Genomic DNA, 288,358 nt, shown 5'->3' with positions numbered 1-288,358 from the left:
TCTGTGAGGGTCCATTGGGGGTCCTGACCACTGAAGAACAGGGTAAAAGGATAACAAAGTATGCAGAGAAACAGATGGACTACAGTCTGTAGAATTACAAGGTGCTCCTATATGGTAAGCTGATAAAATGGACAATGAGTGTAGAAACGAGGTAGTTTTAATGTTATGGCTAATCACTGTATGTGGTTAGTGTTGTTTTTCCAGGTGTTACTTAATGCCACCTAGTGAAAGCCATAGCATTCCGTTAATAGTCACTGTGAGCTAACAAAGTGCGAGAAATGTTCTGCAAGGAAAAGAAAACAATGCATTATTCAATAATAGAAAGTTAGCTGGCTGCAAGAAACATTTATAGGCATTTCAGGCAAATAATGTTCTTACTAAGTACTGACTGAAATGGAGCCCAGACTTATGCACAGGCCATACTTAATTTTTTTCCTAATATGGTAAACTAAACAAATAAATTATAACTGTCTGTTAAAATTCGCAGAAAAATGTAATATTTAAGTAATCAACAAAATTTGACCAACTGCATACAATTGTACACTTTTTAACATAAAGGTTCCTAAGGTTCTTGACTCGTGTAGAATAGAATCTTTACATTATGTGGATTTTTAAACTTTAAAAAGGTTCTTTGGACCCCACTTATTCAGACAGATGTCTGAAGAGTTTAATGTCTCTAAAAAGCTTCCTCACAGGAGGTTATTATATGAAATGATTATGAATACACTGCCTATGACATTGTTTTACGATAGTTTTTGAGAAGGTATTTAAAATGCATTTCTGTCAGAGAATGTAGGGTGTTGTATTTTCAGATTTAACACTATTTTATCATTATAAATATTACATGTAAAAACTCAGAAGAAACGTGCAGATTCAATGATTATTTTGGATAGTAAAAGGAATGGCTATATTTGACACCTAGTTCCTATCACCACCTATAAAGAAATCAGAGTCTACAATGAGCCACTTCACGTCAAACCACTATTTTTTCTCAACAATTTCATTATGTAGATTTTTTAACCAATGAAAGCCCCTTTAACTAGTTTTTTGAGCTGCTACATTTGTAGTTCTACTAAAATGTTCTGTGAAAAGGTTCTTTTAGTTAAATCATTACTGCATCAAAGTAACACTGCTTTAAACTGAGTATGGGTTTAGGCTACGGCCCTGTTCTCTGCCTTTTAATTATAACACCTCAATATTCATATCGCCACTTAAAAAATAATAGCAATAATCAAGTATCTTCATTTTTTTAAATTTTTCTACAAACCCAATTCCAAAAAAGTTGACAGTAGGTAAACTGCAAATAAAAACTGACAGCAATGATTTGCAAATCCTTCTTCACTTCAGTTGCTCAACAGTCCAGGGTCTCTGTTGTCATGTAGTGCACTTTATAATGCGCCACTAATTTTTAATAGGAGACAGATCTGGACTGCAGGCAGACCAGTCTAGCACCTGAACTCTCTTACTACCAAGCCACACTGTTGTAAACTGAAGCAGGAAGGGATGTCCCTGAAAAAGACGTCATCTAGATGGCAGCATATCGCTGCTGTAGGAACAAACCCTTGTATCTCCAAAATGGTCACTTTACAGGAGAAGGAAAAAACCTAGTTTAATTTTAATGTAAGTCAGTGGAACCAGAGTTTTTTCCAAGTAATTTTGGGCCATTTCTTTTGGTTCATTTATCATGAAATTTACACATAATGTAAAGAGATTATGAGATTTTCCGAAGTATTCCTGGGCCCATGTGGTTATATTCATTATAGAAGCATGCTAGTTTTTAATTCAGTGATTTCTGAGGGATCAAAGGTCAAGAGCATTCAGTTGTAGTTTTTTAGCCTTACCCTTTATGCACAGAGATTTTTCTGGATTCCCTAAATCTTTTGATGATATTATTCACCATGTAGGGTGAAATACCTAAAAACTTTGCAAATACTTGATGCGAAATGTTGTTCTTAAACTGCTGACATACACTATATGGCCAAAAGTTTGTGGACATCTGCTCACCCAGTGTTTCTTCCAAAATCAAGAGTATTAAAAAGGAGTTTGTCCCCCTCTGCTGTAGTAACTGCCTCTACTCTTCAGGGAAGGCTTTACACTAAATATTGGAACATTGCTGTGAGAATTTGATTGCATTCAGCGTTGGGAGCACTAGTGAGATGAAGTATTGATATCAGATTAGTCCTGCATCACAAACGGCACTCCAATTCCTCCGAAAGATATTGGTTGGTGCTCCATTGCTCTAGAGAACACAGTTGCACTGGTCCACAGCTCACTGCTGGGGGCTTTTTACCCCTCTAGCCTACGCTTTTCATTAGACATAATGACCTAGGCAACTAAGCGGCTGCTCCAAAGCATCCTGTCCTTTTCTGTGGAGAGTATACAAACTGTGTGCATTTGAACTCCTGTGTCAGCAGTGAGTGCATCTTAATGCAGCTGAATTCACTAATAAGAAGGGCTGTCCACAAACATTTGGACCTATAGCGTATATAGTGGCGAGTCTCGGCCCATCCTTGCTCTTACAGGACCAGGCCTTTCCTGGACGCTCTTTTTAATACCCAAGCAAGATTGCATCTTCTTTTTTGAAGCATTTCTTATGTTCCTAGTCTTAAATTGTCCCTGTCCCAACTTATTTTGCAATGTGTTGCAAGCATCAGTTTCAGAATGAGCATATATTTATTCAAAAAAATAAAACATTAAATATCTTGTCATTATACTGCTTTCATTTAAATAAGAGTCAAACTGATATACAAATTACTGCTGTTTTTATTTGCATTTTATCTACTGTTCTAGTATGAAATAGTCAGTACATCATTTGAGCACAGCAGCTGCCCTTTAAATTATGTGCAAAGTTCTTGATGAATGGACCAATAGAAATGCTCCAAAATTCCTTGGAATAAAACTTAACTTACATTAAAAGTGACTTTTTTTGCCTTCTTCTGTAAAGTTGTCATTTTATATCTGCATATAATATATCTGTATAATACATGGAATCCGATGACTACCTGGGATACTGCCCACTTGTGGCTGCAGGGAAGTATTACTATCATTGTTTTAGAAGTTAGAGAACCATTTTTAGAAAGAACTTTAGAGACAGCTTATTCTCCTTCTGTAAAATCACAGCAAGAAAAAACAAATGTAGGCATATGGGAGAGTCTTTATTTTTCAAAACAAAGCCATTAAATTAGCATCAGTTCATCGTCACATAATAACAAAATCCATAATAAAGAGGAGTAAAATATTTTTTATGAATATAAATGATGTATAATTCTTGCATACAAATATATCTGTAAGAGATCAAACACCTGCAAAACATTATTACACTTAAAAAAAAACCAACCAATATTACCTCTTCATACATCTGTTCATACAAATCCACTTTAACTCACAGCACTGTAATCACAGTCATTTTTAAAGAACCAACTACAAACTAGATCTAAAATTATCAGTTAAAACAATTAATTTTTTTAAATCTAGTACAAAACTACAAAACACATTTTAAATAGTTTAATTACATACAAAATAATAAATAACATTTACAAATGTAACAAACACATATTTACAGTCCCCTGGGGTCAATTTTTTGCTTCACTGAGAAATATCCTGTTCAGTCAGAGCATCTTCTAATGTCTTAATGTGTACAAGTGGAATTTTTGCTACTTCAAAAAACACCCTGCAAAACACAAAAAGACAGCATATGAAATAAACAGGACTGAATTACCAGCTTTCAATTTTATCACAATGCATTTACTTCACTTACTTGTGAGAGTACTTATTTTCCACAGCTTTGAGTTTTTCATCTGATGGGCTGGCCAGCATTGCGTACAGTCTCCTCACCAGAGGGCTCAGGTCGCTCAGCACATAGCCAGTGTGGTACTGAAGAGCCGCTGTCTGCAATGGAGACAAAGCATCTACCATCATCAGCTAACTTTCCGCCAGAGGACTTTAAGGTTTGTTACTGCACTGTTATTGTACAGGCTTATGATCAGAGTGGGGTCGAAACTAGTTGCATTTACTCACTCAGATGCGCTCAATTATACAACACCTAGTTCAGATGACAAGTTTGATTGGTTGAGAAGTATTCTACCTGAGTGGTCATTTGCTTTATTTTTTTTTTTAAACAATAACAAGTAATGTACTTTTATTTCTACTCAAGTAAGGAATCTATGTTTTACTCTGTTACACTTTAGTCATTAAGATCTATTTACTAATTCTAACCCTAACATTTAATAACTAAATGTGCTTAATCTCCTTGTGCAACATTGGTGGCAACATCTGCACTGCTTTGCCACTTGTCACACCTCTGACCTTTGAGATTTAGCATTTATTAACCAGAGATTCATGGAAAAAAATAAATAATAGAGCCTAACCAACTTCAGTTGCCATGCTGATGGATGCGGGATGTACTGAAGTTCACCGAAGATTTGTAAGTTACTGAGTAGTTAAGTTTTATACCTTTTACTCTTACTCAAGTTGTATTTTTGGAAAGGTACTGTTACATTTACTACCACTCCACTGAAGTAACAACACTTTTACTCAAGTATGGGATTAGGCTACTATACCCACCAAAAATTCTACAACAGACTAGCAGGCTCACACACTGTGTGCATGTGGTACTTACCCATCCTTCTAGGCCTTTAGTGATGAGTGCAAGGAGCAAGCAGGCAGAAGCAAGATGTGAAGCTCTCTCAGGCACCAGCTCCAGCTCCAGCAGGCTGAGTTCACACACGTAACGTGCAAGCGTTAGTGTCTCCATACTAGCATGGGCTACCTGTGCGTTTGGTGATAAAAATGTGTGACAATAACATGCATTTGTGAATAAAGACATACTTGCCATACTAGTCAGTTAAAGAACACTAGCTAAGTTAGCTGATATCGGGCAGCTCACTCTGAATTTAGCTTCTACAGAAGCTCTACACATACCCTCTCTGCAGCCCTCTTTAGTTTTTGTGGCTTTAACAGTGTAGTAAGGGTGGGACAATTTCAATAGAGTATTGAAAAACAGAAAAAACTTACATTTGAAATAGTGTATTAACATTTAAAACTGCATATGTCCCTCAGTCTTTTATCTGCTACCTTTCATGGAAACCTTCACTCACACGACAGAGCTTTTTCTGAAGACTCATAAATTCTAAGTGTTGCAATTTTTCAGGCTTATTCTCTTAGAAGGATGGCACAGCTGCCTATTTTGACTGTTCTGCCTATTATGATGCCACAGCCATCCGTAACTGGAGGTCAAGAGAATATATTTGCCTTTGCTTTCTCTGGGTGGGCAGAATGGACCTCTCCCTCCACTACCCTCCATCTATATTAGGGTGATTCCATAGAAAACCTCCTGTAATTTCACCATTAATCTTCTGATATGGGTGAAATTACTTTTAGATCTACACTACATGCATTTTGGGGATTTGAAGGCCTCTCTAGTGGAATTGCGTAATTGCCTGAGGATGAATCTGATCATTGCGAGCATGTTGAAATTAAAACAAACAAAAAAAAAACCTTCCTTCAAAACTTGGTGAAGGATGTGTCTTCAGAGGATGCGAGTGAATTACCTACTATTGTCTTCATATCTTCTTCAGTATAGTGTTGATTTTGTATTTAAGATTTAAACACTGAGCCGGGCCTTCTTTTCAAGACTATGTGTGCAGGATGTTAATTGGTAAAGATGCCACAGCTCTGACTTTTAAATTACTATTTCAAACTTTTCAGATGACTCACACCATATTTTGGAATTTTTTTCTCCTGACTGAGTAATGCTACTTCTTTCAATTTTAAGAAAACAAAACAAAACAGCAGCTTTAATTTACAGCTCACAGTCTGTCACTCCCACTTGTACACCGATGTGTATGCTGGCTATTATGGTTTGGGCTAGTACTGCTACAGCAATCAAATTTCAAAATGCAATTTCATATTTCATATACAATATGAAAACAGAAAGCACTGATTTGTAAATCTACTTTGACTTGTATTTGACAGTACAAAGACAAGATATGCAATGTTTTACCTCATCCACTTCATAGTTGTTTGAAAATCTATGTACATCAAATAATATGTTTGGTAACACTTTCTATGAATGTCACGTTCGTAAGCATCTATAAACACATTTATAACATGTTATAATGCCTTCATATGGCATTATAAACATGATTATAAACATTTATAAAAATGAATTACACTGGATTACACTTTATAGCCATGTTTATTATACATTATGAATTGTTAATATAATGCATTATAAGTAGTATTGATAACATGTTATACTGTCAGTGCCAAAGAAGTCAGTCCCAGCTTGGAGACTGCAAAGTAAAGACAAATACCAAGCTAACGGTGGTGTACACTGACTTTCCCACACTGGGTAAAACACTGATGGCAGCACTAGTTTAAACTCTGACATTTGAAGCCTGTAATGTGCTTTATTGTGTATGTTTTAGTGTTTCAGTAAATTCTTCAGTAAATACTTCAACTTGAAGCCTCACTCTTAACACTGGAGGAGGCTTTAGTACAGCACGCTTCACTTTACTTGGAGTGGACAAATACGACTTATGAGCTCTTACAATTTGTTATGAACAGTACTTATATTATGTTAACAATTCATAATGCATAATAAGCATGGCTATAATGTATAATGCATTTTTATAAATATTTATAGCCATGTTTATAATGCCTTATGAATGCATTAACATGTTATGAATGTGTTTATAGATGCTTACAAAGGTGACATTCATAGAAAGTGTTACCATATGTTTTTGTAATGTTTTACAGTACAAGTAAAACTGAATTTACTAATCAATGCTTTCTGTTTTTTATTAGCATTTCAGCAGAAGATACATTTGTGAGGGCAGTACATGGTCAACTGTCTCAGCAATCCTCTAAATTCAGGTAAATACGAATTACTTTCATTTCTACACACATCAAAAAGAAGGTTCTAATGTTCTAACCTTTGCATAGCGCCTGAGGAATCTGTATGGAACAGGGATGTTAATATCAAAGTTAAGTCCTTGTAAGATGTTCCTTTCCATGACAATGAACTCCTGCCTCTTGTAAGCATCATCACAAATGTACAAGAAGTCATCAACGCAGGGAGGGCACCGCTCCTAGACAAAAAATGAAACACAAATATTGATTCAAAATGCATTAAACCATGTGCTATTCTTCAACCAGTAAAAAAGTACCTCACAAAAAATGCCATCATTGCCAATCAAAAATGTGCTAACTAGCACTATGAAAGGAGCTCTGCTGGTCTTCTTTTGATTTTAGAAGTTGCCCATTCAGTCCCTGCATACGTTCACTCTCTTACCTCAAACTTGGCAGCGATGAGCATAGCCGTGGAGCCAATGAGCTGCAGGGATTCCTTCATGACCACAGTGACAGCCAGGTAGTGGTCTGTGAGCTTCACTGCTAGATATAGGGTTTCGTGATTGAGCTCAAAGTTTTCCTGCACAAAGAAGTTAAAATAACTGCAATAAATATATGAGACACATGAATAAGAAAATGCTGCTAAAGGACTATTACATTTCAATAATTTTACAGTACTAACCAAATTACTTGAGCTCATCTGAATACTGAAAAAGTTGTCACTTGATCCCATATTTTAATACCTAAGTAGTCTGCTAGACTGCTGTTTGGGTATCTAAATTACATATTGTATACGTATTATTAATAGCAGAGCTTCTCGATTAATCTGCAGGCTGTTACAGTCTGTACATATACCAACATCCAGCACTTCACACTATGGTTTAAGCCACACCCACTTTCGATTTGCAAAAGACCTCTGAAGTAGTGTCAACGAGAAAACATGTCTGGGGACAACTTGTTAAACTTTAGGTGCAGGACGGCACCAAAAGCCACAGCAAACAAGGGTGCAGCCCTCGAAAACCTGCCCCCATATTCCTTTAGTGTGTGCTATAACATCCAGACCAATCGATAGCATTACTGCATGTAAATCCTCAAGAAACTTTTCTTGAGGACATTTTAGACATGCTAACTTACAACTTACACCTTGTATCCATAGGCTAACAACAGGTTTAATGTCCATCAGGCAATGTTGATGAGTGCTTCATGATGTGTTACTTTGAGTTTAGTGAAAAAAATGCTGATCCACGTTTTCATGTCACTACTAAAACACATTTTTGAGTTTTACTTTACTGCGTGTGTACAAATGTTTAAAGCTATGTTTGCTGTTCATGTACTGGCTAGTATTTTTGAAACATTTGATAAAGTTTTGGCAACATTTGGTTTCAGAGGCATTATTGTGTTACTAGTGGCAATGTTTAATTGTTTGTTTTAATAAAATACACATTATTAAAGTATAGGGTCATTCAAAGTAAACAGATTTTAGTCTCAAGTCCACGTCAGTTAAAAGCATGAAATGTGTTTTCAATTCTGACTTTTAACCAATTCGGTAGAAATGATCCATAGAGAAAAAAATGATATACCCAGCTCTGTAAAGAATAAACTAACAATGACGCTTACCTGGACTTCCACCATCCAGTCCACAAGAATGCCCCTCATTTCTCCATTCAAGTCTGGCTGATTGTGCATGTAATCAGTCAAGACAAACTTCTCCTGCAAAGTAGAGAGAAAATGTACACACAGTGCAGTAAACCATTTACCCAGTAGCTGCCATTTTTTAAAAGGAGAAGTCACGCGTCACCATGAATGTCCTTCTTGAACACAAATTGTAGCATGACCTCCAAACTTCTGCACAAAAAACAGCATCCAAACTACAGCAGGTTCTCACCTCTCTATTCTTCAGGTAATCAAAAATATCTTTGGCATACTCTGGACTCATCAAACAGTCACCAGCCTGCTCCTTATCGATGTCAAAGGCTTCTGGTATCTGAAGATAACAAGAATGATGCAGCCTTAAATACTTGATTGAAGTGAAAAAGATTTGTGTGGCTCCACACAGTGTATCCAGGATAAGTTAAAGAGGCTCTTCAGCTTAGTTTAAAAATGTGCCATTGCTACATCTGTTGTAAACACGCCTACTCGCCTCCTGCAGTGGTGCAGCAGTATTCTCTACAGGAGAGCTGCCTAAACCTTTTGTCTTGAGGGGCCAAAGCGCAATGTTTGTTGTGGGCCGAAGACCATAAAGACAAAACAATACATAAATTAAGAAAGCAGCAAGGCTTTAAACTGCGTTTTTAAAATGTAATTTATAACATTAGACTACATATTGTTATTAAAATACTTCAAAAATTATTTAAAAAGTGAAAATAATTTATTAGGCTATATACAGTATAATATGTTAGCTGGAAAATGCAGATGGAAGTCGGATAGCTAACCCTATATTTAAAAAAATGCCAGTGGCATCTGTTTTGTGCTGAAAAAAGATAGAATTGTTGTTTACAATTTAATATCTGAGGTCAGTGTTATAATAATGCTTGATTGTATTTATTAGCCTTTAGCTCAATGACTAGGCTAGCAGAAAGGTTGAATTAAATACTGCAGGGATTCCAAGTAGACATGTTTGTATAACATGTTTGTGAAATGCATGCTGGGTACTGTAGTGAGAGAACATTGATGAATGAAAGCATCAAAGCAATATAAAATAGTGAACTGTGTCAAACCGATGAGGCTGACTGATATAATGCTGCACTACAGAATATTGCATACCATGACAAAGATCAAATCAAACTCTAGTTTTAGGCCAGAATGCCCCTTTACGATATGATATTTTTTCATAATTACTAATGGAGGCACACCAATTATTCAGAATACTAATGACAAACTGCTAATGGTGACATTCAAATCATAGATGTTTCATTTGGTACATGATTAATGACATTTAACCTTAAAGACAGGTACACTACAATATTCATATAGAATGATACAGCTCTTGTTTTATATATACTGTGTTTCTGATGTAAGCATTTTTCTAAATGCTCAGATATCAGTGCAAACTTAAAGAGGTAAAAGGAAAGAATTGCTGTGAGAGACAGGCAGACATTTACTCTGCCATGTGTGAAAAGTAGAGGACATGACATTTAACCTTTTGTTCTTGGACTGCAGACTCCAGAGCTTGTTGGACTGCAGACTGCTCTTTAGGCCGAGACGCACTGCTGTCTTCTGATAGCGACCCCTCCACCTGACCTTCAGCTTTCTTGGGCTGCTCCTCAGACGACGGACATTTAGACCTGAAGTGACAACTTATTGAAGCAAAAGTCCTACAACGACTGGGAATGATTATTAATCATTATTACCTCGTTCGTTTCCAGCTAAATTTGGCTTGATAAAAAAAATGCCACAGAATTTGCTCTGATGAAAATTTAAAGCAATGAAATATTCAGTTATACCTTAAATCTAACTTTTTTAATTCCATGTTATTTTCATACTTTTATTCACAATCAAATTTGTATTTGTCGTTCTGTTAAAGTCAAGAGTGCTGAGTGGAAATACGATAAATTAAGCGCTAAAAACTTTTTAGGCTTCACTTTTTAGATGTACGATCTGACCACATTAGAATTTTTTTTTTGTTCTCAGGCAAGCTTGCAGATCAGATGGACCAAATGACTTTAACAGGTTAACTGCATGGTTCTGAAGAAAAAGACAGCCTGGAGTAAAAACTACCTCCCATGAACTTCCACAGGGCATAGAACCACATTCAGTTTGATTCACCCTGACTTACACAATCATATTAATCAATTTCAGTTAATAATCTTTAGCATTAAGCTGAGCCATAAAATAAGCACCATGCGAGCTGTATGATTACACATACGTGTACCAATTGTAGTATTTCATGATTTTTATGTTGGCTTGTGTTTAAAGTTAATGAATGGTTTCTGAGTGTTACGACCCCCAGCCACTCTATTTTACAAGAACATTTAACAAACCTGACATTTTTTTACCAGACTGTTCTGTTCGGCTTCCTTCTATTAAAATTACACAAAGCAGAACCTTTCACAGTTTTGTAATGGTTAAACCAGACAGAAGGTCAATTTCCAGAAATCCAACTATTTATTTTAAATTCCATATTTAAACCTACTATTTTTTATACATACACTGCAGTTAACGGTTAGGTTCTGAACACAATTAGTAAAATGCACAAAAGAGAACAGAAAACAAAAACAAACCGCTTCGTAATAGGGACAGTGCTATTTTATGGGTATTATACTGAAAACCATTATCACATTATTTTCTAATCGTACAGCACTGATTAAACGTCTTATCTTGAGATGGAAATAATAACGGTTAGAGGACACTGCATTGCTGTATTAGGGGTATAACAGAAACTCAAAGAGCTCCCTTATTGCCCACCCCATGCAAGTCAAATAAAGGTAATTCAGTAATGGAGAGTGCTGCTGGAGTTCTTAAACACCTCAGTGTCACTGCTGGACTAAGAATAGTCCACCAACCAAAAACATCCAGCCAACAGCGTCCTGTGACCACTGATGAAGGACTAGAGGATGACCAACACAAACTGTAGAAGAGATCATAGTCATCATTACCTCGTCTTAACCGCTTTGCTTGTCAGTGCCTTTTTGGCTGGCTTACCACTCTTCACGGAGGGACCATTCTGCACTTTGTTGGTCTGATTGAAAGAAGAAAAGGCCTTTTTTATTCCATCACATTTTGAATGATCTCAATTATTCAGAATGTAAAATTATGGCTCATAAGAAGTACAGGTTACAAAGGTCCTCTACATAAAGATCTTCTATAAAAGGGACACAAGTCAAAAATTACTTTATTATTTATAATATTATTGCACCTTAGATTATATCAAGCAGTATGTTCAGTGAGTACTTACATTTGTAAGATCAACAAATGCAGATCTTTTCTTTGGCCCCCCCTGGGGGGAGGAGGGAGTTCTTTTGACATGAAACACCTCCTCCTGTAACAAAGAAAAACGACAAAGCCATCACCCCTGGGCTTATGGGCGTCTACGCGTTCAGCATTTCTGCATTATTTATACGTGCAGATGCGGCTCATTTTCGCCATTAATGAGTCAGCATGTCAAAGAGACGTTAGTCAGGACAGCTGACTATTTAACCAACGTTAGGCAGCGGGTTACCAAACACAAAGCGCCCCAGTGGACTCACCTGGTTGCCAAGTCCGCTCACTTTACCCTGGCGTTTAGATAAAGAGGAATGCTTGTTACTCCTCTGGAAAGGCATGGCTAACTCGACTCTGATGGTGCCGGTCCTCAAGGTTTTACTTCTCCGTCGATTTTAGATGAGTTGATATGCGGGGCAGTCGCAGATCTCACACATCAGATTTAACTCGGCTCCTTTCCACAGACTTGTTTACCCCGCAGCCAGACAGAGAGACAGAGCCGCTCGCTCATACAGCCGGTATAACCGAGTCCTTCTGCTAACCGGCACAACGGATAAACCACAGAAACACGAAGTCCGATTGGTCACGCGCGAGTTCAAACACGACCCGAATCGCGATTTATTGTAATTTTAAAAGCTATTCACAAAGAAATGAACGTTCGTTCATTTGTATGAAGTATTATGGAAACATACAGTTTGAACTCGGAGCTCCTCCTGAAGCGCGCGCTGATTGGTCCACTGCAATCAAACGTCAGCAGTCGATTTAAAAGCGCTGGCCAATCGTCTTTTGTCCGTTTGCGTTTCTTTTTAACCAATCAGGGAAGAGAAGGCGTACAGGCAGTGCAGTGATCTAGGCCATCTGTTGGTTGCGTTCAAAACATTTCGAATCGCTTTTAATTTCACAATTAAAAGCGATTCAAATGTATTTAAAGCTGGAACTTTAGTGAAATGATAATTGTTCAATTATACAGGCACAGAAGCCGCGAATACAATATAAAAGCAGACTTTTTTGCTAAGCCACATAACCGTGAAGAGCAAGATACAATTGAACTACAAAACCCATGGTGACGCTCGGTGGGGTGTAAGCTAGTGACGTAATCTGTGACGCAGACTTTGTAGTACGTTTTGGGAAAACGCTCGTAAACAATATATTTCCATATTTTACTAACATTTAATCATTTGGAACTAACATATTGTCAAATCCAACTGAATATGAGGAGTTACGTTGTACAGCCTATAGTGTACAGTACCTCCGATTCATTATTAACGTGCGAAACAGCAGGGGGCGATCGGACGACTGACCTTTATAGCGTTGTTACCATAGACTGCATATGGTTGTTACCTGTGGATACACAAACATACAAAAAGTCCAATGTTACCTATTTACCTATTTCAGGCATATCATACTTACGTTGCGTACATTGAAATGTTGTAACCTCAATGTATTCTCTTGTACATCTTTCCTCACAAGAGAAAATAGAGATGGCACGTGTCATTTGTTCTTCTAGCAATTAAATTGAGAGATGGGAAAACCTGGATGGATAAAGGTAGCCATGAAGGTGTGCTTGTAGTAGCTTTAGTTAATCCTTTACTGCATAAGTTATAAAGTACACATGAAAAAATGTAATAATTTTCTTACAAACATATTACAATCATTAGAAGTCTAAAAATAGAGTAGTTTGCATTTTGTTGCCATATGGCAACAATAAAGTTGTGTGTGTGAGAGAAAAAAGAAGCACAGACTGTAAAAGGAAGGCATGTGATCAGAAAAAAATATATCATTAAAGCCTTTATTTAAAAATGACCTTCATATTGCAGTTAAAAAATAGATAGAAAGTCAGTGTTGCCATATGGCAGCATCTTGCAGTATGTGGTTAAATATTGTCAATAATTACTTGAAGTGTAATGGTGAATATGTCTCTTTATCTTTGTGTAGCTGGATGTAGCTTCTCACTGCTCCCCTTCTAGTTGGACAATGGTACTAATAAACAATGGAGAAGACCCGGTTTCACTGGCTGATCATGATTATGAAAGGCCATCAACATTTTCTTTTATATTCTAACCACTATGAAGACACTGCACAGGACACAGCCTGAAAATCTGCACAAGAACAACAAACTAAGCATGGCAGAAAGCATGTAATGAGAAGACCACAAAGGAGGCTCCCAAAGGCCTTCTGGTTGCTAAGGTTCCAGATGAGCCACTTGATTATACAATCTGACGGCTGGATGTGGTTCTGTGCCAGGACAGCTGACGTGGACATATTTGGAAAGCAGGAGAAGTGAAAAACGAAGCTGAAGCACAGGAAAAGAGAAGAATAGAGAAAGACACCTTGAAACTGAGAAAGAAGACCTTGATGCTCTGTAGGAAGGAGGAGTAGACAAAACAAACATGAATGATTGAAGAAGAAAAAATAGGGCCAAGGAGCAGAAGAAATTGGATAGGCAAAAGAGATAACAGAAAAAAAGTATTTGAGAAGGATAAACATTAAAATGATTAATATAAGCACATGGATTAAGAAAAAGTTATAAAAGGCTGGCAGGAGGAACAAAAGATGAAGAAAAAAGAGGATGGAGAAAAGGAGAACGTGAAAAAAGGAACTGGAGAAGAAAAAAGAGGAACATAGACAGACTGAGAAAGAGTATTCACATATGTATGTAAAAAATATAATATAAATTGTGCCTTAACCTTTGTACTGGTCACATTTATGTTTTTCCCAACGTGTTAAATTCAACCAACAAACAGTAATTGTGCATTAAAAATGTGCAGAAGTGTGTTCTCTGTAAATCAACAAAACATACCATTTGACCGGGGTGCCCAAACTTTTACATATGACTGTATATATCATTTGTATGGATTCTACAAGTTTGTGCCGCATTTCTAAAACACACTTAACGTACATAGTTTGACAGATAATGGGGAGGATAAAGATAGACAGAGTTTACATCACACTCTATGCAGCATCTTTATTTACTCCTTTTCAGATACAGTGCATCACAGCTGATAGAATAGTTCATTTGCAATTCATGTAAAACCCAATACTTGTATAGTATGGTTTATGTATGTATGCTTGTATGTATGTATGTATATTAACGAGAAGTAGCAAGAGGTACAAATAACATTCGAGAACCGACAATAGACACGTATTGCCAGGAGTACATAAAGTAAAAAGAAATCCTTCACATTATATTAAATTCATTGATTGTCTTTAGTGTTTTCCTTTTCTGAACACTTTTAAAAGGATAACATCTTGTTTGAAATCTTCCAGTAGTTGTCTGTTTCTCACGGGTCTCAGTCACATCGTTTTAGCTCGTAGGCCTTTGGCTGCGATCCAATTTGCGTACTTGTGCTCTAACTAGAACTCTAGGTGGGGCGAGGAGTTCTGGCCGCCTAATAGGCGTACTTGTGTGAGGTAAGCGTTCTAGTCAAGGAGACAAGGGCGCGTATTGGATCGCAGCCCAAGCCTCCTCAAACGGAAAAGGAACGCGTATGGCTTCTGGCGATTGGCTCACTGTCCGCGTAACCCGGAAGGTGCCGCGGTGAGTAGTCGGGCTGTCGGTGAGCGCTCCCGAAGATGGCGGGGGTGTTTGAGGTGGAGGTTGACGGTGTGGAGCACGACCACGGACACGGAGCCCACGACGAGAACTCTCAGGTACAAAGACCCCCGAGTCTCGAGCTATCTGAGTCTCGAAGGCGGCTCGCGCGGTAGAAGTGCAGCAAGGTCGCGAGCCGGTGACGGAGCGCCAGAGCAGATTAGCTCGGTTAGCTCGGAGCGCTTACAGACACATTCAGGCGGTTTTCATCAGAAAATACATCTCTGTTTTACAGTTTAATGAAATGATTTTGAGGTTTTAAAAAAGACAAATGTTTTGTTGCCCAATGTGTCCTTTCAAAGTGAAACACGGTGCGAAATGGACGTCGTTTTCCGTCAACCTTAGCTGTGGTCAGCAGTCACTCAGACCGATACGGGGCTTTGAACACTTACTCACAGTTTGAATCAAGTATTATACACTATGTTATCTCATCTGTCCAGAAAGGCAGAAAACATTACACAGAACATTTACAGAGCGACCTTCGAGACCGCATCGGTCACTGAAGACCCCCATTGACCCCCACTGACCAGAGCAGCACACCTGCTCGGAGCAGTGTGTGTGTTTTCGTGGCACAGGCTTATTGGGCTTAGGAGGGCTTATTGTGGACGACTCAGGAGATTATTATTTCTTTATTTTCTCTATTTAACTTATTTTTCTTTGCATTTTCATTTGGTTTGCGGTGTGGAAATTGTTAAATGGGGACAAAACAGACCTGGGTGGCTGTCAGTGTGCTTTGGGGGAGGGGTTCCTTTCAAGAATTTTCTGTGTGTTTTTTACGATGTACATTATTGGGAGTGGGCTTCAGACACAGAAGAAGGATCAGTGCTCTGTGTGGGAAACACTGCTGGTAAGTGGTTTACAAGGTATACAGCTTAATGGTGTGGTCAGGGAGTGTGTGTTTACATGGAGGGCTTCACTCCTGAATGCATTATAAACTGTTACTTTCGAGGTTTTTTCTTCTTTTATATATAAAAGAGCTTTTTTTTTATCTCCACAATATCACCCACCTCTGCCCTGTGTTGATCATGAAAGATGCTGAAACATTGATTCACGTCTTCATAGAAAAAAAATCTCTTATTAATGCGATTGCAACAAAAATCTTGTAACAGCTTCAAAATGATGCTTGTCTCTTCCAAAAAAAACTGCTCACATCAGCTCAGTGCTCTATCAGTTGCACTGGTTACCCATTTCTTTACGCATCCAGTTTAAGGTCCTTCTGCTGATGTTCCTGAATGTTCCCCGCCTTTAAACGCTGTCCTGTGGGCAGATCTTTTAGTGTTATGTCCCCTAAACTTTGCAACTCTATCCTTTATTTCTCTGTAACTGCTCCACCCTGTCCTCCTCAAAATTTCCTGTTTTCTCAATATGTTCATTCTTCTCTCTCGTAATTTTTTTCAATTATTTTTTAGCCACTGCGATTATACGATAAAGATGATGATTATTATTATTATTTTTATTATTATTATTATTATTATTCATGAAGTGTGTTGTTGATAGTGGACTTTACCCATACAAGAAATGTCAATGCTATAATACCACCAAACAATGTTGTTTTAACCAAAATTGTTACAAATGGACATACATCATTTTGAAATGAAACTCTGCACGTGATGCGCTCTTCATATAGAACAATAACATATGCATGCACAAGCATACAGTCATATACGGAAGTTTGGGCGGTTCTGGTCACATTACGTTTTGTTGGTTTTCTAAGTGAAAATAAGTTAACACATTCTCTACAGAGAACACACTTTGTGTGTGTGTGTGTGTGGGTGTGTATATGTGTATATTTACATTTATTTGTTTATATAGAATCAATCAGCTGTCATTCCTTATATTCTGTATTATTAGTGTGAATGAAACATTTGTCTGTGGAGTTAAAAAGGTCTGATATTGAAAACAAAAAATATACACTGATTGACCAGTTTGTAATTTTATCTTCAGATTGACCTGTCCCAGCTTTCACCAGAGGAGAAATGGAGGTTTGTGCCTTTCTTGATTGCTCTTATGTTATCAGTGTAGATTTACTGTCTGATATGCAGATAGGCTAATTTGTCTCTGACTGCTTAGCCTGAATGTCCAGTGTTGAAATAAAAGCAGTTGCTTGTTTACAGAACACAGGGTGTGTATGTGTGTGTGCTTGTATCTTTCAGACTGGAACATGCAAGAATGCATGCCAAACACAAAGGACACGAGGCCATGCATGCGGAGATGGTTCTCATCCTCATCGTCACTCTCGTGGTAGCCCAGCTTGTCCTGGTTCAGTGGAAGCAGAGGCATCCCAAATCCTACAACGTGAGTCCACTTCACATGTATCTGCACAAAATGCATACTCCTGTGGCACACGAATAGCATTTGTTTCTGAGTAGAATTGAGTCTTATTTAAAACTTAATTCTTAATGTAATTGTTACGGATCATCAGAATGATGCAGGATGGATGTTTTCTGTGCTTTACCACTAGGTGGAGAGCTTGTATACTGATGATTTCTGTGGCTGCTGATTTTACTTTCTTGTTGACCATGAACAGATTAATAAATCGAGGACCAACCCCCTCCCTCCCCAGCTACCATGCAGGTGTTCAGATTTTTAGGGCTGCAAGAAATGACTAATTTGATAGTCAAATAATCTATCGATTAGTGAAACGAGTAATCGATTATTCGGATTATGAATCACTACATTACCAAAATACTTTTATGTTGCTGTTAGCGTTTAAATTTAGCTTGAGGTTGTTTTATGCATTTGCTAAATAACAATGAAGACAATAAAGATAAATAACATTCAAGAATTCATTGTTTTTATAAACCTTTCTGCTAATACAAAAGATAAAAAAAATAAAACTCCAGTATATTTTTCCTGTCAAAATGTATAACCAAGGATGTGCAAAGCAGCAGCAATAGAATAACAAAACTATTTTATATAAATCAGTTTTCTTTTCTAATCAAGTAAATAAAAAAATATATCTAAATTTAAATGTTAAATTTAAGCAGTGCAGTCTGTGCTCTGCTGTCTGTCTACACTCTGCTGAAACTAAATTCTACAATCACAGGTCTTTATTGAAACGGAGGAAAGTCAGTATCTCTCTGTGCTCTGTACTCCCCTCTGCAGAGGAGATGCGTTCTGATTGAGCGAAGGGGAAAGTGGCGAATGTTTGTGGCGGACTTCTCTATGAACAATTAAATTTGAACGATTTTGTGTAAATGCTTCATTTGAACGGTAACCCTTTGTCCAGCTACACTGTGTGTTCACGGACTACTTCCTGTAACTGTTAGTGAGTAGAGGTAAAAGTTCGTGGAGAACAGAAAACTGTCGGGAAACGCTCTCATGTGTTCGCTGAATTTCAAAGCACCCGTGGCCTCAACGTTAAAAAGACGATGCAGTGTTTAAAAGTGTAGGGTCCAATCCCATTTCACCCCTCGCCCCTACCGCTTAGCCCTTAGCCCTCTGTTTTGCGCGTTCACGTCTAGGGGTACGGTGTCCCAATTTTTGTTGCGATAGAGGGTAGGGCAAAGTGTTAGGGCTACATGGCCCTCCAAACGGAGGGTTTTCAGAGACTCCAAATGGAGTATTATCAGAAAAAAAGAAAAACCGTCAAGATGGCTGCACGAGCCCACAAATTTAAGTATTTTCTTTGTTAAAAAATTATGATATCCACGGTATCATAATGCTAATGTTTCGGTAGCTAGCTAGCTAACTTTCCTGTTCCACCTTAAATAGTCCAGCAGTTCTGACGCCTGAAGCGCCAGAGTGTAACTGCTGCACCATTTAAGGTGAAGAAGCTGGCGAAAAGCGGATTTCAGCTTCGAATCACCAAAGATTTAGCAGTGGGCGATAAATAATTGTCTTAAACCCCCTCTTTGAAGGCATATGATGCCCTATGTGTAACTAAAGCCCAGCAGTGAGGTTGCTGAACTTTTCCCTTCTCTGCTATCACTGAAGACGGGTTAGGTTGCCTACAGAGCAGCGCTAGTAGCCTGTTAATGAAGCGATGTGTTTTAATTTTTAATTTGAGGGTTGTCCCATTTTGTAGGGCAAGATTTCAACCACTACCCCTTGTAACTCAGTTCCAAGGGGTTAGGGTGACACTCGAAAACAAGGGGTAGGAGTAAAAAGAAGAAATGGGATTGGTCCTAATCTTTATCTGGAAAGTGAACAGGGTCGCAGTGAGTAACAGTTACTTGCTTCTCTGTTCCAACTCCGTTAACGATTCCAGAGAGCAGCATTTTGAAACAGAAAATCTTACAGCTCGGCTCACAACATGAAGTAGGACGGCTTTTAGCGTTAACATTAGCTAACTAGCTCGCTAGCACAACTATTGCCTAATTCTAATGGTATATGCCCTATTTTTACACACTATTAGTGTACTAGTATGCGAATTGGGACGGGGCGTATCTTATCGAGACGAATTGTCTTCATCCAGTGAGCCAACGCCTCTTCGGATGCTCCAGCATGGAGGATGTGCTTCCATGCCAGCTAAGTTTGGCTTTACAAACAGCACAACTGACTCCCACACTTTTGAGGATTTTGTTCTTGAGGCTGCTATCGTGCTGTTGTTAGTTCACTCTCCGGTGAGCGGTAATGTCAAAGCATTCGTAGTGAGCGTAAGAAAGACGCGTAATGACGTCACCAACTAATCGACTACTAAATTAGTTGCCAACTAATTTGGTCGTGGATTTTAGTCGACTAAGGCTACGTTTACACAGCAGGTAAAAGTGGCCCAAATCCGAACATATTGAATCTGACATTTTCAATTCCGATTTGAGACGCTTTCTTATGTGGTACTGAAATCCGATACGTATCTGATTGTACGAATGCAACTCTGTCTGAACAGCCAGATCGGAATTCACTGTGACTTTTATGTCAGTTCAACTCGACATTCGTCATAATTTCGCGCTCATAAACATTTAGGCTGATGTTTCTGTACCAAAACATTAGAAGAGACTCATCAAACCGCTCCGTGTTTGAAGAGATTTAGAATGAAACGGCTGAACGCGGCCGGAGGAGCCCGAGGCTGCAGCGTCAAAGAACAGTTTAAAGAATCCGAGGACACGGACCAAAGAAGTGGCCATTGCCGAATAACGTGCTCTTTTACGGCGAACTTGAACACACTGTGAGTGATGAGTCCAGCTGTCAATCACTGGAACTTTATACTCGCTCCTGTGATGAGGGCGAAGGCGAAACTGAAAGCTGCGGGAGCGACAGGCGTTCATTGGCCGTCGTGACTGTTTACCTCTGGACGAGCCGCCACGTGAAGCATTGTTCTTTTGCGCATGCGGGTCGGTTTAGGAGCTGATCTGTTCAGACTGATGTCGCATACAGATCACTTTTAAAAGATAATTAGAGCTGGGCGATATGGCCAAAAACGTTATCACGATAAACAAAATTCATATCGTTCCATATCGATACATATCGCGATAAATGTCAAATCATGATTTCTTTCACGTTTGAAGGCTGATTTTGCTCCTGGGTGGTTAATTGTGGTTTTAAACTGTCACTTATGGTCGGATCATGACAAACACTCGGCAAACAGTGGAACATTTCACTAATCTGTCATGGAAGAGTGGGAGAAAGTTTCTGAGCTGTTTTTATCAGCTTGAAAAGCACAGCTGCAATTTTTGTAATAGCCATGATTTAAGAAAGAAAACAAATTATTTTTAGCTGTCTGGTGACGAGCGCTCGGCTACCCCGTTACAAATGCTAAACAAGTGGCCAACAACAGCGCTAAACTCTTCAGTTTCTCAACAACGTCAACTCGGTTCGGTAGGTCACTGCTGTCATTCCTACCACATCCATGTCAGAGCAGATCACAGTATTCAGACACCAGCTAGCGACGACTGGATTTCTCTATGCTATCACAGTAGTTTAAGGGGTGAACCGCAGTATATCTGACGTTCGCTGTGTAAAAGCATTATCTGCAGTGTGAATCTCTCACACCAGTCACAGAGTCCTCCTTTTAGAAATGTTTAAACTGAAAGCGGTGATTTTGTGTCTTGTTTGATCTACCGTATCATCAATTCACCGTGTTGTGCCGGAGCGCTGCTTCAGTTAGCCAGCAGCTAAAAACAGCTAGCCTGGAAAGATAGCTTAGCGCTCTCCCGCTCTCCGATGCCTCACAGCTTCCTCAGTTTATTTTCGAACATAAACCCACTTCTTTCTTTCACTTTCGTTGCTCGAGAATACACTAATACTAAAATATGACGGTTTGGCACTGTAACACGGCGCTGTAGACGTGATTTAACATCGCTAAAGTTGTTAGGATGTATGGAAAGAGGTGAGTTCACCGTAGGACAGTATAGTTACGTCACTGACCTCGTCACTCACACTCGGTCACAGGAGAACGGGTCGCCGGTCGCTCCACTCAAACAGGGACTGTATAACTCCGCGTTTCAGCCGTTGCTAAAGTATATTTGGCGACCCTTTTTTTTACTCGTGGCCCCCTCCCTCTCTAATCAAGTCGAAAAATTCAGAAGTGCGCCCTCTCCTGGCGACAGCAGAGTAGTGTCGCTTTCCTTGCAGTAGAAAATGCCACCAGGGCTTTCGCTAAAACATGGAAGTGTGAGAATGGTGTATTATATTGAACATTTATCGAAATGTTCGCTCTGTCAAGGAAAAGTTATATCGCGATACTTATCATTATTGTTTTATCGCCCAGCCCTAAAGATAATGTGAACAGCCAAACAAATAAATCGGATTTGGTGAGAAAATCAGATTTGGGCCACTTTTACCTGCTGTGTAAACGTAGCCTTAGTCGAATAATCGTTACACCCCTACTCATTTTATGTCAGCTCACTGATTTCTTCATAGGTTGTGTGGCTTGTTTGTCACCTTATTGTAAATATATGTCTATCGTCAATGCTGTGCATATTATAAGTGTAGAATATTACAGTGTTACTATTAAACTGTACTGATCTGTTTCCCCCCTAGTGGCCACTAGTTATAATAGATCTGGTTGTCCGTCCCTGATGTTGACTCATTCTCAGATGTCAGTGGTATGAGTATACTCATACTCCATGTTGGTAGCATGACCTGCCCTATGTACTAGTTATATATTAATCCTTGTTTGGTCATTGTGTAGAGATTACACATTATCAGCTGTGCATGTTTATGATGTTGGTGACCTCAGGATGATTTGTGTGCTCATGATATTAAATCATGTTGTATTTCAGCAGTTGAATCAAGGTTTCCTTGAAATCCTAGGTTTCGCAATGCTAATGGTGGTGTTTAGCTAACCTGTAAATGTATGTTTGAAAATAAATATTAGATTATATTTTTTGGATTAACTCTTGTGCCTCTGCAGTTGGCTTCTTCCTTTGCCAATAAATAAGACATCAGATTAGTAGACTACAGTTCAATAGGAAAGTGACTAAAATATCCCATTACACATGTTTTCTTCTCATGGAAGAGGTTTTCAAGTGTTATTCAGACACAACTTACCTGCAGTCTAGAAACTAGAAACTACGCACGGAAATTGTTTCTGGTCTTCATTTATTATTACTACTATTATTATTATTGAGTGGTGCATTATGGTAATGTACTGTCCTGTTTTTGTAGTTGGTGACCCTCTTTCAGATGTGGGTGGTCCCTCTCTACTTCACCACAAAGCTGCACTGGTGGCGATTTCTGGTGACATGGTTTATCTTCTCCGTGGTCACAGCCTTTATCACGTTCCGTGCTACTCGCAAACCACTGGAATGCACCACACCAAGGTAAAGAATGACATTACTAACAGTAATGCTTTGTGTACGGAGCTACAGTTGTGACATAGTGTCACCCATCTAGGTCAGCCATCTACTGTATCTTTTATCAGGAACAACTTTTGTCAGGAACTGCAGGGGGAAACCCTGAGCCTCTGTGTCACAGCCATGACTCATTACTGTTCACTCATTGTAGTTCACAGTTCACTTGTTTGTCACTCTATTGCTAAAACACGTATTTTTCTTGATAAATGCCTCTGTTGATGTGTGTGTGTGTGTGTGTCTCTCTCTCTCTCTCTCTCTCTCTCTCTCTCTCTCTCTCTCTCTCTCTCTTTCTCTTTCTCTTTCTCTTTCTGACTAGGCTGGTGTACAAATGGTTTCTTCTCTTGTATAAGATAAGCTACACCACTGGAATTGTGGGATATGCTGTAGTCATGTTCACTCTCTTTGGAATCAATCTGATATTTAGGTGAGTTGTGCAGTCCATAAAATATACCTCATATTTAAAATTGATGGGAGCGTTATATCTGGAAGTGACAAGGTGCCTCACACATGCCCCATGAGTACCTATTAAAAATGATCATGAAGTGAGTTGCCAGTTTATTAAGCACATGCTCCACCTTCACCCAGATTTTAAAATTGTACATTGAGTGACTACAGGGTGTAGTACAAGTCAGTCAGACCAATTTCTTGTATCAGGCAGTGTTAAGTTACCTCCACACATAAAAGCTTTTGGCTTTCATGAAAGGCTGCCTTCCTGCGAAATTTACTACTTTCAATAATGGATGTGCCACTGATGTGAATTATGTAGATTTGATGAGTTTTTTTATTTTGGGAGTTGCGGGTTTGGGGCTCGCCTGTCATCACAGAATTTTGAGGAAGAACCCCTCATCTCCCCAAAACACAGCACCGCAGCAGATCAATCGCTATTCAGCCAACCCACACATGAATTTTTGTTGGCCGGTCAGATCTATGATATTGCTACTGAAAAGTCAACCCCATTGTGTGAGTGGTAAAAGTTGTTTTCTTTTTCTCACATTTTTTTTTATTTAAAAAAAGAAATTTGACATTTTTAACTGTTTGCAACCAAGATAGTCAACTATCACTGTTTTTTTGTTTTGTTTGTTTTTGTTTTTTTTTTTGGTCTGAAACTGATCTTGTTGATTTCTGTGGAGTGATGTAATCGCTCTGGGAGCCTTTAACAAATACATCATAAATAGCAATCATTAGGGTTCAGGTATGATGTTCCATTTTGGAGGCAATAGAACACAAATGATGGGCAAGGCGTCTTCTGTTTATAGCAGATATGTTCTGCTAAATTTTGTACACGTTATCTTTTGGTGTACAACAGAATTTTAACAAAAGTCGAAATACCTACAGTTTTTGGAACAAAATAATTTTTATACAAGTTTTGAAACTTGTATTTATGTAGTTGTTGAACTGAATCCCACACCAAGTATCCCTGTGTTTTAGTCTCTAAGTGCACCATAGTTTTCATGTTTAAAATTTATCACCTAGGAACTATAAAACTGGACCTTGCTACAGAAAATGGGTTTCTGAATTTACCTTTCTCTCTTCTCATTTCTGTTCCATAATAGTCGTTGTAAGGTGTGCCACTTATAGCATCTCACAAAAAGCTGTCTTTCTGTGCTTCTTAAACAACCGTCTAAGCGTTGGCCCTATCATCAGGACATCGTGAGTTCGTTCCCTGGTGATGCTACAGCCATCTGTGGCCAGGAGTCCAAGAGATCACAATTGGCCTCGCTCTCTGGGTGGGCAGGATGGCCCCTCCTTCTCCCCCCATCACTCAGCGCAGTGCTAGGTGGTGCAGGTGTCTGTTAGCTGACGTAACAGATCTGGCGGTTGGCGCTTTCCTCTGAGCGCGTTCAGCTGTCCAGTGACGTTGCGTGAGCGGCAGTTCGAAAAGAAGCGGTGGTTGGCTTCACAGGTCTCGGAGGAAGCCTGTGTTAGCCTTCACCCTCCTAGCGTTGATAGTATCGTGTGATTGGGGGAGTCCTAACTAGCGGGTGGAATTGGAGAAGACTAAATTGGGGAGAAAATTGTGTAAAAATTAAAAAAAAAAAGAAAAAAGTAGACTTGTATAATAGTAATCCTTCAGTCTGTGCAAATGAAAGTGTGGTGTTTACAATAAACAGCCAATTTGCATGAAACATGAGAAGGAAGTAGGTGGTTTATTTTTCAGTGATTAAATACGACTATGTAAATGTGTAGAAAGTAAAGCATTTATAATAGTCAAAAGCTGCACTGTCTCCACTGCCACTGTGTAAGTGCTTATTAGAGTAACAGCTGCCTTATGTTCTTTATGTAATTGACGTCACAAATGTCATAAAAAAACAGTCAGCTGAGAATGACTAGCGGGCTTCACCTCTGTGATTGGTCCAAAAGCTGTTTTCCATTATCTGGAGCAGGTTATGTGTGCAACACAACTTGCCAAGGTAATGTATCCTGGTAAAAAGTGATTCACAATCATTAGACAGAAAATCAAGGGTCAGACCAAACTAAGTTTAAACTTAGGTGGCTAAAAACATCCTGTTTTGTGGACAAACCCCCCAGTATGTTCATTAGTTAGTTTAATTACATGAATAGTTATTCATTTTCTTTATTCAAATTTGGTTCAAAATATCATGAGTATCCAATTGTGTACCCAGTATTGAGAATCAGTCAAATTGTACCACAGTGTGTCGTTTACCTCTAGTATTTGGCAGTCCTGTCAATGAAAGCTTGTAGGTCAGAGCAATAGAAGGACATTGATGAGAATCATGCAAGCAAATTGATGGGTCACAAACAGGCAAATCGTAAAGCAATAAATATTTACATGCATACAATGCGTTCTTGAGAAGAAACTGGCTTGAACCGTGGAATTTATGAATAGTCCGTTTACATACGTGCCACAGTAGTTTCACTTTAAAACATGAAATGCTGCCTTTATGATGCACCCAAGTTTACAAGCGCATAAGTTTCCCACCATCTGAAAATACTGACGTTCCTTTTTTCCTTCTATCTAAATGTCTCACAATTTGCATTTCTGCTTTCACGACAGAATGTTTAACATGAATGCTGTGTTTTGTCCCAAAGATGTGAGCCCTTTCAATTTCATCAACTCGAGTTTGTTTTAATTCAGACCATAACAACTGAACCATGCTGTTTACAAGCAAGTTAGCAAGCATACCTAGATTCATATTGAACAGTTGGTGTGCATATAAACGTGCTTGGTAAGTACAGTTTGCTGTGCTTTAACTGGCCAGTAAGGATGACTTTTACTTTCTACCTATCAGATTTTAGTGATACTTTTGCAGTTGGGTGTTCAGCGGTGTTATAAGTGGCAACTCAAAAAGACATGACAGGTGGCCTGATGCGTTGTAGTAATGTCTGTACTTTTCTCCATCCTCCCCTACTGTTTTTCTCTGAACTTGGCAGTCTGATCATTTTAGCCCAGTTTGAATACACATCTCTGTGATTCTCCTTGTGTTGGAGGGAAAATGTTTTTTTTTGATCGCTGTTATTTAGTCTGCTAGCACCATGTTAAACACAATCACAAAACCATGGCTCTTTTGGAAAAGTTATTCAATCTTTTATTTAGTCTGGATGGTAGGACTTCAGCTCAATCCTCTCTACACTGAGAGCATTAGCAGGAAGAAAAAGAAAATAGTCAGAAAAGCTAAATCCCACTGGCTGATTAAAGAAGCAATTATAATGGCAGCTTCAGGTATAAAGCATTGCCTTACATTTATATATGCACAATATCAAAAGGAGAGTGTGAAGCACACATCCGGATTTGTAGGAAATGTAGCCCACTAAACACTCTTATTGTTATTTAATTTAGTGTTTTATTCCTGAGGAGAAATAAGTTTTATTACAGACATCCCCTGGTAAACCAAGCTAGTTCTGATAGGGCTAGATTCTTGTGAAAGCTGTGTTGGTGTACAGCGTTTCAGTATTTATTTTAGAGTCATATGGCAGCATGAGTAATCCTCAGGTTTGTTTCTCTAAAGGTCGGAGTATTTTTGTTTCAGTATTTTGGATGTCAGGACTCTGGGGTAGGGTTGAGCTCATTGTCTTCTGCCCACTCAGAACAGTAATTCTTTGTGCGGTGTACATTATATTATTGTATGTGTGGGAGGAGCAGGAACTTCTTGTGCGTTTGTAAGATTCAATGAAAAAAACTATGAAGTTCTGTGTTACAAAAGCACATGCAGGCAGTCATGCGGTGCCCAATAAAGAAGTGATGAACGAAGAGCAACATGTCCATCAAAATTAATAACATAATAGTGCAAATGAAATCACTGTCATCCTGAATAATCTACAGATGTTTCATTTGAAGGATTTTAAATTAAGTAGTTAATTAGTTCAATGTAACTTGTAGTTTGGTGACACTTGCATAGTTTTTAACTGAGTTCTCTTTTCCTACCTTTTCCTCTCAGAATAAAGCCTGAAGACGCCATGGACTTTGGGGTGTCCTTGCTTTTTTATGGCCTGTACTATGGAGTCCTCGGCAGGGACTTTGCAGAGATGTGCGCAGACTTCATGGCATCAACAATAGGGGTGGGTTGTGAATATGCTGCTTTCAGCAACCTATAAATAACCAACCATATTAAACATGCGAGTAACCTGTGAGTAACTTTAAACCCAGCATACACTACATGATTTTTAGCCCAATTTTAGCCCTGATTTGCCTCTTCTGACAAATTTTAAAAATGTGAAGCGATTTTATAGGTCAGGAGCTGAATCAGAAGGAATTGGCAGTAAAAAGAATCAATTTTTAGCCCTTTTATCTAACTCTGAGGTGATGAGAGTCCTCCCAGTAGTGTAAGATGGTCAGCAACGTAATTGATGTTATTCAGACAGTTTCGAATGAGAGAGTTACGAGAGAGGAAAAAGAGTATGCATGCCGCATATGCAGTGGAACAAGAGCCTCTACAATGTTGCTAATATGTGGACCCAGATGTCAAAGCACGCTTTGTACAGTTTTAAGTCAGCTGCTAATTTGTAGTGAAGTATTTCCCCATCTCTCACTGTCGAACAGAATGAAAGCAGCATTTCTTAACCACATATTCATCCAGTGTTCCAGTGTTTGTGTTCTTGCTGTGCTTCTAATGTGTGCATGAAAGCACAAACAGGTCTGGTCTGATTTGGGACTTTTAGGGTATTTCATAGGTTAAACTCCTTATGTGCATTACCTTTATTGTGATATCTATTGTGCACACCCTCACAGCAGAAAGACAAGAAATTATGTAAAAACTAATGCTAAGTATGATACGCTCCTTTTTCAAAATCTGTTAAGGCTGATTTATGCTTCTGCATCTTTGTTTCTGTGAACATAAATATAAACAATTGTAACATCAACTTCTCTTGCCAGCAAGTCTTTGAACTGTTTAATTTGATTTTGTGCTGGCTCTGGTTTGATTTGGGGTTTTTTTAATTTTTATTTTTTTTTATATTTTTTTTTGTTGTCTCTTCTTGCCCCCACCGCTACAGGATAGCCAATCTGCATCCATTTGACTTACAGCTCTGCAGATACGCATGACATGTAGTTGAGATTTTTAGGGTCTGCACATTCTGTCCTCTGCAAGCTACACGTCCCCATGAACTCCTTCTTGTTTTGAGATGCAGATATGTTTCGCAGAACACACAGATATGCTTCTTCGCAGAAGTATAAATCAGCTTTTAGGATTTTAGGTCATGTATTCTACATCTGGCTAGACTGTGTTGTCCTCTTCAACACTCTTTTAGATTTTTTTGTGGTTCAGTATTACAGTGCATCAGGGATGCCCACTAAGCACCTGTCTGACAGCATCTGCGCCGTTTGTGGCCAGCCCATCCTAGTGGACGTGGACGAGGAGGGCATCATGGAGAACACCTACAGGCTCTCCTGCAACCATGTGTATCCTTTAGCAGCAGCAGCAGCAAAGGCTCACAAATTTGATAGTAATTTATTATCAACTGCAAAAGGCATCTTGAGTCTATCCATTTAGAAATATGTTATGTGGTGTTGAACGTCCCGCCCATAATGCTGCCCATAGAGGTCCGCTGCACTCCTTCTCTGCTTTATAGAAGTTGTCACAGGCAGGTTTCTTGCAGTTCAGTCACAGATTTTTTGCGAAATATGCTCCTCCATCTAAACATAGCTCAAGGCTAAATAATGACATTGGACATCTGAACACCATATGCTGACTCACAGGTGGCCACAAGTTTTATTGTAAAGCTCTGGCAGTGTCTATGTATGTCAAGAAAGTAGGACATAATGTAGCTCCAAAAATCCTGAAATCCTACATTCTCAACTACAGAGATTAGCTGGTCGTCCAAAATATGAATTGATTCACCTAACCTCTCTGCAGTGTTTCTTGCCATGTCCTCTGCTGTTAGAAAATATTCTCCAGTGTTTTTTGCGTTGGTGCAGTGTTTCCTTGGATGACCTGTGGGAGCTCTTCACTTGATGTCTTTTTAGGTGCTTCATGTCGTGTTACCACATAAAATGACATCATTCCATACCATTAATGTGACCTTTTTTGTTTTCCACTTTAAATACAGGAATGCAAACAGGTAAGAGGTAAAAAAGGTGAGAACATTGTGTGGATAGAGAAACAACTAAAAAAAAACACCCATGGACCACTCTGTATCAGCCCAGTGTCAGATTAAACATTCCCTTCTTGTGATTTTTTAAAACTATGTTTGGAATATGTTTGTGCTGTTTGTCACAAAACCTTATACGTTTTCACATGTACAGTACAAATTATAATATGGCTTGGCTAAATACTTTACTTGATTATTTACTGAGAGATGTGCATCCATATTACCCAGTATGCCCCGCTAATCAACATTTTAAATTCAACATTTAATCAACAGTCAAAAGTCAATCCATTGCTTTCCGTTTTGCGTTAGGCCATTAATACATTAGTTTTAGCTAAACCGTGACTGAGAGACTAGATAATCACTGTCTTGTTTTAAAATTATGTGCGTCTATGAGGAGTGTGCCATCACGACCATATGTTTTCTGAACTGGACCGGTGTCCTCAGAGGCTGCTACTGCAAAGCACTAGTTTCGTTTCATGCAGGCTAATACGCCTACATGTTCACGTGTGACGCGCTTATCTTTTCTGAGCTGCAGTATGTAAACACTATTGCCTGCTTCCGTTCATCAAATGTAGCACATGAACTTTTGTTTGTTAAACATTACTGCTGTTTGTTAAACATTATTTGCTGATCTCAGACTTGGAGAGGAGAGAACACAGGGTTACCGAATTGCTGTTCCCACAATTCCCTTTCATGTTTTTTTTTTATTTTTCGTGACCAGATAGTTGGTTCTGCTTCTTCCTCTCATCCTAGACATGAGGTGGAGGTAGGGCCCTTGCGTGATTTGTGGGGCCCTATGCAACATGCATAGTGAGCTGACCAGCTATTGTTATTAATAATCATTTTTGTCTGCTAGACTTAGTACAGCTGACCACATGTTTAGCAGACTCCTCACACTTTTCCTCCTCTCAGCTCAGGAGAACAAAGAGACACATACTGAGACATACTGTGGGAACGCTGGGATTTCCGTGAAGATCCGCCCTACTCTCCCTCTTATTGGCTAGTGCTTGTTGCCTTTGTTAGGAGTGAGTTGTTAGGAGTGAGTTGTTAGGAGCAGAGCCATGGCTCTGGTTCAGAGATATTATAAATGAGGAGACCAGGCATGTGAAGAGGGAAGCTCGTAACGCTAAACAAGGCATCCGTTTGTGGGGAAAATCTTGCCCTTCAGTAAAAACAGTCAATCAGCTCACTGATTGCGCTGCAAGCATCATGATGACTAAACAGGTAAGATTATAGAATTAAGAGGTTTCTGTAAAACTGCCTCTGGTCTTGTGTGGCTGGAAATAACTGCTTCTGAGATGGCTTCTGAATGAACAGACTTTGGATGGTTAGGGTAAGAATATTAGGGTCAGAATCAGTCTTATCAGAGGCAGAGTAAGGGTAGGTCTTCTCAGAATGTGGGTGGAAGAAAAATACAGCACAGTGCAGGTGAACAAGTCTTTCTGAACTTTTACTGGTCACCAGACCCACCGACTCCCCCTCTTTCACCCCCAAAAAATTCTCCTTGAATCTGCATGAATCTCGTAGGTGACCTATTTTTATCTCAAAATGGTAAATTTTACAGAAAGGTGAGGAGTTTGTATCGTGAAAGTAGTTCCATGCTCCAGACATTTTGTAGCTTGTGAGCCTCCCTGCTGCAAGTTGTGGAAATTGTCCATTTATGGCACAAACGCAACAGCGGGGTAATTAGAGTGCTATAAGGAAGAATAACATTAACAAGGATTGGACGTAATATCTGATACTGTATCCATTAAACATCTGCTTTAAAACCAATTCTTCTCATCAGATCAGACTGTTGTTGAGTTTCCAGTAAATTTTTTTTTTTCCAAGGTTTGGATGGTATGTTAAAAGTTATCTAATTCCAGTGACCCAATATTGCGTTTCAACAAAGAATCAGTCCCCTGTAAGCCTTTACACTGAGATCTGTAGAGATTAAATTGGACAAGCTTGTCCAGAAGAATGTCAGCATGTCAGTAAGGTACTATTTTGGTTTCCAAACAAATGCAAAGAACCATACAATTATACATTATGAAGTAATGCTGGAAAATGCAAGCTATAGGGTAAGACTCTATAATTGAAATTAGATCATGACACTATTTATTGCAATAATTCTGCAGGCAGTAATCATTAATTGCCGTCTCAGCTTACTTATGTTATTAATGAAAATAAATCGCAACCAAAAACAGCTCCTGTTGCCTTTTACAAGCATCATAAAAAACTGGGTCCATTTTCTTCTTTTAGCTTTTATAAAATGCATAACTGTATAGAACATAATTAACCACTGCATCACTGCAGATTGCAGAACAGAGTCCTGTGGATTTTCATGTAACGCTGATGCAAACCTGATTTATATTGTGTTTCACCAAGATGCATTTACATGGGCAGGTTTAATTTTATTTTATTAGGACATTTTCTGGTATAAGAAATGAATGAAATAAAAGTAAATACACTCTTAAACACAGACAAACTGTATAGCTGGTGACAAGAAATCACCATGGTTTTCTAACAGTAAACAAAAAAGGGGAACTTTTTACTTTTCACTTCCATGCGCAGAGATGTAAAATTCCATGTGTGTCACATGTTTGGTGCGCAAGCAAGGTTCTTAAGCCTGTAATTTATGTCATCTTATATGTCAGAGATTTGTGTACAGTTAGCAATGACATATGGTTTCTATGGAGGAGCAAATAGAAACACGTACATAAAGGACTATAAGTGTAACTGATATCTGGTAAAAAGCAACAGCTCATTTAGTTGTTGGAGGAAAAGCCAAATTTTGTTGCCTTTTCAATCAAGTCTCCAAAAAACTTGTGATCCACACTGCATCAAAATTACTGAGAAATATAAGTATTATTAAGACAAGATATGACCACATTTTAAGTGGGTTAGTTAGGATTACTCCCTGCAAATCATGCCCCCCCATCTCATTTGTTACTGTTAATTTTGGCCTGAATTTTGAGCTGGATAATTTGTGTACTTGTTTGTCATGTTGTTATTTCTTATTTAGTGTTAGGAAGCTTCATCTTTTGTTAGTTTTAGTTCAACCAGAATTCTAGTTACAGGCGTATTCCTCATGGTTTTTAATAAAATATTTTGTCATCAAACCCTCAGAAAATGGCATGATGGACAATGAGATTTTAGGCTCTAAAAATAAACCTTGTTTCATTCAGGTAATGTTAGCTTAAGTCTCATGTTAATATTAAAGGTCACATTCCCCTTTACAACTTTGCATATTAACCCTTTGAAAGACTTGGAGCTAATTGTTGTGAAAGATGTAAAAATGGCGACATTAAACAAACAGAATTACCCTGTCTGAGACGGGTTGCATACATGTGTAACTACAATCTGAAAACTGGAATTTTTTTAGTCTTTTTTTTTTTTCTTAAATTATGGTTAATTACAGAAAATAAATGTTTTTAGGGATAGTATTGAGAATAAGTATTTGAGTACTTGTTTGGAGACACCAGCAAATATTAGAAGCCTGTAAAATGCAGTTTGTGCCAGCCCTACTGGGAACCATACATGTTCTTTTGTGGTGTTGTGAAGGTTCACATCTCTATGCAGTAGTGCTTCAAGCTAAGTGACATTTGTGGAATGTGGTATTAGTTTTACCAAACACCGGCTCACGCAGGTCAGAATGTTCTACCTAGTTTCTCGTCTTTTTTAGTCAGTCATTGTTTTATAGGTCTTGAGGGTCATTGAAGTGCAAGGCCAACTGTCATGCTGTTCCTAATGAGCACATGATCTTTTGTTTTCACAAATTTTCAAATGGAGAAGCAATGAATTCTGGCCTAAGCAGGCATCACAGTGGTCTGCAGCGCCTTGTGTGTTGTTGGATTCTTTTTGTTTTTCTTACCCATTTTATGACTTACCTTGGTTCAGTACCACTTTGTAGTAACATTAATACAAAAATGACCCTGACATTTATCTTTTGCAGCCCTTGCCAAATTCTCTGTGAAACTGACGAAATACAAACGTAAGTTAAATCAGACAGAGGTCAAAGATTTTTCAGTGGCACCGTGTACAAAGTAACATCTCTGCCTTTACATCTTGGACAAAACACCACAGCATCCTTTTTATTTTTTTTCCAATTCACCTTCAGTGTTCTTTCCACTATTTCTGAGGCCAGTACATTTTATTATAGCTGTGAAAAGAATCATAAATATCCAACTGTTTCCTCCTTAACTCATTTTCTCCCAGGTTCCATGAGTTTTGCATACGAGGCTGGTGCATTGTGGGTAAGAAGCAGACTTGTCCATACTGCAAAGAAAAGGTGGACCTCAAAAGGATGTTTAGTAACCCGTATCCTTTCTTCTGTTATTGTTGTTTTTCTTTCCTCCAATTTTATTGAGTAACAGGTGGTAAGCAGGCCTTTTACTTTCAGTTTTAGCTCTTGTTAGAGTAAATAATATGCTAAGTCATGTAGACTGGAAGTCTACACAACTGAGTAAATAATTTGCTGAGTTATGTAGACTGGAAGTCAAATTCCCTTAGTTTTGCTTTGTGTGGAACGGACTTGGGATTCCTGTTTGTGAGCTAAGTGTACACAAAACCTTTGGTTTAATCCCCTTCATTTCCCCAGGCTTCTAGAGTAGAATGAATGGGTTTTCCAGTGTTCCCTGAAATGTTGCGTAATGTCTGGTCAGAAAAAATATCCCTTTTGGAGAATGAAAAGCACCTAACATAACCACCAGCTCAGAAAATTTGGGAATAAGAAGCTCTGTCAGTCCAGTGTGAGATTTCAGTAAGTCATACTGTTTATTACCAAATCCTTTTGTATGATCAGACACTGACTCATAAGGAAAGACTCATCAATAGTAGTTACATTGTAATTTCACGTAGACTGAAACTATGACATGAGATATAAGTAATGCCAGCTAGTTGACTCACTCCTGTGATGACCACATTACCACTATTAAGTCAAGTATGACTTATTAGTTTCATAATTTAATAGTAGGTTATACTAGTAATATAAATTATTTATTCTTCTGGTAAAATAATAAGTGTTTTCATTTGGCTGACCCTTTTTTTAAGCATGTCTCAGGAACACAGTTAATGCCACCCAACCATATGATAGTGGTCAAAACTTTTCAGAGACAACCATTTTCAAAAGTCACAGTTTCTGTGTCATCATTAAGAGAAGATTTGCCCATTTCTAACCATGTTTAATGGCATTCTTCATTCTAATTAAAATTTCCGAACTTCCACCTAGTGGTACAGAAGCCCGAGTCTCAACTTCACAGAGGCAGAGCATTAATATATTTTGCACACAAAACTGGCCACAACTATCAGAATTGTCATCCATGTGCAGCATGTTTTATTATTCAGACTAACCTAATACTAGTCAGCAATATTCTTAGTATTCAGTTACGTCATTACGAAGACCACATTGCCATGTTGGTAGGCAAGCTGAATCTCTGTGCTCTGATAAAGCTTGTCTCATCATGACCATAAAAAGATGAAAAGTTGTGTAGGTGCTTGAAATGCATTCTCCAAAAAAATGCTACAAGGAGCATAGCTACAAATTGGCTAGATTGGTGGACTGCACTATATAGCCTGCATTTCTCCAGAGATCAAATATTCCAATCTGTGAGATTTTCCAAAAACTTTTTCCAAAAAAAAAAAAGTTTCTTATTTATCAGCTTCTCATTTGAATTTTCTGTTTCAGCTTAAATGATGCTGCAGTTACACTGAGGTGCCTTAAACATAGAATGAATTTCAAAAGTAATTTGTTCACTTTATAATCAGGTTATCTAAAAAAAAAAAAAGCATCCTTAATCAACAGATACCTCACAAACTTTCACTTGAAGATGTTTAATAAGCAGTTAATGTGCGGCACAGCAGAGCAGCTGTTGGACGCATATCCAATCATACTCAATTCCACCCACTAGTTAGGACTCCCCCATTCACACAATGCCAGCCAACGCATCTTTTCGAACTGCCGCTCAGGCAACGTCATTAGACAGCTTACCATAACTGAGCAAATTATATTGTAATTTGCTCAGTTATGTAGACTGGAAGTCAAATTCCCTTAGAAATGGCTTGGACTGGCTAAGAGGCAGGTCAGTCATTATTTTGCAAATGGACAATTTTTTTTGAGCTCTCAAGAAAATGGATAATGGTGCTCAGCTTCTTACTGCTGCCACCAGCATTACTGATTAATACAGCCCCTCAAGTCTAAGTCTGCTGACATATAAATGGCCAACGGAAACTAAAGATCACACTATTGGGGCTGTTAAAGATTATACTTAAGAGCTGAAAGCACACTGTACACTCATACAGCCCCGAAATAATGGATGTACCTACGCATACATGCACGCAGAGATCTCAGATAGCGTTCTGTTAATTTTGTTATCTCAAGTAAACTTGGTGGTTGGTATGGTGTAGTGGGTAACACCTCTGCCTTCTACGCTCTAGACTGGGCTTCAATTTCCTGCCTGGGCAAGCACCCTACACTATACCAATGAGGGTCCTTGGGCAAGACTCCTAACACTACCTTTGCCTACTTGTGTAAAATAATGAAATTGTAAGTCTGTCAAATGCCATAAATAAATGTAAACTCAGTTTAGTGTTCTTTAGAAAGTAGACATCTGTTGTCTTAGGAAACAATGTTTAAAATATCATAATAATGACAAATAATTCAATCTTGAGAAGGAAAATGAACATGTCCCAACAGAAAAAACAAAGTAAATAAAGTATGTTTAATATACATTAATAGTATTTCATTACTGTGCTTTAGAGGATTCCCTAGTCAGTAGATTTCACTTATTGTAAGCATTTTGTACTTTATATAAACATATATACAGCACTTCTGAAAGGCCCTCTAATCTTGTAGCAGACATGTTTCTGGAAAAAATGAAGTCATAAGTCATTTCCGTTGTGATATAGCACAGTTTTAATTTGGGTTTTTGTGTCATTGGTCATGATGGTGGTGTAAGTGCATCACACTTTTGCAGGAAGGAACCACGAATATCTAGATGTAAAGTTTATTCTGACTGTTTTGACATGAATGAGTGAGGGCTTTAGAGACCTCACCACCAATTAACACATTTTCCTACTTCAAAACATTCATCGTTCCAGTCTGGATCTCAGCTGCTTGCATGCTGTTGCTATAAATGTGCAGTCCTTTCATTCAGATACAATTCACCATGATGCTGGCCATATTAGTAATTCAGCAGACTTAACGAAAGCAATAGCAAAATGGAAAGATCCAGTTCCCCTTCAAACAAGATCTAACGTAAAATATGGCAGCAAGGGGACTATAATCACAGGGGAGTTGGAGCATGCAGCCACTGTTGTTCTCATTAGACAGCGGTGATGATACTTAGAAATTGTATTTTGTCCTGCTTTCATGTGACTTATGTTCAGGTTGAATTATTGAAGATAATAAATACAGACTGATGATGTTTTTGTCCACAGATAGCTAGAGCTAAATGCACTGCTTTTTAAAGCTTTCTATAGAGTCAAATTATAAAAAATACGACAAATCTCTTCTTTAGGCACATGAAAGTTTAGCTACAAACATACAATCTTATGCAAAGGTTTGGGCACCTTTGGTTAAATGACATGTTTGTTGATTTTCTGAGTGAAAATAAATTAACTCATCCTCAGCAAATAAAACACTGTCACATTTTAATGCACACCCAACCAGGGGGAGGGTGGTGGGGGGCAGGAAACATTTTATATTTCATGTTTTAATTTTCCCCAGTATTTTAAAATTTCATAAATGTAGGTGAATGTAGCAGAATCTCAAGAAACATCTCATTTTGTAATTCAAAAACTGACCACCTGTTGCTGCTATATGTAAGACTATAATTATTGTTGAGTTGATTTACAAGAAAAGATGCAATTGTAAGTTGTGCTGAGTGGGCAAAAGGATTGCTCGCTTGCCTGCTTGTTTATTTGTTTGTTTATGTATGTTTGTGTGTTGGTAAGTTTGTCTCTTTAACTGGACGTCCTTAGATGGGAAAGGCCTCACGTTATGTACGGACAGTTACTGGACTGGCTTCGCTATCTCGTGGCCTGGCAACCAGTGATAATTGGACTAGTACAGGGCATCAACTACACCCTAGGGCTGGAGTGACTGCAAAGCCGAGCCAAGACAGACTGGTGCATTGGACGCAAACTGTTGTGGCAGGAGGGGGAAAATGTCTTTGGCTCCAAGGGGACTGGGACTTTATCTCCAACGTGTAATGTACTGTATATAGGCACACACCGTGCTTATGTGTATTTAAAGGAAAAAAAATGAATTCTACTAGCGGTCTGGCATTGGATGTCTTTGTTAATGTTATCTGTTTTTGGACCTCCTGAAGTGTGGACCTCATTTTGAAATCAACTGGTTTATCATTTTAGGACTTTTTTTTTAAAGAAGGTTCTCACCAGTCTTAATGGGCTTTTTAATCTTAAATTGTATCCTTAAAAGTGTTAACATACACATTAACACATTATCCTTGCTCCATGTGTCCTCTTTCCCATTTTTTTGGCTCACTTTAGTAGTTTGTTTTTAATCCACCATCTCGGGGCTCTTTAACTTTTCCAGTAGGATATACTTGGCTAACCCACATTTCATTATTTCTTAAGTTACTGGACATAAGCTGCTTCATAGTCTTTGAGAGGGAGTGCTACATACATTTGTGGTCTATTCAATAAGTGGCTGCTCCTTTCCCATCCAGACCATTTTAGGGTACTGTGTGCATCCTCAAGTCTGCTAGCAGGGGGTCATTTTTATTTTCCAGATTCCCTCTTCCGTTATTATTTGTTATTGTTTGTTTTTCTTGTGAAGTGCGGTACGTGGATGTCCCACTGGCTGCCAAGAAAAAAGGTCCTTTGTAAAACTGTACATGACACAACTCAATAACATTTTGTCCAACCACTGTACGTGACCACCTCTTTATTTGCAGTGAAGTTTTTGTTTGTCTTACGACTAATTTCTACAATGAAGGTTTCTCTTTTGGTAACACAAACAATCTCAAGATGCTTGGAAATGTGCTCTGTAAAACTTTTAGAAAGGCTGACACATGCAAGGAAACTCTGTGGTCTGGTTCAGTTTTTTTTCCCTTCTCCTGTACCATTTTGAAGATATGAGGTTTTCTTCCTATATATATATATATATATATATATATATATAAAATTGTACATAATTATAGTTACTTATATACACATACTGACCAGCCACTTTTTTTAGGTGTGTATTCATAACCACTTCATGTAAAATTTCCTATCATGCAGCTTTTGTGAGCTACTAAATATTTCGGGTGTCTGGTTCCATTCATTACTATGGTGAACAATCGTGACTCAGTAAGTTTCTTTACAAAGGAGCGTTCACTCCAAACGCTCTGAATGACGTTAAACGTTTGGACGTTTCATGATGCAGATTTTAAAGATACCTGGCATTTCCCTGTAGTAGGCTTTAACGGTCATTTACATACATAGAAGCTTCATTCTCCTGAATTAATTTTGCATATTTTAATTCTGACACGGGCTCCTCCGAGTCCATTTTTAGAACAGTGAAGTTACGTTGCAGTTTCGTTATATGTGCGTTGGATCAGTATTGCACGTCTCACACTCACCGTTCAGTTCCTCTTTGTTGGTTTATAGTTTTATCACTGTAGTAACGGGAAACTGAGTGGGCGGTGTGGTCGGTCTGGAGCTCTTTAAATGGACCTGCTGCTATTCTCACACACTCACACAGACACAGAGGTCAGCATGACGTGGACACACACCTTAACAGGTAAATTATGAACTCGCACTTCTTCTGCCTCCTTATTCTCTCTGTATGTTGTTAAATATATGAATATAAATATGAACTTTCCTCTCCACCTTAAGTGCTGCAGGCGATAACGGTGCATATTTGTATTGAGGCGCCTGGCTGTAACGGTACCAATTAAGGTGGAGCGGAGAGTATTCTGTGCTGTGATACTAAACTGTGTTACTTTCTGTCATGATATGAGGTTCAGTCAGAGCGCCTCTGTTAGTGCTCGGTGGAGGTGTTGAGTCTGTGTTTTTCTCTCTCTTTAGGGATTTTTCTCGGCTGCTCCGTCTCCGCCATGGTGCTCCTGTCTCAGCCGCTGTCTAAGGACGGATCCGGTACGTTGAAGCAGTTAGCGGCTAATTCAGTTACTGCTCGTTATTGGCTGTATTAGAAAGGCCCAAAAGGCCGCCTGTTTTTATTCTTTTGTTCTTATTTTTGTGTAATTTAATCAGGACAATGAATTTCTAGAGAAACTCGACTTAGAGTCAGAGTGGTTGACAGTGGTGGTGATGGGAACCAGACGTCTGAACAGTTTAATCCCTCTAACAGCCAACATTCACAGAAAGCTGTTACATTAAATGTTTCTGAATGTTTGAGAGATTGTTTTACGGTAGTTTTAAGGTAGCGTTTAGGCAGTGGTGGACGAAGTACACAAACCACGTACTTGAGTTAAAGTAGAGATGCCCAAGGTAAAATACTACTCCAGTAAAAGTAGAAGTTCCTCCCTTTAGACCTCCACTTGAGTAAAAGTACAAAAGTATTTGCCTTCAAATGTACTTAAGTATCAAAAGTGTAAGTACTAAAAGATTAATTATCTAATGTCCTATTACTATTTTTGTAACAAGACTCGCTTCGTTAACTCATTTTAGGTGAAAATACTCCAGTGTCTCTTGGTAAACCAATCTTTTAATAAATTGTCATTAATTAGTCTGACGCAGGTGTCTATTAAAATTATCATAAGCATAAAACACTGAAGGCAAACAATTTCCGTTAGGTAGAACTAAGTGGCTCTGAAATAACCTTTTGCGAACAAGCAAAAGTTTTGGTTTAAGATTTAACTACAACTTAGTTTAAATAAAAATTAGTTCAAATTTAAACAAGTTTAAACTTTCACCCTGTTGCACTGTCATTGAACTGTATGCTTGCACTGGGTCGGGATGTCCAACAGGTCAAAACAAGTTCAAAACTAAGTGTGCGCTGTGCCCTTAGTGGTGTTCTTGCTTCATGCTTCTTTCGTTTTGACATTACATTTTTATACACACATAAGCCAAAAGGAACAACAGATTTTTTTTTTTTTTGGAGTAAAAAGTAAGATATTAGACGTTGAAATGTAGTGGAGTGAAAGTAAAAAGTCACTAAAAATGGAAATACTTCAGTAAAGTACAAATACGTGAAAAAACTACATAAGTACAGTAATGAATTTCATTTTCTTAGTTACTGTCCACCACTGCGTTTAGGTCTAAAACGTATAGTTTTTTAAAAATCCGTTCATGGCGGAGGGATACAGTCAGACAAAATAGTTCCCAAAGAAAACTTACTATTTAGCTTTTAACACTGTTTTACCATTATCAGCATTTCATGTAAGAAATTAGAAGACGCATGTGGGCTCACCCGTCGTTTTGGATAGTAAATAAAATGGTTATGTTTGTGTTGCAGACATTTCTGTCACCACCACTGTAATCCCACTGTCTCTTTACAGTCACACCAAAACACTGAATAAACGATTTGGCATAATTCAGTTAAGCTGAAAGTTTAGAAAATCGGTGGACTTTTTACTTTTATTTTACAGCAATGTTCCAGCTAAGAGGATGTGTTTAGATTCTTTTTTTAGCTAAAAAAGTTGAGTTCTGATTTAGAAGTATGAAAAGTCCCTTCAAAAATAGGTTTGAAACCTCAAGGGTTTTTCTCAGGAAAAAGGTTGGGCTGTTACTGCAGCATTCTGTGGCTGGTCCACTACTAAAATAGCCCTGGTTAAGTGTAGCCATTCTGGTGAACCTTTACAGCGGATCTCAAAATAAAATGTCAGCGCTAGCATACCAAAGAGTAAAGAACTACTAATACCTTTATTAAGTGTGCATTTTCATGTTGAGCTAAGACAACGGAGAAAGGCTGCTTCAAACAAAATGAATAAAAAGTCTTGTTAAAAAGTTTTAACACTCTTTCAAAACAAGAAAAAACACTTTATTGAGTTTAGAACGGAACATTTCAGCCCACATTCAAGGCCTTCATCAGATATATGAGACTCAAAACAAAGGAAATCATGTGTTTTGTGTTGGGTCTTTTATATCTGATGAAATCTTCAAATATAGGCTGAAACATCATGTTTTTAAGCTCTTCTTATTGTCGTGTATAGCATCTTTTCTGTAACAAGACCATATGCCACAAGGCAGCAATGTAAAGTGGGAAATTTTAATTCATACACTGGAATACTTTGCAATTTTACATATCACAGTTTCATTTGAATTTGCCTGTGATAGGCTCTCATAGCCCTGTAGTAAAATAGCTTATGGCTCGTCTTGAAAAGTCACTACTAACTGATTTTTGTGAGTAGCTAATGTGGCTTCTTTCCCAGCTTCTCCTCAGTGCAGACATATCAGAGTGTATATTTATGAATATATAGTTCTCTTTTGACATATTCAGTATGACCTGAATATTTTCATGTTACCCTACTTTTTGCTCTGCAAGTAAATGCATCCTTTCTGTGTACCTTAACAAATTCACTTTCCTTCATGTTAACTTATTTTAAAAATCTACTACAGAAGTAGTCTTGTTTTTTTGAAGTAATTTGTATTGAAAGGGGCATCTAGGACTCAGATTCAGAATCAGTACTTTTATTTTATATCAGTATTTTGCCTCGGTCCATTTAAAACACATGAAATAATTTCTGTTGTACTGGCACTCCACTGTATGCTGTAGGTTTAATATGATTCTGATATTTGGCTAAAGCATTTTAACATGGTGATCTATTCTGCTTTAAAGGTTTGGAAATTACAGGCCCTAAGATTATTGCTGTACTGCACAAATTTGATGGTAAGAACACTACAGTAACAGTATTAATGCACAATTTATTGTGTGCACTGTTATTTTTATATACTTCATTTACTTCACTTCATTTCTTCTTATTTGCCTATACATCAGTTAATGGAAAGATTATTCATTTGTTCAAACTTTAGGATATAGTGTTACTATGAGCTCTGTAGCCAAATCAGCTTCCAGAATTTGACAATTTGAAACTGAGATTATATTCAGTCTTAACTAAAATGTGTGCAATATTCAAATTCTCAGTGAACCGGTACTACATTACCTGTAAAGTGAAGGCTGAGTCACTTAAAGCAATGACTACAGTGTACTGGTTGGTCAACGGCACCTTTGTGGAGGAGTTCTATCCAGATGGCAGAGTGCAAACATTTCAGAAAAGGTAAGAACAGACTCGAGACCTTTACATCAAATGGACATTATAAATTGGTGATTCTCATGTCCATGTATAGTGTTTGTGTGGGCTTATGTACTAAAGATGTATCAATTTGTAATTAATTTATATATATATATAAAAGACTGTTTAAATAGAATTTTTTTTTTAGAAACTGAATCAGCATAATCCAGCATTTACTCCTTATAATTTGTAACTTATTATAACTTACATGTGAATAGGCAGGGCTATATATATATATATACGTGTGTGTGTGTATGTATTCATAATTGCTGTAATGCAATTTTGGAGAAAGTTACTGCCCAACAACTCGTTCATTATAAGTAAGCAAAGTATGCATGAATCATTTCAGTCTGGCTGTTGGAAACATCAGTTTGGGTGGTTATATACTCGTTGCCTCAGTCAGTTGCCAAATCTGATTTTTGGCATATCTAGATTGTATCAGATTGATTTTTGATAATCTAGACAGCAAAAAAACTAATTAAAAAATGTCTGGCCGTTCTGGCCGCTCAAATCACATTTCAAAGTGTGTTTTGCATCATTCGCAACGTGACAAACAACAACAGTGTCAAATCCAGAGTGATGGAAGCGATTGTTTAGAGGGTGAGAAGACATCATTACCACAGCAACCCTTACAGATAGATTGGTGATGTCACACAAATCTGATCTGATCTGATTACTTGCAAATAACAGTGAGGACAGTCACCTCGAAAGATCTGGCTTGAGACACAAATCTGCTTTGCCTGCCGTCTGAATACAGCCTCAGAATGTGGAAATGTCTCTTCTGGAACTGCTGGCCTTGAATGGAGCTTTTCGATACAGTTGACAGTGAAATTTTATTAGATATCCTTTATTAGGCACCCTAAACATGTGTTGTTATACTCTTCCCCTGTATATGTATAATGAAAATAAAGTTGAACTGAATTAATGTTTTTCAGTGTCACTGGTTCAGGTAGGCCCCTCAAGACTACTCTGCTGTTCACACAAGTTTTACCAGAGGACTACTCCACCACTTTGACCTGTATAGCACTGAACTCCGCTGGGTTTGACAAGAGAACCACAGCACTCAAAAATCTGTGGGTATTCTCTATTTCTTTTTCTTTCTCATTTTGTTCTGTTTGCTTTCTTTGCTTCTGTTTTTTTAAGTCAAACCTATTGGAGAAAAATTTGTATGTTTTTTTTAATAACTCTTTTTTTCCTGTTTAGGATTTAATGGATCATACAGAGCGAATGGCAGTGGCATGGGACGTCTTTAAAATGCACTGAGCAGCACTCTGTGAATGATTTAGATGTTTTTGTAACTCAGAAGATTTATTCTAAAGCTCTTTTACACATGACCCACAGAATATGCTAATGGTTCAGATACAGTGAAGCTGCTTCCCACCAAAAGTCAGTTGTGAACTCAAATGATAGTTAAAGCTAGTTTTTGCGAATCTTGTTGTTTTATTTAGGTTGATAATGTGCTGATGCTTACCATCTGCTCCTGCTGTTTAACACATAAAATACTTGAAAGTCATTTGCACATAAACAGCTCTTACCAAAAAGTATATGTTCAGGTTTATGAAGGATTAATGTGTTAACTTATTGTGATTCATAATATTTCAAAATGCAAAATCCTTTCAATGAATGCTTTAGTATCAGTTCAAACTGTTACATGTGTACTGTGGTGTAGATGTTTACCTGAGTTGTAAGATATGCTTGACGCAAATAAATGTAACATTTATAAACCACTTATGATCCACGATGCTTGGTTTATTTTGCAAATGTAGAATGAATGTGTGTATAAATAAATAAATATTTTAAGTGTCATAACCTTTATTAGTTATATAAACGTCCATATGAATTGAGGAATTAGGGCTACGCGGTTAACTGTATTTTTAGATTCTTAGTCATGGTGACATGAGTTTAATAGATACAGAACAAAGTCTGTAATAACAGAACAGCTCAAATTACACGCGCGCAGCGCTAGAGTGACGTGATGATGTGACGTTATGAGCGATGACTAACAGTGGAGTTCCTGCACGCGCACAGCCGCGGGGTATTCCAGGATGCGAGCTAAATCAATAAGCCAGGCTTTTTTCAATAAACATGACTAATTTTCGTCAATTTCGGTTCCACGAAAGAAAATAATCTTAAGCCCCACTCAGTTACCATGACAACATATGCTTTTGGACGGACCTGCACTGTACCAGGCTGAAGCTGAGGCTTTGCAGAGTCTTAGCGTAGGCAGAGCCGGTTTATGAGGAGCCTGGCCGCTTCCTATCTCCCCGCTATATCAAAAACAGGACCGCTGAACAGCAGGGGGCGCCCGCGAGTGAGTCCTCGATGAGTGGGAGTGAATGGAGGTCAACGGCTAGAAACGAAAAGTTAAAATAGTTTATAATCACTTTCCCAGAAACTTTAGTTTAGAAAGTAGAAGGATGTATTTCACTAAAAAAAAACAAAGAAATCAGTTTATATTTCCTTTTTTCAACAGCAAACGGGTTTTGGGCAACAGAAAACGGGCATTAGTGCTAAAGCGTGATGATTGGCGAACGGAGCAGCTCATTGGCTGTTCACGCTCACTGACGTCATGAACGTATATGAGGCGCCTTTTAAACTCCTATAACTCGAGATTAAAAGCTCTTAAAAATATAACAGCAGTGTTCAAATGTTGTATGCTGTTCTGTGTTCAGGAAATGATTACATTCTTTTACATTAAAAATGTTTAAGCATTTATAAGCTATGGTTTTGGTCAACCCATTCAATATATGGTTAAGATTTCTTTGTTTTTTTTAGTGAAATACACCCTTCTACTTTCTAAAATTAAAGAAACGTTCTGGGCGAGTGATTAGAAACTATTTTAACTTTTCGTTTTTAGCCGTTGAGCGCCATTTACTCCCATTCATTGCAGTGCAACCATAAGCTACAGTTTAAGACCTTGGAGGTTGGAGTAACACTGGATGCTAATTTATCGTTTGATTTCCAGTGTCTCTAAGGCTGCATTTTGTTACTTGAGAAACATACACAAAATGTGTGCTTAACCCTAAAAAATACTGAGAAATAGGTTTATGCTCGATTAGATCACTGTAATCACTGGCTGGTTGCCTTCCTGTCTCTCTTAATTGGCTCAGACTAGTTCTGAAGCAGCAGCCCATGTGCTTACCAGGAAAAGCATATTACTCCAGTCTTAATCAGTTTATGCTGGCTTCCTGTTACGTTTCACAATGACCACAAAATCTGGGTTATGACATATGAAGCTGTTAATGGTCTAGCTTTGGCATATCTTGCTGATCTGTTGAAATGTTATAGCCCATCCAGACCATTTCGCTCAGCTGAAGAAGGCAACCCCTAGGATCACTTACAGCTTAGGTGGTGGAAGCTCATGAACGCTGGAATAGCATTGAAGAGAATATTTGAAGTGCAAGCTTGACAGATTTAAAACACATTTGTTCAGCATATGCCTAGAAGTATTGTGGCTTGTGGTATTTTCTTCTGTCGTTTGTTATTGTGATGTTATTTTATTTAGATCATGGTGTTTATTATTATTATTATTATTATTATTATTATTATTGAATGTGTAATTGTATTGGTTTACGTGACATCACAAAAACAATTAATTGAAAAATGGTGGTTTTTGCAATTAGTTTCCATAAATGGACTGTAAGAAAAGAGGAGTGAGCTATACATTTTGAAACTTTAAAGTCATTTTGAATTTTAATGTTTACATAGTACAGTAAGACCCTGTTTTTTGTTTTGTTTTTCAAAAAGTGAGTAAAGTGTGGTTTTCCCTAGTATAGACTGTTTAAATAGAAATAATGTTTTAGAACCTGCATTGGAATCAACACAATCCAGCATTTACTCCTTATAATTTGTAACACTCATTGTAATTTACATGTGAATGGGCGGGGCTAAACTATATTTATATATGTGTTCATAATTGCTATATTGCAATTTTGGAGAAAGTTATTGCCCAACAACTCGTTCATTATAAGTAAGCAAAGCACGCATGAATTATTTCAGTCTGGCTGCTGGAAACATCATAGATTAGAGTCAGGGCTGGTTTGGGTGGTCATTTACTCGTTGCCTCAGGCTTTGTTAACTCTTAATCTCAATAGTTTCTCAGTTGCACCAGGCACATCTGTAAAAAGCCTTGGTGTCACGATCGATCCCGATCTGGCCTTCGATGAGCATATTACCAATATTACCAGAATAGTTTTCCTCCACCTGCGTAACATCGCTAAATTAAGAAATGCACTGTCGCTACAAGATGCAGAAACGTTAGTTCACGCATTTATCACGTCCAGGTTAGATTACTGTAACGCCCTGCTTTCTGGCTGTTCCAGCCAAAACCTTAACAAGCTTCAGTTAGTCCAGAACGCTGCAGCCAGAGTTTTCACCAAAACCAGGAAATTTGACCACATTAGCCCAATTTTGTGTACCTTACATTGGTTGCCAGTTAAATTCCGCATTGAGTACAAAATTCTTCTGCTGACGTATAAAGCTCTGAATGGTCTTGCTCCTCAGTACCTCAGTGACCTTAATTTCTATTATCAACCGACACGCCCACTTAGATCACAAGGTGCTGCTCATTATTAGTACCCAGAATAAATAAAGTTACGTCAGGGGGAAGAGCCTTTTCATACAACGCCCCCCAGCTTTGGAACAACCTACCAGTCTGTATTCGGGACTCAGACACAGCCTCCATCTTTAAGTCTAGGCTAAAAACTTACCTGTTTAGTCGAGCCTTTGGTTAATTTGTTTTCCTGTTAGAAAAAGCGCAGATCTGGGACAGAGAGTCCTATGGTAATCTGGGAATGTTGGTGCTGAACTAACTATCTGTCCCCCTCCTGTTGAGGAAGTTTTTCCTTGCCACTGTCGCCAATGATCCACGATGCTTGGTTTATTTTGCAAATGTAGAATGAGTGTGTGTATAAATAAATAAATATTTTAAGTGTCATAACCTTTATTAGTTATATAAACGTCCATATGAATTGAGGAATTAGGGCTACGCGGTTAACTGTATTTTTAGATTCTTAGTCATGGTGACATGAGTTTAATAGATACAGAACAAAGTCTGTAATAACAGAACAGCTCAAATTACACGCGCGCAGCGCTAGAGTGACGTGATGATGTGACGTTATGAGCGATGACTAACAGTGGAGTTCCTGCACGCGCACAGCCGCGGGGTATTCCAGGATGCGAGCTAAATCAATAAGCCAGGCTTTTTTCAATAAACCTGACTAAATTTTTGTCAATTTCGGTTCCACGAAAGAAGATAATCTTAAGCCCCACTCAGTTACCATGACAACATATGCTTTTGGACGGACCTGCTCTGTACCAGGCTTTGCTGAGGCTTAGCGTAGCCAAGCCATGTGGCGTCACAGGTTCGCCGGGTTAAAACACTGCCTTAGAACTAAGTTCCGCCTCAAAACTGTCCCGCGTACCGCTGCATACAGAGCTATATCTAAGGTTTTATTATGAGTATATTGTGGCGCCTGGAAAGATTTAACATTGGGGATATAATTATTTTTTAAAAGTAGAATAGGATTAAAAAAGTCAAATATAAACGAGTATGAGTTAATAAACTAATATGGAGTAGATATAAAAAAAAGATTTAGCTGCATGAAAGTGGTTTAAATCAGAGATCTAATCAGGGTAAAGACATTACAGCCCCTCAAAATATTAGTCAGTATTGCCTGTGTAAATGTAACTTTTTATTTTTCAGTTACACCTTAATTTCTTTTAAGCAGACATTTTTCTGAAGTCATGTGAACATCTGCTTCCTCTTGCTGGTCCTGGATGCTCCTGCATTATCAGAGGATAATTAAACCTGCTGAACGTTATAGGCTCTCTGGGGAACATCACTATCATCATCGTTTTTTTGATAATTACATCATTTACAAACTCTGATTATGTATCCCCCTGGAGAGTCAGGACATTTCCCACTATTGTATTTTTTAATTCATTGGGGAGAATGATCTCTGAATGTTCCTGAATGATGTTTCTGAAATTATGGTGCACCAAATCAGGTCCTTTACAGAAACCCTCCGCCTCATCAGAGGCAGTAACAGCAGTCTTTCCTTTTGGAAAGATCAATATTTTGGAATATTACTTTACAGATGTAATATGTAATGTTAATTTGGTTTCTAAACATAGTGATTTATATTCTGTACAATATAAGTACAGTATCTACACTGACACTGTACCATCCTGGAGTATATATTTTACCTTCGTTTTACACAAACTGTTTTTAACTCCATCATTTTAATGTGATGAATTAATGTTAGTTTAATATTAAATATTGTTAAATATTAAATATATTTAGTCTAATTATAAATTGTTTCTCCAGTTCTGAGTTGGGAGTAGTGTAGCCAAGACAGCAGAGAGTATTAGGACACACAGTGTATGGAGTTTCTTTTTTAATCTGTTATCTTTTATAGGATTTTACACTATAAACTAAAAAAGTGTTTTGTTCACGTATTAAGTATCGTGTTTATTAAAGTATTATTCGCTTGCATAAAACAAACTAAACATCTGTGAAGGCTTGAAATAATATTTTCAGTCTCAGTGCTTTTTTAGCTGATATATCGCTTTATCTGCACTCGACCGTCCGGGCTGCTGAAATATCGCGTGCACGCGCGTGAGCAGCGCGAGCGGTTCGCACCCGGACTGTAATAGTTAAACGCTGAGTTGAACTGAGACTGGAGTCGACTGTGAGGCTACATTAAGCGAGGCTAATTCAAATAAGCGCTGACTTTATAAGCTCGCTCGGTGGAATATGCTACTGTGCTGCTGTTATCCTGAGCAGCCAGCGTGTCTGCGTATATATATACCGTAGACTGTATATACAGCCTACGTTAGATAGAGGCGCGTGCACCACAGAGAGACCTCAGAGAGGGTTTCAGCCCAGACAACTTGTAGTTATGAGAATTACCCCCCGCTCATTGGCTGTTCGCGCTCACAGACGTCATGGACGTCACTGGCCGTTTTAAACGCCTGTAACTCGAGTTTAAAAGCTCTTAAAAATATAACAGCAGTGTTAAAATGTTTTATGCTATTCAGTGTTCGGGAAATAAATGTAGTCTTTTACATTAAACATGTTTAAGCGTTTATGAACTGATTTTAATCAAATGCTCCATCTTAACCCATTCATTTTGGACTCGCTAGGGAGCGCCCTCTAGTGCCCATGTGTCAAACACAAAGCCCGTTTCACAATTCGCTGCACTACAGTCCCCAGCATGCACTGCAACGTAATGTGCTCTGACTCTCCTACCCTAACAACAGTCTATGGGACAGCGGTTACAACTCAGTTCTACACAGTTCTACACAGTTCCACACCAGACGTATAACCAAACACACTAAATGCAGTTCAGCTGCACTTCAACCAACATAAATACCTGACATCAGCTCAGCTGCTCAGAAACTGAGCCCAAGTATTAATGAACTTGCAGCAAAGAAAAGATGCCAGGTGCCTAGTTCAAGAAAATAGGTAGGTTTAAAAGACCGAGCTCCTGGGGACATTTAAGTTTTGAATATTTAAAGTATTCATATAATAGTTCAGGGTCTACTACAAGTGCCTTATTTTACTGTTGCAGTTTTTGCGTATTTTGAATAAACAATGTCCACTTCGGGTTGTAGCACAACTTTAATAAAAATTAAATAAAGACATAGACATTCCCTGGCTCACAGACTGGTGGAGATTTTTTAATATGGCCCCTTCAGTGGTCGAGTTTGACACCCCTGCTCCAGCGTTTGAGAAACACAGAAGACGTTACAGAGTGGTAATTCTATAGTCGTGCGTCATTCTGTAGTCCATGTCATGCCCATATTAGGAACTCCAGGTCTAAGCTTGATTTCTATGGCCAGAATGAATGGGATTTATAGAAAATTGCTTCTATTGCACCTTATGTTAAATAAAAATGTCCAGAACATGATACGTTTTATCCTGTGTACATTTTTTCTCCCGAATACCACTGGATCCTCTGAATTATGAGGTCGTTAAACAGTCTTAATACTAATGTTGCTACATGAAAGCTAAAGCTACTGCGCATCGATTCGATGTCACTAAGCTACACGAAACGACTTCAGGCTATGGTGGTGTTCTGGTGAGTTGTGCTACCTTATTGAAATGTTCTACCGTAGCGCATAATTACAGGTATACCAGTAATAGAACCTCTATGGAGTTAAATCAGTGTCACCAGAACCTGAACCTGAATTTGTCATTCTAAACCTGAAATGGTGACGCTTTTTCAGGTTGAGAAATTCAGGTCTGTAAATTCAGGGAAACATCCGGGGGATTCGGGAAGAGCAAACAAGCATAGATATAATCAAACTTACACCTGGCCAATCACTAAACATCTCTGAGGTCACCGGGAGGGGTTTCTTTGTCACCGAGTACATGCCGATGAAGGACCATGGTAGAAGAGCACGTCACTGTAACATTTCCAATTGAAAATGACTTATTCTTCCTTCTCCCTTACGCTCACATCAGATACTAGTATTTATAGTAAAGTAATTTACTTTACTTGCACACAAATTTATTTGAATGATAACATGACAGTCGAGCCACTTAAGTGTAGGAAAAGCGATTGTAACGTGGATGCTAACAAGCTGGGCTGCTAACCGGTGCTTCGCCTCGAGTACGTTGTAAGAAAGAAATCAAGCATCAGCTTACATTAGTACGAACAACCAATAAAACAATAAATACAAAAAAACAATTAAAAATCTGCTGTGAACTTATATAAAGAGAACTTACAATTGGAAATGTTCAAGAACCAACTCACAATAGAGAAGCCATATAGAGATTGAGCTTAGACCAAACCGGCTCTGCTTAGACCCGGAGTTCTAACATGGGCATAAGAGCATGGAGCCTCCTCCTCTGTAACTCGAAGTGCATCAGCACAGCACTGGAAATTCCGCACTGGAACTGCAGTTTTGCTGGAAGTATTCCATTATTTTTTACACTTATTAAATAGTGAATTAAATAGTGTGGCTTGAAGGCTCTAAGCAACTGCTTATACAACCTACAGCAAGAAATGACTCCTCATTACTGTTATATGCTGTTGAATAGACTTAATAAAATACTATTTTAGTTTAGTCATACACAACAAATCTGGCTCCGTACTTGCTGTCCATCTGGCCAGTAATGGACACTGAAATGTATCTCTTATCTCGCCGCAAGAAATGATTTGTTCTAATTGATCTGCAGCATTTTCACACGAAACTCTTATTTTGTCAAGGTTTGTGGCCGAGTCCACCGGCAGGGGGCGACAGAGCGGAGATGATGATGACGATGACAGTGGTAGGTGGAGCTGAAGATTTGAAAGTGGCGGGTAGAGAAAGAAGGAAGCGCTGCAACGGGAGAAAAACTTCTATCTTCGGAGTTACTACATTCGGTGACAGCAGGCGAAAATATGTTTTTTTGTTGTTTAGATTGAATAAACTGCATTTATATCTTTGTTGAAACCTGTTTTATGTGTCGCTGGACCGCCGAAGACAAAAAAAAGTTTGTTGAGAAGCGTGGAGCCAGTCCGCCGCGTCTGAAACCAGGTAATTTAACAGTAACAGCTAACGGGCAGCGCTGCTAGCTTCATGCGAGTTGGCGAAAAGCAATGCTTGCGTAATATAACGTGATATCCTTATGTAAAACCGCATAGTAGTGTTTGTATTTCTCCCTGAGAGACTGTATGCCGAGGACTTAGTGCGTAAACGTTTAGGAAGTTAGTTTGCTAGCTAACGTAGCTACATGCATACAGCGGTCTTCGAAGTCAGCTTCTTGTTTGAATTTTCCCGTTCCACCTTAAATGGTGCAGCAGTCAAATCCATTTAAGGTGGTATGGGAAAATTCGAACAAGAAGCTGGCGAATAGGAAGCCAACGGCAGCCTCGTCAGCGGTCTGTAGGTAATTGGTGAGCATCGCTGTTGTAGTGAGCTCAGTAGCTTTTACCAAGTTTAAATATCTCAGTAAGTAACTAAATGTCTGCGTTATTCGGTCGAGTTTTATGCCATGATACCGTAACGGCTCCTGTTGTCGTTGTGGTAACGTTAAGTTGTAACGTCGCTGCATAACTGCAGAAAGGTATTTTCAGGAAAAGATTAATCCCTTAACTGTTACCCGTTTGTTTAGTCGGAGACACCCATAGCATCGGTTGATTTTACTTCTATCTTTATCGTTGTCGGATATTGTGGGGAATCTGGCCATCGCCAAGAGTTAGATAAGTTAGTTAGGTTAGCTAAGCTAATGTAGCTAACGCCCCTGTCTCTGGATGAACATAGGGCACAGAACTGTGCTCTCCATTAAAACCAATCCATTCAGATCTTTCTGATGAAGCGTATCCATGGGGGCAGGGTGTCTGTCCATAACAGGGACAGTTTAGTGAACTGGTCCGAAGAGACGACGACGTTAACATATTAATGTTACTCGGTTGTAAGATAACCTACATATCCATCTGCACGAGCCTCTTGTTGCTCAGCGTTTAACTGAAATAAATAAAATCTGTCTCACAAATAACTGCAAAAATGTAGCGTTAGGACATGGCAGTAGTGTTGTACGGATCTTGGTTGAATTTTTGATTGTTTCCACTGGTTCAAGCATGACGAAGGAGGACGACAAAGCCATTCCAGTCAGGGTTGCTCTTCGGTGCCGTCCACTGGTTCCCAAAGAAATCAGCGAGGGATGTCAGTGCTGCCTCACCTTTGTTCCCGGGGAACCGCAGGTCAGTATTGGATTTATTTTTTAGGGATGCACAATGAGGTCTGAATTCTATTGATATTGACAGATAATCGCTTAAAAAGATTGTCATTGGATAGATGTGTAGATTTGACCGATGTTTCAAACCAATATTTGAAGCTTTATTTATTGTACTCATTTTATTCATTTTACTGCGTGTGTAACACTAAAATGGTATACTTCTCTGAAAGGCTAATCCAGGTAGACGTAAACCCAATTTCTACATTTTATAATGTTGATATATCAGTATCGACAGGTGTACATGGAAAAATATCGAGTATCATCATCAGCCTGCGATTCCCATTTCCATGCATCCCTGTTTATTTTATTTTGTGCTTTCTTCTGCTGTTGTTTTTATTTAGATTGAATTTTTTTCCTCTTCCCAGGTGGTGGTGGGCAACGATAAAGCCTTTACATATGACTATGTATTCGATCCCACAACAGAGCAGGAGGAGGTGTTTAACACAGCCGTCTCTCCTTTATTGTCTGGGCTTTTCAAAGGTGTGCACAAATACATTTAGTCCTGGTCGCCAGTAGAATCGCACGAAAAGCATTTTTAAAGCTGTGTTTACATTACAGAAGTAAAAGCATTTTTTTTGTTCTGTATGGAGGCAGAAATCAATGTTTCAGTACACACTGGATGCATCCATCAGAACACAACTCTTTTTGTTTCCTTTTCTAACATGACACATGATGGTAAACTCCACTGAGATCCATTCAGATAACTCTCTCCACTTTGTATAGAATTATGAACTGTAAAACTCATGCCTACAAACTTGTTACTGAACCACTATTGCAACAACTGTACTGTCATGATCATAATTAAGTCTTTGTGTGACACCAACAGCGAAAAATTTTTGTTGCCATAAAAGGACCTGTTTGTGCCATTTTAAAGAAAATTAGAAATGATTAAAAGAAAAGAGCAGCTATGTGATGGATCTGAATCGTATTCAGGCTAGATTGAATGGTTGGTTGCTTGCACTTTACTTAGGCTTTTCTTGTGTGTCATGTCTGGTGTGAATTCTGGTGTAAATTTTGCCTCTTTATTAGTTGGAGAAAGAATCCTCTAATGTTGAATATGATTCACCACCCTAGGTTATAATGCCACGGTGCTGGCCTATGGCCAAACAGGCTCTGGAAAGACTTTCTCCATGGGTGGCACCTACACTTCAGCGCAGGAGAATGAGCCTGTCGTTGGGGTCATCCCTAGAGTGATCAAGAGAATCTTTCAGGAGAAAACCAAGAGGACAGACAGTGAATTTATAATAAATGTTTCTTATCTTGAGGTACCTTTTTGTAAAACCTTTCAAAATTTCTTCGGTTTTTCACTGTGAAGCATTGTGTAATCAACAAACCTTTTTTGTCACTGTGGTTGTTATTCCTAGATTTACAATGAAGAGATTTTGGATCTTCTCTGTACCTCAAAGGAAAAACCGGTTATTAGCATCAGGGAAGACCCAAAGGATGGCATTAAAGTGAGTAGTGAAATTGCCAGGGCCTGAATTTTGTGGCAGATGATGCATAGGGGATAAAAATTCAAATAACCAATAATATCGGCTGATATAATTTTGTAATTATATTTTAGGTTTCAGATTATATTCCAGTAGTTTTAAACAGTGCTTATCACTTAAATGTTGTTTTCGGCAATGTGCATAAAACTGAGGGTCCTCAGCATAGGCTGATGTTATCGACCACACAGTATATAGGTTGGGCTCTAGCAGATGCTGCTGCCAGCCTCCAGGAATTAATATTTAAAAGAATTACATAGCTTTTCTTGAAAGACTTATGAAAATAATGTATGGGCCATACTTGCATTTGAATCAAATTGTAAACCGAACAAATTACCTCAAGGTGGCGATGGAATAAGATTAAGTAAGATTCCTTTTTGGTGTTTCAGATTGTAGGCCTCACAGAAAAGGAGGTTTTCACTGCTCAGGAGATGGTGGGCTGTCTGGAGCTGGGAAACTCTGCCCGTACTGTGGGCTCCACAGCCATGAATGCAGCCTCATCCCGCTCCCACGCCATCTTCACAGTTAACTTGGAGCAGCGTCGTGGAGGTGACAAGTAAGTGAATGACATCAGTTAGATGCTGTGCTCACTCATAAGGTCGTTAACCCTGTCTTTTTTTTTTTTTTTTTTATAAACACATTAGCATGTTTTTCGGTTTGCTGTAATACAATAAATAGACAATAATAGAATTTTAGAGCTTGCCATGTTTCCTTGCATAAACTGCAAAACAGAAAGTACAGCTGACAAAAGTGCAGCGTTGGGAGTAATGTCATTGTTTGTTTCTTTACTCTTCTTGTTGTGATGTCAGCATTCATCAGCACTCCAATCATTCAGCTATTTCAGCCCCCTTTGGGCTCAAAATATTCAAACAGTAGTTTGGAAGTTGGCAAATCCTACCAAGGAAGACACTTTGATGAGCGTTAAGCTAAATGTTGAAAAATTTACCCAGAGTAAACAACTTTATTTTGAAAAACATGGGCCTGTTGTTTTTCTTAGGAGTGATGTAGTGGTCTCCAAGCTGCACTTGGTAGATCTCGCTGGATCTGAGAGACAGAAGAAAACCAAGGCAGAAGGAGATCGGCTCAAAGAGGGTGAGAGTTATTTACCTGGCTGAGTAAATGATGCCTAGTGGACACTACACAATATTCAAAAAATAAGAATCCTTACACATGTATCACCTGAGACCTGTTTGACGTAGCCATGTGCACACTACATGAGTGGTCGCAGATGACACTACATGGGTGTTTTGCCAGGAGAGCCAAACTGGTGCTTCAGAAACTTGCTGTAGTTTTTGTAGCTAATTTGTGCAGAAAGGAGAACAAAAAAAAATCTATTTTCATGATTTTTCAAAGAAGGAATTGTAGTCACTCCATAGCCTCACCTCCAGTTCCTGAATACATACAGAGCATGAGTGTCTGTTGCAAACCCACGCTGCTGAACTGTTCACACTGTGTGAGTGTTTGTGCTGGGCGCGCACAACAATTTGTTGCTGAGCCAGGTGGTTTATTGCGGATCCCAAAAATTTGTCTCTTATTTTCTTTCCCAGGTATCAGCATCAACAGAGGCCTGTTGTCACTGGGAAATGTGATCAGTGCCCTTGGTGATGAGAGCAAGAAGGGTACCTTTGTGCCTTACAGAGACTCCAAATTGACCCGCCTGCTACAGGGTAAGCATATTCTGAGCGCTTAAAACTTCTTGAGAAAGATGGCACAATACCACTTATTCTTTTCTGATAACAATACTTGATACCTTGGGTATCAGCTGACACTGATCAGATAATTTTTTTGTATTGCTAAGCTATAAAATGAAGAATTTTTAATTGAAGCACTTGAAAGTAGACTGTCATGCTCAGACTACTCAAACACTCTACTGTACAGGTAGGAATACACAGCTTACATCACACAATATGAATGAATGCTATTTCAGGATTTTCTGCTGGTATTGACCTGATACCGTCATACAGATATACCATTTCTACTTGCTGAGATTTGTCATAATATGCATCATGATTCTTCTTGATGTCCTAGGGTGAAGTAAAACTTCAACTAATTTGCGTCTTTTTTTTTTTCTTGCCTCTTTACAGACTCCTTGGGAGGGAACAGCCACACCTTAATGATTGCATGCATCAGTCCTGCTGACTCCAACATTGAGGAGACCATCAACACGTTGCGCTATGCAGACCGTGCCCGTAAAATCAAGAACAAGCCTGTTCTAAACATAGATCCGCAGGCTGCTGAGATGAAACGGCTTAAGCAGCAGGTATCAGTGCTTGCCAAATGGACCAGTGCTCTGAGTGTTACTTGTTGTTGGTAACTAAATGCTCCGCTATGTTTGGCAGGTTCAAGAGCTTCAGGTGATGTTGCTGCATGCCCGTGGAGGAGTAGCTCCTGTTCTTTCAGGGTAGGAGACTGTTTTGCTGATATCTCTCTAAGAAGGACAGTTGTATACATACACTGTAGACATAAAGCCTATATTCAGCATTGTAAAGCTCCTTCAGAATGAAGCCCCTAATGTTAACCTGTTTTTGCTTAAGGTCTGAGCCAGCTGAGAATGTGTCTAAGATTTTGGAGCAAAACCGCTGTCTGCAGGAGGAAAACAACAAACTGAGTCGAGAACTCGGTGAGGCTGTAGGACAGACTGCCCTCATGTTTGAAAGGATCATTATGGTAGGTACATTAATCTAGTTCTGGATATAATGTAGTCCGTAAATATGTGGACATGGACATACAGACGTTTAATGTTTTGGCTCTGTTAAAGTGCACAATGTCATCATTAATTTATTGGAATGTCCAGGACTGGGTTTCCCAAAAGCATCTTAGTGTTAAGATTATCTTAAAGTCCGGGTAAAATAGATTCAGAGATTTGTAGTACTTAATTGTAGAGTTAGTTAAACTGTTTTTCATCGTTTTTGTGTTCAGGATTTTTAGGGCGAGCCTGAAATCATGGCTTGATGATGCACTGGAGCCATACTTAGCATGACCCCCGTTATGACGTTATGACTAACATGATAACATAAAACACAACACATAAGCGTCAGTGTTTCTTCCAGCCTAACTTTACCTGGCTAGGTTGTGCTCACTCAGTGATACCTGTTGCAAATTTGCATAAAGGGAGAAAAAAAGACCATTCTGTCACAGACTGAGGTGCAAGGTTGATTCTCGGGTAGGTCAGTGTCCTCTGGCTACGAATTGGACAAGAGGGAATTCTTCTATGTGTTTGTGTCAGCTGGAACTCTGATAGCAGCTTCATTTCAATCCAAGAGAGGCTTAGCTGCTCAACCTAGCGAGCTAATAGATCTGCTAACATTACCATGAAGTCGAAGTCTGCTTCCTGTTCACCAACTTAATCGAATTTTCTCATACCACCTTAAATGGTGCAGCAGGAACTTTCTGGAGAGCACAAATCTGAAGTCGACTTTTAGCAGACACGTGTTTCAGAGCAGAGAACGTTTATGTTTTCACAATTTTAAACCTTTTTTTAATTTTATGATTTTATATACTATGGTTTTTTAATTTTTTCATTTTTTTAATTTTTATTTTTTTTTGGAAACCCAGCCCAGATTATCATCTCTGTAGGAGTTGGGTTGTTTTTTTTTGTTTTTTTTTTGGTGCGGGGCAGGGGATATCAGTACACTTGAGTATCGCGATATGTTTTGTAATACTGTATTGGTTCTCAGAAACACAGTATTGATTTTGAATAGTTGCAGATGCAAAGATTTGTGGCACATTACACTACCTGCACAAACTGTTACAAGCCTGCTTCTCTGCACTGTGACTGAGCTTGCTCTTCCACGCAGGAGATGTGTAACTTAACCATGTGGCCAAATGGATACAACTACAACACACACTCGGAGACCTTAAAATACAGCAAAAGGGAAAACACGCAGCACACAGGCTAGCTCAGGCTCTACTGTTTTGCTGCTAGTCAGCTGGGCTACTAAAGCTTGCTACCATATATACCCCCCAGAGTCCTTCAAAATAAGTGTCTTGGACCAAATTAAAACACACCTAACTACATTCAACCAAAAGCAAGAACAATATTTTCAAACTAAATACAACCTGACATGTCTGACGCCACAACATGTAATAACTAAACAAGAAAGTAAAATGAAATAAGAATATGTATTTGTTCTTGTGTGCCTATATGAAAAAAAATTTATTTGATTCTGTAGCCTTTATAGAAAAAGCTGTTGCAGTAATCCTGACAAGTTACTCAGCCCCTCAGTGCACAAAAAATGTGCTTGCAGTGCTGATAAGTAGTTGTTAGTATTTCATTTCTCGTTATTTGCAGAGTAGTAAGCGGTGCTTTTGTAATTTTGTATTTTGCTATTTGTTTGAAGAGGAGTTTAAAGAGAGGTTAGATTTGTTTACACAACCCAAAAAAAATTTGCAGCCCTGTTGTGTATTTGGACAGGACCAAAGTCACTGAAACATCAGTAGCATAATAAGTACATTCCCTCTTCTCACCATGTACAATTAATCCTATCCAAATACAATATAAGTCATTTGTCTTGCCAAAGACACACTCCTTTAAAGGTGCGGTATATGATTCTGGAGAACAAGTGTTAAATTAAACTCAACAGCAAAACAAATACATTCCCACGCTTCAGTGCTCCTTCAGAAGCTCAGCCCCCCCCAAATTCATGGAGGTACATTTCCAAGGCGAGCAACACTGAGCTGGCTAACTTGTTTTCCCCCCCTCATGAAAGATTATGGAAACCTAATGGAATTCCATTGCTCTCTGATTGTGGAGTTAATCAATTTCTGTTGATCGTCCCTTTAGACAGAGCAAACCAACGAGAAACTTCAGAGTAAACTAGAAGAACTGAGGCAGCATGCTGCGTAAGTTTGATGTCTTTTGCTGATGATAGGGTGTGTTGCTACTTGATGATATATAAAATCCAGACGATGGCACGTGATTGACATGGATGTGCTCAGTGGTTTCTTTATCTGTTTCAGGTGTAAAGTGGACCTACAGAAGATGGTGGAGACACTTGAAGATCAAGAGCTGAAGGAGAATGTGGAGGTTATCCGCAACCTTCAGCACCTCATCCTGGAGTTACAAGTAAGGGCCACTAGGTCTTGAAAAATGCACAAAGTAATGTTAAGGGCCAGTTCATGTATATTCTGCTTATTGTTCAGCATGAATTTTGCTTGAATCTGTTTGTCTTCTCTTGTGAAAGACTCAGTGTATGGACACCCAAACCCAATCACATTCATGTGTCTTGCTATCTAATTGCAAAACCGGGGGCCTTACTATAAAGACATTCCCCTATTTGCTGCTGTAACAGCCTCTGCTGTTCAGTGAAGGTTTTCCACTAGATTTTGGAAATGACTGGAGATTTGCTTTCATTCAGTCTCAGGGCACTGATGTTGAATGATGAGGCCTGGCTCGCAGTCTGCGTTCCAATTATCCCAAAGTTTGATGGGGTTGAGGTCAGTGCTCTGTGCAGGCCAGTCAAATTATTCTGCACCAAAATTTATCCAGACTTATCCAGTTCCAACCATGAAATAGTCCCAGACCATTATCCCTCTTCCCAGACTGTACGGTAGACTTTATGCAATCATGCAGGTAGAGTTCCATGGCATCTGATTGTACCACTGGGGCACCAAATATGAGCAAACTGGTGAATCTGAACACACAACACAATCATGGTTAGTATATCAAACATGTTTTTAACAAAAATGTGTCCAAATAAAAATGTATCCATGCCTAACTTATTGCATTAGAAGAACATGTTAAAACGTAAACTACCTTTTATTTATCAGTAGAATAGATGAAAAATAAGAAAATGAGGTAATTAGCAGAAACAAAAAGAATTTGGGTAGCAAACTAACTAAGAACTTATGACCCAATCTACTGCCAATCCTTGTCTACGGTGATCGCACAGCTGTATGCTTGATTTCATGAATCTGTTAGCACTGGGTGTGGATGAAACTGCCAAACCCTCTAATTAGAAAGGGTGTTCACATATTTTTGGCTTGTGGTATATAAGCTCTGTAAATCATGTATTGTTTCTTGACAACTTTTTTTTACTGGGTGTATGCTGAGATTTTTACCTTTTGAGGTTGTCAGATCAATTTTTCTTTGTAGAATGAGAGTGCAGGGATTGCAGCCACCATAGATGCCATGGCGTCAGGCAATTCTACATCTCTGGATGTTGACGGCGAAGGAAACTCTACAGACACAGCGAGTGGCAGTCCCGCCAGTGCCTCACCCCTGGTACCTGTTGCATTCTTTCAATACAGGGATTCATATTGTCGGTACAGTATTTAATGGTATGCATGATGATTTTGTATCTGAGACTTTAACTTCTCTTTTAGACCAGCAGTGCTGATGCACAAAAAGACTCTCCTGAGGCCTACACTACCCAGCATGCTCTGCGGCAAGCTCAGCTGTCCAAAGAGCTGATTGAGCTCAATAAGGTCCTCGCGCTGAAGGAGGCCTTTGTTAAGAAAATGTGCCAGAATGACAGTCACTTGGAACCCATACAAACAGAACATCAGGTAGGGAGACTGGTAGCTTGTGTTGTCAACATCAGATTTAAGCAGTAAGCTAAGTATAAACTGCCCCAACCTCAAAATTATTGGCACCCATTAAAAAACTGGGCACAAGCAATCATATATATTTTTTTTAATTGCCTCTAGTCTCCTCTAGTCCCATGTAAACGGCTTTGTCATCTACCTTTGGTCATTAACACCATCGTCAGGTTTGGTGCATACAGTGAGAAGCAGCCGATGCCTACTTTCAAATCTGCGAGTAGATCACTGATGCTTTGGGGCTGTTTTGCTGCTAGTGAAATTAAGTGGGATGATGAAGTCTGCTAAATACCAAGAGATTTTAGCCAAAAGTCTGTTTAGCTCTGTAGAGGGCTGAAACTTGTGGGTGGACCTTTTAGCAATATAATGACCCCTAACACATCAAAAATTCCACAAAAAAATGGTTGCAGGAACACAAAATCTGAGTTCTGCGACAGTGACAAAGAGGTCAAACCAAAAGGTTCGTACCTGTATTGAAGAGGGCAGTCCACAAGCAAAGATTCAAGAATTTCAAAGAAATGGAACTGTTTTGCATGCAGGAATGGTCCATGATCCCTTAACAAGTGTTCTCCAACCTTATGAAGTATTACAGAAAGTGACTCGTTGCTGTTATTCTCCAGATATTTAAAGTGGTGCCAATATTTTTGAAATCTGTTTTGAAGGTTTCCTTTGGTTACAATTATTTGTTTGTTCCACAACAGTTTCAACAGTTTAGCCTTGTAATTCAGAGGCTCCAGTCACATTCAAGGGAAAAGACAGATTTAGGACATGATTTGTCACTATGTGTAGTGAATTTTGTATGTATTTTTATTTATTTATGTATTTTTTTTTTTTAAGAACACTTCATTTTTCCCATAGAAAAGTTCTTTATTTGGGCATGGTTCTGATTACAAAATGATGCACAACATCAGAGGTCTGTTACCAGTACTCTTCCTGTTGTAGCACTATTCCTGTTGTAGAAATGGATGAGTTTTCCGTTGTCATCACTGTGATATGTTGGTACTGTTGCCTGAAAGTATACATCCTCACACCCCTAGGAAAACATAAAAAGCCTGCAGACTGCGGTTGGATCCTTGCAGAAAGAGAAGGAAGAACTGATCCTGGCACTGCACTCTGCTAAGAAAGATACCAATCAGGCAAAGTAAGCTGTCCAAAGCATGTATTACCTAAACTGCATGCTGCAGTTAGCTTGTGTAATGACAAATTTTCCTGTCCCTTGCTTTGTGGTTGTCCGCCCTCCGCCCCCTCTTCCCACATTTCTCTGTGTCTATGCAGATTGAGTGAGCAACGCAGGAAGAGGTTGCAGGAGCTAGAGGGGCAGATTACAGAGCTGAAGAAGAAGCTGCAGGATCAGTCCAAGCTGCTCAAGCTAAAGGAGTCCTCACTGCGGAGCGTAGCTAAGCTCAACCAGGAGATTCAGGTATGTTTGCAGTTTAGCAGCCCACACAGTAACAAGGCCTTGTATAATTTTCTAGAATACATGCATTGATGGGCAAACCAAAAAGATTCTTGGTTTACTTGAATTGCTTAAGTCCTGTAATAGCCATTATGCTCAGATCCTTTTAGCACTGACAGGTCTAGCTAAATACTGCAGTGCCAGACTTTAGTCTTTCTGCTTTCTTTCTTAAGGTTAAACACAGTAATATGGTGTACTTTTGTAAATGTGTAGGCAATGAAGGCCCAGCGGGTGCAGCTTATGAGGCAGATGAAGGAAGACTCTGAGAAGTTCCGTGTGTGGAAGCAGAAGAAGGATAAAGAGGTCATGCAGCTCAAAGAGAAGGTGGGAATTTTTAAACAGCAGCCAAAGTAGCAGTTCTGTGTTTTGATTGGATTTCGCATGATTGTTTCAGGCAGACTGATAAGTTTGTCTGGAATGTAAAATTTTGATTAGTTTATTTGCTTTGTATCCTATTTCCAATCCAGATTTTTTTTTCTCTCGGCAGGATCGTAAGCGGCAATACGAGATGCTGAAGCTGGAAAGAGATTTCCAGAAACAGGCAAATGTGTTACGCCGCAAAACTGAGGAGGTAACTTCGTCTCAAAGGGACTTTTGAGTTTTCTTCACATATACAGTCTTTAGGTGAATAAAGAGATTAACATTTAAACTTAACAAAAACTATAGTCTTTCGGGAAAATTATATTCAGAAACAAAGTAAACTGTACAGTTTTTGAAAGACACTTATGCCAGCAGTTGACTGGAAACTGTTTCTTTGAGCTGATCAGTTAATTTGCATGTTCACAGGCTGCTGCAGCCAACAAACGTCTGAAAGATGCTCTGCAGAAGAGAAGTGAGGTAGCTGAAAAGCGTAAAGATGTCCAGAACCGTGGCATGGAGGGTGTGGCAAGCAGAGTCAAGGTACACCAAACTTCTAAACATGTGTATGCTCTATATGCTTGACATTTACTGATAGCAAAATTAAACTCAAGCATGTTGCTATAGTTGTATCTAGAATTACATGTTTGTCTTAACAGAGTTATGCATGTGACTTCAGAATGCACATGAAAGTTCAAACTTCTGGCCTCCTTCTGTTAGGCATGGCTGCTGAACGAAGTGGAGGTACTGGTCAGTACAGAGGAGGCCCGCCGGCACCTGCAAGACCTGCTTGAGGATAGGAAGATCCTGGCTCAGGAGATTTCACAGCTCCGCCAGCAGATGGAGTCTGGAGAGCGACCTGCGGCTAAAGTCCGGGTAAACACTCCCATCTGCCAGCTGTCAGCTCAAACGTTTTTTTGTTTAATGTTCATATATTGGCCCATGAGGTACCTTATTGGTCCATCAGTAGACCAGAAACAGTAACTGGTGTACCAAATGCTAGATTGCTCTAGGTGGGCTGCATTTCAAGACTGCTTTAAACAGCTTAAAAACTGGAGGGTGGCTGGGGTTCACGTTAAAGAAGTGTGTTAGCTCGCACACCAGTAGTCAGTTTCAGAGAGAGGGAGAGAAAGAGGTTTGTTAAGAAACTGCCTGTGTTATTTCTCTCTCCTATGCACTATAATGCTAGCTTTTATAGGGATCTCCCTTAATTTACTTTATGTGAATAGAATAGAAAACAAATGCTGACGTGCAACAGTTATTTAACATTATTGACAACGTCCACAATGAAGTAAAAACATTTCAGGTGTTGACATGTAGTGTAAGTTAACAACTTAACCTCCAGAGGGCAGCAGTTCACTTAGTGTTGTCCTTATGTGAGCTGTTAGCAAAAGAAAAAAGAACAATTAGGGCTGAAAGTTGAAAAAGAAAGGATAAAGTAGTCACATGCAATGTATGCTAGTCTGACTTGAAAACATGCTGGTGTTGATTCTGAAGCATCAAAACAGAAAATGGTAGCTTTCTCTCCAGTGTTTTGATAAACCAAAATACTCCCTAAAGACATGCAGATTGTACTGTAAGTGACTTGTCAGAGCTAACATTACCTTTTATAAAGACCACTAAAGCTTAGTGTGTTACATTACTAACATTAGTTGCAAGAATATCCTAAACCTTATCGGTTTCTGGTTATAAGAAGTATTTATCACTTCAAAAAAACTATTGAACGTTAAGGAGCATGTCCTGTCACAGCATTACATACCTTAGCTAGTTAGCTAGCTGGCTAGCTGCGTACGGCTGATTAATCCTGTAAAATACAACTTACTTTGCAAACGGTTTTCACACGGAAAAAAATGCCATCCATTCGTCTTGAGACCTGTTTTCATATAGCTTGTCCAGTAGACTAGCGTGTTAAAATGGTAAATGGCTTAAATGATTCTGCAGCTTGAAGAGCTGTAACTGTTGAGATACATATTTATCACTTATTTTTTAACCATTGCTTATTACTTTCTGTAGCTCAAAACAGTGAGAAGGCTTAAACAAAGTGGCTTTTATACCATGGTAGCAATTTAGCTCATAGTTTGTCAGAATTTTGCCAAAAATTGTTACCTCATGTTTACAGGCCACAATTAAGTCAATTTGTTCACATTAATACTTGAATGTTATTCATTTTTTGCAATGCTACTGTTTGTAGTGGCACAGTCTCTACTGATTGTGGTGGTACAATTTCTGTAATGTGATTTTTGTTTCATATCCACCATGGCTCACATGGTTTTGATTTCTTGTCTGTCATACATTAAATTTGGTGCGCGACCTGATTTTTGTTTTGCTGTTTCTTAAAGCGTCGTACCCTCACCATCTCAGAGCTGGAGGGCAAGGGGGATCTGGAGGCTTCCATCAGTAAACAAGTGGAGAACCTGGAGACTGAGATGGGACTCAGGTCAGCCACTTACGTAAACTAGCCTCTGTTAAACTAAAGCTTATACTAACTCTCTTGGCTTTTGCTCTCCTGTTACAGTGATTTGGGAGTGTTTCTGTACTACATTTTTGGTTTTAATTTGGCTCATCTCTCTCTCACTCTGTCATACCCAGGAGTGCTCAGATAGCTGACCTGCAGCAGAAGGTTCTGGATGCTGATAATGAGGGACGCATGAAACAGCGCTGGGACTCGATCACCACCATTGTGGAGGCAAAGAGCGCTTTGAAAATCCTCATGTCTGAGGTGAGAACCGACTCCAGGTGTTGGCACATCTGTTTTCAGTGACTTGATCTGTCACTATCTTATTCCTAAGTTGTTAGTAGTTTTGTATGTGGTAGCAGGTGGTATACAGATTTAATTTCTTCCTAAGGTATGAGCTTTATCAGAACCTTTTAATTGGAACGCAACAAGTAAGCACAGATGATGCAGCATGCATACCGCACCGTATTTCTTGGAGGATAATGTATAAAGGAGCAACTGGGATGCGCCTTTAGCCTAGCATGGACAACAGATCACTAGCTATGCCTCAGTTTCCTCTTGTCTGCCTGCAGTGCGGCCTCACTTGGTCACCTGCATTAGACAGCGCCGTGATCTCATAGCCAGGTCTCAGGCCATAGGTTTATCTGTATATCTGTTTTTACTGTTTTACACACATTTCAGTTTTAAGAAAGTTAATGATTATGGTTTTTATTGAAATGTTGTCCCAGTGTAATAGGCCACTGTTAAGTTACAAATATAGGTTTCTTAAACATTTAAATTAGGCCAGATCATTGATTACACCTGTAGATGTCTCTCTTATACTTCTGTTGCAAGAACTCAACTATACATTTCCATTAATATTTCCAAAACATGTAAAGATGAATTAGATTTTCTAGAAAGTTCTAAAGTGATATATCATGAGATACTGAATCCATCAGAAATTAAGTATACCGGCCCATACTATGTGGATGTGCTAAATTCCTGTTCTATAGTGGTGTTGTGATTTTGCTGTTTGTATTGTTTGTATTGTTTGTATTGTTTGTATGTTTGTTTGTTTGTTTGTTTGTTCATTTATTTTATTCTGGTATTGTAAACACTGTTTTAACACAAAGTATATACAATGCAGGTTGTAACTGCCAAAACAGCAAATGCCAAGCTGGAGAGTGAACTGAAGCAGGAGCGAGCCAACCACGTGGACCTGCAGAAGGTGCTGTGTGATGAGAGGAAGCTCATGTCCACCATGGAAATGGAGCATCAGAGCCATCTGGTGGAAATAGAGCAGAGACACCAAGAGAAAGTGAGCTTTTACATATTCTAGCATTGCAGGAACCGTTTTGTTTTACTTTTTAACTACTTGATCTCTAGGGATGGTTTTTAATAATTTAAAAATATTATTGATAAACTCCAGTGAGCTAATATGAGTTATATGAGGTTACTTTAAAAAATATATATATAAACGCAATGTATGTAGTTAGTTATTTTTTTTATTATTATTTTTTTTCCCCCTTCACTTTTTTATTTCACATTTTTCATAGTGTTTGAAGTTTAGGTGTGTGTATTTCTAATGATTTCTTTGGTGCTGCATCCCTCTAGGTGTTGTATCTCCTCAGCCAGCTCCAGAACAAGCCTATAGCAGAGGAGCAGGAAAAGAATGAGCAGGAGATGTCTAAAAGGGAGAGAGAGCTGCTACAGCGCATGAAATTCCAGGTGGGATGATGGCCTGTAGCTCTTGAAACCCCCTTTTCTCATTCCTAACCTGATCAGTTCCTGGGCTGATGTGCTGTGGAGTCTTGGATATAGTGTAATATAGAACATTTAGCATGACTAAAAATTAAATTTTAACAGGAAGAAGAGATTGAGAAGATGCGGGAGCTCACTGAACAAAACCAGAAACTCATGGAAGAGAATGAACAATACAAGCAGGTAAAATCTGGCATTAAGTAAATTCAAATGGATAACATTTGGTTTTCTTTATGGTTCACAAATGTCATTTACCAGGCAGTAACCACTACTTCAGGATTTAATAGGGGTTATTTTGTTTTGACTTTATATCAACAGAAATTACTTCTGGCTCAGCTGACTAGCGCTAAGAAAGTAGTTCCAGCTGTGTCTGAATCTCCTGACACGTCATTTGAATATATCCCTCCTAAGGTGAGTCTTCAATTTTGTAAAATGTTTCATATGTCTGTTTCAGAGCTACCCATTTATGAGGACGGCTGTGTTTGAAAACTTTCCACAGATTGGCAAGATACACAGCTGTTGTATATAGTTGACTAACCCAGTATTTCTCTGTCCTAGATCCAAAGTATGTACATGTTACATATTTCATTGGTAAATGTTATATAGTTTCCTGGTAGTACACAGTGACGTAATCGGAAGATAGTTTAGAGGTGACGAGTCATTACATTTTGGTGAAAGATTGCAGGAAAAAATAAATTGTTCAAAAAAAAATTACATACAATTCAGGCTAGGTTTGTAAGTTTAAAATAAAAACGTTGGTCAAGGTGAACACGTTCTTGTGTCCTGTAGTTGAACCCTATTGTATAATTGTCACTGTTTGTCTTCTCAAAGCCCAAGGCCAAAAGCTACTCCACAGCCCGGGCACCTCTGCAGGAGCCCATCATTGACCTAGATGAGCTGGTGTCCCCATCGGAGTCTGAGAGGGAGGAGGAAGAGTGGCTCCCAGAAAAGAAGGAGAAAAGCCGACGAGGCCCCAGGAAATCTAAAATGACTGGGGTGAGACATTGTGGTCATTGATTTTGGAGATAAATATTAACTTTAGGAGCTGAAACTCTCTCTCCCTACTTTCTCTCCTTTCAAGACACCCCCTTTACCTGCTCAGGCTGGAATTGTTTTAAAAATTTACACTGTTGTGGTTAATAAAAACAGCACTCCTTTATTAAAGGTTACTCGTCTGCTTCAGTCTAAAGTTTTTCTGTCAACAGCCACATCAGCTCATTCAACATGCCTTTCTTTTTGTGTTCTCTGTAGTGTGCATGTAAGGGCCGCTGTGTCAATAAACTGTGCCGCTGTCGGAAGGGAAGAATGACCTGTGGTGAGAACTGTCTTTGTGACCACGAGAAGTGCCGCAACATGGAGAACCGTGCTAATGCGGTGAGAAAGAATGGGGGTTCTATATTCATATTTGGCTACTGTGTTACTACCCAAAGGCCTTACATAATCAGTTGTTTGTTTGTTTGTTTCCCCCCTTTTTTTTTTTTTACTTCAGGATATGACTGAAATAAATGCGTCAAAGGACTCTGTTTCTGTTCCGGAAGACCCCACTGCTGTAAGCCCTCGAGATGCCACCTTCTTCAGGCCTCCTTGCGTTCCGCCAACTAAAAATGTAAAACTTTTTTTCCCCTCCCCTCCTCCCTTTGTTATAAGGATGTTGTTAGCCAGATGGAACGCGTAAAGCGATGGCCACTCTTTACAAATCGACCATAATGACACTGTCATTTGTTTTTCTTCCCTGTGTTATTGCTATTAGGAAATGGGAGACATGGGCCAACTATCCTCGGTTTTAAAGCTCGAGAAGAAACCAGTTCCTGCTGATTTTGATAGTGACAGTGAGGAATTTGAAGAGACGAGTATGCCAAGCTTTCTGAGGAAGAACAAACGAGGACTGAACAATTTCAAGAACAGCTTTTTCTCTGGCTGTACTCCTGTTCGTGAGGAATCTTGAGGTAGCAGAGGCAGGTAACCAAACCTGCTAACTGTCCTTTTTTATGTCTGTTTTGTCTCTCTTTATTTGTCTTTTCACTTCTTTGTCAGTGTCTTTTTTTAATATAGCTCTGTAAAAGTTTAGGTTCTGTCCACCACTGTCGTACTGTGGCAAATAATGGTTGCTTATGCACTACTGGTTTGATGAGTTAGACTGATCATAGAGCCTTTTATGGACTTTTAACAGTATGGAAGCAGACCATCAGTCTTTTACAAATGTACCTTTTTAGATGCAATTTCTGTGAAAAATAGACTTCAATAAATGGATGTTTTAAGGTTCTTTTGCTGAGCATTTTCATTTTGGGCTTTGTGATTGCTGGTAGAGACATTCTCAAAACAGTGATTTAAGCTATGAAAATTTATGGGGTGCACTTAAAGTATTAAATGCAGGATGTTTCAAGGGGCATTCAGATGATGTATGATGTGTTTCATGTACTTATGGGGAGATACCTGAATATTTAGACTTTAATGTTGCTTACTACAATGGATGACTGAGCTCTGACTTATATGACGCATTGGTTTACATTTTGTTTCTGTACAGTCTAAAGCAAGAAGACTTGCAGAAAATGCAACATTTTATAGTTCAAATCAGAATTGAATCTTCAGAGAACAGTCAGGGGACTGATAAATGCAAATAACTTGAACTCCTGAAGTTTCATTACTTTATTTATCTATAGTACCAAAGCAGGTGAGGAGCGTTTAGGAATGCTGACCATGTGCATAATATTCAAACAAGTTCTGAGACTAGCTATGATTGCTTTTCTCTCCTGAATAAATGAATGGCAATGAGCCACTAAACCAGGCATGCGATGGATTTATATCATGGTTGGGTGAGATGTTGCTTTCAGGATCAATATGAGCTGGCCTGAGCATTGCCTGAGAAGGGCAAATGCCTAGTTGCTAATGGAATATAAAAAGAAAGTTGACACTTAATAAACGAAATGTGTGGGAAGTGATCACACCATACAACTTTTTGGTTTACTGAAAGTTGTCATGGCCTGTTTTGTAACATCCACTTTTTTTTCATGTGACCACTGTGTTTCACAATTATGGCCAAAACATTCTGTTGGGGAGTGGAAGGGTCTCTCAGGTGTTTCTGGGACAGCATGCAGTTTTGCAGTGGTCACTACTGCCGACTAAGGCTAAAAGAACAGGAATCGAACTAAGATAAACCTATCAAGAAAGTGTAGAGCTTCAGAAGACCTGCAACTGTTGCTTCTAAATCACAAATCTGTGCCCATAAAATTCACCACATCAAACTGCCAGCTAAACATCACTAATTGATACTAACAGACTCCATTTAACTGGTTTACACTTTATATCCTCTTTATAACTGTATATTCTCCCTGACTAAAGTAGGCTGAGAGGTTAGCAGAAAGCTAATGGGCAAACAGGCTAATGGCCATTAATGTCCAAGAGACCTAAAGTTCAAGCTTTTAAAGCAAGAGTTACTAAAAAACTGAGACCTATAAAGCAAAAAATATTACTCGTATGTAGGGGTGGGCAAGATTATCATTTATTGTTATTGTCTTGAAGTATGGTGATTTTTGCCATATTGCTATGTCAGATGTGAAATACGAGTGCCATGCTTACCCCTGCTAGCTTGGCACTAACATATGGTGAAACTAAAAGAATTTTTGTGTCGCTGGTTTGAAAAAAACTTCAGCGAGTTAACAGATTTCTACACTGTACAATGTAATGGCATTGCTTTAGGGGTTTGTACAATGATGGTGTAAACAAAATAAAAAGGTTGAAATTGAAAATGTAATCCTCTGACTGAAGCGTCTTTCTCATGCAGGTTCAGGTTCTTTTCACAGATCAGTTACAAACATCAGGACACAAGCATTCAAGCCTCCTCACAATAAGGATTATTTGCATTTTCATTCATTCCCACATTTGTTATGTTAGGATGTCACTAGCACTTAACATATTTAACATGTATAGTCTGTTTTTACTCTTTGCAGGACGTTCTGGCCGCAAGTCACTCAAAGCATCATGGGGTGAAAGAATAAGGTGAATAGTCTTTAAAAAGATCTGAGTTTGTCCAGCACCTTATAGACAAGATTTGTGAATGCAGGCTACTGCAGTGTTCTTCAGTCCCTCTTGCCTGTAGGATGGTATTTGTTTCAAAATTACTTTTGGGACCTTCCCTGCATCTGCGATTTCTTAAGAAGTCTGCTTTCTCAACATCTTGAATTTTGGTAGGATTCTGAAATCAATATGCATTGAGTTTTCATATCCTCTTTAGGAGGATTCACTCTGCTGTCATTGAGTGATGAACAGGTTATGGAGAAATTAGACCTGATAGCTCTGACATTTAGGTATTGGGTGTAGTGAAAAGTTTGTTTTTGCAACTCCTGTTAAAGGAATGCAAGGCAAGACGCTGCAGGCAGAAATGTATTTATTTTTGGTCTCGTCAATAAGTTTTCAGATTTTTGGATAAATTGCATCTATAACACATCTTAAACTAATCAAGTTTTTTTTAACTTATCTGTAATCTGTTTTTCTGTGTGTTTAGTCAATTCTTGTCTGTGTTTTGCTTTAAAGTAACCTTTAATGAAGGCTTAGCTCAGCCACTTCAGCTTTTTTCTGTAGAATATAAATAGAATATACACATCTGTATTTCCTTTGTGCTAATACCAACCATGATCGAACTGTGTAATGCACTTCTGAGGCCCTTCTTAAAAAGGTTTTTCTTAATCAGTTTACATTCACGACCAGAAATATCAGCTTCTAGACATTTTACGTTCCTAGACATATTCTGAAGGATATTACAGAAGCAGGTTCTAATTTATTGCTCATAGCTGGATCAAAATAACCTCAAACAATATATAACAGTGAATAGTCTGGCAGTGTCTCATCACAATGAAATAAAGCACACAAGGCAGTGTTGCTGTAATTTTATCTTTTTCATTCTTCACAATATGCTCAAACTCAAACACTAGAAAAACCCCGAATTACTGAAATGCTTTATTGCTTTTAGAAAACAGTAACAACAAAAAATGACTAAATATACATAATACTCAGGTTTTCAATAATGTAATGTTATAAATGCTATAAACAGTTCTTCCCCAGGTTCATTTACTATGCTGTTATTGTCAAGCAGTCATGGGCCATTAGTGGAGGACAAGAACTTTTAGCTATCCATTGTCATTTCATGAATGATTTCTGCATAAGAATGTGTTCTTAGGCAGGATCCTTCACCTTGTAAGTGGTTTTTGCTTACCAAATTTGCAGCAAGTGCCTCAAATGTAATTTCCTGTGTTGTTAGCGTCAAGTTTAACTATGCCCCACATTCACTTTCCCACTCTGGATTTAATACTTAAATTCACTATTGCTCAGCAAATCTTTTTAAAAAACAAAAAAATTATGAAATGCTGCTTGCATAAGTATTCACCCTCTTCAGACTAGTACTTGGTAAAACCACCTTTTGCTGCAATAACAGCTTTTAAGTCTGGGGTAAATTTCTACTATCTATGCACACTGTTTGGGAGAGATTTTCACCCATTCTTCCTGGCAGATTTGCTCCAGGTTTCTCAGGTTGGTTGGATGCAAGTGGACTGCAATTTTCAAAAATTGCCACAGGTTCTTGATTGGATTTGATTTGGTCGTTGTAGAACATTCCCCCTTTTTGTTCAACCATTTTGGTGTTACTTTGGCCTTGCGCTTGGGATCATAGTTTTGCTGAAAGATTAAGTTTCTCTCAAGCATTAGTATTTTTAGGAGACTGAAGCCGAATGTCTTAAGTCCCTGTATTTTGCCTTATCCAGCCTTCCATCAGTTTTAACAGCTTTAAAAGCATCTCCACATCATGATGCTGCCACTGCCATACTTCACTGCTGAGATAGTGTTTGTGCAGGAATGAGCAGTGTTAGGTTTGCGCCATACATGTTTTGAGTTGAAAAGCTCCATTTTTGTCTGCCCACAAAACCTTATTCCACATTTTAGCAGTGTCACTTTCTTGCAAACTCCACGTATTTTTTTTTTTTTTTTATTTTTTTTTATATAAAGTAATGGCTTCTTTCTAGCCACCCTCACACAGAGGCCAATTGTATGTAGAGCTCTTCATATCATTGACCGGTGCACCTTCACTGCAGTCTCAGCTACCAAACTCTGTAGAGTGATCATTGGCCTCTCTGTGGTTTCCCCTCACACGTCCCATTTTTCCTCTGTTGTTGGGTTTTGAAGGACAGCTTCCATTTCCTTGCAACTGATCCAGCAGTGCTCACTGGGATAAAAACACTTGTTATTTTGTAGCCTTTTCTTTTCTGATGCATGTTTGTAACTTTATCACTTTTTTTTTTAGAATGCTCTTTGGTTTTTAATTTTTAGAGCTCATTCAGATTCACAGTCTGAACAGTGGTACCTGGATTAAGTGGGTCTTTTATCCAGAAAAGGTGAACTTTTTAATGATTCGCAGGTCAACTGTTAGCCAACAGTATTCTTGTTAGTGCAGTATCTTTCATCTGTGTAAATGTGGAGCTTCGACTGCACAGGAGTTGAATACTTATTCATGTATCTCATAAAATTGTGTGTGTGTGTGTGTGTGTGTGTGTGTGTGTGTGTGTGTGTGTGTAAATCAGCCATAACATTAAATACAGGGAGATTCACTCGAAAGAGGCCTCGAATATTCTGTTGTAACTCCCGTTAGGATGAAGCATTCTGGAACAAAAAAATACACTACATACCTTGGCGTGTGTAATCAGTTACATTATATGTGATGCTGGAAATGATCTCCGTTTTCTGACAGACACATTAGGGGGTAGGGGGTTATGCAAATGGAGGTTAAACGTCGTGACGGCTGTCCGGTGTCTACCTCATCGCTCAGACACAGGGGCATCCCGACTTGTTTGAAGCTCCATATACTGAGGAGCACATTGCACGTTGTTTCGTTCAGATTGCTTCATCCTATAGTGAGTTATTACAGAATATTCGGGAGCTCTTTCGAGTGAATCTCCCTGTAGAAACCACCGCCTTGTTTCTACACTTGTCCATTTTATCAGCTCCATATAGGTGCACTTTGTAGTTCTACAATAACAGGCTGTAGTCCATCTGTTTCTCTACATACTTCATTAGCTCTCTTTCACCCCGTTTTTTTAAAGGTCAGGACCACCACAGAGCAGAATTTTTAAACACTGTCCACTCACTGTCCACTCTATTAGACACTCCTACCTTGTCAGTCCACCTTGTAGATGTAAAGTCAGAGACGATAGCTCATCTGCTGCTGCACAGTTTGTGTTGGTCATCCTCTAGTCCTTCATCGGTGGTCACAGGACGCTGCCCACAGGACGCTGTTGGCTGGATGTTTTTGGTTGGTGGACTATTCTCAGTCCAGCAGTGACACTGAGGTGTTTTAAAAACTCCAGCAGCACTGCTGTGTCTGATCCACGGGGCGTATCTTACCGAGATGAATCTTCTTCACACAGTGAGCCGACGAGTTTCCTCTTCAGATGCTCCAACATGGAGGATGTGCTCCTATGTCAGAAAACGTAGGCTTTACAAACAGCACAACTGACAACCTTGTTTCCAAGTTTAGCTCCCACACTTTCGAGGATTTTGTTCTTGAGGCTGCCATCGCTCTGTTGTTAGTTAACTCTCCGGTGAGCAGTAATGTCAACGTTCCTAGTGAGCGTAAGAAAAAACTCGTAATGAAGTCACCAACTAGTCGACTACTAAATAAGTTGCCAACTAATTTGGTCGTTGATTTTAGTTGACTAAGTCGAATAACCCTTGCACCCCTAAAATGAGTGTAGATACAAAGGTGTTTTGAATGTTATGGCTGATCGTTGTGTGCATATGTACTATATGGACAAAAGTATTGGAACACCTACAGGAGATTTTATGACATCCCATTCTAAATCCATAGGCATTAATATGGATTTTATATTACAGCTTCCCCTCTTCTGGGAAGCTTTCCACATGATTTTGAAGTGTGTCTGGGAATTTTTGCCCATTCATCCAGAAGAGCATTTGTGAGGTCAGACACTGATGTTGGACCAGAGGGCCTGTTTTGCAATCTCTGTTCTAATTCATCCCAAAGGTGTTTGATGGGGTTGAGGTCAGGGCTCTGTGAGGGCCATTCAAGTTCCTCCACATCAAACTCACCCAACCAGGCCTTTATGGGCCTTGCTTTGTGCACTGGGGCTTAGTCATGCTGGAACAGAAAAAGGTCTTCCCCAAACTGTTCCCACAATGTTAGAAGCATAGAATTGTCCACAATGTCTTGGTCTGCTGAAGCATTAAGATTTCCCTTCACTGGAACTTAAGGGTCCTAGGCCAACCCCAGAAAAACAACCCCATAGCATTATCCCTCCTCCACCAAACTTTACAGTTGGCACAATACAGTCAGGCAGCTAATGTTCTCCTGGCATTCGCCATACCCAGACTCGTCCATCAGACTGACAGATAGAGAAGTGTGATTTGTCACTCCAGAGAAGGTGTTTCCACTGCTCTGGCATGCTTTACACCACCTCCCCAACGCTTGGCATAGTGCATTTTGATCTTAGGCCAGTTTGTAGCTGCTCAGCCATTGAAACCCATTTCATGAAGCTCCTAATGCTCAGTTATTTTGCTGATGTTGCTTCCAGAGGCAATTTGGAAGTATTTAGTGAGTGATTCAACAGAGGATAGGCACTGTGTGCTTCAGCATTTGCCGGCCCCACTCTGTGAGTTTGCGTGGTCTACCGCTTCGTGGCTGAGCTGTTGTTGCTCCTAGATGTTTCCATTTGACAATAATAGCACTTACAGTTGACTGGGGCAGATCTAGCAGCACAGAAATTTCACAAACTCACTTGGCAGAGATGGCATCCTATAACTGTGCCATGTTTAAAGTCACTGAGCTCATCAGTACGACCCATTCTACTGCCAGTGTTTTTCTATCGAGATTATGCAAGGCTATGTACTTAATTTTATAACACCTGAACTCAATAATTAGGAGCAGTGTCCCAATACTTTTGTCCATATCCTGTATTTGTGCATATGTATAGTGTACATATATAATTTTTTGTTTCCGAAATTAGCCTACAAATGCAAAAATTAGTAGTGAACGGGCAAATTTTTCATTGTGATATCTGTGTTTTAAGTACCCAGTTCACCTGTAGTCTCGCCTGTATGCGTTTCAGAGGGTCAGTCGTTCATGCTCGTGTTCAGACCGCGGCCGCTGTGCTGAAGCCTGGCTCCCCCTCTCGGGTTGCTGTGAGCGGCCCGCTGCCAGCGCTATATTTGAGATCATGCGAAGCGCGCTGCAGAGTCAGAGACACGCGGGAGGAATCTTAAACGGAGACGAAATGGCGCTCGTAATCCGCTCCCGTCGCCGTCTCTCTTCCGTCTCTAGCGCCCGTGCTTATGTGGCGGCCGTGTCGCTCTGCTCTGTGTGCAGGACTGAGGACAGATGAAGGCTGCTGTAAGGCGGACGCCGCTGGCTGTTGCACGGTAAGGACGCAGGGACTTTTACCGTGGATTCTGTCCGCTAGAGCTGCAGCCCGAACCGCTGAGCGCTGTGTGTTACTGCCGTTCTAGAAAACGCTGAGGAATCTCTCCCACTGCCTCCCTACATGACTCGGGGAGAGCATGCTATGCTATTGGCTGTCATTGTACAACTTTATCTTCACTCAGTTAAGTTGAATTGGACCAGTACTGCCCTAAAGTGCGCAAAGATAGAGGGAATGCACAAAAGCACAGCTTAAACCTGTACACAGAATATCACACACACCAGTGCCAGAGGACAAGAAGTGCAGTTTAGTGTCATTCAGGAAGGCTGCTCTGAGCTGCTCACCTGTGCTGTGTAGTGCAGAGCATGAACTGTAAAAGTCTGCTCAGCTCATGGGGTTTTAAAGACCGATTAACTAAACAAAGTGCCATGTCATAGGATTCCTAGAGAAGGTTGGGATTGTTCCTTGCTCTGGTTTAGGGCCAGTTGCTCATATTGCTGAGTGAACTCCTATGATCACGATACTACCTTATTGCTTCTGCAGCTTTACTGGGGAAACCAATGAGGTCTGTATAGAACCACTTGCATGCTCAAATGGTTCTTTGCACAGTGAAATGGTTCTTCCGATTAATGGGGAATGTGTTGTTTATGGTTCCCATAGCACCAGAAGGGGTTCTTCTATTACAATCTTGACGTCGTAACAAAAGAAGAACCCTTTTTGGTGCCATATAGAACCATTTACAATGAAGCTCTATATAAAAGCATATACAGAACTCTTCGTCAATCTGGAGAACCATTTCACCATGCAAAGAACCATTTTAAGCATGCAAATTGTTCTTTGACTGTCCATGGTTCAATATAGAGCCATTGGCCCATATTCACAAAGCTTCTCCAAGTAGTAAATAAGAGAGGAATCTAATCCCAGATCAGCACTCCTACAGTGAAAAGTTTGTCTTTGTTTTTACTAAAAACCTGAAAGAACCATATACAGCACGTTACCATCAATCTGAAGAACCGTTTCACCATGCAAGGAGCTATTCAAGCACGTGAGTGTTCATGCTTCTATATAAAACCATTGTCTTTACTAAAAAAAACCCTTGAAGAACCATCTTTAAGAGTGTAGAACCATATATAACACATTCTCCATCAATCTGAAGAACCATTTCAGCTTGCAAAACCATTTAAGCTTGCATTGTATTTACTAATGACTCATGAAGAACTATCCTTTTTAAGAGTGTATAACCAACACGTTCTCCATCAATCTGAAGAACTATTTCACCAAGCAAAGAACTATTTGTGCATAAACTGGTTCTATATAGAACTCATATATAGAATCAATGCCATTACTAAAGAACCCTTGATGAACCATCTTTTTAAGTGTGTAGCGTCTTTACATATAAAATCCCTGTGTATATTAAACAACATGTGCTATGCTTTCACTGTTGAGGCACCTGCATGAAACCTGTACTGATGATACCAGAGATGAACAACATTGTTAACTCTGAACTTACATGATTCCTGAGGTGCTAACTGTACTAAGTATGAAGTTAGTGCATCAGGCTACATTTGTAAGTGTATATTATGTAAAGTATGTATTCACTTTAGTGGACATTAATCATGTGAACCCATGAAAAATGTTTTTTTCTTGGATAAAAACACTGAGTTGACAGTACTTTAAAAATGTCACTGTTGTCGGAAGAAAACCTCCTATCTCCAAAATGGTAACTTTACAGGAGAAGGAAAAAACCTACTTTACTTTCAATGTAAGTCAATGGAATCAGATTTTTTACAAGTCATTATTGGCCCTTTTTTTTGATCTATACATCATGAAATTCATACAAAATGTAAAGGGCCGCAGGCCTGTTCAAATTATGTAAAAAACTGAAATACGCCAAAAATGGAAATACGAGGTTTACATCCGACAGCAGCGATATACAGTTGTATACAAAGGTTTGCTGATTTTCTTATACAGAGAACACACTTCTGCACATTTCAATGCACAGTTACTGTTCACTTATATATCTAAAAAATATATATATATATAAAATGTGGTCTGTGTCTTATTCCAATATGTTAAACTCAGATAAATAGAAAATGTGCACTAAATGTATCAGAAAAATAATACATTTGTTACCTGTAGAGCAAGGGTTTTACTGGTGGTTCTGGAGGTCTACCATATTCAGATGTCCCTGAAGCCCTCAGTACCAGGATCAGGTGTGTTAGATTATTTGTACTTAAAAAACCAGCAAAACATGTAGTTTGACTGGGGTGTTCAAACCTTTGCACATAACTGTAGCTTTTCAAAAGTTTCTGGCTCATGTTTAATGACAGTCGAAACCTATTTACGTCAAAAGCAGTGCGTCTATATGGATTTACATACATCTAACTCTATTTAAATGTCAGAATGATTCAGTCACAGCTGTAAGCTATCCTTGGTAAATGAATTCCCTGCTCAGAGTAACATCCGTGAAACCTAAACGTCTCTGCAGCTGATTTTATTTTAAATGACTTGCTAATGGAAATGTCTTTCTGCTTTGTGCCAACCTGATGACGCAAAGGACTATAAGCCTGCTGCTGGTGCCCCACCCAAAAAGCTTTAAATAACAGTTAAAGTGTGTAAGTGTTAAACAATAGGCTGCAATGCTCGAAGTGTCAGAAGGTTTAAATCAAATGTGCTTATGGGTTGTAATTAAACACCATCCTGTTTATCTATATTTAGTTAGCTAGAGAAATGAATATGCAATCTCCTTACACCATGGTGTCATTTCATTTTATAGCCAAAGGAACTTGGAGACGGCCCAAAGGATAAATGTATAAGTGTGCTTGAGCACCGGCGGCAAACCTTTCCCCAGAATATATATATATGTATATATACCAGTTTCAGAATTGCAGAATCTCCTGATTGCCAAGGAGTCAGTTTGTCCTTATTTAATTTAGTTTGAATTAAGTATAAACCTGTGGTGACCAGGCGATTCTTTTGGGTAAGTTTGGGTAAAAGTAAAGTCTTTGGTGAAATAGGTGAGTATTCCTGTTTCTTTTTTGTTACAGGTTAAGGCTTGGACACCCTGAATGTCTTCTGTGAGCTTATTCACGTGGTTATATTTGGAAACCCATGAATAGACAGACATGCTAATATTTTAGCAAAAAGACAGGCATATTATTTTATGACACTGTATTTACAATATAGTCTCAGCGCTCATTGCTTCGTATTCATTAGCCTCCTGGGGAAACGTTGCAGAAAACTGCTAATATAAGATCACTGAAAGAAGTGTTTGAGGTGATGACAGCAAGCCTCTACAGTGAAAAATATGCATTCAGTTTAAAAACACGTGCAGTACATGTATTTGTATCACTGCTAGCAGCTGAATAAGATCACAAATCTTGTTAAGAAGCATGTGCTGTATGACAGTGGAGGCCAAGCAATTCTCTGATTAGGTTTCATTCGAACTGGCATAGAGACCCCAGGAAGATGTCGTAAGAAAAATGATATCTAGTTATGGTTTGTTTGGTAAGTCTACATTAGACCAAGTAACCTGCACCTTTCAGCCTGTGCTGGTTTTAATGCAGAGGTCTATTTTAGTGGACAGGGCTTCCAAAATTGGTCAAATAAGATGAAAAGATGTTTTTATCAGCTTGATCTTATGCTGAAAATGAGATAAATCTTCTAGTGAGGTAAATTATTAAAAAATTCTACTAACGCTTTACGTTAACGTTCTTATTTATCATAATTTACTGCATTAGTTAAGCTTAAAAAACAATCAACTCCAGCATTAATAATCATAAGTAATGTTAAAAATTGTTGATGTATGTTTAAATACTGAGCACTTGCTTTTGTTAACCTTAAAAAATCATGAACTTTATCATTACTAATGTTAATGAAGTAGTAAGCCTTGAGTTAACTGATGTTTGTTTAAATGTTAACTAAATTTAATGTTTATTGCATCAGTGACTAAATATACATCCACAATAAACATTATAAACCAATGCCATAATTAGTATGTTTAGTTAATCGGCTAATATTTGTGATTAGTCTTAGTATTTGTAAGTTAAGAAGGTGGTGCTGCTCACAAAAGGTAATAGTCAAAATATATGTGTGTGTATACATAGACAGAAATGCTAAATTCTAATATTCTTTATTACCACTAACATGTGCAAAGGACAGTGATTAAGCATTTACTGCACATAAAGAGAATCCACTTTACAGCAGGGAACACAAAAAGGTATATTAATACTGAATTATGATTTATTTATTTATTTATTACGGTGTGATAACATTATAACACAATCTATAATCTATTAAGCTCAGGTTACTGGAAGTAAATGTTGGAAACTAGCAATTTGAGGATTTGTTAATGTTGACAAATGTAGTTTGTTATTTCTTTAATACTTCACTTTTATTGGGACATACATTTCCTTTTATAAGATATTTTAAAGCACAGTTGGATCTTTAGGAACTTTTTAAGACTTCCCGTTTCAGTGGGGTATAAATATGAGGTGATGCACAGGCCGAACACCCTGAGTCATCTGTCAACATGGGGAAGATCAGAGAATGAAAGAAGACAAAAGGTTGCTGACCTTCATAAACTCCTATTGGGTCAAAAAAGTGTACTTTGTCCCTGTGTAGAGTGAGGAAGACGGTTTGAGAAGCAGAATCTTCTCCCAGGACAGTTACAGAAGATGGTTGCATTCTAAAGTTGCCAAGTCTGCAAAATTACAGTTAGATGCCACCTATTTGAAAGACTTTCCAGAAAAATGCCTCTGCTGTCATCAAACCTCAACTGAGACGATTAAACATCACTAGACCGTTGACTGGAACCAGGACTATGATCAGATGAGACAAATTAGAGCTTTTTGGCAAGGTGGCGGTAAAGGTCATGCAACAACATATGGTGGGCGATCTGTGAGAATGTGGGTCTGTGGAAATCTTACGATACATGGCATCACAGGCATCAAATACCACAACATTTTATTGAAATCTGAATACATGTGTCAGGAAGCTAAGATAGAGCCATTGTCAGATCCTCCAGCAGGTCAGTTACTCAAAGCACAGCTTAACATCCATAAAAAATGGTTCTTTGACCACATTACCAATGTTTTGTAGCGACCCTTCTAGACCCCTGAACTAAACCCTGCTGGAAACCTGAAGGGTCAGCTGTAGAGGAGATTCCACAGGTGAGGACCATGGAATCTAAAGGATGCATACATTTTGTAACAAATGATCTTGGAAACTACCTAATCCAACATTATAAAATAAGACTTGGTGCTGTTATCTTGAGTGTACTAGTTTTTCTTATTAGGATTTTTCTTTGAATGTGTTTACCTCACTGGATTGTTAGATCTCTGCTGTTTTGAGTGTATTAGCATTTTTCACTCATATACTAAGACTGCCAATAATTCTGCAGAGCAGTGTAATTTGGAACACAATTTTTATAGAGATGTCTAACTTCACAGACTCCCTGTCTTTTCTATTAAAAGCACTGAGCAACTGAAGTACTATGAATCCAGAGATTTTGGTTTAGGATCAACTGATCAATGGCACATCTCTTGCTGTGTAGCTGTTGCTGTGTTTACCAATAATTAATTCTGGCTTACTGTCAGCGTATCGTGAAATATGTAATTTGCCGTTATATTACTATGTAGGCAAAGCCATGTGAGGAATAAAGCGTAGTGTTCATTCAGATATCATGCTTACAATGTTGCTGCCTTTTTCTCTTCCTTTTTGGCCTGATGAATTTACACCAGCAGCACAGACAGGCTTGGGTTACACTGTGAAACATCACTTTTATGAAAAAGCTGAAGGCGCTCTGTAGCTTCTCAACAGGCCTGAAGGCTGCCTCTGTGTTTCCCGTTTCTACCTGTCACCCACAATCTGCTCAGCTGAGCTCAGCGCAGTGAAACACCACTGTCATCCGTTTAAAGCACTGACTCAGGCATAGGCAGCATGTCTTGAAAATGGTATAAACCAAACTGCCGTTTTTTTTTAGGTGTGAGCATGTTCCTGTGACCCTGCTGTCAGCACTTTCAGGGATGTCTTAAGTGTGTTCTATGCATATCATTATTCAATGCATGTCTGCTTCCATATAGATAACTATTTCAACAGCACCCTGTTCCACAGATGAATGTTCGACTGTACAGTGATTTTACTTGCTTTCAAAATGCAAGCAGGAAAGAGAAAATAAATACATTGTTCTATAAACAAGTTTACTTCTTAGATTTAGTCTTTCAGATTAAAAAAAGGTGTAGGCCAGGGTAGTGTAAGGTTTAATATGGGAGCCCCCCAGTGAAAAGGGTGTACCCCACCCCCCTATAGGACACCTTTTTTCTTGTCAGGACATCCTAACTCAAAAGCAGGACAGAAATTTATAACAGAATATTTCCTCAGTTCCTCTGGTGAAGAAAGGCTGTAGCTTAAAAAAGATGGTTCTTCAAGGGTTCTTTAATAAAGGAAATAGCTCTATATAGAACCCTTTCATGCTTAAATGTTTCTTTGCATGCTGAAATTTTCAGATAGGTGAAGAATGTGTTGTACATGGTTCTATATAACACTTTAAAAAGATGGTTCTTTAGAAAAAAAAAGCAATCAATTAACCATTTGCATGATGAAAGGGTTCTTTGCATCGTGAAAGCGTTCTTCAGATTGATGAAGAATGTGCTATACATGGGTCTATATAAAACCTGCTTGAAAAGAGTTCTTCAATTGTAACAAGCCTGACATGGTAACAATAGCAGAACCATTTTTGATGCTTTGTAGAACTTTTTCAAAAAGGTATAGAACCATCTACAGCACATTCTTCATCAATCTGAAGAACACTTTCATGATGCAAAGAACCCTTTAATCATCCAAAGAGTTCTTTGAGTGTTCATGCTTCTATATATAAAGAAAATAGCATTTTCTTTACTAAAGAACCCTTGAAGAACCATCCTTTTAAATAAAGTGTGTATAGAACCATATACAACACATTTTTCATCAATCTGAAGAATGACTTCACCATGCAAAGAAGATGCAAAGAACCATTTAAGCATGAAATCATGGTTCTAAACAGAACCATTCCCTTTCTTAAAGAACCCTTGAAGAACCATGTTTTTAAGAGCTTCCTGGTGAGCTTTGGTGAATAATAATGAAGGATCAGAGTGGCCAGACATTATGCTACATTGGGCTATTTGAATGAATAGAGAATACGCTAGGACATCCTCCCTGTTCAGTCACTGGTGCTGAGCACACATTTGGCTGTGCAGCAGCGCTGCTGGGCAGGCTAACGCTAGCGCTAGTCGCAGCTGAAAGCCCGCTCCTCCTGACGCGTCATGCATCTCCTCTTTCTCCACTAGGATGAAGGCGGACGAGGACATACCACAGACGGATTTGTACGGTTCACTAATGAAGACGGGACAGATGTCGCTGAATGAAGAAGCGGCTCCGTGAACGGATTCAGCCTCATTTTTTTTCTGACGTAGCCGAGATTGTGAATACAGATTCGGCGAGCCGTAAGGAGTACGCAGGATACGTAAGAAGTGATCGTAAAATACGTCCTGGATTCTGGTTTCGGCGTGGAAGAAGTGAATACGGCTCTGGCGGCTTCGGGATGATCGCGTAGGACCCTTATTTCCCCCCCATTAACTGCAACCGGGCTTTAATGTCAGTCGCTGGGACTGGACTAGCGAGCACGGCTGGGGGAAAGCGTCCGCCGACTTCTGATGGACGGGGTGTCTCATGCCGTTCAAAAAATGTGCCCTAATAAACGGATGGCAACGTTAAAAGCCGCGGAGAGAAAACTTTCCAGTTCGGGGTTCCTGTAAAAAGAGCCGTAGGGGTGAAGGTGGGCAGGGTGGGTGTAATACTGCGCACTGAGGGGGTCGGCCGGTGTTTCGCTGGGCTTTGCTGAAATGACTCGCCTCTCTCTGGCGCTGACAGAAAAGCCAAACTGCTGCGTTGCCTGAAAATAGCCATCCTAGCTGCGGAGAACTTGGTATTCGGAGCTCGACCTGTGTGTGTGAGTGTGTGGTGTGTGTGTGTGTGTACAGGGGGGGGAAGCCGGCCGCCTCTTTCTAACCAAGGTCGGATGCAAGTAAACAACTGACAGAAAGCACTAGCCGGGGCGTAGCGCCTCGCTCATGAGCCGTATGGGTCCTGCGCACTCAGAAAAGCCCCCGACTCCCACACGGGAAGAGCTGAATCTGCGCTGTTGAGGAAGGGTGGACCGGGGGAGGGGGCTGCAGGGTGACGGCCGGCTCGGCTCGGCTCGGCTCGCCTCGCTCCGCGTCCCTGCCTGAAGCTCGACTCCGCGCCCCTCCAGCAGCGCGCTGTGGATGTCTGCGCGTTTCGGCTGCGGGTTGATGCGGCGAGGGGCCTGCTGCTCTCATCAACAACACCGCGGCTCCGTCCGAGCGTTGGCTCTGCAGAGGTTCGCAGCTGGCCGCGTGCTTACGAACATTGCGTACGATCGCAGCGTACGATACGGCTTTTCGAGGGCGGAGAGGCTCGGGTGACATTGCAGAGTCTCTCCCTTCCCCACACTCACACTCTCACCCCCTCCCCCCTCCACCTCCCTCCCGTAAGCCGCTCCGCTCGTCGACAGAGAGAGGCAGAAGGGAGGAGGGAAAGGTGGAGCATCGTCCGTCGTACGCCCTGACGCAGTGGGACTTTTACGTGTGGTCGGCGTTTCCCCCCGCCCTTCCCGCGGTGACGGTGATGGGTCGGAAGCGGTGTGTCGGTGCAGATTGTTCGAAGATGGCGGCCGGGTGCTGCGGGGTGAAGAAGCAGAAGTTGTCGGGATCCCCCGGCTCGGGGGGACCCGGCGGGGCGGGGAGCGGGGTGGCTGGGGCCGGACACTGCGGATCGGACTTGGGGATCGGGTCCTCCTCGACCGTGGTGGCCGGCAACGTGAATCGGGTAAACGGCCTGGGGGGTCCTGGGGGTAGCAGCAGCAGCAGTGGCGGCGGCGGTGGTGGTAGCAGCGGCAACAGCACTGCTCTGTCCCCGACTCCGGGAGGCTACAACTCCACTGGCCTCTCCCCGAACCTCAGCCCCGGTCCTGGCTCGGGAAGCGGGGCCAGGAAGATGGTCGTTTCGGCGGAGATGTGTTGCTTCTGTTTCGACGTGCTTTATTGCCATCTATACGGATACCAGCCTCCCCGAACACCCAGGTTTACAAACGACCCCTAGTAAGTAGCATGATGGCTAGCTAGCTAACTAAACTAGCAGCTAGTGATGGTTTTCACTCTTTGTCAGTCGACAGAAATCAAAGCGAATTCTCACTCGGATAAGTAGTTTAACAGCGCTGACTGTAAGTTTCAAGCCGGGCATGCTTTTTGGTCAGCACTGGAATTAATAGCCGCGACAGATTCGACTTGTTTGTTAATGTTTTAATGCATTTCTTTAGTGGAAACATGGAACTTTTATGTTTGGATGTAAGTGGCTACTATAAAAAATCCCATATGGCTTGTTAAGTTACTTTTTCCGGGAAAAAAGTCGACAAACTCCACACTGTTGAGAAGGAGAAAAGGTGTACAAGTTTTCCTAATTTGCGGAATCTACTGTCATCTTACCGAACTCGATTTGTAGCTCATGTTTCTTAGTTTGTTCACAGAGCACTACTGGCCGGCTAGCTAGTCACTTTAGCGGGCTTTAAGCTATTGTTTTTTTATCGATATGAGGTGTGCTAGTTTCTTTAATACAGTGGTTCAGTGTGGTCTTCCAAAGACAGTATTTTGTCATTATAAATCAAAGTAAAACTCTGAGATGTCAGACGCGCTTCGACGGATTATTATCTAGCAGGCTAGGTACATTTTTGTGTTGTACCACCGGCTAACTCTGCTAGCTAATGTTTTTGCAGTGAACTGAATTCTGAACGTGTTAGCTAGCGACCCACAGCTAACGCTAGATGATAGCTTTCTCACTCGGATAGCCGAGCTAGCGGAGCTAAGCGCTCTGCTTAAGCCGCACGGAAAGCGACTACAAACGTTAGCCGGATAGCTAATTGTTTTTCTTAAACATTTGTTTATTCAGCCTTTACTTGACTTCCCAGAGATACTCATGAAACAGCACAGTCGCCGTCGCCTTTTCTAACAGGTTTCTCAGCTTCAATTGAACAAACTGCCGTCTTAAAACGAGTCCGTTAAACGGTCTAGCTGGTTGTGTAGCTAACAGCCATGAGCTAGGTAGCTAGCTAGCTAGCTAACAAAGCCGAAGTTGTTTACGGTGCTTATTCCAGGAAGGCAGTGAAGTTTAAAGTCGTTTATCCACAAAATGTGTATGAATGAATGAGCCTAAATGAATTTTCGTACACTTGTTTGCCTGACATTTATTTTGTTAGTCAACGTTACATGGAACTGACTCAAACCTAATTAAGTTAGCTGTTTATTGAATCTGAAGCTGCTGTTATGTCGAGCGAGCGGTTTAGCCAACAGCTACAGCTCGAATGACTGATCGTTTAGTTTTTGCTGCTTTGTTCGTTAGGTATGAAATGAAGAGGTTCAGTGTCAGGTGGATTTGATCAGTTCCTTTTTGGGGATTCCAAACATTTGTAATTTCTTTTCATAACTAAGATGATTTAGAGTTACAGTCGTTACTGTTGAAGCTCAACTCCGGTCCTGGAGAGCCTGAATCCAGCACAGTTTAATGATTTTTCCTGCTCCAACGCTTCTACCAAACCTGACCATTAACTGATGAGTTGGATTTGGTGTGTTTGAGCGGGGAAATCACCAAACCGGGCTGAGCTCCAGGACAGGTGTCGAGAACCCTTGTTCTGATGAAGAACTGGACATCATGTTCTTGGGAATGTGACTTGGTGTGAATCTCGAACCGCTCTTGTCATCTTTCTGCTAAACTACGAGACGCTGCTTGTTTTGGTCATAAACCTGACTGCTGTACGGTATATTATAACTCCTATTCACACAGTACATGCATCCTGTAACCTTTCCTTGCTCAAGAAAAACATCAGAATAATTAGGATTAAAACCTGAAGGTTTTGCTCTCTAATGCGAATTGGCTTAATTGTTACAATTAGTTTTCCTATAGAGCACCTTTTGATCACTTCAGAAAACCTTTAGATGCATCTAGAATCCGTCACAGGTCACCTGTAAAACCGGTCAGATTCCTTACATTATCAGCCCATCAGGAAAACTCTGAATACCTTTGCTAAGTGATAGGCATCAGGAACCACAGAAACATACTTTTGGATCCTTTATTATCCTTCTAAAGTGAGTAGGATTCCCTAATGTTAGTGATTGCAATTTCTTGACAGTCTCTCACAGCAGAGCTCGAAGAATTTATGCACTCTAGTTGCAAGTGAACCGGATTACAGACAGCTCCCTTCTGGTCCGTTTTGGCGTAAAGGAGCACTCTGGGCTTTTAGTGCCGGTGATGAGGTTAAAAGTCAGTAGCTTAATGATTGACTGCCGGCCATCTGAACCCGAATTGTCAGGAGCACTGTTGCTGTGACTGACACACAGATCTCATGTTGTTGCTTTTACAAGATTGTTAGTATTGTCTACAAACACCTCGTGATTTATTTCACGGCCTCTTTTGGGCCAAGTGTCAAACAAAAACATCTAGAATGTATCCAACCAGGTTGTACTTTACTCGGTTGTCTTGCGTTCCTCTTCTGCAGGGATGAGGAACTCTGGGTCAGAGGGTCGAAGGGTCAGATTCCAGCACAGTTTGGTGATTTTCCTGATCAAACGCACCTGATTCAACTCAGCAGTTAAGTGCCAGGTTTAGTTGGAGTGTTAGATTGAGGAAAACGTCAAACTGTGCTGGACCCTGATCCTCAGTTCCCAACCTCTGCTTTACACTTAAAGACACTGAAGGGCTGAACTCCCTTTAGATGGTCTTAAGTTTGCAGCTGCCCACAGAGGATCTTCTAAAGGACTTTAAAATGACAAGGCTCAGACTAAACTGCTGTACTTGGAGAGGTGAATGCTGCACAAACTGCTCTTGAAGGATCACAATGGGCTGCGGTCAGAAGAACTCCAGAGTGTTTTGTTAAGCATTTTTGATAATTGATTTGGTCCTTGACAGCGTGACAAACATCCGTTTGAGTCATTGAACATCTGCATGTTTTGTAACCCTTCAAAGTGGAGACATGCTTCGATCAAACAACCTAAGCTCAAATATTATCTATTTTTTTTCCTGGTTGACGTTTATTTTTGTTGTCTCCTATGCAGGCAGTACATTCGGCTAGTCATGTGGCCGTATTCACATGATCTTATTCCTGTGCTACTGAAATCTAAACTAATCCACCATTAGGTTATGGAAATAATTAGGAGGAATAATGAAGTTGATTTTGGCTTTCTTCCTGGCCAGCGTGTAGCTGTGGACCCTGCTGCTAGTCTGTCTCCAGGACTCCAGTGACCTTAGTCAGAAAACTCTGCTTTCATACTCATCTCAGTGAAAAGAGCAGGACCACAAACTCTGTTTTGTCACCATTTTGGGCAACAACATGTTTATCTTAGTCTTGTATCCCAGCAAGATAAAGGCAAGTCAAAGTAGTTAGAAAAGACATTTTCTTCTGCTTTTTCGTTATTGTAATCCTTTATGTTGTTCTTGTTATATGTATGTTGACGATATAAAGGACTTCTATAGTGTGTCAGGATCTCCATCTGATAATGATTGTAAATGATAAATTGTCTGTCTGTGAAATTTGTGTGGCCGTGTTTTGGTGTCGTAGGTTGAATTTTCTCTACATGGTAATCCAAAGGTGCTTGAAGTTAAAGCAGATGAACGAAAAAACAAGACTTTGTGTTCATCTTTGTGTTAGTATTTTACTTAAAGAGAACCCTGGCCAAATAAAAATGTACCCATTACTTCATTTCTTTTAAACATCTTTACTCGCCTCATAGTGGTGCTGCAGTAGTCTCTAGAGTGAGATTTTCTGGTTTAAAAACTAGGAAAAACCTTCTGATGATATGTCTTGAAGGTGAAAGGTATTTTTGAAAAACTACAAGGGTTTTGGGGTGCATACATGAGGACAGGCTCTTTGAAACGTGCCCTTCGACTAGCTGGCTAGAAGGAAGCCAGATGGCTAACATTACTGCTAGGATGCCGAATATCACGTCTGTGTTTATTAGCCTGTACGTCAGCTAGCAGTCAGGAATTCTTTATTGCCTTTGGAGGATTCCCAATGGTTGTACTGACATTTGTGTGGTATATGTTTGGTAGTGTAGTGAAGGAACATTGATGGATGGAAACGCAAAAAGGATACTAAATCGTGAGATCTGTCAAACAAGTGAGGCTGAAGGATACGATGCTGTTCTACGGAATATTACATAACATGACCGATAACGCATTGAATGCCAGGTTTAGTCAGGAATGCCCCTATAATTTTACTAAAGGCAGAGCAGCACTATATTTCTTCATCTTGTTCTTACTCTCTTTTACACTTAAACACACACAGGTCATACAAAAACCTCCTCTTTTTGTAAGGAGAGAGGAAGTGGGAGGCCATTGGCTTGGAGCAGGTCATGTGAGCCTCGTGTCTCGGTTTACACGCACAGGGATTTCTTGAATTAGCCCTCTATTTATAGTCTACTAAATAGAAGCTGGGAGCTGTAGGTCTACCAAAGGTAGTATTCTCTCAATTCCCACAGCTCAATTTTCAGTAGGTTTGTGATGCAAACCCAAGCCTAGCAATGGGGTGCAGCTTCTTCAGCTTCCAGCCCTTTGTTCCTGAATGCTTTAACGGTTGCAAAGAGTAGTGGAAGATGCGCTCTGCCTGAGCTCCCCAGCCTCCCCGTATTTGCTTATTTTCTCAGGCTTTTGGAGGCGGATGGGCTGAGATGAAGCATTTGTTCATGGAGTGTTCCGGGCGCCAGCCTCTGACTGGGCACAAAAAGAAGAAAATGTGAAACCCCCTCAGCTTGTGTTAATTAAAAGATATGAGTGAGAGAATATCAGCAGAAGAGGTTTTTTGGAAAAGCTATCTTCACAGGCGTGGGCATACTGTCCGCTTGGCTGCTGGTCATGTACACCACAGGTGCTCCCACACATGCATAGCTGTAGAGAAGACCTTAACCTTCGAGTGCCAGATCATGGCGGGGGCCCCTTGAGGCCAAGGTAACCGGACCTGCCTAAGCCAGGATCGCATCCGTTAAGGTCAAGGGAAAGATCATGAAACGTTGCAGGAAAAAACAGTGGAGAATGTCTGAGGTCTGAATGATGATTGGTCAGCAGGGAGGCACAAAGGCGTTGTGATGTCATCCTGCCATTGTGATGTCACGAGCTTGCAGTGTGATAAAGGTGACTTTGGATGATGACTTCTCACAATGCAGTATGACTCCAGTGGAGCTGCGTTATATCATAAAATAAAATTAAGCTTTGCTTTCTGGGAGGTATCATCTGTTATTGCTTGCATCTAATATCTTTTCAGACCTATGATGATGGTAGCCTTTTACAGCACACCACTTAGCCAGATTAGTGTATTGTAGCTGTTAATTAAATGGCTCACTTTACTCTCTTGGTTTAATGAAAGGAAAAAGTGTGAAGGAGATTTAAGTTGCAGCAAGTTATTTTGTGACCGGCTAACTGTATAGCACTCTTAATTGGAGGTGCAAAGGAAAACGTTCAGCTCCAGGAAAATTGACAGTTCAGTATTTTTTTGAAGTTTGGAGACATGTTTGACATCAGCTTTGTTAACACCAAGTCAGAAAAATGACCAATCATGGGGCCAGAGTCTGGGAATTAACGTGAGAGCACGGTATTCCGTACACTTCAGTATTCCGTACACTTGCAACTTTTCCTGTTTGTGTAATAAAAACCTACTCTCTTGACATTTGTCAACGATACATCTGTGACATTGTCGTATCCTTTGTTCCATCAAATCGGTTGGCAAGACCATCTAAGCTGGGTTTGGACATCAAATCTGTGCAAATAGTGACCGACCCCCTGCACATGGCGGGTGGGGAAACCCAGGGATGTGAATGGGGTGGGGAAAAATTCATTGCTTCTGAAAGTTGCTAAACACATTGATCCGTTTTGTGAAATGTGTCAGATTCTGTTTTTTAGGCAGCTCTGTTTTTGTTTTTAGAGCACGTTTTGTAAAGGAAATGTCTTTTGTTTGGTGGTAGGTTAAGAAATGTTAGGATTTTGATCAAGCTGAGCTTTGTTAAATGTTCACTGTCAGCCTGATTTTGGTGAAGTTTATTGTGAATTGAAGTAGAATTCATGATGTGACAAACAGTAAAATTTATTTGCTCTGTGCATCGATGTTTTATGCACTAAATATGTCTGAGAAGGATGTGGAAGACTTTGTTTTGTTACTCAATTATGACTGTCCCCACAAACTGCTTGTGCTGTATCAACACAAGCAGCCCAGATGAAGCTCAGGACGTCTTCATCTCTTCAGTCCTACCTACTGAATCGGAGCTTATGTTTGTGGAATCCAGGAAGAAGTGCCGCCCAGAGCCTCTGTGATGCAGCCTAATCTTTTGATCCATTTGATGTGGCCACTGTCCCTGGATTTAAGGGTCAGGAGAGAATGCCTGATGCTGGTAAATGTGACTGAAAATCTAAGTGTACACTGGTGTGTGGGAGGGGGTGGGTAGGTTTGCATTCATACTGTAGATATCACCCTTCACTCTATCACTGAAAAAAATAAAGGCATGTATTTGTACTTCAGGCACTTGTTAAAAATTGTGCATCACTGACAATTTTTTAAATAAGCCAAATTGTTATAAGTGCTGTTTTGCTTGATAAATGTGCCTTTTGTGTGAGAGAGAGTGAGTTGAACCTATTATTTAAAGGGGTTTTGTGTTGTTTAGATTCTAGTGATCTTCAGGCATGTGAAAGATGTGATCTGCTACCGCTGCCCTGTGAAATCAAAAGGTGTGGCTTGGATTGCTCTGGTTCTTGCCAGGGATGCAGAAGTTTGCAAAATATTTCTCTTATGTTATAAGCCCTTAACGAAGAGGAAAGACACTCATTTTTCTAAATTTCAGCTGAATTCAGTTATTGAGAAGCAAAGTCGCTCAGAGTGGTTTGTGTGAAATGGTGTTGTAAAGAGTTTTTTTTGTCTTAAATTTTCTTTACAGTGCTGGTGCAACCACGGGTCACAAAGCATACGATGCAAATATAACCATTTTGTTTACTGTCCAAATCAGTGAACCTACATGTCTTCTGAGTTGTTAGATGTAGTGTTGATAATGATAAAATAGTGATAAATCTGTAGAACGAAGTTTTCTTTCAGGACAGTTTTACCTCACATAGCCCTGTATGTATCTCTCCCCACTAATGGATTAAAAAAATATGTTTTAGGGCAAAACCTGATCTGTAAACTATTATAAAACAGTGTTTTAGACATAAGGCAGTGTATTCATAATCATTTAATATATTAACTATGTCTGAGGGAACTTTTGAAGGTATGAAGCAAGTCCTTCCTATCACAATCACCATGTCTGGCTCAGTAAGTTTCTCAAGAATGATGTATTTCACATCAAACCACTCTGAATGACTTGGATTACATCTTTAGGATTGAATTGAAAAGTTGTTGAATTTACAGTGGAGGTCCCTTGAAAATGCCTATGTAACAAGACCAACAAAGGCTATTGGGGGGAAATGTTAACAGGCTAAGTTGGGACTATTATGGTTGAATGGATATTCAGACATGAATTTAATCACTCCAGAGGTGTAATTTGTGTTGGGGCTTTCAAGTTCACTCTAAAAGGTAGACAGATATCAGTCTAGAGGCAGAGTTAATGTTTAAAATTGAATGCATTCTGTACTTGTTTCAGTCTGTAGCTGTTTTATTTGTAAATGCAGTCATCTGCTTTATATCTGAAAGCACCCTCTGAATTTATCCGATATTGACCTTGTGCGTTAAACAGTGCATAGAATTTTCACTCATTGCAACAGATGTTGAACACGCTCTCCTGTCCTAATGGAGTAAGTCGAAATTAATTCAGCATTAAACAGATAAGACAACTCCGTATTAAATTTTTTTTAAGTCTTTTAAGTTCTTTGAAGTTTTTGTAGTGGCTTGCCGCTCAGATAAGGAAGTCACACATCTATTATCTGATCCTGATGGCCACATAACAGGCCGTCTTCTGAAGCTGCCTTCCCTTCTGAGTAGAATCCACAGATGTTGGGCATCAGGATTGATGCTGAGAATATGCAGAAATAGCAGAAACCTGTAACAGCCAATTAAAATGCCATGCTTGACTTACCATCCTGTAAGTGGTGTGATTCGTGCATAGTGACAGAGGTTTTCTGCTGGCCTTACTAACCTAATTCCATCTGTAGAAACTGTAGACGCTTATTCACAGCACTGTGTTTGCAGGTGGAACCCAAAATGGCTTGTTCACTGGCCCAACCCGAGGGCTTTCCCTGGGACTTCACACCGTCGTGACTAATATCCCAGATTCTCTCCAAATCTACTCCCACTCACTTTATCCCTTCTCCTTAGACAGAAGGGGGTTTCAGTGAGGTGGATCAGTATGCTTAGGGTTCCAGCTGGTGGAATCGGTGTTCCTAGTGAAGAATTTGATGATTTGCCAGGATATGATCTGCTGTTGTGTGACTCCCCTCTTGTGTGGTAGATTTCCGTTCCTGCTGGTGATATCGTGTACTTTTGTCATGGATATGCATTAGAGTAGAGATGTATTAGAATGAGGCCCATTCTATGAACTTGTTAGTGTTTGTCTTTGTCAGCTTTTTCTTAGAAGGCCCCATATCTCACTTGGTTCAGTATAATAAGGAAGCATGGATATGATACATGAATTGATTAATTAGTCCATGCTTGGAACTGCACAAAATACTGCCACTTTACATTCGAAAAGGTTTGAGAAGTCCCACTTGGATGGATGCCACTGCTGTCTAACAAATTTGTACTTTTGCAAAACTTCATTATTTTTTATTTTTGCTTTATGAGGTATGTGTGCTTTAGCAGTGGTTGGGATTCATTTTATGGGTAATGTAATATTTACTGGTGTTTCCAAGAGGCTTTAGTCCTGTCCAAATCTGCGATTTCGGAAATCTTTTATGGCCTGCGCGCTCCTGTGTAAGCACCTTTTACCTGCTATAAAATAAATTGTAGAAATAACCCTAAGTTATATTAAGCCAGTGTGGATTGTTACGTTGGTACATACTCCATCATATCCTTTGGAGAAGGTGTTTTTTTTTCCTTCTGTAAAGTATGGAGGTACCTAAAAAAGCATTTACTTATATTTTATATGGCCCAAATCAAGCCTGTATGTATTACTACCCCAAGTGCATGGTTCTGAATGGTAAAATGTAAAATTACAGAAGAAAAGTTTGATTTTATGTATCTATAATGACTGTTGGCTGCAAATTCTCAAGCAAATACAATGCTTATGGCACATTGCGTTCTCTTAAGACAGTTATGTAGATAGTAAAAGTACAATTAATTGTTTGAGAGCAGCTTCTTGTTGTGAACAAAGCTTTTGGTGTACAAGCAATGTGAGAGTGAAGTAGCCACTCCCACCTCTGTCATTCATAGAGTCTTATCCCATGCAAATCTGTCATAAACATTAGCTATCCTGTTGTAAAATTACATCATCCCACCTCATGAAACAAACAAATCTCGTATAAATAGTACTATAGATATAAGGATATGTGTGGTGTTGTCTTTACCCAGTCAGCACAAAGACCACCCTTTGATGCAGTTCTCAATTACTGCTGAGGCTCATTTTGTTAGCCAGCCTGTTCACCAGTCAGTGTTACTGTGCCAAATAGCAGTGGTTTCTAACTCCTTTTGAAATCCAGTTGCATTGCCCCTCCTAGCATCCTAGATGTTTGCACTACAAATCCTCATACACTCTTCATGCTGAAGTTAAAGTCTAAAGTGGTACATTTTTAGCCGTGGCAGCATGCGGATCATAATGGTCTTCCCAAAAGGTGATTTTACTTGATTTTACTGGTCACTCAGCACATGAACCTTTACCTTTTGCATCCCTCTGTCTTCCCATTAAAAGCATTCCATTAAAGGCATTTAGCAAGACAGTTTTTTTAGGGGGGGAAAAAAAGAGTATTGATTACATGAGTGCAGGCAATTTGAAGTTAAAATGTTAGCAGCATGTTTGACCAAAGTAATTGCTCAAGCTTATTTTAAAACCCTGATCCATCGAACACAGGACAGATGACCAGTTCCAAAGTGCTGGACTGTGTCCAAACACTCCCAAGCTCTTTCTACCAGCACCCTTGAGTAATGAAGCCTTTTAGTGAGGACTGAAGAGAGTGTAATGCTTTTATGTTTACGCAAGGTCAACGAGTGTAAGCGACTCGCCGTTGTCAGCTGTGATTCATTTGTTTGCCAGACATATGACCTGTGGATGCATTGAGTTTAAAAGTCTGGATTGAAATCTGCCTGTAATTAATGTTTCCATGTGTATATGCGACTTTGCAAAAGTCTTAGGTATTGAAGCACATTGTTTAAAGCCATTTACCTTGGCTCTAAGTGTGTTTTTTGCTTGTAAATTCATCATATATCATTAGAATCAATTAGAGGTTGGCGGAATGGCAAAAACATACCACAATACTTTTCACGATACATGTGTCATGATAGTTGTTCAGATATCTGATCAGTTGGAACAGATAAAAAAGAGCTAGTAGTGCTACATAAAATGCAGTATTTCACATACTGTGTTGAACTAAATCCAGTTAAATTAACTAATTTTGCTCCCTTTATAATGAAACATGCAGTTGGTCAGAGTTCAAAAAGTGCCGATATCCAGTATGTGTTCAGAAAAGTATATTGTATTCTATTGTGACATAGTTTATTGTGGTAACAATATATATTGTCATTGTCCTGCCTAGAATAAATGCAGTTGTACCACTGTTAGTTGCGACGGCTAACCATTAGCAGGTTTCCTCTTCAGCTCATACATAAACAGAAAATGAATACATTAACTTTTATAAGATAGTGTTTGACCTGCAGCTCACTTGGTCAGATTATGAAATAGAGTGTGACCGCAGGACTACGTTAAATCTCGAACCTGCTGTTGCCCAGTTAAAGAAGCTGTTAACAGAACACTATTCGACAAACATGATGGGCTTTGTGATACTTTACAGACTAGTTGGAACAAAACAACATTCAGGTTATTCTTGTAAGTACTGAACAAACTGCAAAGCTGTTTCAAAAATGTTAGATATTAAATTTCACTGAACACTGTTTCAGAAACGCGAATCACTGACTCTGCATAGTGATGCTGCTTTTTGCAGTGCCAGTAATAAAGCACAGGTGATCTAATGTTCTGGGCTTCTTTGCTTTACATTTTTATATTTTGTTTTGCAGAACTGCTGTGTAAAAGCAATAGAACACTCGAGGTTGTGTGTTATGAGGAATCGCATTGCAACTGTGATGATCTACAGACCGAATCACAGATGTCATGACATGCGACCTTGAGTGTTCTGTTGCTTAAACAAACATAACAGTACAATGCTAGTTTAACAAACAAAATTTTGTTTCAGAATTCTCCTTGATGCCCCCAGAATCGCTCTATTTGTTCAGTTCCATCACAAGCGCACCTGATTTAATGTAACAAAGTATTTGGAGGCCAAACAAAGCGTTGGATGATAACTACAATTAATACAGGCCTGAGCAAATAAACGCTTACTGTACTAGCATTATGGAATTTTTCAATTTAATTTTCTCAAGTGCCTAAAACAGTATGCTGTCAACTAATGTGTGATGCAGCTGAGCACAAAGCATACATTTAAGGCCAAAAATAGCAGGTTAACTTTAAAACTTTAAGAACATCACTCAAATTGATCTATAGCGTACGAGAAGAGCATTAGTATAAGACCAAAGGCAGTCTGTGTGCAGCCACGAGCGTGAGTGCTGATAAGAAGCGTGGACTAATTAATGCATGATCAAATCTCTAACATCTGTCAGATGTTAATTTGAAGGCAGTACCAATATTGCTGTTTTAATCAGTTATCTGCTAATGTCATCATGGTAATGATATAATCATACCTCCCTTCATGCATCTCCAAACAAGACATGAATAACCTTAATGGTGTAGTTATTCCTCTGTCACTGAATTGTCTAGGGGTCACTGGATGATTTTGCTAAGTGGCTGCTGAGGCTGAAGGCGAGCCTTGTGCACCCTCGGGTGGTTTAAACCCAAAGGAAGAGTAATTTGAGAAAGTTGATGGTCTTGTTTGAAGTGTTTCAAGGCCCAAACGTGGTCATCTTCAGTCTTTTCACCTCCACCACTCATGACCTGTTTTGTCATCATCTGGTTTTGTGCTGGGAAAGTATTCTGTGTACAGTTGTATGGGGGTGACAATAAGTACACATTCTCTAGAGGGAACAAGCTTAAATATGGTTTTTGTGTTCTAATTTTAGACAGCAGTGTTTACAGAATTTAACACTGATATATTATGTATTATACAATATGTTTATAGATTTTATTATGTAAAATATGCCATAGCTTTTGTACAGGCCACAGTTAATGTGTGTTTTTTCCCAATATGTTAAATTCAGCAAATAAACAGTAATCGTGCATTAAAATGTGTTGAAGTGTGTTCTCTTTAGAGGATGTGTTAGCTTATTTTCGATTAGAAAATCAACAAAACATGTAATTTGAACCCCAAACATTTACACACATCTGCATAATTCATATTAATGTGAACATGTTTCCATATTTTTCTAGTAGGGATGTACAGTTTAACCGTTCACGGTGCCAACTTTTGAATATTGTAATCACTATTTGGGTATTTGTGACATTTCATCAAGAAAATGTACAGATTGGCTATTCAGTAAAATGCCCATTTAATGGTATTGTAAAATGTGACAGTTTTGCTCGTATTTGTATGTTTATTATATTATGAAACATAAGTGCCTTAATAGGGAATTTCTTTGATTTTTTTTTTTTTTTTCAGAATCTCAGCATAATTCATTTGCTGAGTACAAAGTCATTCAGGGTGGTTTTATGAGATGGTTTACTGTAAAGAAACCTATCAACTCTGATTTCCTTACAGTGATGGTGATGGGAGCCAGGAGTCACCATTTCTTTGCAGGCTGTTTTGCCTTACAATGCCCTACATGTACCTCTACAACATGAATGCATTTAAACTTAAGTTTTTTTTCTTACTTGGCATTTCACTTCAAACCACTCCGGATGACTTTGCAGTTAACTGGTTAACTCTGAGGGCGGCACGGTGGCGCAGTAGGTAGCGCTGTCGCCTCACAGCAAGAAGGGCCTGGGTTCGATTCTTGACCGGGGTCCTTTCTGTGTGGAGTTTGCATGTTCTCCCCGTGTCTGCGTGGGTTTCCTCCGGGTACTCCGGTTTCCTCCCACAGTCCAAAGACATACAGTCAGGCCAATTGGACATGCTGAATTGCCCCTAGGTGTGACTGAGTGTGTGAATGTGTATGTCTGTCTGTCTGCCCTGCGATGGACTGGCGACCTGTCCAGGGTGTATCCTGCCTTCCGCCCAATGACAGCTGGGATAGGCTCCAGCACCCCACCGCGACCCAGAAGGATAAGCAGTTTAGATGATGGATGGATGGATGGTTAACTCTGAGGTTAACTGTGGTTAACCAAATATCCATCAAATCAAATATCAAATTCAAAATGCACATCTGCTAGCAAAGGGTCAAAATGGTCATTTTAGCAATTTTGACTTATTTACGGATATTTTATAAAATTGTATTAATAATTGATGTTTTTCTAAAGGGCTGAGTATCATTCAAAATTTTATGATACCACTATCCTGACTTCGATTGACCAAATAATGACCACTTTGCTGTAGCTTTTGTTTGTTTGCTGCTTGTTAATTTATGGTGGTGCTGAAGGTTTTGATTTAAAGGCCATTTGACAGCTGCACATACACAGCTCAAGAAGGTCTGTCTCTATTTGCAGAATCAACATGATGACAACAGTAGATAATTTGTTTACATCCATGGAAGATGCATCCTTCCAAGTTTTGACTGAGTTCTGTTTGAATACTCTTTCAGCACAATCTCCAGATTCATCCACCTGGGGAAGGGGTCTGAAGCACAACCAACGTTACCAAACGTTCTTTCACACATTGCATACTATTACACATTTCCAGCAGAGAGGCCTCCAACCCCCCAAATCTTGTTATTATTAAGTGCCGTCAAGTCGTTTCTGATTTTTGGCGACCGTACCCATAGTGATAGCGAAGTTGAGTTAGTTAAGTGACCCTTATTAGTCCCACAATGGGGAAATTTCACCTCCGCATTTAACCCATCCATGCAGTGAAACCCACATACACACTAGTGAAAGCACACACACTACGGGGCAGTGAACACACTTGCCCAAACCGGTGGGCAGCCCTATCCACAGCGCCTGGGGAGCAGTTGGGGGTTAGGTGCCTTGCCCGAAAGGCACTTCACTCATGTCCTGTCGGCTCAGGGGATCGAACCTCCCGGTTCCCCAACCTCCAGCCCCCAGTTATTGTATTTAAAGATCTTTCCAAGCTCCTTCATCCTTGTTCTGCTGATTGCTAGTCTGCGTCATATTTCTTGAGTGCTAGATCCTCTGTTGTTAATAATTGACAGGAGTAGGCAAACACTGTCCACGGATGTTCGCCATCAGTGGTAAAGTTAACAGTCTTTCCTGTCATCATAGCCTTAGTCTTCATATAAAGCTGAAGCCCAGTCTTACATAGTGGAACTCTAATTATAACAATATTCAGCACAATCTGTTCTTTTTTTTTTTCTGCACTGTAAAATGTGGGGAAAAAACTGTTCCACTTCTGTCTAAATAGTTCGTACAGTAACACTTGTGTTTTAACAATAGTTCTCAATCATACTGATAATTGAATTATGGTGAAATTTGAACTGTTTTCTAAAGAATTGTGATTGAATCAGAGATTTAAACCCCTAATAAAAAGAGCTTTAAGAATAGTTCAGTTCTGAGTTTTACGTTGGGTTTTCCGAGCCAGAGATTTAGAATTCAGGTGTGCGTTTTGACAGAACTCTGGGGAGAAGAGCGGTGAAAAGCGTCAGTAAGTATCTGTTAAAGAATGCAAAAACGTCCTTTTTCTAACTTTGCTTGCCGTTTTATATTTTGTGGAGTTTCTAAGTGGATTAAAGTTGAATGTACTTGACAGAGCTGTCAGCAGAAGTCCAGCAGCATTGCAAATGCAACTTTGCGTCATCTTCAGCTGTTGGGAAACCACCCTTTTTCATATAACTGGTTGTCCTGACTACTGCAGTGTTGTTTTTGTCTGGCTCAGTTTAAGTGGGTGAGGGTTATTATATTTGCCCTTACCCCTGGATGTATCCCCAGTAGAGCAGTGATAGATGGCACTTAGTTATTACCAATGAGGACATTTCTGATGCATTTGTGGGATGTGGAAACCTCAGGCTCGGGTGCGAGAGTTTCTTGAGGGGTGGAGGGAAGTCGGACTATGAAATGCAGAGAAGGGAAAGTCTAAGAGCGCAGGGCAGTGCACGTGACCTGGGATGTCGTGAAATGTGGCAAGCTGCCCATGGGATTAGAGTTAAGAATGGGCACACACACCCGTACGGGGCTTCTGCCAACAGAGACGGAGGGAGGGAGCGACAGATAGAGAGGGATGGAAGGCAATCCCTGCCGTGGGTTAGACAGAGTCCTCCACTGTGATTGGCAAACACCCTTCCCTCTGGGCGCAGCGTGCCCTGCCTTTGCGCTGAGCTAATCTTCATGGCGTCCTGCGGAGCGGAGAATGCTCACTGCAAGATGGGCCTGTGGGAGTAATTAACATCACACTCAGACTGAGGAAGGTTCCTCAATGTCATGCCACATGTTGCAAGCACCGAGTCACAGATACTGGGGTTATTAATGGGGATCCCCTGTTCACCCCCCCTTTTTTTTTATTTTTTTATTCTTGACTTTATTTTAGGACTGTCATGGTTACTTACATAAAAAAATAAATTAAAAGTTATTTCCTCAGTGCGGTTAATGTTTTGTTGGGGAAATTATGGACCTTTTTTGGGCCACATATGTTTTCATACTTTTAATATAGTCTTTAAAAGTTTTTAAGGGTCCTTTTTTTTTCCTTCCCCATCCACTTAAGATATTTGTGTGGGTTTATGTGCCTAAAACAGCCGTAATTCATTTTTACATCACAGTTTTCCGAACTGTGTCTTGTAATTAATATGTATGAGATGTAAAAGACCTCTGTTCTGACTGGCTGCCCTATATATAGATATACTCAGAGGGTTCACGAGAACCTGAACGTGAAAGTTACGTGAAAGACAGGGTGAATGTTAAAGCAGTGAATGAAGTCAGGGTGAGCTACTGTGGATGGCCCAATTAGAAAACTGCTTTAATGGCACTGTAAAAAAAAAAAAAAAGTGAATTTTTTTATTCGGTTTATTCGCGAGGTGTACGTTGACCATCCTTTGCTTGTGCCCTTGTTTCCAAGTAGATTTATAGCTTTGCTGCTTCTAATGGTCTCTGAAGCTGTTGTTCTTTCCATTTGCCAAGGGCTTGCTGTGTGAGATTAGAAGCTATTAATCTTGCAGAGGGCACCGTGGGCCCCTCGCCCCTTTTTAACACCACAGTGAGAATGAGAACTGTGTGCGTTATGCTGATGGAGCAGCTTGCGAAAAGTCCTGTCACCCATTTTTGCACATGGAGGCAACTGCCACTTCACAGAACTCTCCTCCCCCGAGTCCCAGTGCAGCTAATCTCCGCCCCCTGCCTTTCTTTTATCCCACCCTGTCCTTCAGAACCTCTTCAGTCTCTCTTGCCCTTTCCACCCTGGTTACTGTTTGACTGAGTGGAGGTCAGTAGAAGCTCGTGAATAAACTAGCAAAGTGCATCGTAAAGCAGGATGGCAGATTAAAGGTGTAGACTGATTGTTTTTAGTCCTAAGTGGATGTGACACAGGCCCCCAAGACATGGATGATGAAAAAGATGGACTCTATACAATGTAATGTCCGTTCCTTCTCTCTCTCTGTCTGTTCTTCTCTCTCTACACGTCACCCCCTCCATCGTGCTTTGTTAAATATGTATGAACCACAGGACAAGGGCAAGACAGAGGCGTAGCTGCTAATAATAGACGTATTTGCTTTCTCTGAATTCTCCAACACGTCTGTCTCAGAACTGAAGGCTCGAAGATGTTAGCTTTCGCGTTCATGATTTATTCTTTACAGAACAGACTGTATTCTAGTAAATTATTAATTCATTTTCTTTGGCTGCAGCCTGAGACCTCTCTTTAGAAACGACTGGCTGTTTGTTAATCATCACGCTTGTCATAGTGTCACTGTATGAGTTCTTATAGTGTATTTGTGAGAAAGAAGGTGTAACAGACTAATGGACGTTCAGTGCAGAGGAACAAGAATCTGTAGTCGTGCATCGTGCTTCAGGTTGAAGTTTTCCATCAGCCGTACAGGTTTCGTCATGGAAGAATGCGAACTGTCGTTGCATTGATCTCAGAAGATTCAGTGAGGAGAAAAATTATGAGAATGGGCTGGTGGGTGGAGGTATTTTAGGCTTCTAGTAAGGCCAATACACGAGCCTACATAGGCAGATAATATGGATGTACATATCTGCCACTGTTGATGCATGCACATTTATAAAATTGTAGAAACCGGAACTAGATCCACATTTATAGTGAATAAAAAATGCCTTGAAGTGCATAAAATGCAGATATAACTCAGCATCATTCTGCTTTTCTGGAGTAAAATAAGTACATGATCAAACACTGATTTAAAATATGTGTCAAACAGAATTGGCTTCCTAATGCCAAGCTGTAATTATTTAAGATTTTTTTGTTAAAATTGAAAAAAGTTGCATTAATGAGTCAGGAGAAAGAAAACATGGTACAGTTGGTGTGTGTGCGCTGCCTCAAGTCATCCTGCTAGACCTGAATAACTCATTTAGAAGTCAGAGGTATCAGGTTGGATTTTGTGAGTTTTCAGACCACGTCGTTCGTCTTTACATGTTTACATGATACGTACAGACACAAACAGAAGATCTGACTCTGTGTTTAGGTCTCGAATGCAGAATCAACATCATGCTGATGAAGATATGATGACAATAGTAGAGTTCACTTACATCCTCCTAAGACGTGTCCTTCACCGAGTTTTGACTGAGTTCTTTTTGATACTCTTTCAACATGTTCGCATTCATTTGTCTGTTTGGGGGAGGGGTCCGAAGCACAACCAGCATTAAAAAATGTTTTTCTGCGTGTTATGTGCAGTTACTCATTTCCAAGAGTGCTCCAAATCCCCAAATCTTGCATAGTGCAACTTCAAGCAAATATCTGCCAATACTAATGTGATTCCGATATCATCGAGCATCTCTGATAAGTATGGTAAATATATCTACATCTGCGTGTAGCCCACATTTCTGTTTTAAACACCACTGTCATAGTTTAAGCACACCTTGCTTATCCAAGTGAGCAAGCCCGTCCTTGGGCAAGACTCCTAATGATACATTCACCCATATCTGTAGCATGATTCTATTGTAAGTTGCTGTGGATAAGAGCGTTTTCAGATGTTTCAAGCTTTGAATGTAGATTTATATAAAATGGCAAAAATCTTATTCCAAACAGTAATATAGATACAATAGCTGCGAGGTTAATGTGGCTTACAGGTATTGGAAGCATGCCTTGCAAATCTTTTAGCTATGCTATATGCATTCTGTCTACCTTTATAGATTACTGCAGAATTCAGACAGCAAATATTTAACTATTTAAAGAAAGGGGAAAATAGTGGACATTTATTTTAGCCTGTCTATCGCCTCTTTGTACACCAGAGGCTATATTTATTTTTGTGACTTTACTAGCTAGGCAGGTGAAGTAAAGTTCTACCAGCTAAAAATAAGTGTGATGGGATTTGTCACTAATGTGTTGTTGCTGATCGATCATAATCAAATCTTTTAGTTGTGTCTCACATAGCAACAAAGCTGTGAGAAACAGTTAGAGGTAGACCTAGATTGATTGTTGGACGAGGCTGGACAGATGTCTGAGTAGTGTAAAAAGATCAGTATAGGCGGAGCTTGCATTGTCTGCCAAGAGAAACTGATATGGCAGCAACTGAGCCAGAGTCTTAGTGTCATGCTAGTGATCCAGATCGCACGGCCAATGACACAGCCCAGCAAACGTATCTTGGCTCTCCTAGAAATGCTTAGTTTGAATTTTTGAGCAACGTGGAACTGATAGAAATGTATATAGCGCAGCACTTTGCTTTGAAGAGATGCTTTCTTGAGCTCTTACATTTACATTAGTCTGCCTATCCAGCCTGTAAAGTTTAGTCTCACCTATTTACATTGAAGTTATTAGCAGTGTTTTTTGTCTGCTTTTAAAAAAAGGCACAATAGAGGACAGCCAATCAAACCAGAGGCTAGTTACATCTGGTCACATCCAGGACTCTCTACAACAGAGTAGTAGTGTGAATTGGAAGCTATGAAGGTCCCATGTGGACTGAGTGACTTGTTTGCTGTTCAGGATTCACACAGCAGATTAAATGCTTAAATTCCTTCTTAGATATGTTTACTTGACTTGAAATGATGCTGTACAGTGTTGTATGCATGCTAGACTTTCACATAAATGTCTATAGTTAGACAGAATCATGTGTAGAGCTAAGCAAAACTACAAGCTAAAACTGTTAGAATTGGCCAACAAATAAACAAATATTCCTCACACTGCCCTCTAAACTTGTTAGAGCACATAGTTAGAAGTTTGAACTTTTTGTGTTTCCGTAAGATCCAGAAATGTGTTTACTGCTTTCTTTTATATACATTTATTTGTCCCAATTAACTTTGTTTTTTTGGTATAATAGGATTGTGAAATTATTTTTTGCCATGGCATGACTAGAAAGTGATTGCAGGCAGCTTAAATAGTTGCTCCCGTCCCAAATAATTGCAATTAGACAATTATGTAATAAGTGTGACAGGCCTAGCAGCTGCTGTGTTTTTTCACCACGAGGCTGAACTTGGCTTTCTATTCGGCAGCTTCTTATTCGAATGATCAGTTTCACCTTAACATAGTAACATGTAACTGCTGCTCCATTTCAGTCGTCCCTAATAAATGTTGCGCTGAAGCAGAAGTATGAAGATAATCGCGTGTTTCTGCTAATATAACATTTTGTGTAAGGAGGAAAAATACTGTGCTGGGCCTTTAAATGGAACTGTGGAAACCATTCCCAGGATCACAGGTTTTCTAGCATGAAACCTAACTGTATTCACAACTGGTAACTTCTTAACAACGTGTATCATCTTGTGACCCCAATGTCGAAAAAATAAATAAATAAATTAATAAAAAGGTGTCTACCACCTAGGACCTTCTTTTTGGGTCATGAACAGTTCATTCATGAGCTGTTTTTCTTTTTCTGTCATTGCTTTAAATCATGAGCTTTTTAAATACGCAGGTTTTCTCCAGAAAAGATTTGTCAACATTTGTTGTGTAGTCTTCCAGCAGGCTTTTATTTTGCCCAAGGCTTCCTTTGTGTTTATTGTGTGTTCGGAGGCAGTTCCATTTCAGTTCGGCGTGTTTGTCCAGGTTCAGTTCCAGCCGAGGAGCCGAAATGCAATCCTTGTTTCCTTTTCACCTGGCGAGTTTCTTTTCCGAGTTTGCAGCTAACAAAGTGAATTCTCCAAATGAATCTAATCTGTCTCCTGAATCACCTAAATTGAAAACAAATTGAACCAAACACTGAGCTATAGTCGAACCAATCACGCTGTATGGCTGCTTTCTCTCCAGAGCATCTTGACCTGCTCAGCATGCGTCATCTGTTCTGGGCTAGATTCTGTCCTGGTCCTGCATATCATCATTTGGAAAGGTGCAAAGCCATGGTTTTATTCATGTTGGGTGGGGGATGGTTGGACCACATGGCTTTTAGATGATTAATTGGACTGGCTTGTCTCGGTGATGAAACTGATGGGCTTTAAGCATATTACAGTCGCTCTCATAATGTCCATCTTTAGTCACTTCATTATGCTGTAGTCTGGCTGCGTTAGCATGCAATGAACTGTTCTTTGACGTTGGGGGGGAAAAACCTTCCACCCTACTCGAGTATTTTGAGGGATGTGTTTGCTGTCCTCCATGAGTACATACTGTACTGTCACCACTGCTGTGGTCACTGCAGGAATCGATTTGAGCTCCATTTGGTCATTCAAGCTCAAAGTGTGTGTAGTCATCTGTGTCCACACCATCATAAGCAGATGCTGTGTGACTGGTAGTGCTGTATTTTCTGTCTTTCTTTACTTTTTTGGGACCTGTTATTCTTGATGGTGAATCATCAGTAATGACAAACCTTTGATGTGTCTAATGGCATGATATGTTGGAGCTGTCCTTTGGGCATATAGAGATTATGATTATTACAGAAATAGCGTCCAACATGACATGAATGGCAAGTTCAGGCTTGACAGATACGTAAATAGTGAAGTGTGTGTTTTCCTCCCCCATACAGTGATGTATATTTTTTTTTCTCTCTTTCCAACAGCCCACTGTTTGTCACTTGGAAAATAGGCCGGGACAAGCGGTTGAGGGGTTGTATAGGTACATTTTCTGCCATGAACCTGCACTCAGGACTCAGGGAGTACACCCTTACCAGGTAAGCTTCTCTATTTACTAATTCAGCAGCCATTGTGGCCTCACTCACTGCTAACGGGAAGGTGTCCTGTGAAAAATAGGACATGCTAAACTACCTATTGCTTTAATTTTTGAATGTTCTACTAAATATTTAAATGTTCCGTATGTGTAAAAAGAGCTCTAAGACTTGGGTTTCTTTGTGATGGTAGAATACAAAGCATTGTGGAGAAGTAAACCCATTGCATAACACCTAAGTGTTGTTGATGTAGCACTTTGTTTTAGACATAATACCCCAACACTTATCACAGGTTCAAGCTTTAAAATCACTGTGTAGGTTCACCTACTTATCTAATTCAAGGTTGAAGTTGTGAAGTGTTTTTTTTCCTTTTTTTTTTTTTAAGCAGTTGGTGCCTTTTATTTATTTTTTAATTGTTTATTTTATTTATTTATTTTTGAAGAAATTCTGGGTGCCATTTGTATGTGTATGTGGTCTGATATTCTTGGCTCATCATGTTGAAATCATGAAACCATTGCATGTCAGCTCTAAACCTAGCATGATCCATAGCATAGTTTAGGTACTTAAACTGCTAACTAGAAATAAAGTAACCAATTGTTAATTAATAGTATAATAAGTAGTTTTTCTACAATAGAATATAATGTAATATGCTGCTGCACAATTTGATGCAGTACGATATGCTGCGATACGGTCGGACATGATATGTTACACTACAATGCAGTGTGATACAATGATATGATACACTACGATAAAGTCCAATACAATTATGCGATATGTTTCACTACAATACAGTCCGATACAGTGATATGATGCGCTACGATACAGTCCGATACAATGATACGATATACACTATGACAAAGTCCGATACAGTCATACAGTGTGATCCACTACGATACAATGACATGATACGCTTCGATACAGTCTGATATAATGATACGATATGATGTGCTATGATGCAGTCTGATACATTAGGATGAAATACGATATGTTGTGATACATTCCTGTACAATGTAATACGTTACGATATGCTGCAATATAATCCTATGCAATATGATACAATTAGTCACAGACTGCAATACAGTCTTGTGCAATATGAGACAATACAATACGCTGCGATACAACTTGATACAATGTAATTCAACATATGCTGCAATACAATCTGGTACAATGATCAGCTGCGATACAGTCAGAAAAATATGGTACAATACGCTGTGATACAATCTGATTGTTGTATTATTATGTGCCTTCTCAGGGCCTTAAGCAGCTTTTGGTGAAGACTTGCTCTTGCCTCCCCAGATTATTGTAAAGCCTGACATTGCATCTTTAAGAACCGCTGGCCATGCAGCATGTTTGAAAGGCTGAGTGCACTCTGAGGATAGTGCTCCACTTGTGGCATGACCATGTAGATGCCTGACTGGATGATTTTGTCCCTTAAGGCCTCTGCATGCATCTTCAGAACCAGTGATGCACACACATTCAGATCAATAGGCTTACTAAGGAGCCTAGGCCTGTTGGCAGCTGCTGGGATGTTTTACATATTTGCTCATGTCTTCTAATTTTCTATTTTTTTTAAGACATCGTTTAATGCCTAAGACGTTTTGTTCATGTTTTGTTCCTTTGCGTTTGAGAGCTCGGCTGAACGAAGCTGTGTTTAGACAGGCAGTTTGTTTTCTGTTTATCTGGATCGTCTACAATTCTAAGCATGTCGAAATCCTTTTTTCTCTGTTTTTCAAATAAAGACAGACAAAGCAAATCTGACTCGAACCTTGCAGTTTGATCTCCAAATGTAGCCAAAGAGCACTTGGTAGTTGAAGATATTTCCTTTCACCTCTATCCTTGAGCAGACCTGACATAGTTGTAGCCCTGCTATGCTCATACTAAGCTCCATCTGTGGAGCCCCAGCCACATCCTCTCTTCCACATGCTCCACAGCAGACACCTGGGCTTGAGCTCAACTCTGCTAGCACTCATTGCCAACTCTCTGCTTTCCAACCATTCCATTAACTTGGAAGCAATTTATATCATCTATAACAATGTTGTTAACCTTTTGAGGCATTCAATTCAGCTTATGAATAGAACTTAATATTCAGGCAATATTTTAGCGCGGCAGTTTTGTTTTGGTCGAGTGACAGCAGAATGTGAATGATGGCCTGCTTTTCCAGTGTTTGAAGATGCTTAATGAATGATCTGATTCTTGTTCTAGGTGTGGCTTTTCATATTTCTTGTAGGAATTGATAACAAAAGTGCTTGCATTTGGTTGTTTTGACCACATTGGCCATTTATCTGTTGTTGTTGGTCTGGTATTAATTATTTTTATTATACAAATAAATAATAAAATGGTTTAAATTGATCTGTTTATGTATAATTCACCTCTAAATAAATGGCCTGATGGAAGCTCAGCAGTAATTTTTCAAAATGATGGCTTAATCAATAGACTGCCCCACTTGGGAAATGTAGTCAAAAGCACAGCTGAAGGAACCAACTCATTGAACTAGAATGCAGTTGATGTTATTAATGCTGTTGCCATTGATGTTACCTTGAGAATTTGAGGTTCTTCTCGGTCACATCATTTGTTTCCCACAGACCAACCAAAGAATGTATTGCATTCCTTGGACTTTGCCTGCAGTCACTAAGACGACGTATTGGTTATCTACAGACTGATGGGGCCAATAGCTTAGAGCTTATGGCTTATTACCTGAAAGAGACTCACTGGAGTTTGTGTGGTTTGTACCAGGGATGCCCCGAGTCGAACCAGGCATATTTTAATTGATTGATATTTGCCATATTAAAGGAAAAATCTTTGGAATTTCATTGTTTTCCACTGTGAACCTTTCTGATTTGGTGCTTTTTTTTATTTTATTAATTATTTTTTAATACATTAAACCACTCTGAATGACTTTGTTAACTGTTTAATAATGCAGAAATTTTGAAAAATCAGTGGAATTCCTTCAAGTCTGATCCACTTTTTTTTATATATATGAACATTTTGTGTTTGATTTTAGCCACTGTCTTAGATGTGCCACAAATGAGCTTATCCATCTAAAATGTCAAATCTGCAGTGTGGAGCTATCAGTGGCAGTCACTTGAAGTAAAGCTCAACAGTTTGGGGAAAAAATTCACATTTTATTGGCCATTGTTGTGCATGCAGTTTAAAATGTGATTCTCTGCAAGTTAAGCTCCAGTTCATTTTTTTATTGGGCCATGAAGACCAACATATCCATTTTTTCAGGCTTGAGGCTTTAACGCTGAACATAGTGCGACAGAATGCTAGTTAGTTGTGGTTGTGATAAGACAGCACATGGTTGTTTGCTTGCTTCTGTCATTAGGTTAAATGTCCCCAACTTAACCTAAAGGTAGCTTTGTTGCTAACATAGGCAGTAATTAAAATTGCAGCTCTTGCAGTTTGAAAATTGCACTCAAATTTCAGATTTCAATATAAAAACAATTAATCTTTCAGCCCCAGCTTGAAGCACTTACTCACTGTAGTTACTGTATTGCGAATTGACTGAGGTAAAACAAAAACATCCCAAAAAACATTCTGCATTATCTGTACAATCACACTAACATGAGATGTGAAAATCATAACTGTTTTTGCTGATACTCTGATTTAGAGGCAAATTCCTTTGATTTTTCTTATTGCATAATGGTTGAGATGTAAAAGTAATCATGAAATTCATAACCGTTTTGTCTAAGAACTTTCTGAGAGGTCACTTTTAGAGGCGTTATATGCTTCAGACGTCTGGTTCCTATTGCTGCCGCTGTGAACATTTCTGACTCTGTTTCTCTAGAACAGCACATTTTGCATCAAACCACTCTGAATGACTTTTTACCTTCTTAATGATTTAACTATGCAGAGTTTTTGAAAAATCCTTGGAATTCCTGATGTGATCGGAGTGGGGAAAAAGCTCGGACGTCTTTAGTTTGAACTTATTCTCTTTGCTCGTAGCACAGATTTAAGTGTTGTCATTAAATAAAGACTCAAAGATAGTCAGGTTGAATTTCTCATTAGATTATTTAATTGCACCCCTTATGAATTAGAAAGATTTTTTTAGTTACCTTTTTGGATTTTAATGAGAAATGACTAAAAATCTCCTTCTCACTGACTGTCTCTCCGACATGAAATCGATCAGCCACGCTTAGCATGTCCCAGGCCCTCGCAGCTAACAGAGGGCGAGAGAGGAAGGGAACGAGAGAGCGAGCGAGCGAAAAGCTGAGTGGCAGCAGGAGGCCCTTTTCTGTTCTTCGCGCTGTCTGCTCGAGCTCCCTCAGAGCCTGGCCTGTCATATCGTCTGGTGCGCAAAGGCAAACATGAAAGGGGGATGACACGACACGCAGGAGAGAGAATAGACTGCTGCCAGGCTCGGGGCCTTGAAGTTAGATCTGCTAACGTGTTGCAGAGGGTTCTCTTATTACCAGCATCATCTGTTTTTGCTTTGCTCTCTGTTGATTGTGCTGTTGATACTTTTCAGGCAGCCGTTGGTCATGTGAGAAAACTGCCTTCTCTTCTGGGGCAAGCGGTAAGCCAGGTGGTAGGGGAAAAAAGAGTACTGTTAATGGGGGGAGGGCTCGAGAAACGGATTTGCTGCTCTTGCACATAGACATCTGGAACAGTGGTTTCCATTGGCTGCAAGTTTAAGCTCTTGCAGGAATCCTATTGGCTAATGCTGTTGCTAGGACGATTCCACTCTAGGCGCTATAGGGTAGGTCATGTACCAAAACAGTCCAAAACCATCAAGCTTTTGCACTGTCAGGGACATGTAGTTCATAGAGGTCATAGTTTGATTACAGAAGTGGTTTAACGTGCTGGTTAAATTAAAACTTTGAGCAAATCTGACAGTGTTGACTTGGTTTTCTTTCATTTTTTTATATAAATTACTCCTTAAGGGGACATGGGTCTTAAATAGTTTGCTTTTTTTGCTGGGGATCTGTACTAATTTGGAGAAACCTTGTTCTTCCAACATGCACTCTATGGTCAAATGTATGTGGACACCCCTCCTAATCATGAAGTTCTGGTGTTTTAGCCGCATGGTTTAGGAATGAGATGTCCAACAGGCTCATATATTGATTGTCGGTTGTCCACAAACTTTTGGCTATATTGTGTATTTTGATGTAGTTTGTAGCCTGGCACATAACCTAATTAATTAAACAATAAAAAAAAATAATAATCTGAATGGGGGGTCTCATTTAAACCTACTCTCTCAGGCTTTTCACTACTGAGAAAGAATTTCAGTTGCACGCTGTCTGGAGTATTTTGTTTTGTTTCCACAATCCATTGCATTCCATCTGCCATGTTGGGTCATGGGTAATGTCCAAGAATGCCACAATCTTAACAGGATGCATTTTAAGGCCAAGACTTCTAGCTAGCTATTAAAAGCTTTGACAGAGATTCAACTGCACTGAATCTTGTTTTTTGAGCCGTTCTTTTTTTAAAAGCTCTTGTGGGGGGTAAGGAAGCGAGGTTTGGTGGAAACTCTGTGGTAGAAGCCTATGGGCCTTGTCTGTTGGATATAGGTCCCAAATTTTCCACTGACCACATTTTTCAGCTTTGATGTAGGAAAGGATTAGGAGCCACATAGCTGGATGCAGCCATTGTAACAACAGACATTGTCTTCTTATCCACTTTATGATTAAGGAGGAGGGAGGCTGGGCTAGTTCAAATATTTGATGCTAATCTGCGGAGGGTCTTCCTGCCCTTTGGCTCTAAGTTTAATAACACTGCGTCCAGTTTATTTAATTAACGAGCGTCTCTTTGTGTGTCTGTCAGTTCATATCTTGTGTGTGCAGTTAGTTTGTATGCATGTAGCTCCACTTGTGTTTTCAGAGACAGCACTACAGGATTTGTAGTTGAATTTTCCTGTTCTGACAATGCCAGCTAGATACTACATGCAGTATCCTCAGTTACCCCAATAATCACACGTTGACGGCAAAAATCAATATCCTACGTCCCTAAATGTAACCAGCTAGAATATGTTGTTATTGCTGCCACTAAATCTGTGCTGAAGTCTGTGAAAGTGAATTTTACTTTTTTTTTTTATTACTTTAACTAATTCAGTAGCATAATTTTCATCATGTGAACCTAAACCAGAAAATCATGTGATTTGTACTGGATGAACAGTTTCCAATTTTTATCAGTGACATCCAGTGAGAGAAACAGTGGCCGCAGGTTCCAAACAATGACTGAATATATCATGTCATACTGTCATAAATTTTTTGGATGCTTGTCAAAGTGGAGGTTCTTGAGGGGAACTGGAGCTTTCCACAAAAGAAAAGCCATAGCTTTTCTTTTGTGGTTGCTTGTTAATTTATCCATAGGTCTATCTATGTGTATAATCACCAAATCTGTCCTAGTTGAGCATCAGCCTGCACTTTCATGGATGAAGAGCCAACCTAGAAAATGTGTTGAAACTGCACAGTGTCAAGCCTGAAATGGTGTTTTAAAAGTCAGAAGTGTTGGGCTGAGTTTTGTGGGAGTTTTTCGGACCATGTCACTCGTCTTAATGTGCATTCACATGCATTCTCAGAAAGAAGGTCCATCTCGATGTTTGTCTTAAATGCAAAAGCAACGTTATGCTGATGAAGATATGGTGAAAATAGTAGATAATTCACCTACATCCTCGAAACACACATCCTTCTCCAAGTTTTGACTGCGTTCTCTTTGAATACTCTTTCAATGCGTTCACAATAGTCAGATTCATCCACTTGGGAAAGGGAAGTGAAGTAAAACTGACCTTACTTAATGTTGTTCCTCACATTTGTCTGCAATTACGCATTTCCACCAGAGAGGTCTCCGAATTTCCAAATACATGTGTGTAGTGTATCTTTAACAGCTTCAAAAAAAATGGTTCAGTTTTGATCGCATTATTAGCCAGCAGGTACATCCAAACTGAAATTTGGGACACAAGCAGTCGTTGGTCAACAACCAAAACTGGGGAAAAAAAAAACAGATAAATACCTGGCAGTGATTTCCAGTTTTGGACCGTATAGAGGAGGGGGGTGACTTGGTATGTTTTGAAACTTTGTCAGTGTTTACTGCAGCAATGGCAACAGTCAGCTCTCATCAAAGTTAATGGCCAGAGGCCACTGATCAGTGATTGCGCGCGTAGGTAATTCTGCTCGTATGTGAATGCCCATTTGGTCAGCAGCACCATCCCCAAGCCTTGGCATTGTGTGGCTTTCCACATCAACTAGTGTTTTATGGCTCTGCTGCACATTGGGCGCTGTGCACACCAGTGGGGAAAGCAGTCAAGCTTTAATTAGCTTAATTGCTTCTGAGGGGAAAAACTGGGTGGTAGAGGAAAAAAGTCAGAGGGAAAAAAGGATATCAAGTCCTATTAAAGGAGACATCCGTTTTTCCAGGTTTTATTGACGTTCAAATCCAAATTGTGATCGATGGAGTAAGGGACCTAGGGTCACGTCCTCAGTTTCGAGTTTCTAGTGTTATTCAAATTGTAGTGGGGTCAGTTTTTAGTGTGAATCTTGGCCCGATATATTTAGGTTTCCTTTTCTGATAATATACAGGTCTGGGTATGTTTATAGTAGGGGTTAGAGATATGGCAGAAATATGTTGCAGTACCTGAAGGTGTCACAGTATTTTGACACTGACACAACGCAGCAGCAGTGCCACATTTACAATTATTTTCATTCAACATTTCACATTCTGCACTGCACTAAATTAAGCAGGACTAATTATGGTCACTTTGTATTGAAACATGCAGTTGGTTGTTGTGCTTTAACTGATGTTCAGGAAAGTGCTCAGAAAAGTGTGTCATGATGTGATTTTATCACAATAACGACAAAATTCACCCCTAGTTTATAGTGTCCTCCCACGTGCTATTCTCTGTAAAAGTGAACGCTTTTCGAAAATAATCACAGCTTTCATTTATTAAAAAGGTGTAATAATCCTCGATGGAGGAGAAACCACAAGACATCACCTCCCTGTGGATTGTGTGTGTGTTGTAGGTTTGTGAATGGGCCCCTGAGGAGATTTTTAGACAATGGTCATGTCAGTGACAGATACACCAGTGCTACTTTCATTCTCACTGGTTCATGCTGGTCCTCGGCATTGGCTAATTTGGCAAGAGCTGCAGTATTTTTGATGTTAGTTACTGTTTATCTCAACTACAAGGCTCAGGCTCCTGCTGATCTCTTTATATATTTATATATATATATTTATATATATATATATATATATATATATATATATATATATATATATATATATATATAGTTGTAGATGCATGTGAGTCTGAGAACAGATTTTAAAAGATCTAAACACAGTTAGTAGTCAGCCTTTCCACTGTCCAGAAAGTAATTTACAAGTGGAGAACATTTAAAACAACTGCAAACATTCACTTTGTCGCTATGTTACCAGAGTAATTAAGACACTGTTGGTTCTCTGTGTGTGAAATGTTGTCTTTATGTCGAGCTGCTAGCGAGCAATGAGAGGGTGAAAGGAGAGGGATGAGAATCATCTCTCTATAAAAATGGCCGCGTTGAGATTAAAAGACTGCAGGTTTCTCCATGTCAAAACATCATGTATGTACTACCACTGTAAAAATAGCATTTAAATCCAGTAAAATATATATATAAATATATTGTCAACATTATTGTAGAACTAAATGCATAGTACAAAAACTGAGGGCCCTTCACAACAGACAGAACTTGCCTTTCATGGCTGCTGTGAAAAGGGCTTAAAATTTTGCTTTACAAAAAATTATGTGTTAAATATATAATTAAAAGACTGAAGTGAGATGAACCTCAAATTTAAGTAAAGTAAAATTCGTTTGCATAAAATTGTTTTATTTTGGAGGAATAATATAAATTTAAGTATTTTAAGTAATTTAATAAACAAGTAATAAATCGCAGTATATCGCAGTCTGTCATATCGCAATTCCTAGCACATCACAAATCAAAATAAAATCCTATCATGGCTCAGATATTCTGTTATCGTGTCATGGGACCTGCAATGATTTCCACTCCTACTAATGACATCTCGCCTGCTTATCAAATGGCACAGTCCTTCCTTCTGTTACCTCAGTTTCCAGGGTGATGACCTCAGCCCTGTTCAGTGATCTCAGACTTCTTGACATCAGTTTTATTCTAGAAGAGAGTTCCCATCTAAAATAGCCTTGCTGCTGCATCTTTCTGTTGGGGTTTGTGTTTGCCTGTTGTGTTCTCTACACCCTTCTCCACTTTCAGTATCACCTACAGTCGTGTGACTGCCAGGTTTTGTGTGGGCAGGTGTGTGTATGATTTGCCATATTGAGCCTCTTGCATTATTCAGCTTGCCAAGGCTTAGTCAGTGTGAAAAGCGTGAAGGGGTGTCCTCAGAGGTTGTACTATATTCTTCCCTTGCATCTTTCAAAGTGACCACTTGTGATAGAGGATACTCTTATAGTTCTCACCTTTTATTTAAAGACAAGATTTAAAGTAGGAAGGAACCGATATAATTTCTGGGCCAATAAAGGTGACTGATAGTTAATAACATTATGACAAATACAAGTATCAAAAATGATGTAAAGTACCCTTAAAGGCATTAATTAAAAAACAAATAATTGATATATACTGAAAAATAAATAGTTTTTTTTTTATTGTCATTTTTATATATAATTCTTATGCCCATGAAATGATTCACCCCTAAAATTAAGTGTATCTCAGTTTTAGAGTCTACCTACTGCCTGTCTTGCATAGCCTTAACAGGGGATGCTTGACTGGGACAAACTAATGGAACAGCTTAGCAACATGAAGCTTAGCAAACATGAGGTTGATGGCTGCATCACTTCCTACGACAGTAAATTAGTATCACCTTTTTACGATTTTGCTGGGTGTTCCCTTTCATAAAAATTCCCACAGAGATTCAGTTTGAGTTTACTGTTGCTAATCTTACAAAGCCTGGTTGTACATAATGTTCCTTTATGCTATTAGCTAATGTTGAGTACTGAAATTCTGCCAAGTATTGTAAAGTGAAGACAAACAGAATAAGACCTTCCCAAAAGAGTGCAGGCTGTTATGTCCACAAAGGGGACCAACTCCATATTAATGCCCATATAAATGAATTTAATTTTTTTTTTTTTTAAATGACACCTTGACACCAACGTGGTTGCTGGTTTAATCATCTGTGGTTTTGTCTGGCCGCTTTCTGACCTATCATTTTTCTCGTTTATGACAATAGCGAATTTTTGGTTATATAACTCCCAAAAAGCTGACGCATGCATCGCGCAGCACGAAAGGCTTACTCCAACAAACCTCTTGTCATTTTAAAGTGCCACCTGATCAGCTCCTTGCAGCATGCAGAGCAGCATACAGCAAAGCACTAACATGTCGCAACCAAAGTGTTCCCATGATTGCTGGAATTTTTATAACTAGATGATTACGGTGTCAGATGCTTTACAAAATGAAACCTTGGAATCTGGTAATGCATTAATCTTAATGATGGCGGATTGAATTCATCTTGGTGCAGAAAACAGCATAGTTTTTGATGGCATGAGAAATGCCACTCATTTGCCATCCACTGAAAAGCTGCCCACTCCATCATTGAACCATCGGCTCGTTTCTGCCACACAACACGGCTGTAGCTTTCCAGTGACGATACATCAGTAGCAGTTAACTTGGCTGGCATTCTTATGATTTTGAGACAAATATAACATAGTTGGGTTCTCTTTTGTCATTGCTGCTAACTTGGCAAACACTTCATCTAGCACTTTAACCATTTATGTACTCATATATTTATGTATTCATGTGTTTATTTATCTAATTTCCTAAGCTGCTGAAAAGTGGTAGCAAGGACCAAAAACCTGGGTTTTACATTTTTTCATTTATGAAAAATAATTTATTTGATACATTCTGTTGTAAGACAAAGCTTGCAATCTGTGGAACTTGTGATTTTCCAAAAATGTGTAAATTTTGTCAAAATTAGCCGAAATCTATCGTGTGTAATGTGTTTTGCTTTCTAAAACTATTTGTAAAAAGCTGTCAAGTTCTGGGCTAAGCACTCAGGATGAAGCGCCATACGTCATCCACAGCTGGCCAGTCAATATCAAAGATGCCTTCCAGGGATGTGGAAAGTGGGGGGCTGAGGGGGCTGCAGCATCCTCTGCTTTCAGGACTTAAGCTGCTAAAAATAATAACAATAAATCGTTCTGAACTTTAGAATAATTTGAGTGTAGTATAGAGCCACGTGTGCTTGTTTTAGAGTGAAGTTTGTATTTTTATATTTTTTTAAACCTGCAGTAGTCGTCTGCTGTTTAACTTTAACTTTTTTTTTTGTTGTTTTTTATTTTTATGCTTTAAAACTTGCTTTTAAAACACTTATCAGTACACAAATTGTGAAAAGATGCCAAAAAGCCCTTCATTTACACATTTATTTTCAAACCTTGCTGTGTTGCGGTAATGAAAATTTGGTCACTTAAATTGGAAAATGTTACTAACACTGTCAGCCACTGTCCCCCCTTGTTCCTCTCCAGTGAAGATGTTTTGAGTGTCTTGGCTTTGGGAGACAGAGAAGCAGCTCTTGCTTAAAAACCAAAGAGAGAAGCTATTAGTGCCAATTGGTAGGCAAATTGAGTGATGAAGCACAGACGTAGTGCTGCTTGTGGGATTCAGGGGCAGAGATAATTGCTTATTACATTTAAGGATGGCCTCAATCAGGCTCATTGTCCATTGTCCACTGCAAGGACGTACATCAAGGGTGCATATTAATGCTGGTGAGCAATGATGAAGCTTTGCTTCGCTGGCGTGCGTCCTGATGAGTCATGAAACCCAAACTTTCGAAACTGACGTGATGTAATATAAGTATTATATTTGACGTTTTGGAGATTTGGAGTTTTCAGTGGAGAAACTGTCCAGCTGTATGTGTGCTTTTCCACCAGTATGGTGCTGTGTTAGGGTGACGCAAACTGATGTCACCAAGGGACGAACAGCAGATGTAGTCATAACAGATGTCCATATTCTGACTACAGTTTGTGAAGGTGCAGAACTGGACTGCAGTGATTAGTTGATGTTGACGAAAACATTGACCCATCATTAACTAAACAAACAAACAGTACTTTACAAAGCTGGCAGTATACTTCACATGAAAACATTTCAAAGCAAAATTACGTCTTTTTGGCTGGAAAAACAATTTGTCTGCTGCGGTACGCAGTGGCCATTGATCAGAACTACTGATCGCCATGTCTTTTGTTCTGACACCCCCACCTTGACTGCAATTGGTCCAAATTACAACATCGTTTGTTCAAAGACCTCCCCCAGAATGGGATTGGTACTAATCACGTTGTTTTTTCTGAGACGTTATGAGACGTAATCGTCATGTCTTTTGTTCTGAGACCTCCCCCTGACTGCGATTGGTACTAATCACCACGTTGGTTGTAAAAAGTTAATTTAATTAAAGTTTATTTCATTTCCAATAAACAGTTCCTGTTTGAATAAGTGGGTTTATCTTTAAGTTGACCAACATTTTTGAATTGCTAAAAGCCAGTGGTTTTCAAACCAGTCCTCAGGGACCCCTGGATGGTTTCCATTTTTTGATATTTTTTTGATATATACTGATTTGATAAACGTTGCTATAGGTAATTGGTTCCACAGGATAGGCCTACTAAAACATGAAGTGTGCAGAGAAAAGTAGTCACATTTGGGACCACTTTGTGAGAATGATAGCACAACTACAGCGATAAAAAACAAGCATCCACAAGCCAAAAGACAGGCAATTATTTTGTCCAGGTTCCGTGAGGGAAAGTGTAGCACACAGGGGTACACATGGGTGTATAAAATAAAAGAGGAAGATGCATTGGGCGGCAGTGGTTTTTGAGAGCTATTGAGGTTCATTGTGCCCAAATTAGCCTGGACCATAGCATTTCTGTTCATTTTAACTGGGGTTAGTAATGAGTGATAAATAGAACTTCAGAATTTTAGAACACAGAAGTTTCAGTCGCCTCAAGCCATTTCATCAACCTTTTTAGCATCAACTTTTAATGAAAATATAGTTTTCAGCCCTTCTGTTTAAACAAAATGAGGCTCTTATGTAGGGTATGTTGAATGTTTTAAGGCAGTTTACTTCATATACATACCCCTGGCCCCACCTATCAGTACTGCGTTCAATGGTCAACGCACAGGGCACACTTCAGTATCTCAATGCATTAATACAGAATTCAGCTGAGGTGTGCGCTGATAAGTGTGTGTATATCAAGCATTTTACAGTTTCTGTTTTTCAACTGATAATTTGATTGGTTGCATCCTTGATATGAGGCTTCTCAGTTAACACTTAATTGCCAACTAATGACTGGGTTATTGGTCAAAAGAATTTGGTGAAATTTACGTTCCTGGTTCTGACCGAATTACTTATTCCACAGATTATCAAAAAATTTCATTTCGTTCAGTACAGAATTTCAGTACTTAAGCAGTCATCATTATTATTATTATTATTCATGAGCCATTCAGCATGCTTGATCCAAAATCTAGAATGATGATGACTGTCTAAATTATATATGCAAGTGATCAATAATTTTTAAATTCTTCAGGGTGCTCTGCAATCCCTCCATACTTCACCCACTACAGTCACCTTCACACTCATTTCTGGTGTAAGCCACACCCACTTTCTGTTTATAATTTAGGTTTTGTTCAGGAATCCTTGCTGAAGTCGAAGTATTGGTATTTGCATCTGTGTTAAACTTTTTGAACAATACATACCCCTAATAAAAACAATCATTAGTTGCAGCCCTGCTGCAGAACTCTGTGTTCCTGAAAGAGTTTGCAGGCTTTTCCCGAATATGGGCTTTCTTGGCCTCAGACCTCGTTTTGGCTCTTTTATCACTCGTTCAAATGTCACATCAGGCCTTGCAAAATGCTGAGCTTCGCTCCCTTTTGTAGCTCAGACACAAGTCATTAAGCAGGCTTCGTTACCTGTCGTCAAGCCACGCCTGACGTGACCTTTTGCAGAGGTTCTTGATGAAGAATAATGGGAACGTCATGACGGCGACCAGACAGCGTTCGCCTTCTTAGGTTGTGACCTTGAAAGGGTTGGATATTCTGTTTAGTGCTATGCTGACACTCTGCTTGTTTAGCGTATCATTGCTGTTGTAAGAAATCGTCAAATCTCTAAAATAGTAACTTTTTATAGGAGGACGAAGATTCTTAACACCTTTTCACAGTAGCCACAAAACGCAAATTCTGCCTGTGTGAGAGGTCCCTTAGTCTAACTGAAAGTGTTCTATTTGACTTGTATTAACTAAAAATATTCAAATTGATTGCCATATGACCAGAGTCATTCTGAGTGGTCTGATGTGAAATACTCCATCGTAGAGAAATCTGCCTGATGCCCGAGAGCTTGTTTTATGATAGTTTTATAATAAGAATTAGGCCTAAAATTATTATTTTCTTTTTTAATCTGTTCATCGTGTAAATAGTCCACAAAGAAAACTGCTTGACCATAAACATCACGTATAAAAACTCAGGCATCTAAGTTCACTGCTGGTTTTGGATAGTAAAGAACATGACTGTGTGCATGTTCTTTATCAAACCACTCCGAATGACTTTGTTTACATCCCAACAATTGACTAGTACAAAAATTTTGAAAAATCGGTGGAATTCCCCCACTTGATTCACTGTCCAAACTTTCCATTGGTCCTTTTTTTGTGAAATGTGCGCACAATCTGTCATTTTTAAAATGGCGTGGAAAATGTAAACCATAAGAAATGACAATGCTGTGAAGTTTTCTGTGGACAGTGACGACACGCAGCCCTTTGTTAGTGTAGCAAAAGAAAAGCGGTTGAAACTGAGGAATGGAGTTGGTTGTTTAGAAATTGTTCTGCTGTCTAACTGGCTCCAGCAGTACACATCCCCCCATTTCCCCCTGACCGTTGCTTGTTGTGCTTTTCGTTCTGACGGATCTATGAAGCAGCTATGCGTGAAATAGACCCCTGCTCCAAAAACGGCCCACTTTTTCCCGGTAATGAGCCTGGATGCAATAACTTATCCAAAGTTTTGGAGACTGATTGATGGACTGCTGCGCTGTGGAGTGTTGAGTAGGAAGTAGTGATGCTGTACTGGCATCATTATAAATACGATCCCCCCCCCATTTTCCATATGATTCCACTGAAGCGTAGTTCCATTTGTGGGCTGTACGTCTGCTCCCTCAGACTTCACTATAAGACAGAGGAAGCTTAATTTAGATGACTCTTTTACCCAAACAGCTCAGTCTTGCTGGCTCTTGTTTCCTCTCCTCATGGACTGTACCTGCTGCCTCTGTCAGCTCTTCTTTGCTTATCAGGCCATCATGTTGCTCTCAGATAAAGTTAATTACATCGAGGCCTCATTTGCAGGGTGATATAAGCCATGGACACAGTGCACTGTCCTGCTGCATGACTCCCGTCACTTCATATTCATCCTCCTCCCGCTGTAGCACGATAGTCTGGTCAGGCAGCGAGCTTGTGGCTTTCTGTTTTGAGTGTATCTGGAGCTGAGAGGGCTTTGCATGAGTTTGCTTGAAACATCTTGATTGAGTTTAGTTCTTAGCAAACTGAAATGTGGTTTTACAGTTAGGCCCTGACGCTGCATCACCTCCAGATCATGAGTAGGTTTGTCTTCTATAAAGTGAGAAGTTGCAGCTTTCTCTAGATGAGGTCACTCCCCTTGCCCCAGATGTGTGAGCAGTAGATATGTCTAAACTCAGTATCACGATATCTCAGGAAGTTTTTACACTATGTTATGATAATTATGTTTTCTGACATCTGATAAGTTAACAGGCAAAATATTGCCACATGTTAAAAATACTATCAAAACCATGAATCCAATTGCTTAAATTCAGTATTTCACACACTGTACTGTAGGGCTGCAGGATAAATTGTATTTTATCGTTATCACAATATGACCAAACAGATCAAATTACCTCATAGTGCCAGAGAGACACATTACATTACCGGCACAAACTGTTACAACCCTGGTCTGTCGCAGGAGACAAGTACCTTAACCATTTGGCCAAACAGCCAACTACAAAATACACACTTGGTTACCTTAAAATATCGGCCCACGACTTTAATGGAAGCTTTAATGGAAATTCAGTTCAAAACAGCTGCAGCAAAGGGGGAAACACGCTCAGTACGCAGGCTGGCTCAGGCTCTGCTGTTTTCCTGCTAGCCAGCATTCAAAATAAAAACTACACCTTTCAAAATAAGAGTCCTGCACCAGCTAAGAAAAAAAGCAAGAACAGCATTATTTTCAAACTAAATACAACCCGGCCTGTCTGACACTAATATTTAATAGCTAAGCAAAAAAATAAAATAAAACAAGAATGTATATTTCTTCTTGTGTGCCTGTATAAAAAAATAAATAAATATAAATTTGGTTTTGTAGACTTTATAGAAAAAGTTGTTTGAGGTAATACTTACTTAAGTGCACAAAAAATGTGATTACAGTGCTGGTAAGTAGTTGTTAGTATTTCTTTTTATTTTGCAGAATAGTAAACGGTGCTTTACTAATTTTGTATTTTGCTATTTGTTTAAAGAGGGATGTAAAGAGAGGTTAGTTAGATATCTGTTTACACATCCCAAACAATGTCTACACTTACGTTACGTCCACTAAGAGACACATTATTTTAATAGTAAGTTATTGCTTCTCATATTGTCATCATGAAATCCAACAGCTTTATCGAACATCGCATTTTATGTCCGTATCGTGCAGCCCTACTGTTCTACACTAAAACCAGTTAAACAGGACTAATTGTACTCTTTTTAATTAAACCTGCAGTTGGGAAGTGAATTTTGTAAGTACTGATAATAGCCACAATATGCTCTGAAATTGCCCAGTTCTAGTGAACAGGTCTTTGGCATCATTACGAGTGCTTTAATGTGTTTCTCTCATTTTGTTTGTGTGTTTGCATGTAAACAGTGTTGTCACTGTTGGTTTAGTAATCGAATGATCCTCTAATTATTTTGTCAATTACGCAAGTAGTGAGTTTTAAAAAAGGCTAAACAGTTAAAATTGACTTAATACACAGTCATATGCAAACGTTTGGGCAAATGACAAGCTTTGCTGAAAAAAGTTAATACATCCTCTATTGACAGCACCTGCATATTTTACATTTTTTTTTAAAGTTTGTTCCCTGTAAAGGATGTGTTAACTTATTTTTACATAGAACGTCAACAGATATTGACTCACTGTGGCTAAAGTGTGTTTGTACTCCACTTTGTGGGAGTGCTGCTCTGTCTGTGGGCCGTTACTGACCCATGTGTGTGTGGGGTGCTGACTGGCAGTGTGAACCAAGGCTGTCTGTGATTAGTTTGAGCTCTATGTGAGCTCATGCCGGAGGGCCAGGCTGCGGAGCTGCGCACTGAGGCCCCCGTGACTGACACTGGCTTATTAAAGTCTGGAGTGAGGACAGAAGGCTCAGTCCCTTATGCATGGCTTACACTCTTCGCCTTGCCATGGGGAGAGGCATGTGGAGATGGAGAGTCAGCAAAAGACAGGGAAGCATGGCCAGTGCAAGTGTGTGTGTGTGTGTGTGTGTGTGTGTGTGTGTGTGTGTGTGTGTGTGTGTGTGTGTGGAAGTAGGATTTTCTCAATGCTTTTTCTCAAAAGACTAAAGAAATATGTCAACCGATACAAAGATCCAGAAAAATAAAAACACCTGATGTTTTGGATTGCACACAAAAAAATATTGATAGAAACTCCAACCTAAAACTAGAGTTTAATATGTTACTTGTCATGTTATGTAGTATTCTGAATGAGGTAGACTGGTGCTTGATTTCACGCACTAATACTAGTTCATCATTTGCCCTCAAATCTCCGCTTGTTTCCACGTCATACGACACAGTTCACTATTTTGTATCCTTTTTCTGATCATCTATCAATGTTCTCTTACCACAATACACAGCATGCATTATACAAGTATGTCATACAGCCCACCCACTCCCCTCCCCCCATGAAAAAGAAATCCACTGATGTACCACTGATATGGAGGCTAACAAGTGAACACATGATAATCAGCTTTCTAACATTACTACATTACTTATAGTAATGTTTACTATGTGACTTTGTTCTGCATAATCTAGTGAAAGGAAAAAAGAAAACAACTTGCTTCTAAAAATCTCAGCCAAAGCAGTTGTAGTTTTTCCAAAAGCTCCTCCTGCCTTCAAGATACATCATCAAAAGGGGGATTTTCCTAGTATTAAAACCAGACAATCTTAGTCTAGAGGCTATTATCACATTACTGTAGGAGGCGAGTAGGCATGTTTTCAGCAGATGAAGTAACAGTAAAATTTTTCATTTTTACTGGAGTCTTCCTTTAACAGTGAATAAGTCAGCTAGACCAGTAAACTTGCGCTTATTTGCTTTGGTTTCATGATTCTACTGGCTTTTGTTCATAATCATCTACATTGGGGTTCTGGGACAGTTTACTGTGAAATAATGCCTCAGGTGTTACTTTCACTGTTGCAGAGGCTTATGTGGCTGTGTCTCAAATAAACTTCTCCCTCTTCCCTCTGCAGTGCCCTTAAAGACAGCCGCTTTCCCCCTATGACGAGGGACGAGCTGCCGCGCCTCTTCTGCTCAGTGTCTCTGCTCACCAACTTTGAGGATGTTGGTGATTACCTAGACTGGGAGGTAAGAGCCGAACATCAGCACTCCACCTTGCATAAACAGAGCGTTCTTCATATTGAAGCCTTTGACTTGTATTAACTATACAAGAAAGATCAGTAGTTATGAATGCATGCACCATGCCTAAAGGAACGAGTGTGTTTTTGTGTGTGTGTGCTTGTGTTTTATTGGTAGACGGAGGGAAATAGGCAATAATTAATAAAAAAAAAAAGCTAAGAATTGTACAAATTATTTTGTTTTTTCAAGATGCATTGTATGATTTTACTAAATAATAATAAATTAATGTGAATGTGAGTTGTTTTGCTCATTTCTAGTAAGATGGTATTGAGATCCACAGCAATTTCAAATGCCTGCCCAATGCCATTATGTCAGTATTGCAGACTCCATGTCTTCTGCTTTGTCACTAGATATGTAGGTATACTATTTGAGATGCTGTTAGCCAACAGTATCACATGAATCAAAGAATGAGACGCTTACAGACCAAAACGCTGTCTGTGAGCGCTCTAATTAGTCGCGTTCCCCGCAGGCCTGTCTCAGTTCTGTTGCTGGATGTCTGAAGGTGGCAGGTAGAGACAGGTGTTGTGTCCACCCTTGGGTGATCCTGTTGAGGAGGTATTCCCTGTAGAGTACATTATGACTCTCAAACAGCCTGCTGAAGTGCCGATTCAAAACTCTGTAGATCAGCACTGAGCTGGAAACTAGTGCTCAACTCTCATCTCCACTATTGAGCTGTAGTTCTCCTGCTGTCTCTGATATACCTCTCGTCCATCTGGTTCACTTTAATATGACTGAAACCTGTTTCACTTGCATCTCTCCTTGACTGAATGTAATTAGGAAAGCTTCCATATCCTCTGTAATTCTTCTACATTAGACAAGCCCCAGTGCCCCTGAAGAAAGAACAGTTGGCCCCTATATAAAATTACTTTGAATTAATTAGAAGAAGCCAATGTAGTTTGCTTATTCATTTGCTACTTATATCTCAACTAAGTCTGTATCTACTGTAGACTAATGGTTAAGGTGTATTGTAGTATAGTGAAGTGTATAGTGACTTGAAAGTTTGAGTGTTGTTAGTCCCACTCTCACCCAGTGAAAATCTATACCGTTTGTCTTGCTCCGGCCCGCAACCTAAGTGTTTTGTCCCATTCCCAGCTGCAGTCCAGCGTAGCTGGTTTCTGTCTGCTTTAGTCACGATTTAAAAATGACTGCTACATATCACACTTGCCTTTAGTTGGCTTTATTTTTCTGAATTCATCTTTCTTATGAGCACTATCCACACCTGTCTGAAGGCTCTGACATCTCTGTGGCCATGTTCACATGAGTGGTTGCTTAACTGTTTAGAAAGAGTTTATTCATTTTCAGTATTGTGCTGCTATGACACGTGAATTGCTTCTTAAATTAACACTACTGAATTTCTTTGTGCCTTTAAAGCATTTTCCTAGTTTCCTTCTTATAACAATTAGTAAGTATAATAGTAGTCCAGGTTGAAATTCAGCTGTTGCCCTGATAGAATCCGCGATTGTAGCCCTCTTGTTTAAATACAGCTTTTAAATGACTTAAAGCAAAAAGCCCAGAACTGTTTATAAAGTTTGCTGAGAATTTTAACTTTTTAAATGCTATTATATGATTGGTCAGGTTTAATATAACCAGGGACATGAACTTAGAAGATTAAAAAAAAAGATCCATTTTGATTTCAGATTGAATTTCACTGTCTCAAAATGGCCAACCCAAGTCTTTATCTGTACGCTGTGTAAATAACACCCAGTGGACACTGGTTGCTCTACATAGATGTGAGAAGATATCAGAGATGCCTGTCTTGCTCAGTTGAAACTACCTCCCAGCTCTAATTAGCCTAAGCTGAGTTCTTTTGTTTTAACCGACGTTGCCTCAGCTGCAGCTGCCTTACTTTCCTTTCTCTCTGTTTCCCTGTGGAGTGGGCCACAAATCCCCCAGCCTGAAGAAGAGGCGGTCAGGCCACGGAGGGAGAAAAGAGGCTTTGCCACATTAGCCGCTCACCGCGTCCTCGCCTCCTAATGAAATGTGTGGCCCCATAGGCTAAGCCTGGTATTACACTTCCAGCGCTGATGATTCACAATCACACATGCTCACACGCACACACTGTGTGGACAGTAGTTCCGTCACTGGCTGTCCTCAGTGACCCACTGTGGCAGAGACAGAAAAGCGCCCCGGGGGAGGAGCGATGACGTGTATGGCCCAGTAGCTGACCACAGAGAGAACAATTCCTGACCTCGTCCACCTCATTGTTACCCCAGGCCCACTGCTGGGCTCGTATCCTGTCCCTCCATTCATTCCCCTTCTCCTCTGTGCCCTCCCCCATTCAGCACTCACTCTAATCCTGCCTCTTTCCAATCCATTCTCTGCCTCACACCGCTTCAAAAGCAGACATAAGAGCGTCACAAGATGTACCTTTTCTTTGTGCGTTTCGCTCGTCCGTAATCTGTTTGCCAACTCTGCAGCTTTTAATCCCCCAGCCTGTTGACGAAGACAACATTCTTTGCTTCAGAAAACATGAATGACGGATGTCAGTTTGTGCTGCTGCATTTAGCCCCAGAACTTTATCCTACTCTTCCTTGGCCCGAGGGGGACTCACTTTGACCCAGTTTGATCTCACATTCTCATTAAGCACATTCTCCTCAAGGAAGAGAATTCTTTGTCGATTCAGTGATTGCAAGTTGGCCAGCAAAGCAGCTCCAAATCATATTTCCATTATCATGCTTTACAGGTGGTTTGAGGTTCTTCTAATCAAATGCTGTCTGTGATTTCTGCCAAACATAGGTTCTGGTACTGTCACCAAACGACTTTCTTTGACTCCTCTGTCCACGCACATTGTTCCAGAAGTCCTGGTCCTTGCCTAGATATTCAATAGCAAACATTAGTCTTGCATTGATGTCCTTTTTAGATAGCAAAGGCTTCTTCCCTTTTAGGTCAGATTTGTGCAGTGTTTTTCTAATGCTAGATGCTCTTTTACATGAACAGTGGCAACAGCTACGTGCAGATCCTGTGATTAGATTTTGGGGTTGTTTTAGTATCGTAAGGTCTGCTCTTGGTTTAGATTTGCTGGGGTAGCCTAGTCTGGACAAGTTGGCAGTGGTTTTAAATCTTTTCCGTTTGTAGATGATCTTCTGGACAGTGGAATGATTGATTTCCAATGTTTTGGATCTTCTTAAACCCCTTCTCAGGCTCATAGACATCTACAACTTTTTCCTTCTGAAGGTCTTAGAGAGATTTTTTTATCTCGGCATGATGACGCCACACACTCTAATAACAAAGAGCAAACTAGTTCACGTATCTAAGATTTAAATAAGACAAGTTCCTCTAAGATGTTTTGTAACGGTGTTCAAATCATTAGCACCTGCTTCAATTTCACACCGTTGAAGTAGTGTTATATGTGGCGATGTACTTAGTTTTTCCACATAAGAAAACTGCTTATTGTATAAAGGATGGCAAAAACTGTAATTGTCACTTGTTAAACTGCAGCACCTTTATCTGTCATCATTGTTTAAATGTCTATCTCCAAATACAGTAAATAAATAGTAATTGTGCACTAAAATTGACAAATGTCATTGTCTGTGTAGAGAATGTTAACTCCGTTTCATTTATAAAATTTAAATTTTAGTTATTGTTGCTGTAGGGTGGAGCTGCTCTTACTACCTTGTGGTTTTAGTTTCTGTTTATGCTATGATGTCTGTGTGTGTGTGTATATGGGATAGTTTGGATAGGTCTGGCTATATTAGTAAAATAGTAAAATGTGGATTGTCTGTTTGGCCAATTCATGTATACTGGCTGGATTCTAATAACTTTTAACGTCACAATATACTACGTCTATGTCCTGCAGCCCTTCTAGAGAACTTCAAGCATTACTTTCTTTGATGAAATCGTTCATTCACAGAAACACAAAAAGGCTCTCACGCAAAGATTTGTGCCAGTGCAGAGCTACGAGTTCTATGGCTAATGCCGTGGGCTCTCTTTCACTTGCCTTTACAGTGCCCTTTTCATTTAAAATGCTCATCACATACTTGCTTTGTTTCCCTAGAGATCAGAAAACAGTCACATTTAATCTATAATTTTACATTAGTTGGCACGCCACACATAAATATGCTGTGATTAGTAGTCCCATGATTCTGTGTGTCCGATGACTTTTGTGCATGTGGCTTTTCATATGGTACTTTCTGCGGTGTTTAAACATAAGACAGTGTTTTTTGTTCTGCCCTGTTTTTCTTCAGTTTAGTTGTAGTCAGGTCCCAAAGTAATATCTCTCTTCCACATCGTAAGCTAATTCTGTGTCGCAAGACCGTACCACAGATGTAGGAAGACAAAAGCTATGACTTCCCTCCTCTGATGCATATGAAACCTGCCAAGCATAATTTTGATCAGTTTGTTCTGGGGATGACTATTGAAATGTGATGTTTGTTATATGTAATTAACCTTGTACTCACATTGCTGGTGTCAAGATGGACTATTCTGATATTCATTGCTTTCTTTTCTTCTCCTCTTTCTTTTGCTTTTGTGTTCACTTCTAGGTGGGTGTTCACGGCATTAGGATAGAATTTTTCAATGAAAAAGGATCAAAGCGCACCGCCACCTACCTGCCAGAGGTTGCGAAGGAGCAAGGTGAGAAGATTAAAATCTCTGCCAGACCAACACATGGAGAGAGTGAGAACGGAACCAATTGACCTATTCGTGGCAGTGTGTCCCCACATTGCTTACTTTCTCAAGCATTGAGTGTTTATATAGTGCACTCCTTTTAGCAGTGTTTTCATTTAAACTGCAAATGTGAAAGAATGGGAGGTCTGCACTCACCCATTTTAACAGCAGTCAGCTCATTGATGTTATAGACGATGTTAGACCATGTTCCAGAAAGCAGATAGCAACTTTATTTTTCCTTTCATTTCACAGAACCTTTCAACTAAAACTCCCACCTACTCTTTTGAATGTCTTTGCTGTACTGTAACAAGTTACCTGGGCATGGATGGGTCAGTTGGTCCGGATAGTCCAAGAAAAGTTTCTCTGACTTGTAGCAATAGTGGAGCACCTGTTGGTGTTTTAAAGGAACCATGTGCAGCACATTCTCAGTCATAGAGAAAAACCATTTAACCAGGCAAAGAATGGTTCTTGGAGTTTTCTTGGTTCTTTATATAACTGTTGCCTTTAATAAAGAACCTATGAGGAACGCTTTTCTTTTAAGGATGCAGAATAAGAATTTTCTGTGCAATGCAGGATGGGACCACATTCAGACCATAGATTCCTTACTTCGAAAGGGAGGTTACAAAGCCCCCATCACAAACGACTTCAGGAAGACCATCAAATTGACCAGGTAAGATTTCTTATTAACACTTCTTTGGAACTACTTTGTTAAAGTTAAGTTATCCTTTATTAATCCCACAACGGGGAAATTCACCTCCACATGTAACCCATCTGTGCTGTGAAACCAGATACACACTAGTGAACGCACACACACTAGGGGGCAGTGAGCACACTTGGCCAGGGTGGTGGGTAGCCTTATCCACGGCCCCCTTTTAGCAGTTGGGGGTTGGGTGCCTTGCTCAGAGGCACTTCAGTCATGTCCTGTCAGCTCAGGGGATCAAACCGGCGACCTTTGGGTCACAAGGCTGGTTCGCTAACCTCCAGCCCATGACTGCCCCCCAATTCGTTAATTAATTTATGCAATTGCTTCGATTGCTTCACTTAACCATGTGAAGTAGCTAGAAAGCTTTTGTACCTATGTGCTGTCTTTTTTAAATAACTGAAACAATCTTTTTTAAGCTCCTGTTCATGTTTTGTGAAGGAAATCATTCTGTATGTGGAAGGCTGCTGTACGGCTTTATCAGTTTAATAAGCACAAAAATGGATTGGGGGGGTCTGCTACAGAATGTGCTAAAGACATATAACATATCAGGGCTGATTCAGGACGCGGACTAATGTTACTAAGAAAACTTGTTAAAAATTGATTGAGACAAAATAATTGCCTTTATGCCTGTGTTTTAACATTTAAATGACATTTAAATTGTCCAACTTGATTGACAGTCATGATAGATGGAAACTAGTATAGATGGATAGGAAGTGTAGATAGATGGAAATAGTATCTCAAATTGTTTGCAATTTGAGATACTATTGTCAATCGGCTCAAGCCTATTGCACACAGTACCAGAGTAAATGCCCAAATACAGTAATATGAGGAACTATGTGAGACATGACATAAACACAAATAGATTCATTTGAAAGATCACAGAACCTACACAGAACCCCTGTTCACACTTGGTGTCCTCCTCGAGGTGTCTGATCATAAGTGGACAGTGAAACGTATTGCCGTTTACACCTGCCATTTCCATGCATCTCTAGTGACCACTTGAGATTGCATTTTGAGACTTGAGGAATAGTACAATGTGCATTTATATCACACTCTTGCTGCATTTATTGTCTAAAAACAATGTATCGTGGGTAACTGAGTACATGGGCAGGCTGTTACAACCATTAGGATTGCACGGATTGCCAACACAGCTTTTTAACAAACATGAGAAGGTAGCTGTGCTACTGTTTGCCCGTGCTGTGGTGACGCAGTTGTTTAGGTGTTCTCTGCTGATGGTGGGACGCTTTGGGATGCTTTACCGTTCACACAACAAATGTTATGTGGTCATATGCGTCCACATCACTCGATGTGATTGGATTGAGTGATCGGATCACCGCGTCCCAAAGACGTAATGGCTGTAATGATGTATGCACATCTCTGCATTGATTTATGAAGATTTCGTACGACGTGGAACAAGTGAAATTAACTGAGGTTAAGTTGTAAGGCAAAAGAGTCCCCAAGGAAAACATCATGTACATTACAAAAACTCAAAAGGCACGTATAGATTCACTGGTCGTTTTGGATAGTAAAGCAAATTGGCTATATGCGTTGTGACACCTGGTTCCTACAAACACTGTGAAGAAATCATTTGACATGAAATCACTCTGTGACTTTACATCACAACCATTGAGTTATACGGAAATGTCAAAAAAATGGAGAAATTCCTCTGGACACGTAGCATTTGTCTGCAAATTTACACAATTGCACAATTTCCACTTATTTACTGAGATTAACTGTTGGAAAAAATAAAATATACAACTTAAAATGTGGCACAACTTTTGCACAGGCCACACTTTGTTTTAGTTTTTGCCCCCAGTCTGTTAAATCCAGCAAATAAATGGTAATTGTGCATTAAAATGTGCAGAAGTGTTTTCTCTGTAGAGGAAGTGTGAACTTATTTTCACTTAAAAAATCAGCAGGGGCACTAGTTAATTGACTAGGGGCACCCAAACTTTTAATATGACCATGATCATGTCAGAGCAGAGCTTATTATCAGGATATTATTTTTTAATATTCTTAAACACCTCTGTATTTTTGACACCATCTGAACTTGACACCAAGTGAACTTGCAAGTGGAGGTGAGAACTGTATAATATGAAGGCACCTTACTGTTACATCAAAAAAAATGTAAGTGATTTGTAAGGTTCCTGTACTCTTCCTGAACTGTATGAATGGTTAACAATAAGGAATTTGTCATGGGAAGATGGACAATAAACATCAATACAATCTTCTGTTTCGTTCCTCATGACTTGTGGCTTCTTGTGTTTGTGGGACCACATGACCAGCTAAGGACGTCAGTGCCTCTTTTAAATCTCTTGGAGAGAGTCTTGATGAGCCACATAGAGCACTTATCACTGATCCATCACCTGCACCTGTGTGCTTCTTCCACTCAACCAAGCAGGACTTGCGTGCAGTGGCATCAGAGACCCATGCTGGCGTCCGAGTCGTAGCGATTACTCAGCTTGCTTTAGGGCGAACTGTCAGGATGACCTTGCTTCCATGTCCCAAACACTAACCTAAATCTATGTTACATGGCAGCCTTTTCGGCTCCTTGCAGTTCTTGTCCGACTCAAAGCTTCTTGGAAATGAAACAAGCACAGATGCCGCCGTGACAATGAATTTTTTCCACTTTCCATATTGATTTATGGATAAGCTGAAAACTGTAACAGTGTAATCATTTGTAATAAGACCACTGTGCGGAGATGTGAATGAACTGGATGAACTTGAATGAACTGAATGAGCCTCATTCGTACAGTTTGTTACAGCAGTGATAGAATAACCCATAAATATTAAGAAATTACTAATAATTATTATAAATAAAGAGTATTGAAATATAATCTAGTGTCTAATAGTATTTCTGTCAAAACTGTCTATTGCTGAATAAAATAACAGCAGTTTATGACAAGTGATTCTAACTTTTGAACTCTTGTATATGCTGATTCTCAGTCTGATCCAGTATTGTGTTTTCCACATAATTACGCACAGTACACACTTCAGGTGTGTTAAAAATAACAAATTAATTTGCAGTTTGGACAGGTATGCTATAGTTTACTGAACCAACTGTTTTGGGGACGTGGTTGACTTTTTTGCTAAGACCATTTTATAAATTGATGTAATATTTTATTGATATTGACTTAAAAGACCAATCCAATGATTCTAGTGACCAGGTCCTTTAAAATGCTGCAGTAAAATCACTTAATCTTTGATTTTTCTTCTTGAGATACATAATGGGTTTTTTTTTGTTTGGGTTTTAAAACAATTGTTTTAGTGTTTCAAACTGCTTAGACGTGCAGTGTAACCTGCTCCCTTCTCTCAGCTTTGAGCACTCTGCACGCTGCGAATAGCCTTTATATACCTGAAGATGCACGCCACAGAACATTTCCATGAGACTTCTGTGTTTACACCAGGGACTTCCCTGGTAATGGTACCTTTTAAACCTATTAATATTTTCATAGCAGTCGCTGATCACATATGGAATATGAACTGGACCCATGCCGATCGCACGTGGAACGAGTTGCTCTCCTCTTTTTCCACCCCTTCAGTTTAGTAAATTCCAGAGCGATCTGCTTTCCCTTTTCATGTTCTCGCAAGACGGAAACAGCTGAAGCCTTCACTTGGAGGAGACCCGCCAGAAGCTCAAGTGTGAAAGGGCCTGAAGCCTCGCCTGCTGGTAGAAGAAGAGCTAGAGCCAAACGACAAGCCTCAATCTAGACACTAGCGACTGAATCCCTGCTGACGTTTTTCAGCTCCATCTGGTTTTGTCAAACCTGAGGACTGTTCGCTTGCTCTAGCTTCGTCTCCATCACTCCATTTTCTCCAACCTTTTCCTTCTCAGTACCTTCGGTAGGACATTGTGCGGACACTCTTGGGTCCTTCCAACTTACTAACAGGCTCTCTGCTCATTCAGGCATGTATGCAGCTCTGGAGTGACTGTACCTTTCTCGTGCATGCATAGGTGTCTCCTGCCATGCGTCTGCCAGCACAAAGCCTACATACATGCACACCTGGGATGCTTTTTCAGACGTTGAATGATTTACGAGTTTGAGGTTAAATATTGATGCTTGAACAGTTGACCAGAGAAGGACAAAACCTGGCTTTGTTGTGAGGCTGTGAAGGAGATTCCACTCGTTTGTTCAGTTGAAAAAAAATAAATAAAAAGGCTTTGAGGGCTGCATAGGTTGAGCTCTAAAAGATTTTGTTTGGCCTCAATAAAGGAGCTAAATGTAAAGTGTTTAAATTTCATATAGTAATTTTCAAAATTTTGGAAACAGCCCTGCCTTTCAGTGCTTCCCTCTTAGCCTCACTTTCAAAATACATGCTCAGATGCAGCCTAGGCCGGAACGCCTGAATGCTGGTGCTTGCTCAATTCAAATCCTTTGTCTCAAATGATGCCTCAAGTGGATGTCAATGCAGCTAACATTAGCTAACACGAGAACGTTGCCCCTGTTGGTCTTTCAGCGCCCAGAGCCCACTTTGTTAGCTTCAGAGGCTATGCAAAATATTTACCTGTCTAGCAGGTATCAGGATCCAAAGCAAGATCAGTGTCACTTTTTGTGCCCTTCAGCTTCCTTAGTTCTGTCCAGCTTCAGAAAGCTACTCTGATGTTTGCTCTAGATCTGTCATCCTTATCACTTTCCATTCTTCCAATTTTTCCATATTTTGATTGGCCATATAACCAGTTATTGTTAGTAACAGGGATGGAAATGTTTGTGTTGCCTTTATTTCTTTGAACTAACAAGCTGTCAGTGTGGATCTTAGCATTTAATTAGAATTCAGGTTTCTAGCTCACAAGCTACAAGACTTGGCTACGACTTTCCCATATGTGCTGTGGATGTGCAACATTATGCCTTCTTGTCCAGATTGGTTGAGTGTTGGTTGACCTCATGGCTGTCCACATTTGTTACACCCCATTTGTCCTCTCAGCCTTTTTATTGTCTCTTTTATTGTCTATTACTGGAACGTGAGGGGGATTATACAGTGAGCATTCTGACATGATCAGGGACCCACCTTTGCTCTTAGGGAATACCCCCACTGAGAATGATCTGAAAAATGTTGTTTATTTGAAATTCAAGAGACAGCACAGTATGATCTGGCATCATGTTGGCTTGCAATAGATGAACAGGTTGCCTGCCATCCTTCCTTTCTATTGACAGTGTGTCAGATTAGGCCTAGGGGATAATAATTATTAAAATCAAATAGTTGTTTTGTATTAATAATGTATTTGAGGTTTTAAAATGTAGGAGTATCAACCGAAATACCAACCAGAATACCACAGAGTATTTCTGTGTTTAGACTGCTGATTCCATTTGTTTGTTTGTTTGTTTGTATGTATGAATAAATAAATAAATAAATAAATAGGCTTTGTCTAAATTGCAATCCATGTTATGAGGATCAGTGCTTCTTGATCGGTCTGTAGTCCGTAATCAGTTATGATTAAAGCCACACTCACTTTGTTTGTAATTAATAAGAAGTTAATGAGAAAATATTTCACTGAGGAATCAAGGAATTGTTATGGACATTTGTAATCAGTGCTAATGAGGTGTAGGATGATTATGCTGTTGTGTTTCAGTATTGGTTACAAAGGCTTAATCTTTGATCGGTTACTACTCCAGTACACTAGGTGTCAGCTGTGTGCCTTTTATTGGCTAGACAGAGGGGGAGAAGACAAGCTGGGGGCAGCTAGCAGCATTAGTCAGGTTGCTAATTCAATTATGGAGCTTAAATAAATGCTTAGAGTTTGGAGTAAATGTTTCAGAACAAGACGAAAAAAAAAAAAATTAAAAACTGCAGTGTGGAATTGGTTTGGTTTTCTTAAATCAGGTAAACTGCTGAAACTGACGTTCTTAAAAGATATTATGCAAAAAAGCAGAGATTGCACCTTTATTTACATTTTTATTTATATTTCTGTTCAGTCTTAATAATAATTTTGCATCTTTCAGCAGAATGCATTAGGAAATACAATATAATAGTTACTGTTTCGAGTCACATAATATGGACAAATATATTGTGATAGATTTTAGGCCACATCACCGAGCCATGCAGTATGGCTGGGAGCAGAACTGAATCCAGTAGAAAGCAGTAGACTGCTGAACGGAATACTCCTCTGAACCACTGTGCTAAAAAAAAAAACTTTCCTTTTTCTTCCAGGTACCGTAGCGAAAAGATGACTATGAGCTACGCGGAGTACATCGCCCATCGCCAGCACCACCACTACCAGAACGGCATCGGGCACCCTCTCCCCCCCTACAACCATTATTCCTGACAGCGAGCCGCATGACCAGTCACTGGACCTCTCCGCGGACCTCTTCCCGGGAGAGCCTGCCCCCTCATGGTCTAGCTATCTCTACTACTGTACCATTTTATGATGATAGTTTCCGTTGCCATGCCAACAGTCTCCAAGTTGGCGGCATGGCAGCGGGTGGCAAAGAAGCATCACGATTCTGACGCGAAAAAAAGTCATTTATTTTCTCCTTTTTTATCCTTTCTATTAATTTAGTTTTTGCAGCATATATATCGACTTATAACCCCTTTTTTCTTATTTTTTTAAAAAGCAAATAAACAAGTACTACATTTTTTTTTTTTTTCTAAAAGATTTTTTTTCCAAGAATCCTAATCAGGTTTTCGAGTCTGTGGATGGAAATGAGCATATTAATGAGGGGCTTGTCTTGCCGATAGGAATTTGCTTCTGTATGCTAAGCTTTATGACGAGTGAACACTACACTGTTTCTGCCCAGATTACAGCCACAGCAGTGAAGTCTACCACACTGAACTGACAATCAGTGGGGTTTTCAGTCTCCATGATAGCATGTCATCATGCATTGATGATGACACTGTCTGCCATAGCATAGCTTTGCTTTGGAGAAGGAAAACAACCAAAGCGCGATGCTGAATGACAGCAGTGCAAAAATGAAACACAGCTGGGTGAGTGCTGGTGAAACTGGCATCATTGTTGGATTTTACTCAGGCCATGAAAGCCTGAGTGGCAGCTGATTGGCAGAACAGGAGTTGAAATGCAGAATCAGTTTGCAGCTTTCGCATAATTGGGCACTCATGCCAGACAATTTCATATAGATTCTAGTCATGTATGAAACAACTAATATTCTGTAAAGGCTTTTAATCAAGCCCTCATTTTGCAGATGTTAGCTAAGAGTTAACTATAACTTTCTCACATGTTCCCCAGTCAGTCTGTGGGATGTAACCGGGGCTAAAGTCATGTGTCCACTCGGCCCTTAGTTTTTCAGGGCAGTTTTTGTTGCTTTTTGTTTGCTTTTATCATTTCTCGTTAAATTGATTTTATTTGTGTGGATCCTGTAGGCAACCACAGAGTTCAAGTGATTCTCTTTCCTCTCTGTGCGATTTCCTCAAAAAATTGATTGACTGTTGTGAGGGGAGGTGTTTGAAATTGTGAATCGTTGTTGTCTTGGAATTTTTGGGTCGTGATGCTAAGTAACTGTGAAGTTAGCCAAAGACGGACTAGCTTGAGACAGTTTGCTTTCTTTTCCTCTGTGTGTGGTGTTAGACGTGCGTTGATATGTGGACAAACTCGTCAGAAGAAACCGCTAGATTAAGTTAGCTATTGAAAAGCCAGAATATTTTCTCCACAATGCCAGGGAGAGCCACTCTTCGCATTGCTGGTATTTCGTGACATCACTGAATTGAATTCACGTGGCTCAAGATAAACAGTCAACTTTTTTGTTTGTAGTGTTTCTATTTATGTGGGAGGAAAAAAGAAAAGCAGATGAAGCCATTGTGTTCAGTGGTGATCGTTCACGTTAGGAAATTCTCCATTTTGTTCATTAAATAGTTTCAAATGATGGTAGAAGGTGGTGAAATTGACATTGTTATCTTAGGTGAGAGTCTGTGTTGAGGACTTGGATTGGCTCTCAACATTTGCTAGCGAAACCAGCAAAAATTAGCAAACCTAAGGAGTTAGCATGTATAGTTCGTGGCCAGTGGGTTGTCTAACACATCACCGTTGATATTTCCCTCCCTCAGCCACTGTTTTCTAAAACCTTCTTTTCTGTCACACGGAGAGGAAAATCTGTGCAAGAGACTTAGTTCAAAACGACAGGGACAAGTTTTAAAAAAAAGCCATACTCTCTTTTTAGTGCATGCTTTGTCAGGGTGGTTACTCAGTCAATTTTTTTCTTCGTTCCTTCCCAAAATTGGGAATTTGTTTACTTAGAGCTGGAATATTCACCCCTCAAGGCTGTGGTTGTTTTCCGGTCCTTTTTTTTAACCAGGAAATTGAGTTCTGTGTTACTCCTGATCAGATCCTGTGGAAAAATCAGCTCTTAACTCCATGTTTGGGCATTTGGTTAATTAGGTTGTACTGTGGTACTGCCGATCAGTCAGTGCCCTCGTGATCGAGCTGGAACGTCCGCAGCGTTCACTTCTTAAGACGTTACCTCACCTTCGAGACGTTCATGCCAAACCACCACAACACCTCATGATGCTTGGCACGAGCAATGTTTACATCCTCAATCCAAACGCCACAAGCTTGACGATGGTTGCCATAATCAATACGATCGTTTCGTGAATCCTCACGTCAAGCACATGCAGCTGTTCTGGTGGCCACACTCATAAACCACGTGGTGTTGTGACTGGTCAGAATAATTGCATCTCTCAGCTCTGCCATGAAATGCTGGAATCAAGTCACATTTTTGAAAGCATTTTTTTTTTTGATCTCCAGGTATTCAGCGTTTAATCTACCTTCTCGTTTAGCGACAGTCTCAACTGAGCAAGTTGGGGGATTTTCTTCCATAAAGGTATTGGAACCTTTTTAAACAAGTTACATGTGTGATAAAATATAGCTAAATTCAGTTTTTTGGGCTTGTATAGTTTCACCGTTCTCTAAACAAAGCCTCCTGTTCTCAGTAGATGCCGTGCAGGACAAAGCTTTTGAGACTCAATCACTGTCTCCTTTTGAGGGGGAAAAGGCTGAGATGCTTTTGCTGTAGGAGGACTCTTTCTCTTTGTTTTCATATGCAAAATGTTAAGGGCTTTTTTTGGTGTTCCATCCACAGTCATTCCCAGCTCCTTGAAAGTTAAAACAAACAAAAAAAAAAACAACAAAAAAGACTTTCATTTCAGTTGTGTTGCCTTAACAATGGTTTGAATAAACTTGGACCAGTAAAATGTTGCCCTGATGGTTCAGAACTGCGCCGTTGCTTTTGGAGTCGTGACTGAAAAGGCCTATTTCGACTCCATCCGTTGCTCTGCAAAAAACTGTGAGGGCCAGCAACCTCAAACCTGTGTCAGCAGAAAGACTGAAGCTTTTTTTTTCTGTTTGCTGGGCTTGTCAAGTTGTCTCGAAGGCATTTACTTTTGTGCCATTTGAGACATTTGCTCCCATCGCCCAGCTGTGATTGTTTTTTCCCCTGTGTGATGTTAACGATGTTATGAAGGCCACTGAAAACACATTTGAGGTGTTGTGTCTGGCTCCAGATGAGCCTGCAAGTGTCTCGTACAAACGTATTAGTTCAAAAGCTACTGTTATCTTTGTTCCTGTTTAGCCCCTCCTTCTCAGAATTGTTGAACTGTCAGGTCACCATTTTCTGGTCCAAAGTCAAATACAGCACAAACTGAATCCTTTTTTTTCTGCTGCAAAACCAAGTACACCAAGTCTTTTGCATACATGTAAAACTAATGTATACACATCGGCAATACATTCGTTGCATGTATGTATGGAAGGCCTCCTGTTAAATCATGGCATGTTCGTTCACTGCTAGAGACTCTATAGACAAGAGGAAAAAAAAAAGACAATATAAAATGGTGCTACTGGACCTCATCGTTGGGGGGTGGTCGCAGTTAAATGTGACTGGTCATGCGGACTCATCGATCATATCAGACTTATTCTTATCCTTGATATATGCAGATCTGTTTTACAGGTGTTTTCGTTTTTTGTTCCTACCAGTGTAACATGTTGAAAATTTCCTGCAGGTTTGAAAGGACAAGGAGTCACAAGTCTAACCCCATACTTCCCTCATGGCCTGGGGGAAACGGGCATACGCTTCTCATCCCATCTGTTGTGCAGTAGATAGCGAGGACAGAAGTGCACACAAGCGCTTGAGAATTGACCGTTCCATGGTCCACTCACAAATGCATTCTTTCGTCACAGTTGTTGTGACGAGCTTTATAGAACGTTGGCAAAAATTCTGTTCAGCCTCATGAGAAACTAGCAAAATGCTTCATACTGGTGGTCACCAATCCTCCTCCTGGAGATCTGAAATTTAGAGATCAGTTCCAAGTTCACCACCTAACACTGATGCATCTGATCCAGACAGTCCAGGACTTCTGAAGAAGTTTATCTGGAGCAGGTTTGACAGATTATGTTTGGAACTGGACTCATGTGACATGTCATGTGACCAGAAGTCTGCAATTATGGTAGCCTTATGGTCTGATCAAGTTTAAACTTATTCAGATATGGACATTTGAGTGCAAAGTTAACAGGTTGGACTATGTTGCTGTAGCTAATCACAACTAGCCAGGTGAAAAATGACACGCAAAATATCCTTTTAATAGTCAAACTGATTTGTACAGTATAGTTTCCGATAAGGTTGCTTTGTCAACGTCCTGTAACGGCTGTTTCACCCAGCAACGGTGGCGAAGAAAACTGACTTTGTGAGCGCAGCATGATTAGGTCACTTGGACTGGGGCCACCTCTTAAGGTCCCAGATTTCTCCTTTACACCCTCTTTGTAATACAGGTGTTCAATATTGTGGTTCCTGGCATTCTGAACTAGTGCTTGGCTCAACCAGGTATGTCTGATGTTGCATAACTGTGGCCAAAAGAACTTTTTCTCAGTCATACCGTAACGCTCAACATGTTGAACACTTCATAATGAACGACTTGGTGGATATTCGGTGTTTTGACAGATGCCGTTGTGCAGATAAGTCGTAACCATACTGGAGTGGATTTTTCACAACAGCTCAGCTGAAGGAAACTCCATTATGGACAATGCCATAAAGTTAACTACATTATGCTGCTTATCTCGTAGTACTGTCAGACCCAGCCAAACCTTTGCCACACTTTGGAAAGTTGAAAGCTGACTAGGGTTCTTTCTCTCATGAATTCCTGCTCAAGTTGTGTTGTGTCTCAATACTTGAAGGCTTGTTCGAGTGTCAGTGAAATAGTCCACGTTGGAAATGCACTTTGGGGACACAGGTTAATTATACGGTCCCTGGCACTAGTGGTTGCTGGGCCCAAAACATTCGAACACTCAAGCTAAACGAAACTGATGGCTGTCTTACTGTCGCACCATTTAGGCAAAGAGTTGAAAGTATGCTCGTTGGTGGCCATTCTCACTGTACATCACACATTCTGCCCCTGAGGAATGAACCTCATCCGTTCTCCACTTGGTCCTTAACGCAGTAACGTTTTTACAACCGTTTGCTCGCTCTGAGCAAAGCACGTCATTTTAACTCACAGTAACAAAGGTTTAGGTCCTGCTTCCCATCCATCCCGTTCGGAATGTGTAGGCTCACATTACCTTTGCGTGTTCGACCGAACCAAAGATGCCTCCAGCCATGTCCAAATGCTGCTCTTAAGACCTGCCTTCCTGTCCTTCCAAAAAAACACCCCTGCAAGAGAAATGTCTTTATCTGTGTTCTTTCATTTTCTTTCACTGTCTTTTAAGATTTTTTTTTGTACGATTTCTAACTTTCTTTTAGGGTTTTTAGCAACCTGAGTTCAATGAATTTTCATTGTAGCCGTCTTTGACATCTTACTAGGTGTCGGCGACTGTGTAATACTAGGTTGCACATTTTTGTTATTTTGTTTGTTTTTTCATTGTTGTTATTGTTATTATTATGTATATTTTTTAAAAAAAGAAAACCCCATAGCGTGCCTCTTAGATTCATGGGTTTCTTAATGTGTTTTTTCCTAAGACCAGCAGTTATACTTTATATAAAAGATGCGTTGATCCTTATTTTTAAATGCCATTTAAAAGCCTCTTTTCTTTACTCTGGACCCAGTAGCAGCACTGGTATACAATCGCACTGATAGATAAAGAAAAAAAGTATAAATAATAATAATAATAAATGACATGAATAAGAACTACAATAAACTTGTGTTTGAGAACGTTTTGTAAGAAAATACATAAAAAAAAAAACAAAAAAGTAAACAAAATGACTGTTTTTGTACATCAAAAGTTGATTCTTTTCAAAAAAAATATTTTGGATCTAGTTTCTAAATTATTTTAGTGGTTTTCTATGTTCTGGAACTTTGAGCTGAGTTTTGGACGTGCAACTCACTGATTGACGATTTGTGCAGCATTGGCACAGCGGGCTCCGGGGTTGCCTGGCGTAGCCCCTCATACCCACCAGTTTCTTTTAATTCTTTATATTTTGAGTTTGGATTCTCTCTCTGCTTTAGTAACTTGAAATTGTTGATGAAATAATGACCTGGGAAAAACAAAGACCCTCCCCTGTAGAACTCTAGACCCCTTCTCTCCTTCCCCATTGAATTTGCTGTTAGTGTGATGAGACTTGAAATGGGCATTTATTAAGACTATGATAGTATGGCTCCAAAAATACAAATAAAAAAAAGTAGAAAAATGACAAAATCAACAAAAAAATGTGTGTGGGGGGGGGATCTTATATATAGGTGGATTATCAGTGGGTATGTGAGCTATGGCTGTGGCGATGATAATGTAGTTTTAAACATTGTTATTACCTTTTAAATCATTTATCCAATAAAAATTCTTAAAGAGCAACATGTAACGTTGTCAGGATTTTTTTCCATTTGTTTTTTACTTGTAACTGGAAGCTGCAATATTTATTTTACTATGCAGTCAAAAAAACTGTGCCCCAACTTTTGATGCATGTTAAGTCCTTCCTGGCTAACAGTCCAAAGAAATGTCATTTTTGTACATGGTTAATATGTACCTACTGTATGTTTGTCTGAAAATGGGAAAACTGGAATATGTTTTGTACCAAGAATACTCAGACTCCTTTAGCTTTTATGAAAGTATAAAAGAAAATATGAGGAAGCAGCCAAGTTGAGGAAGAACTTTTATTTTTTTAACACAGTACAATGCATACTTCACGAAAAATATGTACAAAGACAACTTCACAAAATTCCCTTTCAGTCAGAAGCGTTGTCTAAATATCCACAAGGTTCTGTCTCTTGGAGGCAAAAACCATCTGGATTCCACCAGTACCCTTGGAGATGCAGCGCTTAAACATACATAACCAATTAGGACTGTTTTATCTGAGTTTTGTGTGAATGCTCGACAGGAGAGCACCAAACTCTGAAAAGTGAGAAAGCACTGAAACTGGAGTGATGGGGTAAATTGGTGGAAACCTACGTAGTTCTATTCTCACCAAAGCAGACAAAACTATTCTTAATGTTTGTGTCTCCTTTCCCTTACTATGAGGTTGCTTGCTAACTTAAAGATTTGACCACTAGAAAAATGGTAACTGATAAAGTAGATCAGTTCTTGGCTTTTAAAGTTACGTAAAGGTGACTGTAGTAGACGTTTTCACAGTTTAAAAAAAAATCGTTCAGGGCGTGGCAACGTGGTCATTTGATACCAGTTACTTTTCCTTCAATATTTGTGTACTGTGCCCTATGCAGTTACAGTAGGGTGTTATTTCAAGACGAGAAAAGAAAAAGATAGCCTATGTCATTATGACAAGAACACTACAAAACTGAAATTAAATTGTGGCTGAAAAATGCCCAAGGAGGCAAGAAAACAATGAGGCATTATTTAAGAAAAATAATTCCCTGTAAGTGGGGGATGGGGGGATACTTTCCCTTAAAAGTGGATCACAGCTATGTCCAATACAGTGAAGCCCATCTCTTCCCTTATATCACCACTGATAGACAACATTTAAGCCATCAACAACAGAATTACCTTTACAGTCAATAGAGGCTGCATTTGTGTCTTATCGTGGATGGGGAGTAGTAGTGAGGTGATCGGCTCAGTCGTTCCAAAAGCTGACTATTTACATGCAAAAGGAAGAAAGTCACAGAAGTGAACAGTAGAAGGCTTGAAAGCACCACACATCTCCGATACAAACACAATATCGTCACATAGATGCTTTCTACAACGTGTTAAAGTTAATATGCATTAACTGTCTTCAAATAGAACGTTTCTGATTGAGACATGATGAACAGGCTTTGACAAAATACAGCGTAGATGAAACTGTAGGAATGACCATTCAGTTTAGGGGGGTCGAGTGATCTGACTAACACGGAAACATCAAAAACACTGTGTTGGCCCCAAATCACTGTTAAAAGAACATAAACCAAATAAGGCAACTGAGAAAAAAGTGTCGGTTTGTAAAGTTACCAGAACCTCCGTTTTAAAAAACCTCCCCCAGAAACAAGGCAAGTTTCGCACAGTTACTGATCTCAGTAAAAGACTCTGACTTCTTTTCAATATTCCAATAAAAACACTGACCAACTGTTTACTCCTGCTCAAGACACAGGAGCCACACAATTACTGACCACTTGTCAATACGATAACAGATGAGTTTGGAGTTCAGAATGACGGCACGATGGTCGCCGAGTGCGGGAGTGTGTGAGGTTTCGTGCTTGTGTGTACGCCGGTGGTGGCGTGGCCCTCATGAAGCTTCAGTCCACTTTCTTGGTGCGAAGGCGTGCTGCGTCCAGTAGGTGGCGCAGGGCAGGCGCTGTGTGATGAGAGAGGATGGTCAGTGCTTTGCCGTGCACCAGCGTCAGCAGGGTCTGGTGACCGGTTGCCCACACTCGATACCAGGGGCCATAGAAGGGATCTGAGACAGCTGGACACAGCATGTTGTTCAGGTTCACCTCAGTCACCTGGATGAAAGCAAATGAGTGTGAAAATCCACTTGTTGGATGATTTGTTTTTCATAATCATTTTTAGCTCTTTTCTAAGTAGCCCAATACATAATATTTCATATTCAACCTGTAGTCTAGTAGGGCTGGGGCAGTATGACAATATTTATCGTTATCATGCTAAACTATGTCACAATATGCTTTCCTGAGCATATGGTGGACACTGTCGATGCCTTAAGAATTTAACTTAACTTTAAGGGTTTAACTGAATTTAGTGAAGTGCAGTATGTGAAACACTGAATAAAGATCAAAGCAGTTTTTGACAGTATATTTTTAATGTGGCACTTTTTGGGCTTTTTTTTAATCAAACCTTGGAAAAATATTCAGATACATATCATGTATTGCTAAAATATCATGATGCAAATATAGTGATGTTATATTTTTTGCCACATTGTCCACCTCAGTTCACAGGCCTAATTTTGATACTTGTGATAGTAATAATTATTTCATTCAGTAATTTCTTTTAACCACTTACTAATAATTATTTGATTTACTTGCTAGTTTGGAGACATTAAATACTTCATTCAGGTTCATTTTCAGTAAAACATTATCAAGTGTAAATAATTAACATTATTTGTCAAAATCAGCTGCATAAATTATCTTTGGGCCAAAAGTTTTTTAACAACAGTTTGGGGAAAAAAGAAAACTGTCAAATCATTATTTAGGCAAAATCTGGTCTTTATACCAAGGAAGATATGATGAGCATGAAGTTAAGTGTTACAAAATATAGCCCAATGTAGGAACACAAATATTAGTAGACAGCTGTTTTATGTTGAGAAGACATTTCCAGATATTTTACAGACCCTTTTCCTACATTTCACTTATGATATTTGTGTGGTTTTGAGTAGCAAAAGCAGTCATAATTCATTTTACATGACCATTTTCCAACCTGTCTTTATCCCTTAGAACTAAATAGGCTGTTTTTGTTGCTGCACCTTTAAGTCTGATATATGTAAATGAGCTCTATTGTGACTGGCTGCCATTCTTAATAATGTCAGTGTGAACTGGTAAAGATATGTAAATGTTCAGTTTTTATGAGGCTGTTAACAAATAATAATAATAATAATAATAATAATAAAAGTTCTGATTTCCATAATAGGTGCCCTGTAACTGAAAAGTAAAAGTAACAAAACTCAATTCAAATTCTAAAAGCAGGTAAAGTGTTCCTAAACATTTGATGGGCAGTGAAATAGAAAATAAAAGAAATAATAGTCTGGGTGTAGGATGTGCCATCTGCTTCACTGAAATGTGTGAATATGCAATACCACGCTAATAAGACACTGGTTTCAAAAGCAGTTAAGAGTGTGATGGGAAATGCAGCTAAATCACAGCCTGTAGTATTTTTGTATGTGCATTAGTCAGCCTTGGCTCAGCGGGAGTCCAGTGTGTAGATTATGGAACAAGATGGAGAAATTTCATCCCCCGGGACCCTCACTTACACCACTCACGGCAACAATTATATGCATTTTGTGGGAGCTGACATTATGTGTATCTACACCAGCAGGGTCAGAACGGCAGCTAATGGTAACCTAGAGGGGAGCTGAAATGCAGTTTCATGGCTGATGGAAAAAAAAGAGGAAGCGGTTTGTTATCACAGCCCTCAGCAGCCTATAGACTGTGTAAAATGGGCTGAGGCCACAGATGAAAACAACTAGAGCTGTAACTGGAGAAATGAACAGGCCTGACTGGAGTGAAGGTGTGTGTGTGTGTGTGTGTCTTACCATTCCCAGCCCCTGCAGGAACACAAAATGGTAGAGGAAGAGGATGCCTGTAGATAACACCGCCCACCACATGTCACTCAGTGGCTCCGGTTTGTACACACCTGAGAGTAAGTTAGAAAATAAGTAAATAAATAAATATGTTGAGGTCAATAAAAGATCAGAAACACACGTTCCACCCATATCTGTACACTTCACAAAACAGTACTTTCAAAATGGTTGAAATTACAAATATATAATCAATCAGGCTCAATCATATGTTAGATGTGCCAAATTATAGTTGCCATTCAAAAAAGAACGTCTTACAGTTTAAGTACCTTGACATGTTTATTATGTTTTTAACAAACAGAAGTTTTTGCTGAGTAGTGACATCAGCGCTCCTCTGATGTGACAGTAGTCTCGTGACGAGAACATCTGGGGACAACCATGATGAATTTTGGGCTAAATGTGAGTGAGACTGTAGACTTATTTCACTAAATGAGTGTGAAATATCTAAACCAGTTAACTTTGTGAAGGAGGAGTTTAAAGTAGGGGGTGATGGACGTCAGATGAAGCTTCTCATTAGCCTATGGATGTAACGCAAGTTAGCCTGGCAGAAAAGCCCCCCAAAAGCTCTGTACATGTGTGTCGTGTGTGGAGAACACATAACTTGCAGTAAAATTAACCACAAGGAAAACATGCAAAACTTTAAGATGATGTCCCCAGGTGTGTATTCCATGAGACTAGTGTGACAGTCGAGTGAAGCTAAAGTGTGCTAATACAAAATAACAGCGGAAAGCGCCTGTTATTTTTTACCATAAAGGAGAGCTTCACCACTTTTTTAGAATGTCTGTACAATTCAGTGCTTGAAATGTAACCAAAGTCATTCAGACTGTGAATTGGTGCACTGTAGAAAAGCTTGCTGACTCAGATTTCTTTACAGTGGTGACCAGGGATTTCCATTTCTACAACACAAATATAGCCATTTTATTTACTATTAGTAAATAACCATTAGTGAACATAAATATGTCTTCTGAGTGTTTATATGTAATGTTGATGGTGATAAAAGTAGTGAATCTAAAAAAGAAGTTTTTTATATTTACATTTAGTTCCTATCACCACCACTGTGAACAATTTTGACTAAGTTTCTCTAGAAAGTAGCATTTCACATCAAACCACTCTGACTATATTTTAACCCTTTAATTATGCAGAAAAGAAAGCCAAGCCTCTACCTTCCTACACTCCTTCTGTTTTTTTTTTTACTTCTATTAAAAAAAACATATAATAAATAAATAGTATTTATTTGTGTAAAATTTGATGGTTGATGTATTCTACACATTGTGTGCCTGTACCAGCCTGTGTGGTGAAAATTAAGCTGTATTATGCAACAATCTGTTCTAATACAGTAATTATAGACTCAGCAATATGTGCTGCTATCTGCTAACACTAGACTATTTCATTCTCCCCATGTACCCAGTTTGGGCAGACAGAGAGCGCTGCGGAGACTGAATCAAATGACCGCATGGCTGAGACACTCTGCAGCTCAAGGCGTGTGTGTGTGTGTGTGTGTGTGTGTGTGTGACTCATGAATCAGTGTATTGTTCTCTACATGCAAACACACACACATACAAACCAGAAGAGAATTTACAGTGCATTAATAAACAAAAGCTCTTTATCACAGAGTCATCATCAGATCTCAAACTTCAGTCTGTTCTCTTTTTCATATTCTTCTCTTCCCATCAGTGAATATCATCCCCCTCTCTCTCTTTCCCCCTCCCTTCCTCCTGTAGTATGACCAAAGCATTCCTGCTCAAGGATCTTTGGGGAAGTGACTCAGGAACTGCAATGTTCAATCCACCTCTCACACTCTCACTGGCGCTCACACCATACTTGCTGTTCTGACTGCCAAACATGTATCCTACAGGTATATATACAAAGTATCTGTATGCATTATATACAAAACTGTGTGAAAGTTTTAGGCAACTAAGAAATTTAGAATTAAAAAGCTATTTACCTGTTTATCTAAAAAAAGTGTTTATTTGCTCAGAAATGTACTTACATTAGAAGACATACTTAAATTAGAAGAAACAAAAATAACATTAAAACAATGTTTTATGTATGTCAATGTGTTTGTTCAAACCTGTTCCTGTCACATCTCAAACACAAGATCAAAGTATAAACCTATTAATGATATTGATACTATGCTACTATAATACTTAGACTGACAAAATTTTGTGTGCATGAAAAAGGACTAGAATCTTGACCGTAAGCCCAAAAATCCCCCAGCTGGAAAGGTGTGTCCTTTTGCAAGCTTATGTAACTGTAACAGCAGGCTCACATGCCAGCCAGGCCGACGTACCCACTGCAGTGCAACAGCCTCCCTGTACGGCTGCTCGTATCTAGCACGCACCCTACAAGCAGCTCCCATCCGATCTCTACTCTGTTTGCCATCTGAGGGTCAGGCCGTCTTCGTAATTACCAACACAAAGACATGCAGACATGTGTTAACAATTGCCCTGATCACGCCATGCCACATCAAAGCCAATGAACTGGTGCAATAGCCAAGCCTGAACACTAGATGGCAGGCTAGCTCTAATCTACTTTTCATACTAAACAGTGCCCCAGAGCACTTCCTCATGCTTAAACCATTTTCCCCACTCCGCATCGCTAGTGAAAGCAAATCAGCGCATGACAATGGCATCACCATATCACACAGGCGCCAGGCTGCCAGGCTCATTTGAAAAGGTTTTACATGGCTGGCGTGCAAAGAGAAGCATGAAGTGCACAAACAGGACGTTGTGGTATGTGTGCATGCAAGTGATCGTTCCTGATAGGCGTTTGTGGTCCAGCAGTCTTCATGCCGCTGGTGATAATGTGAAAAAATCTTTGAAAGCTCACCTCCTTTTCTGAAGAGGTAGATGGGCACCAGGTAAAGCATGGAGTGCTGGATGTAGTAGATCTCCTTCTCGAAGGGAAGCTGTGAATGACAAAAGCCACATTTTCAGCATGCTTCACTTGGACAAGAAAGGTTTATCAGCTTAAGAAAATGAAAACAGATTGGACTTTGGTTTGGAAAAAAAAAACACTGCGGTGTTGGTGGAGTCATATCATTAATCAGTGACCAAATCCTTGTTGCCTGTGTCTTAATTCAGGCACTACAATCTACACTATATTCTTACCCTATATACTATGTATATCAACATCTAGTGCCAACATTGTTGGAAAAATGGTTCTGTACAGGCACATGTTTGTTCATCAAGGTACAAACAATGGTCTTAAGGTCCAACTGCATACCTGTATTTTCACCATTACATTTAAAAGACAAAATTCTAGTTTTTCCATAGTCTTTGATTAAGGTATTATGACTACTGCTCACCTTGAAACATCTAATTTTTTTAAATTATCACTGTGCATCAGCTGACAGGGAAAAATAATATTAACCAGTATTATCATGCTTCACCACCTCCTATCAAGTGAAAACACTTCATTATCTCAGAGACCCTCCCTGATGGTGTGGTTCACTCAGAAATACGTCACTGCGTGGAAGGAAAGTGCCATAATTTCCAGTTCACATAGACTTTAAAATAGATGAAATCCTTAAAAGGACTTCTTTAAAAATACACAGATAAAAACACATAAAAAAGCACACATAAATGGGGGTGTCCATCAGGCTCCGTTTCTTGCTGTGAGAGAGCAGTAGAAGAGTATGAATCATCATGTGAATTATCAATGCATCACTGTTGATACAAGGCAAATTTTAATTTTAATTTTTTAAACAAATAATTGAGCTTAATCAAGCAACTGTAACCATCCTTATCATTCAAACTGAGCACAAACATTTACAGTAACTGGAAATGGCAAATTACCACATGGTCACTGAATCACACCTAAACTGCTCTCCATACAAACAAACAGCAATTATAAAATCACCTAACTAATGTATGTACAGTGTAGCAGTAAATACAAAACGTGCAGTTGGGCCTCCAGAACTGGAGCTGGGACATCAGCTTTCCATCCAGCTGTCAAATTAAATTTAAGCACATAACTGAAATTATGCAATTTCTGCCAAGCTCTGTACAAGAGAATACAGCTCCCTGCTTCACATTCGTATAAACACTTCTGAGAAATGTGGAGCAAGTCTACAGAGCAATCTTAAATGATAAACAGCTTCTTGTTGCTGTTTTGTTTCATTTTATGGATATAATGTACAGAGTAAGAAAACTGATATACATAGAACGCACTGGCGAACATGATGGCTCAGGAAATGTCCATTCATCAGCTGCAGGCATCTTTGGTTTAATGTCTAACATCACAGTTTTTTTTCTTTGATAACATAAAGGCATGTTTTAATTTCTTAACAAGTTGACTGTCATGCTGGATGAAAAATGTGATTTATCACATTTATTTTGTAAAAAAGTTTATTTTGCAAAAAGTGTATCCACCTCAAGTGAGCATATGAACTGATTCAAACTTTTATTCATCCAGTAATTTTTTTGTATTGAATATCTTAAAGTACAAATACAAACATGTCAATGGAATCCTGCCTACAGTTAGACTGATTAAAGATATACTCGCCCTCCTATCTTATGATCTTATGACACTTTCAAGGCTTTTCCCATGACTGCTAAGCTAAGCCAGGGCTCGGTCAAAACACTGTAACCCAGCTACAAGGCTCTGTTATGTGGCAATTACAGGATAGTTCAAAAAAGCACACAAAAGATGCATATAAAGTGCATGTGAGCCCGATTAACCAGAACAAATCTTATAAGCGTAAGATATGCACAAATAACATACTGCAAATCCTACAACGGTATTATAAAAGAAGTAACGCAACTCATAAAAGGGACTTTATTAGTGCGCATATCACATTTTAATATTACTGTAGGATTTATCAGGATTTTATACTGTTAATGTTTAGCTCTTCTCTCTGTGCCTCTGCTGTTGAGTAAACAGCACCTCAACCATTCTTATCTAAAGGGATAGGTCAGTGTGTGGGTGGGCATGTGTGTCTTCAAACTGTGAGCAAGCTGAAGAGAGGGAGGATGCATGAAACCAAGAAAAGCATCCCAAGACACATAAACAAATGCATACTATTCAACTAGGCTAACAAACCAAAAGTGGAACAGGGAATGCACTGTTCATCTGTTCACTCCCAAACTGTGTAGTGCCTATATAGACACTGGAGTCAATTCTCCATATACATCCCATACCTCCAGACCGATGGTATAAAGAAACTCCAGCACTGTAACGTATAACAGTACTTTTCCTGTGAGAAAGCAGTGATCGGCCATAATCTATTCACATTAGAGTTTGCGTTACAGTTTAAATTTGTGTAATCACATTACAGTTATTGACATAAGAATTGCTTTGCTTGCATTATTCAGATATCTTTAAGATATATATTCATATATTCCATATACCCCAATAATCAAGCTATAGTCAAGCACTGAAAGGAAAACAAAAACAGCCAAGGTGGTGGAAAAAAGGCTTTGTTCCATAGTATTTGTCTTTCACTTTCAAAAAATGATCTGTGCTTCAAGATAGCAATAGCCCATATTTATTTAGCATCTAAGAGGAAGAACACTGATCTCAGGCCTCACTGAGCCATATTGTGTGCTATGTAAGAGGCATAAACTGATCCTGGATCAGCATTCTTATTCTGGGAATGGTACACATGGGCAATAAGCGTAGGCTCCCCAAGCCAAGAACAAACAGAACCTTCAAGCCCAAACTAAACCCTCGGCTGACTTTGTTGCAAGGTGATGACTGATGCTGAGCTGCCTGGCTACAGCAGGTCACGAGTACTAGGACTGAAGGGCAGAGACTGTACACAAACCTCAGCACAAGCAGGCTTTGTCTCTGAGGGCTGGTGTATTGAGGCCACAGCCACACAGCTGTTGAAAGTTCATCTTGAACACTAGGCTGGGCCTGTTCCTCTCTACCCGCCCTAAAAGAATGGAAGCTCTCCTCTCAAGGTCGTCACTGAAGACGGCACTGAATACAAAAGTTGGTGCATTATATTTCTTTTCCATGAATACTTTAAACTCAACAGTCTGTTGGTTATAGGAAACTAGTGTCTAGCATCTAGGGCTGAGGCTAACTGATTTTTGCAATAGGATAGACTATAAAGTAGAGGTGTTTCTAGGATTTTAAAAACATCTGGGGTGGCAGGTGAGTGTAGGGGTATAACCTTTTAAGGACAATGAAAAAAAGGCATGTTTTAGCATTATTCTGATTAAAGAAAACAATGGGTTGGAAGGAAGATCAACCATAAAACTCCTCAGGCACATTACAATACATAAAACCATAGGACCTCACTCCCAAAGCATGGTTTCTTTTGGATATTTGTCTTAAACTGAGGATATGATCTGCACATTGTTAAAATCCTGATCAAGACGAAGGTTTTGTGTTCATTTCTTGTATGTTTTTACTGAGCAATGTCCAAAGTCATACATTAGTTGTGAGATTCTGTGGCTCACTGGTAAAAAAATCTCTTTCTGTGGTCAAGAGGCTACTGGTTTAAATGCTGAGCAGAACTCTTGTATACCAGTCTTCATCTTTCAGAACTCTGTGGGAAACTGTCTCAGAAAGAGATGAACATCTTAAATCCTGGTCTTTCTTCTGCGTTTACATGTATGTCATAGTCATGTATGCTTTTGTATTCATTTATGAGCAGTAGTTTGTAGAACAAAGTGTACATGCATGCAGACTTGGTAACAATGAAGTTTGTTTCACAGTTGTCTGTAAGATCATCTCCATATTTGCATTTCCTGAAAGTGGCCATTTTACAATAGTACTTACAGGAATAACTGAATAATTATTTAACACTAACACATTCGATGTTTTCACACCTAGTTTGTTTGCTGAGGCGCATAGTGCGCAGAGGTCGCCAACGTTCTGCAGAGTCAATCGCTACAGACCTTCAAACTTCATGTGGCCTTCAGATTAGCTCAAGAACAGTGCGTAGAGTGCTTTATGAATGGGTGTCCATGGCCGAGCAGCTGCATCCAAGCCTTACATCACCAAGCGCAATGCAAAGCGTCGAATGCAGTGGTGTAAAGCACCGCCACTGGACTCTAGAGCAGTGAAGACATGTTCTCTGGAGTGACAAATCACGCTTCTCCATCTGGCAATCCAATGGACGAGTCTGGGTTTGGCGGTTGCCAGAAGAACGGTACTTGTCTGACTGCATTGTGCCAAGTGTAAGCTTTGGTGGAGGGGGGATTATGGTGTGGGGTTGTTTTTCAGGAGTTGGGCTCGGCCCCTTAGTTCCAGTGAAAGGAACTCTTAATGCTTCAGCAGACCAAGAGATTGTGGACAATTTCATGCTTCCAACTTTGTGTGAACAGTTTGGGGATGGCCCCTTCCTGTTCCAACATGACTGCGCACCAGTGCACAAAGCAAGGTCCATAAAGACATGGATGAGAGAGTTTGGTGTGGAAGAATGTGACTGGCCTGCACAGAGTCCTGACCTCAACCCAATAGAACACCTTTGGGTTGAATTGGGGCAGAGACTGCGAGCCAGGCCTTCTCGTCCAACATCACAAATGTGCTTCTGGAAGAATGGTCAACAATTCCCATAAACACACTCCTAAACCTTGTGGAAAGCCTTACCAGAAAAGTTGAAGCTGTTATTGGCAATATATATATATATATATATATTTACATACATACATATACACACACACACACACACATATCATGAGGTGTCTTCTGATCAAGAATGGACACACAGTCATCCCCTCAAACTGATCCTGGTTTACGATGCTCCCAAATATGAGAGTCAAAACCTGGAAACAGCTGAAGTTAGAAGTGCATCAAATGAATCTATTTCTCATCGAATACTATGATTATCATTTAAGTTGAAAAAAGGTAGGGAAAACCCGTCTTCATCTTTCAGAACTCTGTGGGAAAATGTCTCGGAAAGAGATGAACATCTTAAATCCTGATCTTTCTTCTGCGTTTACATGTATGTCATAGTCATGTATGCTTTTGTAATCATTTATGAGCAGTAGTTTGTAGAACAAAGTGTACATGCATGCAGACTTGGTAACAATGAAGTTTGTTTCACAGTTGTCTGTAAGATCATCTCCATATTTGCATTTCCTGAAAGTGGCCATTTTACAATAGTACTTACAGGAATAACTGAATAATTATTTAACAGTTTAACACATTGGCTGTTTTCACACCTTGTTTGTTTGCTAAAGTCTGCACAAGGGTTTTGTTTTTTGTAACACTATCTTTCGTTTAATTTGGTTGGTTTCACATTTAAATAAATCACACATTTGGGTATTCTTTGATCGGTCAGAAATATGGCAGGGATACAAGCACTGTTACCTTCTCTTTGCTTCAATTTGTACCATTTTCTAAGTTTATTTGTCTTTCACTTGTATCGCAGTATAAAATCTAAATCTTTCCCTCACATATACTCTTGATACAATGTTTAATTCAACCCATGCGAAAATAGAGACACCTAATGTGCAGAGGTATCACGATCAGATTAATAAAAATAACCCCTTATTGATCTCTACTTCTTTATTAAGAACTGGTTAATAACAGGTCGTTTTAATCAAACCAATGCTTCGCTACTACTCATCTGCTAAGTGTCTATACAGAGTCAAACGTTAAAACAGGTACGCTACATGGACAGTACAGCTTTGACATGCACTGAGAAAAGCATGCGCTGATGTTAAGTTCTCTCATTTGGTGCAGATCATCACCAGCAGTGTACTGAATCACTTGGAAGCAAAGCCAAACCCACGATTTCTTTGGTCCACAGCTCCGTTTGGTGCCGACCAGAGTACGGGTGGAGTGTTCACCTATGTCAAACTGGACCGAACTAAGGTCACATTTTTAACAGTGTTTTTTAGTCTCTGTGCAAATTATAAATCTTCTAAATGAAACAAATGGTACTGCTGACACTTTATATTAACATAAAAGATTTCTCTGTCTGCATGTAGTTTGATCGCCCTGTGGGGTTCCACAGAATTTAAAAATCTATCCTTCTTCTTCTGAGTGACCCTAATTAAAGCGACACCTCTCTCAGTCAGTAATTTAGCTAAAGAGGAATTATGGCTTTCTTAAAGGAACGATGGACTGACCATGAAACCTTTTCTTCAACAATTTCTCAACATTCTCAAGTTTTATTGACACAGGAAGGACAGAGAATGCAATAGGTGACACTGAGTAAATGTGCAAACCTCTTTTGCAACATGTGACATCTGGCAACTATGTGGAATTTCTGAACCACACCACACGTTATCATACTAAACATGATGCAAAGTATGTTCATTTCAGTGTTTTTTTTTCCTTTTGCGTTCTGAAAGCCATCTTTTAAACCACTCTGACATTGCACTCATGTACATGAATGTTTGCACTGTAATGTTTCAAAAACAGTTACTGTCTGCAGAAGTACTCACACTTTCCTCCATCAAATTCTCAAGATGAACAATTCATCATGAGAATTTGATGGAGGAAAGAAAACATAAACATAGATGAGTGGTACAACTGAAAACTTTTTTTTTTTCTCCCCTGTACTCTCCCTTATCCCCGTCTTCTTTTCTTGAGCCATAAATGGTACAATAAAAAAAACAAACACTAGTACACTTTCCACTTACTGTCTTTTACAAGTAGATATATTATGCTATGGGTAAGAAATCACATTAATAGTTTTTATTCTTTCAGAGGGATGTAAAATTGTAAAACATTGTAGTGGTAGACTAAAGCCAACAGAGAGGGACACATTACAAAAAACTACAGGCAATGGTCAGCCACAGACGCTCGACTACAGCCTGACAGCATCCAGTCAGCTTGGTATGTGAGGGCCCTAAAGCTACATTAGTGATAAGTGATTCACAAACAAATCATTATTTTTGAATGACTCTTAAGTGAGTCAGGCTAATCGATTCTAGAGTACAAATGAAATGTTAGCTAATGGATTGAAAATGCAGTCATTTTCTAAACTAGCTGGGCGTGGCAGAGAACCAGGACTATGAGGCTTCCCATCTTTAATACTGTGCCATCGTCTAAGCAGACTGAGGAGCAAACAATAACAAAAGTCTGTAAACTACCATTCAATCATGTCTAAGTCTCGACATGAACGCTCACATGGCTCAGAGTCTGTTGAAAAGTGCAAAAGGAAGTGGGCAAGATAATAACAGAGGAAGGGCAGAGCACTATCTATAACCATAATGAGATCACTATTGCTCTCCATTTCCACCCAGCTAGTCATGATACATTCATACACTGAACACTCAGATAATAAAGGCTGTATTCTTACTAAGTATCCACAGAAAAGCAAAGACAGAACAACGCAGAGAGACATTCTGAATACAAATTTTTCCATTCAGAGCCTACCTGATTATTAAACAAAATCTGTGGACTGCTTTTTCATATCAACTGTACTGTTTTGTTATTGTGACACTCATTACTTTTCATTTTTTTGTACTTATTTTCATACTTATACTTCACGTGTAGCTGCTCATTTATGAAAATGATCACGTTAGGCATGTAAATGCTGAGAAAAGTTCAAAGCCAATGTCATTGCCATATTCACTCAATAAAAAGTTCACATGCCATATTTATTCAATAAAGATAAAAATTCACTTCAAGGTCATTTTATTGTGCCAACTGCCACTTGTTACAAGCCAATGACGCACAAGGCATCCTCTAGGTTAACATGTGCATGACATCAGCATTATATTTCTTATCCATTACCAATTAGCGATATCATGTTTTCATGTTTCTGTGTTGTAATAAAACCCTATTTGTATCTTCAAACCGCTGAACAACTGAGGACAGAACATTTCCTCCTGGTAGTTTTGCAATGTGTTGCAATCAGTGTGTTCCTCTAAGCCCATTACTGGCTAATACAATGCTCAAACCAGTTGAAAAGAGGAAAGAGAGGGTGTGACTGCTATCTGATTGCAGTATGATGGATCACATGTCAAAGTTACTGGTAATGGATACTAATATGAAGCTAAATGAGAGGAAATGTCTGAGAAACAACATTATGTCTCAGACAAAATGCTTTTTTTTGTTCAGCATGAATACCCATTGATGGAGAAAAAAAATGGGTGGGGACCGATTGTTTATCTGGAGCTCTGTGCTCCATTCTCCATGCTCTAATTCTTTGTAAATGAAGTCCTCATTTCCTCATTTACTTATGGAGTAATCAACAATGACCCATGTCATAACGATCAATACAAATTTAGAAACAATGTCACAAAGTTTCCCCATCTACACTTCTACACTGTTAGTCTGGGAGAACTTAAGCATCAGTAGGTGACAGTAGGTGAATTTCGCTGGGCCTGTGAGGTGAACCCAAAAACAGTGACCCCTGCCAGATCTTTGTCTTTTGCACTATTTGAGTTGATTACCAGAGTACTTTCTGCACTGTACTTTGCAATGTAATTTGACGGAGTGATTTGTTCAGGATGAAGTATCTGTGTTATTTCCCCAAATAACCACACATAGCCTAAAGTGAGGACTTGCGTGTCATAGCCAGGATTTTCAGCATCACACGAGAGGTGCTCAATAATAACCCGTGTCTAATACCAGGTTTTGGAGGTCAATTCAAACAGAACTACTATTACCAAAGGAGTTTTGGGTTCATCCAATTAGAGAAGCTAATTCACTTACTAATAATTCAGTAGGGCTGCATGGATAAAACACTGGTTTTTAAATTACATTGCCATGTTATTTCAACTGAATTAATACTGTGACAATGTTGTTCAATTTGACCAAAACCATTTACTTTTGTTGAATTACATTACAATACCTTGACTCATCAAAATGTCAACAAAAATATATTGTGTGATTAGACAGCTAATTTGCTTATAAAGGTATCATTATTGCTCAGGCCACTAATTTTATGCAATTTGACCAAAAACTTTTATATTTGCTGAATTATATGAATTCCACAAGTCATTAAAACACTCACAGAAACACTCATCTGGTCACTGGTTAGGATGATCATAGCACACAATAAAAATATATATGTGGGGTTGCACATAGACACCTTCTTCAAAAGAAGATACTGCAAAGGCCAGTATCGTATCTTAATAATAATTAACAAACAATATATGCTGCAGCCCTACTTACCAGGCTTGTACAAACTATGGACACTGCAGTTTCATAGAGGATTAAAATCACTTACAGTCCCTCCCAGGGTAAAACTAATCCGGCTGGAAGAGGGCTTTACCTTCTGTAACATTTTAGGAAACAATACCTAGGCACCTGTAATACTGGCTAATGGAAGAAACCCATGCAGAAGAACAAGAGCTCGAGAGCTCTGGAAAGAACACCAGGCAATTAGAGAACGCCCCGAGAGAAAGGGTGGGGGTGTCTGGAGTGTCAGAACCATTCAATCACAGTTAGTTCACCAAGGACAATTTTTAGGAAACCTTGGTTTCGAATGCTACATTCAATAAATTTCAATAGCAAAGGCCTGACAACAGCTTGCCTCAACCAGGACCTTGGTGGAAGTGACCATGGCAACAGGCAAGGAAGTGTTCCTTTGATGCATATTCCCTCCAAGACTCACATTAAATCCTCGATAAGGAAGCACTGCAACTGGCAGTCTATTTTTTGGCATGATGACAGAAGCTGTTATACAACCATGCAACATACTGCATAGCAATCATTAAAACGTACAACATGTACATGCTATAAGTGAGGTTTTTAAGGGATACATAGGATGACAAGTTTCATTTCACCTGTTATCACAAACACGAACAAACACAATTGACATTTGCATTCTGGCGGCAGGGAGAGGGGAGGGGAGCATGTTTCAGGTCACAAGTGTTTTCTAGTAAATATTTGTGCTTAGCCTCCGTCAATAAATGGTTACTGGCTTCTTGAATGAGCCGATATGTAGTGCTTGTTTGTAGTGCACACAGGTTTGTGTGGGAGCCATTAGTGAGCTCTAAACCCCAAGCAGTGGCGCCTCACAGAAACCTTAATGACCCCTCCTGGAATCCTTCATGAAAGGCCTGGTTGAGCCGTGGCCACCAGTAATATGCAATGAACTGTTCAGAGTGTACAGTTTATGCTTAGGTAAACAGCAACATGCTGAACTGAAGGTGCGAATTGGGGACAACAGCTCTAAATCCCTTTTTAAAAACGCTTTTAAAAGATTTATCCAGAGGTGGTATTCTCAGGTGGTCAGAGACGGATCTTGACCGCATCTAACACGGAAGGCATGTATGCAATTCCATGAGCGGATATGCATTTGCTGAGCGCTCCTTAACAAGTGAGAAGATAAACAAGAAAATGAAAGATGGAAGATACGTGAAGCTAAAATTAGCCTTCTTGCACTCTGAACCAATTAAAGCGGGAAAATAAAGCTTGTGAACTTGTGTCGGAATGATACAAACAAAAGTAAGGCAGAAACAACATGTGCTGATGTGCTTTTTATACAACTAAAGGATCAGAATTCATCTGGACAAACTGGAGATTCATTTTGGTGAAAAGTGTAAATGGAATCCGGCCGGCGTGTATCCAGACACGATTCACACAAAACATGTGCAATGGGGGCTCTGTGTCTGTTTTTGCCAGAATAAAAACACCACATGACAAGAATTCACTGTTTTTAAAAAGGGAATTATATTTGTTGGTTAGAAGAATAAAGTCAGAACATGGGTTTGGTGCCTGACTTCTCACTGCAGTCAGGGCATGGATTTGTTATATTCTATCAGCAACACCTGATTTAATTTGATGATGAACTAATTATTTAAACTACATACTGGATAGTATCAGAAACTACTGGGTTTCCTCGAGAAGAGCTTTGCATAGACTTAAGTTAACACACATAAAATCACGAGTGTTGGGGGTAACATGGTACAAAGTAAGTAAGATGGTTCCAATTACAAAAGATTGTAACACATTACAGTATAAATTCTTGTAATCATGAAATCTTACATCTTACAATTACTTACATTGCTTATGTCTCCAAGACAACATTATTACTTTTGCACAATACATTTACTATATACATACATACATACATAATCCTAGAAATGTATAAGAATAGTTTTAATAGCTCCTAAAACACCCGCTTGGCTAAGCCCGAAACATCCCACAAACAGCTCAATTTTCCCTACTTTTGTAATCGACCATGGCGGTGGAATATGATTTAGAATTTTTTTGGGAGCTATGGATGCAGAATGTCTCACTGCCGAAGTTCAGGAACGCTCAGTATCAGAAAACAAAAAATTCAAGCGTGCTTTTCACACTTTAAACAACAATGTGCACTACTCAAATCTCTTCTCTGATAGTCAACAGGTACCATTAGCGTGGCTACATGCCGCTGCTCGTCACATACCAATATGAGGCACAGGAGGATGTCTTTTTTTTTTTAATGCCAACACGTACACACAACAAAGCAAAATTTGGACCCCGAACATGTCTTGGCTGAGTGACTACATCAAGGCTAAGCGTAAAAATGTGTAAATTTGATTTTTCTTCAAATTGTTCCTTTAAAAACTGGGAGGTTGGGTTTGTTTCTCTCACACACAAATACATGATAGTAAATATACAGCACTTACTAGTCTTGTGTTGACAACTGGGAAAAGAAGGGCTAATAGGGCACCATTCAGCATGTGGACCTGAAGCCTGCAAGAAAGAACACAGGTTACGTAATTATGACTGAAAGTAGACAGCTGTAATTACTGCAGTTGAGGTCCATAATTAGCCAGAGTTAATATTTCACACATTCATTTTTTGACAGCAGTCAACACGGGTAATAAGGGTACACAACATCAGCAGAACCCATCCTAATTTTACTGCAGATTTGAAGGAGCAATGTGACAAGGCAGCAACATCTTGTTTACAATGTTTTCCACTATTGTTATAACACATACTTCACATCTTGATAGTAAGTGTTCTGAACGTGTCCTCTTTGATTCATGTACTAACATCATGCAAATACTCATATAACCAAACTATGTATTAGAGATAAGAATTTGTATTTTTTTGCATCAAAAAATTTGCATGTCATGTAAATATAAAAAAAAAATGCCTGAACTCCATCCTCCACCAGTGTAGAGTTTGGGTCTTCTGGTTTGGTTAAGGGTTCTAATCTGGGCCCAGTTTTCCAAAGTTTTCTTTGTGCCAAGATCAGTTTAACTGGTATAGAGAGTGCTGTCCTGTGTGACGCTGCCCTGTGTGACGCTGGCTCTGCCATTTAAAAATCATCTTTGTGCCAAGATGCTTTTGGGAAATGTAGCTCAGTTTAACATCAAAGGCCATCTAAAATGTTAATGCATATTGGACCCGAAGCACCGTGCAATAGCGCATCTACGCTACATAAGAAGTGCTAATATACACTGCTTTGCAAAATATTTCAACCTCCTTAAGAGTCACTGAATTTGTCTGGATCACAAATGACACTTAGACTTATTGTTACAGACACTATTTTTATTGCAAACCAGTATCTTCTTAAAGTCAATTTTCAAAGTCAAATTTCAATATTTGTCAGCAGATCTTCAAAGAACAAAATTTGAAGTTGAAATTTGAAATTTGAACAGCTTTAAGACTGCTAGGGTAAGTTTCTACTAGCTGTGCACACTGTTTGGGAGAGATTTGTACTCATTCTTGCTGGCAGATTTTGCTGCTGCTTTTTGGGTTAAATACCTATTTTACAAGACACAGTATTTCTGTATTGATAAATATCTTCCTTGACCTCCTTTTGCACTATACCCCCACAAATTTAATGGAACAGCTTAATTTCTCACATCTGGTACCAACTAACTCTTGACAAAATCTATTTTTTGAGCTAAAAGGTACAAGGTGAAATAAGCTTAATGTGACTTGGCTGTTAACTAAGGTAACAGAAGATCAGCACTGTCCAACTTCAGACTGACTGCCTTACTCTGTGTAAAATTACAAGCCACAATGTTTTTTTTGACACTGTGTATCATCTTCAGGCTTTGTGTGTGGGTAGCATCATTTAGTGTTTTGTGAGAGGTCTTCCAAACGATTGATTAAAAGTAAGGTACACAAACAAAAACACCCAGGCTGGGTATTTCTCAAATATTTTTCAAACAATAAATTACAAATTGTGACTGAGATCTTACTCAGCCACTTTAGAAAAACTTTTCAGAAACCATTGAATGAGCAGGGTTGATCTGGTTTCTCTGTTTGATACTGATTTATATTTTTAGAACTTCTACTGCTTTACTGCTTTAAATTACATAAACTTTTTACCAATTACATAAAACTGTACAGGTCCAGAATGCACTGCACTGCACTGTAATGCAGGCTTATGGTAGCTTTTTGTTACAGAAATAATCTGTAATGTTTAGCTTAAGCCTGAAACATTTCATTTTGTCATGGCTAGGCCTCTTCATATGGACAAGTGCTTAGAAATCACATAGCTCATGACACAAAGCATTCCTTTATGGGACTGGATTAACTCATGGTGGAATCAACAGTTTGTCCTTGTAGATTTAGATTCAGCAGCTTTCTGAGAGCCTACAGCAGGGAAACAGAGGAACATAATTGGCATTCAGCTCAGGCATTTGGCGATGCTCTGGTCCGGGTCCAGTCCCACCTCTCTGAATGGAAGTTAAAAACAGGCAGAGGGATGAATACCTCTGTATCCTTTGGCAACTGCGCCATTATGGTGCTCACGGCCTCCTCACTGAGCCTAACTGAAAGCACTGTCGGCTGGGGGCACCCACTAAATAAGCCACTGATTCACATGCAGAGGAACAAGCCTTTTGGTAATCTGGCAGAAGTTCAAATGTTACACAATGGCTGAACACAAAAATTAACTTTTCATTCCAATTTGACTTGCAAAGAACATTCCATTGCTGTCAGCGTCGATTCTCAGAGCTGGATCACATTTCACAAACGTGAAACAACCAGAAACAAGAGGGAAAAAATGTAACAAAAACAACATAAGTACTTTCCAAGTAGTGCTAAGACTCTTAAAAAATTTAAATTAGCTTTCTTGTGAAATGCAGAACACCAGCTTTAAATTCGGAGATACGGTTAAAAGTCCCTTTTTTTCTGTCCGACTAGCCACCAGAGAAGGGAACAGCTCAGATTACTCTGCTGCAGTGTTTTTTTCCACACGAACAAGCAGCAGAACACACAGGACTGTAACAAGATCTGATGTGAACAGCTCTGTCGTTTTACCACCAAGGTGTAAATATTTGACTTTGCAACAGTTTCTTTAAGCGAACATTTTGTATGTAATCAGAAAATTGTCCGAGGACAAAATATGAGCGCATGAAGCCCAGTGCAGGTAACCCTGTAGAACAGCTCAGAACAAGTTATTATTGTATACTGTCATCTTTAATTTGGCTGCAAAACTGTAACTAATGAAAGAAAGAACACGAGCTTTAGCATCTAAGGCCGTATATATGAGGCTGTTTGCCTGATATCAAACTGTATGACAGCTGAGACGTTACAGTGTTCTTACCGAGACCTGAAGCTGTTTTGCCTGATGTCTGAAAGTAGATCGGAAAAGTAGGTCGTCTGAGAAGATCCTAAAATGTACACCATACCATAGGCAGCTTTTTGTCCAGGCAGGATATGCCTGCTACAACAGCTCACAGTGCCCTGCCCCCACAGCCTCCCCTCAAGCGTGGTGCAGCTCAAAAGCCACATTTCTAGAACAATCTCATCTAGTCTAGGAACATTTGATGTAGAATATCATCACCCCACATCTTTAAAAGTTCAGAATGTTCATATGTGGGAATAGTCGTGTCTTGCTATGGTTTGTAGTACTCTCGGTCATATATACAACGGAGAACATGCTAGCTAGCAGTCTGGAGCAGTAGGAAATTTATTTTGACTGTACCTGGAGTTTATAATGATCCTGTCACCTTGAATTGTGAGAGTCTTGCAAGCTCTGCGCAATCATAATCTCCGATGAGTCTGGTGTGCAGAGTTTGGTAACTTAAGGCAAGCTATTATTTGGCTAGATAAACAAACAAGGGGTTCATGAAAGTAGTAAATGTTTCTAGCTTTAATGTTAATTTTAAAAGACATTTATTGAATAATATTGAATATTTGTTGCAGTCTTACATGAAACTGACAGTAAATTAACTTTTACTGTCACAGGGAGCTGTTACTGCAGTAACTCCGTTAGCTGTCACCAGGCCTGAGCGCACACTCTCTGAAATTAATATTATTGTAGTATTTCAAAACTGGCATAGCTGCATCAATGCCTTCAGACTGATGCATCACAGCACAGCATTTTTAAACCCCTGTTCTAAATAAAATAGCTGCTCAGTGTAATTCATCCACGAATTCTGGCTGCCATTCGGCCAGTCATTGCTATTTTTTCTCCTCTAGTGACAGTACTGTCTCCAGGGAGACTTTGCTTTGGCCCTGACCTCGGATCAGCGTCTTGTTGGGTTCTGTTTTTAATTACATGAAGCCGCGCTACACAGCTGATCCCAGTCTTGCTCTCAGTTTTGGACACTGCTGTGTTGAGCACGAAACTGACGCCGCCATGGGAGTTGCTGAAGCTCCAGAGAGCGTGATTCTGCGCAGCATGTCCTCTTTCTCAATACAGATTGACCTCCCACGAGGAATTTCTCGCTGCTGTGCTCCTCGCCTCAGGGAGGCCAAACGCAGCAAAGGAAAATTAACAAGGAGCTACCAACCCTGATTTCTCCACTGGGACCTTAGCTATACATATTGCATAGATGACACAATGTTTATTAGAAAATGCCAGAGGCTGTGCACAACACCATGACTTTATAATGTGTGACATTCTGCATGTATGTCACAGCTGTCATTATTTATTGTGCACCTTAATAATAGATTTGAGTGTAATTAAACTTGGAGTACTGATAAAAGTAATTATGTTAAACCATCTAGTACTCAGGAGAGAGACAGAGAAGAGGAAAGAGAGAGGACAGAGATATTTTTGATTTTTATCAAAGATTTTTGTTCAATCAAAGTAACAACTAAAATTACTTTAGGAAAAAGTACTTTAAGACATTTAGTCATGTTTAGTTTTAGCATATTTAGTTGATACAATATTTAGTTTTTCCTGAAGATAAGTTAGAACAAAGAAAAAAGTACCAGTGGTACCACATTTAAAAAAAAACTAATCAAAACTATAAATACAGTGATTTTTTGCTTCACATACTGCACTGCATTCAATCTGGTTAAACAGGCCTAAATAGGGCCTCTTTGTAATGAAACATGAAGTTGGTCAGTATTCCTTACATACTAACTACAATGACATACTATATATATATGTCACAATATATATATATATATATATATATAGTGACATAAGTAATCTCAAACACAATAAATTGCGTCACACCGTCCACACCTAAGAACAACTACTATAAACTTTGGATGAGCAGCATGACATTTCCCCTGTTGTGTGTTTTTATCCTCAGTAATGTCCACACCAAGACCAAAGTGCAAGAAATATCTTTGTAGCACCATTCTAACTGAAACACTTCTACACCATCCATTCCTTTCAAAATCCAAATACAATTCTAGATTTTATAGCAGCAATAAACAATGGTACAATTTTCTGATCATAATTATTCTCTGGTTGATTCTTCTTTTTTTCTTCATTATTACTCTCTCTCGATCAAAGAGAGAGACACACATTCTTAATGACCCTCTCAAAACGAGAATATTAAAACGTTAATTCCTACTGGATAGCTTATTATAATTATATAGTTTGGTATTAGCATCAAATATCAAATAATTAGGTTTAGGTGGACTGTGTGCAGCGCAGTATGTGAAACTTTGAACAAATCACTGCATTTATAAGTCGTGTCTCAAAGCAAAGGCTACAGTCGAAGTAGGGGAGAATTTGCTAGCTCTGGTATGGCGGCTCCTGTTCAGTGTTCACTCACGCACATTCAGGCTGATCTGAGCAGGCTGTTCCACCACGTCATAACCAGTGAGTGAAAGCTGGATTAATGGTAAAAGTGAAAAGTCTGGTCAAAGCACCCCGAGGCAGAGAAGTCAGACCTCTATTAAGATTGGCTGAACAGCCCCTATTATGTTTAAAAACATGAAATTCAATTTTACATTCCATTACAAACTCTGGTGCCATAGCCACTCCAAGCTGTTCTCTGCGTTTTCATACGCTTTTGAATGAGAGCTTCAACGGATACACCAGTTAAGTCTTGATTTCTGAGATTTCACAGAAATAAAGGATGCATTTCTCAGCTGCATTCAATGAATCCTACCAAATTGGTCAGCCTTGAGTGAAGTAACAGCCGAGAAATGCAAACCTACTCGGGCACATCCTCGCTTTTGAGACACGGCTACAGATTTTGGTATTTTTTTGTGACACTGGTCTTCTTGCAATTGTGACATTACTACCTTGCTTGAGCTGTCCTACATTGAAATGCTCTCAAAACTCAAAAACAGTTACTGATACCAGTCCTGAGGACGGATGTGGCAGCTGATATTTCATTTTCTCTTTTATAATTAACCAGCTCCAAACAAACGAGAGTGGGAGAGTGAGAGGGTGTCATCATAAACGACCATCATTCTCCTATTTGTACTCAGATGACACTAGTGATGTTCCTAAGCGAAGAGTGTTGTGTGTGTTATGCTTTCTTCACTTCCTGCGAGTTTATATTTGTACTTGTGCCAGTTCCGTCACACTCCCAACTCTCCATTACTATCAAACCAGGCTCATCTCTGCTCCAGGCTCATGGTAAGCCAGTTCCACTGCATTACTGCTTATAAACTAGACCTGACAAGAACACTGAAAGTGCATTTGTGTAAATAGCATGGAGATATTTCAGGCTATCCATTACCACTCGCTCCTTTCCTGACCTACATGTGAGTGGGCTTCAATTTAAGGAGATTTAACCCCTAATCTGTTTATATGGCGCCACAGGGCTCTATCAAGCCAGTCTTATTGGAGGTCTGACTTCTGGCTCCACCCATCAGTTCTCTACCTTGGGGTGCTCCAGCTGCACTTTTCACTTTTACCATTAATCCAGTCTTCACCCACTAATTAATAGTGATGATTGTTTCATTGCCAATTTATTTTAAGTACTTACTAAAGCAGGTTAGGGCCAGCACAGGATACCACTGGGCTGGGATATTTTATGGAAAAGTCATTCTCAAAAACATCATCAAATTAGGTGCATGTATATTTTTTTCAGCAACCATCCACAATTCCCCACAGTTAACCCTATGAGAACCACCGCTTTAAACCACGCAGCGATCTAAAAATATCACAGAAATTACATAACTGGGGCTACTATTTATAGTAACAAGTTGAATGGTAAGGGACCTCTCTGCACCAAAAATAAATAAAACAGAGGATAAAGAAATTGTCCAAAACTAATTTTACAGATAATACCACAGTAACAATGTTACCTTAAATTCAAGTGCTATAGTCATGTTCATATTTCATAATACTCTTTCCTCTAATTTTAACCACCTTCTTGTGAGTTTTAAATTGTTGCTCAACACCATGATGCAGTGATTACTTTTTGACTAGGTTTTCACACCTTAAAAATGTATTTAGAGCGTAACACCTCTAATTAATTTAAAGCTTCCAGGTTGTGCGGCGTCATCAAAGGCATGTAGGCTGGAGTAGTATCACTGCACAGATTTATTTTTCAAAAAATTGCACTGAATACACCATTAACATTATATATTAAAGTTTCATTCTCTGTTTACATTTGTTTTCAGAAAGTGCAAGAGAGATTAATTAGGAGTACTTAGGGTGCATTCAGATTTGTCAGGTTTGGTTAAATTAAAATGAATCCTTTTGCGTTTGCTCTGTTAGTGCTTTCCAGCAGAGCAAGTGAGTGGCTATTTCATCTCTAAGTGACAAACATTAAAAAGACTTGTGCACTAATAGCACCCCCTGCTGGATAAACTTCAGACTGCTAGACGGGAGTCCCAAAGCCACGTCCACTTGCTTATCATGTTAAAAAAAATGGTTTCCATCACTATAGCGGATCCTTTTGTACAATTCCATGGTACAACTTTTCACATTTAATATTATTTAGCAAGTTGTTTAAAACTAAAATAGTCCTCTAGTTTTCTGTAAGTTCTCTTCCCTAACATGGTGGCAATGACGTTTGAAGCATCATCAGCATTATTACGTTAATTCATTTGTAACTCAATCGTTGTGTTTTTTTTAGAAGGGTGACAATATACTGTTTATTGCTACAGTCACTGGTTTTGTACAATATGTTGAACCAGGCTTGGCTGCATTAACTCTAGATTTGTACACTTCAAGTGTGGACCCAGATATCACCTTTACATAATTCTTACAACTTTACCTATTTAAATCAGGTAAACGGAAAGGTTAAAATAATTAATACTTACCTAAAGATGACCATAGCTGTTTTACCAGGCGGACAGGCCAGCAGAAAGATCTGTGGAGGTGAACAAAAGAGATGATGGACAGTTTTTAGTGGAGAGATTTAGATTTAAAAGCTGAGTCTACTGTGTTTACTGTCACTTCGTTATTGGGGACTAATAGAAGGTAACAAAGGTATATATATTAACATATAAAGACTACACATACTAAAGATTAGACCTCAGACCAAAATGAATTACTGATTTACTTTACTCTGTGTCCAAAGAAATGGTTTGCTAAATATTACTAGTGGTGTACGTATGGCACGGACACAGAGTGGATTGTAGCAGCATATGCCAGCCATCTGTGAACCTCCATGGGCAAAGCGGTCAGACGAAGCCATTATCATGGCACTGTGATCACACAATTAGCCAGGTCATTCAAGCACATGTTCGCATGTAATTCAAATGGATGGTGAAAAGTTGGACCATGTAAGAGAGCTAAACCCATCCTTATATCTGCAGATTATACACTGTAGGTCTGATTCAATGATATTACTTATACAGTCAAGATACTGTTGCTAGGTTCTCCAAGGTGCCGAGCAAACAGTGTACTAGTGAACTCAGTGGCCGCTGTCTCAACACCCTGGCCAAACAGCCACCAACCGTTGGTCAGAGAACTGTACTGACCTTCAAATGGCACTGGTTAACAGCAAACCGTGATACACCCTAGGAGGTGCATGCATCTTATCAGTACATTTTAGAACTGCACACGTTTTGGATGTTAGTCAAATAAGAGGAACATGTCTAAGAATAAGGAGCCAAGACTTACTGAAAACAGAAATATAATGAGTTTCTGCCACATACAGCTGACTGACTTACATTTATCTACAAAAGAAATGCTGAACGTGCAACTGGCAGAACTGGACTGACCACTCTTACATGTTCACACAAAGAACCTACACATTTTCCTGCAGGCTACGTTTTCTGACGTTGCAGTTTTCAACCAGACACAAGTGCATCTATCATATCACTGTTTTTTTTTCCTCCTCAATTTAGTCATATTTAATTCCACCCACTAGTTGACTCCCCCAATCACACAATACCACCAGCTCTAGGAGGGCGAGGCAAAGGCAAGCTTCCTCTGAGTCCTGTGAAGTGCCAGTGCATCTGAACTGAACAGCAAGAAGAAAAAAAAAGGAAAGGAAAATTCAAACAATCAGTAAAAGTAAATTAATAAAATAAACAAGGCTGACATTCAATCAGGTACTTATTATGTAGTTTTGCGCAGATAAATACATTGGTTACTGTTACAGGCAGTGTTTACCTGACAGACTTTAAATCTGTTGTTTTGCTATGCATGAAGTTATTCAGTATCACAAAAGTATATGTATTTTGGTGAAAGCAATAATATACTCAGAAAAGTATTGTACTGTTATCAACCCCTATTATTTCATATACTGTTGTATGCAAAATTTGGGCGCTCCCTGATAAAAACATGTTTTGTTGATTTTGCTGATTTGCAGGAAAGTTACATGTTTAAGACTTTTTCGCTTAGAAAATCATCAAAACATGTAATTTGACTGGAGGTGTTCAAATATTTGCATATGACTGCATTAAATATTTGAGACAAGTAAAAAAAATCTCAAATGTCAAGTCTATATTGTCCATCTCTGAAAAAATGACACTTTTTCATCCTCCTCAGAGTAAGTGATCACTACAAACACAAAGAATAACATAAGCGTTCTTCAGTGTTCTGCTCCTGCTTTTCAGATACAAATCAAATTAAATATTTGTATATATTTCTTCCCTCTTGCTCCTGATAAAGAGAAAGCAGAGAGTGGGCTTATCGCAGTCTCTGTGTGCCAATGGCTGCAGAAGAAGTCCTGGCTCTGAGCCAGCACTACTGTAGGATTAATCAGGCCCCAGACCGACATGGCTAATTACAGCCTGTGGGCCGAGCGGCCAGCACTCACCTCCTTGGCTCTGGAGAAGGGGGTGGGGGGGGAGAGGGAGGAGCAGATGGTTGTCAGCAGCTGCCATTAACCCAGGTGAAGCAAACGAGAGCGGGATCTGGTCAGTTACGTAACAGGACGACACTCTCTTTGTCAGTCATTCACAGGCCCAAGAGAGTTGGAGGAAAATAATCCGCAGTGAGAAGGAGCTCGAGACATTCGAACTGCGAAAATTTACTTGCAAACGGCAGCCGCTGGTGATAATGGTGCCAGGGTAAGGTGGACAATGGCATTAATGAAAAAATATGATTGCTGCAAAGCACTTTAAACTAGAGAGGTCCAGAAAGTGCTTCGCAGACAACTTAGTAAATTACTATTAATCGATTCATCGTTAATCAGTTAACTGATGAACAGTAACTGAGTTGTAAACTTAATTAAAAGTGAATCTGCAATGCTGAAATAAATCTGTAATGCTTCTTTTGCAAGTTGTATGGTGATAATACAGAATTCTCCTACTGGCCTCTTTTACAGTAAGGAACCTGGTGGACACTAATTTACTGACTTGTTTTAATTAAGTCTTTTTAAAGACATCTCTTATTCCCAATAAAGCGTTCTGCTTATACAGTATATCTTCAAAAAGCTGCACATGGCTTGTTATTGTTCGGTTCAATCCATTTTTATTGTTAGAAAAATCTTTAATTACTCAATTAAGCACAAACCAATCCAAAAACTCTTCTGGTTCATAATTTTAGTTGCGTTTATGAAATATAGCTTTCTTTATTATTTCAGAGTTTACTGCAGACTTGGGATGTTAATAATTAACTGATTGACCATTTACAGACAAAAACATAAATGCTTTCAGTTAAAAAGTTCATTTCCAATAAACAACTGATATTTGAATAGGCAGATTTTTCATTCAACGTTTTTGAATTGTATGAGGATCACAACTTGTTCAGACAGCTCTACTTAGCAATGCACAACTCCGGGTTATCTGAGGTTGACTGCGCCAGAGCCTTTCAGAAAAGGATAGAGCAGAGATTAAACCATCATAAATGGAGTTTACAGCATTATCACAACTAGGTTATTTAGCCACATGATACAGTGCTAAAATAGGCAACAACTGACACTTTTTAAATGTCATGTTGCCTCTGCTCAGTGCAGCCTTAAGCTTTAGCCTACAATTATTTGTTAGACAATGGTTATCCTATGTAGTAAAGCCCATGACAAAAAAAAGCTTAAAAGTTGTGACCCACTATGTTGATTGTTGTTTAAACTATGCATTTGAACTTCAAGCTAGTCCTGGTCAGGCCATATCTTCGTTAACTTGGGCTAATAATATGTGGCAAATGTAAGTAAGCAGACTACATTACGTTACTGTCATATCTGTTATGTGAGATGTATTTTTTCATTCAATAAAGCCTGAAGCCTTGTTTATATAAATGCAGTGCTGTGTCTGATGTTTCCATTGGTCATGTCCGTGATTTTAGGTTTGTCAGATAACAATTAATCACAGACTAATAATGTTAACAGTTACCGGTCAAAAGAATTTGTCAAAATTCACAGCCTTATTGCAGACAGATCAATATTCCAGGAAAATTACATAGAAGTGCATAAACATTGCATTTTCATTGCATTTTCCCAACCTTACTCGACCCCATATCAAAACTGTGTAAAATCTCAAAACTCAAAAATCATTTAAGGCCAAAAATGTCCACTTAAAAGAGTGAACTGCACCATTAACAAGGCTGTGTCTTATTCTTTTTCACTTAGAACTATTTAGCACTGAACAAAGAAAAGATGCACTGCAATTTAAATCCAAATTTTGCAATGAAACGGCCAAGGTAACCTTGAAGAGTCATGCTCATTAAAATGTTCTGGTAAGATTATATACTGATATAGTTTGATAGTTTAAAAAAGAAATAGGTCTTCAAAAGCATTCAAATTGTGGGCAAATGAACAAAAGGACAGGCACAAGATGGATGATATGACAGAGTGAGTATTAAATAATACATTTTAAACTACCACAACTGTGAGATGGGCTTGCACAATCATTCTGAACTCCATCGACTGACCCACAGAAATTGCAGCCAAGCATGAAAAGCATATCGTAATTTGATATTATTTGTGATCATACCTCATAGAAAGAGAACACAGTATGTAAGTGAAATGGAAAAGCAATTCATTGCATAATTAGAGCTGTCATGATACACTGGTAGTTGTTACGGGTTTCTATTTTTGAATAAGAACTCGATATGACAGTTGTGCAAGCGTCTGTTTGCAGTTGTGAGGTCCACTATAGCACCTTACTCTTCTGCCTCAAATTCCTAAGTACTTCCATAGTCTCCTGAAGCCTTTTCCCTGATAGATGAGGACTCAAACAATGTAAAAACAAAATGAATAACTGTTTAGGTAAGATATAATGTGAGTTTTGTTCAGCCAGACTGTACTACATGAAAACATGAAGGTGTGAGTTGGGGAGTGGGGTGTAATGAACAGAATAACAGGCTTTCATCTGGGTGGGACTAGAAAGCAAAACATGATCTCATTATACATTAGCATTTTTCAAGAGGACATTAAGTGAAATACAACTGCCCTCTAAAGAGCTATCAAAGCCAGAGGCCTGACTTATTACAAGAGAACAGATTTAATATGCTGCATATGCAAATATATACTGTAGTCTGTAGTTTCTTTTACTGCTACAGGTAACAGGTAAATAGACTGGCTTATAACCACAGACACAGTGCTCCTTAGGTAAACAAGCAAAGAAATGTAGCCTGCAGTTAACGCTGATGCAGCTGCCCTTACACTGTAAAACAGAGTCACACTCCTTCCTTCACCGTGAAAAAAAGAGAGAAAAAAAAACACCATCCTAGAAGATCAGGAACAAGGCCACGCTTCCAGGTCCCAAAGGTCTGACAGTGCCAGGAAGGAAACTACAGTTGGCCTTCCAACAGAAACATTATGAAAAATTCTTGCAAAAAAACTTGCAATCTCCTCAAAATAGGATCAACACTGTTGCTTTGTTTGCTGCACTGAAATGAATGAATATATGTTTATATAAACAAACAAGTTCTATTTGCCCTGACAGTTGACCAGATGAAAGCATGCTGGTCGTACAGGACAGCTTGGCCAGGCTTGGCTGTCAGTATAGCACCCCTTGCTGTAATGCCTACCAAGTTGTCATGCGAGAGCAGATGTGATCTAATGAAAACGTTTTGGGACAAACACTGGAAATGTTGAGCTAAATGTTGTGGGAGGACAGACTTGCTAGGGTGAGAACAAACTGAGTTTGAAATTTTGAAACCAACAAAACGCTTTATGAAGGCAGAACTTAATAATGGATGCGCTCATCCACATTGCTTGATGGACAGCAAGCCTGTCGTTAGCTCAAGAACACAAAGCAAGTTAGAATGGCTCCACTTATTCATGCAGACGTGTGATGAACGTGCAGAAAACATCATACGAGATTGATATAAACATTAGCTAACAATATGGTTTCACTAGCTAGCTTGCTCTGCTTGTGTTATCGATTGTACTCCAGATTTAAAAGGAGGGATTACAGACTAGGGACTCTATCACTGTTAGTGGGGGATTTCACTGCAATCCAGCACCAAAAGTTTAGCAAGTTATCCCCAGGCATGTGTTCTCGTTCTGAGATCACATCTGGTACCTCGTTCCAAGAGAAATGACAAACAAATAGAGCCTGGCTAATATGAAAATTCTGTCACTGATACCAAAACCAATTTTAATTTATCCAATCATTTCATTTTATACGATCAAAAATGAAACAGAATCTAATAGTTGAAGTTAAACAGCTTTACTGACTTCTATGATTCTCAGTTGCCAAATGTGAATTTTCAAATATGATTTCCATTTGTATATTGTATAATAATAATAATATAATAATTTACATATTATAATAACAAATAAACATAAAAGAATATGAACATTGTAGCACTAGTGCTGTTGGATATATTTTTCATCCATCATCTTTCACCAGTTTTTTAGGTGTCATAACATTTTGATTTTTTGGATGTTCAGCTTTTGATACAGTTTATGTTTTTGTTATATTTCCCAGACGGTGTTTTGTGGTAAAGTTTACCAGTTTAGCTTGTATTTCTGTAATAAAAGTGAGCAACAGGGTATAGGTACCCTTAGAAACAAGTAGTTTTCTTTATTTTACAGACTTGTCTTCATTGCAAAATAAAATAACTTAGCCCCTTAAAATCCAAGTCTTATTACACTGTAAGGCTTATTATTCAGTAACTATAGGGACATCAAAGCAAACTGGCTAAGCTATTCTCAGGTTACATAAGTGTGTAACCATACTTTCGGCCTGCTGGTGAGCCTTGGCCATAAATATTAATATAAGGTTACATTGGGATTTTTGTTAATACAAATAAATATGCAGACCATTAATATTAGCGGATTTCATCTGCCGACCAAAATATCAGCTAGGCCATAGTACAACTTAAAGTGTAGGATGCAAATCAAATAATAAAATGCCAAAGCCACGTTTCTTTTTGCCATGTGATGTCGTGACAAGGACAATTTATGCTGGTCACGAAGACAAATTTACATAAGAAACTAGACTAGAGTGCTCATTCATGTAGCAACCATGCATTATTTACACATCAGTAAACTCTTCTATTTGCTCTTTGCTGCACCTTTCAGATTTTAATGCAAGACTGGCTGACAAACTGAAACTAACCAAACGCAGAATTGTGGAGCCTGTAGGGTTCAATTATATTTGAAAATAGAGACAAAATATCACTTAGGCTACAGCAAACACTATTTGCCACAAGGAAAACAAGATTAAAATGTCATGTCTGGGACAAACAGCACATCAGTGCTTGAAGAATGCTAGACTTCTAAAAGCCACGGCACTCAAACTGAAACGAGCGGTAAACTTTGAAGTGGAAACTTTCTGCCTAGCTTGTGTGAACACTGTAGGGTGGGGTATGTTATGAAATTAAAGGTGTAAGACAAGGGCTGTGTGACAACAGGCCACAGTCAAGTTTAGCTAGTTAAAACTCTTGGTAATGAAAATTTGGATTCAAATAAGTTAACACATCCTCTACGGAGAACAGACTTCTGCACACTTTAATGCCCAATTACTGTTTATATGCTGAATTTGACATATTGGGAAAAAAAAGTTATGTTTTTAGATTGTATTTTTTTTTCAAACCACAAACTCAAACACAGAAAAATTGTGCACTGATAGCTGCAGCAAAATGCCATGCCTCCTACCTAAGCTGATACAAGCAATACAAGCCAAAGTAATCAGGTGATTCTAGGTAGGGCAGGTATGCATGTATTCCTGACTGCAGGTTACACAAGTACAGTTAACTCATAGTGCTAGGTCAAATGAGACGTAAAGCCACAGCTCTTTGCTGCTTGTTTAGCACCAATTTAAAAAGATTTATGGTGTAAAAACCTAGCCAACATCTAACAATTAATCTGACCTTCTAGGCTTGTCACAATTGTTACGTAATTGCCTTATCACAATTACGTGAGCTGACCGTAATTATATTTCAGTTATGACATTCACAACTGTATATTTATGTCACAACAAACAAAATTTAACTGCATGCATTTTCATCAGTTGGATTGAGGCAAATGAAGATAAATCCAAAAAAGCAAAAAAATAAATAAATAAATAAATAAAAACACATTTATTGGGCCATATCACAGGGTTTTAGAAAAAAACAATAAAAGCTTTAATTTCAGACACGTGGCAAAACTCCAGAGGACTGCAGTGGGCAATACTTGTTATTCTGAGCTCAAACAGTCTATAATTAGCTAGGAAGTAAGAAGCTAATCAGTCGAACTGAACACTCTGGCCTGTACTCTAATATAATTTAAATGTCTTCCAACAGAAGACAATTTAACTGTTACCAAGAAACGTATCATGAATTATTGCTTTGAACAGCTTTTACCCATTTTTAAAAATGTACTTTAACTTTAGATGTCAGGTCAGTGATGCGTTACCTGTGCGTACAGGCTTTCACGTTGGTATTTCATGTTTACTTTCATCTGACATGGTGGAATGCAATACTAGACATGCTTGTCCAGTTAAATATTTGAATTACGTAAAAGTAAAAGCCAACTGAGGACTATTAAGATCAGGTAGCAAACTGTCTATCATAATCTATGAACCATGAAAAATGTCAGCGAAGGCTCATTTCAAACGTTTTTCGGAGAGATCAGGCAAATAAAACCTTCTTCAGGTCTAATATAGATAAGTAAGCACTGCAGGTGCTCTTTATCAGCCACTCTTCCACATAAACAGCTCCAAAACATGTCTGGAATAAAAACTGTGTACTTCTCTCAACACATAACAGCACTAAGTCTCAAAACATGAGATTAAAGCTCCTGTGCAGCTACTACTAGGAAGTGTAAATAATACAGGTGTTCTCATTAAGCAAGGACCATGTTTTTGAAATGCTGGTGTAATTTCTTATAATGCTGGAGTTTTACAGGAACAGATCGACCAAACATGCTAAACTCGCAAACAATGAATGGAAGGTTTGGTAGGAAACACCAATTAGCATAGTATTCGCATAATGATAACTAGTGGCCATTCGCTTTCATTCCTTGTTGGCAATACTAGCTTTTTTGGTGGACTATCCCTTTAAGAGACAAAGCGCAATAAGCTTGCAGGAAAGAACGTTCCCTTCCTTCAGGCAAAGCACAACGGTGCTCCCCTCTGCAAACAGGAAGCAGGCCAAGAGTTCCTCACTGGCATGACTTCTGCACACCCGTCCCTGGCAGAGTGCCTCTGTGCTACAGCCAAACGTAGTGCTCGTCTCCCAGTCTTCAGATAGCACTGTTAGTACACTGTGATCCAGAGATTAAAAATAAGATCTACATGTATTTTCAATGACTGTTTTTGTGTGACATTATGTTCACTAGACTTTTTGTATTATGCAGTGGAGGATATCCAAGTGTAAAAAAGTATCTGGGCATGTTACAGCAAACATCACTTAGCTAACCGCTAACCTAGGCATGATTCAATGACACATCAGAATTCGTCATTTCAGTTTACTGCAAAACATCAGTGTTCAATTTAAGATGATACTACCTTACAAAAAAGATTTGTTTTTATTTGAAGAAACATTCTTACAGAAATTTTGCTCACTATCACACATTTTCTCTCTTGCATGCTCGCTCGCTCGCTCTCTCTCTCTCTCTCTCTCTCTCTCTCTCTCTAGGTGTAAAACAAAGTCTAGCTAAATGGTCTTGCTTGTCATGGAATAAATAATAAGAAAGCTAAAGGGGAACTGCTTAAAAATTGTCATAAGTCATTGACTTCCTCATTGTGGACACATTATGACCTGGTCGTTACATCAGACAGAAAACATTCGTAACATTGTATTTAGAGCTATGATAGCAACAGTATAGCTCAGTACCGTAGCAACACGTTGTCATTTCAGCGTCACACTGACCACGGATGCAGCGGTTCCGCCGCAGTGTGAAAGGATTTGGGTTGAGGTTTCAAATTTAGCAGTACCAGATTGGGCGTCAATTTCATGCTGGTGCAGACCTTTAGTCTTTGTGTTTTGCTGCAGGGCTGCTACAGCAACCAGAAATACTGCTCGTTTTCCATACGTACATATTTCATTCACGAGTTCTTTACCCGTCACGCAAGGTTGCCAGATTCACAGTTTTCCTAAAAATTCCAGTTAGTTTGTAAGTGCAGTGTGGGTGGAAATTACACTGGTGCGGGATGTGTTTTCTGCCTGGACAACTTTCTAAATGAACTGCAGCCGCACAGAAAGATTTGAAAATGAAAACATTTATATTCTCATGAATGATCCTAGTTTTGAATAGCTGGCAACTCATTCTGTTTCTGTGAGGCATGAACGGCATGTCCGCGTGACTACTGCAGTTTACACGCGCCGCCTGTTTGCACATACAGCAGCGGAACAGCAGGAAAAAAACACAGCTGCATACCGTGAAAACCACCAACACCCTATCAGTTTTTCTTTTTATGTCATTTTTTTGTCGAGCGACACTCGTCACCCCACCTATAAACTGGCCTTAACCTACAGGCTGTGGAGCTTCTGAGCAGCAAAATATGGCTCATCTTTCTTTGCGCTCATTAAATCTTTTTGCTTATTATGTTTTTACCAATGTGTATATGTTTACTGGTGGTTAAAAAAATTGCAGAATTTTTGACTAAAATTAGGTCAGGTAATTAGTTTCATAATAGTTACCACATAGTTTATAGTAGTAACTGATATTGATAATTCTATATTACAAATAATGCATGAAATTCTAGTTATAACAAACAACTGAATGTGTCTTTATAGCATAGTTAGGATTTAGTTTTAAGATTTACATACGTATAAATATAGGTCAGTCAGTCTCTAACAGTGAGCTTCAACCCCCACTCCTGCTTTACTTGCATTAGACAGATGTTCCAGTTGTGCACAGAGCTGAATGATTTTAGGAAAAAACATAATTGCTATTTTTACAAATACAAATAATGAAATCAAAACTTAAACTGATAAAATTAAACATCTAACAAGCACAATAACAAAGGTATCTATTCCTTACATGATAAGAATGACCTAAAATGATGCTCTGCCAGTCCATCACAGGGCAGACACACAGACATACGAAATGTTGGAACAGGCAAACAAAAGCCAGTAATGCCACATTTCAAATATTTAACATTTTACATACTGCAATGCAATAAATCCAACTAAACAGGGCTAATAATCCTGGCTTTGTAATGAAAATTTACAACATGAAATACTGTCATATTGCCCACCCCTAAATATAACTACTGTCATGATAAAGTTGATTTCAGGAACAATAAAAATCTCTAAACATTTGTAAACATATCAGGAGTGATGTAAAAGTTGATTGCACAACAATGCAAAGTACTAAACTGCTTATAGAAACACTGGAATTTCCCCCCCATCTTTTAAGTTGATTGCACTTTCATTTTCAGTCAGTCAGTTGTTAGGTTGGGTCCAGAGTGCACTATGAGGAAATGGTCTTTTTCTGAGGCTGGAAGAAGACCTTAAATTCAATTTATGCATGAGATATAGTGAAACAAAAACACAAACGCTCACTCTCAATTCAACATTATTAACCAGAAAACAAACAAATAAGATTTTCACTTCATTACACAATAAATGTGATACTATGGTAAAGCGCCCATACATTTTTCTTGTATTTTATTTCCTCCTGAGTTCCACTTATGACATTTGTGTAGGTTTATGTACCAAAACCATTTGTTCGTTGTTGTTGGACTAGAATTCCCCTTTTGTAGCTCCTGTACTTTGACAGTAGCAGACTTTGATACAAAAATGATGAGTTTCTTAGCCCTGGTTGTGCTTTTGAGACTTCTGCTTCTTGCACCTACAATTCTGTTGCCCAACTAACGGCTGGCATGTCCTGTGTACATTATGTTTCCTGGGAGGGTCACTAAACATGACCCACTTTTCATCTGGGTTTTCTATTTGTATGTATGAGACTGAAGAAAGAGGAATTCCACCATTTTCTAAAAATATGTGCATAATTAAATGGTTTGTTGTGAAATCCTTCATTCTCGACAAATGTATTGAGTCAGAATTGTTCACAGCGGTGATGATGGGAACCAGATGTCTAAACAGTTTAATGCCTCTTAAAAGCTCCCTAACAGAAAGTCATTACATGAACTTGTTATAAATACACTGCATGATGCCTGAGACAATGTTTTGCAATAGTTCTTAGATAAGATTTCGGCCCAAATTTATTTAGTTTTATACATCGACATGACGGAAAGGGTACATTCACATCTACATTACATATAAAACTACATTACATATAAAGACACATATAGGTTCACTGGACATTTTGGATACTAAATAAAATGGCTAAATTTGTGCTACAGACACTGGAACCCCTGGTTCCTGCTATACACATACACAAGAAGCATAGCAAAAATGAAAATAATGGATGAACATGTGGTGAAGAAATGCAGAAATCACAGTGAGAGCTGGAGAAATATTTTACTATAACCAGGCAGCTGACTTATCTTATCTGACTTATTCGGCTGTTTTAAGTGAGCAGTTCCTCCATCTCCGCAATCTGCTGCACACGTGGCATGCATATACGCCTGTTTTCCTCTCTGCTAGCTCCCTCATTGGATGCTGTCTGAATCACCCGTCAAGTTACGTCGATACCACCTCACATTACAGGAACGTTCTGAGTGTTGAAAATCAAATATGAAAACCCTGTAGAGTGCGACCAGTTTAAAACTATAGCCTAAACCAGCTGTTTGCTAGACATAGACTCTTATAACTACAGCTGAAAAAAGAAACAAAAGATAAATAAAGTGTTACAACGAATTACATGCTTCTTTTACACGTATCTTTAACTCTGTATGCGTTCAAATCAGAAAAAAACCCTAATACCCCTCTCAAGTACAAACAGTCCTTAGGGTAAAAGTGTAGCTGTTTGAATACGTGACACTGCCACTCATTTTTTAGGCCCTTTCATGGAGACTGAAAACTTGCAGCCACATCAGCTTGTTGCAGATAAGATTGGACACTCTTGCGTTAAGGTATGTATGGTCATCAGCTGTGTACTCAAATTAGTTCCACTTTCACAGATGTGGTTTGTGTGATGTGTAGTGAGCTATTAGTTTGTAGCGTTACGTGTGTGTAGTGCTGCTACATGCTGTAGTGCTGTTAAATAACTTATTATAAATCAACTCTATTTTTTGGTAATCATTAATACAAATAATGTCATTATCACTGTCAATAAACTTATTCTTATTCATTATTAATGTAGTTTGTACATGTTTTAAGGTAAACATTGACCAAAAATGTCTGTTTTGTCATGGTATCGTATCGAATTGTGAAGCTTACACCATGATACATGTCATGTCGCAAAGATGCTGGCAAAATTGTCTGTCCTTAGCTTCGTCATTTTCCAAAATGTTTTATGTTCTATAATTGTAATGTTTTTGTTTATTTTTTGTTTGTTCTGTACCTTTTGGCTGGTTTTGCTTTGTTCGTGAATTTGTAAAGTGTCGCTCAGCTGGATAATGGCCCTGTATAAACTAGAAAGTTTGTGAACAAACTATGTTGGCTTGACAAAGCTGCTAATAAAGCTTCACAAGTTAAAGCTGTCACAGACAACTCTCATTTGTTTGTGATAACACAAGTGAGTTTCTAGAGCAAATTCAGGAAGTCGTTATGGTGTTATGTTCTATGGTATTCCAGCTTGTTGTTAGGGCACAGCTTGATGGTTGGTAGGTGGTCCTTAAGGTGTCGCAAGGTAGGTAGCTTTAGGCTATTTCATTTATTAACAGTTTTGTGCTGTAATAAAGAGCTTGGTGAAAGTACAACTGTTTGTTGATTACAACATGGGGAAACTAATATACATAACATACTATTACATTATCATTACATTAAGTTTACATGCATGCCTAAATGTAGGGATGCACCAATACCACTTTTTCCACTTCTGATACATATACCTGATCTTTGAGTACTGGTCTACGATATGGTACTGATACCGATACTAACTCTATCTAACCTAAATAGCTCAAGTCCTGATATTTATACAGTTCCACATAAATATTAAATATTTTATTTTGGTATCTGGTGTTTTTGTGTTCTGTGCCACTAATAAAAATACCAAATTTGAACTAATGGCATTTACTTGCTTTATTATGTTGCATATTTGTACTACATATATTTATATATTATATAAGTCATTTATCTTATATGTGCATCCCATTCACTTACGCTTACATCTCATATTATACTTATTCACGCCAACAGTAGCAGTGGTTGAGCTATGGATTTCCGTGGGGTCCACAAGACCCCACGGCTGTGTAATACAGCTGACCGACGGAGACCATGGGTGGGGATAGTGAACACACTGTGATATGCTAAAGGCTAAACTACGGCTAAAGGCTATCGCTGCCTTAAGAGACCAGCAGTTTCTTCCAAATCTCTAATGGTAACTATCTCGATAACAATCTGGACTAACGTTACTTCAGTAGTAGTAGTAGTTGACTACTAGTCGACTACTACTAGAGAGGAGGGATTACTGAAAGAAGCCTGGCACAGCCATTCAAGTAAGGGACTCCAGTCAGTTGTATGTATGTTGCTTTATCTGGTGTATTTGTGATATACAGGTGAAAATAATAGTATAGTAAATAACCAGTATTTCACCCACTGTCATCACTGCCTTTCCAGGAAACACTGCTGTTCCCATAGCCAGTATCAATACAGCATTTAAGGACAAGCACAGGCTCCTATATCGATACAGTATTGTGTTGGTGCAATGCTACATAAATGGTAAATGTAGTGTGAACATATAACTAATCAATCAATCTATGGAGACTGGGCACAGTAGTGTGATACAAAGCATTAGCCCACTGACTCATCTCCTGCTTGCACCACTATAAGAATGCAATAGATCAATGACTGGCTAGAGTCACTACTGAGAACTAAGTAAATAAACTATTGTCTGCAGGCTATGTTTGAACAACTTCAGCCTATCTCTCCCTTATCACTCCCCTGGTCAATATTAGCATTATACAGTAAAGAATTATAAACGTCTTTGAGGCTGAACTCTCTATAAGTCAATCTGTCAAGACTCTACCAGTACAAACTCAAAGGCAGAGGTGATAAAGACCTATAAAGAGCTGAATTGCTTTGCGCTACTGTGTATTCACATCTTTCTATGTTTTGTACCATCTAGGGGCTGTTTCTGATGTTGGCCGGTGTCCAGCACACGCACTCAGCCCACTCCATACCATCATGCCAGCCAGACTACAACCAAGTCTTTGTGGCACACCACACTGTCTGCAGAACTGTGTGGATGCTGGTTTTTTTTCACTATCTTAGACATGACCCAGTTGGGATTATTAAACATTTCATCTATGTATAATTCAGGAGTTGTAGCTCATCAAGGGTGAGAGTTGTTCAGGAAGAGGTGCAATATGTGAAGCCTGGGCTTGGCATCTTTATAGAAAACACCAGAAAAAGAACAGAGACCTTCAGCAAAGCCACAGTCATGCTTAAAAAGGAATGGCTGCACAATAAGTCATATTTTTATACTTTTATATCACATTACTGTGATATGAGTTTCCACAATAAAATGCAGTGTTATCTACAAATTCTCCACAAGCGGCATCATTAGCAGTAAAACAGCTTCTGATGCTTCATAGGAGCAGTGCTTCACATCACTTCTTCAGCCTTAAAGTGCACAAAATTTTGCACAGTAGTGAAGTGCTTTCGTCATTTTTTTCTGTTTGCTTTAAGGAGAGGTTAGATTTCCATTTACACAGTAAAAAATGTATTATTACATTAATAATAAAGTTATACTATTTTAATAGTGATTTATCCCTTCTCATATTGTCAGTGACATCCAATAGCTTTTTCAAACATCTTATTTCATGTTACTGTCACCATGATAAACTACGACACAACATGTTTTTATGCATATCATGTCAGTTCTTCTAGATCACTGAACAAATGTATCATAAAAAAAACCTCACTGACTCCTGAAATTTACAGTATTTCTTAAACAGTTCACGTGCATTTCCTCTCACTGTTGACTGCAACTGTAATTTCCCAAATCAAATTAATATTGACATAAGTGTTGGGATTACCATTTATTACTTCTGTATCAGGACATTAACACAGCTTCTACAGCTACCTGTGCTTCTGTCTCAAACTCCTTCTTAAAAAGCTCTTCTTAAAAAATTAAACAAATCTGATAATGACACTGTATGCATGAGCAGTGTGTAACGATAATTAGGTATTGTTTCTAACTAACAGAAAAAACTGCTTTTTCATACAGCTTGAAATTATTTTCCACTGAAGTCAGGGTTGTTAAGGTCATGAAGTTAGCAGAAAAGGAGAATGCTTCACTTGCTTTTTCTGGCTATCCTCTTTTTTAGGGATGCACCGATGCTGGAATTGTGGGCTGATGAAAATATTTGGTATTTTTCATGTACATAATCATAAGTACATTACAGAGAAATGTAAAATTCATACGGTTTATACGGACCATTCTACTGAATTAGTTCAAACTGCAGTCCACAGTAAAACACACTGTGTCGTGTCTGGTGTGAAGTAACAAGCGTTGCGGAGTGGTACCGGATTAACACGCGTACGGCATTGCATCTGGTGCGAAACTGGCGTAAGCCACATTTTAGAACAGGACGTGAGACTGCATCCCTGTCCCTCATGGTCACATGGTGAGCAGTTAGATCCCATTGTTGTGATGTAAATGTGCCCTAAAATCTGGAAACTCTGGAAGAGTGTAACATTAAGAATTGTCTGTCATATGAGCTGAAAGATATAATAAAGAGAGCACTCCTGACCAACTAAAGATAAACCAGGGTACATAAATGCCTCCTAAAACAATTAAATGTTGAGTATTAATGCATACATGAAAGCTAAAACTTTACTTTGGCGTCTTACTAATACCGTATTTTCAGTACAGCCCATGTTTACTTTGGCAAAACAGCAAATGAATGATAGAAAATTGATGAAAAATGTTTCTGGCTGCATAATTCAACTATAACTGTTCTCTACCAGACAGGATCCACTATTGAATCATAACTGTTTCAAGTTAGGTCCTAAAGTTCAGAAGACTGTACAGCTTGAGAAGAAATGCAATCCTGTTTGTAACAAAAAAAAAAACGTTCAGTTGAGAAGGAAAAAAGGGGAAGTGGAGCAACGTTAACAAATACTTCTTCCTTAACATCTACACATTCAATTGCGTCAGTTACAATTAATACCATTTCTCTAAGCTGTTATGATGCAATATAATAACATTTTTGCTCTACGGCACACAATCCCTGTGTAACTGATGTAAAATCACATATTTTGCCTCAAACTATAAGAAGCATTCTTATTTTTGAAAGTACCGGCTATACTGTGTCTAACTGTGCACGCTTTTTGCCATACGGAAAAAGGCATCACCTCTAAATTATAGCAGCAGGATAAACATCAGGTTTGGTAAGATCAGACCATAGTCTGTGCCCCACAGGCAAGCTTAGGAATGTTTCTAGCTTTGACATGTTCTTCTGGGAGGACACCACACACCTTTTCTGAAGCTGGCTTATGCAACTTTTGTAAGTTTGAAGAGTACAAATGCATTGTCCATTCAGACATCAGTGCTTTGACAGATGAAAATATGTACTGAATGAACAATAAGAGATTCTGCCCTTTTAGGTTTATAATTGAACAGTGGTAATGGATATTTCACTTAGATCAAAGTTTGCTTTGACTACATATACCAGACCAACAAAATGCCAGGGGCATCATTTACAAGAGCAGCCTAAGTGCAACAATAACCTATTCTCTCAGTTTTAAGCAAAGTTTTTCCAGACCCAGATCAAACCTAAACCTAAACTAAAAAGGAGTCATCTCTGCCATTTAGTCCAAGACCAGGCTTAATCCATGTCCAGGAAACCAGCCCTATACGCTTTATTATGAGCCATGCTTCAGCTTTTTCTTAGCATATGACCACTCGGCTCACACACCTGTTTAACAATTGTGCATTTTTGGAGGGGTGTTTTTTTTACAGCTTACAAATAAAAACATTGATTTATAGCAGTAATGAACTAATACACATTAGGGGTGGGTGATATGGCAAAAACAATATCATTATACTTATGAAGACACTTTCACATCATGAATCATTATATTTTGTTTTTCTTTGGCTTGACAGACAAAATACACCAGTAATGTCATATTCAACCACTCTATAGATGGCACAAAGCCACTTCTCAAATACTGATATGGAAACCTTGAGTACAGGTTGATACCAATGACAAATCTCATATTTCCTGTTTGAAAGTACACCTTAAAATTGTATATTTCTAATTGAAGCACTTCACTTAAGATGAGCATCTACCCCAGTGTGAGGTAATTTAGGACATATTTTTACTGGATTTAATTTCTCTGTGTATATACTTCTACAGAACCTTTAGAAAGGGCTCTTCTATTGTATAAGCTTGACACTGTAAGAATAGAAAAGCCCTTTTTGGTGTTATACAGAACCATATACAACACATTCTCCGTCAATATGAAGAACCATTTCACCAGGCAAAGAACCATTTAAGCATGTAATAATTCTATACAGAATCCATGGTGCTAAAATGGAACCATGGCCTTTACTAAAGAACTATAAGCATTGAAGACCCATCCTTTTATACCCAACATTAAGTCTACCTGTGCTCTCTTGTGATTAAACATGCAGCTGCACGCTTAGGATCTGCATTATATGCTCAGAAAAATATGCTGTGGCGTAATTTACAGGATAACTACAACAAATCATCACATTGCCCACCCCTGACACACACTGTGGTAAACATGGGCCACCCACCTGCACCATGGTGACGACATGACAGGGGTTCAGAAGATAGATGACCGTCTTGGTAGCAAACTTGAACCCGACCTCCACGCCAAATGTCATGCACAGAGCCACGAGCAACAGGTTCTTCCCCAAACTGTCCTCTTTATTGTTCCGCCCGTCCTTCACCGCTTCTCTGTGCTGCTTGGCGACGTTGATTTTCCTGAGCGCCGCGACCACCTCCACGACGGACAGGACCACGATGATGAGGCTTTCGCACAACCGCTGCTGCGGAGTGATGAAGGCGGCGCACTCGGGGCCTCCGTTACCCTCGAACTTGGGGTCCACCCCACCGTACACCCAGTCCAGCAGGCTGTATATGTTATACCGAGACATGTTCCTCTTCTCGTATTGGAAAAGGTACGAACAAGACGGAATGAAGGACAGCACACTGACTTCTTGTCGAAACATGAACTGCAGCGTTTCGCCCTAACACAGTCCTCAGAGCACGGAGAGCCTACACCACAGCCTCAGACTACAGCTGAGCGGCTGGGAGCTTTCTGTCAAGTAGCGGGGATACAGATTTAGCTAACTAGCTAGCTAAGTAACGTTTCACACAAAGCCCAGTACGATGGTGTCGAGCCACTGAGTGAGGCTGACTGAATTAGCCACTGAACTGGAGCAGTTACTTCATTAATGCGAGCTCTGCCTTCTTTACAACAGTCCAATCCCTCGTCATTTTTAAAAACAGTAGCTATATGTGCGCTACCCCTCTCATTTTAGCAGCTGTATTCGGTAGGCTATGGTTAGGTAATCAGAAGTAGGAGCTCACAACTCTCTGGCGCTCTAAATCACTAAGGCTAGCTAGCAGCCTAGCGTTAACGGCAGTTTTACAGGTTCCGGCATGGCATCTTCAATGGGAATCAAACATTTCAACCCAAACCGGTCACAAATACTGGTCTGCCAGACACAGGTTAGCTAGCCGCCATCCTCAGAGACATTAACGTCCCCTCACTGTTTACTTCCAACAGTAACCTGACTGGAGTAATGTATAGAAAGACAACGTTACGTGGGCAAAGACAACGTTACGTGGGCAAACCCACCCCACACCCACACCCACACCCACACCCACACCCACCCCCCAAAATCACAAAAGCCAAAAAATAAACAACAAATTTACAGCCGAGTGTGACCTGCTAGCTACAGAGCTGCGCCGCGTCCGTGCTAAAACTGGCAGCTAACGTCAGGAGCTCGGTGAAATTCCGTGAGACAACACGTTGGCGAGTCCATGTGCTCCGTGTGGCTTCTCTCTCCCGTTGTCCAGCTCTCCTCCTCAGGCCCCTACTCTGCCTCTCTGCCTCTCTGCCTCTCTATCTCTCTCTCTACCTCTCTCTTTCTCTTTCTCTCTCTCTCTCTCGCCCCCTCTCCGCTTCCACAAACGCAGCGCTCATTTACATATCGCTACATACAGCGGCTTCCTGGATTGGTCGGGGAGGCTCCCCAGACTCCGCCCACTTTCCTGTACCAGCGTTCCTTGGTAGGTTAACTCTTTTCTTGCCGTCACACTTTTGATGCAGTTTTTGAAGAAATGAAAGCGATTTTATTTTGGGTGGGAAACTATGAAAGATCCGCTTCTTCGTACACATCACCGCTTCACACGACGGAGGCTGAAAATAATCAGCAAAAATAGAGCAAATCTGTTTTTTTCTGCCTAGTATTTCCAGCCTCCATTGTACAGAAACATCCTGCAACATGAGGGCAGGTTCTATGTAGTGAAGCATTTATTTATTTATTTAAAATTGTACAATTTTTCCATTGTGTTAAAAAAGGTGTGTTCCCTAGTGGTACAAATAAGTAAGTGAAGTGAACGCGACCTCTTGTGGTGAATTTAGTTCTATCACACCAGAAATGGGCGTGGCTAAGACTCAGACATAACATTAAAACAACGCCTAATACCAGTTCGAACCAACAGATCCTGAGCTGATATTTAGTGCACAGCAAATACAGTTAGTATAGCAGTTGGAGATAGTAGCTCATCAGTAAGTAGATCTCATCATCAACAATGGTTGGCCATTATAAACTTTTAATTTGAAAATATTTTAATTTGAAAATAATTTTTATTTGAAAATAGTTTTTATGATTTTTTAGTGTTTTAGTGTATTTTGTAAAGTCTAGGCTATGGGTCACCTCAAAGGACTTGTGTAGTTGCAGGTTTTCATTCCAACCAATCAAGAGAGCATCTAATATAACTAATCAACTGTTTCAAGACCAGCTCATAAAGGTGTGCTTCTGCTTGACTGGAATGGGCACACCTGCTCTAGGCTGACGTCTGTGCTCAACTATCTTCTGTATAGAAAAGAGATAACTAGAATGATATTTGATTTATATATATATATATATATATATATATATGTACTTTTTTCAGCCTGGACAGGACAGCATACAGATTTCTATGGTGTTTAATGCAGAAGAAACTGTTTACCAGTTTACCACTACTTATCAGTTTACAGATTTTTGCACCTTTTACATTCCTTTTTTACAGTTTTACAGATTACACAGCTTTCCTTTTGCATCCTTTTAATTTTTCTTTTAAAGGAGAGCTGCTACTTTACACATTAAGTAAGCGATCTCACATTTGTTCTTTGTGAAGATTCTTCAGGGGCTAGAAACGTCTGTATGACTCCACAGGTCTGTCAATAGCACATCTGTAAAAGATATTATAATGGCATGATAACACAGACTGTTTACAATAAAAAGTGGTTCACAGTCAGTTTGGGTTGTTGCGATATAGACACATGCATATCAAAAGGTAACACACCAGATACCAAAGTTTGATCGAAACAGTGTTGATTTGATGTAGGGCAAAACCAGTAAACCAATGCAATTGGGTTCCCCGCTGTGCCATCCTTTACACCTCTTTCTCATGGCCAATGCTGTCCGAGAATGAAACATGGCCACCCCAATTATGGGAAGTGAGCCATCATTAATAAAGCATTAATTATGCTTATGGTAAAAATCTGCCAACAGTATAGTAACCAAACAGTTATAAGACTCTGATAATGCTGCATTTGATAATTTGCTGATTTTAAGCAGTGCTGCAGAGCTTCATTATGAAGTAGGCTTTTCGATAGTAAGAAGAGTTAACTATCAAACATTAGTCAGCTATAATTATACATCATGCTAACCAATTTCTTAACAACAAATCACTTCCCATGTCATAGTAATACAGTAACATTTTTTTTTTTCTAGCAGCATGCCACCCCTGGTCACCCCATACTAAAAGACCCCATTCTAGCTAAGCCCCTTGTATCATGTAGGACTCACCTACCACTGTAAATTGCTCTGGATTGCCGTATCTGCTAAATTGTGTCTGCTGAATGACAAAAAATGTGATTAAGTTGTGTTATAGTTCGCAACCACTGAATCGAATGTACTATGCTTTCAATGAATCAATGAGTTCCACGTCAGAGGTCTATGGTGATTCAATGGTTTTGCCCAACATCATAACAGCATTGTTTTAAGCTAAGTTTTCCATATGGGACACATACCATCGTCTACCTAAAGAGCTCATACAGTTATGTTTAGCGTCGGAGACGTAATGTTACAGCCAAGATTGTTTCCAATCCATTGACTCTTGCTCATTCTGCCCAAAAGTTTAGCTTTGCTGTTTTGTTCAGAGGGTTAGAATAGAATAACTCACGTTAGACAGCAGAGCACAGTCATGGCAATGAAGGTGATGGGGAAAGCATAGATGGTGGCGCGAGGAGCATGGAGGTGGAAGTGTTGCACCATCTTACTCACAAACTCCTTCAATCCTCTTCTCTGTCTCTTTACAGAACCTGGAGGGGGAAGAAGATGCATATTAGCCCTGAGCTGTCATCACAAATAGAACATGTGATTTTCAGGCCCACATGAGCTGTCACTGTGGCAGGGGCTTGATTCAGTCACGTATTACATCTGTGCTAAGCCTCTATGACAAATTTGGGTATGTAATATAAAGATTTTCAGATTTGTTTTGAATGTATCGATCCCCACAGCTGGAAATCAGGAATGAAAAGTGTGCCATAAGGTATACAAAGTTTTGCAAAATATTTGTTCTCCAGATTGGTGCCACATGTTTAGCACCATACCTATTTTTGTAATGTTCACTTGTGGGGATTGAACTTGAGTAGATGCAAAGTTTGCTGGCTTCATCCAAAGATGAGGTGGTGTTGTTGTTGATTGGTCCAGCAGTGTCTTGTTCACTGGCAGATTCTGCTTCAGTGGATGGAGAGGAACTTCACCTACGGCGTGGCCACTAACGTCATCAATGTGTGCTAGCAGAGACGCAACCAGCCAAAGCCCACACATTATTTTAGGAGCCACTGACTGTAAGGAGTAGGGGCATGCCAGGAGGCTCACTGTTGCTCTGAAATTACCTCACGTTTCAAGGCAGCACTGCATTGTCTATTACTTAAGGTTCTATTCCATTATGAGGCCATAATAGGTGCTTTTTCACAATGGACACACCCACTTCATTATTCTTTTTCATTCATGGGCCTGATAAAAATATTTGTGGCGATGATCAAATCGACCGTTATGGGTTCCAAAAAATCTTTTTAATGGATAGTTCTACAAATCTTTAAATCTTTTGGAAATGACGTGTGTGTGTGAAGAATCTTTTTTTAAAGCTTACAGAAGCTCCACATACTGTACAGCAATCCTGGTCCTGGAGATCTACCACCTTGGGGAGGTCAGAGCCATCACAGTTGGCTTTGATATTCAGATGCTCCTGAAAGGTGCTAAATTACGCTGGGCGGTAGCTCTCTAGGACCAGGACTGGACATGTTGTAAAGGTTCTAGTCAATTTAAGGGAACTTTTACACTATGTGAAGCTTCTTTAAACATTTAATGAGGTTCTTCACACCCCACAGCTCTTTTTCAAACAATCCAAAAGTGGTTCTTCTATAGCATTGCTCCAGTGCTATTTGTATGTGAAGGTTTTGCTTGCAAAGTGAGGACATTGTAATAGCTGGTAATTGAATGGCTTCTAGTTGCTGCAGCCCTGGCATATAATGATATTTGGCCCAGATCCTTTTCAACTGAACTGAATCCTTTCCTGACCACAGAGGCTTGGGAAATGCACGTCTTGCCAAAAACAGTACAGGATCCAGCTGCTGAATGGTGGCAAACTTTTCACAAGCCAAACACTGAAAATCACCAAATGAGGGCGTCTTGTGTTTATGGTATGCAGATGTTTTGGCATATTTGCTGTGGAAATTCCACAAAACTGCAATTGGTATATTTCAGCACTGTTAACAAGAGATGGGTGTCATCATGTAGTTCTGACCATGCATACATGCAAGTTTACATCCTTAACTGGAAATTTAAAAAGCATGACATCAGTCATTAGAATACATATTAGAATAAGCCCACTGCTTAATTTCCTGAATAAACCAGCCGGTCAGTTAAGGACTGATGATGACAGTCAGTGAGTTTACTGGCATACCGTCAACACGGGTGGGGAGAATACACTGAGTAATTTCTCAAAAGCCTGATAAGACCATGGCTGTGAGCCCTTGTTTGAGGTGGATACGTTAGGAGTGAGGCAGACTCATCCTCTTGTTTCTTTTTCTTCTGAAGCAGGTTTCTTCAGTTTGAATTGTACACTTCCTGAAAAGATGTGGGGTACAAATGCTGTTACTGGGGCAGAGTATGTCTTCTGTACACACTTAAAAAAGATGGTTCTTCAAGGGCTCTTTAGTAAAGGCAAATGTCCTATTTACAACAATGAGTTCTATATATTTGCATGATGAAATGGTTCTTCAGATTGATGGAGAATATGTGAGCCATAGACAACACATTTTAGGAGCATGGTTCTATATAGAGCCAAATTACAAGCTTAACACTGTAACAGTAGCAGAGCCCCTTTTTGGTGCTATGTAGAACCTTTTTTAAAAAGATTCTATATAATTCTATATAATATCTATATAAAGTCCAAAGAAAAACATGCATCTCCAAAACGATAAAAGTGTCCTTAACTTGTAATGTAAGCTAATGGAAAATGGTTTAATTCCATGCAATTTTGGAGCATTTTTATTTGTCCACTCATCATGAAATTTTCACACAATATAAATGACAGCTGTTGTGTTCAAATGATGGGAAAAAAGTAACAAAAATTAAGATTTTTTTTGGACATATATATATATGCGCCCTGGGGAGGTGAATTTATTTAGCTTAACGATTTAACGATCATGTTGTCGTGTTGTAGCTTTGGTACCATGTTGGAAGACAAAGAAGAACACACCACAAAGAACACACTTCTGCACATTTTAATACACAATTACTTTTTTATTTGGAGAATTTAACATACTGAGGGAAAAAAGAAAACAAAATGTGCAAAAGTTTTGGTACATTTAATATTTAATTTTATTTTAAAAAATTATGTTAAAATTGTGAAATAAAATGTGCATAAAAGTGTCATATTTAACTTTGTTCTCTGTAGATTATGTGTTCAATTATTTTCACTTAGAAAATCAACAGAACATGTCATTTGACCAGGGGTGGTCAAACTTTCACATATGATGTAAATGTGTATTTAACTGGGATAAATAAATGTGATATTGAGGGATGTGATGAAACATAAATAGTATTTTATTTTAGCCCTAAGTAAATTTGCATAGTTTTTATGCACATATACTGTTTATTTGCCAAATTCAACATTAAAAAAATATTTTTTCCAAGTATGTTAAACTCAGCAAATAAATAGAAACTGTACAAAATTTGAAGAGAAAAGCCATATTTAAATTCTTTTAGAGGGTGTGTTAACTCATTTTCATTTAGAAAATCAACAAAACGGAATTCCTTCAAACTTTTGCACATGACTGTAGACTTACAACAGTATAACTCTGCATTATTCCGCATGCATCTTCTCTTTATTGAAGACTTGTGTTTATTTTTATTTTTATTTTTATTTTCAATTTATATCTCTACTGAAGAATTATTTCTTCAGCTTTTGTGGTTCTGCAGTGCTCGTTGTTCTTTACATTTTCCTTTACTGTATTTAAAAAGCAGCTTTCTGGTCATCTTCAGTTCTATCATCACTCGTGTGCTGGAGGAAAAGCACCTCATGCTATCAACATTCAAATGAGCCCGATAAGATGTCGGAACGGGCCGTAAGCAAAATTTTACTTCTGATTTCACTGAAGACTCGTCTCACCAAGCAACATCAAAGACAATGCATAAGCAAACACAAAAAAAGGCCCCGCCCACCAGTGGGGGGTGATGGGTAGTGACAAGTATTGCGACTTCCCGTACACCGCACTTGCAAACTTTCCCTCTTTAAGATGGCAGGGTCCTATATGATTCACCCAAAAATTTATGCAAATACTTCTCAGGGAAGAGTTATTGACTGTGTTGGTATGACATCACTGTGCCTACAGAAGGTCAATTGGGAGAGTGTAAAATTTGACATGATGTAATGCTCTCACGCAGGGAAAACACTTTCATGTTCTTACATTCACCCCAGTACTTTTCCACTTTTCACAAAACCAAGTTCTTCTGAATATGACGATGATGATGATGCGCGCACACACACACACACACACACACACACACACACACACACACACACACACACGTATATCATGTTCATTAAACAAATCAAAACAAGATATGTTCTATGTGGTTCTACCAAATATGCACTGTTCAAAATAACAAAAACATTTTCTGTGGAATTAATGATGCCTATATTTCTGAAAATTAATAGACTTAAATATGAGAAACTCACAGTGATAACCTACAATACATACAACAAACTATATGAATACATGTAGTTGTATGTATGCGTATGTGTATGTATGTATAATCGCTGTCAGGAAAGAAACTTTGTTTCTCCATTTTTGTTGAACTTTTTTTGCACAATTTGTAAACTCTAGTTACTGTTTACATTTGTGTTAACTTTTCATGACGAACGAACCAACAGAAAAAGTTCAAAAATGACTATTTTGTTACATTTTCTTCCATTTTTTTTTTCAACACAAATTTCTAATGTTTTCTCCTTCTCCTGCAAGGTTACCATTTTGGAGATACAATATGTTGTTCTGACAGTGACAATGTGTAAAGTTTACATGAATTTCATTAATTACTTTCTGTCTTAATCACAAACTTGTTAAACAACACTTGTTGAAAACACAACACAAAACACATAATTGTCAATGTGTAAATTTGTAAAGTATTATTTTTATAGGTTTAAACTTTTTATATTGTATAATTGTCCTTATTCTTATACAGAAAATAAATGCTATTATTTTTGATCTCAAGTAACCAATTGTTTGCTCATGAAAAGTTTGAAGAACACAGTTTCGTGATGCTTTTCTCACTATGATCATGTGAGATAACATTTCAGAATTGTTTTATTTAGCCTTTTGGTTTTTAAAGGATGCACTTTTCTAAGATACACAGCAACATATAGTTATTGTGTTGCATTTAACAACAATCATTAGCTTTGTTTAAATTATGCATATGCTGTTCTTCTTGTGTTGTGGGGAAAACGTAAACATACGAAAATAATCTAAAAAAATGGGAACTGAATTCTCAAGAGAAAGTTTCATTTTCCACTCAAAACATTTTGAGCACTTTCCCTAGAGGGTATGCTAAAATGAATCACTGACATGAATGTGTTTTTTTAGATTTTAATTAAACATCTAAATTGAAAAAGTACACCAACTGTGCAGACTGACAAAATTTAAGTTGTAAATGGAGGACGTTTAGAAATTGGCTAAGTCAAATCAGTGGAAGTGGAAAGAAAATTATTAATATAGTTTATTTCAGGCTGTTTGTTTCCTAAAAACTTACTCTAAAAGTCTATGAAAAGTCTATAGAAATGCAACATAATACGTTCTGCTACAACATAACAAAACTCTTTACTGAATACAAACATTTTTCATTGATTTGAACTTGTTTAACAAATGCAACAAGATGCTATTAGGTGCTCAGCTGCTAATCGCAGCAAAGTAATGTACCAAAGGGACTGTCCCTAAAAGGTGACTAACAATTATTCCCAGACAGGTGAAGGGAGAGACCCAGGGGAAATTCATAAAAGGCTGATAAAACCGTAGCCTGCAGCTTTGCCTTCACACACTCTTGATCGAGAGACGCACATGGGAGCATGAAGGTCTGCCATAACAGCAGCAGCAGCAAAGGCACAGCCTTTTACTGAGGCTCTTTCTGCGACCGAGGAAGTTGCTTTTTTTCGACGGATTCTTAGAATTCAAGGTCGAGTAAAGAGGGAGGAAGGATGTGGAGCAATAGGCAGTTTGCGTGAAACGCCGAGCGAGGAGTTCAGTGGAAATAGGTATGGTTTGAACAGTGGGTAGGTTTCCGAAGTCAACAGACTCGCTTTGTGCATGAATGGGCTGCTTGGAGGAGAAGATGTTTCATTGTTTTCTGGACCCGAAACTACTTCAGGAGCACCGGGGCCGACCGAAAGACATGCAGTAAGTCTTATCTGATGGGCGTAAGTAAGATCTAATCCTAATCTGCCATCGTTCTACAACATCTAATAGTCAACACCATCTTATTTTAACATGGCGTAGAAAGAAAGGAAACCAAAATGTGGATACTGTTATTTCTGATGATATCACCAACCAAAACTATCTCCCATTTTAGGTAGTACAGCCATTTCTAACAGAGGCCTTCCTTTGAGGATAATGTATGTAGAAGAAAATGTATGTCTTATGAAAACCGAAGGTACTGAAGAAGATGTTTCCTGGAAACCGTTGAAACATGAAATATACTTTTCTCCTCAGCCTCGATTTCTCGTTCTGAGCAACAAAGAGCAAGACACCCCTAAGACACAATCATGGACACAGGTCAGTTCGTATTTCGGCTAGTGTGGACGCTTTTGGGAAATAACCTTTCAAAGCGCGTGCATAATTAGGCTGTGGTATTCCCCCTAACACATTCACAAGCAGTTTCACTTTTAATCAAGAGTGCACAAGAATGGCATCGACCATGAGGAACATATGGCAGGCGGGCTGTTCAGCTTCACTTTGGCCTTAACATGCTTTGGATTGATTGTGCTTTAGAGCACATTTTGGATTAGACATATGATGCAAAGTAAGGATCAGACACAAGAAAAAATTTGACAAGAACATGCCATTGTGATTTGAACTGAGATGAGCTCTTGCTAAAGGTTTAACTCTGCAGAAAGAGAAGAATCTTCTGGACGCTGGTGGTGCACGACATGGCTGTCTCGTGCAGTTCTGGTGTCTTTTGCTTACCTGGTACTCAGTGTAGGGTCTGTGTGCTATAAAATACAGCTACATCTGATTACTGGGTCAGTTAAGACATCCCATTCATCATTTTGACTTTTCTGTCTTTTTTCTGAAAAAACTTATTTTTAAATAAAGTTTAATAAAACCTAACTGGTGTGTTCAGACTCTTCTTTCACGTAGTAATGAGATGTTAAAATGTGTATGCTTTTATTTTGCTTTGTTGCATACTTTTAGTTTAATTTGTTCCATTTGTTAGTGGAAGTCGAGGTTAGTCAGGCAAAATTAGAAAAAAGTAGCAATGCAATAAAAACTATTAAAAGTTTGGGATTTTATTTTGCAATTTTCAATATAAACCTAAATAAAACCTAACTGATGCATTCAGACTCTTCTTTAACATAGCAAAGAGGTATTACAAAGGGTACACTCTTATTTAGTTTTGTTATATGCTTTTATTTTGCTCTTTTTGTTAGTGGACTTCTTTTTTGTTAAGCACAATTAGAAACACAATAAAACATTGTAAATGGTATACATTCTAAATGGTATACTTTTGTTTTGTTTTTCTCTTTTGTCTAAGTTTCTTAGGCACAGTAAACTTAGTAAATAGATTTTTTTTAGTGTGTGCACTTTTAATTTGTTTTGTTGCATGCTTTTATTTTATTTTGTTCTTTGTGTTAGTGGACATCTAGGCTTTCTTAGGAACAGTTAGAAAAACAGAGTAACTTAGAAAAAAATATTAAAAGTTTGAGCTTTAATTTTGGACTTTCTTCAAAAGTGAAGATTGCTACACATGAATTTAAGGTTAAAGTTCTAGAGTAACTGAAGTTTGAGAGGAGGATCATGCCTGAAGCTCCTTCTCCTTCTAATCTACCGTCCTATAAATTTGCATCTCTCTTGTGACAAAGTTTTTGCACCCCACCACCCTATCTCCTCCCAGTTCCTCAGTCCTCTCTCTTAGCCCTACCTCTGTTCGTCAAGGTAGCTCGTGCCTTGTAGCTCAAGCAGGAGCTGGCCAGAACACCAGCTTTCCCCTTCCTACAGTCATACAGTCTCGTAATTCAACCATGTTGAAGGCTAGTAAAAAGATAAAGACCCCCAATTAAAGGGGTTAAAGTGTGAATGAATAGACATCTGTCCTTTTTGTTAGCAGACATCTAGGTTAGTCAAAGGTAGTCATTATCTAACAGCTAGAACAGCATTTCTTTAATCCTGCTCTTAGCAACTCACAGCACTCCACAGTTTCAAGTATTGCTTGATTCAAAACACATTAATCAGCTCATCAACTGGTTACAGAGCTGGATCAGGTTTGTCTAGGTAGGGAATAATTGAAACTATGCCCTGCTGTGAGTCATTAGCAGCAGGATTAATAAACGCTGCCTTAGAAACAGCAGATGTCCTGTTCTTATCACTCATAGATCGAGAGCTACCTTCCTGCAGACATTAGTTCTAACCTGTATCCAATATGTATGCCCCTTCCTTGCTGAACCCTTGTACATCTGATCCAGCCAATCAGGGGCTTGGAAAGAGGTTGATTAGCTGGAGCAAGTGTGGCAAATTGTGGTTGGAACTAGGCTCTGCAGGAAGGTAGCTCTCTAGGACCAGGGATGGAGACCACTGCTCTGAAGTAATAATGCTAGTCTTGATATAGGCTATAGCTGGCAATATTACACAGGGATGAGCACATGAAGAGCAGATCTATGGAGAGCTACCTTCCTGCAGAGCCTAGTTCCAACCACAATTTGCCACACTTGCTCCAGCTAATCAACCTCTTCCCAAGTCCCTGATTGGCTGGATCAGATGTACAAGGGTTCAGCAAGGAAGGGGCATACATATTGGATACAGGTTAGAACTAATGTCTGCAGGAAGGTAGCTCTCCAGGTCCAGAGATGGAGACTACTGCTTTAGAGTGATATTTCCCAATCCTAGTCCTGAATACCTACTGCCCTGGGTGCAGTTTCCCAAAAGCATCTAAGAACTAAGATCATTTTAACTGGTAGAGAAAGTGTACAGTGTAGTGCTCACTCTACCATTTAAGAATCATGTTTGTGCTCGTAGGCTTTGATATGCTGTACATTTCAGTGCAGTGGACACCAACCTCCCTTTTGGAGATTTAGTTTCCTGGACAGTTTACTTTCAGCCTGAATTTCACATACTGCCCCATCTTATCCAAGACTAATGCATGCAGCCAATCAAGAACATCTAAAGATTTTCATTAGCTGGAGCAGGGGTTGCAGATTGTGGTTGGAACTGTGCTCTGCAGGAATGTAGATCTCCAGGAAGAGGGTTAGTGATCACTGTTTTAGTGAACACACCCATTTCAGCTCATTTAATAAGCTGATTAGTTGATCAGGTGTGTTGAGAGCAGGGAAAGCACTAAAATGTACAGAGCAGCAGGTCTCCAGGAACAGGATAGGGAAATTCTGCTTTGAGGAAAGTCGACTGCTTAAATTTAGCTGCTGATTAAAGTTGCACTGTATGTGTTTTGGGGATTTGGAGACCTCTCTGGTGGAAATGTGTAACCGCATGGAACGCACGGAAAAATACTTTTGTAAAGTTGGTTGTGTTTCGGACGCCGTCCCTGAGCGGATGAATCTGATGTTTTCCAGGGACGGATTTCGTGATTCTGGGGCTCTGAGCAAAAGACAGGATCCCCTGGATGCACATTTTTAATTAGTTAAGGCTCTTGTCCCCCCAAGTGATGCAACTGTTTACAGTGCAAAAAAAATTATACCTTGACTGTTATATTTATGGTACATATTTAAGCATGTTCTTTCAGAAATGCTACTTTTTTTTTTTCTTAAGACTGTTGTTTCAGTCTCCAGATATTTCTTCTGAGAAAAGGAGCCCAATAATCTCATGTATCTCCTCTTGATTTGTAGTAGAGATCTTAATAAGTAATAAATATAAAGTCACACATTATGCTAAGATTTTCTGAGATAACAACGCTCAAGATTATCTGCAGCTTAACTCTCACCGCTCCTTCATCTCTCCTGGATCTTATGGTTTTGTTTTTTTTTTTTGGTCTAAGACCATTTCTCATAAGGAATTTTAGGAGAATCACCATGAGCTATAAAAGAGCAGCATCTGGTTAAAAAAATTACATGACTATTTTCCAACATCTCTTTCTCCTAAGAATTAAACAGGCTGTGTCTTTAAGACTGATGTATGGTAATGAGATGTATTCTAATTGGCTGCTCTGCATTTGCATCATTCAAAAAGCAGTTCAGGCTGACACACTACTTATAACTTCAGTGTGAGTGGGTGGGGCTAAACTGCTGTAGGCTGAATAAGCAGATGTGTATTTAAATGTGTTGTATTTCATGGCATCACAAAAACAATGAATTTGAAACAGGATGTTTTAGCAGTTTTATTTGCTTATATAGACTGAATAAACTGGGGAGTGAATGGTCAAATTTGGAACTTTAACAGTGTTTACATTATATATCAAACTGTTTCATAAAAGGAAGGAAAATTCAGTTTTCCATGATATGGGCCATTTAAAACAAAACCATGATAGTATTTTTTGATATTTTTTTCCCAAAAACTACATTTAGATATTCAAATGAGACACTGTTAAATCAAATATGCACACATTTGCATATTTATAAAAATATATAGCCTTTGGATGATGTAAAAATGAAAATATGTATTTCACTGTAAATACATACAACAGAGAAAGAATTTTACATTCTTGATGAGACTTTTGTTTCTAAATATAAAGAAAAGCTGATTTTCAGAGAGAGAGAGAGAGAGAGAGAGAGAGAGAGAGAGAGAGTTTACGAATCTTCAGAACTGCTAACCCAATTAAGGTCTCAGAAATATTTGTAGATTCCATTTAAATTCTACAAATAATTTTTTCACTGATATATGACATGACATTGTTGTGCTGAATGTGGTAGAGCCAGCCTACAGTTAGACGCAAGTGGACAAGAATCGACAAATGACGCTTAAATAAATATATTCTCTTTACAATTTAAGAGAGGACATGGCAGTTTCTGCATGCTGTGTCTTCAAATCAAAATTTGCCTATTTTCATTGTGGTTCTCAACAAAAAATTGCAACACTGCAACATTTTTTAAAATATATTGTGAACAGCCATTTATTCAATAACTGGATACATTAAAGCTCGACATTTTCATATCAAACGGAATTTCTTTGTGAAACATTGACAGAGGAAAAAAGAAGATACATTCAACATTGCAAAAACAAATGTGATAAAAACGTACTAGTGAATTTTACACAGACTCGACTAAATCAGACAAAACCACCTATACAATCCTAAAACCACTTTACTAAAATCTTGAGATCACAAAAATCCCCTTTCTCTACTAGGGAGACTTTTATTTTGAATGACGTAAACTATGATAAGCCCACTGACGTAAATTGGCTGGTAAGGGAAAAAACCCCTGCGCGTGTGTCATGTGGTTCAGAGGCTGCGCTCTGAAATACAGTCCGGCTAGGAAACACACACAACAATGGCCGAGAAGATAGACGGTAAGACTTTACAGGCTGGGCTACCACCTTCATAACAAACTGTAACTATGACAGCAGACCTGCATTTTAATCTTTGCTTATATTTAAAGCGAACATCACTCCTTAATTAGATGACGCGTTACCCGTGTTTTAATCCAGACGCTCATCGTTGTCCTTCAGACTAGACGGACAGGATCGTTAGCGATAATAGCAAGAAGGCTAACTCAAGACAGTTCAACTGCAAATGGGGTCATTACACAACACAAGAAAGAAAGTGACACTATATTTTTATCTAACTGATCTGAGGGTAAACATATTGCCTCAAAACCACCCGTCAAGGCTGCTAGCTGAGGTAATCTCGCCAATTTAGCCAGGTTGGTGAAGCTGATCACCACTTCTGATTGCACAGAGAGATAATCTGGATGATGAGCAAAGACTGAAGAAAGAAATGACATCTCTCTCTCGTCGACAGTAGCTTTAAATGCCAAATGACTCGCATTTGCGGCCCACAGCTAGTAAACAAAACAACGTTGCTGATTCATAATTTGTTCGTTAGACTTCGAGGCCAACCGGCTTTCTGCAAAATCTGCTTCATTGTTTTTCCCCTATTTGTGCTTAACTTGCACATAAGCGTGTTTCGTTGAAGCAGATGTCCCTCTGAACCTCATTTGCATTACCTCAGACAGTACATTTCCGAAGCAGCACGAAGCTGAAGTTGGCTTCTTATTCGAATTTTCCGTTCCACCTTAAATGGCACCGCAGTTACATGGTGGCGCCCCGAGGTAACGCGCAGGCGTCAGGCACCATTTAAGGTGGAACTGAAAATTTGAGCAAGAAGGTGGCGACTAGGAAGCCAACTTCAGCCTCGTTTGAGTAGATTAGGCTAAAGCACAGATAGGCCATTTTTTACATTTGCATGTCAAGGAGAATAGACGCTGTCAAAGGCTTGAGCAGAGCGCGGCTCGTCATGCAGGGCTGATCGTCCGTGAAATGTGGCTGCTGAGGGGGAATTAAATGTACACCCACTTAGCAGGACAGCAGGCACGCCCTTCAGTTCTTTGGTTTGGGCCAGTGATCAACGTGGTTATGGCTGCCCACACTGAATTGAGCTCTTGTGACGGTTTTAATTACAAATCCGTCTAATGGAAACTGACCCCGACATTCTTTTGGCTGCTGGGCCAGTGCTATTTCGGTTGTGTGGAGGTGGTGGCCTTTGTCCAAGGGCTACTGCTGCAGCCAAGGTCACTTCCAAGAGATGAGCTCAATTTGGCCATTACTTCTAAAGACATGGTTTTACTTTCTGTATGTGATGGTGCAGGGAAGCTTTTATAATGGAGTGGCCAGGTAAGACCCAGAGATGTTACTGGGGTGGCACACTGTTAAGGAAGAAAATGAATACAAATAACATACATTTCAAATAGACAGACTATAGAAGTTATTCATTTAGGCTGCCCTCAATACAGGTTATACATAAGTCTAATGAATAGAAAGCTGGCCAGACAGCACTGTATAAGCTTAACCTACAGCACATGTATGTATTCAACTGTAAAAAGTTAGTTAGTTAGCCTGATAAATGATTATAGTTGGCTACTTTTTGACGGCCTACTTCATTGTGTAGCTCACAGAGCAGCACTGCTGAAAGGATCCAGTGCACTTTTACTTACCCGTTTGCGGAGTAAACTAGCTGATTACAGCAAGATACACATTTATTTATTATTATTATTATTATGATTATTAATTATTAAATGCAGCACCATCGACTCTTATAACTAATTGGTTTCACTTTCCATAACTGGGGTGACCAGAAGGGTGGCCGTGCTTCATTCCAGGGTAGCGTTGGCTACGCCTCTGTGATGGTGGAGAAGTTGTTATTATTAGTAGTCTTTCAGAAGAGAGCCATTCAGATGCAGTCTTTCATTGTCTCAGCAGTGTTTTCAGTCTTAACATAATGGGATAGAGGCCTTTGCTTACATAACATTGACTCTGTGTTGTTCTGAGCTTTGAGTGAATGAAGTTTGTCTGTGTTGTCTAGGGAAACAGTTCTGCCTTGAACTTGTGGCTGGGAGAACTTGCAGTGCATATAAGCTAGTTTAAATAAGTTAATCAGTAAGCGTAGCTAAACATGAGGCCTGCAAACATTAAGGCTAAAAATTAGCCATGTGCTACATTAATTTGATTATTCCTTCTGTCTTAACAGAGGGGGAAGCCTTTGTGATGGACTTGGCAGAACAAGTCAAGAAACAGAGATGGTGGAATAAAGTGTTTGGCAACAATTCTGGGCCAGCTGCCGAGAAGTATTCGGTAGCAACGCAGCTCGCTGTCGGTGGAGTGACTGGCTGGTGAGGAAAAAAACTGAGTTAGAGGAAGATGTGTCTAACAGAATGAAAAGCATTGTAGTTAGACTTTACAGCGACAGCATTAAAGCCTTTTAACATGCCATGTGTTCATCTCTCAGGTGTGCGGGGTATTTGTTTCAAAAAGTCGGGAAACTGGCTGCATCGGCAGTAGGTGGCGGCTTCTTTCTGCTTCAGGTACAGTAATATAAGCTCTCTTGTTTGAACCTACAAAATGATACAAATCTGCTGACGTCTAATAAGCCACTCTTACTTTGCCATTTTAGATCGCTAATCACACAGGCTACATTAAAATTGACTGGAAGAGGGTTGAACGGGATGTGAACAAGGCCAAGAAGCAGCTAAAGCTAAATACTGAGAGGCCACCTAAAGAAGTGAGGACAAAAGTGGACGAGGTATGAGGAGCGTTCATGTTTTCAGAATTTCTGAATTGTTCAGTCATTGAGATGTAAGGAAAGTAATTCAGAGCGGTTTGATGTGAAGTGGTTAATTGTAGAGAAACTTACTGCATCGGATTTCTTTAATGGTTTGATAGAAATCGAGAGTCACAATGTCTACAGTGTAAATATAGCCATTTTATTTACTGTCCAGAACAACCAGTGATATTACATGTATCTTCTGAGTTTTTATATGTGATGTTGATAGTGGTAAAATAGTGGTAAATGTTTTCTTTGTGGACTGTATTGCCTTACAGCACCCTACATATACCTCTCTGAAGTGAATGGATAAAAAAATATGTTTTAAACCAAAACTTTTATCTCAAAACTATCGTAGAACAGTGTCAGGGTATTAGGCAACTTATTCTTAACCAATTTGTGTAAAAAAACTTTGTGAGGTAGCTTTTAGAGACATGATAAATGTCTTTGGAGCACCACTATAAATAGATCCTGAAGGATTTTGACTTGGTAAGTTACTATGCGATGGCACGTTTTATGTTAAATCACTCTGAATTACTTTGTTGACAATTTAATTGTTCAAAAATGTCGGATAAAAAATAGTAGAATTCTTGTTTTGGAGCATAGCACTGCTTTGTCTTATGAAAGTAGTATTTCAGGGGTGGCAAACAGCTGTCCAGCACGGTTGATTTTCCTGCTCTTGACACACCAACCAGATCTGGTAATTTACTGCTGAGGTGAATCAGGTGTGTTTGAGTAGGAAAATGACCAAACAGTGCTGGACTGTGGTCCTCCAGGACTTAAGTGCACCACCTCTGGTCTATATTCTCAAGTGCTAAAGCACAGATGCAGAAAAAGCTCTGAGTAAATAAAAGCTCTGAGTAAACAGCTTTCGAAGTTCACTCTTGTCTAAATATTCTATTTTCTATACTGTACTGCACCATACTGTTTTGTGTTTCAGCTGTTGTTGTCATGAATTTGGTACCTTATAATTCCATAATGCCTTTAGCTGATTTTAACTGCTACTTTATGCTATTTTGATCTGTAAAGGTGCAGACGTTTGTGAAGAAGAACATTGTCCTCACAGGGGGCTTTGCTGGAGGATTCCTGCTGGGTCTGGCATCATAAGAAGCCTCTCCTTCATTTTCTGTGTATTCTCAATAGCATAAAAAATGTCAGCTTACTGCATGTAACAGGTTTTGGCATTTAAATGACTTGTACTGCAGCTTGATCTGAATACTCGTTACACTAAATATTTATATACTGTAGCTCTTTAACTATGTCTTTCTTAACAAGCACAGCCAACAATGCGAAAATATTTGTACCAAGCTTATTTTGTGGCTTTTATTTTTTGGCATGTACATTGTATTCACATTTTAGTTTCCCTTTAATTTTGTTACATTTTTATTTGAATCATTTTGGAATATATTTGTGGTATGAATAACTGATACATACTTTAAGTATGTATGTCTACAGATCTGTACAGTATATGTACGGCACCCTTTAAACTCTCAATAAGTGAAAACTGGCAAAATGTTTTACGGCTTTAACAAACAGTCAAAAAAATTTCCCCTCATGCCAAAGTGCAGCAAATTATGGAACTCGTTAGCTTGGGCCACCAAATAGGATTCAACCAAAAGTTGTATTTTCTTAAAATAAAAGTAAAACTTTGAAGTATATCAGCTATTGTGTTGTCAACTGTCTTGCTAGGGTTGTATTTGGTTTAGACTGGCTGGATTGGTTTTTCTGGTTTTAAGCTTTTGTTTAAAAGGCGTTTTCAGTGGAGAACTTTGGTTTACATTGTGCTATTGGTTCATATGCATGACATCCTTTAGCGTATGTAATAATAATGTAAGTTTGGTTTAGGGGGTGCTGTCATGTACATATTCATGACCTGATATCTATGTTTGTGAACTCTCATGTTCCTTTCTTCTCTCATAAAATTCAACATTTTTAGCAGTTACAGTGAGACATCATGGGGTAATGCTGAAAGATGAATGAAACAAGGTGACTGGGTGTGCTGCTGGATTTTGCATTCATGAGAACCAATCATTAAACAGCATTATAGACCTGGGGGTGATGTCAATGAAATGGTGGTTGGGGTGCAAATCAGTAGCATGCTCTGTATTGGGTCCCTCTTGTAGATGCTGACACAATTGTACACCCATGACTCACACTAAGATCTACTGGCCTAACAACATACCTCACCAGTTAGCTTTCATCAACAATATGCAAACAGCCCTGACGTCTATATATCTACTTCTTATTCATGATGCAACTCATGTTATAATTTCAAAATTATTCCAATCAAATAATATAAATATATGTATTTTTTACTCAAAATATGAAGGGTTCTTGGCAATCTATATACCCTTATTTGGCCAGTGACAACTGATTATTCAAACCAGTCTTCAGGGCCCCCCAGATGGTCCACATTTTGCCTATATTTCTGTGGAATTTTCAGTTGGAGCCAAAATGAGGACCGTTTAAGGGGCCCTGAAGACTCAGTTGAGAACCAGTCCTCAACATTGGATGTTAAAAAGGGCTTTTTGCCTCATAACAATAGTGGAAGCCTTTTGGTGCTGTATAGAACCATTTTCGAAAGGGTTCTTTCAGGTAGTTGTTCTCAAGCTGGTCCTTAGGGACCCCCATACACTCTTAAAAAAGATCTCTTCAAAGGTTCTTTAGTAAAGAATAAGGTTCTATATAGAACTATTAACTCTTTGCAGCATGAAATGGTTCTTCCGATTGATGGAGAATGTGTAGTATATGGTCCTATATAGAACCTTTTTGAAAATCATTCTATATAGCACCAAACAGGGTTCTTCTATTATGACAAGCTAGACATTGTAAAAATAGAAGAACCCTTTTTGGTGCTATATAACCAGTTACAGCTCATCCTCCATCAATCCGAAGAACCACTTTGTGATGCAAAGAACCCTTTAATCATGCAAAGGGTTCTTTGAGTGTTCATGGTTCTATATAGAATCATTTTCTGTACTAAAGAACCCTTGATGAACCATCTTTTTTAAAGTGTGTACGGTTTGGATTTTTGCTCCAAGGTAACCTGCAACACACAGAACAAAAACAAGGACTGTGGACTTTGATTAGCTGTACAGCACTTTGGTCAGCTTTGGCTGTTTTTAAATGTACTCTGGAAATAAACTTGACTGGACTATCTAGGGCAGGGGTCACCAGCCCTGGTCTTGGAGATCTACCTTCCTGCAGAATCTAGTTCCAACCACAGTCTACCTCATCTGCTCCAGCAATGGTATTGGGGAGGTATGAGGAGGGGCATGAAAAATGCAGGCTGGAAGTAGAAGGTAGATCTCTAGGAGGAGGACTGGTGACCATTAGTCTATCCCTGAGGACTGGTTAGAGAATCACTGCTTTAAGGAATCAAATACACCTGGTTTTCCATCAAAGAGAAAAACCATTTGACCACACAAAGAACATGCATTCAAATGGTTCTTTAAGTGTTCATTAAGTGTGCTATATAGAACCACTGCCTTTACAAAACAATCCTTGAAGAACCATTGTTTACGAGTGGGTGGAGTGGTATGCCTTGAGAGCCTCAACCTGCTTGAGACATGAGTGAACAAAGCAAACTGCATTGTCATTTTTATTCATATAAGTAATTTTATACGAGGTGGCATTATTTTTTTTATGCTGGGGCTCAGAAGATCCTAGTTACACTGGTGTAAATCATATACCTATTTAACTACAAAAAAGATGCGAGGGGTACACTTATTTTCACGTGATCTTCCTTTAATCCAGGCAGCATAACATTTTTTTGATCAGTGATCAGATATCTTTATATACTTTTGAGGAGTTAAGCAGATGGGCACAATGCAGCATGTCAGAGGAGGCCGTGTTAACTGCGCTCATGTTTTCTCCTGGGTCGTTTTGTGCTCTCTGGCGAAGCCGGAGCAGCAAACAGAGTTCACTCCGCTGTGGGTTTCGCAGCATTTTCGCATGGCCCGGATCACGTCCTCACAGCGACTTTCAATGTATTTGTTGGCTGTTAAAAATACAAGACAGACACTGATAAAGTCACCGCTGTCAGTCAGGCTGAATCGGATTTATGCGGCTGTGAAAACAGCACCAAGTTACCTTGTAAACACTTCTGAATCGCACACGCCTGTTTCTGACAGGGATCCTTCTGTGACATCTGTACGGGCAAAACAGCACAGCCGCCCCGTGTACTCAAACCAGAGAGGCCAACCTTTCTTTCTAAAACGGTAACTATCAATTAACAGGTTTAATTCGGCGCTCAGACAGACTTTAATCCTAGTTTAACTGTCATCATCAGCGCAGCAGCATGTAGGAGCAGGCGTAAACAAACTGACGTCACCGAGGCCCAGTGCACGTCTTATTTTCTTCCGACCAAAAACTGAATTTCCTTTTAATGAACGTTCTGTTGTAAGTGTATTATTCAATGAAACTCCACTATTTGTCCAAATTTCTGCATAATTAAATGCTTAACATGTCAACAAAATCGCTCAGAGTGGTTTGGTGTGAAATATTTGGTTCTAGAGAAACTTTCGGAGTCAAAATTCTTCACAGTGGTGGTGATAAGAACCACCAGTCTGAGGACTTTAACGCCTCTAAAAGTTCCCTCACAGAAAGTTTTACATGAAATGGTTCTGAATAACAAAGCTGCGAAAACCTGGAACCTGTCCTTTAATTTGACATTTTTTGTGTAAAATTAAATCGAATGTTTTATTTTACGACGTTACATTATATGCAGTATGCACTACTTATATTGTTATATTGTTTTATTTATTTCAGTGCATGTTGTTATTTATCGCTTCTGTTTACAATTGTCATTCATACTTTCTCTTCCTTTGGAGTGGTTCTTTTTCGATGCTTTACCTAAAGACTATTTATGTATGGATTGGTCTATGCATATAACAGTACTGTAATTAATATTTCCATCCTAGGTATGGGCTGTAAAAATTTAATTTAAAAAAGTTTACGAACATACTTCTTTTAAGGGCACATATCCAACATTTTCTTGCATTTTATTATTTTCTTCCTCTCACAATCATTTTTGACATTTGTGTGTGGGTACCAAAACAGTTTCAGTTTCTTAATTAAATGACAGTTTTCTGACCGCTCTTTTTCTCTTACAGTTAAACAGACTCTCTTTCTTATGGTGCCTTTAAGACTGAAATATGTAAATGATCTCTGTTCTGACTGGCTGCCTCATTCAAAAAGCAGTTCAGACTGAAACACTCCTGAGAACTTCAGTGTGAGTGGGCGTGGCTAAACTACTGCAGACTGAATAGGTGCATATATGTAGTTGTGCAAACATGTTGTTTTTGTGACATCACAAAAACAGTGAATTCAAAAGAGTATGTGTTTGCCACTTGGTTTCCATGTATGGGCGAATCTCAAAATGCTCCCAACTCCCTATGAAGAGCACTATGTAGATCATGAAATAAAGACCTAATAGTGCATTTACATGTCTTATTTAAAGCTATTTAGGGTGCATGACTCCCAGATAGCTGCACTATTTAACATTAAGTGCACTATATAGGAAGTAGGGAGCTAGATTCGATCATCTAATTTTCATATGAGGTGGTATTATTTATTTGTTTTTTTTGCACTGGGGCCCATAAGATCCTAGTTATACCACTGGTGCAAGTCATGTACCTATATAACTTCAAAAAACAGCTCAGGGATGCATTTATTTCACCTCACTCTTCCTTAATAATCAGTGGTCTCAAATGCTCTTCTGTTATTTGGAGCTGTTACGTTATGGACTAGAGCGATTCTGATTTTTTAAAAATGTTTATATACCACATAAAACTCTTTTATGTAAAAAAAAAAATGTCAGTTCGGTTTATCATGATATGGGCCCTTTAAAACGTTCGCACCCCTTTCAGCGGTGCCCACCGGAACGTTTTGATGTAACACACGTATACACTGCTGATACGGAACTGCGGCGCACTGATAAACATTCAGCACAGTCAGATTGAAAATCAGAGCTACGGCTGGTTTAGTGAACTAATTCTCATATCATGGCAGTAAGTGCGGTACATTTAGAGTCAGACGCGTTTCTTGTCTGTATGAATCATGCTTTGAGCACAGAGAAAGAAGAGGTTATGGGACTGTGCATTGGAGAGGTACGTTAGGCATCTCTAACCACTTTTGTTTTTGTGGCTGAGCTTTAGCGGAGACGAACACTGTAACGCTGAGCTCTTCGGATTTCCTTTGGCTACTGAAACAGATTATAACTGTCCACAGGTCGACACCAACCGCATTGTCCACATTCACTCCGTCATCATCCTCCGACGATCAGACAAGAGGAAGGACCGTGTGGAGATTTCTCCAGAGCAGCTCTCAGCAGCCTCGACTGAAGCCGAGATATCCTTATATCTCACTAATATCACAGCACACACCGATCAGCCGTAACAGCAAAACCACCTGCTTATATCTTCACTCATTGTCCATTTTATCAGCTCCACTTACTGTTTCTCTGAATACTTTGTTAGCCCCCTTTCACCCTGTTCTTCAGTTGTCAGGACCACCACACAGCTGGTTTATATGGGTGGTGGATCATTCTCAGCTCTGCAGTAACACTGATGTGGTGGTGGTGTGTTAGTGTATGTTGTGCTGGTACAAGTGGATCAGACACAGCAGTGCTGCTAGAGTTTTTAAACACCTCAGTTTCACTGGTGGACTGAGAATAGTCCATCAACCAAAAACAGTGTGACCACTGATGAAGGACTAGAGGATGACCAGCACAAACCGTGTTTAAAAACTCAAGCAGCACTGCTGTGTCTGATCCACTTATACCAGTGCAACACACAAGAGAGCTGAGAATGATCCACCACCCAAATAATACCTGCTCTGTGGTGGTCCTGTGGGGTCCTGACCACTGAAGAATAGGGTGAAAGGGAGCTAACAGAGTATACAGAGAAACAGATGAGCTTCATTCTGTAATTATAGAACTACAAAGTGCACCTATAAGGAAGGGGAGCTGATAAAATGGACACTTTGTAGAGGTCTAGTAAGCCATGGTCATCCAAAGTTTCTTCTGAAATCAAAGGTGTTAGTAAGTAGGTTGTCCTCCATCTGCTGCAGTAACATCCTCTACTCTTCTAGGAAGCCTGTGAGGATTTGATCACATTCAGCCATAAGATCAATAGTGTGGTCAGGTACTGATGTTGGGTGATTAGTTCTGGATCACATACTACATTCCAGCTCATCCGAAAGGTACTGGATGGAGCTCCATCACTCCAGAGAACGCAGTTCCACTGCTCCACAGCCCAGTGCTGGGAGGCTTTATGCCCCTCTATATGACGTTTGGCATTGGGCATGGTGACCTTGGGCACTGACGTGGTGTCTGGATACTTTTGGACATATATTGCATTATTGTAACTCGCATTGACCTCCAGTTGATTGGTTAATTTGCCATATTCAAGCTGAATCTTCTCAGTGTTTTCTTTCTTAACATGAAGCACAGGTTGGCTGAGATGACTGGACGACCCGTGAGGGTGGTAGGATGGTACCACTCCCATCCACACATCACTGTGTGGCCATCGCATGTTGGTTAGTCTGATGAAGTTCATTGCTCACTTTCAGTGATCACTTTCTAGGAAGGTCTTCCAAAGATTTTAGTCTTTTTCATTAGAACTGAGCAGTAGAGCAGGGCTGCCCAAAGCTGGCTTCTTGGGACATTTGATTTAGCCTGTCTAGTTACCCTAACCCAGCCCTCTCATTCAGTGAGAGAAGAAAAATATTTTTGTACTACATACAATTTACCAAATTCTGATTTTCTTTTAAAAAATATATATTTGATGTATCTTAGTAACAAATTTCTTTTAAAAACTTTATAGAAAAAAAAATTTTTTTTGGTCTTTTTGGCCATCAGACCACCACAGATGTTTGAACTTTGGCCCCCTCAGGACAAAACATGACAATCCCATTCAAGCCTTTAATTATTTTGCTTTATTACTTTTATCTTCAAGTGATCTGTAGAACTTACATGAGGTCTTGTCGTGTTTGTCATTCTGTACAGATGTGAGGACTCAAGCAATGTACCAGATGATGGATCAGGGTTTTGTTGGTCTCATCTTTTCTTGCTTCATTGAAGATAAAAACACCAAGGTAACCTTAGGAGTATACAATTAAGCCTATTTAAGGTCTTTTTGAAAATAAATTAAATCTGGTAGATTGTACAGCAATATGGTATTAATAAGTTTCCCAATGGCTTTATGTTTCTAGAGCTGAAGTAAATGGTTGTATTTTGACTGATTTTATTGATGAACTTTGTGTTCTTATAGACAGGCAGAGTTCTGTACACCTGTTTTCAGTCAGTGCAAGCCCAGAAAGGCTCAGAGTAAGTAATGACACATATATTGTACTTTTACAGGTACTGTAAAATATCCTAAATCATCACCCTTTTACTGTTTTTTATCATATGTTTTCACATATTATCACTGTCAGACTAGAGTGTTTGTTTTCCATTTTTTTTTTTTTTGTTTTTTTTGGGGGAAAAATAAACTTTTGACAGCAACAAAACATAGCTTTTAGTAGTATTATTCCCACATATTAACCTACCATGTATTTGAATAATAAATAAGTTATTACTCAGTATACTAAAAAATAAGCCAAAAACTGATGAATGTCATTATTATTTAGACTAAATTGTGCTGTCTCCTGTTACATCAAGGTATGAGAGAATTGAGATTCCAATCCATGTGGTTCCACATGAGGCCATTGGCAAAGTGTGCCTGGAGTCTGCTGTAGAACTCCCGAGAATTCTCTGTCAGGAGGAACAGGATACGTACAGAAGGATTCACAGGTGAAATACTGCTCTTTATTTAAATCCAATTAAAATGAACTTGAAATCAAGTGGAGCTAAGTTTTTCTGTTTTCTGTTTTCTTTACTAGCATCTTTTATCCTTAGGGTTAATTTGACACCGGCAATTTAAACCTCTGGTAAATATCAGTTTGTGGGAATTATATTTTTCCCTCCTATGTCTTGTGAGCTGTCAGTGATCCTTGCATTACTGCAAGTATAGTTACGTTAGGGAAATAAAGCAGAGGGAAGTTTTTTGAGGATTATAAAATTGAATGTTATAGTGACCTCAGTGTTATCCAAAACGACCAAAACAAATGTGTGTAAAAAGTTGATATTTGATATTGAAAATGCTGTGTTTTGAAGTTTCTCTCTCTTCTTTTCCCTTTTCAGTTTAACTCATTTGGATCCAATAACAAAGATACACAATGGATCAGGTATGCTGCTTTACTTTGGAGTCATGTGTGCAATTTATAATTATCTTTATAAATGACAACTTACAAGGAGCTGTTTAAAGTTTGTAGTTTCTCCTTTTTGAGTTACATTTGTGTGCAAAGGTTTGGGGGCCCCAGTCAAATTAGTTATTATTAACTGTTATTATGTATTATTTTTACTTAGAAAATCAAAAACGTAAATAAGTTAACACATTCTCTACAGAGAACACGGTTCTGCACAGTTGCTGTTTATTTGTGAATTTAACTTACTGGAAAAATAAAACATAAAATGTGGCCGGTGCAAAAGTTGTGGCACATTTTATATTTTATTTTTTCCAATATGTTAAACTCAGCAAATAAACAGAAAGTGTGCGCTGAAATTTGCAGAACATTTGTTCTCTGTACAGGATGGTGGTGTGTAGACCTCTGAAGAAGTGTTGTCATTCTATTCGTCAAATTATTATTACAGTTTATACATTTTTATTAGTTTTAATTTTTATTTAGTTTTTCATTTTGGTTTTTGATTTGTGCATTAATTCTTTTAGTTTTGTTTTTATTGTCTAAAAAAGGTAATAGTTTAGTTTTGATTTATATTCTCGTTTAGTTTTTAGTATTGTGATGAGCTTCTGTGATAGCAGGTATTTGCGAAGGGTCAAATAAAATGAACCCAGCTTTTCAGCCAAACGCAGAAGGGATCCACTTCCATGCTCATTCACTGAAAAAATTGAAAGTAAGGATTTTTTCCTCAGTATTTCTGTTTCGTTTTAGTTAGTTTTGCAGTGGACGTTATGGTTTTGATTTATTATATTTGTATATTTGTATTTTTATATTTATTTTATTGCAGTTACGGAGCACATTTTTTCAATATTAGTTATTGTTTTAATTAAACGTAGTAACCCTGCTCTTTAATGAGCCGATCTGGTTTAAATAACATGAATCAAATAAAGTGCTCCATCAAAAGTAAGAGGCATCTGGCTATTTAGCACAATGAGTCATGTTTATTTACGCTACAACACTTAGATATAAGTGTTGCAGCAGAATCGTACCTGATTCACCTTATTCAAATACTAAAACTGGAACACATCAGCAAAAACAAGAATAAATTGGCTGATCACATTTAGAACACAAAAGCTGCCAATTTCAGTTGCACGTCCTGGGTAGACATCCTATTAAAATGAGTGTTATCAGATATATTAAACTAGATCAAGTGCTTACCTTAGAGCAGTATTTCTCAACCATGGTCCTGGTGGCCCATTGCCCTGTACATTTAAGCATTTTCCCTGCTACCAACACACCTGATCCAACTAATCCCCTTGATAACAGCCCGTTATTGAGTTAAAATGGCGGGAAAAGCAGTAAAATGTGTAGAGAAATGGACAGTTTATGAGTGCCAGATAATAAGGTTTCTCTCCCACTCTGTATTTCTCAGTGTTCACTAAAAACCTGTGCAGCCAGATGTCGGCAGTAAGCGGCCCACTGTTACAGTGGCTGGAGGATCGACTTGAGCAGAACAAACAGAGCATCGTCGAGCTACAGAAAGAGAAGGAGAGACTGACACAAGAGCTGGCTTCCTTATGAAGATAATGAAAGGGAGAATGTAAATTTTAGCCTCTGTGTTCCGAGCTTATTTTTGTTTCTGAAATTGCTGTTGCACTGAGAACAGTGGCCTTTCTGCTACATTGCCATTCTCAGATCAGTAATCACTGGCTGTGGGGAAATGATGGAAATGATTGGATGGCAAACAGTAAGAAGAGAGAGATGGGTGGGGAAGAAGGACAGATAGAATGTCTGTAACTTCTCTTTTATTTTACCTCTGGGTTTTTCAATCTCTGGCAAAGGTTCTGAAAATGAGCCTTGACTATTTACTCCTTCATCACTGACTGCACCTGCTTTTTCGGATGTTCTTTCTTTTTTTTTAAACTTTATTTTGATGCCACACACTTACAGTAGTCATTATCTGGTTTTGTTGTGCTCTTGTGCCACGTTACTAACACTCGGTTTTTACCAATCTGCAGATGATATGCTGGGTAATTCAGATTAAAGGTCCAGTCAGAAGTTGCTAAGTGTTTTGGTACTGCAACAACAGAAGCCCCTCTAAGAAGTGGGTTGTCAGGATAGACCATGTGTCAGACTCCGTTCCTTACAGGCCACAGCTCTGAGACTTCAGCATTCTGTCTTATTAAAGACACCTGATTCAACTCCGTAGCTAGTTAGCGAGGCCTTCATGAGTTGAATTCATTAGAAGAGGGGAAATGCTTATCTCTGCAGAGCTGTGGACTGGAAGGAACCAAGTCTAACATGACTGAGTCTATCATTCCTGGTTGTAAAGTATCCCTGTCCTTCACATTTTTGTGCTTTCCCTGCTCTAAGGCCAGTGCTCACTGGATGCGCCATGTTGTGTTGCACTTAAAAATTCACAACTGTTATTTTTTTAATATACATTAACAAACTGGCACTGATATGAGAAGGCACTCAGTGACTCAGAGTACTGTTCATTTGCTCACAGCGTTTTGCCATCACTGCATTAAATCAAACCCAGAACCAGACCACAAAAGCTATAGTAGATGACACTGGCTTAAAATGTACAGTTGAGAAAGGCGGTCATTCTAAAGTCTTTAAAATAAGCGGACAAATGCTAATTGTGCTTTACTTCAGCTAAGGTTACTAGCCTTTTTTTCACTTTGTATTTTTTCCATATGAAACAGTGAGTTTCTGAAAGGTTAGTTAGCTGATTCCAAATGAGATATAGTCATAAATAATGTTCAAAGTTGTATTTCATAACATTTATGAGTGTAAAAATGAGCTTGACGGTTATTGACGCTTTCACTGCGGCACATTTTATCTAGTGCAGTTGCGCTTTGTGCTGTATCTGGTATGCGATGCTACATAGCTTGGCATGTCCAGTGTTCATGGCCTTAACACACCCACTTCAGCTCAGAAAGAGCTTGTTAATGAGTTGATTAGTTGGGTCAGGTGTATTAGAGCAGGGAAAACATTACAGTAATGTATCTGAATTCTTTAAAAACTTGTGCAAGTTCCTTTGTGGGACATACAGTTGCAGATGTTCTCCTGATTTTAGCGTTTTTCCACAATGTTTCTCAAACATTGATGTATTAGAACATCACTGTTGAACTTAGGAATATAAACTTATCCCCAACCATTTTGATATGGTATTTGAAGAAGTGTGTATTTAGTGTGTTCTTTTGCGCTGTGCTTTTGAGAAATGGGACACACTTGGACACCTACAAGAAAGCACACAGAAACACTAAACTGGGAACTTTGGGACTGGCCAAAAGAGCAGGGTTGGGTCTTCTGCCTCTTTAAATATACCTGACTGAACTAATCTTATACTTAGCAAAGCCATGAGTTGAATTCAGCGTTAGTGTCAGCAACAGTGTTTGATGCCGCTGTGCTGGACCCATAGCCCTTCAGCACTTCTGACTGGGACTTTAAAAGCCATAAACAGCATAAAATTATTTGAAATGTATCTCAAATGTACTCACTGGATAATGTTATATGTGACAAAATTTGCTTGATGTGACAAAAATGCAAATTGGTTCTTTGTATGCTGTATGTTCTGTGCTAGTTCATGTTTAATTTCTTCACCATCTTCTCATGGATACTATCTAAGGGCAGAATATGGAGTCCTGTTTTGCTGGTGCTTTTTTTGTTGTCCATAAGCTGTAAAAGGTTGAATGTACAAAAACATCAGATTAAATTGTTAAATAAAAAGGTGAATTACAAACAGTATGTTTTAATTACATTTTATTAATCTATGAGAGCAAACCCCTGTACAACCTTATAGTGAAAATGAAAAGTGGTAGTGAGCCACTGTCTGCATCACTGATGAGTATCTTAATTAAAATAGTACTTTTTTCCATCATTTTTTTTAAGATTTCTGTATAACTAAATGGTTAAAACATGTCGTTTACAGTGGTTTGATGGGAAATCTGCTATTCTATATACTAACTACAGAGTCAAAATTCTTCATGGTGGTCATATGAACCAGATTTCTGAGAGTTTTTTGTCTCTAAAAGGTCCCTCACAGAAAGTTGAAATGGTGAAATGATGAAATGGTTATGAATATGACTGTTTTATGATAGGTTTGAGAGAGATTTTTGGCTGAAATTTGTATATTGTTTTTTTCAGATTCACCACTATTTTATCATCATCAACATTACATAATTATTACGCTGCCATTTTGGAGTCAAGATTAAAATGAGTTTAGAAACTACAGAGCCCATAAGGTGACATGGTGATTATTTTATAATAAGGTGTGGCTACAAATTAATATACTGAGGCCACAAATTATATTAAGGCCACAAATTAATATAATGAGACCATGCATTACTATATTAAGGCAACAAATTAATACAACCCCATTTCCAAAAAGTTGGGACGCTGTGCAGAATGTAAATTATTCTCTGGAAATGGGGTTGTATATTGAGACCACAAATTCATATATTAAGATTATAAATTAATATATTGACCATAGTGGCCATATAGTAATTTGTGGCCTCAGTACAGCAATTTATAGCCTCAATATATTCATTTGTGGCCTCAGTATAGTAATTCGCAGAGGTGGGAACAAGTCACTAAGTTGCAAGTAACAAGGCCATTTCAACACTGAATACCAGAAATGATGGCAACAGTACTATAGCCTTTTAATGACAGCATGTTAGCAGTGTGTGGCTGTATTTATTTTTTTTTAACCCTTCCAAATAAAATACAAAATCCATGGTACACAGATAACCATGACAGAGATGGTGGTATACATAAAGAGTAGTGCAACTACACGTGAAACAATTTTCAAAGTAATATTAAACCTAATTAAAAAATTATATTTAAAAATATATATGATTTTTGGGAGCACTGGGAGCACAGGATTCAAATAAAAATGAGCTTAGCACTAAAACTGTCTCAGCAAACTATAAAGAACCCCTAATTGTAATCAAATTCAGATGACAAGAGAAACCCAAATGACCAAGCTGAAGTTCACAGAAAAGACAACAAAAGATGGTGAAACACGAAACTGAAGTTGGCCTCTTTGAATTTTCCACCTGACTGCTGCACCATTTAAGGTGGAATGGCAAATTAGAAAATGAAGCTTGTTAATAACAAGTCAAATTCAGCCTAATGGTGAATGCTGCGCTTGTTTCACCTGCAGAAGCTGTTAAAATCGGTCAGATAGAGAGAGCTCTGTTTACTTTGCTTTGTTACCATAAGGAAAATGGTCTCGCCTGGTGAGTTTCTTCAGTAGGCTAAGACCCAATCCCATTTCACCCCATGCCCCACCACTTTGTCCTTACCCCCTCCGTTTTTTGCGTTCACACGTAGGGGTAGGGTGTCCCGATTTTTGTTGAGATAGAGGGGTAGGGTGAAGTAAGCTGTGCGAGCGACCAAAGAAACTCACAAATGTGAGTATTTTCACTTTTAACAATTACGGAACCTTGTCAGTTTAATGACATTTCAATATATTATGGCCTTTTTTCTTCATAACAAGCATAAAAATTGCTAGTAGTATGCTGATGTCTCGGTATCTAGCTAGACAAATTTCCCTGAGGCACCAGAATGTAACTGCTGCACCATTTAAGGTGGAACGGGAAAATTTGAAAAAAAACTGATGAACATCTGACTTAAGCTTCATATCACTGAAGAATTAGGGGTGGGTGATAATAACTAACTGTCGCTTCCCCCCCCACGTTTTAAAGGCAGATGATGCCCAAAATTTAACTAAAGACCAGCAGCAAGTTTGCTGACCTTTACCCTCCTCTGCTATCACTGCGGACTGGCAGGATTGCCTACAGAGCACTACTTGCCGTCTGTTAATGAAGTAATGTTCTTTATTTTATGTGAGGATTGTCATAGAAGATTTTAACCACTACCCCTTGCAACTCAGTGATTTGAGTCCAAGTCGTATGATTCTAGTCCACACCTCTGGTAATTTGTGGCTTCAATATATTAACTAGTGGCCTCAATATATTGATTTCTTAATAAATAACCACCATGTCACCTTAGGGGCTCTGTAAGAAACAGCACTTCTTAGTTGAAGAAGACTTATTTTTTAGCTCTCTGGAATGTACTGCTGCAGTGAAGCAATTTGCTATGAGTGCTATATTAGCAGTTAGCAACTTAAAAACAGGCCTTCATCGGTGTTAAATACAGTGAAATCTCCTGTGCAGCACAGCACAATAGGCCGACATATGAAAACGAGAACGTGTCTTGTTATTTCTCTCAGTTCGTCTTCAGTTTTGAGGGCTTTTGCTTCGTCACTGTAAGCTGTGCGCTGTCTCTACTCCAGTCCTGTCACAGAGCGGATTAAAACTGTTCTTCCTCTGAGCTCGTCGGATGCTTTTCAAAAGCACGATAAACCCTACGGAATGATTCACCGTGCCTAAATGTGTCAGTAATGTAAAGCCAGCTTATTTAGCACATGGTGCATGACCTCCATTTGTGAGAAAAGTGTGTCAGTCTGAAAATGAGTAAACATTAGCTTAAATACTAAGCAGTAACATATGATAGGCTGTGTTTTCGCTGCTAGCAGTCAGTCTCTGTGATGGATGATGGTGCCTCAGACTCTCGGCCAGGTAGAGCAGCTTTTTGAATATTAAACGTGTTTACTCAGATATTCAGGACGCAATATCACAATATTGTCTGGCACTTCATTGTGTCCCCAGGTTACCTCGGGCAGTCTGAATCATGGAGGACAGAGGGAATAACATGGCCTCTAGGGTTGGCCAAGACATACACAATGGGCCTGCATGGAATACAACATAAAATAGCATAAAAATTAAAGGTTTTAATATTGGCAGAGCAAATTTCATCATAATAGCCAACACAGCATTATTGTTATGGATTATCCTGCTGAAAAAATGTGATTAGAAACAGGATGAATACCTGATGGTTTTGCTAATGGGAACTGGCTTAATGGCTACCATTAGAGATCACAATTTCCTGAAGAACACCTTTAGTTCACATTACAAAACCATCAGATGTGTCTAGAATCAGTCACAGGTCACCTGGTAGGACCCTTTGTGTTGTGATAACCCATCAGGAACCCACAAAATGCCATTACTAACTGTTAGACATTATTACAAAACCACCAGGAACCAAGAGAAACTTATTTCTGTCCCAGCAGAAAGCTGGCACCGCAGTAGCAAATGAAAGTGAAGTAGAGCACTAGAAAAAAATTCCCTTGTTTCTCTATATGGAGCATTTCACATCAAACCACTCTGAATGACTTTGCTTATGTATCTTAACCATTTAATTATGCAGAAATTGGTGGAAATTGGCAGAAATGTCCCCATAATTCAGCACTAGGGATAGTACTGTGTAGGAAGTGGCTAAATACTAATCAATCCTTGAATAATTCAGTAATTAAAATGTAAATGAAGTCATTCAGAGTGGTTCGATGTGAAATGCTCACAGCCACAGAACTATTCATAGTAGTGATGTTAGGAACCACACGTCTGAAGTGTTTAATGCTTCCAAAAGCTACATCACGCTTACGCTGCCTGATTCCTGAGATGTTGTTTTACCATAGTTTTAAGAGAAGCTTTTGGGCCTAAAATGTTTTTCCACTCATAGCAGAGAAGTAGCAAGCAAGGTGTGGTAAGGCAAAATAGTCCCTTTAAAAAACACTTTTCAGATTTAACACTATTTTACCATCGTTAACAACACATACATAAAACCTCAGAAGACGTGCAAACTCACTGGCTGTTTTGGATAGTAAAAAAAATGGCTATATTTGTGTGGTAGACATCACGACCCCTGGTTCCTACCACCACCATTGCGAAGAAATCTGGGACGGTTAAATTTCTCTTCAGTGAACCATTTCACATCAAACTACTCTGAAGGACTTTGTTTTCATCAGTGACTGAATTATGCAGAAACTCTTCCTTGACCTCCCAAAATTGCTTAGGTAAGTCCAGCTGAACACAAATAAACACTATAATTCAGCACAGTACATGGGTTTTTTCTGTGTAGTTTCATTTGTTAAGAAGAATCCTGAAGGCCAGGCTTAGTTCATTCTTTTCACAGGTTTCAGTGAGATACTGTAATCTATCAGTTTAGACGTTTACAATCTGGCACAATACAGCCTTGTTCATGCCAATGGCATAGTGCACTGAATGCAATTTACATTCATATTTGTCCAAAATCTACGTTTTAATATAAGAGTGTGCAACCTTTCTCACCAAGGCCAACCTATATCGGCCCTAACTTTTAATTCGAGCATTGCTCAGTGCATAGCATGGACTGCATAAAATGCATCTGTATTGAAGTAATACATTTTCTAGGCAGTAAGAGGAAGGGAGCCATTTTTCTTAGGAAAGGAGGTGTAGGTGACAGGTTGATCACGGCAAAGTGCTGAGCACGGCCCAGAGTGCTGCCGTGGCTACATGGTGTAATTCAAACTGTCTTCTCCATCACCCCAGTCAAGGTTATTCGCCTTCACAAGCCTCTGTTTGGTGATTTCAAGGGTCTCTCCACGAGTATTAGCATGAGTTTGGACTTCCCTTAAAAACCTGAGATGATGTTGATTACACAATGCTTTTTGTCAATGTGGCTTGTTTTTAATGTAATTGAATTTCATGATACATTCTTTAAAGTATGAAGAACCTTTTTTATGAATTCCAGTAAATCTGCAGTTGCCTCTTAATAGTGTATATATATATAAATGAGCAGGATTGAACCTTTTTGTTTTACATATTATTTCCATAATTAACTGAACAGTTCAATGAAAATCTAAACCTTGGCTGCCTAAAGTGGGGCACATGGGCTAAAGCTGGCCAGTGATGACATTGGTTTGGCCCACCAGAACAGTACTCTAACTCCACCCGTTCACCCAATAAGAGAGCAAACCTATTTTATAATATATGTAACCTATTAAATTGTGAAATACTTTAGTTATAGAATGTAGTACAGTGTTATAAAGTTCATGTTTACAAGGCCTGATTTTAAGCCTGCTTACCTAGTTTTATACTGTTTTGTCATTTTGGCCATCACCCCACCATAAATTGTTGCACTCTGGCTCCCAAGGAAAAAGTTTGGGCACCGCTGCTGTAAATGGTTTACAAAACTGCAAAATGATAGAAGTAGTGTGTTTTCTCTTCTTTCCACAAGGGGGCAGTAAATACCCATGTAAATTCACTATAGAGGCGACCAGTCTTACTTTCAAGAAAAATTCCCACAGACACACTCTAAAAAGCTTCCCAGAAGAGGGGAAGTTGTGATAGCTGCAGAGGGGGGATCAATTCCATATTATTGTCTATGGATTTAGAATGGGGCATCATAAAAGCTTCTGTAGGTGTAATATGTAGGTGTCCCAACACTTTTGTCCATATATATATATATATATATATATATATATATATATATATATATATATATATAGCGTGTTTGTATGTGTGTGTGTGTGTGTGTGTATATATATATATATATATATATATATATATATATATATACCTGTGTGTGTAATTGTTTTAATTGCAATGAACAATTTGTGATGAGAGATTTTGATGCTTCAGTCAAAGGAAACAGCAAATGACTCACGGTTCAATTTCCAATGACAAAGAACAAGAGTTACTGTAGAAGTTCTTGTACCCTTGAAGGGAACATTGAACAAGCTACACTGCAAGCTCCAGACAGACAAATACCCTCTAAAAGCTGAGAGGCCACCTTCTCACAGAGCACCAAAATGATGGGCAATAAAAGTTAGGCTGCTTTTTGTATCGAGGCGAGTCCTGGAACGCCACAGCAACAGAACGTCCTGTGCTGATTCACACACACTCAGCCTATGAATGTGAGCGAGCAGACAGGTTAATATTGTAAGGGCCATGCTCCCGGGCTTATAGGGAGAGAGACAGAAACCAAGGGGAGAGGGAAGAGAAGCCTCTCCCTCCTGCACATCAGCTTACTGTTTATTACCCCTGGCACAGGGCACCTTTTATTGAGTGCGAAGGGGAGAAGGGGAACTGAGTGGAAAGTGCAACCCTCTATAAATCTGGGAGATTGTAGGTGTGAGTGAGTGTGTGAGTGAATGTGTTTCTTTTTACTTGTGCTCAGTGTTGGGTAGTTACTCAAAGAAAGTTACTTTTTAATTATTTATCTCCAACTGTAATGGGATTACTCATTACTTTACTTCTCTGATACTTCTAAAATGAAATCCCTACAAATCTGTATCAGTGGTACGAGGGAAAACCCGGTAATCAGTTTTAGTAATTTATTTAGAAAGAAATAGCCAATCCCAGTCGATCTCCTAAGACCTAAGCTTTGTTGTTTACTGCACTTTGATCTTCTCAGTGCTATTTGTCACAAGTCACACTGTAAGTAAGTATCACTTAAAAGCATTCTATTAATGCATCAGACCAAACTACACACCTTGATAACTGTAATTAATCTTATTTTAACATCAAAAAAGTTTTTTTTGTACATTGTCTATTGTTGTGTTTGCTTTTCCTATAAGGTGAGTTTACAGAGATGGGCACCATGCACTGTATGCGCATGTTGACTACTAATACTGCTGGACAGAAGCACAGAAGGACCTGTCTTTATTTAAGAATTCAGTTTGAAATTGATACAGTAATGTCTAGGATGCAGGGAAGCCAAAATGAGATGAGTGTGAGGAGGTTAAAAGGCTGACAGTTAAAAACTGAGAAACTAGTTCAGTTTAAACATCTGGCTCGATGTAAAATCTTTAAGGATAAAATGTGTAAAACTTACAGAGCTGTTACTACACGAAAATTGAGCCTGGGCTGTGTAGGTGAGGCATCTCCCTTTGTCAGCATGAGGATCTTCATCCATCAGTTTCATATTAGCAGGATTAGACTGCTTGCTGAGTTTACAACGCTCGTGTTACGCTGCTCATATTCACAATCAAAGTCATGTGGTCAGCTGTTGCAGGTAGCACATATGCACAAATTACATAAGGACAGGCACAGATAATCTACATAGAGGACATATGTTTTAAATGCATTTGCATAATTGACGTTGTTCTTTTAGATACATGAGTAACACAAATAACATAATTCTTAATAAGTCAGTATCTGTAACGTGATTGCAAGAATTTACACTCTAAAGCGTTGACCTACTTTGTTATAGGAAAAAGTAACCACTGTACTGTAAGATATTACTTTCTACTAGTACTGGTAAACCAGTCAAAACTCTTCTCAAGGTATTAGTTTGGTCATTACTGTTATACCAGTATGCCAAATATAGGCGCAGATAACGCAGTATACAAACAGTGCACAACAAGCCTGTCTTTTGGGGTTAACTGTTAGCTGTTACCCTAGGATGGAGGTTTTCCATGCTCACTACTTATGGTGCCCCTCATTCAGCCAGCTGTTTCAGCCAATGCAGAGGTCTTGGACTACAAGCCACAGGCTCTTCTGTGGCGCTTCTCAGCTAATACTGATTGCTTGTAGATGAATGCTCAAGCATAGGAGACACATGTATGAGACAAATGACTTTCAGACATGAAACAACATTCAGAACTGTTTATGCTCAGAGAGTACTTTATGTGCTCACCTTTGTTGTGACACATATGTGTATATATATATATATATATATATATATATATGCCACAACAAAGGTGGATATATATTCTTTATTTCTGTTTTTCTGTTTTTACTATTTCACCCAATAAAATTTTTTTAGATTTATTTCAAGTTGTTTAAATGTGGTTCTTACTGAAAGCGAAGGGACACCCCCCGAATAATATGCTATTGTTAATCTACAAAATAAGTTTACATAAGCCTCCAGAAAGTTTTATTTGAAAAAAAAAGCATAGATTTATAATATTTTGATGCATACTAAAACTGTCAGTAATCTTAACACAACATGATGTAAATTCTTGGCCGTACCTCCCACTGGTTGTACTCCCAACACTGCTCATATTTATTACAAATTGAGGAAGAGACTGAGTGTAGGCTTGCAGTGGAGAGTCTGTGTGTTGTTGATGGGATGCACTGGAGGCCAAGGGTTTGCTCCCTGGATATATTTCTGGCAAAGGCCCTGACGGCATGACGAACAATGACGTCCCGGAGGCCGACAGTGTTTAATTACCACCTCAGAAATAGACAGGAGGAAATTTAGGCTCAGACACCTCCAAGGCCACATACGCACACCGACTGTCCTTCCTTTTAATACCCTTTGTGGAAATCAAAAGGAGAACGAATCCATCTGGACACCGGAGAAGAAAGGGGAAAGATTTAGTCTTTTATCCTCAGCCTTCTTTTGAGCTTGTGTACCTTGATCTCTGCCCTCTCTCAAAATGACAGTCAAGTTTGTATACCAAGCCAACAATCTATTCTAGCTCATAAGGACAGAGCCTGAGCACAAGGTCATTACGAGCATCAGTATTGGGGCGATACAATGCATGACAAAACCCATCGGTTGACCTTCAGACATCTGCAATGTATCTATTGTTGACAGTTCTAACAGTTGAAAACTCATTGTTTGTTCGCAAAACTGTACATAAGTCTGCTGCTAGCAATTTTAGCGCTGGAAGACTTGACTTATGGCACTATGCATCAAGTTTGATTTTATTTCCACTTTTTACTGGTGCTTTCACATTATCCTCCTCCCCAAAGTAAGAATTGTTATTTAAATGCATCTTCTGGAAACATCCACCCTTTGCAAACTTCCTCAAGTCACTCCATCAAAGCCAGGCAGCGTCCTGCCGCTTCAGCCCTCTGTGCTTTTCGGGAATATTTACGCCTTTGATTCCTCTCTGAGATTTATTCGCTCCATTACGAAGAGGAGTTCTCATTTCGCGTGAGCATCGTAACCGCTTCGCCGCTAACTCCAGGCAATCACCGGTGGTGTCGGCGCACCCAACCCCCCTCCCCACCCTCTTTTTTTTATACACTCAGATCCATTTAATAACATCTGCTGCTGTTGCAAATCACAGCATGCATGAATACGAGAAAAGATGAATGTGGCAGATCCAGGCACAGGCGGTGTGTCGGAGCGGTGCTTGGGTAGCTGAAATGGGGGGAGTATGGGGTGAAAGCAGAAATCTATTGCAATGGACTGTGGGATGAGCGATGGCAGCACAGCCAGCAACTCTGGCCAGATGTCCCAGGCAAGGTCACCTGCCCTGTATCGCATAAACATTTGCAATGTTCTGCTTGTTTTAAATCTCCTGCCTGGTTAAATAAGACCAAGTTAGTAAAAGGTGTTTATGCATGCTTTCAGATGGGCTACTTTATTCCTGGCCTCTGTATCTCCTACATACTGCATGTCTTGGCTATTGTTTGCCGCTTGAGAACAGAGGGCTGAGACTGGCAGAGCTCTTGACAGTCTTCATTATGGTTTTGGTGCCACCTCGTGCTCCTTGGAGGAGCACAAAAAGGCGAGAGAGGATGGAGGTGGCTGGGGAGGCGAACAGGTGCAGGCTGTAGATAGAGTGCAGTACTGGATGCCCTCCCTCAGAGTGATGATCTGGGGGAGAAAGTGGTGAAGCAGGACGTTGGATGTGGGTGTGGAAGAGAGGCAGGGTGCCACTGTGAGGTGCTTGGCAGAGGTCCTCGGCCTGATGCTTCTCCCCTCGGCTCTGTTCACCTGGCTCAGTCCCCCACCGGCTGGCATATGCTTGCCTGCTCAGTTGTGACATGAAAGACGGGATGCTCTATAGGAGTCAGTTAGGACTGAATCTGATGGATCTGCTGATCCAGGTTGACTGCTTATCTTCCGATTACAGCAAACAATCCATCAAAATCAGGCACCAATGACAAAAATAAGTCAGATGTACCATAAGTCAGCGGCATGTTGGCACTCATCATGTTATGATTCCAGAAAATAAGGGCATTCCCACACCTCTCATCCATATGTGCTTTCAGGGGAACTTCTGGGGGAAGTCAAGAGAAGTTACTGCCAACAGCTATGGCTGAAGAATTCATCAGTTTCATAACAAAGACTGCGATTTTCAAATCACAAGAGCTGCAGTTTTAATTATATCCTACAGTATTTACAGTTGTCTTACATTTAAAGTGGAGAAATATAACCCAATAACACAGAGAATGTGAACTGGCATTCTGGCAAACTACTTTCAGTCTTCAAGCCTCAAGCCTGAAAAAACGGACATGGTGAACTTTGTGGTGAGCTCAGAACTTAATTTTATGGAGCCCTGCTGGTGACATTCCATATAAATAAAAATAATGCGTGGCCACACCTTATTAACATGTGGGAACGAGATCTTAATGCGTGGCCATGACTTAGTAAGGTGTGGGAATGAGACAATTAAGTCATGGCCACGCATTAGGATCTCGTTTCCACACCTTACTAAGTTGTGGCCATGCATTAGGATCTTGTTTGCATGCCTCACTAAGTCGTGAATTAAGGCCATGACTTAATTATCTTGTTCCCACGCCTTACTAAGTTGTGGCCACGCATTATTTTTATTTATACAGAATGTCACCAGTGGGCTCCATATAATTTAAAGAAAATAATCAGACTTAAATTCCAATCACAATACTGGTCAGAAAAAGCTATTTTCCACAAACCGGTCATCCCCACCAGCCTCCCTCTGAAACTTCAAATTGACTTGATAGGAGTGCACAATAGACTGGATTTCAGGCAGTGCCATATCCCAAGATGCATTTTGACTTTTGGCCACAACCAGAAGTGGAGCCGGTATGGGGGCTAGGCGGCGGTTGCCCCAGGCCCTGCCCTTGAGGGGCCCAAAGATGTGACCAAAAGTGAATAGATAATCGTAATAAAATTGGTGAAATATTAATAACAGAATTCTCTGTTCTTAACAGCAGTGATATAAATGACAGAATAAGTTGTAATTTTTTTGAGCAAATTTGAGGTCCTCTGCAGAAACCAGGCTGCCATACCTCAATACACATGCTAACCAGCAAGAAACGATTAATCTCATATGAGAAAGAGCTCAGTGGAACTCAGCTTTGGTTCCACTCTCTTCCATCTTTCTTTGAGTCACCTGATAACTTCAGCTTTAAACTCCAAATTAAAGTGAGCTTCATAGTCAGCTTCAAACCCCGAATGTGACCATCAAGTTGAAGGGCAGAGAGAATTCTATCCCCACACTTCTCCAGCAAGTGAGTGCTTCTGTTGTGCAGAAACAAAGTTTGGGAGGGTAGAGAGGAAGTCATTGAAAAATAGAAATGGGATCGAAGGCCCTCTGAACCTGAACATCCTGGGTTAAAGACTAAGAAAGACATAAACAGGTAATTAACCCTCTCATGTGACTCTAACAACCTTAAATTGAAAATCGGCTGGACAAATTCATCTCCAAACACATCTCAAAGTGGAGCCACCATGTCTTTCTTGTGGACCCTCAGCTGGACATGCTGTCTGGGCTCTGCTTTGGCCATCATTCCTTTAGAAACCTGTGTATTTTTCTTTGCCTTGTGTGGTATTAGTCAAGTGCAACAGAGGCATCTTTTTGCCACGCTTGCACAATAGATAGGGTGAGCACGCTCGGTTTACCAATCTAAAAAGCATCTCAGTGCGTCTCCAAGCAGTCTCAAGGCACCAAGCAAATGGGAGTAGGAGAGCAATAGCTTTTGTGCCTGATTTTACTGGACCATGTCATTAAAACACTTTCCTGACCTCCCTTCCTGAAGACGCAGCAAAGAAGGCCCCGATTCTGTGTGGCTATTGACCTCCTTTCTTGGCAGCTCCAACAAGAAGCTGTGCTTTCTGGCTTTGGGGCTGCTTGCTCTCTGTTTTGTTCGTGATGTGTTGGATAGCTCCATCTGAAACCACTGAACTGGGCTAATCACATTACTAATGACCGTTTTATTCCTATTTTTTTTTCTTTCCTGTGTGGATTTCACTCTCAAGCGACATCGGCACTGTTAAAATGGCGGCCTTGGTGGCATCGCAACAAAAAGCAGAAATCCTATTTATGAATGCAAACGCATTTTCAGATGCGGAACAAAGCCACAGTAGCAAAAACAAAAGCGAAAGATTTTGTTTCTTCTGCAAATGAGGCAGAGGAAAGGATCAGTACTCTAATCGCCAGAGCGGCACAGATCCAATTGTGCTGAACTGAAAAAAAAAATAGACACAAGTTTCAATCTTTTGCGTTTACGTTCCTCCGTGCTAGGAGAAACGGGTGCCACAGTGACTTTAACGGAACTGGAAGTGACAAGGAAGTAGGATAGAGCATGTAGGTCACTGGGACGGGAACTTCGTAGTCTGGTTATCAGTGTCGTTGGGATGAAACTGTTCTACCCTTCAAGTTTCCGAGCGTCTGTAGGACAGAGGGAGGAGGAGAAAGAATAAAAATAGAAGCCTGCATGTCTAAAGCTGTTTCTTTCTCTTACTGTGAACAAAGGTCATTCGTCTCTTCACTTATTTCAAGCCACAAATGAAAATATATCAGTCCTGTGTTTCTGTGATTACTCTTAACATGGAGCTGTCAAGTATTTGTCGCTATTGATTATTTGCCATGGAAAGACCAAGAGAAATGTACTTCTCTCATTACAGTCTGTGCACAAGACATCAAACATGAGTCAAACAACATATTTTCCTGGCTGAAAGTCTTGTGTCTTGAGTCGAGTCAGAAGTCTCTTAAGTGCGAGTCAGAGTCAAGTCATAAGTCAGCTAAGCGCAAGTCTGAGTCGAGTTATGAATCAATTAAGCACAAGTCCTGGTCGAGTCAGGGGTCAGTTAAGTGCAAGTCCTAGTAAAGTTACGAGTCAGTGAAATTTAAGTTCTAGTTGAGTTGCGAGTCAGTTAAGCGCAAGTTCTAGTCGAGACGCGAGTCAGTTAAGCGGAAGTTCTAGTCGAGTCAGGGGTCAGTTAAGTGCAAGTCTGAGTCGAGTTGAGTCTGTTAAGCACAAGCCCTAGTCGAGTTGTGAGTCAGTTAAGTGCAAGGTCTAGTCGAGTCATGAGCCTGTTTAGCGGAAGTCTGAGTCAAGTTGAGTCAGCTAAGTGCAAGTCTGAGTTGAGTTATGACTCAATTAAGCACAAGTCCTAGTCGAGTCAGGGGTCAGTAAAGTGCAAGTCCTAGTAGAGTCATGAGTCAGCTAAGTGCAAGTTCTAGTAGAGTCATGTGTCAGCTAAGTGCAAGTCCTAGTCGTGTTGCGAGTCAGTTAAGCGCAAGTTCCAGCCGGGACACGAGTCAGTTACGCATAAGTCTGAGTCGAGTTGAGTCAGTTAAGCACAAGCCCTAGTCAGGTTGCGAGTCAGTTAAGTGCAAGTTCTAGTCGAGATGTGAGTCAGTAAAGCGCAAGTCTGAGTCAAGTTGAGTCAGCCCTGGTTGAGTCACAAGTCAGTTAGGTGCAAGTCCTAGTAGAGTCATGTGTCAGTTAAGTGTAAGTCCTAGTTGAGTCGTGAATCAGTTAAGCGCGAGTCCGAGTCAAGTCACGAGTCAGTTAAGCTTTTGTCCAAGTCGAGTTGCGAATCAGCTGTGCACGAAACTGAGTCGAGCCACGAGTCAGGCCAACATGCGACTCGAGTCTGAGTCGTTGACTCCAGTCCCCATCTCTTTGATTACTCATTAACATGGAGCTGTCGAGTATTTCTTGCTATTGATTATTTGTCTGTTCTCTTACTCCAGTATAAAGACCAAGATGAATGTACTTCTCCCATTAGAGTGCATGCCTGCACACAAAACACCGAACAGGAGACAAACAACATATTTACTATTGATTTTCTATTAGTCCCGCTGTGCTGTGTGACTTTCTCTGTGTAAGAGCATATCAAGGGAAATGAACATGGCGTGCCCAGATAATTGAACCTTCCACTAGTAGCGGTATTGACAACTAGAGCACACTATCTCTCTCATGACTGATACACTCATGATATTTGTCTGTAACATCCCTCAGTGATGATGATTTCACTAATGGTGCTTTAACGTCAATTGTACGACACCTATGGACACCTAGGCGCTAATGTATTTTGCATGTACAAAAGCACTCACAGCTGATTTATGAACATGTGTGCCCAAAGGCCTTGAATATTAGGCCGTGGCAGGCTTGAGGTGCAAAAATAGAGGAGGTGACGGTACAAATTAACAACCTGGAGCGATTTACTAACCTGAAGTATGCACTCTAACCTGGAAAATTGTTTTAACACCAAGGAAAATGAGGCATAACTACTTTAATAATGGCCACAGCTCTGAAGGCATGTGAGAAGACACACAGAGTGGTAAAGAAAAATTAGACATTTAATCTTCTTCCGTTCTCTTATTAAACACAAGGTCCTCTTTTCATCTTTTAGCTTTAGAAAAGCTTAGAATTCCATAAATTTCCATTTTCCTCTGTTTAACAGTTATCTTCTATTGTTGTCCTTGTTTTCTCAAGCCAGACTTTACCTTTGGGCTATGCATTAGATCTTTTCCATATGGGAAACAAAATGAGTTTATTAAGGGCCATTATTCTTCATGCTTCTTGTATTTTAGTTTGTTCTGGTCCATTTATGATATTTGTGTAGATCTAGGTACCAAAAACACAGGTGTAATGAAATTTTATATTTATATATTATTTTCCAACCTCTCTCTATCACATTAAACATTAACACGATATGCTACTAAAAAAGAAAGAGTCAAAAAAGCAGTCCAGACTGAAACACTCCTAAACTGGTGGAGTCTAAATAGGCACCTATAGATCATTGTATTGAACTGGTTTACAGTGTTGAAATTTTGGACTTTTAACTGGCTAAAACTAAAATTCTTTTGCTTTGAATGATCCTATTCCTTAATTATGTGTATTGCATTAAAACAAATAACGGAACATCTGATTTTGTCACAAACAAAACTATCATAACACTACTGAACACTACCAACTGTTTTGGTAATGACTGTTTGGTATGGTAGTGACAATTTTAGCAAATTTTAAGGAGTACTCAAAAATGCTAGCCAGTATATGACTAGCAAACATGGCTTTGGACAGTTTTACACACAGAACATTATGATATTTTTCATTTAAACACAAATTGCAGAATATATGTTTTGGTAGAGACAGTTCTTAAGGTTACACACTAATTTTCAGACTTTGGGACACATTTACTTAAAAAAATAGGATCTAGCTCATAATGTGGCCATGAGGGACAGAGATGCAGTCTCGCTTCCTGCTCTAAGATGCAGGGCGTGGCTGGAATAAGGCTCCGCTTATGGACTAAAACTTTGTTTCGGTAGTGACATGGAAATGTAAGACAGCATTTTTTGAATGTTGAAGTATTTTAATTTAAAAATGAAACATATTGTTAAGAAATCAGAAGGATCTTTTTAAAACAACATTGAAATTACTATATACACCAATCAGGCATAACATTATGACCGCCTCCTTGTTTCTACGCTCATTGTCCATTTTATCAGCTCCACTTACTATATAAGTGCACTTTGTAGATCTACTATTACAGACTGTAGTCCATCTATTTCTCTGCATACTTTGTTAGCCCCCTTTTACCCTGTTCTTCAGTGGTCAGGACCCCAAGGACCCTCACAGAGCAGGTACTATTTGGGTGGTGGATCATTCTCAGCACTGCAGTAACACTGATGTGGTGGTGCTGTGTTAGTGTGTGTTGCGCTGGTGCGAGTGGATCAGACACAGCAGTGCTGCTGGAGTTTTTAAACACTGTGTCCACTCACTGTGCACTCTATTAGACACTCCTACCTTGTCAGTCCACCTTGTAGATGTATATAAGAAGTATATAAGTATAATTTTCATAAATTAGGGGTTAGGGGTTTGGGACAATAGAAAGCACCCTATAAATAATGATTTTGTACATATTTAGCTTATCACTATCTCAATTAATCTCTTCTCTTTAAATACATCATAACATAATCCTTCTAAAAATCTAAAGTCTGAGTCCTTATTTTGTTTGAATATTTTTTTACTGTGCGACTGCAGTTTGAACCAATTTGGTTGAATTGTTCATATATGTATGGACCTAAAATGTGATAGGATATGCATATACGTCATGACAATACATAAAAGGAACCCAGAAAAACAAATGACATTAAGACTCATATAGTTTTTCATGTGTTTATTCAACAAGGTGTTCAAACATTAAAAGGCTTTGTTCGCAAAGTATCGGAACCTGCTTTCAGTAACTGCTGTGGCCTCCTTGATCAGCAATAACTACAACTAAGTGTTTTCTGTAACTGTTGATCAGTCCCACATATTGAATTGGAGTAATTTTGGCCCTAGTAAATACATATAAATTATGCAAAGTGAATCAAATATACAGAGAAAATTAAAAATAATAACTCCTGACTTCTAAGAGTTAATCCTTTGGAGGGAAGGCTATTTGTGGTGTATTAGGATAGCACAAAAGCAAACCTGACAGGTACTGACGACCATCACAACATAATCCACTTATTACTATTTTGCGTCTCTGGGTCTCTGTGTTTGGCAGTGTCTTTGTCGCTACCCAAGAGGAGCGAAGTGGCCTCATAAAAATGAATATTAGAGCGTGCAGGCGGGGGGATTGTCTGGAAGGCTATTCTCAGGTTCAGTGGTTCATTTGATGGAGGCTTTACCAAGCAAATAAATAAAAGATGTTTTGCTGTATCAGGTGCTTTTGGACAAATTAAACGCAATACAGTGGAACGGACCTTCCCGAGCAGCCCGTCTGCTCCTGCGGAGCCAGAGCTGGGCAAGCAGCGGCTAAGGGGTATCGTGGGCAGTGTTAGTGAAAAAAAAGGAAAATTCAGGTTGATGTGCTACTTTTGCTAATACAGTATTAAAGCTACTGGAGGCTAGTTAGCATTGTGCAAATTGGCTCTGATTAGCTTTAGCATTTTTGAGGGCACTGTGGCTTTAAGAAGGTCTCGGTCATTTATGCGATGTAGTATTATTGATGGGTGCATTTGCAGGGCTGTATAATTGGAGCACATTCTCAGCAATAGCCGTAATATATCAATAGCAGCGCCTGTAATATATCAGTCGCTGTAGCATGTTTATTGTACCTCCCATAGACCCCTGCATAAATGTGCTATTAACTCTGATGCTACCTTGATTCTTGCAAGCTGTTCTTTGTTAATCTGTACTCATTTACAGTAGGGGCCAAAAGAGGTTTCAGTTTTCAAGGACACTGTGGTTCGGACCACAGCGCATGAAAAATGGAGCAAGTGGAGCACCTGCACCCCTACTTTTAATAGGAAGGGAGCAAACGTGCTTCGGCTACATCACTTTTTTATTCAGACACAAGATTCACTTTCAGTATAAATAACTGTTTGAGCATGAGTTTAGCAAAAATAATATTGTTTGTATGACTTTATTGATCTCCTCTAAAGTAAAACTGTCACTTGAGGCAGGTATATGGACCATTCTACTGAACTCTGCAGTCCCACACTAAAAATAAACAAACAAACAAACAAATAAATTAAATGAAAGGAAACAATTAAGTATTCAGAGCTTAGATATTTACAAGTATTTTTTGTTTTATTTAAACCCAATACATTAATTGAGATAGTAGCAAGTAAAATATTTACAAAATCATCATTCATTTCAACTTGTGAAAATAGTTTTTAATGTTGTTTTTTTAATAAAAAGATGAACTGAGTCATGTTTTCACATCATTACCAAAACATTTAGTTTTAGTTTAACATGAGTTTTAGTCCAAATTATACAGTCCAAATAATACAACAATTTCTTTTTTGTATTTTCAATGTTGTTTTCTAAAAGATCTTTCAGTTATTTTAAAGTTGAAAGATTTAGATTCACCATGTGTTTAATTTTTAAATTCAAAAAACTATTCAGCATCAAAAAAATGCTGTCTCACATTTTCATGTCACCACCGAAACACAGAGTTTTAGTTCATAGGTGGAGCCTTATTATAGCCACACCCCTACATTTTAGCACAGGAAATGAGACTGCAAAAAGCTAAGATTATCACTACTGAAACAGCCTGAAAACTTAAATGTTTCTTTAAACATTATTTTTCTACAGTGGGACTACATTTCGAAGTAAATCAGTAGAATGGCCCATATGTATCATATACATTAAGGAGGTTTTCATTACAATCAAGCAGATGCACAGCTGATTCTGTTTAATCACCTCTTATATCCGACAATTGATCTGGGAGGTGATATAGGAGGTGGGTGTGAATGTAAACCTGCAGCCACATCAGACTTTACGGATAAGATTGACCCTGAAACTAACTAAACTAAGTAAATCTTCAGGACCAGGGTTGGTGACCACCTCATACTTGTAGCTCATACTTTCCTCAGCACAGTTTGAATTAACCATCCTCAAACTCTTCATCACCGCTGTTGGCTGGATATATTTGATCGGTAACACTGAGGTGTGCAGAGAAATGCACCAATATGGTAGGAGTGCTTGATAAAATGACCTGAGAAAATGTAGATACAAGGTGATTAAGTGGCAGCTCTGTGTATCTTCCCTGTATCTATAGATTATCAGCAGGAAACTGTACATAACATTTGAAGTTAATGGCTGCCACAGAAGCTTGACTTGAAAGTTAAGACACTGCACTGTAAGCACAGTTCAAGTCTTGAAGACTTCACTGAAATCGCTCCATTTCTTAGAACCCCCCACTTCTTCACGTTCTCTAAGCCAGCCCGAGCCTGCAGTGCGATGGCTTTCGCTCGAAAGTACAAACCGTTCATCTCTGTTTTGTCAAATCGCTTCTGACAGGCGTTCCGGCCTGCTCGGCAGGCGGAGCGAAAAGTTGGAAGGAGTCACCAGGGACCCGGATCAGATGCTACCTCTTTCCCCTCCCCCCGCTCCCTGGGGTCCCGTAGCTGTCTGCCGAGCCTTTTTTTGTTTTTCCGCACTTTTTCTCTGCTCCTCAGCCCTCCTCTCCTCTGCGCTGCTCCGAGCGCTGCTCCTCTCTCGTTTGCCAGCTGTTATCTAGGTGCCCCAGTTTCTGGGAGATCCAGCCCTCTTCACCAAAACACGCACCACTCCTCCATACCTTCACCGCCAGACTCTGGTGATGCAGGAATCCAACTCAAGAAGTTTCTATGCTGACTGTGTGCAGGTTTTTGTGTATTCTGCTGCTTGAAACTTAAAGTGGTACATGCATGTACAGAAGACTGTCGAGCAGCCTTGAGGGCGTAACTTTTGGGTTGAACACTGGAGAAATCGAACAGGACCTTCTTCACCAAAAGAAATCCAAGCTGAAAATGCAGTAGTTGCTATAACAACCTCTGCTCCACTGATATAGGATGATATGTAAACATGAGTCAGTCCAACTGTGATCAATTACCTCTGTTGTGTTTCATAGTGACAAGCTGTAGGTATTAATGCTTTTTTAAGACAGTGTGTTTCTGAGCACCCTGACTCACTTCTTGCTTCACTCTCTGTCTATAATATAGTTGTTCTCACCTCATGTCTGTCAGCTTATGCTTCTTGCGTCTCCCTCCTGTCTACCATTTGAACACAAATGCAGGCCTGACGTCACTCTTGCTCCCCAGTGGTTTACTACCTGGAAGCATATCATGTTAGCTATTAGAAAGTAGACCATAGGAGCAATGTTAGACAGATAAGCTAAGATAATAGTGTTAAAAAGCTGCGACAGTTAGCTGTCAGGCAAATACTTACTGTGCCCTCAAAACAAAACCTAATATCTTGCCATTTATGCCTCTTCAGCTTGTTCTATGAACTGATAACTGAGGAAAAATATAGATTGGCTGGTCAGCTAGACTTCTGGCTACTTCAATTTCCACTAGTAGCGCTAGCTACCGCAACTACATATAATGTTAATGTGACGTGAACTAACGTTACTTTCCACCTCATTCAAAGTCAGAGTAGGGAAACATTACTGTAAGTTACTGCACACCAAACACTTTGCATTAAACTTCCCTTTTTTAAAGTAATATTTCAAAATTGCCATAATTCAAAAGGTGCCATTACTTATAACAACTCTTAGCCACCATGACAAGCTTTACGAAGGAACTTCAATGAACCTGGAGAACATTTAAGCTCTTGTTTCCTGCTCTGGGTGCAGCCAAGTTTTTTTAACCCGAGGGAGGGGCAACTAGAATGTTTTTATCAATATTTATCATATCAATACTAGTAATAGTGACACATTTTAAGGTAGCATTAAATCAGAAAAAAAAGGCATTATGACTAAAGAATTATTATTAAAATGAATTACTGGGGAGGCATTTGTATACAACACCAATTTTCAATCCCACCTTGGAAATTAAGCCAATAAGTAGCCTGAAACTGCACTGAAGTGAAAGTCTGCTTTAGTAATAGAACACGAGAAAGAGAGTGTGGCTGTGATTTGGTGAGAATCAAGTGTTCCATACAACAGTTCTGCAAAATAAACAAAAAAGTAAAGTAGAAAAAAACACAGAATATTAAATCAAATATGCTTTAATGTTAGCAATTCCTTCTGCCAAAAAAGTATCATACTTTTGCATTACAGAGAGCACAGAGAGTTGCTTTTACATTGGGTATTCACTGGACTTGCTCTCATCGATTTCTCATAAAATAAACATGCAAACCTCTGTTTTCTCACTCCTTAAAGACGGACAACAAACTGCAGTCAAATATATTTCAGAAAAGTCAGTCGTTACATTTTGCTTAACATTATGTTTCAGAAATATGTATAACAGATGCTTTAGCCATTGAGGGAAAGGGCAAAGTGATCACATCACTTGTAAAGAGAATGGCTTCTTCAAATCCCAGTTAAAGGTAGTCACCCAATTTACTATAAGTGATCTGATGTGCATTTGCCTTCTTTTAGCTAAATACATGGGAAAACTTTGAAAGACATCTACTTTTTGACAGGTCTTAAATGACCAAGCGCCAGTGATCTGCATTTCTGAACCATTATATTTAGCGAAATTTAACAACAAACATTTCAAAAATATTTTTGGGTGTAGTTTGTCTTCTCAGGATTGAGAAAATGACAAATGAAGGAGAGAAAGCTGGATATCCAACAAAGCCCTTTTCTGTGCTCAGCAGAATTACACAGTTGTTGTGAAAAAAAAGTGCACAGCTAAAACGCTTCTCAACCAATCAAATTGTGCCATTGGAACTAACTGTTTTAAAAAAGAAAGTAACGACTCAAGTAGACATTAAATTACATAACAGGAAAGTAGGAGTACATGTTAAAAGCTGTCATTGCTTTCGTTATTATGTCCCATCTAATTTTTCTGCTTCCTTTTATTATTTAATATTCTATATGTTTGGTTAAGTCTGTTGAACTTATAATAGGACACATCCCAGATTGCTCAACTATTTTGAGTTAGAGGAGTGATTTATGTGTTAAAATGTAATCCTTAAATTTATTTAAATGGTGCACCCAAAGTTTTACTACACACTTCTATATCATCAGGATATCTCAAGCAGTTTCCACTGAAGCCATTTTAGTTACTAAATAATAAGCCTTAGTATGTAATAAGCCTGGGGTTGTTTTAAGGGGTTAAGTTTAGTTTAGTCTGGAAATCAATCCAAAGAGATGTGTCGTTTCTGTTATTTGAACAACGGTATGTTCACTGTGGTGTCCTGCCACTGGCAACACTGCCATGGGAGCACAGGAGGCGTGGCCATGCAAAGAGACTCTTGGGAGGCGCTGTGTTCCCGGTAAGGAGAGAGATATTTGTTCTGATAATGTTGTTGTGGATGTTACTAGTGCAGCAGTGTTATTCGTGCTCTTCTGCGCTGAGCTGTGGGAGAGTTAGTGCCAGTGTTAGTGCCTACGGTCAAGAAAAAGTGTAAGGTTGACCTGCCTGCTATCCTGGCCACTTGAGTAGCACTGAGCAGCAGTTCTCTCTTGCTGCCTTACATGTTTCCCTCTGGTTCTTCTTCACCTAGACACTACAATACATTTAAAAAAGCTTTATCCAGTCAGCAATATACAGTGCAGAGCTGACAGGCCTGTTAACAGGTCTTTTTTTTATACCAATCATGAGCAGGTACCAAAAACCATAAAAACTGAAACTTTTGTTACCGGGCCGACGGCCAATGGAACCAATGGAAAAAACACAGTTCCAATTTTCTGGTGCCAGAGGTACTTTGTGGCAGTGCAAAAATGCTTTTATAGAACTGCAGTGGATCTGTCAGTATAGGCACTGAAATTTGTTAGGCTCTATTCTTCTCTTTTTGATGTCTAAAATAAAATAACAAACACATAATTCAGAAGACTTTCCATTCACAAAGCAGTACAGATGCTTGCATGCAATGTCACAAAAATGGCCGGAGCATAAACAAAGTAAAAGTGCTATATGATGATTTGAAAATACTTAGGAAAGCACAAATCCATCAAAAATGTACCCTCTGCTACACAAGGTGTCACCCAATAGATTTGACCTGGAGCAAAATTCTCGCAAAACAGATACCCCTGGGCAAACCCTCCAACCCTGAGCATCTCCTGCTATGCTGTGAAAAAGACACCTTTTTGTGCAAGAATATGTCCTATATGTGGTTATACATTTCAGCAGCTGTTGATGGTGGGATGAGTTCAGTGTTTGACACTTTTTATAGATTCTACATAATTTTAATATACCAGAAGAAAATGTGTTGGATTGAGCTGAATTGGGTTGGCCTGTGATTTGAATTGGATGAAATTCTGCTGTGTGCAGAGACGTGCAGAGTAGCCATGATGCATATTGAAGCAAAAACATTGTTTCTTCTGTGAAGTAAAGGTAAAAGTGCCTCCTGCAAAAACAAGTTCAGTTCATTGTCCACCTGCTTGAGAGCAACTGGAATAGTCCTAGTGATACTGGTAAAAGAGACTGTTAAAGGCTAATAACATTAGCATTTGCCACATAACCAGTTAACATTCTCTTAGCAAACTCTTTACGTCTTTATAAAATGCGAAAAATTGTGATCAGCGCATCAACATAGCATTCTAATTCATGTTCTCGTGTACTGATCGGTGACGTAATAGTGGTGCTTGGTGACTTTATCTTCACATGGAAGAGTAAAGAATTATCCAGGGGCTTCAGCTGTAACTGTTAGCAAACACAGAGGAGAACTCCTGATGACAGACGCAGCTCAAGCTCGAATAAACGACTCCCTGCTGCCCTCTAATTCTAATTCTTGCTGCTTCTGAAACATGTTGGACTCGCAAAGAAAATTTGTTCATAGGCTGGATCTAGCCTGCAGACCACTAATTGATGATCTTTACATTTTTGCGATTTTTATCATTCGTTTACTTGAAAATCAGATGTGCAGACTCCCTGACACATGTTCTCTGCTGCTCAAAAATTTGGAATCAACATTTTCAGTAATGTAAAATCAATTTAATTTAAAATCAATTAAAAATCTATTTAAAATCAGTGTAAAATCAATTTAAAATCGATTATGTATAATATTATTGTAGTATGCGAGTCTTGGGCAACTTCACATGTTTCAAATAATTAGTAGAACCTTAAGAATCTGTAAATAAAAATGAAGTCATTTTAGATGTTTCCAGAGCAATGAACAGAATAGTTTCTAATATGACTGAGGAAGCTGAATGAGAATGAAGTTATACTCTTTAAAAAGATGGTTCTTCAAGGGTTCTTTAGTAAAGTGAATAGCTCTATTTAGAACCATTAGTTCCATAGCACCGTTTCATGTTCTTTGCATGGTGAAAAGGGTTCTTCAGATTGATGGAGAATGTGCTGTAGATGGTTCAATATAGAACTTTTTTTATAAATGGTTCTACAAGGCACCAAAAAGGTTCTGCTATAGTTATGATACAAGCTTGTAAAACTAGAAGAACCCTTTTTGGTGCATCAATAGCACATTCTCCATATCTCGGAAGAACCATTTAATGAGGCAAAGAGATGCACAGAACACCTTAATCGTGCAAAAGGTTCTTTGAGTGTTCAATTATAATTAAAGAACCCTTGAATAACCATCTTTTTTAAAAGTGTACAGTGTCAGGTTTTTAACAAAAGAAGAACTCTTGGGTGCTGTATAGAACCTGTTTCAAAAAGGTTCTGTATAGAACCATCTATAGCACATTCATGCACATTTTCATCAATGCGAAGAACTTTTTCATGATCCAAAGAAACCTGTAATCACGCAAAGGGTTTTTTGAGTGTTTATGGTTTATATAGTACCATTTTCTTTATTAAAGAACGCTTGACGAACCATCTTTTTAAGTGTGTGGCAAAAGTGTTCTTCAGATTGATGGAGAAGGTGCCGTATGTGGTTCTGTATAGAACCTTTTGGAAAAGGGTTCTATATACCACCAAAAAGGGTTCTTCTTTTGTCACAAGCTTGACATAGTAACAATAGAAGAACCCTTTTAGGGTTCTACATGGAACCATGTGCAACACATTCTCTATCAATCTGAAGATGAAGATTTCACCATGTAAAGAGCCACTTAAGCATGAAATGGTTCATGATTCTAAATAGCACCATTTTCTTAACTAAAGAACCCTTGAAGAACCATCTTTTTAAGACTGTATAATACAATTAACAGCCTCAACAGGTGATCTAATCTGGAGGCAGATGAGACAAATTACACCTCCAGACTTCTAAAGTCATCATCAGTCTTTGTACTACTTGGTATCGGATGGAAGAGAAGATCAGTGTTGTTGTCCGTCCCTGCTGTGCTGGGAGGAGTGATTGGAAGTCTGTTTCTCGCTGCGCCAGATCCCACTGCTATCTGTTATCTGCGTGCTCATCCATGAGGAACGAGATGTGTGTGTGTGCGGGGCTTTAAAGCAGCTCAGTTCTAAACATAAATTTCATAAGAGCGTCAGTGAAAGGCCTGGCCGTGCGCTGCTGCTGAGATGGCGTCACAAAGCAGCTCAGACGCACACCATTGACTCGTTCATCCCTGTGATTTAAACAGCTCTAGCAGGAGAGGAGAGAGAGGAATCGGGGGGTCATATGGAGGGCTAAATATATCTTGGCTCCAGACGCACACACTCAAACAGAACCGCATGATACTGGTGCAAGCTTTTAGCTTTTAGCTTGGCTGGATGGTGAACTTCAAGATCAACTGAATGACCACTATAACATAAATAAGCCTTCAGCTTGGCACTAATGTTGGAATTGAGCTTGCAGTAGGAGGGGGCAGGATGAACCGAAATATAGTGCCGGACAAAGTTTTGAAAAGCTATTTATCTAGACAGTAAGCAGGATTTGCTCATGAAAATGCTAATTTAAGAAAAAATGCAAATAATATTAATACAAAAAGTAGTGATTTGACGTAGGTCAGTGTGTTTTTTTTTAACCATTTCCAAACCTCTCCTCATGGCAGCCCAGTAATGTTTGTAGTTATCATCCACCTGGTTTGGGTAATTATAGCCTTATTCAATTAAATCAGGTGTGCTGCTGATGCATTTGAACAAATGTATATGATGGCCAGGAAAAATCTAGAACCAAAGCCAAAACTTCGTCCTTCTAACTTGCTCACAATGTCTAAACTACTTAAGCTATTTGTATGTTCATATTGAACTATTGTAGTTAAGTTTATGTGTTTGTTTGCTTGTTATATGGTGTTTTTAAAAGCAAAAACAAGCTTATTGCCCAAATAAATGGTTTTAAACAGTTTGCTTAGGTGCCTAAGACTTTTGCACAGTATTGTAATCAGGTTATTTTCCACAATCTGGACAATAATGATATGATATTACACTGTGCATAATAATAAAGTATTATTTCACAGTTTGCTGTAGCTAACAAAGGAAGCTCGCTATTCTGTATTTCGTCGCTGTCCAAAGGAAAACATGCATCTCTTTTTTTTTTCCATTTTTATTTCTCTACATCATTTAAACACAGCAGCCGGTCTTTACAATGTGTTAAAGTTTCATGATGAATGGGACAGTAGAAATGCTTCAAAATTGCTTAGAATGAAATCTCTTTACATGAGCTTATATGAAAAGTTAAGTATGTATTTGCCTTCTCCTATAAAGTTACTATTTTTAAGTGTTTTGTCTTATTTTTGGACAGCACTGGTTTGCCAAGTTTAGTGTGCCTAATGTAATTTTACATGTGTCCAATATAATGCATCAAGAGTGAAACGCAAGTCCATACTCTAGTAATAATGCAAAGTAATAATAGGCACCAACACTATAAATAGAACCAGTATTTTAATATTTCTGTCCTCATGTTCCAACCTCAACATAACATTTCTAAACTAGTCAGAACAAAATGAAAACTGCTTTATTCAGTCATTTTACATTGGCTCCATATATGTAGGGTTAATATAGTTAAATAGTAGATTTATTAACCTATAAGTCTTAGCAGATGTGTTTTTATTGATAAGGACATGTTCACATTCACAGGCTATGGAATTTTACTATTTGTGAATCAGAAAACTGCTCCAACATATCACTGTTGTCGGAAGAAAGCCTTGTATCTCCATTTTTGTCATTTTTCAGTTTTTGACATAATTTGAAAATGCCTATTGTCCTTTACATTGTATGTAAATTTCATTATATATAGGCCCAAAATGACTTGGAAAAAAGTCTGGTTCCATTGACTTACATTAAAAGTTAAGTAGGTTTTTTCCTTCTCCTGTAAAGTCATCATTTTGGAGATACAAGGATTTCTGCCGACAACAGCGATACACTCATGATATTTACCAGAGGTTGTTATGATCAAAATGAGTCCAAATGCAAGTTAAAAAATTCCCTATTTAAAAAGGCAAAGACGCTAACTGGCTAAATCGTTTCTCACATCATGACACATGGTACAACAAAATCATGTGAAAGCACAGAGGACATTCAGACCTACTAGTTAGGTTTCTAACTACGTATTTGAATGAATAATGTGATATTTTCAATAAGACATTCTCTATGGGTATGACAAATATAAAAAAATGCCAAAATTTGCATAAAAAGTTTCTATGCTTGCTTGAAGGGGTGAGCAGTTGAACAGTATTACTGAATACATAACATAAATGCACATAGAATAAAGTTATATGACCGATCAAGAGTTTCCTTTTTTGCCCAGCAGGAGCAGAAGGTGGCAGGTACATGTGAACTGACAAAGCTACCTGCCGAGTCTTTATCTTATCAAAGACTAATACCCTCATGATGATATTAGACAGTAAACAAACATATTAAACCTGCAGCTGATTAATAGACATTTCCTGAGCCATTATGTTTGCCAGTGCATTCTCTCTGTGCTCTTACGATATAGCCATAAAATTACACCAAACAGCAATGAGGCGTTGCCCAACATTAGAAAGGTCTCTCTAAACTCACTCCATAAAGTGTTTTTTGAAAGTGACATATTATCTTACAGCCTAGAAAGTTTTTTTTCTCTTAACCAGGGCTGATGGAAACTCAGACTTTCATTCACATAGGTTTTATGGTTGCCAATTTTGATGAAGTGACTGCAGTGAGATTCTCAGGTGGCTGGAACGAGAGAGAGATTTTTAATTTTGCATGCTTAAGTGCATATCCAGTGTTATACAGCACTAATCTGAACCACAGCCCATTCATTAGCAGGTAGGGCTGTAACTAGGAGCAAAACTTTAGTCCATTTTGCAGAAAAGTGATCTACAACACACACTGAATATCTACATTACACCAAATGTCAGTTTTGACATCCATTTTTTATCTATCCACAGTTGGTATGTACATTTTCTTTCCGTTTGTTCACTTGCCTTCCCACCATTCTTCCATAAACTGCTATTACTGTTCCATAAACTGATTTGACTTCCATTAACCCCCTAAATGGCCAGGACCCACAGGCAGGCCCAAAGTTTTACTACACACTTCTATAACCTAAGAATGGCTCAGCCAATTTGCATTGTAGTCTGTGTAGTTAATGAATAATAAGCCTTAGTTACTGGGAGAAATGAATCTTAAAATGCCCCATTAGGGCAACTAGCACAAGCAATTAAGTGGATATGTAAAAGGTGTATATGGTGAAATGTTATGTATTACTGTGTAACCCCTGATGTCCTGAAAGCAACTAGATACTAGATTATCTTCTAGACAGCCTTTGTCCTTTAGTTATTAAAAAAAAACTGGGATTTTGAGGGGATATCCGATTTATTTTATTAATTAATTATTAATGTACTTATTTATTTTCAGATTAATCTGTTTGATTGCTTTACACTGATGTTATTTAATTTACCTCTCCCTCTCTCTCTCTCTCTCTCTCTCTCTCTCTCTGTGCTTGTCTCTTTGTCTCTTTTCCTTCTCGGTCCTCACTAAACTGATAACATAAAAGGCATACATTAACAAAAAAAGTGATAAAATGTTAGAAAAAGCTGAGGTCCGCTGAGAACCAGGCATTTTTCGGGTAGTCTCACCACTGTTTCCACATAGAATCTCATAAAACCCTTCCAAACCCTTCAACAGGCAAAGCACAAAAATACTGTAAAAGTACCGTAAACAAGCCATAGACATCTTGTAACATGATAAGCTAAATGAAATCAGATGAGATGTTATGTTGATCCAGTGACATTTCAAGGTATTTCATAAATTAAATGAATGAAAAAATAACATTGTCCACTACTAACTCAGATTTCATATTGACGTTTCAGTTCGGTAAGGATGATTACATTTTTGTTTTTGGTTTTCTTAACAAAGTAGTCCTACCACTCATTTGCGGTTTCTATTTTCATTCCTCAAACAGGTCTGGGGCCCTGTCAGTGTTTATCTGGTCTTAGGGGCTACTTGCAGCATTTTTGATAATCACGGTAACCATGATATGTAAAAATCCATATCGTGGGGCAATATCACAATGATATGAGCACTTTCACACCTCCAACTTCTAGCATACAGCTAGACAGAGCGGTGCTGATAGATTGTGTCCCCAGTGACTACTTCAAGGACAGTTAAGTTGTTTACATGTCAGGTCATGTTAAACTGCATACTAGAACACATACAATGATGGGCTCTGTCATATCAAATGTATTTACTGTCTATGGTTGGGAAACCTGAGAATCAAGTGCTTCACATATCACATTATAAAAACAGGCTTTAGGTTTTTCCCACATTCAACTATATAATAGTTTATATATGATAAAATCTGCTTTGAGCAATAAATACATATACATACATATACAGAAATGACACATTTTCTTGTTTACTTTAAATGAAAACATTGGTATTGTTGGGGTATTAACGAGTAAGCACTCTTTAGTTGATACGGAATTGAACAGAAATACATGTCTTAAATTATTTAAACTTCCATGGACAAAAGGATAAAGGATTGTCATGAGTGATAAATGAGTCCGTATAGTTTTTCTCTCCAGGAAAATGCTATTTTCCAAAGTGCACTAAAAAGGTTATACTTTAGTGCTATGGGTTGTTTGTCAGGTCAGAAAGTATTTGAGACAGAACAAAACCAAGGTTGGCTTGAATGCTGTAAGAACAATGCTCCACTCCTATTGGATATCTGTCAAGAAGTAACTAAGTACAGCAAACTTTGAGATCCAAAAACTTGTACCCTCAGCATTCTTACACCAAGCACTGAAACTCTAATATGAACTTCTGCAATGTGTTAGAATGCAGCAGTAGTTTTCATTCTCTTAGGCATTTCACACTTTTTGTTCAACTCATCAGCAAGCCAACCACTTGCAGGACAGGTTTATTTTTATTATTATTTGGACCTCCCCATCAACTGAAAGGAAAACTGTCATATTGGCCCAGAGAAGTTGGCGGTGTTTCTGGGTGTTGTTAATGTATTCATGGCTTCTGCTTTGCGTAGTAGAGTCTAAACTTGCATATGTAGATGCAGCAATGAAGTGTGTTTACTGATGGGTTTTCTGAAGTGTTCCTGAGCCCTGAGCCCATGTGGGAATATTCATCAAAGAAGCATGTTGGTTTTTAATGTGGTGCCTTCTGAGAGATCACAGACATGCAGTATTGGTTTTCAGCCTTGCCCTTCACACTCAGAGATTTCTCCAGATTCTCTGAATCTTTTGGTAATGTTATGGACTGTAGATGGTGAAATCTATAATTCCTTGCAATTGTGCATTGAGAAGCATTTTTCTTAAACTGTTGAACTATTCAATCACACAGTTTTTCACAAATTGTAAACCTCAAACCATCCTTGCTCATAAAAGACTGAGCCTTTCATGAAGGCTCCTTTTATACTCAATCATGATAGCCTTACATGTTACCTATTTACCTATTTACTTGTGAAAAATTCCAAAACAGGTGTTTTTGATCATTCCACAGCCTTCTCAGTCTTACACTGCTCCTGCCATGACTTTTTTGGAATGTGTTGCAGGCGTCAAATTTGGAAATTCAAAGTTGATTAAATATTTCTCCTTTGTGCAGATTTCAATTAAATGTCTGTAAAAGACAGTTTACAATGACTGCTTTCTGTTTTTATTTGCATTTTATTTACTGTACCAGATTTTTTGAAATTGGGTTTGTATAGTCATTTGCCAAAGTTTGAGCAACAAATATTGGGCACATATATTGGGAGAAAAATAAACATTAAAAATGTGGCCTGTGCACAAGCATATGACACAAATGTATAATTTATGTTTTACTTTTTCCTATATGTTAAACTCAGCAAATAATTAGAAATTGTGGACTAAATTTGCAGACAAATATCATATTTAAGTTTGTTCTCTGATGTGTTACCTTACTTTCACTTAGAAAATCATCCAAACATGAAGTTTCCCAGGGGTGTCTGGAATGTAAAGGTGCCAGTACTTTTGCATAGGCCAGAGTTTATGTTATTTTTTTCTCCAACATGTTAAATTCAGCCATCTATTTACTCATTTCTTTGATGTTACTCTACCAAGAATTCTACCGATCATAGTAAACATCATGTAAAAGGTCTGTCAGTATCTCTGCCTTCTATATATCGATATATTCTCAGTTGTATATTTGCACCATCCATGTCTCAGCTTTGCCAAGTTTGCTGTGTCAAGCAGAATTCCCCCCTGATGTGCTGCGTTCCTTACAGTTGCCTGCGGCACTTGGGAAAAGAGCTGAGCGGTGAAAGGGATGGCAGCTTCTTCTGACATTTCAGTTCTTAAACATTTGCAGTGCTGAGACTCTTTTCAATAAAGTATCTCACCGAAAAGAATAAGGCTTGGCATGTGTATAGAAAATTACATGTGACTGGATTCAAATATAGGCTTATTATTCCTAAGTGGGCCTGTAACTGATGGCAAGGTGGTTAAACCCTTGCCTGGCTCATAAACAATTAGCCTTTAGCTTGAGTCTTTCCCTGGAAAACAATCAGCACAACAGTGGTAAAAGGAAAGCCAGTGTCGCTCGGTCCTTTATTAAATAAATTGCGAATGTGACCATCATTGACACATGTTTCAGGAGAGCTCTCCAGCTCATGGTTGCAACTGTGGGGCTTTTAGTGCTAGTACTAGCTGTTAGTCATGCTTTGCAAGGAGCTTAGCTTTGCTCTGAACCCTAAGGGGATGTCCACTAGTGCAGTGACCCTTCACCAATGTCTTAGGAGGGCTGGACCCCCATGTCCAGTCAATGCTTGCTCAGCAGGAGAACAAAGCTTGACACGTGTTCAGGCCATGACCGACCCTAGCCCTCAGGGTGCTAGCGCTACAGTTGACTAGCATGAATCAGCCAAAGAGGGAAACGCTGCATGACTTCATCCTTAATAATGCTAAAAACATCATTTTATGCTGGTGGATTACACTCCTACTGCAAGACTGGTGCTTTATTAGACCTATATGTCAACACAAAAGGTTACTATGAAAAAATCCAGCCCTCAAGACACAGGCAAGTAGAAACGTCACAATACCTGAAGAAGCATGATGCATATGTGTTGGAACAGATGAAATCCAGAAGCACTTATAAAGGGCTATGGAAACCTGTGAGTATAGTATTTGCTTAATGTTTCATGATATAATTAAGTGTTTCAATATATATCACAATATTTATTTTTCTCAAAACCATTTTAAATGCTTAATTGAACATATCTTTGAAGGTTAACAGTGGCCAATTATTCTAGGATGTCCCTTTATTTTTAATAAGAACTTTTTTTAGCAACCAAAAAAAAAAACAAAAAACAAACCCTTAAATCATTTATTGTGAAAAATATTTAAAGTGAACAATTTATAGTTAAACAGATTCAAACTGGCCTGTTTCTTATTTCCCAGCTTTTTCTTCACATTTTCTGTTCCATCTTAAGTGAAGCAGCAGTTACATTCTGGCACCCGGACCATTGCCTAAATGTTACTGCTGTTCCATTTAAGGTGGAACAGGAAATTCTAACAAGAAGCCAACTTCAGCTTCATTGAATTTCTCAAGTTAACTGTCTTATACATTCCATATACTCAACTCTCTGACCAACAGACACTGCTGGAAATTGGAAAACGTTACAATAGTTACAGTCAGATACAAGAAGAAATAAGTGCAGCAATCGGTCTCTTGTCCATGTTAAGCTAAGCCTAACCCCAAGGCTAATGTCCACTGCCTTGAAAACAAAGAGGACTACTTCAAATTGCAGCACATTATCGCAGAAGGTGATCAAGAGTAGGCGCACAGCAGGAGGTGATTCATTTAAAACATGACTGAAACACCCCGGCTCAGTTATTCAGCTAAACAGGCTAACGTCAGCGTGTTTTGCATTGTTTGTATGTGTTTTGTCTGTTTATGTGTAGCATACAGGTGTAATTATGAAACTTATTATGTTACAAAATTACATTATGAAACTTAATGTTTGCAAAAATAAACCATTTAAGAAGGAGCATGTGGAAAATTAAAAAAATTGATAATGAATTAATAAAAAAGATAATTGCTTAATAATAATGGCTTGGCAATCAACTACTTGTTACTATGCAGATTATGTTATTAACATACACTGTTGTTTTCAGGCTCCCTAATGGTCTAAATCTATATTTCTTTGATATGTGCAGTTGTTCAGGGGTTTAGAGGTCTTAACGACACCCCTGATATTGTGGCTTTACTTGTCAGGATAATATCAGCATATCGTCATATTGTAAACCCCTGCAAGCTAGCATAGATCTAGGCTATGGTAACAACGTTAAACAAGCTAGACTCCCAAGCTGCATTCAGTAGCATTGGCCAACTCTATTCCCAAAATAAGGATATATAAGGATAATAAGTTAGCAATGTTATCTATCATTTAAATTTCAATAAAACACTGGTCTACATTCTATTTAACTTAATAAGTACTTGATGAAAATTGCATTGTGTTTGTTATTTAAAAAAAAAAAAATGAAAGAAGTCAGATGATAAGTAGTTTCGTTGGATGGATTTCAAGAAGCAGAGATCACAAGATAGGCAGACAGGCAAAATACAGACAAATCCATCAACCAGTCATCAACATACAATGGCAGGTAAAAATCAGAACTAATGAGGCGTACTTAGGACACATGGCTAGGAATTACATGAAAACTGCCAAGAACAAAACCAGAGACAACTGCCACATCAAGCAACAGGTGTTGGGGATAATGAGGGAGCAGAAGCAGAATATTCCAAGGAGATAAAAGAACAGTGTCCTGTGATTTTTAATCACAACATCCTGTGATTTTCACTACAAAGACTTACCCATTTCTTTTGTCTTAATTCACACCAAAAAAGTGACAAAATATTGGCTCTGTCATGCAGGTCAGCTCCCAACGTTCACCTAAAAGAGTCCGTTTAAAGATGAACAACACATCACTAGCGCACGCTATTCTGCCGTCACTCTCTAGACATCTTTTTTGCTTTTGTCTGAGAAAAATGCATCTTTCTACAACACACACATCAATAGATAAGTTAAAAACAGAGTAAAAGGTAAAGTTTGTAACATTTAAAGTGGCTTGCGATCAACCTTGTCGGTGCTGTAACATCTACCTACCCGAGGGAGCTGACAGAGGAGAATCAGGTACAGTTTAGCCAGCCTCTATTAGTTGGCTCAGCTAATTTTGCTAATGTTAGCGCTTCAAATTTTCATGCTATGGTCAGTTATCATTAGGTTGGTCTGACAAAGCCAACTGTTCCTTATTATCTTCTTCTTGTTATTATCTATGCATTTGTTGTATCACTTTGATGGATTGCAGGTTTGTGGTTGGAGCCACAAAACCTAGGAGGATAGTGCACTTGTGTTTTTGGGAGCAATTGCATGTTTGTTTTTTGTACAGCGTTCATGTAAACACATTTTTGTCCCATTGGAAATGAATGGTGGAATGCTGAGAAAGTTTAAAGCTAACCACCAGGAAAACCACAGCAATAGTTTAGCAACACATCAGTAAACACCTGGGATAACTTAGCAATGGCCTAGCAACGTCTTAGCAACTACTCAGGTAACATAACATTTGCCTATTAACACCTTAGCAACCACCAGGGATATCATAGCAACAGTCTAGCTACACCTCAGCTTCTACCTTGGATAGCATAGCAATGGCCTACCAATACCTTAGCATCTACTTTGGATAACATAGCAACTACCATGGATGGCATAGCAATGACGTAGCAACACCTTAACAACCACTTAGGGTAACACAGCAATGGCCTAGCAGTGCCCTAGCAACCACCTGGAATATCATAGTGATGGCCTTGAAACACCATCTAACAACCTAAGTGTGTTCACAAACTTTCCCCTTTTAGTTGATAGAGTTCTCCCCATGTCTGAGAGGGTTTCCTTCCAGGTGCTCTGGTTTCCTCCCACAGTCCAAAGACATGCAGTCAGGCAAATTGCAGATGCTAAATTGACCCTAGGTGTGAGTGTGTGTGTCTGTGAATGTGTATGTCTGCCCTGTGATGGACTGGTGATGTTTCCAGGGTGTTTCCTGCCCAGTGACTGCTCCAGCACCTCCCACAAGCCAGGAGGACAAGCGGCTTAGAAAATGTATTTACTCTTGTCCTTCTCATGCGAGGTCATTGTGTGGAAACAACTCTTGGAATCGACTCCACCACTTCCCATCACTTGGAATCAGAATCGACTCCAAAATGTCTGGAATTGAATAGCCCTTGCTATTTGACTGCTAATGGCATCCCCTTGTGGAAAACCTTTAGCCTGCTAAACACGAGTGAGTGAGTGAGTTACAAGCCAGTTGCATGATGACAAACAAATTCATGAAATAAGGTAACAGCAAAATTGTAACAGTAACACATAAAAGTAACATATCATCATATTGCCCAGCCCTACAAACTAGCGTAGATCCTGAGGTAGGAACACGAACAAACCACAAAAAAACAAAAGAGTAAAATGGTTCCTGCACCCCAGGGATGACCTGCATAAGAACATTAAGTAGGGAACTTGCTCTTAAAGGGTGAGACTACAGTACTGTAATTGCATATTGATTGGTAAACACCACAGTTGTTTGCAAAAGGCCAGTAGATAATTTAACTGTCGTCATTCCACGGTCTACTAACAGCAGACCTCCCTGAGAGATGAGGTCATTCCAGTGGATTCAGTGCATTGGTGCCTTGCCTATTCCAAAGGTTTACACTGGTGAGTGCACTCAGCAACCCCAGAATGCTCACAATCTGCTTGGGCTCATAAAATGGTAAACACGCTGACGCTATTCGAGAGAAAGGAAGAAACAGGAAAGCTTTTTCTGTGCCACCACTGGCACAGCAGTGACCATTAGCGATAAAACATACTGAATTTTTTATATGCATGTCATTTGCTTACCTAAAGACCCTGTTCGTCTGTACATGGTGACCGTAAATCAACAACAATACCAGCAACAACAAAATACATACATCAGGATACAGTACTGGATGTAATATGCTGTAAAATACCACCACGTCTCCGCTTCACCCTAAGCTGCAGCAGTCACATGGTTCTAGCAATGTGCTGGGAATGTTAATGCTTAGCTCTCTGCCTATATCTTCACCCCCATCCCCCTCCAACCCCCCAACATATTTCAGCAACCACGAGTGATTTTACACCAAAGGCTCTGGCAGCTAGCATGATTTGATTTATGATTGGCGTGAACAAATTAGGATTTTGGAATTTGCATAGGATTCCTATAGGTGCTCATGTTTCTGCAGGTAATCTCTGCACACAGCCGTGATTTGTGGCCGGTGGGTGCTTCGCGATTCACCAGAAGATGTTGCTGTTGCTCTATGTCATTTTTTTCCACTCTGGCAGCCTCTCTCTCTCTCTCTCTCTCTCCCTCTCTCTCTCTCTCTAGGTGTTTTTTCTCCCCTGTGATGAAATGGGGAAGAAAATGAAAGTAAGAGGCTGTGGTGCATCGAGAGTTTCCCCCATTACTTTTCCTGGACGTTTGCTGACTGTTTGTTTTATTTGCCTGAATGGCAGGATTGGAGATTGGAGAAATGTGAGAATTGGTGCTTGGAAACGTCTCAAGAGATTCTACATCAATTCAGGTGAAGCAGATGTAATCTAGACAGGAGAGTAGTTTTCTCTAATATGGAGTAAAGAGAGTGGTCTCTTCCTTCACAGGGGAGAATTCAATGAGTGCTGTTACACCTCAAATGTAGCATGTTAGTGTGACTAGCATAAAAGTAGTGACACGATAAACTGATTTAGACGTATAAGACCTCAGAGAGAAGGACAGATCACAGTGTGATGTAGGAAAGACTGTTCACTGCAGAGGGCTATGTGTCTGTAATTAACATCAATAGAGGAAATATAGCACCCATGAAGGTGAACTATATATGCTCCCAGTATGTTCCACAGTATAGATAGAATGTACTGTAGGGCTTTGTATGGGACCTGCACTCTTAAAAATAACCTGAATGGGGCCACAAAGGGTCTGAGCAGTTAGTGGTTTTTTGTTTTTCCCTTTTGGTTCCCCAAAGAACCATATTTGGAAAAGAGATTGGTGAGTGTCAAGAACATTTTAAAGGTCTAATGAAAGAACCTTCACATAGTATAAAGGTTCCACACCAAAAAGGTGCCACAAAAGACTCTTTTTGCAACACCAAAGATCAGCCACGTTTAGTTGCCTAAAGAACCATGTTTGAAAAAAAGAGATACTTTGTAAGTATGAAGAGCCTTTTAAAGGTTTCAGAAACCTTCACATAATATAAAAGTTCCATACTCTTAAGAAAAAAATGCCACAAAAGGTTCTTTGAGCAGTGTCATAGAAGAACCACTTTTTGTTGCTTAAAGAACCATGTTTGAAAAAAAGAGATACTTTGTAAGTATGAAGAGCCTTTTTAAGTTTTCAAGAACCTTCACACGATATAAAAGTTCTACAATCTTGAGACAAATTGCCACAAAAGGTTCTTTGAGCAATGCCATACAAGAACCACTTTTGCTCCCCTAAAGAACCATGTCTAAAATTATTTGTGTGAAGAACCTTTCAAAGGTTCTTTGAATGAAGCTAATAAGAACTACTTTTGCTTCCCTAAAAGAAGTTTGAAAAGTAGATTTCTGTTTGTGAAGAACATCCTAAAGTTTTAAAGAACCTTGATGCAATATAAAGGTTCTACACTATAATGTGCCATAAAAGGTTCTTTTGATCAGTGCCATAGAAAAAACACTATTAGTTCCATAAAGAACCATCCTTGAAAAAAGGAAATTTGCTAGTATAAAGAGCCTTTGGAAGATTTCAAGAATCTTTGCATAATGTAAATGTTCCACACGTTCTTTGAGCAATGTCATAGAAGAGCCACTTTTGAAGTGGCTAAAGAACCACATTTAAAAAAAGAAAAAAAGTGTGTCTGAAGTGCCTTAAAGAACCTTCATATAATATAAAGGTTGTTTACCAGTTTAAGGTTCCTAGAACTTTTCTATTATGTGGAGGTTCTTTAAACTTTGAAATGGTTCTCCACACTCACAAATCACGTTTGAGTCAGTAATTCTCTAAGGAAGCATCCATTGAAAGTTTTTTGTGGAAACGAAATATTCAATGGCATCACACAAAGAGCCTCTTCTGGCACCTTTATTTTTAAGCATGTGTACCAATCTTTGGGTTCTTTCTAGAACCTTTACACTATGTGGAGGTTCTTTAAGTTTTAAAAAGGTTCTCCACACTCATAAATCTCATTTCCAGAAATGATTCTCTAAGGAACTAAACATCAATTAAAATGTTCTTTACAGAACCAATAGTGGTTCTTCAACGGCACAGCAAACAAGCCTGTATTTTTAAGAGTCTAAGATGGTTCTAGGAAGAGTGCTTCATTTGTATATAACGTTTGCATTATTCTGAAGTTAAATTTGAAAAAGGTCCTTTATACTCACACATCTCACTTACAAAAGCTGTTCTTTGAAAAATGGTTCTTAAGGGAACCAAAAGTAGTTCTTCAATAGCATCTGTGCGCTTTTTAGCACCTTTATGTTTAAGAGCGTGGCCATCAAGGATCTAACAGCTCTTAAAGTACTTTATTGGGTCGAACCACCGCAAGGTCAGGAGCATGCTATTTAAGGAACTTTAAGTGTGCTACTTGTAAACAACTGAAAAAATCTGTAATCAGGTCTTGTACTTGCTAAAGGTAGCTTCTTTTGAAACTATCAAAAGGCCTTAATGACATGGAGAGTAATGAATTAATTAAGGAGAAAAAAACTGATGTGTGAATCTGTCCCGCCAGCTCACGAATCTCTCCCTCGCGCCTGTCTTCAAAACCTGAATCAAAAAAAGCTGTGAAGTACAAAAAAGGGAACAGTGCAGTCTATTCTTTTTAACATGCAGATAAAGTGAAAATGTCAGCTGCTTACTTTAAGGTCAAAATATTCCGGCAAATTAAGCCAACTTCACAGACACTTCTGGGTGCTAAGCAGTAACACGGATTTTGCTTAGATCTGCGCAGATTCGTTGAAGTCCAAGTCGTTATTTTTCTCCAAAAAATGCTTAAGCATCATCCTGCGTGCCTCATGGGCTCTTAACGAATGTGTCATTGCAACCAAGCCTTACTTACAGACTCAGTTTTCCTTTCGGAGAACAAATGAATGTGGTGTACGGGTATGAAGGCTGTGATTGGCACAGTGGGGCAGCTGAGGACAGGTGTCGTGCATAGATACACTTGAGGGAAGCCAGAGTGCAGGAACGACGAGGGTCCGAAGGCGCTTGGCGGGTGTTTTTCGGAGCGGGAATCAGTTTGGAATACTCAGCTGAGCATCAGTCATGCATGCGAAGCAGTCAGCGAGGAGAATGTGGCCCACTCATGCATGCTACTCCTGAGGGAGTTGAGGAGCAGGAAGCAGGGGTCTGGGTGTGAGTGTGTGTGTGTGTAGTTGGGGAGGTTGGGGGGTGGTACAAATAGAGATAAGCTGGAGGGACTTCAAGTATTCCGACAATGCAATCGCTACCCAGGAGAGCGGTGTCATTAGGATCATTCTCTTCCCTCGTGAGCTGCACCGCCTAAGTGTAATCTGCATTACCAAAAGCCCCGACAACGGCCTAATGATCCGATAAGAAATTAGTAATGAGCCCCGGCAGTTGTGACTTCTCTGTGTTTTGACTGCTGTAAGCTGGTCTACAGGAGTCCTGTGTAGATTTGTGGAATTTTCCTGAGAATTACACTTGGGTGAAGTTTGTTAAAATGTAGCAGGGAGGAAGAGCAAGACTTTAATACATCAAGGACGGATACCGGAGATGTATGCTTAATGATGAGACTTTGTTAGCGCAACGTACTAGCTACACCTACAGTACTGTGCAAAATTCAGGGACCACCATTCATTTATTTCCAGTCAAAACAGCCATTCAAGTTCAGTGCAAAGCTGAAAACATACATTCAACCCCTTGAAATCACAGGCTTATTACATACTAAGGCTTATTATTCAGTAACTACAGGGACTTCAAAGCAAACTGGTTAAGCTATTCTTAGGTTATAGAAGTGTGTAATAAACCTTTTGGCTCACCAGTGGGCCCTGGTCATTTAAGGGGTTAACAGATAGTCGAGACTCAGACGTCTCAAGAACTAAATATATTTTTCCATTTTTCAGGATTTAGTGTGCTCACTCATTGCCTTTATTGTAGCTCCCATTCTTTTCCAGAGACTAACTTTCAGTTTTTCAAAGAAATCTGCAGGGACATTTTTCCACACCTCCAAAGTTTAGTCTTTTTTTTTTTTTCCTTTTTTAGTCATTTTTTGCTTCTCACTATCCAAGTAATCCCAAACACATTCAATGATGTTGAGGTCTGGACTCTGGGGAGGCCAGAACATTGTTCTTAGAACACCTACAGCTTATGTAGGTGTCATGCAGCCTTATCAACACGGCCCTACAATAAATATACTCTTTATTTCTTGTTTTTTATTTAGGTAACACTTTATTTGGTGTGGCTTAACAGATTATCAGTGACACATCAACAACATATCAGTGAAGTAGCAGTAGTGAAACATCTGAATACACTGAAGTAAATATATTGAAGAAGTACTGTTGATACATTACTTACAGTGAGTAGATGTATTGTTAATATGTTACTTCCCTTCAGCAAAACCTGACCTTACCCAACCTTACTTAAAACTTAACCCTAACCCTAGTCTTAATCCTAACCCTAACATTAACCTCAACCCAAAACCTAATCCTAATGCTCATATGTTTTTGACATGTTACTGAGAGTCTGTTAAGTGTTTGTTTCATCTAAAAGGACAACTCAACATAAAGTGGCACCCATGTTTATTCCAAAAACAGTTTGGAATAGGTGTAATTTTTTACCATGTCAATTCAAGATACTCTGGTGATAATTACATTACCACACATCTGAATGCTACTTAAGGTCATTGATCTACTCATGAAGAATAGATCTAAGCTTACTAGTGAAACTAATACATATAGTATACAAACAACAAGGCTTTCTTCAATTGTGGATTGAATGTGTGGCACACGTTAAGAACAGGTACAATGAAAACCAGCCACTGCTGTTGTTTCTTGGTTCCAAGACCAGTAATACTCCTCTCTCTCTTCCTGCTTCCCTCCCTCCTTGTCAAGGACATTGCACAGCTGTAGTAATTTGCTCCATGAGGGACTCATGTCTTGTCCACGGGACTTCTGAGGTTTCCGCTCCACAAATAATCCAAGGTTTACTGTCTCTTGACAGCTACAACGGAGGGGGCCCTGCTGTGGAAAAGACAAACGGCATGATCTTCATGTTTTTTTTCCACTGTATCTCACCTGTAATGGTTCAGGACATCAGCTTTCTCCATCGATCAAAGCTGGAGAACATCAAACCGTGCCAGAAATCAGGCGCCTCAGCGGCGTGCATCTTGGAGATGGACTTGCAGAATGTTCAAGGCTCCCTCGTTCCTTTTTAGTACCAATCTCTCCTAGCCTGAAGCACATGAATATTAGGACATGATAATTGCTCAGGAAAAGTGAGCAAGGAAGGCTGTGAGCACTTAAGAGCAATCTCCTTGCCAAATTAAGGAAGCCACGAAAAGAAACTGCTGGCTATCACTCCCAGATAATGATCTGCCAGCGATTACGCTTTAAGTCACAAACTTCAAAATAATTGGGCGGAATGGCTGTAAGAGCAGGCGAGCAAATAAACATCAACTTCAAGCTATTTGTCATCCACCACTTTGGCCAGTCTGGTTGGAGAAATGTTCTCCAGGCCCTGAGGGACCAATCAGAAATGTGAAGAGATACTGCATCAAGGCGAAAGAGTGAATTAACAGGAAAAGACTGCGAAGACGAAGAAGCAAGTAGCAATTTCTCCTTCCAAAAATGGAGAAATATCAGCCCGTCTGAATTAATAAGGACCTTTTCTCGTTGGAGATCAGCCGTAATTGTGCTTTTGCAGGCCTGAAGACGTGGTCATGGCTGTGGATAAAAGTTAGCCAGGGGCCACAGATAACATATTCCTCACTTTGCGTGAGAGTCCACTTTTCATTTTGAATCAGGACTTCTTCCCCTCCTCGTGCAGTCACGGGCCGGAACGCGGATCTGCAGCGCTGTCTCTTAAACGAGTCGTCATGTTCCGAGGTTTAGGATCTCACCCTGCTTGATGACGACACGGTGGCTATAATGTGATTCAGGCGATAAATCTGACCCGACAAATCCGGGTCACTGTTTCTTGTGAGGAGACCCGTGGAGCCGCTTCTGCGACTTTGCTCCGAGCCTGGGAGTCAACCGCTCCTCCTTATAGGAGTCGGACAAAAGAGGGTGCTGCAGGGAAACCAAACAGAGCACAAGCAGCTCGGCACAGAACTTCTGGAAAAGAACTATAAGAGACAGTTATGGGTGCTGTTTTATACTGAGCACTGAGCTGCACAAGATTCACTTTTGTAACTGAGATGTGTGAATGTGAGGAACCTTCTTAAAGTGTGAAAAATCAATTAATTGAATCAGTAAAATTAATGCCATGGTATTATACCAATTAAAGGTTTCTTCCAGAACAATACATTATTGTGCAAAATGCAGAGACCACCAATTATTTATCTGCAGTCAAAACAACCAATAACTACAAGCTGTTCAGGTGATATTTCTGTTGAGATTAGATATTAGAAAAACTTGAGTAAAAGGTTCAGAGAAAAAGGGACTTCACTGATATTCAGAACACTCTTTTTTAAACCCTTTAAATGGCCAGGGCCTGCTAGTGGGCCCAAAGTTTTATTACACACTTCTATAACCTAAGAATAGCTCAACCAGTTTGCATTGGAGTCCCTCTAGTTACTGAATAATAAGCCTTAGTATGTAATAAGCTTGAGATTTTAAGGGGTTAATGTGATAATAATAACTAGAACTAACTTGAATGACTAGTCGACTAGTAAAAATTAATAGTTGTGCAACCCTACATCAGTGCCATACCCCAAGAAGGCCAGGGCCTGCTGGTGGCCCCAAAGTTTTATTACACACTTCTATGATCTAAAAATAGCTCAACCAGTTTGCATTGGAGTCCCTGTAGTTACTTAACAATAAGCTTTAGTATGTAATAAGCCTGAGATTTTAAGGGGCTAATATGATAATGAAAACTAACTTGAATGGCTAGTCGACTCATAAAGTTTAATTTTCCTGCAACCCCTTCATGCAACTGAATAAAGTGATATTTAGAGTAGCTTATAAATAGAGTGGCATTAAAAATCTGTTTTTTGTTTGTTTGTTTGTTTTCCAATATTTCAACTGAACCAAATTTAAGTTTCTAAATGTATGATGACCTTGATCCACAATGATTCTTTTGGGTGGTTGTTAAGGGGCTCTTTTCGATAGATTGGGCCTATAGTTTGGGAGGAAGACCCATGCTGTTAATTAGGTTCACATCAATGGTTGACATCTCAATGCCTATTGAATGTTTCAAGGCTTTGTAAATGCATCTTTACAGCAGGCCGGTTTATCTTGCTGGACTGTAGAACTTTCAACTGTATTTTTTTTTTTGCTCAAACATACAAGGTTGAAATCACAAAGGATTTTCCAAGAGGAATCTTTTTTTTAGAGCTTGAGACAAGTACTGAAAAATTCATAAGGAATGTTCTTGAATGCAAAGAAACATTTCAAATATATATATATATATTATATATATATATATATGTATATATATATATATATATAAAATCAAATATATATTTTCTTAAAGGGGATTTTTTTTTATTTTAAAGTCACTGTATCTACTAAACATACTAAATATACCATATAACAACTGGTAGTTTGACCAAAGTTATGGACCACAACATAAGAATGTTCTGGATCTTCTTATAAATCACAGTTAAGAAATGACTCAAAGAATTTCATTTATTATATATTTATATATGTGTAAACCTCTGTATTTGGTCATGTGCCATATTTTAATTCATGTTATATTGTTGGATTATATTTACAAATAAGTGTTTCATGTTCAAACATGCATTTGATTGCAGAATTGTTCGACTTGGTATGAACAGACAACATTCAGTAAACAGGCAGAATTTGCAGTAATGATGTCAATTGTATCATACGTGCAAATTCCTCCACAATCATATTCACATATACACAATTTCTTGCCATTTGTTGTGACACTGTTTTGCATTTCCCATTGTTCATTAATAGGCAATAGCAGGTGTTCGTGTTCATTTGAGTAGGTTTTTTTGATAATTAAGTCTTAGCATGTAGAATTCAGGGAAAAGGGGGATTTTCCATTTTCCTGACAATGAAATGCAAACAAGACCCCTTTGCTCTGGTGTTTGAGCATGAAATTGGATATGATTGAACTTATTTTGTTTACATTCTGCCCATGGTTCATCTCCAAAAATGAGGAATTGAGATCTGATCTCTGGCTGATCATCAATCATATGCTATTGCAGTAGAGGTGGTGGTGGGGGTTCTTAAGTACAAGCTCTTTACATCAGAAATGCTGATGCAGATCTGTGCAATATACAAATAATAATTGCAAAAGTAGACTGAACCTACATTCCTACAACCTTGAATGTAAACGTTCTTAAATGGTTCTTGAATTTGATGTACAGTTAGAATAGAATCTGTACATTATGTAAAAGGTTCTTCAAACCTTAAAAAAGTTGCTCAAACTTTAAAAAGAGTCCAGAATGATGAACAGAACTGTAGATGATTCTGAAATGACTGAGAAAACTGTATGACATTTAGAATGGAGTTATAATAAACATCCTAAATGCCATGTATTCTGAAAAGTGGTGGTCAAATCATGAGGCAAATAACATCTAGAAATGACTATGTACAGATATTTACTGTATATTTTTAACTTGGATGTTCATGATGTTCTTCTACACTGTAAAATCTGTAAAAGGTGGTAAAAAGTCTGACAAGACCTGTTAATTAACAGTATGTTTTCTCAGCAATGGTAAAAATCAGTAAAATTAGTCATTTAATTCTTAGAAATAAAGGCTTTTTACTGTAAGTCAACAGTTTCACTAGTTCAGCTATTCTGACATACAGTATTTTGCCATAATAATAAATGTAGCAAGCATTAAATAAAAAAGGGGATCTAATAGAATTTATACATTTCATTTCTGTAAATCAACAATAGCAGTGTTAAAATACTGTTTGTTTGTTTTTTTTTACATGCATTTAACATTTTTTTTCAAAACACAGGTATTATATGTTTTTGAAAATGTTTTTTTACAATATAGCACATAAATACACACTGCTTCTTATTGAATAAAATCATATCAATTATTAATATGACATGAGATTTTAGACTTTTGAAGAGTAAAAATGGTTCTTTAAAGAACTGTCCACTAAAAGGTTCTTTAGGGAACCAAAAGTGGTTCTTCTCTGTCATTGCTCCAAAGAAGCCTTTGGGCAGATTTATTTTAAGAATGACAAACACATAGCTTTTACTATCTTATTTGATTTTGACACCTTTTCCCATGTTACCCCACACTAAGAAAATGAAATTTGGCCTGCTTCACCTCCATCCAATTATTGGCACCCCTCTCGCACCATCCATAGATGTGACAATGTAATTTCCGTAGAGAAACACTTCAATTATATTGGTCAGTGCATTTCTTATGCATAACGGCTATCAGTTTAAAAAGTTCACAAATGAGAATTTGACACATTTCCCATAACTTGGCCTCAGATAGATTTGAGTTTGTCTGTGTAGTTTGAAGCAGGACGCCTGCAGGGATTTAAAGTTATCTATACAGTTGTATCTTTGGCCGTCTTATTGCTTTAAATGGATCGCTCTGCGCCACATTACCATAATTGATTTGCTTTAATGCTTTCGGTGAGGCTTGTGCAGATTGACAGGCTAATCAATTTAGGGTGGCTTGGGCAGGCTAAACGGAAGACTGTGTCACACATCATCCCTAAAGAGACGATATGATGTTAAATCAATGCAACCTGCGCCGTGGCATGACTACTTCTACTAATTGAATAGAAATGCATTAGTGCTAAAGTGACAAGTGCTTTCTTGTTGACTTCAATGAGGAAAACATCTGTCAAAACATCTGTATCATGCAGCAACTTGGTACTATTTGGTTTTGTTAATGGTCCACTCCAAGTGCATTGAATTTACTTGATTTAAAGGTGTACATCATTTGTACATAAAAATATTTTTGATTGAAGGGACAAATGGCCAAAAAGAAATATGTAATTGCACCCTAGTCTAGGGTGGATTTTTTGGGGTGTGTGTGTGTGTGTGTGTGTGTGTGTGTGTGTGTGTATATATATATATATATATATATATATATATATACCATATATGTCTTGTTAAATATCCTTGTATTTACTCTCTTTGTCCATTTTGTCAGTTCCATATAGGTGCACTCTTTTAAGTGCTATAGAATCTGTTACTCTTTCAATGGTCAGATGGTCAGGACCACCCACCTGACTGCCACAGAGCAGGTATTATTTGGATGGTAGGTCATTTTCAGCACTGCAGTAATGCTGACGTGGTGGTGGTGTGTTAGGAGTATTTTTTTTGTTGTGCTGGTATGAGTGGATCAGACACATCAGTGCTGCTGGAGTTTTTAAACACTGTGTCCACTCACTGTCCACTCTATTAGACATGCCTACCTTGTTGCTCTACCTTGTAGATGTAAAGTCAGAGACAGTAGCTCTTCTGGTGCCGCACAGTTTGTGTTGGTCATCGTCTAGTCCCTTCATCAGTGGTCACAGGACGCTCTTGGCTGGATATTTTTGGTTGGTGGACTATTCTCAGTCCAGCAGTGACACTGAGGTGTTTAAAAACTCCAGCAGCACTGCTGTGTCTGATCCACTCGTACCAGCACAACACACACTAACCCACCACCACCACGTCAGTGTCACTGCAGTGCTGAGAATGATCCACCACCCAAATAGTACCTGCTCTGTGGTGGTCCTGAGGGGGTCCTGACCATTGAAGAACAGGGTAAAAGGGGGCTAACAGAGTATGCAGAGATACTCTGCATGGTGTAATTGTAGAACTACAAAGTGCACCTATATGGTAAGGGAGCACACACACATGCACACACATACACACACACTCCCCTCCAAATTGAGTTCAAGTGTTTCTCTTCTGTGCATTGCTAACAGGTGTACAAAATCAAGCACATAGCCTTGCAGTCTCCATAAACACTGAGAGTAAACTCTGCCACAAGTCTGAGAAATTTCTGCCCTGATCTGATCCAGTCAACTGTAAGTGCTATTATTGTGAAATGGAAGCATCTAGGAGCAACAATAGTTTAGCCTCAAAGCGTCAGACTGCAAAAGCAAGCATCTGGTGATGGTGCAAAGCACACCGCCACTGGATTCTGGAGTGATGAATCATGCTTCACTATCTGGCAGTCTGATAGAGGAATCTGGGTACATGCCAGGAGAATGCTACTTACTGGAAAGCATAGTGCCAACAGTAAAGTTTGGTGGGGGAGGGATAATCATCTGGGGCTGTTTTTCAGGGTTTGGGCTCGGCCCCATTAATTCTCATGAAGGATAATATTAATGCTACAGCATACAAAGATATTTTAGGCAATTATATGCTTCCAACTTTGTGTTTGAGGAAGGCCATTTCTTCTTCCAGCATGACTGTGCCCCTGTGCACAAAGCAAGGTCCATAAAGACATGATCTAAACCCCAGTCAACACCTTTGGGATCACTTTGGTTGCGAGCCAGGCCTTTTCGTCCAATCTCAGTGTGTGACCTCACAAATACTTATTTAACTGAAAGGGCACAAATTCCCACATTCATACTTCAAAATCTTTTCTTCCTACAAGAAGTGATGGTGTTATAGATGTAAAGGGGAGACCAACTCCATATTAATGCTCATAGTTTTGGAATGGGATACCCAACAAGTTTATATAATTGTGATGGTCAGGTGTCCCCACATGTTTGGCTATACAATGTATAAAGCTCAGTGGCTAGGCTAGCAGTGAGGATTAATTGAAACCACAGGGATTCACAATGGCTATATGATGTATGTGTGTAACACATGCTGGGTATTGCAGTGAGAGAACAAGAAGAATAAAAAAGGTGTAAAATTTTGAACTCCAAACCGATGAGGCTGAGATATAATGCTGTGCTACAGAATAATGCATAACATGACAGATAACATTGCTCCTTTTAGACAATCCTGTCTTTCAATTTACTTATTTTTGGCAATGATGTAACATGTTTTATTCATATAGAAACTATGTATGCATTTGAATCATCTATTCAATGCATCAACTTTTTTCAGTGTGATCAGGCCATTAATTATTTTCCTTTACAAAACTCCAAGTTTCCTCAGCTCCTGTAGAGGATTTTTTTTTGTGTTTTTGTCATATATAATGTACTCTGTGCTCTCTTCAGTCGCTATGCATGGTGCAGTTAAGTGTAAGGGAATTTTCTCATATATCACATTGTTCACTGGAGCAGATCCTGTGCAATTTCCTAAAAGATAGAGGCAAGGCAAGGAACTGTCCGTGGTGCTGAAAATATCCTGGCTCTGTACGCTGACACAGATAACACTAAGCATTTTGGAGAAAAATCATTCGAGGATACTTTTACGCATTGGTTCTGTCTGATAGGGTGACATTCTAACCTGCTGCTGAAGTAAACCAGGATGAGATTTGAGAGAAAAATATAGCTCTTCCGCTACTTCACATTTCCAACCAGTTATTGCACTCTAACTTGCCTTCACTTACAACAATTTTTGAAGCCTCTGTGCAAAAATGCTTACATCTGGCCTTTCCATTCCAAATTTAGGCCAGAGATGGACAGTGATAAGGTTGAAACATTGATTTCACTTTGTTTTGAAAGTCCCCTGTCTATTGATGCTTGTTAACAAGCTATCTGATGAAACTCAACTTGTAAACAGGTTTTTGGCTTAAGTCAAAGTTAGGGCAAGGTTTAGATTAAGAATAAGATTCAATTAAATATAATACATTTAAAGTTCACTTGCATCTAATTAATTCATAGCATATTACTGAAACATGCTGTAGTATGCCTTTGGAGGGAATTTCACCAATTTTTCAAACGTTTGGCATAATTCAGTCATTAAGATGTAAACAAAGTCATTCAGAGTGCTGAATGGTGCTCACTGACCCTGAAGTCTTGGTAATAGAATTTTCATAAGTTCATAAGTTTAATTGACACCCAGCATGGCTTCTCATGACAACTAACATAAAACTGTGTAAACATTTATAAAGATTTAGTTCTTTATTAATGTGAACTACCCAAGATCCTTCATAGCTGTGGTGTAGCATCGCTCATGCAGCCGGACACCACCGGTTCAGGCAGCCTCATAGCTGCAGTGTAGTGTCACTCAGGTAGCTGACCCAAGGGGGCATGTAGCTACAGTATAGTGTTCCTTAAGCAGATGGCCCAGGCAGCTGCGTAGCTACAATATAGCATTGCTCAAGTGACCTGCCCAAACAGCCACATAGCTACGATATAGTGTCATGTAAGTGGCCGGTTCAGACAGCCATGTAGCTACAGTGTAGCATCACTCAAGCAGTCAGCCCAGGCAGCCATGTAGCTACTATATAACATCGCTAAAGCGGTCAGCCCAGGCAGCCATGTAGCTACTATATAACATCGCTAAAGCAGCCATGTAGCTACAGACAGGCATGTAGCTACTATATAACATCGCTAAAGCAGTCAGTCCCAGACAGCCATGTAGTTAGGATATAGCATCAGTAAAGCAGCCCGCCCAGGCAGGCACGTAGCTACAATATAGCATTGCTTAAGCTGCCCGCCCAGGCAGGCACGTAGCTACAATATAGCATTGCTTGAGCTGCCTGCCCAGGCAGGCACGTAGCTACAATATAGCATTGCTTAGGTAGCCAGCCCAGGCAGCCATGTAGCTATGATATAGCATCACCCAATTGACTGGCACAGGCAGCGATGTAGCAACAATATAATATCGCTCAAGTGGCAGCTTGTCCAGACAGCCACATAGCTACAGCTACACGTAGCTTCAGCAATGTTATATTGTAGTTTACTATCCAAAACAACCAGTGAACCTATATGTCTGAGATGTAGTTTTGAAATTGCAAAATAATGATAAATCTGAATTTTCTTTGGGTTCTATTTTGTCTTATAATACCATGCATATACCTCTCTACTATGAATATGTTTTAAAAAATCTGCCTAAAAAGGTGACATTCTAACATGGTGCTGAAGTAAACAAGGACAAGAAAAATATAGCCCTTCCCCTACTTTACAATCTCAACCAAGCTCTGAGTTGGCTTCACTCAGAACCATATTTGAAAGCACTTACATCTGGCCTGGCCATTCCAAATTTAGGCCAGAGCCACGAACAATTTCACAACAGAGAACAATTTCAGATCTCCACAATCCTAAGCTATGCAGCTTGAATATTTCAGTGTGTGACACTCAGTGAACTAGAAAACATTTTCAATTATGAAGGAAGCTGGTCGCTGGAAAAAAAAGTCATGTCAGGCCTCCTAATGTGAGCCCTGTATGACCATTTAGAACAGGTGCCAGACTTCATTGGAGGCTTGTTAGCAAAGGCGTATGCTGAACCTGGTGGCATTCCCAATCCTGTCATTTGGAGTCGTGACTGGCAGGTCTATTTATAGCATCTCCTGGCTTGGCGGAGAAAGATAGGTCCAGATGGCACCGCTGTCTTCATTTCCCAATCAAATTAGCAGATTTCATCAGCGCGTGGAGCACCGCTGAGACCGAAGTATTGTCTCCCAAGTCTATAAACAAAATCAATTATTCACATAGAGAAAAGCTGTGTGAGCTGGACATTCGCCTTAGGCTATTTAGAGCATTCAGAGGCCTTTCAACAGCAGGATCACTATAGGTTTGCAATATTGTAAGTCAAGAGAATGTCTGATTACTTGTTCTCTCTAAATTTATGTACGCTGCACACAGTACTGAACACCCTTCATAGACTGAATTAATTTCCAGTCAAAAAGGTCATTAAGTACAAGTTATATCATTTCCAGTGTCTGGAAAAAATGCAGAAACATATATTTAAGAGAAAATGACACCCACAGCTACATATACAATCATTTTTCAGGATTTAGTGCGTCCACCCTTTGCCTTTATTACAGCTTCTGTTCTATTCAGGAGACTTGCTTCTGACTTTCTACTCTTCCAAAGTTGAGTCTTAGAAGTTGGTTGCATTTTCTGCTTCTTATGATCCAACTAATCCCAAACATATTTAGTGACGTCGAGTTGAGATGTGTGTGGTCAGTCCCCTGTTCTGAGAACACCAGCAGCTTTTTTGTTCAATTTCCTTTTCTCAGTAACAGCTTCGTGACAGCTATACAATTTTTTGAGATCTGAATCAAGAGCGGAGCTTGATTTTCTCTTTAAGACCCTCTCTTAAAAGTGAAAGTTTTAAGTACTGTTCATTTGGTGGTGACAATTTTGGTGGTCTACCAGGTCTTGCACAGTTATCTCTTCAGCAAAAAATTCCTGAAAAATGAATAAATTGTTCTTAATGGCTGTCTTGATTGGACAATAAATAAATGAAGGGTGGTCTGACTTCTACCCAGTGCTGTATATAGACAACTCAACGGACCAACTTTGCCAACTTGGCAAAAAAATAAAGATAATAAAAGTGCTAACGGGTTCCTTGGGGCGGTACCACAGAAGAACCACTTTTGGTTCCCTGAAGAACCTTTCAGTAGATGTTTCTTCAAAGGAATAGCTGCAACGTAATCTCTGTCTGCTGCATCTGTATTATATAGCCACTATGGACAATAATGTCATTCATTTTTAAATCATTAAGATCATTCACAGTTTTGTTTAAAGTGAAATCCAGCATTACAGAGAAACTTATTAATTCTGATTTCTTTAAACTGGTGCTGATGGGAACCATGGTCATAACTATCCATGAAGATACAGAGATCTGAACCTTGGTAGTTTCAGAAGGATTTTTATACGGTTCTCCATTCATGAGAGTAAATGTGAAAACAGCTCTGTTAATGTGCTAGCCTACTGAGAGGCGTACCCACACTTATCACAGGCTTACACAACCAGATGGGGAGAGAACATTTCTTAAGCCACGGTTTTTAAGATAATGAAATTTGATTTGTTTTTTTTTAGCGCTGTCCTGCTGTCACAGTATTATGGACAATGAAAATCATTACGCTCTCCTCCAAGATCTGCCTTATTGTCTCAGCTCAGCAATCACTGCTTAGGAACCGTTGCTATCCGCTATTGCCTCAAGCCCTCAGTTTGTTATCAGTGCTTGTCACATTCATAACTAGCATGATGAAACTGAGGTCCTGTGTTGCGTCTGAGGGGTTTATAAGATTCAAGGTGGAAACAGTGATGAGACTCCACAATCAGCAGTGACTTGTTCTCAGCTGACTTCAGAACAGCTGCGGTTTGGCCACAGACTTAACCGCCCGCCATGTTTATTTCTGTATGGGATGCTCACGCTACCCCAGTGACTTTTACTTCTTGAGATGTTTAGGTATGCAGCACACCCACTATTGGCTAATGTACAACATAGCTATGACAAAAAAAAGAGATTTTATGAGTGAATGCTTGTAAAATGTAAACAACATTTTTCTTATTTTGCCCTCTAGTAAAATTTCTGGCTAAGTTTGCATACTTTAGTCTAATTCCACTAGCTAAACAGTTTAGTCTAGAGGCTCTGTCATTGGCTATATTAGCAATTAGATGAGAAATTAAAGTTGTATTGTGTTACTCATTTATTGTACAATGAGCATGAGAAAGTGTCACATAACATAATTACGAAATCAGCAGGTATGACTGTATTATGTCTGGATGCTAGAGAGAAAAAGAGAAAGACAGTGAGAGGGAGAGATAAATGAATATGATTTACTGACTATAGGTTTCAGCACGTATTTTCAGCTGATAATAGATATGTAAATAAATATTTAAATGATTAATTAAATAAAAATAAAAATGGTAACTCAAGTCAAATCCAAAACATTTTTGAAACCATAATAGTAAATGGAGAAAATAGGAAAGAAACAAATGAAAATAAAAAGTACATAATAATTATAGATGGGTAAAAAGGAGCAATGATTTGGTGAAAAACTAGAGGACAAATTTACAGTCAATTTTGAACAGTTAATTTACACAATATGTGATGTAAGTCACTTTCCAGCAAAATAAACCTATATATATATATATATATAATATCTCTGGCCATCCATCTTCTAAGCTGTTTATCCTTTTGGGTCATGAAGGGGGCTGGAGCATTCATTGGGCAGAAGGCAGGAAACACCCTGGACAGGTCACCAGTCCATTGCAGGGCAGAAACACAGTCATACACATTCACACCTAGGGACAATTTAGTGTCTCCAGCTGGCCTGACTGCATGTCTTTGGACTGTGGGAGGAAGCCAGAGCACCCAGAGGAAACTCACGCAGACACGGGGAGATACATCGCATGGAGAGGACCCTGTTGCCCGAACCAAACGCTGGCCTTTCTTGCTATGAGGAGACAGTGCTACCCACTGCACCAACTATGTTTTAGGCCAAAGTCTAAGTCAAAGACACCTGTGTGGTTTTAGGTACCAAAAACAGTCATGATCCATTTTTAGATGACCATTTTCCAACCTCTTTCTATCACTTAGACTTAAACAAGTTGTTTTGTTGCTGTGCCTTTAAGATTATTGTGTAAATGAGCTGTGTTTTTGGCTGCCTCATTTAAAACACAATAAGGACTGAAACACTTCTTATAACTTTAGCATGAGTGAATGAAGCTAAACTGCTGTAGGCTGAACAGGTGAATATATGCAGTGTGTGAAATGGGTCCCATGTTGGCTGGCTATCCCAGAGTTGGCTACCTGCTGACTCACTCTCCATAGCAGCGCTGATGCTAGCTTCAATGGCAGCAAAATGTCTGGTTTAACAATTTTTCTTTTGGAAATGCTCTTTTCTAGTTTGGTAATGTATTCTTTCACAAAGTACCTGAGCTCTTACATGTCTCTTCTTGTGTCTTCGGTGTGAGAAATGAGTAACAATTCCCTCTTTTCACTAATCTCTTGGGAAACGGGCAAATTTTCAGATTTACAGAGATGCTACAGCAGACTGTAAAGTTTTTCAGAGGGATCCCTGGTATAGTTGCAATTGCCATCCTATGAAGGACCAACTGAACCAATTTGCTGCAGTGCCACCCTGAGGCAGACCAGAACTGCATCTCTAGTTAATTAAGAATACCAAACACATAAGCTCGCTGTTTTGTGGGTGAAGGGGGCTCAACAATGACCTTTCCCTGAATTTGTATTTGTCCTTAAAGGACAGCATAATGTCATAGTAAGTTTATTTTCAGGGACGCCCCAAATTTTTGAATTTGAGACGTTCACGGGGTCCAATAATTTACTTACCGGGTCCTGTACCAACCAGCAGCTCCTGCATTTCGCACCCTGTATACATATGTAACTGAGTTGGTTCTTGAAAAATACAGCTGTTTTTGTAGTTTAGTTTATATTATATTCACTGTGTGGACTCAGGGGTGAAGCGTATGTTTTGAAACATTAAAAATGTTAACATATTGCACTAAACTTTATTTCAAAAAAGAGAGACTTGTTTTTTCATGATAAGGAACACATATATAAAGGCCGGTCTATTAGACCATTGTTCAGTCTGTTTATATTACTGATCCTTAAATTGCAGTAATGAGCAGTGGCTGAAACAGCTCTTTTCCAGCTTCAAAATGCGCTCCTGAATTATCAGCACTTTGGTAGATAAAACATTTCTTATCTAGGTTAAGGGAAACAGTGTCTGATTGTGGCGTTTGAAACACAGGGAGTCAGAACTCTCTGTACTTTGGTAAACAACAGTGGTAGACGTGTTTTATCTCTGCCCCAGACGGGCTCGCGTTTGACAAAGTGTTTCAGCTCTCCAGTGATTGCTCTGAGCTTTGCTGATGCTATCACTTAAGAAATAATAACAGCGAAAGAGGAAAAGGCCGACGCTATTCGTGACACCTCTCTCGGCTCCGGCGCCCATCTGCGGCCCGCTCCACGAAGTGGGGTGATGAACCCCAGAGTGGACACAACAACAGACACAGTTCTTATCCTGAAAGATTCATATGGAGCTGGCAATAACTGTATAGAAACACCATCTGGGCTCATACTGAGACGAGGCAGAAACCCTAAAGAAAGACAAAATGGCTGCCGGGGGGAGAAAAAAGCAATTAAAGAATATAAATCCAATCTTCTGCTGAAGGGACTGTTGTTTGAAGGGTCAGCTGAGGTTACCTTGAGGGAATGACTCAAATTCCAGAGCTGTATTCATCTACAGTCTGAACTTCTTTCCTTGTTGGGAAGGGGGGGGAAAAGGTTTACATGGATAGAGTAATGTGATAACCACTGGAATGAAACGAAGAAGCATTGAGGCGTGATCTGAAGAAGAGAAGAAAAGAATGACATGTCATTCAAGCACTGATCTTCCATGTACAAAAAACGTGTGTGTGTACATACAAGGGCTCTCATTATTGATTGTATTAGTTATCAGATAATATTCCAGTTATGTTAACTGTGTAATCAGGGTTTTAAAAAAAGAGCAAACAGTAAAAATGGACTAAACTGAACAATAACATTGAGTGTGTTTACATGCACTCAATAAGTTATCTGATTATTCAAATGGTCATGTAAACAGTAAACTCCGATTCCATAGATTGGAGTAAGGTCTGGAAATCCGATTAAGAAATCTGACAAAGAGAGCTGGATTTTAGCTTAGTAATCAAATTTCTCAGTGCGTGTAAACTCTTACTTAGATTTCTTTTGGATTTCTCAGTCTGCGCACGTGTGAGAACAGACGCAGTTCTAGAAATAAGCAAGCAGCGTTGCTGCGAGATGGCAGCAAAACACTTTTGGAGTGATGCTGAAACCAATTACAGTCTTATTCTGTGAGTTTATTGGCCAGTTGCAAAGCAGAAATCCAATAGTTTTCCCATTATCTGATTACTCAAGTCTGTGTAAATGCATTAATCAGATTACTGACAAAATCTGATTAGATTATTAAGTGCATGTAAATGTACTCATTGTTATTTGTGTCAAATGTGTTTCCATAACACAGAATTCACAGTTTTCAGTTGAAAACACAGGTCACATGTTCGCTGGCTACTCCAGCGTTGGCTGGCTGCTAAATTACTCACCATAGCGGCACTGACGCTAGCTTCAGTGGCAACAAAATGTTTGGTTTAACAATTCACCTTTTGGAAATGCTCTTACACATCTCCTCCTTTGTCTATGGTTTGAGAAATGAGTAACAATTCACTCTTTCTACCAATATCTTGAGAAATTAGGCATGTTTTCAGATTTACAAATATACTGCAGCATATTTTAAAGTTATTCCAGGCTTAGTTGCAGTTGTTAGGGCCATGAAGGACCAACTAGGTCAGGGGTCAGCAACCCAAACGTTAAGAAGAGCCATTTTGTGCTTTTAGCAAAAATCAAACCACCTTGCAATAAATCATTAATTATACAATACAGTAAATAATAAAACAATATATAAAAAATGCCTGTGTCTGAACTAGAATGGCCATAAAATGTTCACAGGCACCAGCGTTAGCTTAGTGCCAACATACTATTAGAAATACCATATGCGGGCTAGCTGAATTTAGCAATATCATAAATATGTTTTCTTCTTGTTTTGTGAGTTTTGATGTTTATAGTTCAAACTGAAGGTCTAGCTCTAATAGTCATGGTCATTTATATCATCAAAAATATGTGAACCTAACTGACTAATTCAAACAACGAATAATTCCTTAGAATCACTAAATGATTACAGATGGCCACATCCAAGTAAAAGAATGACCATGCCCAGCTATTTTAAAAATGAGGGGGACACAGTTGTCAGTAAGTAGCCCTGTCCAGCCCTGACACACTCACACACCCTCACATCACCCCGAGGAGACACTAATTCAAAGATCAAACTCATCATTAAAGGATCAATCTTAAATTCAAAGATCAAACTCATCATTAAAGGATCAACCTTAAAAAATGTTTTTATCAATGTTCACTTTTATTTTGAATTTTTTGGTGGAACTTTAAATATTCCTAGAGCTTACAATCAAAGACAAATTTAGGTAGGGTTTATTAACATAAGTATTTCATTAAATAATAAAAACAAAGACAATTAAATTACACAAGGCACAAGCTTTTGTGTTTCAATTGATATCGGAATGATATCTTTATCAGCAGATCATTGCTTAAAAAATGAGTGGCATTGGACAGACGTTTAGATTTGAGTGGTATTCCAAACTGATGTTTGATGACGTATTTATTGAACCCCAGAAAAGCAAAAATTTTGGTTGATTCTTGGCCAAGGACTTTGACAGTCAAATGCTTTTTTCAAACATAACACCATTGCATGCATCTCCATCTGAGAACTACAGAGCACAGTTGTTCAATGTACTTGACATTGTGGATATGAATAGAACGATTTGAGCAGGAGGGGCTACATATGATAAGGAATCTGGACTGTTTCTGTTAACAGGAGTGGAGGATGATGTGGTGCATATGTACCCAGAACTAGAGGAAGCATCCTTTGTTCAGATAGAGTATAATGTACAGTCCAGCGGTGAAGACGCAAGCATTCTTCAAGAAATCTATCCAGAAGTATGTGCTCTTTTTAAGCAGGTTAAAACACCAGTCAGATTGCTTCTGGTTGTTCCTTTGTCCTCAGATGAGGCTGAACGAAGCTTCATTTTATATGTACTCATATCATAACCATCTCAGTGTCCGAGTCGAAGAATCAACTCTTTTGGAGTCGACAACCCCATCATTAGTATCCAAAACAACCAAATCCTTTCATGCTTTTCATCTTAAAAGGGTGTTTTTTCCGCAGTGATTTGTGCCAGTCATGAGTTGAATTCAGGAAACGTTCACTGAGCAAAGGTGCGGGGAACAGAATCACTTGACCGTGAGTGAGGAGGGGTCATGTCCCCTGCATCCCCCATATCTGCTATGCCCTTCACCATGCCGTTAGTGATCTGAATTAATGTTTCAGAGCTAATGCTTGGAATGAATCACCCTCTTCTCTTCCTGCGTTTAAGTGAGGCCGCTATCATATACCGGCGGTCTCTTTACACCGCCATAGGGGCACATTTTAAAAGGGCTCATTCGCTGTTTCAATCTTAGGAATATGTTCTCTTAAAATTTGATAGCTACTAGGTACACAGGAGCAGCAAGGACTGTAACTACTGCCAAGGTTTTTAATAATAGAATTTTGGCTTCCAGCGTAAAGTTTATTAATGTCATTGTCTCAATAACTTCCACTTCCTTACCTCTGTTTGCTCTTCTCTAAGGGAAAGGGAGCCAACCGAGTCTATTTGGGTATGGTGTGCATCTGCCCGCAGGATCCAGGATCCGAATGACGTGCAGGTTTATGACCTGAGTGAATGTTTTATGAGGGCACCTATATGCTCTGCTTTACATCTTTCACCTAAGCCTATGTTATTCAAAGAGATTTTAGGATTAAAAGAGCCTAGCACAAGCAGTATTTCAAGTAATCCTGGAATTTGGGCAGCACATAAACACAGATTTTAGACCACAGGAACTTGTAGTATTTTTTAAAATATATGAAGCTTGTGAAAGACATTTGAAGCTTTTAACAAACATTATCATGCACTTTACGGCCAAAAGCATGTTGGCACATGACAATCCCATTCCGAAACAACCCCCCATGTCACTATAATAGTCTCCATTTTCCTGGGAAAGCATTTCACAAGATTCCACACATTTCAGCTTTCAGCACTCTCTCAGTTTGTAGTGTTTACAGCTTTGTGGCTGTTGTTGCTCCTAGAGATTTAGGGTGGAATCCTTATGCATATTCATCCTGTGACAGTGCCACATTTAAAGTCTTTGGAGATTACATGGCATTGATTTTATGCATCTGGTAGCAATGAGTGTGAGTCTCAAAGACACAGCCCGCCAGATAAATTTACGGTGCTTTTAAGTCTACTTTTTCTTAAATTTGCTCCGTTTTGGCAGGTGTGAACAGTTGTGGACCTGTACTTTAGTGCACACCAAAGACCACAACCATAGTCCGCAAAAAGCTACAGGTCTTGATCCGCTGCCAAATGAACCCTGGTTCAGTTCACTGCTAGTGGAAACCTGTTTTTATGATGTTCTCTGCTAAATGGGGGAATTTAACATCAGGGCATGCTTTCCTTTTTTTCTAGCAGCACATCAGCGTGTACTGTCCACATAATCTGCCTGTTTTAGCCTCTGACTTTTCAAAGATGCTCATAATGTTTCTGCAGCACAAGCTGTTGTTAAAAACAGCAGACGAGCAATAAAATAATTGCAAAGCAATGCGTTTGATTTAGGCAGAGTATTGCATCAGCGACCTGATTGGTTAAATTGACAAACCAGATAGCAAGTAAGGTTAACTATCATTGCTTTGATCTTGTATGATACACATGCTTTAAGACATTAAGATATTCTGTTGTCATGCAAAGCAGGAGTTTTTGGCTCAAATGATGGCAATTGAGAGAGTGACACCCACGTATATAATCTGGTGCACTTTAGCACATTGCAGTGTGAAAACAGTCAAACCAAATGAAAAAGATATAATGTCACAAAAACCCAAACTCAAGTGTGGACTTCAGCAAACAAGCTAGGTGTAAAAACAGTCTTAGAATTTATGTTGTTGACCATATTTGACCGTTTTTAAAAAAATGACCAACATGATGTTTGACCAATCACTTTAAACAGGTTTTGGACTTAACTCTGTGGAAGACTACACTTACAGCTCAATTTTAATTCATTTTCAATACATTCATTTTAAAGCTGCACTTTGTAACTTTGGCAAATTTGGGGAATTGATGACCTCTCTAGTGGAAACATATAACTGCACGAAACGTGTGGAAGAATATTTTGTAACTTGGGTTATGCTGCAGCTGTGTATGCTTCACCACTAATAGCTGATAGCTATCTACCCTTATTATTCAAACAACAGCTGGGTGAAACGTGTGTCCGTTAGTCATTCAGATATATATTTAGGCAATGTTAGGCATTTTTTCTTAGTTCCGATTACGAAAGGAGACAGATGGTAGCGCTGGAAATTATCTGAGGATAATGGCTAGACTAGTTCATTAAACAATAGAGGATGAACTCTGAAGCAAAAAAGACACAGGCTAGCAAAGTACCTGGCTAATATTAGTGAACTAGACAGATAACGTTAGCTATGCAGCTAAAACAACTTCACAATTACAAGGGTAACATTAAATTCCACAACAGTAATAAAATGGCCGGCATAACAGCCAACATAACCAGTCCAGCAATAAAAAAGCCAATTCAGCTTCACTCCTGAGTCCCTTCAGGTCACAGAGCTGTCGCCACCTCTGTAAAGCCAAGCCATTGTTGATACTGATCTTAGCTTGAGGTCTGCCGCTCCCCCTTTTAGCCTGCTAGTGTTCTGACAAACTGTGCTACCTTCCAGGCTACTGAGGCACTCAGGCACAATTTAAGGTGGAACGTGAAAATTTGAAAATTCGAAGGAGCTGCAAACAAGAAGCTGACTTCACCCTCATCTAAATAAGTAGCAATATAACGCTGGATCTGTACTGAATTAACATTGAAATCACAATAAAACATTTAAAACACTGAGCTTCTACACAACAGCCTGCTAATGATATGCACATGCTCAGTAGGACTGCTTGATGGGAAGGCCAGATTGTTAGAACCCTGGCTCTCTTCGGTTCTATATTTCCTTGCTTTGACAATGGGTGACGATGACTGGGTTTGTCGTTCCGATGTCTCCATATTCAGTGATGTCTCTCTCCTCCCTTCCACGAACTTTCAGTGCTGTACAGATCAACAGTATGAGCAAGGCCCCCTCCAACGTTGCTCAGGTTACCAGCCCATATCGAGCTGGACCTTCTTCTTGACCCCACAGCTCTGACTTCTGAATGAATATTTTAGGCTTACAGGGAGACTCACAGCAGCACAGCATATTTTAGCAGATTTTTTGTCCTTCTTGACTCAGTAATGCACATTCTTTCAGTTTTAACTTACAAATCTTACATAGTGCAGCTGTAATACGATGTCCAATAATCCGATGTCCAAGATCAGTTAGCTAACTACATCAACTTTTCTTAGCTTGGCTGCTAACAGCTTACTAAATTACTCTACAGTGCTCACATTTCGCATTTAAAATGTTCTGTTTGAAGATCAATATTAATGCACTATGTGCGCAACGCTTTGCATTCTATCAGGTTTGCTGAAAGACCACTCTTTAAACAAACATATTCTAATCCTTCAGTTTCTTTGTTTTGGGAGAGTGAATTTCATTTTAAACCTAATTGAGTGCAGAACAGTTGCTTTATTACTTCAAAGAACCCAGTACACCAAATGATTCATTTTAGTTCATGCAAAAGGCATATGCTACACCCAATTTACTGTATAAATTTAGCCAAGTTAGTCAAGACCCTTATCGTCATTTATGCAGCTCAACAGTAGCTGGAACGTATAGGCATATTATGACATCTTGGCAAAGAAGATGTGGAAAACATGATGCTTTAGATGAATGCTCTTTATTGAGCGCAGCAGCAGTGGATAACCGCCGCCTAGTGCTATCAAATGTTGGGCATAGCAGGGCAGGTCACCAACAGCCATGCACTTCCACTGCATGGTAGCCGCGCAAACCCCACTATCCCAACACAACATGGCACAAGTAACATGCCAACACATGCTAAACCCACAACAACAACTTATTTACAGGTTTAAAATCTCTTCATTGATGCTGTGCTCTGCCTGGCCACACCTCCCGCACGTCCATGGCCGAATGAGCCAGTAGCAGCACATCATAATACAATTTGGCTGTGTCCTATTGTGGATGTATTTTGGTCCTGTGTGCAAGATATCCTCTTTAATATTTTGGGGGAATCTATACGCAAAGATCCTTGGACTTTCCTTTGACTTTGCAGAATCAAAAAAAGGTCAGCCAAAAAGACAATTTTGAAAATATGGTTCGAACCCTCTGTTCCTGCACATCTTGTTTGAATTGCCTGTTTTCGAGACATTACTCTTCTGGAATATACAATGACCCGGATAAATAAGGCCAAAATAAGAACAACGCTATCCTGGCCAAATATTGAGAAAGATCTTAAAGATTAACTGATGTCAGTGTGGAAACTCTTTCATACTGCAGTCCTTTATTCTTTTATTTGTCCTTTTTAATGTGTACGTCACCTTCTCCTTTGTGAGTGTAACCCTGACTATTGCTATAATTGATAATGGTATTATTGATATCTAATAGTAACTATTAACTACATTATTGCTATTGTGAAGAATTCTGTGAGCATATCTTGGGCTTTGTGAATATCGTTTTTGTAATCTATATGCTTGTTGATAAAATATTGATCACAAAAAAAGTTTGCTAAAAGATCTTGTGTAGAAGACAATTCTCAGCATCTAACGTTGCACTAATTAACTTTAGTCAGACCAAATAAGTTCAACATTTGACACAAAGAAACTTTTAATTATTTGTCCTTTAAAAACTGTTGTTGTAAATAAGATCTCAAAGGAGAAATATGTAAGATGACGCAAGCTGTTGAATTCTTACTCCACACTCCAAACAACATGTGGCAACATATCACCAGAAAGCTGTGGTGTCCTCCCCTATCGTTAGAAACAAGGAAATGCACAGTCCCCCCTCCTCCCTCTTCAGTCCTCCCCCCTTTTGATAGTCTAGAAGAAATGTTGCAAACAGCATCAAACTTCATTCCTTTACTCGCCAAGATCTGTCATCAGCAGTGGAAAGCAATGGCAATGTTAACTCTTGTTTTGCTTCTATTTATGTCACTGCTTTTCTTTGCTGCTGAACGTGGTTTCTCGTCGGGAGTGGGCAGCAGTGCTGTCCTTAAATGGGGGCAGTACCTTCAACATGACTGACTAGAGGTTAGAATACACCCTCAGGGCAGTGCTACTTCTTCATCTTCTCATGTTGGACTGATGGCAGACTCGATGCTACCGTGACTCACTATCGCAAAGTGGTATTACGAGGCAGGATGGGCCGGGGCTAGCTGGTTAGCATGCTAACTTCAGTTGACATCTCTGATACATAGATGTCTTTGGCACAACATCAAAACTGTTATTTCTGCACATTCTGATGATAATTTTAGTTCATTTTTGAACAAAAATTGCACCTTTCAGATCTGATGGATTGGATGAATCTGAGAAACCTCCCCATAATGTAAATGTTCTATACCAATTGCAGTGTCTTCCTAGAACTGTTCATCCAAGCCAAGAACCATTCAGGACCTTTTATTTTTAATCGCGCGCTCAACGAGACATGGTATTGAATTCCATTTGCATTGAGTCATGCTCCAATCTCATGACGTAGCCTCTAGAGAGGACTACTTAAGTGAGATTTCGCTGTTTTTTTTCACCCCTGCCATGATTGGCTCTCATGATTCAGTTTTCCTGATTGGGAACGAACGTGTGGTAATTCCATTTCGCCTCAGATGAGCCGGAAACCAGAGTTCAGGCAGCTCAGTCAGACAATGGAGCGGCTACCTTATGAGCTTCTAATTAGCCTAGTTAGTCTCAGGCCCCTGGCAGATGTGACGTTCTCTCCACAAGCCAATGTTCTCTTTTTTCCCCTCCAGCGTTCTTCCTGGTAAATTGGTCTATAAATGTACATTCCGGATTGGGCCTGATTTCTCGTTAATATGCAAATGAGTCAATAGTTAATATGTTGATGTGATCTCTTAGATACGGGTGAAGAAAGGCCATTGAGCATTGGCGCCAGCGTGTAATCAGAATTCTGGCCTTTAATTAAAAGTCCATGGCTGAAGTGTCTCCTAGAATAATCACTGCGCCCAGTGGTGATAGTTAGTCCAAAACGTGCTGACACTCTCCTGACCAAAGGTGTCCCTTGAAAAAAAAACACGAAACCGCAAATTATGCAAGATCTCTGGACACACCTATGCATTTTCCAAAATGTGTCCGGTGATAATTCTGAGAAATTATTTGCCATTAGCTGGAGATACTTGTGAAAATGTTAAACAAATTTCAGGTGGACGGACTAATGAGGATCTAAATGAGATGGATTTCCAACAGAGGTTGAATTGGACGCCATATTTCAGTGCTTTCTGGTAACAGATGCTTTTGTTCGCTGTCTTTGTGGCAATTTTTATGAAGAGAATCATTTGAGACAGAGAACAATGGCTCCTAGTGATTTATTTGGCATTAACAGGCATCAGGGAAATGTTTCAGGCATCAGGGAAATATTTCAAAGCGGATGTTCCATTTCTCGCCACCTCAAAGGGCAAGGCTGCAATTAATAAGGATCTTCCCAGGCTCAGAAGTGGTCTTGTCTGCCTCTGGGAAAGCACAGGGGGCAGAGGCAGGGAGGGAGGTGGCTATCGGGGTGACTGTTCCACCTGCCCTTGACTGAAACACGGCCTGGGTCTTGTGAAATGGGTCGCCCCAAAAGTTTTGTCAGGTATGAAAGTATAGGTCTGGCCTGGTTAAGGGTGTCTAAAAAACGATTCCAGGACAGCTAAATGGGTCCACTCCAGAGAGTACGGCTACGGTATGATGAACAGGGCAATGCCATGAACTGTCATATAGTAGAGCCTGGAGACTACTGCAACAAGTCGGGCTTATAAGGCTCCAAGAAATAGGCCTTTACCCACCATTACTGTTCACTGTGAACTGTTCTGCCCATTAGTCAACAGGAGTTCATATTTATGGTTCAAAAAAAGGGACAGAAGACATCCCATAATTCTGAGGCAGAAAACAGTTACTTTCTGCCCGTTAAACTACTCTTCACCTTTAACAGCATGATTTCTCAAAGCATCACACTCATTTTATCAAGTAAAGAACACGACATGCATTCCACATTGATATTTTACTCCAGATCTAGGTACAATCTTGGCTTTAATTTAGGCAAAATTGGCTTTAATGTTGAGGCAAAAATGACTATTTAAGGCTTTTAATCTACTCTTCTCCTTTAATAACATGATTTTGTAGTGCTCCTCTTGCATTTTGATTTGTAAAGACTACAATCTAATAAGAGTTTCAATCAGTATAGGTGCTGGGGTGCCCACCTTTTGGTTACCATGATAAAAAAAAAAAAACATTAACAATATTAAAAAACATACATATAAGCATATAAAATATGGTAAATCCTATATTTTTCTAAATAAAATATCTAAAAATAACCATATTGAAATATATTTTCCAACTGAATCCTTTTTAAATTTTGGTTTATATACAGTACTATGCGAAAGTACTGGCAGTAAGCACTAACATTAGAATAAATACAAATAACATTAATACAGTACTGATTTTGTAAATGTTAATGTGTTTGATTAACCATTTCCAACACCCTCTTCATATATCATTGCTGTCCAAAAAAAAAAACATTTTTCATTTTACATTGTGTGAAAATTTCATGATGAATGGACCAACAGAAGCACCTTTTATACAGTGACAAAAACACTGTTGCACACAGAAACTCAAATTCCATCGCTCTTTTGGAATGCACAACAGCCAGGATAAATAAGGCCAAAATAAGAACAGTTGTGTCCTGGTCAAATACTGAGAAAGTTGTTAAAAACAATGAGAGCATAGCAACCTTTTCTAACTGATATGAGGGCGTAAACTTCAGTATACTGAGTTTATTCATTTATCTATTTAGGTATTAATTTGTTTATATGTCTTTTGCCTTGGTGTGTATGTCTTTTCCTCTTGTGTGGTTCTGCCACTGACCATCACTGCTGTCGTCGTCGGTGTTGCTACTTTGATGTCTAGCGATGATTATTGACTCCGTACTATGTTTGTTGTGGGAAGCTCTGTGGGCATGTCCTGGGCTTTTTGAACATAGTTCTTGTGTTTTTTTTTTGTTTGTTTATGTTAAAAGAAACTCAAATTCCATGTGCTGATACATTTAGAGAGTTAAAGGACAACGCCTAAGTCTCTGAACACATAGCCTGCGACACGTAAAATAGGGTTAATTGACCTTTGACCTTTTGTTGGATCAAGGAAGTTACAGACTGAATCGAATGTGTCAGAGACACTTGCAGTGCAGCCAAATTTGCGAAGTTACATTTTAAATGCTAATCTAATCTTAACCAATTCTTTTTCTTGCAGACACCCACTCACACCCTGGAGCACTTTGCTCACACTTTATGACCCCGTTACCAGAACCGGCCCCCTTTTCCCCCGGCACAGTCTTCAATGCATTCAAACTGATCCCAGCGCTCACTGCCCCCGTAATCCTAATGCATTTTTAAAGCAAGCGAGACTGTGTCAGCGGGAGTTGGGTGAGGAGGGGAGCTGTTCTGAATTCAGACTGATATCGTTTGTGGTGTGGAGGCCAAAGCTCCAGCCAGATGTCGTGATGCGTTGTTCGGACTACTCATCCATTTAGCCTTCTCGTGAGCACGCACCTTGAGCGCAGTCAGCATACTGGAACAGAAAGTTTTTGGTGAAGGCAGGTATCACAAAAAGAGAAGGTGAAGAGAGGGCGAGGAGGCAGTTAGTTTTCCAAATTCTAAAAAGAAAACCTGCCTCCACATGCAGAAATATGCCTCAGCTTTCAGAAAGCTATGACTGAGGGCCCGTGGTCACTTGCATAAAACATCTTAAGTATTTATCTCTGGTTAAATGCTCAAGGGATACATATAAATCTATACATATTTACATTTAAACTGTCAAAAACATAAATTTAGAATCTAAAACCAAATTTACAGTTATAAACTGTATTCACTGTCTAATGAAACAATACCCTGAAGAGATTTTATGCAGCTCACTGAAGGTAAAGATGGGAAACTTAAGACTAAAGATGTTTTGTGCAAGTGATCAAAGATGTATGTATATTAAAAAGCAAGATGTGATTTGATCCACAATATGCCCTCACAACAAGTCTGAAGTTAACATTTTTTCCAATGCAGTAGTTAATTGTGCAAACTTTGGATAGGACTGCCTATCCTGCCTATGCAAATGAGGCTCAGGGTTTAAAAGGTGCGGGGAACCACCAACAAGCTCAGGATGAAATGCTTAGTGTTGTAAAAAAAATACCATAATGAGTGTGGTAGATTTCATGAAAAGATATCTGTTACTGTATTAGTGCGGTAGAACTCAGGTATGGATGTATGTTACTGTATTAGTGTGGTAGAACTCAGGTATGGATGTCTATGTTACTGTATTAGTGTGGTAGAACTCAGGTATGAATGTCTATGTTACTGTATAAGTGTGGTAGAACTCAGGTATGGATGTCTATGTTACTGTATTAGTGTAGTAGAACTCAGGTATGAATGTCTATGTTACTGTATTAGTGCGGTAGAACTCAGGTATGAATGTCTATGTTACTGTATTAGTGCGGTAGAACTCAGGTATGAATGTCTATGTTACTGTATAAGTGTGGTAGAACTCAGGTATGAATGTCTATGTTACTGTATTAGTGTGGTAGAACTCAGGTATGGATGTCTATGTTACTGTATTAGTGTAGTAGAACTCAGGTATGGATGTCTATGTTACTGTATTAGTGTGGTAGAACTCAGGTATGGATGTCTGTTACTGTATTAGTGTAGTAGAACTCAGGTATGAATGTCTATGTTACTGTATTAGTGTGGTAGAACTCAGGTATGAATGTCTATGTTACTGTATAAGTGTGGTAGAACTCAGGTATGGATGTCTGTTACTGTATTAGTGTGGTAGAACTCAGGTATGGATGTCTGTTACTGTATTAGTGTGGTAGAACTCAGGTATGGATGTCTATGTTACTGTATTAGTGTAGTAGAACTCAGGTATGAATGTCTATGTTACTGTATTAGTGTGGTAGAACTCAGGTATGAATGTCTATGTTACTGTATAAGTGTGGTAGAACTCAGGTATGGATGTCTGTTACTGTATTAGTGTGGTAGAACTCAGGTATGGATGTCTGTTACTGTATTAGTGTGGTAGAATCAAAGGTCACCTATGCGTGGTTCTAAAGAATTATATATAGACGACTCATCATGTACTTCAAACATCTTTAATGTTTAAAAGTCCTTGTCACCTTGAAATATACATTTTTGGAAAAAAAAGCAGAATTAGAATAGCAAAGACTGCAGAAAGAATCACTGATCGATCAGTATAAAAAGGGCAGACTTATCTCTTTGCACTCACTACAGTTTCATCAGCTTTCCAGCTTTCACTCTTCCTGAAATGCCTTTGCAAGATATGTGCAATCATTAATATATTTAATATAAACATTAAAAGGAGAGCGCAGCCTTGAAGCCTGTGTTTTTAATGATGGGGAGCAGTAAACCAATGTGGTTCACACCATTCTTCAACTCATCAACTTGAGAGTTGCCGTTCAGCCATAATTTACGACTCTGCCAGCCAAAGCAATCCCACGTTCAAGGACTGGGTGTTTCAAACTGCAGCTTTTCATAAGCTCTGAGAATTCTCACTAACCCACAAGGGTGGTTTTACCCATATTTTTCTTCTCGTGATGGCAGAAGTGCTAAATTCACCCTCGCTAGAAAGGGAGGGAGTCAGTCATTCAGCTGAGAGATGCAGCAGCATGTTAGTGATGGTGAGATCAAAGAAGAGGATTCAGAGCAAAATATTGACAACCACTTTGAATAACGATGTGTAAGTATAGTACTTCCACATATCAAAATGTCAAAAAAGACCATTACGTTTACTTTGCTAGGGTGAGAAAAAATTTGTTATGGCACTTCCAGTTTTCAGAAGGGTTGGTTTTCTGAGCAGGGTGGCAAAGGAGGGTTCAAAGGCAATTACAGCATGGACAATAAAGTTGACAACAGATTACATGTTGGTATACTACAAGCAGTGTAGCAGATATGAGCAAATAAATGACCTTGTATAGTATAGTGCGGTAAGAAAGAACTGAACAAAGCTAGTATGCTAATGCTTTGTTTAAGATTTAAGCAAGTTTCAAGCAGAAGTGTACTCAAGACTCTGAAAGGGCAATCTGTCTGGCAGTCCTGATTTTAAAGTGGTTTCCTCATCATGAGACGAGACGTAGGGGACAAAAGAAAAGACTCTAATACACACACCTTTTTATGCATTTTTTAAAAGTATGAATGTTTGAGCAATCAAGTCAGCTGAGAATAGGCTATGAAATAAATGAGTTATTGATTGTTGATTGGCGTCAGGCTCCTCCATTAAGCAGATGCCCCTTTAATTGGAAGATCACAATGAAAAAAACAAAAAAACAAAAAAAAAAACAAAACAACTATATATATATATATATATATTATATATATATATATATATATATACTATATACACACACATATATATATATATATGAGTTTTGAAGCATTTGGCTGAATCTGTGCAGATATAGCCCTATAGGCTACACTTCATCAAATCATCTTGCTGCTTTTGTCAGCAGTCATTTCATCAATAAATACAAAGGTACCAGTTCAATTGACAGCCATACATGCTCACATCATAACACTACCTCCACCATGCTTGACATACGAGGTGGTATGCTTTGGATCATGAGCTTATCCCTCCCTTCTCCCTTGGGGAATTTTGATATAAACACCCTCAAATTAAAGCTAAAAGTCAACTCCAATGTACTGTGATGCTGTGCTTGACAGCTAAAATAACAATAACTATGTCAGTGTCCAAATATTTCTGAACCTGACTGTAAGGGGTTCTTGGCTATGTTAAGCCTAAGCATGTTAAAAACACCACATTTTCTGACGATACACTGGCCTAGCATGAACTAATGTTAGAGCTGGGAAGAACTGAGCCTCACTATA

General features: G+C 39.1%; 9 protein-coding genes across 9 annotated transcripts; 6 read left to right on the top strand and 3 right to left on the bottom strand.

The window, feature by feature from the left end:
* Window positions 1-3,161: 3,161 nt before the first annotated feature.
* Window positions 3,162-12,469, bottom strand: LOC118820194 (G2/mitotic-specific cyclin-B3-like). Its single transcript, XM_036588366.1, has 11 exons — window positions 12,039-12,469; window positions 11,747-11,830; window positions 11,448-11,530; window positions 9,992-10,136; window positions 8,738-8,836; window positions 8,470-8,562; window positions 7,295-7,432; window positions 6,936-7,091; window positions 4,619-4,768; window positions 3,758-3,888; window positions 3,162-3,670 (listed from the first exon to the last, which is right to left on the bottom strand). Exons 1-11 carry the CDS (start codon window positions 12,111-12,113, stop codon window positions 3,586-3,588), a joined length of 1,239 nt encoding a protein of 412 aa, XP_036444259.1. The 5' UTR covers window positions 12,114-12,469; the 3' UTR covers window positions 3,162-3,585.
* A 2,821-nt stretch (window positions 12,470-15,290) lies between these two features.
* Window positions 15,291-38,520, top strand: rnf121 (ring finger protein 121). The gene is made up of 9 exons (XM_036588277.1): window positions 15,291-15,423; window positions 17,309-17,346; window positions 17,518-17,659; window positions 22,913-23,067; window positions 23,417-23,524; window positions 27,498-27,618; window positions 28,824-28,957; window positions 33,844-33,945; window positions 37,606-38,520. The coding sequence occupies exons 1-9, from the start codon at window positions 15,346-15,348 to the stop codon at window positions 37,724-37,726; spliced, it is 999 nt and encodes a 332-aa protein (XP_036444170.1). The 5' UTR covers window positions 15,291-15,345; the 3' UTR covers window positions 37,727-38,520.
* Window positions 38,521-39,252: 732 nt separating this feature from the next.
* LOC118820073 (interleukin-1 receptor type 2-like) lies at window positions 39,253-44,546 on the top strand. The gene is made up of 6 exons (XM_036588196.1): window positions 39,253-39,373; window positions 39,661-39,729; window positions 42,374-42,424; window positions 42,680-42,812; window positions 43,763-43,900; window positions 44,031-44,546. The coding sequence occupies exons 1-6, from the start codon at window positions 39,301-39,303 to the stop codon at window positions 44,035-44,037; spliced, it is 471 nt and encodes a 156-aa protein (XP_036444089.1). The 5' UTR covers window positions 39,253-39,300; the 3' UTR covers window positions 44,038-44,546.
* A 7,583-nt stretch (window positions 44,547-52,129) lies between these two features.
* Window positions 52,130-69,829, top strand: kif4 (kinesin family member 4). Its single transcript, XM_036589012.1, has 31 exons — window positions 52,130-52,355; window positions 53,398-53,521; window positions 53,922-54,036; window positions 54,631-54,821; window positions 54,921-55,010; window positions 55,433-55,599; window positions 56,041-56,135; window positions 56,591-56,710; window positions 57,128-57,303; window positions 57,383-57,444; window positions 57,578-57,710; window positions 59,827-59,885; window positions 60,003-60,108; window positions 61,138-61,266; window positions 61,368-61,550; window positions 62,621-62,724; window positions 62,859-63,003; window positions 63,253-63,363; window positions 63,527-63,610; window positions 63,826-63,939; window positions 64,117-64,272; window positions 65,736-65,833; window positions 65,986-66,115; window positions 66,978-67,148; window positions 67,445-67,558; window positions 67,697-67,774; window positions 67,910-68,002; window positions 68,423-68,587; window positions 68,843-68,965; window positions 69,081-69,197; window positions 69,342-69,829. Exons 2-31 carry the CDS (start codon window positions 53,399-53,401, stop codon window positions 69,534-69,536), a joined length of 3,747 nt encoding a protein of 1,248 aa, XP_036444905.1. The 5' UTR covers window positions 52,130-52,355; window position 53,398; the 3' UTR covers window positions 69,537-69,829.
* Window positions 69,830-85,686: 15,857 nt separating this feature from the next.
* On the top strand, window positions 85,687-139,630 carry ammecr1 (AMMECR nuclear protein 1). The gene is made up of 6 exons (XM_036587897.1): window positions 85,687-86,162; window positions 107,360-107,470; window positions 125,937-126,051; window positions 130,584-130,674; window positions 131,281-131,377; window positions 137,558-139,630. Exons 1-6 carry the CDS (start codon window positions 85,690-85,692, stop codon window positions 137,670-137,672), a joined length of 1,002 nt encoding a protein of 333 aa, XP_036443790.1. The 5' UTR covers window positions 85,687-85,689; the 3' UTR covers window positions 137,673-139,630.
* A 4,780-nt stretch (window positions 139,631-144,410) lies between these two features.
* On the bottom strand, window positions 144,411-189,890 carry LOC118819649 (transmembrane protein 164). The gene is made up of 6 exons (XM_036587462.1): window positions 188,517-189,890; window positions 170,230-170,279; window positions 162,480-162,546; window positions 150,832-150,910; window positions 147,958-148,058; window positions 144,411-146,197 (listed from the first exon to the last, which is right to left on the bottom strand). The coding sequence occupies exons 1-6, from the start codon at window positions 188,952-188,954 to the stop codon at window positions 145,991-145,993; spliced, it is 942 nt and encodes a 313-aa protein (XP_036443355.1). The 5' UTR covers window positions 188,955-189,890; the 3' UTR covers window positions 144,411-145,990.
* A 13,241-nt stretch (window positions 189,891-203,131) lies between these two features.
* On the top strand, window positions 203,132-207,915 carry fundc2 (fun14 domain containing 2). Its single transcript, XM_036588765.1, has 5 exons — window positions 203,132-203,230; window positions 205,407-205,548; window positions 205,665-205,740; window positions 205,830-205,958; window positions 207,009-207,915. The coding sequence occupies exons 1-5, from the start codon at window positions 203,212-203,214 to the stop codon at window positions 207,084-207,086; spliced, it is 444 nt and encodes a 147-aa protein (XP_036444658.1). The 5' UTR covers window positions 203,132-203,211; the 3' UTR covers window positions 207,087-207,915.
* A 1,793-nt stretch (window positions 207,916-209,708) lies between these two features.
* cmc4 (C-x(9)-C motif containing 4 homolog (S. cerevisiae)) lies at window positions 209,709-210,339 on the bottom strand. The gene is made up of 2 exons (XM_036588229.1): window positions 210,072-210,339; window positions 209,709-209,979 (listed from the first exon to the last, which is right to left on the bottom strand). The coding sequence occupies exons 1-2, from the start codon at window positions 210,127-210,129 to the stop codon at window positions 209,843-209,845; spliced, it is 195 nt and encodes a 64-aa protein (XP_036444122.1). The 5' UTR covers window positions 210,130-210,339; the 3' UTR covers window positions 209,709-209,842.
* Window positions 210,340-211,846: 1,507 nt separating this feature from the next.
* brcc3 (BRCA1/BRCA2-containing complex, subunit 3) lies at window positions 211,847-218,949 on the top strand. Its single transcript, XM_036588514.1, has 8 exons — window positions 211,847-212,089; window positions 212,211-212,330; window positions 213,431-213,518; window positions 213,988-214,076; window positions 214,253-214,308; window positions 214,642-214,773; window positions 215,164-215,207; window positions 216,634-218,949. Exons 1-8 carry the CDS (start codon window positions 211,985-211,987, stop codon window positions 216,780-216,782), a joined length of 783 nt encoding a protein of 260 aa, XP_036444407.1. The 5' UTR covers window positions 211,847-211,984; the 3' UTR covers window positions 216,783-218,949.
* The last annotated feature ends 69,409 nt before the right edge of the window (window positions 218,950-288,358 follow it).

This window comes from Colossoma macropomum, unplaced genomic scaffold, assembly GCF_904425465.1.
Source record: "Colossoma macropomum unplaced genomic scaffold, Colossoma_macropomum, whole genome shotgun sequence".
NCBI classification, from domain to species: domain Eukaryota; kingdom Metazoa; phylum Chordata; class Actinopteri; order Characiformes; family Serrasalmidae; genus Colossoma; species Colossoma macropomum.
The sequence above is the reverse complement of the archived record's forward strand: the minus strand, read 5'-3'. Positions and strand labels throughout refer to the sequence as shown.

Excerpts from the sequence above, each read along its gene's own strand:
- LOC118820073 (XM_036588196.1), top strand. The coding sequence starts at position 39,301 with ATGGACCTGCTGCTATTCTCACACACTCACACAGACACAGAGGTCAGC. Across the intron at positions 42,425-42,679 it reads TGTACTGCACAAATTTGATG|TGAACCGGTACTACATTACC; the intron begins GTAAGAACACTA and ends TCAAATTCTCAG. Across the intron at positions 42,813-43,762 it reads GTGCAAACATTTCAGAAAAG|TGTCACTGGTTCAGGTAGGC; the intron begins GTAAGAACAGAC and ends AATGTTTTTCAG.
- cmc4 (XM_036588229.1), bottom strand. The coding sequence starts at position 210,129 with ATGTCACAGAAGGATCCCTGTCAGAAACAGGCGTGTGCGATTCAGAAG. Across the intron at positions 209,980-210,071 it reads GATTCAGAAGTGTTTACAAG|CCAACAAATACATTGAAAGT; the intron begins GTAACTTGGTGC and ends TATTTTTAACAG.
- LOC118819649 (XM_036587462.1), bottom strand. The coding sequence starts at position 188,954 with ATGTTTCGACAAGAAGTCAGTGTGCTGTCCTTCATTCCGTCTTGTTCG. Across the intron at positions 148,059-150,831 it reads CTACCTCTTCAGAAAAGGAG|GTGTGTACAAACCGGAGCCA; the intron begins GTGAGCTTTCAA and ends ACTTACTCTCAG. Across the intron at positions 146,198-147,957 it reads TCCTGCAGGGGCTGGGAATG|GTGACTGAGGTGAACCTGAA; the intron begins GTAAGACACACA and ends GCTTTCATCCAG.
- brcc3 (XM_036588514.1), top strand. The coding sequence starts at position 211,985 with ATGGCAGTAAGTGCGGTACATTTAGAGTCAGACGCGTTTCTTGTCTGT. Across the intron at positions 213,519-213,987 it reads TGTGTGGCCATCGCATGTTG|ATGTGAGGACTCAAGCAATG; the intron begins GTTAGTCTGATG and ends CATTCTGTACAG. Across the intron at positions 214,774-215,163 it reads ACGTACAGAAGGATTCACAG|TTTAACTCATTTGGATCCAA; the intron begins GTGAAATACTGC and ends TTCCCTTTTCAG.
- LOC118820194 (XM_036588366.1), bottom strand. The coding sequence starts at position 12,113 with ATGCCTTTCCAGAGGAGTAACAAGCATTCCTCTTTATCTAAACGCCAG. Across the intron at positions 10,137-11,447 it reads AGCAAAGCGGTTAAGACGAG|GTCTAAATGTCCGTCGTCTG; the intron begins GTAATGATGACT and ends TTGTCACTTCAG. Across the intron at positions 4,769-6,935 it reads TCCTCAGGCGCTATGCAAAG|GTAGCCCATGCTAGTATGGA; the intron begins GTTAGAACATTA and ends CCAAACGCACAG.
- fundc2 (XM_036588765.1), top strand. Across the intron at positions 205,549-205,664 it reads GTCGGTGGAGTGACTGGCTG|GTGTGCGGGGTATTTGTTTC; the intron begins GTGAGGAAAAAA and ends TTCATCTCTCAG. Across the intron at positions 205,959-207,008 it reads TGAGGACAAAAGTGGACGAG|GTGCAGACGTTTGTGAAGAA; the intron begins GTATGAGGAGCG and ends TGATCTGTAAAG.
- rnf121 (XM_036588277.1), top strand. The coding sequence starts at position 15,346 with ATGGCGGGGGTGTTTGAGGTGGAGGTTGACGGTGTGGAGCACGACCAC. Across the intron at positions 17,660-22,912 it reads GGCATCCCAAATCCTACAAC|TTGGTGACCCTCTTTCAGAT; the intron begins GTGAGTCCACTT and ends CTGTTTTTGTAG. Across the intron at positions 23,525-27,497 it reads GGAATCAATCTGATATTTAG|AATAAAGCCTGAAGACGCCA; the intron begins GTGAGTTGTGCA and ends TTTTCCTCTCAG.
- kif4 (XM_036589012.1), top strand. The coding sequence starts at position 53,399 with ATGACGAAGGAGGACGACAAAGCCATTCCAGTCAGGGTTGCTCTTCGG. Across the intron at positions 56,711-57,127 it reads ATTGACCCGCCTGCTACAGG|ACTCCTTGGGAGGGAACAGC; the intron begins GTAAGCATATTC and ends GCCTCTTTACAG. Across the intron at positions 63,004-63,252 it reads AGCTCAACCAGGAGATTCAG|GCAATGAAGGCCCAGCGGGT; the intron begins GTATGTTTGCAG and ends GTAAATGTGTAG.
- ammecr1 (XM_036587897.1), top strand. The coding sequence starts at position 85,690 with ATGGGTCGGAAGCGGTGTGTCGGTGCAGATTGTTCGAAGATGGCGGCC. Across the intron at positions 107,471-125,936 it reads AGGGAGTACACCCTTACCAG|TGCCCTTAAAGACAGCCGCT; the intron begins GTAAGCTTCTCT and ends TTCCCTCTGCAG. Across the intron at positions 131,378-137,557 it reads AAGACCATCAAATTGACCAG|GTACCGTAGCGAAAAGATGA; the intron begins GTAAGATTTCTT and ends TTTTTCTTCCAG.